The sequence below is a fragment of the Chaetodon trifascialis genome, chromosome 11, assembly GCF_039877785.1.
Source record: "Chaetodon trifascialis isolate fChaTrf1 chromosome 11, fChaTrf1.hap1, whole genome shotgun sequence".
NCBI classification, from domain to species: Eukaryota; Metazoa; Chordata; class Actinopteri; order Chaetodontiformes; family Chaetodontidae; genus Chaetodon; species Chaetodon trifascialis.
The window spans coordinates 25938028-26192500 of NC_092066.1; the positions used below are offsets into that span (position 1 = coordinate 25938028).

The following is a 254473-nucleotide window of genomic DNA, read 5'->3' on the forward strand; positions in this document are numbered from 1 at the left end:
ACCTTTCATTTTTGGGGCCAAAAACAATCACTTCTGTCTTATCTGCATTAAGCTGAAGAAAATTCTGGCACATCCACTCATTGATTTGATGAATACACTCACTCAGTGAAAGTAAGGGACTGTAGTCATGTGATGACACAGAAATATAAAGTTGTGTATCATCTGCGTAAGTATGATAAGAAATATTATGATGCTCCATAATCTGAGCTAGGGGCAACATGTAGATATTGAAAAGAAGTGGTCCGAGAATGGACCCTTGTGGCACCCCACACATCATCTTTTTTCGTTCAGACACATGCTCACCAATTGACACAAAGTAGTCTCTATCTTGTAAATAGGATTTGAACCAGTGTAGTACAGTGCCAGTAAGTCCCACCCACTTTTCCAGTCTGTCAAGAAGATCAACTGTGTCAAAGGCAGCACTGAGATCTAATAATACTAAGACTGAGGTTTTGGAAGCATCATTATTCAGATGTATGTCATTTAAAACTTTGATAAGTACAGTCTCAGTGCTGTGGTATGGACGGAATCCAGACTGAAATGCATTAAAAAGATTGTTCTGCATCATGAAAGCGTGCGTTTGTTGAAAAACAACCCTTTCAATAATTTTTCCTAGAAAGGGAAGATTTGATATTGGCCTGTAGTTACTTATTACTGAAGCATCCAGATTAGTCTTTTTTAGCAGAGGTTTTATTACTGCAGTTTTCAAGGCCTGGGGAAACTGACCGGACTGAAAATAATTATTTATTATCTGCAACACATCTGGAGCTATGCAATTAAAAACATTTTTAAAAAAGTTTGTTGGCAGAGTATCAAGGCAGCATGTTGTGGATTTTAACTGTGATACAGTTTCTGTCAGCCTTGTATGATCTAGAAGGTTAAAATGTGCTAGATTAACTGGAGAACAAGAAGGCACAGATGGACTTATCATTTTGCCTGAGTTGGAGCTGCACACTGTTTGTCTTATCCTTGAAATTTTATCTGTAAAAAAGGCTGCAAAATCATTGTATGACTTGTTGGACAGCAGCTCAGGAGGGACTGATGCTGTGGGGTTTGTCAGTCTATCCACAACAGAAAATAAAGTGCGGGCATTATTACAGTTTCTGTTGATAATCTCTGAGAAGATTGCTTGCCTTGCCTTCTTTAGTTCATGGTTATAGGTGTGGAGACTGTTTTTGTAAATTTCATAATTATGCAAATTTTTTAATCTATTTGCATACCTGCAAATATCTCACAACATGGTCCACAGCTTGGCATGCACGGATTTTAGCACTCTTCTTGTGGCCTTTGGAGGTAGGGGGAAGCAAGTGAACCAACAGTAGAATGCTTGACAGGTCACTGTCCCAGCCTAGGGGAAAAACAGGAGAAACATCAGACACATTCACATAATAAATAATTGAGATATTTTAAAGAGAAGAATAAGTCAAACTAACCAGACCCACCTCAGTCATGCTGCACAGACAAGAGGTCTTCAATGTGCTCATTAGAAGTCAGTTTTTTGCAGTCAGGATCCTAGGTTTGAAAAAAGTAGGCCATTTTGCCAAAAATCTGCCCGACACTTCCTCTCCAAACATCATGGTGAAGTCTTGGTCAATCTATAGAAGAACATGCATTTTTATACTAAAGCAACTTCAAAGTGTATACCTTAAGTGACAATTCACTTACTTCATGAAGTCGAAGGAAGCAAAAAGAAAGTCGCTTGGATTTAACTCCCCGGATTAACATCAACTCTTTTGAGGAACTAACTCTTGCATAATTGAATTAGACTAAACAAGTGTTGAATTAACATGGTGTTTTTAACATACAACACCAACACTGGAAATGTAACACTTTAGATTTTGCTGTGTACTTTAGTAGTAATTAGTACTTTCAATTAGTAAGTATTGTTCAGTTTAAATAATTTGTTTGGTAATATAATGTGATGTGACTTGAAGTGAGCCAGCACTGATTTGGTCACCTCCATGTTATGACCTCCATTACAATCGACAATATCTATGCAGTTATGTTCTTTTATTTGTTTCTTTTTTCTGTGTCTGAGATTCCTGGCTCCACTCCAGTCAAACGCAGGTAAATGCATTTTAGCATGTGCTGCTTGTGGAAGCTAATTTAAAATATCTCTTTCCTGATTTAAAGTCCCTGGATAATCCCAAGAACACTGTTTCATTGTAGTAGAAATTAGTTCCAAAGCAAACTTTTCAAAGTGAGGTCTGTGGATTATTTAGAATAACCACACTTTGCCTCTGGAAAGACAAATATCTCTACGTATGAAATCGAAATGATCTGACTGGAAAGATACCACTAGAGGGGGAAGGAAGGGAGAAAATATTTGTATTGTAATCTGGGTGAACTGACCCTTCAACCGACTTGACTTTTCTCAGTGTACAAAATGGCATGGCTGCCTCTGAAAGCTTTACATCATGTCTGTGTGACAGAGCACTCGCTGCCCTGGCAGACTGCTTTAGTCCTAATGGTCATTACTACTCCATCTATATAACTGCAGGCATATTGAAGTAAATTAGATGTTCCGGGGTTGACCTCTGCTGCCCTGACCTTCACCTGCTTCTCTGACCACAAGCTTTAAATCAGCCACTGCATCCCATTCACAATACTGACCGAAGGTCCTGAAGAAAGGCCAGCGCACCCATTCACAATGCAGGACCATGGGCCATGAGAAAAGACAGCGCAAGCCAGGTCAACCCATGCTCTTTGTAGGAGCTGAAGCTAATGGCACAGCAAGCACTAAAAGCACAAATACTGCCATTCACTGGGTGGAGTCTGAGAATGGCAAAAAAACAAAAACACAATAGATTTAAAGAAACATACAAAGTGACGCCCCCTTAATCAGGATGTAGACTTAACATGTTGTGAACGATGTCTACTCAGTCACATGTAATCTATTAATCTGTAGTCAAACACACAGGGATCATTAGTTTTGCCTTAAAATCAAATTTATGCTGTTTCTTGGTTTTTGAGTGACTGAAGAAAAACATGAAAAACACCCAGTAACACCTTAAAAGACCTAAGGCATGAAAGCACAGCAGTGTTAGCTAACTGCATGTAAGACTAAATCAATAGAACCCCTACACACAAGTTAAGAGCGCTGTTCCCAAACAGGCATCAGGGCTGCAAGACAAAAAAAGGGATGTGAAAGAGAAAAAAAAAACAAAACATATTTCTACCACTCAAAATGAAGTCAATGACATTTCACAAATCACTGTTTTGTGCGACATACACACAAAATGCTTACCAATAAAGCAAAAATATTCATTAATTTTGTCACTTGTGTTCATTCATCTCCATGACACATCTGTCGTCCCACACACATACTGTACACAAGCCACATCATTGTCGATTGGTTTCTTCCACTTGTTTTCACCGCAGAACATTTTGATACAAACAGATCAAGGTTCACCAGGTGCACGTCCTGTTAAGCCCTACTCGTCTCATCCAGCTTTTCACTCAGCCAATGAATATTCATCCTGGTGGGTCCACGCTGATTCACTGAGACTTTAATTTGTCTTCTTGGCCACCGGGAAAACAAATGCTTTCAACACGCACTCTCACACACACACACACACACACACACACACACACACACACACACACACACACACACACACACACACACACGCATCTCCTCTTTGCAGGATTTGCTACAAGTCATTTAAGGAAAAATAAAGCAGGGAAAGGCAAGTTTAACAACACAAATCATGAGGTGTCACTGGCTTCCAGCCCTGCTCATAGTTTTGCTCCCTCTGTGCTGATGTTTTGACATAATTGCCACCATGTTTTCTTTCACTTGAGGTGCATTGCATAACGTGTTACTTTGAGGCTATATATTTGGCAGGAAATAATCACAGCAGACGTGCACCTTGTTACATAGATGCAGGTAATTTGACATGTTTGTTTCGTGTCTGAATGTCCATGTCCAGGTCTCCATGCCAGAATTATGGATGACATTATTATTATTCTGTATAAAAAGGCTTTGATGCAGCATGTGAGCCACTAGGTATTAGAGTCCCAGCTTGGACCTTATACTGTACACTAGACAGCAATATTCTCTAATAAATGAAACATTGGTGGATGTAATGTGTAAGTGGATTCAATGAGGGTGCAAGCATCTCTTGCGCTTATGATGGCCCCTTATTAACATTGCAATGACGTAACAGATTTTAACATCTAGCAGTGATGTGGCCTGTGATAGACCATTAAACACTGTTTTTCCCTCATGTCCATACATTGCAACTCCACTGGTAAAATAACATCACTTTATCTCACACGCCATACCTCCTCATACCTAAACAACTAAATATGTCAATTACCAAAGACTCCCAAAACAATATATCTGACCAGTGGACAGTGCCAGTGACAGCTAGGTGCATGGGATTTAGATTTAGGTCAAACCACACCTTTGTTGTACCGGAACTTCATCATCATGTGCAGTGTTACCATGTGACCTGGAAAATCTTGAAAACTGTTAATCAGTTTTCTTTTGTAGCAGTCACTCACAGTGGGTGTGATTAGCCTTGTTAAAGACTCCACTTAATATTACCAATAAAGGGGCTAAATGTATGTATGGTGTGATAAACTGATGAGAGTCAGTGGCCTTCATTAGGCAGACAAACTCTTTGAATTGCACATAAATCGTATGTAAAGCTCAGTCTTGATTTTTCAGTGGTTGGCTAGTATTTGTGTTACTGGTGTTCAGATTGTTCAGTAGTGTTCAGGCAGCAACAGTTAATATAATTCAAAAGAAAAACGGAAATTAATGACAATAGAATTCATTTTATTTCCATAGCAATTGCCAAGCACAGAGAAAATACAATGGTAGAATACTACACAAAATTAATACAAGCATAATATTCAAACAGAGCATTAAAACAAGGCAAGAAATGATAAAAAAAAAAAAAAAAAAACTAGTAGGAGAGTAAAAACACTGACATTAAAATATCTAAAGGTTATGCCCATATTCTTTATATCTGATTTCCACAGAAAGGGAAAACAAAGAAAATTAGAAGAAATAACAGTCTGATGCAGGCGCGGTATTATCCACCCACTTGTACAATTGGCCAATCCTAAATGACTTGGAGAATTTTCTTAATATATTTTATTTCTATATTGTAGACACAGGCTGCTACAGTTAAATGAATACATTGCTATGGCACAACAGTTATCTATGTTTCAGTATGTTAGAAGAGTAAGAACTGAGTCACCAGAGTCTTTCACTGCCTGCGCGTCACCAAAACGTTGTCTATGGCATACTTTACTGTGAGTCTCAAAAGAGAAAACAAGTAGTAAATGTGTCTGTGAGAATTCTAAATAAAAACTTCACTTGTAGTTAAAGGATATTTCATGCGTTTTTAGTCAGGCTTTCACCCTCTGTTTTATGTTGAATACAGTAACACGTCCTTTTCCAACTATGTGGAAGCTACGTATTTAGGAAATCATATCATTGCTTTTTTCTATACCTGCAAATGCATTTGGATGGGTCCCCCCGAATGTCCTCCTCCCAGTGGTCCAAAGCTCCTGTGCTGGCAGCGTAATCACCAGCACCCGTTTTCTGAGCTCCCAGACCAGGCCTGGTCAGCTAATTATAAAGCTAACTGAAATAACAAGCTAACTGCAGCTGCACGTAGCCTCCGTTAGTGGTGTAACTTTCTGGTGATATGTTGGCCCCTATTTGTTTGGAGTTTTAATCTGACAGGTGGCCAATTTTTATGTATTACAATTACAATACTGACATACCCATATGAACAGTGAACAGTGAGTTCTTGCTGTAATAATTCCTCCTGCTCATACCAGCATCTCTTTTAAAAGTCCTTCATGCTTCAAGTGTAAGTGATTTGAGTGAAAATCCACAGTCCATGTTCTGTGCAACATTCTGTCACATAGTTTACCTGAAGTTAATATGCTTTAGCAGTGTGTGTTAAACAAATTGAGCACAGAATTACGGGGAAAAATTCAATTTCAATTCAATTTTATTTGTATAGCGCCAAATCACAACAGAAGTTGTCTCAGGACACTTTCCATATAGAGCTGGTACAGACCAAGCTCTTTTATCTACAAAGAAACCAACAATTCCCCCATGAGCAAGCACTTGGCGACAGTGGCGAGGAAAAACTTCCTTTTAACAGGCAGAAACCTCGAGCAGAACCAGACTCTGGGTGGGCGGCCATCTGCCTCGACCGGTTGGGTGAGAGAGGAAGAGCAAGAGAGGGAGAGTGAGACAGACAGACAGACAGACAGACAGACAGACAGACAGACAGACAGACAGACAGACAGAAAGAAAAGCAGTCAGAGAGAGAGAGAGAGAGAGACAGAGACAGAGACAGAGAGACAGACATGCAGTCACAGTAACAGTGACAGTGGATGTAATAACAGCAGTAGCAGTTGCAGTGGATGTCAGGCAGGGCCAAGGCAGGAGACGCAGCTGAAATCCACAATCCAGATTCAGCCACTGTCCATGGGAACCTGCAAGACGACAAAGCACAGAGACTCCGGGGAAGGAGCTAAGTTAGTAAGACGCTGTGGTAGGACATGAGAGCGTGCGGATGGAGAGGGACAGAAGGACGGAGGAGCTCGGTGTATCTTTGGATGTCCCCCAACAGTCTAATCCTATAGCAGCATAACTAGGGGCTGGTCCAGGACCAGCCTGAGCCAGCCCTAACTATAAGCTTTATCAAAAAGGAAAGTTTTAAGCCTACTCTTAAATGTAGAGACAGTGTCTGCCTCCCGGACAAAGACTGGAAGATGGTTCCACAGGAGAGGAGCTTGATAGCTAAATGCTCTGACTCCTGTTCTGCTTTTTGAGACTTTAGGAACCATAAGTAGAAATGCATTCTGGGAACGCAGTGTTCGAGTAGGGCAATAAGGTATTATGAGCTCTTTAAGATAAGAAGGTGCCTGGCCACTTATGGCTTTGTAAGTAAGGAGGAGAATTTTAAACTCTATTCTAAACTTTACAGGGAGCCAGTGCAAAGTGGCGAGTATTGGAGAAATATGATCTCGCTTCCTGGTTTTTGTCAGAACACGTGCTGCAGCGTTCTGGAGCAACTGGAGAATATTCAGCAGCGAATTTGGGCAGCCTGATAGTAAAGAATTGCAATAATCCAGCCTGGAAGTTACGAATGCATGGACTAGTTTTTCTGCATCATTTTGAGACAAAATATGCCTGATTTTTGCGATATTACGTAGGTGAAAAAAGGCAGTCCTTGAAATTTGTTTTACATGGGAGTGAAAGGACATGTCTTGGTCAAAGATAACTCCCAGATTCTTTACAGTGGTGCTGGAGGCCAGCGCAATGCCATCCATAACTGCTATGTCATCAGAAAGTGACCTTCTAAGATGTTTAGGGCCTACTACTATAACTTCAGTTTTGTCCGAGTTTAGCATCAGAAAATTGCAGGTCATCCAGGTCTTTATGTCATGAAGACATGCTTGTAGTCTAGTTAACTGACTGGTTTCTTCCGGTTTCATTGATAAATATAGCTGGGTATCATCTGCATAGCAATGAAAATTTATTGAGTGCTTCCTGATAATCTTACCTAAAGGAAGCATATATAAGGTGAATAGAATTGGTCCAAGCACAGAACCCTGCGGAACTCCATAGCTGACTTTAGTGAGCACAGAGGAGTCGTCATTAACGCGTACAAACTGAGAGCGATCTGACAAGTAGGATTTAAACCAGCTTAGCGCAGTCCCCTTAATGCCAATGAAATGTTCCAGTGTCTGCAATAGGATGCCATGGTCAATGGTGTCAAATGCAGCACTAAGATCCAGTAAGACTAGTACAGAGACAAATCCTTTATCAGATGCAATTAGAAGGTCATTTGTAACTTTAACCAGTGCTGTCTCTGTGCTATGATGCACTCTAAATCCTGACTGGAAATCCTCGAATAAACTATTATTGTTTAGAAAGTCGCACAGCTGATTGGCAACTGCTTTCTCAAGAGTTTTTGAGAGAAAGGGAAGGTTGGATATCGGTCTATAGTTGGCTAAAACCCCTGGATCAAGAGTAGGCTTTTTCAGTAGCGGTTTTATCACAGCTACTTTAAAGGACTGTGGTACGTAGCCTGTTGATAAAGAGAGATTGATCATGTCTAAAACTGAAGAGTCAATTAGAGGTAATACTTCTTTAAACAGCTTAGTCGGGATAGGATCTAAAATACAGGTAGATGATTTTGATGATGAAATTATTGAAATTAGTTGGTGAAGGTCAACAGGAGTAAAACAGTCTAAAACTGCGACAGACTGAGTAACAGTTTCTACGATTTCTGCGTTTGAAGACAAAACAGTACCTGTTAACGGCAGGAGTCGATGAATTCTGTCTCTAATAGTTAGAATTTTGTCATTAAAGAAGCTCATGAAGTCATTACTGTTCAGAGCTAAAGGAATACATGGTTCACAAGAATTATGGCTCTCTGTCAGCCTGGCTACAGTGCTGAAGAGAAACCTGGGATTGTTCTTATTTTCCTCTATTAGTGCAGAGTAATAGGCTGCCCTGGCACTGCGGAGGGCTTTCCTGTATATTTTAAGACTGTCTTGCCAGGCGGACCGAAATTCTTCCAATTTGGTAGAACGCCATTTCCTTTCTATTTTCCGTGAAGTTTGCTTTAATTTGCGGGTTTGAGGAGTATACCATGGAGCTAACCTCCTATGTTTAATTTTCTTCTTTTTTAGGGGAGCAACAGAGTCAAGTGTCATAGAAATGTCATAAAAACTAAACTTTTATAACTTTGGTTCAAGCTTTCAATACTTAGTTTGCAGCATATTATAAATCAATGCTGAGATTCACAGACAAAATCCATTTTCAGTATATCTCATATTATATTTGTCTCCACTGACTGTCTCCATTGACACCTTGAAGTATTTTCCTTGGGATCAGAAAAGTACAAAGGTTATGGCTGAGTTTCCTCCTGAAGCTCCTGATGAGGAAGCTGAGACTGACACTGACCTGGACAGCTGAGTTAACTGCAGTAATCTTCCAGCCTGATATTGACTTAGTGATAATTGGTCTGCGGGCTTAATGAGCTTAGCCACATGAATAGCGCAGATAAGTCTGTGGGGTTGTTTAACCCCCCGATCCCCCATGGCAATATGGAAACTCACACTACAGACTGAGCTACCAGATGCACAGAAGCTGGCCTATTCATTTGACCAGATTATACCATTGTTGTTTAACAAGACTGTCAAATACGTCAACAAGAACATCCTATGTGATCATTACGCCGCAGGGGAAAAGCTCTCTTTGCTGCACACTGTTGTCAATCATAGGACAGGCTTCTCAGAGGATTACACAGCAACTGATGACATTTAGAAAACTGCACCAGGCCACCTCATGAAAAGCACTTTTACAAGTACAGATAACATAGTGACAGAGCAGAATTGCAAATATGACAGAAAAAAAGGTTAAATGAAACAAATGGACAGAGGAAAAAATTCAGTGATTTCCTTCATCATGCCATCTTGTTGAAAGAAGAAAATCTTCTTGTTATCAGTCTGTAAATTGTACTGACTGACTGAGCTAGCAGCTGCACAGCATGTAGCTTTTATCTTTGATACTGTTTGTTTTATCTTTGATACCACTGTACATCCCATGTCAAACCTACTTTTGTCTTATATATATATTAATGAGGAGGATATCACAGATTTTTTTTTGTCACAGTTGGAGGTCACATAGATAAAAGATAGATAAAGCAAGCAATATTTTAATGTAGTTGTACAGCAAAAAAGGGTATTTTTGTTCATTAGACTTAAACAAAAGCTATTAAAATATGTCATATATGGGCTCAAGGAATGATTACAATGAGGAACACTGACAATAAATGTGAGGCTATAATGTTTGTGAAGGTTGTGTTTCCAACACTGATAACAAGGGAATTATTATCTTGACATGCAGTGCATGAACATATACATATATATGTATATGTTCATACATATACATATATATGTATATGTTCATACATATACATATATACATATATACATACATACACAACAGTGCTGCAGTCAAGTAGAAGTCAACAGGGCTAACAGGGAGTGTGCTGGAGGGCAGTCACCCTTGAAAAAGCAACCGGCCTTCAGCCACTTACACCCTGAAGAAAGAAACAATGTGACCCAATGTGCCTCCCACAACTGCCCCTTCCTCACACCACCACCACCAGTTTTGGATATCCTCATATTACCCCAGTTCATGCACACACACAATCACACACTCACCCACCATGACCTGCCCATGTGGTCCGCAGCCACCTCCAGCCAGGTCCCAACCTTTCTTCCCAACCCCCGCCTCTCACAGCTCATAGATCACTGCTGACACATCAGTAATCGGGCGGCACAGATAAGGGCCTGTGGACAGGGCCCCTGTGTCATGACACCGCTGAAAAGCCGAGAGCAAACAATATGTGTCACCACATAAGACCGTTTTGGCTCTGATGCCTCTCATCCCCGTGTTTTTTCTTGCTTGGTCCATCTGTTTGAATCCCAACAGGGCTTTGGTCTGAGCTACGGTCGTGATCAACTTGTCCTTCCTTCAGTGGTGGTATTCCAGTCAGACATCATATCTCTAGTGAAGCAGAAAAGAGTGAACAAAATACGTCAAGGCTTATGTTTTACTTCAACAGTTCATTAGAATCCATAAATAAGTTGCAGTGTTATTTTTGGCGCATGATTTTGATTTTGTTTCAGTCTTACTAATTTGACAAAAACCTATCTTTTTAAACATTTTGGTCATTTGATTATTCTTTGTTCAACCTCCTACATACACTGTTGTTTGCAGTTTGCTTCATTTTTAATAGTTTGTAATACATTCAGCATAGCTTTCATCATTAAATAAAGAGTAATTTATTTAGTTTTCAGTGTTTAAAAAAGGTCATCAACAAACATATTTTGTCATTGTTTTCAATGATGAAATTAACACTGATCAACTGAGAGAAAATGCTGATAATGTAGAAATAACTCAAGTTATGTATGATGTAAAAACATCAAATATTTGCTAATTCTAGCTTCTCAAACAGTAGTTTTTTCATTTTGCATAATATAAAATATAAATTGAATATATTTTGGGTTTCGTTGATAGTTGATCCGACAAAATTAGCAATTTTAAGGCTCTTGTAACCTGAGATTGGTGTTAGTCTTTATGTTCAACATTTTGTGAACTGAACAATGAATTGAATCATTAATCAACAGACTTATCAATTATGAAAATAATCATTAGTTGCAGCTAGACTTTTTATCAAAACATATAACTGTACGAACATGCTTTCCCATCAGTGTTTCAGGTTCAAAAGCCAGTCAGGCTAAAAGAGAATCTGTGTTTAAATAAAGAGAGAGAGAACACGTTGTTAGCAGGACATACAAGCGTGATAAATTTCCGTTCGTCTTTTGTCAGTGAATACGTCTGGGCCCATATGCTGGACTACAAAGCTATGTGAAAGCAGCGTTTAAAAAGCCAGGCCTACCACATTAAAGCCTATAACAATCTCTGTTCATGGTAAGTTATCACTATCAATTAATCACCTCCCACAATGGGATTTCTGATGTGTTCAAGCCCCCTGAAAGCTGCAGGTCAGGCTGAGGGCAGACTGACTCTCAGTTCCCCATTCTCTATCCCCTCACTCCCCTTTCACTTTATCACATCTCTCAGTCGCTGCCAACTGAAGCAGCTTTACATTTTTCTTATTCCTCAAGCTCTCTGAAAGAATGAGAGAGTCAAGTATCACACACTCCTAAACAAACACAGAGAGATAGATGTGGATGTGGAGATGTGGGGCTTTATGTGAAGCAAGGGCCTCTGTAGTCTGACTGACTGACTGACTGGCTGGCTGGCTGGTTGGCTGAGAGCCTTTCTGCCTGATTAAAACCCCTCCCTGGTCATTCCACAGGGGCTGTGTTAGCCTATGAATGGTATTGTATTGTTAGGACTCTCCCCATTCCTACACTGCTGAATGGGTTTAACCACTGGTTTAGATTCAGTTACACGGTTTTGGTTGAAAGTGTCCCCCTCCCACCGCTTTGGACTCCATGGTTCCCTTGGCTGACCTGTTTAGAAGCTGCCGTGGAAATGTCATGTTGCCCCTCCCATGGGCCGGACCCAACATTCACTTTGATAGGTAACAAAAAAATGACTTGGGATGGGATTAAACCAATGGCTCTTTCTTTTAACCACAATGAATTTCCAATCTATGATGGAACATCACAATGTGGGGATCTGGGACTTTGAGGTGGGGGATGTGGCGATTCCCTGGCGAAGTTAAATATTCTCTAACCCATCTATAAAGAAATGTTTCATAGCACAAATAGGAAATTTTAGAATTTTTTTTAAAATGAAGAATATACAGATGTAATGCATCAGTTTTCATTGGGGGTACAACCTTAGGATACACTGCAGATAACATCCTTTATTCATATTTACCTGGTTTTACTGTATTTGCTTGTGAATATGACATAAATGACTCTTACAGTGTAGGTAAAATATTTCAGTTATAGTGTGTCAAGGGGTTCTTATAAGCAATGGCAAAAGAGTACTTCATGTATTTAAAAAACAAAAGGGTGGTTTTTTTTTTCTTCAGCAACACCAAGCCAAATTATGCCTTTTGCTTAGCTACTGTGATTGTTTTTGGAGGTCAGGAGGTATCCATGAATTTCACAAACAAGTTGTTTGCTATTTGCCAGGCGGCAGGAGAAAGCAGTTTCACACATCCATTGCACGGATGTTTTCAGCTCAACTGGAGTGGAAAAACAATGTTAATCAACCAGGAAGTCAATGAAAGTCAGTGAAAACTCTGGGAAACGTTAGTTCAGATTCACAGTGAGAGCCTTGGGTGTTCATATCAAGATGCAAAATACACTTGTGACAATAGCTGATTTTTAATTTAGCTTTACTCATTGAATGATATTGATGAGTTGCTGCAGTGCTCTCTCTCTTCCTCCCCATGTAACAAAATAGGTGCTCTTTATCATGAGAAAGTAGGGGTTCAGGAATGGTTATCCTGTCTACTTGCTGGTCCATCTGTCCAACACTGCAGTCCACTGAAGATTGCCATGAAAAATGTAGTCCAGGGGGTGAGGCATTATATTTTGGTAAACACTGACCTTTTGTCTACTGCAACCAACAGGTGATTTTTTTTATGCTTTTTCATTAAATTATCCATAAATTATCCAAATATAATGGACAGTTAGCTATTAAATGTATGGAGTGCATTCATGCCCCACAGCAGATTAACTCTTTTCATTTTGAAAACTCCATTGGCTGTCACTGTAAGCCTTAAAGTATCAGCTCTGTAACAAGCAGCCTAGTTTCTTCAGGAATTCTGGTCGTATATGAGGCAAAAAAGTGTGTCCATGCTCAGTGTTGCAGTTTATGCAGCAAACAAAAATTTAAAGATGTGGAGGCTGGGGTGGACCCACACACCCACCTTTTATCAATTTAAAAGGAAAATGACCAGTATGCTTGTTTCATCCAGCACTGTACTGTATTATTCTGGACTATAATAAACATTGCTGCCCTTAACAGGGCTTCGGACTAGTCTTGTTTCTATCATGACTGGGAACGGATGTAATGCTGTTGAGTCAAGCTTCATTTGGTTAACTTATTCACTGTTGTGAGCTCTTGCATCTTGCATCATTGATGCTAGTCTGTTTGGCAAAGACATTTGCATTATTATGTCAAAAGTAAGTACAGTTCATTCACTGTAATGAGCCAATTCATTGCCTGCAACTGGCAATATGTGAACTGAACAGTGAACTCTCTACCACCCCCCTATGCTACTGCTGCAGTGTTTGATGAGGAATAACCTGTAGCTTTCATGCCTTTGTGGTACACAAAGGTACACACAGAGGAATGCCAACAAGGCTTCTAAAAGGAACTTCCTCTGACAGTAACAGCTCACAGATGCACAATGAGGGGCAGGGAGGAGGGTATGATGCAGACCTTTCTATACAATTAGCCCAGTTTAAAACAGGATAATCTATAATTAAATAATCTTTTACTTCTCTAATTTGATGCCACCACTGTGGAACTGTATGGAAGTCTGAGGCCCCCCTGCTATGTAGACGGGCTTTTCTAATACGTACCTACAAGACACATAAACACAGCTTAGGACTTACAAATGTCACTCAGTTAAAGAAATATACACTGAAGTGTTTCCAAAGAAGAGAATTTCACACACACACACACACACACACACACACACACACACACACACAGAGTCAGACACACAATTTCTTTCCATCAGTCCCCCAGTGTGTTTGAAAAGGACAAGCCTATAATCAATTAGCTGTTCTCTCTTCATGTGGCTGTCAATTAGGCTGGCCAGTGATTGGGATATGACTGCTTTATTAGCTAAGCCAGATGCCCTCCTCTTCTGCTTACTACATTACTTACAACTACTAACCAAATAACACTTTTTCTTGACATTTATTGGACAGATGCCTTCTGTATAACTCTCAGCCCAACATGATGGTGCCTCATCATGGCTTGACTTATGGATTCTAATGTAGATATATTTAGCAGCACTCAAATATGCATTAATAACTTCATTGCATTTTCTTTCATTTTATTTGAGGCAGTAAAATCAACCAGGTCTGTTTTTTATTTTGTCCATTGTGGAGCATCCTGTGGTGGTGAAAATGCAACTGTGTATCAAGTAAACTCGCATGTAAGTGCTGCTCAGTTGCTGCGTGTCAAGATCTGGGGCAGTCCTTCATAGTCTGGTTATCCTTGCCTTTATTTTAGTTTATTCTTGTTCATTCAAGAACCGTCATTTAACAAAGGCTTTATGTGGTTAGCTTGTCCTCTGGGGCATGACTGTTTTTTTCTGTGTTTATATTGATTTGTCTTCTCTGGAGTAGGAGTGACTCACTTACCAGTGTACGGTTGCACAGACGGGGGTATCTACAGGACAGGTTACACCTGTGTATTTAACCCCCAGGTCATCACTGTGATTCACATTAGATCACAGGGCCCATCTCATGCTACCCATTGACTAGCATAGGCTATTTAAGTGGTGAACTGAGTTGGATGCAGGGGCAAGGACCCTTTTGTATTCTTGGCCGTCCACAGAAGATTAGGCTTGCACCTCCATTGCGTGGGCGTTTTCTGTCTACTACATGTTTAGTCAGATTGTTATTATTATTATTATTATCATTGTTGTTAATAATAACAATAATAATGTTATCATTGTTGTTGTTATTAATACTAACAAAAACAACAATAACAATAACAATAATAACAAGTCGTACATATGTAATATACTTCAGTTTTATAAAAGGCTTTATGTGTCCAACAGGCTTCTGTCACAGTAAGTCTCCATGGGTACTGACTTTAGGTATATTTTACAGTCTGTTAAAGCAGCTCAGGAGGGTTTCCTACTTCACGTCTGCCTCTCCTTTCACAGCCATACTCTATTGGTCTGCAAGAACAACACATATAGTGTCGGCTCCGAGGCTCGCTGTAAAAGTAATTGGTTTCATTGGAAAGTGGATAAATAGCAGTGGCTGGTTGTGGAGGGCTTCCTGCCGAGTTTGACCGCTCCTGGGTTAATCACAGTCCTTCTGAGGCTGGAAGTTTTCCCAGTCAACACTGGCCACCAGCCACTGAAAGCTTTGACTTACAGCACAGCCGGCTGGGGTTCAGCTGCAGGGTGAGAGGAGGGAACTGTTAAACGGGAATGTTATAACTAGTGATAATGAAAAAATGTTATTCCTCCTGTTATGCCTAAACCAATGGCACTACTTTAAAACACATGAAGGAAGAACCATGCATGTATACTGTGTTTACATTTACACTTTCCGCTTGACTGTTTCCATTTTGTGAGACTAGCGGTGAAGGACAGACATCTAAAAATCTTATTGGAATCAATCAATCATATTAGTAGTTTAAAGGGAAGTCTGTTGTGCAATGACGCTTCCCTACAAACAGCTAACATGTTAAAATACAATGTAAAGCACAATTATTTCACTGTTTCTCCTCTTCATTTGTGATTACACAAGTTAGCTGTTATTATTAGTTATTAATAATAAATGTGATAAGACTACAAGTCATGCTGGGTCAGGTTCTGCTCAGTGAGTCATAAAGTGTTGTGGCTCAGGTGAGAGAGCCAGTTACCTGTAATCCTGAGGTTTAAGCCCAGTTCTTCCAGTCCACATGTCAAAAAGCATTGAAATATTAATTTATCAGGGTTCTTCAGTGATCTGAGCATTACTTCCTAGTTACTCTGCAGATTAATCTACTTGCAAAACAAATGACAAAATCATGAAAATCATGAGCTTCTGTATTAACACACTAATCATTTAACGCTCTTCATTGTGGGCACTTTTTGAGAAGTATCCCCATTTTACCACCATCACTTTCATATTTCCAGATGTAAACTACATTTTGACAGATTTTGGTCAAATCCTGCGTAAATGTTTAACGTTCAATGTTTCCTTGTTCCATAGTAAACATACACATAACCTAAAACTAGTGCTCCTCAGCTTCAAGTAGACAAGTGTCAGTGGTGAAATGTCGCTTGTTAAGGCTTTCAAGAGGACGAGGCTAAATTTATTCTGAGTAAAAAGGACTAACAAAACGGCGTAGGCCTATCTGCCGGTCCGGACAATTTTCTCAGACTCTCAGAATCTCCTCTGCCCCAAAACTGCGTCTACCGTGCAGTCTATCCAATTTAACAAAAAATAAGCTGCAATTTCACAACCATAAAACTCTGTATTTTCTGCATGCGGCCTTTTGTTTTTGATTGATTTGACGTCCGCATAATGCTGACTTTCTCCATCCCATCGGCTGACTGAAACGGCCTTTTTGTGCCACTTGACTCCCTCACACACACACAGCTGCATTTGTCTTGCAAATCCATCCCTGCTGCGTCGCGTTCAAACGAGGAAAAGAGAGCAGTCGGACATCAGTGAAGTTCAAGCCAGCGAACAAGCGGAGAGGCTGTTCCATAGCAGCCGCTTTTGTCGATATCAAAACGGAGAGCTGGTGAAAAATGATGCATGCTTTTACACCTCTGAATCCTGGCAACTGACAGAGCAAGGGATGGGCGTGGGGGGGTATTAAAAAAAACACTTTCCCGTCCCTGGAGGCTGAAGTCAGTGTTGGAGGCGAACAAAGAGCCCCCGTCTGAACGGGTTGAGTGTCCTCTTGCACACGACGGGGATCAGCAGCGCAGAATGTAGGAGATGGATGGAGACGCACACGTACAAACGGCCGTGACTGAAATTAGCATATTTGCAATTTATCACTTTTTTGTGGGTTAAAAAAGAAAATGGATCGTTTGTCAAGGCGTACAGGTTGCTCGCTGAGGTGGAGCTTTTCCACACAACATTCAATAGTTCATGAATCACTGCTAAAAGCCTGCTATCATTTCTTTTTGCCTGAAGCACGCAATAAGTTGTTACGTACTTATTTATTACGTTTGTTTATTGCTTTTTGTCTTCTGTCTTGAAGTCCGCTCTGGAATCAGCCCAGTCGGCTTCATTTCCATATCTTTTCAAAGGAGCTTCCTCGTGAATAGACTGTAATATTTCATGATGGGGCACGCAAAAGCTGTGCACAATGACTCTCATATCCACCCTGCTTTCAGCCGCAACAAAGATCATAGCAAGACGTCTTTATGGCTAATTCAGTCAAAGGCGCATCTCCCGTCCTCTGGCGCGGAGGTCAGCCCGCCGTGTTCCGTCCACCAGGGGGGTTTTCAGAGGCCAGAGACGGCCAACTGGCTCCGTCACACGACACCACACACACACACACACACACACACACACACACACACACACACACACACACACACACACACACACACACACACATGTCTGACATGTTCATGGTATGTGATGTTTCAGTGAAATGTCCAAAACTCATCAACAAATCAAACTTTTTTTTTCTTGTTTTCTTGACCAAATACAGAATACGCCTATTTGCAACAAATATGAAGAAAAGGTGATGAAGTGAATTAGTTTCGGTAAGCTGTGGTGTAAGTGTTATGTTTACCCAGAAACAGCTGGGACAGTGACATTACTTGCGTAAAAAGATACCACGTTTTCAACACATCGATTGAGACAGTATAGATTTTACTTCCAATACAAATATTCTGATACCAACATGTATCATATTTCAATATGCTGTGTTGGAAATTTATTTTAACCTGTTGTGTGATTAAGCACGAGAGTGCTGGAAAGGATGCATCTACAATTACACGCAAATAAGTTTTGAGGTCACATCCGCTTTTTATCTCTTATGTTGAACTGCTGAAAAATGTATTCTTTGTTTGATTTATACCCTAAATATGTTAGTGGATGCGTGATATCAGGCCGGACTAATGGAATGATGGCTGAAATCCCGTCAACAAAATGTCAAAAGCCGAACTCTCCAACAGGCTGACTAGCGTTGATTCATATTTAAATCCTCCGCTTAAAGACGTGCATGGGAGAAAGAATTGACCCTATTTTTTTGATGCACCACATCACATGTGCTCTCATGGAAGGAGGAGATGCAGCCAAGTCTAGGAGCATCATCCCAGCGCGGAGCGGACGCATCATTACGCAATAAGGCGAAACTGGAAACACGCCTTCAGCCTTTACGCATGAATGCTCTGCACCCGAAATCAGCATTGATACGGAAAATGCAATTTGTATAAGTCGTTCGAAGGCAACATTTTAATATGACATATTCTCAGGCATCCTTTCTCGCTGAAATCCACATTTCATCTGTACACTACAGTACCAACTGACACATTATTGTTAATTTGAGCAAAGTCTACCATGGGGACTACAAGTGAAAGTGAAATTTCTGAGAAACTGATTGTATTTTATTCTAGCATTCTGAGAGAGTTAAGACTGACTCTGTGCGCACTCGCTTCAGTCCCAGTCCGTCCAGGCGTTGCCACGGATATCCATGCGCCAAAAGAACAGTCATTTGGAACAAATCCAAGGTAGCGCATCTTTCCCTGTGGTCTTAAATATCAAATGATTCCCCTAAATTGTACGACAGTGTGTGACATAAATAAATAAAATCCGCTGTTAATTATTTACCCACTGATTCTTCTGTTTCAGCCACCCTGCTTTTCTCAGTTAGGAAGGCTGCTGTGCGCCCCGGAGCCACTTGTTGCCGGCGCATAAAGTTGGAGCTTTTGAGAAGTTAAATATCCCGGAAAGAACACAAGTTAGTATCTCAAGGGCTTCAGGGGGACAAAAGACCAGCGCCTTAGCACCATATGCTTAATGGATACAGCCGTCCAGTCTTTATTAAAGGCAAAAAGTGGTCCTTTAAAAGTTGGAAAGGCTCCTTTATTTGAGTTAGATGGAGCACTCGCGCACAAAACCAGAAGCGCGCATTGCCATTGACTCGCTCCCTTTCTCTTTCTTTCAGGAGTCTGAAGCGGCCACCGTCATCGCCCGTTTCACTCCAACATAAGCTTTTCATCACCCGGCTTTGTTCTCGGTGAAAGTAATGCTGCGAATCAAAGAGATGACAATATTTTCCATCAGCTTGGAGACCCTGGACAAGAGCCCTCGAGCTTTGGCAAAAATCAGGGCCGGTTATTCATCCTGTCACTCCGCACCTGTGGCCCCGCATTCAATGTATACAAACCTGTCCCTATTAACATTAATTATTCACAAACAACACAAAGGCTGAAATAGAGCAGGTTGAAGTCTGTTTATGGCTCCTAAATGTTTTATTCCTCTGAAGATGTGCCCAAAGCTTTTTTCTCTGCCTCGCTTGCAACCGAGTGCTCGTCTCTCTTTCATCCTTGAGTAGCCCTACAGTTTGGATTTTACAATCGCAGCATCTGCTTAATCTTGCAGATGAAAATATGACACAAAACATAGCTAATAGAGGATTTGTTAAATCCCGGTAATGAGTGATCAACGCAGGAAACAATAGTGCGGGATGGTGAGAGCCGTATGGTTCCGGGGGCACCCGGGACAGTTTGCTCTCTTGTGGAGAAAGCGCCAGGTGATGGCAAGAAAATCGCAGTTCCAAAATAAACCAAATCCACCTCCTTTCTCTCCTTGAATAAAAAAAAGAAGAAGACATAAATTTAATTGGCTTATCAAGGCGCGGCGAAAAGACCTCGCTGTTAATTGGCTGAGGCGCACAAAACAAACGCAGACACGTTTCGCCTGGCTGGCCCGCGCTGCGCTTTCAGCCCGGTGTCACATCATTGAAAATGTGTTTTATTATTGCAAAACCTCATGCTTTACAGTTGCCATATTGTGTCCTTCACAAAGCCTGATGGAACATTCAAGACGTGGAAAACCGTGCCAACCCGTCTTGTAGACACTGCAAGGGCCTCTCTCTTTGCTTGCTCTTAGGCAGCTGCTGTCCAGGGACTCAGGCGCAAGGACATGAAAAGAGACAAAGTTTGAACTACCAGGTGCATCCCCGGAGACCACGACAGCGACCGATCTGTTCCAGCGGGACAAGGAAGCGCTCATAAAGATGTAATTTAGATTGGAAGGTCACGCCTGAAAGAAAAGAGCGCACGGGAAGGGAAAATGATCCCAGCTACCTCCCCTGCTTGCCACACATCCTCCTGCTTCCTCTTCAGTGTGAATCCAACAGGCACCTGCTGGTTAACAGTGTCTCGCCGTACAGCTCAGACACCCTTCAAAGCAAATCAGAACGTTTAGGCGCCGACATGGCATGCATGAAACTGAGAATCTGGCAAGGTCAGCCTCACAGCTGGCACAGTAAGGCCAGGTTAGACAGAAAAAAGGGAGCGGCAGTCAGAGGTATTAATAATGACTCCAGGGGCCGTGTTTCCGCAGCGAGATAATCTGCAAATCAAGCCGATTTGTGGCTGTTGTTAGGTGTCTCTCCCAGTGCGCTAACATACGGCTTAAAGCGGATTTGGCAGCATTAGAGGCGACTTTCTTCCTATGAATGTTTAGCATCCAAAACCGTTTAACTTAAGCTTCGCACCTTCATCGAAGCTTTTTTTAATCACCGCAGAAGTTTAGACCTGAAGTCCTTTTTACTTTACTGCTTGTTAATTCGTTCTGATGCAAATCTGCATCTGGTGCGTAAAAGTGCCAGCCACTGGCACCTTCGTGCCATTACGATATCAAATGATCTTCAACAGAATGACTTAATAGTCATTTAAAGCCAAAAGGTAACAAATGTCTGAACTTATTATTAACTTATATATTTCCTGGTATGGGGCCATTAATAAGACGTTTCCTCAACGGTGGGCGGGGAGGAAAATTTGGGATTTGGGCTGTTGCCGGTTCAGAAGTGGCTTGTATATAATATGTCATTTATTATATTAATTACCTATAACACGTGAAACTCCGGAGAAAATATTGATTATAATGCTGGAAACCATCCAATCTCTCATATTACAATTCAGAACGGTACTTACAAGAAAGTATCAGCATTTAAATGTAGCCAACAAAAATATTAAAAGTAAGGAAGTTGATTTTAAGAAATGGGCTCTTACAGAGTTAGTGTGTAATTACAAGGAAATGCTGTAGGCTGCTCGTGGTTTTAACTTTTAACTTTTGTTTTGTTTTGTTTTGTTTTGTTTTGTTTTGTTTTGTTTTGTTTTGTTTTGTTTTGTTTTGTTTTGAAATGCATCAGTAGATTCTAAACACAAACTAACAATCGGATCAATGCAGTGGATATGTATCCGGAATACAGTTAAATAAAGTAAAAGAATAAATGGCTTTCTGCTGAACCGGTGAGTTCAGCAGCGACGAACAGTCGTAACAGTAAATGTGCGTAACAGTCTAATTACGCACATTTAGAGCCTGAAAACGTTTCTTTTAATGAACTTTGTAACATACGCACCTGGAAGTTAAACGTGTGGAAGACGTTATTACTGTCTTTCCTCAGAACTGTGCCTGTGAATGTCCGAATATTAAACAGACTTTCATTTCTGAATTATTATTTTTTTCTCTCTGAAATATGACATTCAGGTCTTAATTTCATTACCAGGATTTTTTCCTCGTTATTCATCCTACTTCCAGAAATCACAACGTGTTCTCAGAATTGTCGTATCCTCAGAATTCTGAGAGTGATCTCATAAAAAAAATTTGAAGAAATTTTTCATGCTGTGTGTGTCACAGCAGTGTGGTCGGAGTATAGCTCAGCTCTCTGTCGCTGCCTGCCCTGGACAGACTGTAGGTATGAAAGCGCGCCGCCTGTCTATATGGTGAATCAGCGGCCTTTGAGCTCAGCGCCGAGCCTTTCTCAACAAAATTACTGCTTGGCGTGGTCCTCTAATGTCCAGGCCTGCTGAGAACTAAAGGAAATAAAACCTGTCAGACAGTAAAATGGTCGTGTCCTTTTAAGTCTTGCCAAGCCCGTAGCCGGAGTGACAAGATAGCCGGGAGTATTTCAGCCTGTCCCTTCCGCTTGGCTGCGACCGCACCAAAGGATGCTGAGAGGCGCTCTGCGCTGCGCACACTAAAAAACATCAACGGCACAAAAGGCGATAAGGTGCGAGAAACGACAATGCTACCACTGTTTTAACCCCCGGCTCTGCCGCCGCACAATCTAAGAGGAAGCTGCCAAAGAGATGAAGCTGCGCAGCATTGACTCGCTAACATTTGACTTTCTAATGGCTGTAATGGGATTACATGCTCCTGTCGCGCTGATAATGAGGAGCGGACGGACTCACAGAGAACCCGGCAAGTCTGCTGAGAAGCGAGAGAGAGAGAGAGAGAGAGAGAGAGAGAGAGAGAGAGAGAGAGAGAGAGAGAGAGAGAGAGAGAGAGAGAGGCTGGAGCTCTCTGACCTTCAAATAAGTGATGTTAAAACGCAGAAATATGCGGCATCCTAAGAAAATGAAACATCTGAAAAGACCTTTGGCTGATAAAAAAAGGGAAAAAAGAAAAAGAAAGTTAGAAAAATAAGAATCATCTGCTTCTGATAAATAGAAACACAGGATAACCCACCTGTTACGCTGGAGGTTTTTAAAATCCAAACTTTAACAGTCCTAAAAACGGCTTCGCAGCTGTGCTTTGCATGTCGCCTCAGCCTTGTGTTTGTAGCTTTGGGGCCGGCATGGTTCATATATGCGGCAGTGTGTTGGTGGTGTGGGGGCGGCCGCAGAGGAGGCCATGGGGACACATGTTGGAGGGATGCCGCTACCACGGGAAAATCTGTCCCGGCAGCACCTGGCAGCACAGAGCAGCATTCAACAGCCTCCCACCACACTGCTGCACGCCTGCGTGCGCTTTAAACACCTTCAGCTGTTGTGGGTATACAGTCTATTCTCATTAGCATATCATTTGCATATTTATGTCACAATATTGGGCTCTGTTAGGTTGGGTTAACTGTCAGCTTCCCCTTGTAATTCTCACTCAATCAGCCTTTTAGTTAAAAGTCGATCTATTGAATGGCTGCCTGTGCTGCGCCTGCGCGCACTCACTATGATAATATTATGTTACTATGAGGCATAAGATGCTTCACTCATTCATATGTGTATTTCATGGATAGCAATTATTGAAGGTCCAACACTTGCACTGATGTCAAACCAAAACAGATTTGGATCTGATCTCCTCATGATGATATTAAAGACCTGGTGATCAAATAAGCCGATGGCGAACGATGTGATAAGCAGCGTTTGTCAAAAGAAGCAACAGAAATGCTTGCGGAAGTCAGTATCATGTTTAGCTTCAGAGTGGGAAACCTTTCTCCACCATCTCCATCAATAACACTAACTGTTCGTTTAACAAAATGGTCCTGAGCTCTTACTGGAAAATTTCCAGTATAAGTGAACCTTGCGCAACTGTTTCCAACTAACGAAACGTCAAGATCAACAGCTGTTCGAAAGACTAATTTCTCAAGCTTTCGTCTTGCCTTCCTATTTTATCAGGTAACATATATATAATAAAAGAGGATAAAAAAGACATTTTCTTTTTGAATCAGTAAGTGCTTTAATTCGCAGAATGAATATAAATATAAATCATCATACAACAAAATATTTTGTCTTTTATTCATTACAATTAAATTAAACATAAATTATCACTTCTGTAAACGAAATAAATACATGATTGCCAGTTGCTGAATTACAAAAATAAAATTATCAACGTGATAAAACTATTTACAACATTGAACATAGTATCGGGAACTGTACAGGAAGCCCACATGGTGTTCACATTTTTACAATGCGCCTTCAATTGCACATTAACAGACATTAACATAATCCACTTTCTTCACATTTACAATGTGCGTTTTACAGGATGAGTCAGAGCGACTCCGATGTTTTTGTTTAGGCCACAAGGCCGAAAGGAGGCTCGTTTTCAATGTCTGTGAGGCCCGCTTTGTTGTGCAGCTTTCGAGGGTCTTCTGGCGTCCAGACCTTGGCGGTGCGGATGATGTTCTGCTCCCGGAGCTGCTTTTCATCCGACCAGGACAGAGAGTGACCAGCCAGGGGAGGCAGGCCGTAGTCCGGGTCGCTGGGGGAGGGAGATCCTAAAAAAAAAGTAACAAGACAGTGAGATAATGTCAGATTGATAATGTAATTTCTTCTTCTTCTTCTTTTTTTTGTTTTTTTTTTGTTTTTGTTTTTTTTGTTTTCGTTTTCGTTATCTTCTTCAACACAATAAAACTACGCAGGCTCCAAGTTATTGTATGCGTCAAATCTCCTGTGTGCTTACAAAGACTTCTGAAACAGAGAAAAAGAGCTATGGTGTGAAGTTGGACCTACTTGTTCCTCTGTGGCAGATAATGACCTTCTTGGGTTGCGCGTGCGTTTCGCTGCTGGAGTTTCTAATGGGCAGATCAGACTGCACGAGCTCGGCGAGGAAATTGATGTAGCCAATGGCGAGCCGCAGAGTGTCCACTTTGGAGAGTCTTTTCTCGTAGGGCAGGGTCGGGATGTGGGAGCGGAGACCCTCGAACGCGTCATTGATGGACTGCATCCTGCGCCGTTCCCTGACGTTGGCCGCCTGCCTCAGCTGCTGCATCTCCATCTCCGACCTCATCCGCCTCCTCCGCTTCAGTAACGGCCCGCCGTGACGGTCCATCTGAGGAGACAGGTCCGAGGTGCTGTCGGCGCAGCCGTACGAGAAGGTGGAGGAGGAGGAGGAGAAGGACAAGTTGCCGATGTCGTAGTCTCCATCGTGAGGCGCTGCTCTGCTGCCGCCGTCTTTGCTGTAATAGTCTTGGAAATGACTTGTGAGGAAGTCGACGTCGTCATCCAAAAAGTCATCAGTGTCCAAATGTCCGTCCCTTGAGGAGTGGTCGGTGAAAAAGTCGTCATCGTCGAAGTAAGGGGGGGAAGAGAAAGAGTCGAGTCCGGAGAAAGGGTCCAGCACACTGTCCATCTTTGTCTGCGTTGCGTCTTTCTTCTCCTGTTGCTGCGGTAGCGATGACACCTTGTTTCTTTTTGTGAACTCAGCGCTCTGCTAGCTGCTCACGGTCAACAGTTAGTTTTAGTTGAAGAGCCGGCACGCGAGAGTTCTTTATAGCGACATCCATAGTCGCGTGCCGTTTGCCAGGAGCGCCAACCAATCACAGCTCTGTCCGCGAGGCGCACCTCGAAATAATCCCCCAGAACGCCACGCCTCCTGTCCTCCACTAACATCTCAACTGTGCGCTGACACCGGCTGCTCTCCTACACCAGACTGCTCACAAACCAGTCCATTAAGATTTCCTAAAATGTTTTCTCTGACAGGTTAAAATGAAGCTTCTCCCTGAAGTGAAGAGACTGATCAAAATCTATTTCTCACACCGTCATGAAAACTGGCTTTTTTGACCAAATACTGACACAATGTACTATTACTATTACTACTATTACTAGTTGTTCCATTGCGATTCTCTGTATTCTAGACTAAAACGAGCCAGCGTGACCTCGCAGTTGGATGTCTACAATCTACAAAATGCCCAAGTTAAGGTGTGTTACAGGTTATATATATATGTTAGACACGCTGTCGACTGGAAGACTGGGACAACATAAAAGCTACCAGTCATTCAAGCCTACAACACCACAGTTTCCCTTCGCAGGTGGCTTGTAGGATAAAATGTTGCGCGATATGTTCATTGAAATGCTCAAGCCACTATATGAAGCAAAGACATTGATTTAGTTTTTCACTAGTAATTCGAACATAAAGTAACATTAAAATAGCTATGACAGACTTAGGCTATTTTATTCGTATACCTTAATTAATAATAGTTTTACAAAGCCCAGTCAACCCTCAGGTCAACCTTTAAAATGCCTGTAACATAGGACGGAGACCACACAGTCTAGTGGGAATAAAGCTGGTATTCCGTCTGATTACAGCAACACGTGTGACTAACAAAACAAACTTTCATTTAAGTGTCACCGCAAATATTAACATAGAAGACAAGTTGGCTCAAAACCTGGACTCCCTCAATCTATGTGTGCTGTGTAGTACGATAACCACAGCTTCACTGGCATGTGAAGTAACAGTAGTAATAATCAGAATAAGAATAAGAACAATAACACACAATAACAATATGTTGTTGTTGCTGTTATATAACCTATGTTATGCTATATATGTTTATGCCAAATCTAAATTAAAATGAAAAAATATTTATGAAAATATTTTGATCCATATGTAGTTGTTTTAGCTTCTATACTCGGGCAGTTTTGTGTGTGTGTGTGTGTGTGTGTGTGTGGGGGGGGGGGGGGGGGGGGGGTGACATTGTATGGCATTTTCTTGAAAGGAAAAAAATATTACGTTTTAAACATAAAGCAGTGCAGAAGGTAGAGAAAAGCGGTCAGCATATTGTGCCGAGTGGCTGCTCTTCCTCTCCAGCCTCAGGGACATAAAACCAGTCCGTCTGATCTGTAGAAGAGCCCTCCGCTCGGTCATTCATTAAGCAGTAAGTGGGCAGCGCTGTTGCCATAAATACATGCACCAGTAGAGTGGTCGATGCGCCACTTGTGCCAGCCAGAGCGGTTTTGATTGGGAGAACTGGTTGACAAATAAAAGCACAGTGGTGGGCCCCGGAGCGCGCGCCTCTCTGACACCTCACGCGACACATTAACGCTCCTTGGTACCGTAAAGAGACTGCCCACCGGTCTGGGGTCTATAAGTATGCATCTATTCAGTCCATTCTGTGAAAGGGCTCACTTTGTTCTGCAGAGTAAACGGACCTTTCGCAGGGGCAGGCTGGGTGCGCGCGCACCGCGTGTGTGGTGGTGCATAGAAAGCTGCAACACGGGCCGTGGCCGTGGGAAGAACGCCATTTGCGACCCTATCGTCAGTCAATGCAAGATCTCGTGTTATAAATGAGGCTTGTGCTGCTGTCTACATAATGAAGCTGTAGCTGGAAGCCCGCATGCCTCAAACAAGACACGCAATCCTGGCACCTACCAGGTGCTGAACACAACACCAAACACTGACAGGACCCTGCAGGAACCCGCACTGCATCCAGCATGAGGATAAAAAGCAGCTTCCATTCGTATAAATCACAGTCTCCCATCAAGGTCAAAGAAATGTGACATAATATGTGACAGTGGTTGAAACTCATATGCCTTCATGGAGCCATCAATCCCAATTGAATGAGTGAAGAGATTCAGAGGTAGTGCCGGTCTGGGATGAGTCCCTGCACATTGGGACGTCTTTAGTTTAGCATTACTGACCGGGTCAGTGTGGAAAATTCAGTAGTCATTTTGACCGACAGTTTTGCCGTAGGCTACAGCAGGCTGCATGGCCACAGCGCTTCAGCAGCATTTCTTGGGTTTGAAATGCTCCCGGATCTTTAACACACGCTCTACCGCCAGTAAATGGGGATGTCGCTGGAAATGGAAATGACAAAGTGAACTTTATCTGATGAGATCGTAATCAAACATGTCAAGGTGGTAAAAATGGGAACAATTTGCAATGATTTCGAAAGCCTCACTTTTTTGACGTTGTTTTGTTGCAGTGCACTCAAATTTGGACCCTTGGGATCCTCTTTTCTTAAAACTTTATCACTATGGCAACAGTGTGTGTGTGCGTGTGCGTTTTGCACTGACATGTTAGAAAAGTGTGTGTGTCCCACCCCTCCCTTTGCTGAAAACCAGATGATAATTCGAACCGTGCAGGTTTTTAACGCGCCGTGACCGCGCGCTCCACGCCGTGTCATTGATGAACGTGCTGTCATTCTGAACGGACCGACTTGCGCGAGCGGAGCAAGTGTTCGGGTTCCCATGCAGCCGCTCGGTCTGCAGCATGCAGCAAGCTGGATGGTGCATTAAAACCGGCCATACCGGTCACGGTGCGCGCCGGGGGTGGTGGTGGTGGTGGGTGGGGTGGGGGCACACACACACACACACACACACACACACACACACACACACACACACACACACACACACACACACACACACACACACACGCCACAACACAAAAGAACCAAAAGAATAACAATAACAACAACACACATTCACACAGTTGCCTGGTATTACATGGTATTACATTTTTGTTCTTGCCCTATACCTCAAAATAAATAAATGAATGAATAAATAAATACGGTAATCTAAATAACTTGCAAATAGTCGACCTCCTCATGATCTCCTTATTATGACACCGTCAGTTTGACTAAATAATTGTCTTGAGATTCTAATATAAATTAGATGCAAAGCCACATAGGTAGGAGCTTTAATTTTGATGGTCTTTATTCTGAGATGCCATAGTGCTAACTGCTTCTGTTGCATTTAAGTCCAGCCCCATTCAAATAAAGGAAAAATTAAAAGGAAATATTTTGCTTGCTAATATTTCCCATTTACTTCTATTACAACCATTAAAACATGAAAGGTAACTAAATGAATGAACAGGCAATACCTAAAATAAAATACAAAGTGAAAAAGTAGCCTTAAAATACATCAGAATATAATATAACCTTTTAATTATTACTTGAATCTCGTGAAGTACTCCACAAATGCTTTGCTACTATTCTAGGCCACACTTTTTAAGTGTCTGTAATTTCCAATCATTTTCTAATAATTCCCTTTAAATTAAATGTCTTAATTTATATATTCATTCATTATTTATTCATTATTTCAAATTGACATTTCAGGTACACTTCATATCCAGTATATGGTGAATTGTTTGCCAATATTCATTTGGCTTTGCAAAAACAATTCATTTGCACATAATAATTTTTGTATAAGTATGAAATTTCATACACGATCAGGAAATGAGAGCCCCCTAAAAGAAAGTCTTTCTGTTCCTGATCCAGAGCACCTTAAGGAGTAGTTTGTCTTCATCACAGTTTCCTTGAGGTTAAGACAGAAAGTTAAAATAGGATACATTTTCCTCCTATCTGTGGTATAAAAGCTATACATAAATGTGGTGTTTCCTCAGTGGTGCTACCGCAGTGCCTGTGAGCATCTTGTCTGTCAGGAAGTGGAAAAGGAAATTCAGAAAGTGAACTATAGGAGACAAATGTGTGGAATTAGAGGAGGCTAATCCTGCCACACAGTGATTCAGTGCTAATCTCTTTAATCTCTGGGTGCAGGGGATTATCCATCTGGATGAGTGAAAAAATTGAAGGGATTCACAGAACAGTAATTGTCAAGTAATTGTTGGTAATTATCAGAATACAGCATCTTCAACCTTCACTGTAACCTTTTCTTATTGGCAATTTGAAGGTCACTGAGTTTTTGGCTTCGATGTTTTACAAATTTCTCTTTAATTCATCTTTATTTGTAAATGTGTGGTGAAGGAGTTTCTGAGGCACCTGGGTTGAGAAGTTAACTGTATTCTCAACCCTTTTGTGTGAATATATCACAAGTAAATTTTAGTTTTCTGACATTTATGGAAATGTTCTCAATCTAAAGAGTTTTCACTCTTCTATTATAGATTCCATGTGTGGGTTTTTTAAATGATGCTTTTATTATTCTTATCACATTACATTTTACCACTGAATACATTATTATTAATGTAGATTAAATGCCAGTATGCCACATGATGCACAGAGATAGCATCCTGTCACAATTCTGGTATTAATATTTACCCTTTTTTTTAGACCCTAACCATGATTTTAATGTATAGTTTCTTTGCCATGACCACAATCATTTCCTAACTCTGACCATGCCAAAGCTGTTATGAGCAGATATTATACAAAGAAGTAATTTTAAGATCATGGTCATTAACCATAATCAACCAATAATGTTTTGTATCGACATCCTTGTGTGGTGATTGTTTTGGAATAAAGTGAGAGACCTTTTGAGGCTATTTATGATCACCGTCATGGCAAAAGGGAAGATATGAACCCCAGTGTGTGTGAAAGACAAGGCCATTATACACCCACTTAAACATACAACAAACCGCAAAACAGTTTTCAATGCAATACAAGAATGTATACTCACATTTTACATTAAGGCACACCATAATCCACATTAGTAACATATTTGATATGTATTACTCATTACCAAGCACTTATTAAATCCTTATTCTTTGGTTTAGGACATTAGGGTTAGGTTATTAAGTAATTCATGCAAAACAACTTCCTTACTGACTATCAGTATGCAGTCATTGCAGTAGTAAGTAATGTAGAAAGTAAGTAAGTAATGCAGTAACAAGAAGATCACCACTTGACCAATGGTGATGACAATGGAACTGGTCCCTGGGCGCCGGTCGACTGGCAGCCCACCGCTCCTGGACCGCTGCAGAGGAAGGATGGACCATGAATGGGTCAAAAGCGGAGAAAGAATTTCACAAAATGCATGGCATGTACAGTTTCCCCCCTCAACTCTGCATGTTGTGTGTAAAATTTGTGACAAATAAAGGAAATCTTAATCTTAATCTTGATCTTAATTGAGGGAAAACTAGCTAGTGGCCTTGTAGTTGTACAATATAGTCATGCAGAATAAGGTATTAATATGTGCTTTATAATGACTAACCAATACACTACTAAAATGCATGCTGATAAGCACGTAGTTACTGGTAAATATGTGTACTTCAATATAAAGTATTATTATTATTGTAATTGTAATGATTATTCAAATGCATTGTACATAAAATCCTTCTTGCTTGGAAACTCAACAGAAACATAGGTGGTTTTAAACTGTTTGACCACGTAACTGTCCTACTTCCAACCAGGACAGTCTCCTCTGTGTTACTCTGTCCTCTGCAGCCTAATGACAGAGATAAAAGGGGGCTACCTTCACGCTTGAGCTGATAACTGCTGGACTTTGATCAGCAAACTGCACTGAACCCGAAACAATGTCTGAAGCAGCCACCAGCATCATTGTTGAACACCTGTTAAGTGAACATAGGTGCAATCTCATAAACCTCCACCCTCTCTCTACATCTCTGTCCCACAGTCAAACAGACACATACATCCAAACATTGTTGAAAACAGGTCACAGGGTGTCAGCATGCAAGCTGCTGTGTTAGCACCAGGGAAGCCTGGGAATCCCGCCACATGCATGCGCGATGCGGACAGTGCACGGACAGACGTCAGTAGGGCACTCACTCTGCAGCCTGACAGACAAATTAAAGAGCTCTCTGTGGAGGATAATGAGTGTGTGATGGTCGTTCATGTCAAGGGCACAGCTTCAGAGATAGAAGTCAACTTAACTATCATCAGGTCTGATGGGTAGACTTTTAGGACACACATCATGGTGTATGCACATACTAATCCTGTATTTCTTAACAACATGAGTTAAAGAAAAATAAATATTCACATATAGACTTAAGCAAAGGTTGAAAATTCAGGAAGTGCAACAAAGGAGGGATCCCTCCTTTAGGATGGACAGACATATGTACTGTAAGATGACAGAAGTAGCAGACACAACACAAACCACAGACACACACACACACACACACACACACACACACACACACACACACATACATAAATACACACACACACACACACACACACACACATACATAAATACACACACACACACACACACACACACACACACACACACACACACGCACACACACATAAATACACACACACACACACACGCACATACACAGAAATGTTCAGTTTTATTCAAACTTTTTTGAGTGGTTTCAATTCTACTTTATCATTTGTCATTTTGGAGCACAATTAAGGAAGATAAAATTCAGTACACGACATAAATAACAATACAAAACAACATGGAACGAGGAGAAAGTAAAGTGCATCAAGTATTTTCGATGTGAAAATTAATTTCAGTGTCAGACTGAGAGGAAGACCTGAAACAGTCAGTGAGTTTTTTTCAGTCCTTAATTCAATTAAAGGTTCAATGTGTAGGATTAGTGGCATCTAGTGGTGAGGTTGCAGACTGCTACCGACTGAAATGCCTTCGCTTTACCCTCTCCTTCCAAAAGTGTAAGAGACCCTACGGTGACAGCTAAACATGCAAAAAATTCTAAGGCAAATAAAAAAACAACAATTCTTATTGTCAGGTGATTATACTGTATTATTTTCAACATATTTATTAAATTCTACACCCTGAACCATTAAACCAATTGTGTCATAAATCTTTGGCTAAATTGTACTGAATAAAAGACATTTAGAGAAAGAGACTCAACTGGTTCAATTGGTCTCAGGGATATTTCTTGTTAGTTTATACAAAAAATATTTCTTATTGCAAAAATGACACATGTTGATTAATAATAAGTCAATTCATGACCAAATGTTACCTAAACTTAATTCAAATAATTTGACTTAGCCTCCTTAATGACACAGAACTGAACTAAGATGTAAAATTGAGTGAGTCTGAGATTTCTACACACTTAATAGCTTTTCTTGCCCAGTTGGAGGCTCATGCCTTTCTCAAGGACACTTTGATAGTTGCTGTTGGAGAAAGGGGGTCATTTCACCTTCCTTCCCCATCCAGACACTTTCAGGCAATCACTGGGATTCAGAGTCACTATTCCAGCTCTTTAACCTCTAAACACTACCCTCATAAAGAGACCAAACACCCCTCTAATTTCCTTTCCCCTACAAGATGTCAACCATAAACACCACTGAAGTCTATATTATAATCCTCAAAAGTCCTTGAGGGTGCTAGCTGGGTGGGGGGACGGGTCGGTGCGGGGCAGTGGGGGGAATTGACTCATCTGCTGCTGACTCTAATTGATTTGGGCGTTAATCTGGTGGCTCCAGACTAAGAACCAGGCTAATATGTGAGGAGAATGGAGAGAGTCCAGCTCTGCCCGGGGGCTGTTGAGGGCTGCAGGGAGGATTGGAGAAGATTAACAGAGATTTCTGAGCGTCCTGCAGGAGCAACTCAGCTGACCTGTTTGTCTGCCTTTCTGTTGAAGCAACAAGATGGGGTCACGCTCTGTGGAAAGTCCTGCATGCAAATATGGATGCAATTACATTGAAGACAATGTGGTGCTGACAGTATTTTGGGAAAACTGTGGGCTTCCAGGAATCTTGTGGGGCCCTTGAAGTGCTCCCAGGTGTTAGTGGGGACATTCTGGGAGTTCTTCAGTGGGATTCATAAGAGCCCTTGGTCTTTAACTGGGATCTAGGGTCCTTGACTTTATTTTGTAGGTACATGACTGGGTTTTAAGAGTCCTGGCATCTATTGCTTCTTGGCTGGGTTCTAATCATTTTTGACTGGGATATGAGATCGTGTCTATGTTCTAGAGGTCCTGTATTGGGTAGTGAACTCTGTGTGAAGTCTGATAAATGTCCGTAAGTGTTACTTGAGTCAGCATTACCTGGTTCTGAAGACTACAATTTGGACATTAATGAAGAATGTGTGGTACAAAAAACTTGGTTCTGCCCCATTGATTTTTAGCTTTTTTTTTTTTTTTAACTTGTCCCCCATGGGTCTGAAAATGTTATTAGCTAGTCATATGAAATTGAGACCATACAGTGGTATTAACTCAATAAAGCTATACAGATGAAGAAATTGTAACATTTTAATCCATAGAAAAAGCCATGTGCAATGAAGTGGCATAACACAGGAAAAGCTATCGAACAAAGTAAGAGAAAGCACTAAACCCACCGATTCAAGTAATTAGTACTCCACATTATAATCAACTGGTTCTGTTAGGCTTTGGCCTACAAATTTTACTGGACTCATAAATGCAGACCGGAAGTCAAGACAACAAACAAAAAGAAATTTATTTCAACAATATTTTTAACAAAAAGTACACTCTCAAGGAGCAGAGAAAAAAAAATAACAAAAGAACACAACTGAAGGGTTTGGCAAAGCAAACACTGGATGTGGCTTGTAGGCACTGAAAGAAAAGAGCACTTGAGTGGCAGTCCAAAAACAAAATCAAACATCAAAAGTTCTTTAATCACACACAAGGAAGCGATTGGCAAACTAGTCTTGGCGATATTCAAACAGGGAAGCAATTCAATGGTCATGGGAGACATCAGGATGAACTAGCAATTAGTAGAGCAGAGAGCTGACTTTAAATACTCCTGGCCTAATCAACGGATGATCAGGCGGAGCCAGCTAAGTGTGGGAGACCACACCCAGCCTCAGAAAGACAGGGAACAGACAGACAGACAAATCATTTGCTAGCAAGCAACCTAAGCACCACTGGGGCCATTATCCACAAATGAAATGAACATCACTCCATCATCCACTGACCAAGGACTGAAGCTCCTCACAGGATTTCCAACCACACAGTCAGAGAGTAGTCAGAAGAGTCATTGAAAAGGAAATAATCATTCAATAGAGAGAATAATAAGCAAGACACTCCATGATCACTTGGAAGACTTAGAACATTTGGAGAAGCCTGTAGATTACTGGGAAAATGTAGAGTGGTAACATGGACAAAGGTCCAAAACAGACTACGAAGTTGACCATCAATTGGTGCCAGAGGTGGAAAACAATGTTGGACTGACCCAGTCAAATACCAGATTTAAACCCAATACATTTCTGAAAGGAACTTAAAATCAAGATTCACCAGCCACCCCTGAAGAATCTTCATGATTTAAATGCTGCCTGTGTGGAGGAATGGGCCAGTATCCCACCTGAACACTGTGAGAAATGAGTTTCTTTGAACAGGAAGCATCTTGAAGCTGTCATTGCAAACAGAGGCCTTTCTACCAAGTATGAAAGTAAATTTATGTTAGCATGGTCAATGCCTTTCTCTTGAGTCATTACACGTCAATGTATAGAACTTTTTTTATAGAATGGAATGTTACGTTTATTTATGAGTGCAATTTTATTGAGTGAATAAGCAGAATGTGGCCTAAATTTGATGTGAATAACTGTGTTGGAAATATGTTTAATGGAAAAATGTTGACCTGTTGAATACTTATTTATCCCACTGTAAATCAGTACTCTTAAAGCAGCTCCAATCAATCACAAGCAAGATAGTCTTTATCATTACAACAGACTTTAAATTAGTTGTTTGAAACAATGGGTAACATCAGGAAAACAGTGTAACAGATTGATTCCTGTATGAAGAAGACTGTTTACCATAAATTACCACAAACTGATGGTCCACTGTGCCTCCCCTCCTCCAATACACACACACACACACACACACACACACACACACACACACACACACACACACAGTCCACTGTCCCACCCCTGTCCTACCACACACACTGATAGTCTACTGCCCTTCCCCGCTTTGCTTCTCTCTCACCTTCACAGAGAAGGATGTCCATAAGCTCCTCACATGGCTGAATCCAAAGAAAGCCCCGGGAGCTGACAGTGTCTTCCCAGCCATTCTGAGGCACTGCACTACCCAGCTCTAACCAGTGTTCTCACTCATTATCAGTCAGTTCATCTCTGAGTCTAAGTCACCTACAGGAACACTGTGGGCTCTATTTTCGTTTCCGCCGCTGGTGTGGTGAAGGCACAGCACAAGGTCAGGTCCACTGCGCCGATGGGGTGTGGTGGCGCAGACTTTGGTATTTTCGTGCACTGCGTTGGGCGCAACTCCTCCCCCTTTTCATCTCAGTCCCACCTCACCAATCACACCAGCTCCTCGCCTCACCTTTAAAAACGGCGCTGGTGAGGCGCATGGCAAGTTTCGAAGATGACTGAGCCCACGCAGAAAAGTGTCCGACGCCCAAACTTCTCCCGGGAGGAGACTGACGTTCTGGTCTGGGAGGTCCAGGCTCGCAGTGGCCATATCTACGGCCTTGCAAAATTTACGTCAGTACTGTCTGTCTGTTTAGTGTGGAAAGTTATTGATCGTCAGATGTTTTTTGAACTGATGTAACCGCAAACACTCACTTAATGACAAAGCTGGTGGCGAGGCGCTCCCTCCTCTCCCGTGCGCTCTGCTGCTCTCCCAGTTGACACGGCACATGCAGTTCAGCCTCTCTCCGTCTTAAGTGTGACGTGAGTTCAAGGAAGGCAGGACCCAAATGCGGAGTGGCAAAAATATAGACAGTTTATTAAACAAGCAGTCACAACAAAAAACTCTCAGCGGCCGAAGAACGATGCTCAACTGTGGAAGCAAGTCTCTGCTGGAGGGAAACTCGACAGCTCTGGATAGAACAAAAAACTCCGTTAATGGGAAAAGGCACTCAGGCAGACAAAAACAAAACACATACTGGAGGAAACAGAAACACTCGACAGCACTGTTAGGAACAAACAATCTGTAAATGAGTACTCTTACAGACAATTAAACAATCACCGTTAAGGGAAAAGGCACTCAGGCAATCGACACAAATCTCTCAAGAGAAGAAAACTCAGCTTTAGACACAACGACGGGAGACGCGTGGCAGGGACCAGAATCTAACCTGTGACACACTGGGAAGAACCATAATCTTCTGGCACCAGAGTGCGAGAGGAGCATGCTTAAGAGTGAGAGATCTGATCAGTGGGAATTAACCACAGGTGTGTCTGGTCACTGCTGAGTCTCAGGTGAGATCAGCCGACCTCCCGATCCGCCCCTGCCACGCGCCAGCCCCGGAGAGACACAGAAGCAGAGCCAGAGCCGATGCCAAAAAACCCAGCCATAACATTAAGTCCCGTAATGTGTCCTCCGTGAGTTCATAGTGACATCCACGTTGTACAGCCATGTTGTGTAAAACGCAACATGCCACAAAGAATGCACCCACACTCTGAGGGCTGTATGTTAATGAACCACCTGTCCGGTCCAGACATCTAAAATGCATTTTGAGAACCCCAAAACACCGTTAAAACCACACTGCCGTCTTGTTGACGGTGTGATATATGACATCATCAACCACGTTTTCAGTGGATAGCCGTTATCACCTAGCAGCCACACATCCAGAGGGGTGTCCCCCTGAAAGACTGTAGGGATGCTAGAATTCATCAGGATGAACGAGTCATGTGCCGACCCGGGGAAAGTGGCATACACGTTTGTCACCAGGCGATTTGAGTCACAGATCACCTGGATATTGATGGAATGGACCCCCCTTCGGTTCACATAAATGTGGGATTGGGTCTCTGAGCACATGAGTGCAGTCGATTGCTCCCAGGACCCCGGGGAATCCAAATTTCAACAAGAACCCTCGCTTAGTTTCCAGCTGGCTCTCAGGTGTTGCAGGGAAAATGATGTTCTCGTTTGCATGTCGGACTAGACTGGAGGAAACTGCATGTATAGCCGAGCAGACAGCGGACTGACTGATCCCCACCACCGAGGCCACGGTATGTTGAAAAGACCCGGTGGCGAAGAAGGTCAGAGCCACTGTCACCCTTACCGCGACCAGGAGAGCGCATTGGAGGCCACAATGCACACTACCACATCGACGACCTCCCATGGCAGATGTAATTTGTTCCTGTGACATGCAAAAGAGTAGATGATTAAAGAAAATTGCATAGCCTACAGTGTCAGGCATTATTCTCGTATCTAAATATGAGGTCCTTAGATGGTAAATCCTCCTCATCCTCCTCATCCTCCTCAAAGCAATGATGTACTCCATCTTTGTAGATAACGTTAAGCATTACAATGATTACATCTGTATTTGGAATGAAATGACGTGGGTAATAGCGGACAACGATCATCACTTACGTTTTTTCATGTGTCTGTCTCTCTCTGTCTCTCAGTGCTCTGAGATAGATGCAGTATATATGCTCTGTAGGATGTCACGGCTGTTTCTGTTGGCACAGCGGCGTTAACCGATTAGTTCGCATCCCTGTTTCACCTGTGTACATTCAGTCAGGTTGAGTGACCATTACGCGTGCCGAACACGCTTGCGATGTGGTCAGATGAGATACTGATCAAAATATATAAATTTAGGTCTGACTGTATGTGCTGACTCAGATAGTTGTATTGAATCGTTGCTGTTGCTAATTATTGATCTCAGGGAAATGCCAGACACTGTGGAAACCTGACTGTACCTACCTAACCTAACTATTGGTGACGTGGGCACACGGCTCTGCTGGTTTACGATCCACAAAGATGACCAGGTCTGGGGTGGTGAGCTTTCAGCGCACTTTTAGGCCGCTGGCTTTGACCGAAATGGACTGAAATTCCAAATCCGCCGGCTGATCCTGCCATCACCTCCCCCTACTGCGCCGCAACGTCCATCCTGGCGTACCTCTGGGCGCCTTCGTTTACCAAAATACCAAGTGTGCTGCGCGCCCGCCTGCGCTGCACGAAAATATCACTGCGCGGCCACCGGCGGGGACAAAAATAGAGCCCTGCGTCACAGTAGGCAGCATGGTTTAGAGATAATAACCTGGAGATAGAGATGGTCATGGACTTCCACCTTTACATGTCCCTCTACTCATCAACAACGCAATTGTACAGATGGAAACGGTTGAGTTTCTAGATATCGCAATCACCAATGACTTGAAATGAGAGACACTCATCAAGCAAGCTCACCAGAGGATGGCCTTCCTCAGAATGCTCCAGAAGATGAAATCTCCCTGACAGTTCTCATCCCTTCAACAGAGTCATCAGTGTACTCACCTCCTCCACCACTGTGTGGTACCCTGTACCCTCTGCCCACACCAAAAGACTGGAATGCATATCATATTGTATACAGCCAGGTGGCTCACAGGCCAGTAATAAGTGCCCATAAGTGTTCTGCATGATGCCAGGGCCAGCCAGCTCACTGTTTCCTCAGAAAGGTTCCATCTGGCCACAGGTTCAGCTCTATCAGTACCAGAACCACCAGACACCTGGATAGTTTCAGCAGCTGTTCACTATGCACCAAAGTAGCACTTTCTAAATAGTAACAAATTCCTAGGTTTTTTAAATGAATAAATAAATAAATAAATAAATAAATAAATAAATAAATAAATAAATAAATAAATAAATAAATAAAAGCCAACAATGATCCTAAAAATGTTCCACATGTAATCATCCCCAAATGTATGCATTGCATGAGAATGAAACACACACATAAGATTTTCACACAAGTACAGATCTGTATGGCCACTTGCCAATCCTCATGCCTTCTGTCCAGAAACAACTGTCCTGTGCCTTTACTAACATTGAAACTGTTGTAATCATTCCTCCTGTTCATACTGGTCGAGAGACTTCCTCCTAAATGTCCTTAGAATGTCAGTGATGTGGGACAAAACCCACACTCATCATTCTGTGCAAAAATGTATTCCAAAGTTTTCCTGAAGTTAAAATGAGGCTTCGGAAGTCTTAGACTAATCAAGTGGGTATCTTTCAAAGATAGGGATCTGGATTTGTCTAACATCACTTAAATTCTCAGCACATTTAGGATTTCTTTATGGCCAATATGAAGAGGATGAATTATTTCAGCAAGAAAATACAGTTTCAGTGTTCTGATGATTATTTCTTTTAGGCAGCTGGGTGACAAATTCAGAGTTCAGAGAGTTTAATCTCACCTAAGCTATCTGATTTTTTCTTTCTATCCTTATCCCAGTGTACAGACCAAAACTGCTTTTCAGTATGCCCATGGGATTTCATCTTCGTGTTTGAAGGTTTACAACATACATCTCTAATTAATTTATTATAATTAGAATTTAGGAAAAAACACCACCAGCACATATACTTTATCAAAGACAGAAGCATAAAGTTGCCTGTGTGTGTGGTGAGACAGCAACTGTTGCTTTGAAGGTAAGGTTTCTCTTAATTCTCTTAATTGTCTCTGCAATAAAGTTCAGTGTTCTGAAATTTCATAAATAATTACATAAGAAAAATGATAGCAATTTATCTATAATCTGCTGGGGGAAAAAAGAGAGAAAATCAAAGATGGCTGAAAAAGATAAGCAACTGACAGAAAAATAACTTAACCTGAGGACCTCAAGATTAAAAGCTTTGCACCATTGTGTGTGTATTTTTGGGGTCTGGAGGGTAATTAATGTTACCCTGCAGAGGGTTATTTAATTCTCAGTGCACTACCGCCATCATGTGGTTACAGGGGAGAATACATTCAGATTCAGGATGCATGTTAAATGACTCAAATAAATGGATGGACACTTCCCTTGTGGTTGCCAAAAGGTGTTTATGATACAACTTGTATGTTGGTGTTTGAACTCTGTAAGGAACAGAGAAGATGCCACAATACTGCTAAGGATATGCCAATAGCAACCACTCTGAAGTGGTTTGAAAATGTCAGTTATCACTTCTAGGACATTTTATTCTAACCTCCCCTTAGAGCTGAAAATGTAAACTTTGTGCTTACATTGGTGGTAAAGGAAATGCATTTCATTTAAAAAAACAAAAAACAAAAACAAATGGATGGATAGTGACATCATTTGTCAAAGCTGTCCTTTTGGCTAGAGGAGGCTGTACAGATTATGGAGGGTCAAAAGTACTAAAATTAAATTATTCAGTGAATATCAATATCAACTGACATTTGTTGCAAATTAAATCATCATTTTTAAAAAAAAAGAAAAAAAAAATCAATTGCCAAAATAAAATCCAAACCAAAACCAAATGGATGCTTCCCAGCATTACCATTAAATACAATTATGCAATTCTTTCACAGTACTGATAAAGTATCATTGTAACTAAACATGGGCTTCGATTTTTCATCATTCTCTTATCAGTGGGTCCTTCTTGCTCCAAGTCCCCTAAAAGGGGGTTGGCAGGATTCAGAGTTTGTATGTGAGTATGTGATTAGTCAATAATGACAGTAAAAGTTTACACCTTGGTGATGTTTGGAGTTCTTTTGATGAGGAAAGAACGGTCAATACTAATAAGAGAAGAGGTCTGATTCCACCAGGCTTGTTGTAAATCTGTCCTTCATGCTAAAAGCTGGTCTTTTCCTGGGATTGGATGACTCCCTCTATTTATTGTGTGATAGTGTTGTTGTGAGGGGATTCAAATGAGATCCTTGAGTCCATAAACAAAATAAATAAATACACCCAAGGAACATGACCTCCTCATCCCAACAATGCTGAGCTGTGTCCACTACAGTTATTATTCGAAGAGACAAAAACAAGCCCATAGATAGCACAGACATGTAAAAACAGGACTAAGTAGCTACCAGGGGACTGTGTTGGTACCTCACTGTGTGGGTGAACAAAGAGAGGTCCACATGTACACACCCTGTCAGGCCTTGTGAATCTCCCCTGAGTGTGAGATTAGGCTCGAATGCAAATCCTAGTTCCACATTGGGCTAGACTCACAGGAACTCAGAGCCATGATGTCACCAAGGATATAGAAATTGATGCACCCCTACCCCACTTCATCTTGCCTTTCACTGCATCTTCAACTTGCAATGGGAGGTCTATCATTCATTATTAAACATTTGTGCTATATCCTCCTGACTACCAGGAAAAAAAATATTGCCCAATCACATTTTTTTTAAATTCCCCAATCTTTGTAAGGTAATTAGAACACTGAAAACTTTTTTTTTTTTTTTTTTTTTTAAATTTCATAAAATCGAACCATTGGACTCACATACTTATTGCATTAGCTTGCAAGATAAAGATATTTACATGCCGATGAAGCTAGTTTAGTGCTATTGTTACTGGGATTAGAAGTGGGCCAGTGCTAATTAGTTGGCACTAAACAGCATAATATGAAACATGTAACTTGTCTCAAATTTAAAATTTCACTCGTAAACCATGCAATAAGCAGGATGATTCATCGTGTCCGGGTTTATTTCTCCATATCAACCTTCTCGCTCTTTCCGTGTTAACTTTACACAAAGTTACTGGTTCACGTTAATTCATCCCAAATCTGGCTTGATTGTTAATGCTCTGGTCGAAAATTATGAATGATAGCACCCAGTAACGATAGCACTAAGCTAGCTTCATCGGGATGTAAATACCCTTTACAGGCTTTCACATACACCTTAAATGCACATAGCGTGGTAACATAACTCAGCTTGGCTCCATGCCATCTTATTGTCGGAGACATGCGGATGACATTCTTCATCTTGCTTTTCATATCTCAATTTAATTCTTACGGTCCCTCCTATCTTAAATGCTCATGACGTAACCACTCACGTGGCCATGCCCACCACCTTGCCTTCTCCCTCTCATACACACACGCAGATGCCGCATGTTTGCTTGCTGTTTTTTTTATGCTTTACATTGTGGCTGCTCATGACTATAGCTGCTTGCTATTGTAGTGTAGTTGTAGTTGGACAGTGGATGTTTATTTACTGAAACATTATTTATTGTTTAGTAGTGCTACTAAAGTTAAATAATCTCCATTGTCTGTTGTCTCCGTTGAACAGTTGTCTGTGGTTATTTGTGCATATGCATTGTGATAATAGCCGGTTCTGACGGTCAGTGGTCAGATTAAACTTTTCTCTAGCCCAAATTCCATATTCCAATTGACACCTGTGGAGACTGTGATAAGAAAACCAAACAGTGGAATGGTGCAAACTCTGACTGAGGTTTTTCTGCCAAACGGATGTTGACTCCCACCTACTGTTTTTGATAGGTATCTGCATCTAAAGCAGGGAGAAGAACTTCTCTACATGTCCAAAGACAATCTGAAGACAAATTGTTGAGATATCTCATTCTGGACTGTTGGGTGGACAGACTTACCAATTGATATGACCATCTTTATAAGAAAAAAAAAGTTTTTATTGTTCTCTGGATCAGGTTGGGAAAAATACTTGCATATCCATTATGACTTATGCAGGTGGAGCTCAATGTCTTGCACACTTTCTGTTGTATTCAAAACATTGTTGATCAGTACATTGTGCTACTATTTTCTGGGTATAGGTTCTTATTTGACATAATATAGATTAGATTAATTAGACATTTTACTTCAACTGATTTTCTGATCCTTGTTCAACATGTGGGCTGCGCGGTGGAGCAGCAGGTAGTACGTGCACGTGCCTCACAGCAAGAAGGTCACAGGTTCGATTCCCTGGTCAGGCCTTTCTGTGTGAAGTTTGCATGTTCTTCCCGTGCATGCGTGGGTTCTCTCTGGGCACTCCGGCTTCCTCCCACAGACCAAAAACATGCTCATTAGGTTGATTGGTGACTCTAAATTGCCCCTAGGTGTGAGTGTGAGTGTGAATGGTTGTGTGTATGTGCCCTGCGATCGGCTGGCGACCGGTCCAGGGTGTACCCCGCCTCTCACCCGCTGACAGCTGAGATAGGCTCCGGCCCCCCCGCGACCCCGAAAGGGATAAGCGGCTTAGAAAATGGATGGATGGATGGATGGATGGATGGATGGATGGATGGATGGATGGATGTACAACATGTCCTTAAATGTTGTCATACATTAATTTTCTTATGTAAAGCAGGCAGACTACAAATTAATCTCTAGAAACAGATATTTGCATATGAATGCAGAACCTGTTGTCAAGGGACAAGATTTGGTATTCGAGGCCTCCTGGTTTCCGTCTGTAGTTTGAGTAGTGCTGACCAATCATGTTTGACAGGGCTTTGATTAGTAGGTTAACAGTCCACATGAAGAGCAAAAGAAGCATAATGCATTAGCCAAAATGCAATTTTGGAAATCATCATCTGATGGCAATTTACATTTTTTGATAGAGATCAGCCAAAATGTTGAGTTGCTGTGAAGTCTGAAAGTCAAGTTATTAATTGGACTGTACACAGTGACCAGTGCATGGAAGAGGAAGTCTTGGCCTTGATATTAGTTATCTAGATATCTGCTGGCTACACCAGAAGCTTCCAAAACATTGCCTGTTGCCCCCAGATGCTAAACCATTATAAACTGTAAGGAGATAGCGATGAGTTCCAAGACTGTGCAAAAATAAACCTGCCTTTCCTTGATGTTTCAATCCAATGTCACCTTGGAAACTAATCTAATACATGCCAACCATAAGATTTATTAGTGTCATATGTTTCAAATAGGTATACACATAAGTCATGGAATAAGAGTTGAGTTGAGTTAATTTTATTAAGGGTTCATCAATAGTTATGGATATATAATAATCATCTCTTTACAATACAACATAAGATCAGAAGAGCATGACAGACCACTTCAACAGAATCTCATAGTTCTTTTTAAAAAAAAAAAACAAAACAAAACAAAACAATAAATAAGAGCAGAAATAAACCAAATACATGTTTTCAACTGAGATATAGATAGAAGTACTAATATTGTGTCTGCATGCGTCATGAAACACCCTCAACCTTCTTCTGTACAAACACAAGAGATATGTACTGTGGCAGGTATGAGTGGACAGTTAATATACAGAATGACTCTATGAGGCTACTAGACCGTACTGAGGAAAGGCCTGACATAGAAAACAAGGGACTCAGGAAGCACTTTATAGAGACATCACACACCCACAGTGCATCTTCCTTTATGGTAATATATACATATGAAATGCATACAAACTTTATAACACTTTGGGCTCTATTTTCGACTTCGCCGCCGGCGTGGCGCAGCAGTATTTTCGAGCGGGCAGGTGCACAGCGCACTTGGTATTTTGGTAAACTGAGGCGTACAGAGGTGCGCCAGGATGGGCATTGCAGCGCAGTTTGGGGGGGGGGGGGGGGGGGGGGGGGGGGGGGGGTGTCGGCATAATGAGCCGGCGGATTGGAATGGAATGGTAAACCAGCGGAGTCGTGCGCTCACGTCACCAACACCTCACAGTCAGGTTTCCACAGTGTCTGGCATTTCACTGCGATCAGTGTAACGTATATGGCTCTTTCCCCGGGTCGGCACATGACTCGTTCATCCTGGCGAATTCTAGCATCCCTACAGTCTTTCAGGGGGACACCCCTCTGGATGGGTGGCTGCTAGGTAATAACGGCTATCCACTGAAAACGTGATGACGCCATATATCACACCGTCAATAAGACGGCAGCGTGGTTTTAACAGTGTTTTCAGCAGTGCTCAGTCAGTCATCGAACGCACACTGCGATCAATAATTATTGATTAGCATCTCATCTGACGACATCGCAAGCGTTCTGCATGCGTAATTGACTGAATGTACACAGGTGAAACAGGGATGCGAACTAATCGGTTAACGTCGCTGTGCCAACAGAAACAGCCGTGACATCCTACAGAGCATATATACTGCATCTATCTCAGAGCACTCGAGAGACAGAGAGAGACAGACACATGAAAAAAACGTAAGTGATGATCAATGTCCGCTGTTACCCACGTCATTTCATTCCAAATACAAATGTTATCATTGTAATGCTTAACGTTATCTACAAAGATGGAGTACATCATTGCTTTGAGGAGGATGAGGAGGAGGAGGATGAGGAGGATTTACCATCTAAGGACCTCATATTTAGACATCAGAATCAGAAATCCTTTATTTATCCCCGAGGGAAAATTGTTTTTGTTGCAGTGCTCCTTTCAAGAATAGAATTAGAATAAAATTAGAAAAGAAAGAAAAGAGAGAGAACTATATATATAAAAAGCAAATATAAAAACAAAATATTTATATTGACAATATATATATAAACAAAATATACCACAAAATATAGAACATAATATAAAACAATATATATACTGAGAAAAAATAAACAGTATATACAAACGGGTGTGCAAAGTAATACAAACGCATATCATGAGACATGAGTGACGTCAGTCTCCTCCTGGGAGAAGTTTGGGTGTTGGACACTTTCCTGTGTGGGCTCAGTCATCCTTGAAACTTGCCATGCGCCTCGCCAGCGGCGTATTTAAAGGTGAGGTGAGGAGCTGCTGTGATTGGTGAAAATTTGACTGCCTGTGTCAAACCCACTCCACGCCTTCTCCCCTCCCTCTTTCCGAGTTGCGCCGTTGGGTGGGACTGAGATGAGGAGGAGGAGGAGGAGATGCGCCGGCGGCGCAGCTCACGAAAATACCAAAGTCTGCACAGCAGACCTGACTTTGCGCCATGCCTGCGCCGCGCCAGCGGAGTCGAAAATAGAGTCCATAGACTCTCTCTCTCTCTCTCTCTCTCACTTCAACACACACACACACACACACACACACACACACACACACACACACACACACACACACACACACACACACACACACACACACACACACACACACACACATTTGACTAACAGACAACCATGTCTGGGGGACCCTGATTTTATAGACTACAGTTCCTCTCTCTTCCTGAGAAAAAAAGCACACACAGCCAGCTCAAACACATCATTAAAATGGGTTTTCAGCTGCATTACTTCCAATGTTGTCCTCTATGAAATTCCAGGACTGTCAATTTAAAATAATAATAATAATAATTACATAAAATTGAAATTACACTTTGCATTTGTGTGTGCATAATATATGACAAAACTTAAATGCTGTTTCATTTTCATGCTTTAAACTGTGTAATTAGTGCCAAAATTAGTGAATAATTCTATTGGCAAATAACTGTCAGACATGACACTGGAATAATAATGAAACTGAATGCAAAATTGGCTTTTTGTTTTAAAAAATGTAATACAAAATGTAATTGCATCCTGAGACTTTTAAAATTTGAAATTTGTCCTTTTACCAAATTACCATAACAAAGCAATTTGCCTTCAATTTCATTTGAAACAAACTTAATGCAATGCAAATTTCAAATCTGACAAAAAAAAGTTTTTTTTTCTGATGATATAATAAACATGGGCTTCAGGGCATTCAATCGATCGCAACTGGACTTTGTCAGTTTGTGACAAATAATAAACTAATAATAATCTAAACATAATAAACATTCAGACTTTTGAAAGACATTTCAATTAGTGTTTCTGTGCATTTTATTTATACTCTTTTTTTGTCCGGGAGGCAGACACTGTCTCTACATTTAAGAGTAGGCTTAAAACTTTCCTTTTTGATAAAGCTTATAGTTAGGGCTGGCTCAGGCTTGTCCTGGACCAGCCCCTAGTTATGCTGCTATAGGATTAGACTGTCGGGGGACATCCAAAGATACACCGATCTCCTCTGTCCTTCTGTCCCTCTCCATCTGCATGCTTTCATGTCCTACCACGGCGTGTTACTAACTTAGCTCCTTCCCCGGAGTCTCTGTGCTTTGTCGTCTTGCAGGTTCCCATGGACAGTGGCTGAATCTGGATTGTGGATTGCAGCTGCGTCTCCTGCCTTGGCCCTGCCTGACATCCACTGCAACTGCTACTGCTGTTATTACATCCACTGTCACTGTTACTGTGACTGCATGTCTGTCTCTCTGTCTCTGTCTCTCTCTGACTGCATTTCTGTCTGTCTGTCTGTCTGTCTGTCTGTCTGTCTGTCTGTCTGTCTGTCTGTCTGTCTGTCTGTCTGTCTCACTCTCCCTCTCTTGCTCTTCCTCTCTCACCCAACCGGTCGAGGCAGATGGCCGCCCACCCAGAGTCTGGTTCTGCTCGAGGTTTCTGCCTGTTAAAAGGAAGTTTTTCCTCGCCACTGTCGCCAAGTGCTTGCTCATGGGGGAATTGTTGGTTTCTTTGTAGATAAAAGAGCTTGGTCTGTACCAGCTCTATATGGAAAGTGTCCTGAGACAACTTCTGTTGTTGTGATTCGGTGCTATACAAATAAAATTGAATTGAATTGAATTGAAATGAATTGAAAATTGATTTTTTTTAGTTTTTTAGTTCTTGTTTGCAATTTCATTTTCAGTTTTGGCCAATTTCAAAATGAAAAATCTATTACACATGTTATTTTGTTTTCCTGATAGTCATTTTAAGCTCTGGAGCATACTGAAAAGTTTCCTTTTTTAATCTTGGCACGTTTCAATGTTTTACTTGCAATTTAAATTTTGTCATAAATCACAAACAAATACAGTCCATGAAACAAAATGAAATTTAAGTTTGATAAAGATTTTGTTTCAATATTGGCAACCCTGATCTTCTCATGTTTTCTACCTGTTTAAAGTTATGTCTTACATTTGTCATTTTTGACACGACAGCTTCCAAGCTTTGGCATTCTCTTTTCATCTCCAACTTGAAGCCAGGGGTTCTATTCTAACATGACTCACCATGTCAGAAGACATCAGACGGTTTTCATTTGAGAAGCTTACAGAGCATAATATAAAACACTAAAGATTCTCTATGTGCATATCTTCCTGTTTCCCACAGTTCACATTCCTGTTATGATGTTCCTGTTCTACTATTCCTCCCAAACACAGAGACAGTAAGCTTGCTACTGGAACACTAGAAAAAAAAAAGATTCCATAAATGGTAAAAGAAAAAACAATCTTTCAGAATCTGTATGGCCATTTCCTCTGGATAAGAAGGGTATTTCACATTAAATATGGCTCACTGTCATTGTCACGGTCATCGTCATTTAAACACAGAGGTAATCTGCTCCTGTACAAAATTACACTCCCTCCTCACACACAGGCACAACTAATCTTTACAAAAGAAGAAAATAAATACAGAATATTTTCATCAACAACACATGTTCATCGTCATCATTGTCACAGAATAATCAGTAGAATCCTATAAATCCTACTTTTGATTTCCAGAGTGTTGCTCTGAAGAAATGAATGGCAGTTATATAAGAGGTCACCACAATAAATGTTGGCATAAGTAGTAGTAGTATAAATGGCATTATCACAGCTAAACATAAAGTGGCTCTAAGAAAATCATCTGGGCCTCAAAGATGTTTTCTTTGGCACTGATGAAACCAGGTCTACTCCAGCTGTGGAGTTGAAATGTGGAACATGAAATTTATATGGATTTGGAATGTCTTCTTATTGCACTTCAGTACTCTGGTCATAAAGTCCCAGAAAGTGTAGCAGGAAGAGACAGCAGCTTCTCATCTGTACTATAAGTGAGTGTTGATCCATCTGTGATCTGTGACCAAATTCACTTTTGCTGTTGGTACGGTCACTGTAGGAGATGTCTCTGGACAGATGTGATGAGTCCAAACTTAATGATAAGTTTGGTATGCTTTTCAATTGCTTGTTTTGTATTTATTTATTTCTATTTATTTTTATTTAATTCATATTTTTTCTTTTCCAAGGATGGCTGAATCAAGGGAAACTGGACATGGTTGTAGAATCTTGACAACATTTTGCCTCTCATCCAAAGGGCTTCTTCAGTTCTAACTGCCTGACAGGCAGTCCCCCGTGGGGTCATCATGACAGTCATTTAAACCTCTTGGGTTGACTGGCTGTTTGAATGACAGTAGTTAAGGTTATCACACGAGGCCATCTGTGAAACATTGTGAAATCTCCAGGGGAGGGATGGCAGGACAGCATTGCAGGTGGGTGATAAGTGGTATCATAGATGTCCTCCTCTGTTGAGGGATGGTTTCTCTATTTTACATAAAAAGCTTGCTTCACTCTTCTTTCAAACCATCTTTCCTCCCTGTCCAAAGTATTTACATTGTTGTCCTCTAACAAGTGTCCCAGTATTTCAGGTGTCGTCTTGACCTGAGAAGTTGGCCCTCCTTTGCTGAGCCATGGTTGTTTAGTTTCCCTGCTGTACAAGTCTGTGCATTCCTCACTGCAATGACTTCCAAACACAAGATTGCTTTTTCTGTGTTTGGGTGTGTGGTCCTTGGGTGGAACAGTTTCTTAGTGTGTTGCTGGGTTTGAAAAACACAATGATGCAGTGTTTTTTGAAAAACCTCCTGAGTTTCTCAAATACTCGACATGATGAATGACAATGCTGCGTTTGTTCTTTTCTTCACCACCTGCACTGTTGGTGTTCTTTCTGGATCTTGTGGCTGTTTTCACAGAGGTCTGTCTGGGGTATCCCAGAGCTTCAAGTGTGTCCCTCAGATGTTTGTATTCCTTCTCCTAGGCCTGGGCACACTATCAGATCAGTGTTGTAAGGGTCTGATAACTCGTAACTCTTGCTCCAGTGGATGGTGAGAGTCAAAGAGTAAGTATTGATCTGTGTATGTGGTTTTCCTATATACTCCAATATGGAGGTTCCTGTCCTCTTCATTGTGTACAGTACAGTCATAAAAGGCCAAACTGTTGTTCCTGATGTGTACTTATTTGAATTTGATGTTACTGTCAACTGAGTTGATGTGTTCTGCACAGGCTTGTACTTCCTGAGCTTTGATTTTGACCCACGTGTCCACATGTCTGAACCAGTGGCACAGCCATTCTTTGCTTGTAAAAACTGCCTGTTATACTGAAAGTAGGTAATGTTCAGACATAGGTACAGAAGTTTTCAAATCAGGTCTAGGCTGACTTTGGATCTGCTGCTGAGGGTGTTGTCTTGTGGCAGTCATTTCCTTACTGTTTCCAGCGCTTCCATGGTGTCACATCATAGGACACTATGGTTTAGAGAAGATTTAACAATTTTTCACAGCTGTTCTCATTTTACAACCTTAACCAACTGTCTGTCTGTCTGTCTGTCTGTCTGTCTGTCTGTCTGTCTGTCACACTCCTAGCCACACCAAAGTTGTTTAAACAACCATTAAAATGACACTACAGAGGTTAAGTACCAGGGACTGCCCACCCGCCAGTAAGAATTGAAGAAGCCCCTTGGATGAGAAGCAAAACGTTTTCAAGTTTCCACATCCAAGTCCAGTTGCCTTGATTCAACCCTCTTTGGACAACCATGACCTGGATGACTGAGAGTTTCCACGGACATCATGTTTTTTGTTTGTATGTTTGTTTGTGGGGGTGGTGGGTGTTGCATTAAAGGTGGACTCCACCAATTTTGCTTTGCACTTACATAAAGGTGGCGAACTCACTTGGATTTAAAAAGAATGGTCGAAATTAAAGCTGCAGAGACGGAGATATCCTGACATTCAGTGCTTAGTGAGAAGCTCTGAAAATGTTGGATCTACATTTCCCATAATGCAACTTGAAAGTGTCTCTTTGTTAGACTCCCCTGCCCGGTAAACACACACATCCTTCAAACTCCACAGCTCCAGGTTGTAGCACAGGCTTTCTGTTATAAACATGTAATGTCCAAGCCCAAACTGAGAAAATCACTGCGATGTCATCAGGGTTATTTTCTGAGGGTTGACAAAGCTCCTCCAGAGACACAGATGACATTGCAAAACTGTTTTCACAGTCTGAGTGGGACTCAGAAAGATGAGAAAACAGCCTTTCATGGGGCACTGTAGTAACAGAAATGACGATAAGGCTGGTTTTAAAAAAAGACACAGAATTCACAATATTATCTATAATTTTGTTTGATTTACAGTAACAAAATAAATGCATTCATGTGTAAAGCTAGCTAAGCTGACCATGACAATATAAAAATAACATGTCTGGCTTGGTTGACTAGGCACCAAAATGTAAAATAAAAGCACGGAGGTTCAAGTTAAATGTTAGGTAAAAATACATTTTAACTAATTTATTTGTGCTGGATTGTCACATACAGTAAGAATATGAATAAAATATATCACAATGTGTATCAACATGATCTTATGAATATGCAGAGACATTACAGGTCTGTATGGTTGAGGAAGTGAACTAATAAATAGCATGTTTTAAAGAAATACCTGGAGCAATGGTACTATATATTTACTTGTGTAGTGTTTAAGAAATTGTATTTCCTTTCTGTGATTTATGCAGAGCAGAGGTAATGTTCCATAATGTTGGTCAAAATGTGCTGCCAATCAATTGCTTGTAACAGTTTGAATCTATTTGTAAAATTCAAAATTCTTTTTATTTTGAAGGTTAGATGCCCTAATTGAAGCAGACTTAATATCAAATTTTCTACGTCTTCAAAACTCAAAAACCAAAGTTATATTTTACTTTTGTGACCCTAATGAAAACAAGAATATCACATTGTATTTTTTGTCATCCAGCCATATTGTCATTTCTGGTGACTAATGCACAAGACTATAAAATAGTACATGAACAGTTTTGGTGGAGTTATCCTATTTATCCAGAGTCAGACTAACACTTTGATACATGAAAATGACACACTCAGCAACAGAAATATAATTATCAACTATAACTTAATTCCAATTATAAACCTCTCATCACTGGAGAAGGTCAATAAATATTCCCTGGATGGAGTTGCTGACTGCAAAACAGTGGTTCAGATTCTTTCAAACAGCATGCTCAATGACTCTGGGTAAGTAGTATAGTATTCCTTGATCACAACTCCATTTGGAGTGTAGTCTAAAGTAGTACACAAAAAACAGTAATGGTAAACCATCAGAACACACTGAGAAGTTTACTTGTATCACCCTTCACAGGATTTCTATGTATTTGAGAGTCTGGTCATACTAACATTTATGATAGCAAATTTATAAGTGATATTTTCTACTAAATGTATTTCAGCTGGAGGGAATTATCATGAGCCATGGATGGATATAGTTGTGGTCACAAAACATACTTGTTCACTGTTTTCACATTTAATTCTTTGGTGAATTCTAAAATGTGAAATAACTCTGTAAACCAGTAGCAAAGATGAACTGATTCTCCTGACCTCTGCTGCAGAGAGCAGAATGAAGGAGGCCATCTTTTAGTTCAGCAGGGGTCTATACAGTTTATGGTTGGCCTTTTAGTTGATGACATAGCCAACTTGTTATCTTAACTGATGGTGAACCTCTGCCTCTTCCTGCAATCACAATGATGTGAAGGAAAGTCACCTTCCAAATGTTTGATGTGACCAAGCCCTCAGTCATCAGAATTCAGTAACCTCTCAATAACATTTGGAGCTGGATATTATCCTCAAAGCCACCTCCTGAAGGTAAAACCATTATAGAAATGTAGAAAAAGTGACACACAGCAGATTGTAACCTCAGGCCATCTCAGACATAATCATATCACCCAATAATGAGTTTCTGTACGATTTCAAAAGTGGTCAAAGATACAGTGTAGATAAAAACTGGCCTCATCTCTGTGCAGCTGATTGGTTGACAAAAAGCTGAAGGTTATATGCAACTGTTATATGCAACTGTCAATACTGTGTTGTCTAATTGAGACAATCTGTACTGAAACAATACTTCTGAAAATCAACTATTTGTCATTTTGTTCAGTGACCTCTGAATTATCTGCAGGACCCTTGAAGCTCTTGTTAGGCAATGACTAATGGCTGGATTTATAGCCCTTTTTGTACCCTTTTAATATCACATCTATGTTACAACCAGTTTCAAATTACTGTATATTTCTCCAACCGGTTTAAATCTCGGCAAGGCTCATCTCAGCAGAAAAAACTGCATTTGAACATCTTAAAAATAGAAAGATCAATTACATGTTTAAATAGCATAACTAGAGTAGCTACTTTTGAGATGATATGAGATTAATACTACACTGCATATTTGATTCAGTTTCATTCCATCTTAATTATAGGGTATTGTGTTACACAGTAAATCTCTGAGCACTTCCATAAACGTCACTATCTCCACTAAGTATTGCTTAAGTGTAACTGTACCCTGTAAAAGACAAATGATCTTGAAATCCAAGAAAGAGGAGGGCCATGAAGATCAAAAAGAAGACAGAGTAAATGTGTGACCTGTGCACACGTGCTGATCACACAAACACCCATATCAATTCAGTTCTCAGCATTATTAGGCATTGTTTCCCAATGACATAGTATGTCTGACAGTATCAGCACTTTATATTCACTTGATGGCTTTCTATGATACACAAGCAGGCTTTAAATAAAATTCTGTTTATTTACAAATTAACTTTTATTTTTTTTAGCTTTGCTCATCAAAAACCGACTTACTAAAATACAGACAGGGCAACCACAAAAGTCATCGGACAGTTTGGAAACAAATCCCCATTTTGATTCTGAATAAGTACAGAAAACCTGTCTGATGGCTCCTGTTTGTGCCCTGTGTAGTCCCTGTGAGCCGATAACACGGCTGTGAAACAACCTCACAAAAAGAATGATGTCCAGGACTATGAAAATACATCTGAGTTTGTAAAAAAACAGAATTTTTCTAAACTGTTGTCCCCATTTTTAAGAGGTTTCACCATAGAGGAAGAAAATACCAGTTGATCATTACATGAAGTTCCTATGTTCATTAAAGAACTGATGATGGAGAGGAAGATGAAAGATAAACAGTGATCATGGCGTTCTCTTCTCCAGGTGGAAGAGAAATACACTATTTTTATAATACAACAGCCTGCAGTGCTCATACAGTCACAAGACCTGAAAGAATTACCTGTGAGTGCTGATGTGTTCAGTATGTGTGTGCAAAGTGTTTTCATATGCCACAAGTTAATGACTGTGTGTTTATTACTGTTTGTGTGTGTGTGTGTGTGTGTGTGTGTGTGTGTGTGTGTGTGTGTGTGTGTGTGTGTGTGTGTGTGTGTGTGTGTGTGTGTTGTCCATCACCTCTGTACATATACATGTTTGTGTAATATTACAAGACCCACAGACAAAACTGTTAACATCTACCAAAGGTCAAACTAAGTCCTGTATGAGCTGACCAAACCTGTGAGGCTGAAAGCACACTGCCACCAACTTCCAGTATACAACATACAACATGTAAACGTGGACTGACTGGTGTCTACAGAATATCAGACATTGATGCCGGAGGGCACAGTTGGCAACTCATTTCCTACTAACAGTCAAAGTTGATTTCTTTTAAGCCTAAACAGATAAGTATGCTTGAAACAAACAAGCCTGTCTGACCATGTGTAAAGTCAAAGTGCTTCCAGCAGTGCCATGCTGGATGGTGGAATGAAACGCCCATCATCATAGCTGCTGTTGCTGCATACAACTGTCTCCCTGATCTTGAATTCAGATGCTGTTAGATTATCCAACAAGAACCTTTAAGCATACTGATGCCTTGACTCTAACCAATGACTCCAATCTTTCTCCAACAACCAACTATAAACAATGTCACCCCAAGGTCCATTTCGTAGCTGTTTTAAAGCTTCTGATCAGACTTTCCCCAGCAGATGGACAAGAACTCTTTAAAGTTCTTGGAAAAATTAAAATTTAAAGTGACTGAAACTAAAAAAAAAAAACGTGTTGCAATTCAGCTCCATTCAGCAGGTGTTCTTTTTTTTTTAAATGATGGAGTAGACATGCTCTGGAGGTCCACTATAACATACTGTGGCTGTAATTGTGGCTTTATAAAATGGGACAATTGGCATCAGTTATTAAAAGTTGGGCACATGTATTCAAAGGCTGTACCCAAACATTACACGTGTGCTGCATATGTGTCTAAATCATGGATCAACACTATAAAATCTTTGATGTAAAAGTGGTTAGGACAGCTCTCACAGGTCATGGTCAATTGATAAGACCAACTGAAGGGTACCTTACCTTCAGTCTTGTGGGTCTTAATTCAAATGCACATAGCTTGGTAGGGGTGTAATGCAAAGCTCTCATCTGTATCTGCTGAGGGCTCAACTTTAGTAAAGCGGATTGTGCTATTCCTTATTATTACAGATTTTTTTTTCTTCAGTGTACAATAGCTGACTTCATAGTTGACAAAAAAATGTGAGTCAACTAAGTAGGATTATTTGAATCACTGATGTTCAGGGGACAGCCCTATATTCACTGATATCTCTTTATGTCACAACAATATTTGTAATTGCATCTGTATTTGGATTATTCCAGAGCACTCCTCATACATACACCTTCATACTGACGCTGGAATACTTTTCTTTACTGACTTCCTCCTGGTTTAACTTCTCACCTTGCAGCAATGACGTACAGGAAGACTCCAGGACATCACTGTTGGGTGTGGTTGCAAGTGCAACTGAACACATTTCTGACCACACCCAACCGCAGCTATCAGTGATGCTGGATGTTGTTTGAGGTGAATCAGACCTGCAACTTTCAACCAGAGAGGAAAGCAAAACACTGCTTTTCAGCCTTATGTTAAGTTACTATAAATTAAGATGTGTCTGCATTAATCAAACACTAAAAGCATGATTTGTATATGAATCCTACCATCTGAAAAGGAGAAACACAAGTCCAAAGTGAGTCTAAATGGAAGCTAAAGGTCTCAGTATGCTGTCTACTGTCAAGTCGCACATAGCATCAAACTTTAATATCTGATTATGAGGTAAAACATAACACCTGTGGAACATCAGTAAGACTTAATTATGCACTGCACAACTAATCTGGTGAAAACTGATGATGAAAAAATAAAGAGAAAAACCATTATTATGAGCCAAGATCTGATAAAATTAAAAGGAGTGTCTTTTTAATATGATTTCTGAATGCATTTATGGACGTCTATCCAAGCGTGGATTAGGCTGATTGAATCAAGTTGTGTATGATGACTGTGCATTTATGAACTATGATTCAGAATATTACATTAAAAAGTTTTTTGTATCTATTCAGAGTACATGACCTGCGTATATCTAAATAATCTATTCATGTTTGGTTACATCCATATACTGTACCTTGGTGTGGACAACCATATGCATTTTTGTGTTTGTGTTGTGTGTGGTGTGCGTGTGTACTGACAACCCTGTTTGTGTCCCTGGTAGTGTCCTCATAGCCTTGTTTGAGCCTCAGGTATGTAGATCTCGATACTGTCAGCGCTCTCCGTAGCAGAGTTTTGCCGTACGGATGCAGCTCTTTTGGCAGCCATCAGGCGCTTCCTGGCCTCCTGCCGCTGTTTCTCTGAGCTCTCCAGTGAGCGATCTCTGGCCAGAGGGGGGTGGTGGTGGGGACCCTTAGGTGGCTTTTTTGGCACTGGAGGTGGGAGCCGCCTCTCCTGGTGGGAGGATGGTAGGGGGCGAGGGGAAAACATTTCAGGAAAAAGACAAAGGCTATACGTATTTCTGTGTGTGTTTGCATGTGTGATGCCCATTGTAACTGTGATCTTTAATACAGTAGGCTTTTGGTTTAATGTATGCGTGTGCATCTGTATGTGACCATGTTTACTGAAAGTGAAGAGGATGTGAGACAAATAAAACATTCTCCAAATTTGTTTTTGATCATGCTCTTTTTCTCTATTTTTTAACATGCTGCATCACATACTGTCTTAGTAACAATACAATTATGTTGCAGTTTTTTGGGGGGAAATTTTAACTTGTCTTATGTTGATTCACACATAGTTATTTATCAGAACTGCTTCCATTTTCTGTACTATATATTTTTGTCTTTGCAAAACAATAATCTATCTGCATTTGGGACAGCTAAAATCATACCTAGTGTACATTAGTGTCAAATGTGTTGTTTGTGCATGGCATGATCTTGTATAGTCTCAGGCTTTCACAAGATTGCAATTGTCTGCAGGTTTAAACTGGTAGATTGTAGCTAAATCATAATGCAGCAAATAGGTTCCTCATGAGAGCCAAGAGACTGAATTAGCCGGTCTGCTTTAGCTTCTCTAACCTACTACTGTGAAGAGCTTTTGTCCACACAAAACTAAGCTCAATTTGAGATGGTCTCTGTGGTAATCGACAGACCAACCTGAGGAGTAATGCTGTGTTTCTCACATCCATAGGTAACCATCCTGACTTTCATAATATGGAATGACAAAGGTACCCCAAACATATAGATGCAGTATAGGGTGAAAAGGTTAGACTGGCCTCTTGTAATAATTTTTATTGATGTCACTGTATCAGTTTTATTTACCTCTTAATCCCCAGTTCATTTTGTGTTTTATGGTTGGCGTTCATGCTCGTCTTTCTAATTTTATCTCTAAATCTTCTGTGTAAACAGCGTGCTCCAAAGCAGAGTAAAATGGAAAATGTATTTGTGGAGAAGGAACATTAACCACACTATCTCCTGTCCATCTATCTTGACATTGACAGCTACAACACACACAACAAAAAGCCACACATGGTGAGGTGGCTGCAGACATCAGAAGGAAGGAAGGAAGGAAGGAAGGAAGGAAGGAAGGAAGGAAGGAAGGAAGGAAGGAAGGAAGGAAGGAAGGAAGCATGGCGAGATGGATGGAGACAGACATGATAGATCTACGGAGGTGCAGGGATGTCAAGGCCCTGAGGTGTTGTTGGCATTGCAGTTATGCTGACTGATGCGTGGCTGTTTGCAAGCGCCTTCACTGTCAACACAAAAAAGCACAAGAAGAAAAAGATAACAATGAGAGCAAATGAGGAAGCTAGCAGATTCACAATGTATTCACAATGATGCAAAGCCACAACAGATACTGCTGAAAGAGATCAAGGGAGCAGACAGAAGACATCTAAAAACAATTTACAGACACTCGACACATGAATACTGTATTATGCACCATAGAGAAAAATAAAACGACCATGCACAACGAGTTAACCACCAGACCCCTGTTTAAAGAGGCCTTATTATGCTTTTTTCCCTTCCCTTTAGCCTGTTCTATAGCTTTTTGAGCATGTAAAAGGTCTGCAAAGTTACAAAGCCCAAAGTCCACACCAAAGGGACTTGTTCTCTCTGACAGAAAACACTGCTCCTGAACTGCCTGAATGCCTTTTCTTCTGTTACTTGTCTACTTTACTATGCAGCACAGCGCCACCTCCAGCTTGTTGACCATCCTTCACTTAGCAGCCAGTACCTCTATTGTTGGCTGCAAGAACCAACAGAAAAGTGTTCATCTACTCCCGTCATCTGAGGATGGATGGAAATGTCCCCACAACAACTGGAAAACTGTTTGTGCATTTTAATGTTACTCTGCCTGACCTGCTTTGTCAATGAGGACCGGTAATAGTACAAGCTCAAGGATGGCTCGATGCCAACTGTGCATGAACCTCCTTCACACTTGGAAGCTCTAAGTTGTTTTATTGTTTATTTTGTTGGTTAGACTGTTTAACTTGTCACAAGCATGTTACACAGCTAATGTGGCTACTCCCACAAACTGGGAGGCATCATTTTTCCAACCCAGTTTAGATGAAATCATGCCCACTGCCATATGACAAAAGAAATGGACAAACTGCAAAAAATCATTTGCTTGGCAACTTTCAATAGCAGCCAGCAGCTAGCTTGCTCAGCACATACAAAGCATGCTACAAAGCTATAGCATTGGTGGCCAACTGGGCAGTGATGCTGAGACTTATAAGGATATCATTCATGTTCCTACATGTGGTGATGACATTTTTTATTTTACAGATGGTTATTGCAGAAAAATGAAAATCACTGACAGAGGTCTGCCTGCTCAGACCTGTGTGAGCTGACCCATCAGAGCAGACAGGGCTCCTCAGGTGATGGGTGGACTGGAGTTAGTGTTTCAGACAGAGAGAATGGTGGTGCTGCAGCAATGTACAGTATGAGATACATAATGTGTGTTATGAACATTAAAGCATGAAAAGCCATTCTGGTAAACACCTAAAATAAAAGTATGAACCTGAAAATGAGCATAATATGGCCTCTTTAAAGGCAGTATAAGGAAATTGTACAAAGATGTTCTCATTCAGAACGACTGCTGTTACTTTTTTAAGACTGGCCATTATCACTTCAATATCAAACAAGTATGGCAGGCTTCCATTCAGGAACCTCCAATGTGAGTATTCTTGAATTATGAGCTAATACAGAGCTTTAGTGTGTAAAAGGTGAGACTCAAAGTTAAAAAATTGGAGCGTGTAATGTGCTCTGTGACAGGAAATATTTAGTTAAATACTTAAGCAACAACATGGTCTGTATGTAAAGCCCCTGCACAATATGCGATAACAGCAGTCTTACAGGTCCATGTCATGTCACACTGTGTGACATGCAATAAAATGTTAGTTTCAGAGTATGATCTCTACATAGAGACATGTCAGACTGATCATCAATCATCAACAATGGAAAAAAATGCATGGAAGGATCAACTTGCATCATCCATCTAAATTATTCTAAGGCTTTGAAAATACAACAAAAAGCAAGCCTTGGCCACAGAGCTGGCAGTGTGGTACCAGTCTAGTATCTACATGAACTGTAGAGTATACTACGTCTTTGGGTAATTACAGTACATGTGGCACCAGTCAGTGTAGTCTGTCATTTCAAGTTGTATTCTGATTGGGTGGTTTATAGACATGGGATGTAGGAGCACTCACAGCATCCTGTGAGAACTGAATGTTATTGTGTGACATTTTGATACAGGCTGTTTTGGATCTCAAAAGCTCTGAAGAGCCATAGGTGAACATCAAAACTTTGATTACCAAAGATCTCACCATAGTTTCCTCATGGTTCCTGACCTTAGTCTAAAGCCCTTTTCAGATATGTAACATGTAAAATTGCTGGCTTCATCTGTCTGTTTAAGTGGTGGCTTTTTGTCATTCAGACAAGGGTGACTTTTATGTTAATGTTCCCTCTGGAACATTATGAGAGGTAGAGGGAACAGAGAGAGACAGAGGGAGAGAGAGCAGTGAGCAACAGATGCTAATTCAAGGAGAAACATGAGTGTCTACTGTTCTGTAAAGATACATCACAAGCCACGTTTCCATTCGAATGTAATGCTAATTTTAACTGAATTGACAGAAAATTGGCAAAAATTAAAAAAAATAATTTCACATTTTCATCCAAAACCACTAGAAGAGGAGACGATGAGATGACGTAATTAAAAATCATCAGTCAAACCTCTTACAGTGAGGATAGAAAGTCTTGCTTAGCATACTTGTTCAAATTCTGTATGTAACGCGACTTGCATAAAAGTGACCTCTGTGCTTGTTCTACAGAGCCCCTAAAGGGACATGAAGAAGAAAAAAAAAGAAAGAAACAAGCAGAAAAAAAGTTTGTGGTCACCATGACGACAGATCACGTGCGCTCCAGAAACTTATCATGTTAGCTCGAGATATGTAACTTGTGCGCTCAAGATACGTATCACGTTAGCACGACATAGCATTTCCGGTATTCAGTTCATACACTGCTCCGTCAGCTGCAGCTCCTGGAGCCCAGGATGGCTGCAGGAGTGGACCTGTATGGTTTCTTAAAATCACAAAATATATCAGACAGTTTAAGGATAATAAGTACGTGATTCTGCCGTTTACTTATTTGCATGATCTTTATGTTATCTGAAGCCAAACATAAGCAACACTTTGTGTTAGCCACATTTCACTGTATGAACTGAATACCGGAAATGCTATGTCATGCTAACGTGATATGTATCTCAGACGGACAAGATACGTATCTCAAAAGCATGAGTTACGTATCTCAAGCTAACATGATAAGTTTCTGGAAAGCACGTGATCCGTGAACTTTTTTTTTCTGCTTGTTCTCCTTTTTTTTCTTCTTCTTCTGTATTGTTCAGACATGGCACTAGGAGTGAAATTGCCATCAGATTAAACTAAAGGGGTACATATCTGAAAGGGGCCTTAAAATGAATTTTGCAAGAAGGTAATAATGGTAACAAATGATGTAGTGGATGAAAATGTCAGCCATTTAATGAGAACATAGTCACAATTTAATGAAAATCAATGAATTTGATGTAACACAACATTGCACAGCCTTCATATGCAGCTTGAACACACTGAGTAAGTGAGCCTGACTGAGGCTACTCTCACGTTCAGGCAGCTCCTCTTTGTTGCACTTTTTTAAACTAGCTCTGGCTAGTGTGCTGCCTCTCTCTCAGAGAACCTCTTTGACATAGCTCTGTGTGTGTGTGTGTGTGTGTGTGTGTGTGTGTGTGTGTGTGTGTGTGTGTGTGTGTGTGTGTTGTGGGTCTCTTTTTTAACCGCATGGATTTCAACCAAAAGTCTGATCAGGAAGAGGAAGACTGTTCAGTTTTGGAGTAAATTAGCTTTGGAAAAATCTCTCCTCTCTCTTGTTCAGATGATGGAGTTCTCCCTGGTCAACCAGTCAGACAAGTCATGTACTGACAGCTTGTGTGTTTACCTTTCTGTCAGGGGGATCCAAGGGTCTCCAGTTGTTTGCTCTGAGCTGGTGAAGCTCATCAAACTTGAGGCTTATGTTCTCGATTGATAGCTGAAGCATATCCCAGAAACCAGCCAGGTCTGAGGCCACGGGTCGAGGGTGGGCATTGGGGTTCTTTGACAACAGAAACGATGGAGATGGTGTAGAATGAACAGTATGAAATATGAAAGCCAGGCAAGAGGAGAATGAACAAATGTACTGTCACATATTAGATCATCTTCAACTTTGTAGAGCAGCTGAAAATGTGTAGCAAAAAATATAGAATACAGAACATAAAAAGAAGATGAATGTATTACTGGTGTAGCAGGTTTCATCAAATTTGCCTTACCCCCAGAAGAGTGTTGTTCATATTGCTACTCAGTATGTTTAAATATGTTTGGATAGCTAAAGAGCTTTGAAACCACATTGAACAAACAAATGGAGTATTTGAGAACAACTGTGTTGGGTGGCACTGTAAGCAGCTTGACAGGAATGAAAGTTTAATTTTCTACAACAGGGTTTGATAAACTCTTCTACTCCAAGACTTTTTAATCTTGAAAGATATGATCTTGCAGCAAAAGAAAAACTGAACTAGAAGTACAATGTTTTCACCTATCAATGAATGGAGATCATATACAGCAGTACCAGACTGAAGTACATTTTCGTCCAGCCATCCAGCAGTTATTGAGATATTTGATTCCACTGACAGAATGTGATCGACTCAGTGTCATCATCTTTTAGGGTGGCAGGTCATTGACAAATAAGAGAAGATGGATAACAAGGTTGAGGAGAAAGGAACAAAATAAAAAAAGGAAGTGACAGAGAATAGAATAATTGGAGGAACGTGCATGAAAAAATTAATGGGTAAAAGGCATTAAGACTAAAAACTTGTTAATCTTAATCTTGTTAAATTTGTTAACAAATTTTAGTTTGTTCAAACGTCTGCACAGAAGTGAAAGGTATAACATTACTGAAAATTACTGGGTGCATGTTCTCAGTAAAGGGGATCTTGATGGTGTTCCAGACTCACCAGATTCTCCTCACACAGCTCCCTGAACTGCTGGAACTTCTGGGATATGAGAAGTTGAGCACTTCCTACAGCACTCCTCATCTTTCCGAGGACTATGAGCACAGACACAGAGTTTAGAAAGGAACTAACCGACAGCACATCTGTTGCAGCCTGTTCTTGAGAAAATGCACATACGGTTAAAACACATTTTATTTTCCTGCTTACCAAGGTCACTGCATCTCCAGATGATGATGTGTAGTACATTAACTATGGTTGCTCTTGGTGCAATTACATGTTTTTAATTCACAACACCACCATTGCTGGGCAACTGAGAAAAGAGCTGATGTAACATTTCATTTGCAACATTTTATTTTAAACCTCATTTTTTGAGATAACAAATCAGATCAAATATGGGTACATGAAAGTCTGTGCATTCTTCTTTATTTCTGTTCTCTGATTTTCATCTGCTTTGTTCTTGTGAATTTACGTCATTCCTATATAGTAATATGCATACTTGGAACCTAGCCATGCCAAACACACACAAAGACTTACTGTCTTCAGGCAGGGCATTCTCTCGCTGGTCAAGCTCCATCTGTCGACACCAGCCCTCCATGCGGTCAGTCTCTGCCTGCAGCAGTTTCAGAAACCAGCGCCCATCTCTCTGACACACCGACCGCTGCACCACCTGCCATTCAGATATTCAGACTTTCACAACATATAGAGACACACTTGCAGAGGCAATTTGTATAGACCTATAGTTCCTGGGCAGATAAATCAAGTATCATGAGTATACTACAAGTTTCTGAGTAAAGCTTATGCATAGAATATAAGTTTATGAATAAAATACTGTATGTGTGGCTTTAATTAAGGTACTTACCTCACCTAATGACATTACTGCTTTACTGTTACAGTTAAGGGAGAAAACTTGTTTTTCTTCTGGTCCAGCTGAATGATTTTCTTTTTTGATTGATTTTTTTTTTTGCGCAAAGCTGAACATACATGTATTGAATATAAACAAATTAGCATCATGATGATGATCATCATGATATAATTGAGAAGGTGAATATCTTAACAAAAAGATGCTTATTTACACATTCAGAAGATGGAGAGCAAAGTTCACATTCATTTGGTGTTGTGTTGGACACACGATGAGTGGAAGTTCAACATTCATTCTCCTTTTAGCTCTAGTTTGGTCTCTGCCAACTCCTGAGAAAAATATCAGCTACTTTCTAATCTTGTCTGACAGCTGTTTGGTGCTGAGCAGCTAGTGTGCAGTGGGTTTATCAGAGGTTTTTCACCGAAAACAGCTGCCTGCTCCTGAGGCTAAAAAGCTCCATAGAGATGAGGGAGCCTGCAGTTATGCAAATTATGATAATTCTCTGTTCTTTAAAAAGCAACTAACTAATTTTACACAAAGTTGTTTCATCCATTTTTAATATAAAAACATTCATGCAGCTTTAACAACAGCTTAGCATTATGAAAGCATGAAAAAGTAGTAACTGACTATAATTAATTTGTGAGTGATAACATTATTTCTGGCATGATGACTGCATTTGTAAGAAATGAATACTGATACCCGGCCTTGGAATTATTCTCACTGGATAAGCTTCCACATACCTCAAGAATAGTAGAGCTGTTGAAGTTGACATCAAGTGGGTCATCTGTTACACTGTCTATCCAAGGGTCTGGAGGAGGGAGGATGGATGGGTCAAAGCCCACATCCTCATAGTCATCAGAGGCACAGGCGTGGTAGTGGTTCCCTGAGCCCTGGATGCTGACAGTGGAGGTGGCGGCGTCACGAGAGTATTGTCGTGAGATGGCACCAGATGACAGGACTTCCATGTCAGTGTCCGGGGAGTCTAGAGGGGTGTCTAGCAGGTCCGCCATGTCCAGATCTGCCTGGATGGAATAATGAATAAATGTCAATAATCAACTGAATGAGCAAATGGTTGAGTGCTGCAGGTTTGTTAAGTTTATGTACGAGAGGTTCACTCACTTGCAAATTATGCTCAGTGTAATTGGGTAGGGTAGAACTCATTTGTATAGTCATGGGTGTCAGGTCTATAACGCATGATAACACCTCACACAATGTCACACACAACATGGTGTTGTACGGAAGTAAACATGGAGGCTACTAAAGTCAGCGTTTACTGTTTCAATCTTAAGTGAATGTGCAGTGGAAACCGGCAAATTTGTGAGCAGATGAAAACGAGGATAAAGAGAAAGAGAGCCAAATTTTTAATTTGTGCTCGAACCGGCAGCCTTCTTGCTGTGAGGCACGCGCACTACTTGCTGCGATCAGAGTCATATATAAGCAAAAAAAAAAAAAAGACTTGGGCCATTTGTGCCTGCAGCCTGGACATAGCCTTAGAATCTCGCTTAGCTGCTGTGACAAACTGAATGTTATATAACTTTCTACTTTTTACAGCTAAAAAAGTGAGACGCTAGTCATTGGCCTTGCTCCACATAGACATGAATTAGAACATTAATTCTTGACAACTATGTGATCTCTCAAAGTGGGGGAGGAGAGAGCGAGAGAGAGAAGGCAAATTGGGGGGCTGCATCACACGAGAATTCAAGATGGCAGGTGGGACCATGAGAGTTGAGCTGAGAAATGAGATGCAAGATGGAGAACGTAATTCAGATGTCTCTGACAACAAGACGGCATGGAGCCAAGCTGAGTTATGCTACGACTCTGTCTGTGCATTTAACATGTGTGTGTATTTAAAGGCACTTGGATGTGTGTGTGTGTTGGTTGGGGTAGTAAAAGAGAAAGGGGAAGACACTCAAAGCAACGCAGTGAAGTCCTAAGAACTAAATGCAGCGGTTAACTCTCCAAAATAAGAAGAGCCACAAAAAATGTAGCATTCACAAAACTACATAAAATGGAAAGATACTTTACACAGACAGCGATCAGAGAGTGCAAACTTCTTCCAAGGCTGCACAATCCTCTAAACCAGTGGTCCCCAACCTTTTCTCCTTGAAGGCCCCCTTGCCTGTGTCCAAGACAAGCCAGGCCTCCCAACCCCAACTCCTACCCACATACACACACTAAAAGAATACCAAAAATATGTTTTCATGTGGGATCTAGGTAAAACTACTAATAGTGACAATTACAGGACACATGCACCTAATTTTTGCACTGAAACAAATACCACAGTTAAAATAAAATAGCATTATATTGCAATGTTCATATATCCTTAAAAACAGTGGTTCTCAATTGGTCTGGCTTCGGGACCCACCATCACCCCTTATTAATGACAAGTTGCGACCCAGATCAAGGAAAATTTTCAACTTCTCAGATTTATCTAATCAAAAGATGGTTCACTTTGAACCTGAGATAGTACAGAGTATCACAGTATGCCAACACAAAAAAACAAGTCTAATGATAAACCAAAACGACCAGCAGGTGGCGATGCTAGAGAGGGAAATACTCCCTTTTACACTCAATTACTGACATCATAGCCCTAAGTTTGGAGGAATTAATGTGAGAACTGGGGATGTTTTTTGCTCCTGACAAGAGTCTCAAAGTCTGGAGTTATAGTAGTAGACAAGGCAATTCTGAGGGTATAGTTCTCTGCATACAAATCCCCTTCAAAATAAAAGCACAGGACTTTTTTTCTTAACAATTTTTTGCCCAGGCAAAAAACAGGGTTAATAAACCGGTTAATCATTTTAATAATTTTTATTTTATTTTGTTAATTAATCAGTTAACAGTGGAAAGACAGAGAAAAAAATCTAAGAGTCTGAGAGGAGTTAATGATTGGAGCTGAGTAACTTCATAACAAAACAGCAGTTGTGGAAGCTTACCTGTACAGCTGCTGTCACACTGTTGGAGCGCTGGAATCGACGATACCTGAGGAGGAGGACAAACAGTAACTAAACACCAAGATTTTTCTGCTTCAAGGCAACAATTTCAAGATTAAAAATGTATCTATGTAATGTTCTATATGATAGCCATTTGACATTTAAACCTGGAGTGACTACACTTCAAATATGGAAGCATTAGACATCTAACAAACTTCATTAAATCTTTCGAAAGAAATTAGAGCAAGTAAGAGTTTAGGACAGCAGGAGTACAGATGGGGAGGAGTTAGGTGTTGCACTGACATCATATTTTAGTCCCCTTTCTATAGGGGGGTACAAACTAAGAGGAAACCCAGGATTGTTCTGTTTGGCTGTGGATTTTGTCTGCTTGCTGCAAGACAGGTAGAAAGGGAGTGAAGAAGAGAAGAGTGACATTAAGACCAACCCACTCCAGCCAGGGTGCCATGGAGGAGCAAAGATGCCCGAGAGCTCCAGTGAGGCCTACAGGAAAATCAATGCTCTTTCTCTTTCCAGCGCAACTTTCCTTGAACACGATGAAGCACCACGTGAACTTCACTTTTCCTGTGATATGGGCATTGATGCTATAGGTTAAGAGTACTAAATGTTGTAGTTAATGTTTGTCTATAAAGTCGGTTGCCTTGCCTTCTCTACCTTACATTCAGTCCCTTCACATCTACTGATTCTATATTCTTTCTACCTAACAACAATGAAATTATACCATGTGATGAATAATTAAAGTGGATGCTTAATATACCAGTTCTGATTAATGCCATGTAAGGTATTAATAAAGCATTATCTTGTTTCCCCAAACTGAGGTAAATTTTCCCTACGCTATGTCAAAGTTTAGTTGGGGTTATGGGGTTATTTCTTCCTCATATTGAGTTTGTAGTCAGTACAACGCATCAACAACTTTATGTTTTCTAATTTGTTTTCATTAAATTCTTCAGAATTATAGAGAAGCTTGAACAGACAGAGGTCTGAAAACTGGATTAAATCTAGAAGTCAGTGACAGTGGTCCTCAGCCACAGTTATTGCAGTTTATAACAGAAAGTAACCTTGGCAGATGAGTGGGTGGTTGTTTGTTTGGGAGCAAAGAGAGAAATAATTATACAACAGATGGAAATGACTCAGCTAGACTTTCAAATCAATTCAATTCTCAAATCAAAGTCTGAAGGAAAACACACCACATGCAACAGGACTAAATGAATACATCACCTAATCAGATCAAATCAGATTTTTGGCTAATGTTTGTTTTCACCTGTTCTACTGTATACTTTTAGATCCAGAGAACTGATGTTACGTTAACTTTAGATCCAGAGAACTGTTTTAAGTAATCAGAAAACTGAATTAGAAAAGTAGCTTTTAATGGGCAGTATTAAAAGGGGGAATGACTACACACCTTGTTCTTTAAAACAAACAAACAAACAAACAAAAAAGACCTCTGGGTCGACTCTATGCACTTTTTGCACTACTTCGTAGCACTGTCTTGTGGCACCTATGTCCAGTTGGACCAGAAAGTTGTGTTAGGGCACTTATTCCTCTTGTTCTCTCCCGTCGAGAACCTTGCTTGTGTTGTATGAAAATGTACGTGGCTTTGGATAAAAGCGTCTGCCAAATGACAAATTGTAATTACAGTGTGCAAAACCTATTTCAGGTTTCATATATGGGCAACTGACTATTGTTTTAAGAAAGACACTCATAGATAAAGGTGATTCCTTGTTTGCCTTGAGAACAGATGTCCAGACTTGTTTATTGCACTCTAAATATTGACTGGTCAAGTATGTACTGCATAAAAGCACAACGAAAGAAACAGAGAAGATGAATTAAAAAGAATTTGTGCCTCACCCTCTGTCATCCTCCACTTGCACCCCTACAGAGGTGAACTTTGATGGGTCTTCCAGATCTGGAATCTCTTCTGGGCCATCCACCTACAGGAGACAGCCAGCATAAATCCCTAATAATGACGACTAATAATAAAATTGATGGGATAGTTCCCCCTAAAATCAAAAATACATTCTTTGTCCCCAGGTGGCTGTGGCTCTGGAGGTATAGCGGTCATCCACCTATAAGAAGGTATGACGTATGAATGTGGGTGAAGACTGGAGTTGTAAAAGTGCTTTGAGTGGTCTTTAGACTAGAAAAGCACAATACAAATAGAGTCCATTCACCATTTAGCCCTGTCCTGTTGCTTGCCCATGTAAATTATTCTAGTGTTGCGTTATGGAGATATGGGCTGTAGGGATGTCTGCCCCCTCTCATGTATAACTAGATGGCACTCGCTTGTGGTGCTCAAAGCACCAAAAAATACATTTGAAAGACTCAGCAGCAGTGTCTCCTTCCAGAAATCATGACCCAGTTACTCAAGAGAGTCCACAGAGCTTCTTGAGCAGTCTCATCTTGGAACTATTTTCTTTCTACTGAACTACACTCCCCAACTGTATCACGGCGTCTGCAGAAGGAAGTATGCATCTACTCATGGATGAGAGGCTTGTGCTTGTGACAGCGCAAGATGAACATTAATGATGTCCTCCTCAGCTGAGCTGTAATGTTAGGGTTAGGGGAGTGCATGCCTGCTTACGTCTACACAGTGATATGGTTGGTGGGTGTAGCTCAGTTGAAAGAAAATAATTCCTACGTGAAACTGCTCAAAACATCTACAAGACTAAAAATGATCTCGAGTAACCAGGTCATGACCTCTGGTTAGAGACATTGATATTTAGTTAAAATGTATTCTATAGCATTTTAAGCAAAACAAGCTCAGTGCCAGAATTAGGCGACTCACACCAAGACAATCTAGATGGATAAACAGGGAAGGGGGGGTAAAAGGTATTTTTGACTTTGGGGTGCAGGAAAAATATATTTCATAAAATTCTTTTTGGCTTGTTTTGGCTTCTTTTTGTGTAAAGTAAGTGGAAATGAATATGCAGAAACAATGATAAACAGGTTCTACATAAGTCTCTACTACTCCACTGCTGTCTCATCAATACCTGGATGCCTATTGAGAGACATTTGCCCTTCCTGAGTGCTTCTTTTCTGTAGTCATCATGGTGGTCTTCAACAACTGGCCTCCTGCACAAGATTGAGGGAGTGGGGTTGCTGACTGTCATGCTGCTGTTACTGACATGTTGACTGGCTGGTCCATGGACCTACATAGGAATAATGAGACCAGAGTATAAAATAAAATATTCAGAAAAGCAATAAAAATATGTTTTTACAAATAGTCGCTTTGCAAAATTGGGAAACATTTTTGGGGTGACTATTACAAAGTTATAACCTCTTTACTGAACAATAGTAAACTAATAACAACAACAACAACAACAACAATAATAACGATGATAATAGTAGTATAACATTTGACAAGTGTCAGGCAAAGTTCAAACAAGACTGTCAGGCCTGTATCAGCAAAGTCATAAAAGAAAATATTTAGAGAGCTGGCTTGTCTGAAATCTATAGGTAGTGTGCTAATGTGCTCTCTCCTCTTGCTTTTGGTTAAAAGGTGAGCTGCAGAGTTTTGAATGAGCTCATCTCTCAATGCATGAATTATTTTGCAGCATCTTTTGAATTCATAAATGGTTGTACATCGTTTCTCAGGTGGTTTTAGTCAGAGCAGTTTCAGTTCTGTGGTAATTTCTAAAGCCTGACTGAAAGACCTCCAGAATGTCTTTCTTTAAGACAAAAGTTGATTTGCACTGAAACCATCTTTTCCAGTATCCTGCTGTGTGCATGACCACCTAGGTTTTTTTTTTTAGATATGTGTTTCTAAGCTTCGGGACATGACTTGAAACATCATCAAATACCCACTTTAAAAATGCTGTTTTTAAAAATGGATCAGATTCATGCTGAAACATGTGTGGTCGTTTTTATTCTAGAAGCCGTTATTGTGGTGATATACACTGGCAGGGCTGAAGATAAAGATGGTGAGTGGTGCCTGCTTAGACCTTTGTGAAATGACCAGATCAGAGCAGAGTGGGCTTCTCAGGAAGTAACGAGGGGCATCTCAGGCAGTGAACAGTATCTTTTTTTTTTTTAATATGTGAATGTAAAACTATTCAAGTAGATATCTAAAAGAAAAGGATTAACCAGAAAATAAGCATAATATGGCCTCAGATGACAAGGTATTGTTGAAGTGTTCAACCATGTTATTTAAAGAGCAGTCATAGCTGTGTGACTGAAATCATCTCATAGTATGACAAAACTTTACTTCTGTCTTTCTTTCTAGGAATCCCAATTTTGAACCATACATTACCTTTTACTCTTAGTTATGATTAGGTTGGTTTGTCCAGAATATTACCATGTTGATGAGTGCCTTCATCTACATGTTGAATAAGATGCCCAGTACATTCAGAAGCTCCATAGCTTTGGACTCTTTTTGCTGATATGTATCGTCAGGTCTCCATTCAGGATTACTCTGTCATCAGTGATGAATATCTTGGTGGCCTATACAGTGTCTTGATGATCACTGATAATTCTGCATTAAACTCTAGAACAAGATATTCGAAGGATGATACATGTTGATTTGTACATCAATGATGCACATAACAAAAACAATACAAAAGCACTTACCTGTGCATTAGCAGCTTCTATGGCAGCTGTCAAGGCCTTCATGCTGTCAATGCTTTCCGTTGAGTTACTGAGCCCTGATTGGATGGTCATGTCACCTCTGGGTCCCTCCTCTTCCATGTATGCATCCTGGTTAGTTTTAGAAAAAACAATGAATATTGTTTTCAAGATGAGATGTTATTAATTAATAGCATCAATATCACATAGCACCATTAATGAAATTTGACATTTTACACGAAAACAAAGGAAAAACCTTGCAGTCCCATGATTGATGCATGGCCCTTTGATCAGTAGGAACTCACAATATATTGTTCAGATGCATCATAGCTGCGGTATGAAACACATTCAGAAGACTTCAACAGACTTCAATAGCAAATAGCTCATTTTGTATAAATGTTATTTATTTATTCATTAATTCATCCATTCATATTTATTTGTTAGAAACAACGTGTATGACCACTTTGTGATTAAAGTATATAAAACACATGAGACCTAAAGCAGGGGCTTTACGGTTGAACATAATGTTGTACTGAAAAAGTTAAAAAAAAAATAAAAAATGTCTGCAGTCTCAATATATCAATAGATGAAAAATGCCGGGGTGAAATCCTTTCAAGAGTGGCTTAACACTAAATCAACTTTCTTGATTTAATAAATTGTATGTACAGTTACTTTATTACTCTCAATTAATTTGATCAGTTGATCCTGGTCTCATTTTATCATGTTCATTTTCAACAGGTTATTTATAGGTTATTAACAAGTTATATTCCTTTTTCAAAACAAACAAACAAACAAACTATATATATATATAGTTAAATCTCCAGACCAAAAGATCTGTGAAAAATAAATGATGGAGTCATTGCTCAGAGTCTTGCTCAGAGTCATAGTGTCTCTTCCTTCAGTGATGGTGGTTCATACTGTAGCTGTTTGAACTGCTAGATTTTCAGCAAATGCAGCAGAGCAGGCAGCACCAGAGACTGCTACTCTTACCTGCCCATCCATCCATCCATCCATCCATCCATCCATCCATCCATCCATCCATCCATCCATCCATCCATCCATTGTCTATGCCCGACTATCCCTTTCGGGGTTGCGGGGGGGCTGGAGCCTATCCCAGCTGTCATCGGGCGAGAGGCGAGGTACACTCTGGACCGGTCGCCAGTCGATTGCAGGGCAACATATACACACAACCATTCAGGCTCACACTCATACCTAAGGACAATTTAGAGTCACCAATTAACCTAATGAGCATGTTTTTGGTCTGTGGGAGGAAGCCGGAGAGAACGCACGCATGCACGGGAAGAACATGCAAACTTCACACAGAAAGGCCCGACCCAAGGATCGAACCGGCGACCTTCTTGCTGTGAGGCACGCGCACTACCTGCTGCTCCACCGTGCCGCCCCTTACCTTTTTTATTTATAGCTTGTAAAGATATATAAATAAAACTGACTTCACTTGACCACCTGAATCCAAGTACCTGGTAGACATGATTTGTTCTAGCAAGGTTTTCCTGAACATATCAGTTAGAAAATGAATGAAGCACAGTAGATTGATGAGAGCTAAAAATAAGTATGATTCTCAAAAGCAAGAAATAGAACGCTGCATTTCTTTGGATTAGTAGGAGGAGCCCTTCAAAGCCTTTTTGTCCTCATGACATATCTTGACTTGACATGTCAGCTGTAGCCACTAAACTACAGTAGGAAGCAGCAGACCCTGTTATAGATAGTGCCATAAAGGATTCGTTGACTGGATTGGATACTTTTCTCCAGAAAACTTTCTATAAAGGAATGATATGTACTGTGCATCCAGAGGAAAATTACATTTCTGTTAATTGACTGATTGATTGATTGATTGATTGATTGATTGAATTTATCAATGGATCGCCAGACAGAGAAAAAAAACCCACAAAATTTCAAAGGATAACATATTAAAGTGAAAACACTTATTTCCAACATGAACACAGAGAAGAGTCAGAAGGTCAGTAAACCAACTCAGTGATGCCAGTAAAAAATCAAAACATATCAAAAGTCTGCTAACATTAGCCACCATAAACTACTGGTCATATCAGAAATAAGGCTGTGGCATCAAAACCCCTGAGCATATCAAACTGATCGAGAATCAATTTTACTGTACATGAATTACACTTTACATTTTTAAGAGAGAGAGTAATGAACTGATGATCTCAGAACATCTGTCAACATCTGTCTTGTCCTATTAAAATGACCTTGTGTTCTGGGTTGTTTCCTGTGCTGGTTCGTGGTGCAGGTGTCTGCACCTCCAGAGCTGAGGGTGACTGTTCCTCTTTCCCATCCAAACATCCTAAACTTCACAGGGAATCTCTCCACATTTGAAAGAGCGTGCTGCCATATGTGCTATGTGTGAATAAGCCCTGAGGGTAGTTTCACCCTTACCCAGACTGCCCCTGTGCAGGTTAAAATAATGCATAGTCTTCATGCAGTACCTGTGCAGACTCTGTGCTGCTCTGGGCTGTGATGGATATGTAGGGCTTGGAGGCTGTGGAGCAGGTCGAGGTTCGGGGCGGCACTGGTGGAGGGGTCTTCTTATAGGTGGTGATGCAAGATGAAACTGCAAAGAATGAGAAGGAGCATGGGAAAAATATCAGATATGTTACAGGAGTATACTGTAGGAGCTGAACTACCTGATGCTGCACCCTGATATACAACATACTGCTCCAACGTTAACTTCTAGAACAACCTCAACATCTTGTTTTGGAATGCAAGCAATGCAAAGTATATATGCACTGCAGAGACATTCCTTGTATGCAACCGTGTATACAGAAAAAGTGCCTCTGACAGTCATGCTGTGATCTTTATTTCTTAATTTGTTCCCATGAACACTGATTTAACCTAGGTTTACAGGCCTACAGGCTTACAGGAATATTTCCTCTGACCTCAGTTTTTATGTCATCCTTTTCCATATTATTATATTGAAGAGATGGACACATCGCAACACAATAGTGATCTTGATAAAAGCTTCATCTGTGTTGAAGACACCTCTTCACCTCTGATATGTTCAACAAAGTAGTCATCGAGGTGTGACTGCTCATGTGATGCTCTGGAACTAGTTCAGTCAGAGCCAGAGATACACAACATTTAACAAACATGAATACATGTTAAAAACATTCAACACTCACATACAACTAAATGTTGATACAGGAGATGGCAAAGGTTTGTTTCTCAAAGCAAAGCTCAGCATTGTTCTATGTAGACTGAATGAGCTCCAGATGTTTAAATGGACCTAAATGGCACGAAATTCTGATTATTATTATTATTATCCATCCATCCATTATCTATACCGGCTATCCCTTTCGGGGTTGTGGGGGGCTGGAGCCTATCCCAGCTACAATGGGCGAGAGGCGGGGTACACCCTGAGCCGGTCGCCAGCCGATTGCAGGGCCACATGCAAGGACAAACAAACATTTACACTCACACTCACACCTACGGACAATTTAGAGTCATCAATTAACCTAATGAGCATGTTTTTGGTCTGTGGGAGGAAGCCGGAGTACCCGGAGAGAACCCACGCATGCACGGGAAGAACATGCAAACTTCACACAGAAAGGCCCCTCCTGACCCGGGGATCGAACCGGCAACCTTCTTGCTGTGAGGCACGCGCACTACCTGCTGCGCCACCTTGCAGCCCTATTATTATTATTATTATTATTATTATTATTATTATTATTATTATTATTATTATTATTATTATTATTATTATTATTTATTTATTTTTTTACGCATAGAGTGCAAAGCTACGCATTTTAGGCTAAAGTACAATAAGGGGAACTCCACTGATTTGACAGATCGAAGTCTAATTCCAGGTGTTTGGGGAGCACTGCTGCATGTGAGAAAAAGGTTATGTGAAGCCTTCTGTGTCTCCAGAGGTAGCTATGAGGGCTGAAGATTACAAGTTTAAAAACAGAAAAAAATCTGGGGGTGTGCAGTTCGAAAGAGGTGAACTCACAAGACCTCTGTAGCCTGCTCCTCATCTCTGCTTGAGATGAGGACACTGAATTTCTCCTTTGCTATAATGCAGAAGCTCTTGCATCGCTTGCATTTTCTTACTCTTTTGTAACTACAACACATGTAAGGATAACTAAATCATTGAGAGGATAATTTATGACAACTCTGGGTTGTGTCTATGTATTTTGAACTGCACTGTGCCTCTGCATGGTGTACAGACATAGATATATGACAGAAATTTATGAGCAGGGTGGCAGTGGTTGGTGAGCAGTAGATGGGCCGGTTGCTCCAGGTGGAAGTCAAACCCACGGTGTGTTCGCTGTGCATGTGGGACAGGAAAAACAACCGTGTGCCTGGACACCTCCGAATATGCCAGAAGTCTACAGCCAGCGGGGTGTGCGGGATGACTTTACCGTTGCCTGACATTGTTGATGGTTTGGCTAGAGGTCCTACACCCAGAGGTGTCACTGCAGCAGCAGGTGATGGGGCGACGTCATGTGGCGTGACGTGTATGCTGCATTCTCGGCATTTCATGCAGGCGAAAATTACTTAAAAAGTCATTAAAAGACTTCTAGTAATCAGCAAAATGCCACCCAAATCAAACAAACAAAATGTGATGGATGAGGAAATGAAAGAAACTAGGAAATCACTGTCCTTTCTGAGTGAGGAGTTAAGTAAAGTCTCCAAGCAACAGACCAAACTCATCCAACTGATGGATGAGGTGAAGCATCTCAAAACAATCATCAAGGAAAAAGATAAGAAAATAAACGACCTGGAGGAAAGGATTGAAAATCTGGACCAATACACGAGAATGAAAGACCTGGGGCCCGTTGCACAAAACTAGGATTAAGACATACAGGATAAGTGACTGAGCTGAGTTCAACCAATCCAAAACATGAGCGTCCAGGCTTAATCGGTTGCACAAAGACCAAGCCAGGCTGAGCAGACACGGATTCAACAAGCCAGGTGAAACCTATCCTGGATAAGTATGTGCACGCGGCTTCCTCAAATAGACCCCGCCATCGATCACAGATTCACCGATTCACTATGGCAACTAGAGCGGCGTACTTTCCCCTGTCGGAGGCAGAAGTCCTCATGGAGGCTTATGAAGAGGTGAAGAACCAAATTAAAAAGAAAGGCAACACCGCCACAGTTATAAAACAACGAGAGAAAGCGTGGCAAAGTATTGCAGACTGCCTGAATGCGTAAGTAGCACACAAATACCCACTCACTGCTCCGCTGAAACATCACAATTACAATCCAAACAGTTGATTAACATCTCTGAAAATGTAGAAATTGTAAGTGAAATTGTGTAAATGTAACTCCATCAGACTGTATAACTCCTTGTTATACCATGGTCTGGATGAATACTCGATTCTGATTGGCTGCAGGGTGTCCGTTAAAAAGTGTTGTAGGACACCTATAAAAAAGTTCCGGTCAAATAGTTTGATTGTTCTAAATCATTGCGCTGGCTCAAACGCTAGTTGGTAACCATGGCAACAGAAACTGTCTTGCTTACCTTACTTACTTACTTACTCACTTGATACAGAGTGAATGGTGGATAATATTTATAAAAACGATTTAGGATAGACTTACTTGCTTGACACACGTTTAATGATCAGAGTCAATGGTGGATAATATTTCTTTGTGATGTGTGATGTTTGTTTGTGAGATTTTAAAATGTGTCTTTTAATAGCAGCCAGTATCAAGTCTGTTACAATAATGTACCCTCACACCTTGAAAGAATTGCCAAATTTATTTTCAATGAGCCGAATGATTATCTGTTTCTGTGTGGGTTAATAACACTGTCTACATAAAGGATCAGTTTCACTTCCACCCATGTACTATTTACTCTAACCTATTCCATCCCAGAACTGACTTTTTACTATAAACTTACAAATGGAACATGTGCGTTTATAAGATTGTATAACATGCTGGAGTACTACTTCAAAGAAGCCAATAAGTGTGAAAAAATAGGCTACTCCATCAAAAGAATAAGCACAACTACAAACCGTGTATACTTAAACTTTCTGTATGAGGCAAGAATACTTCATTATACTTTCCTGAATTTATTTCAGTGTGCAGACATGTGGGGTGTATTATATACAGGCCGTTGAATGTGTATTTATTCTTGTGTTGTATAATATGCTTTGATTCTGTGCTTTCTATCTTGTAGAGTCACTGTGTGAGTTCAGTTTTGAAAGATTGGATGTGTATTTTATATATAGTCTATGTGAAACTGTCTATCTGGTGATTGCAACATCATCTAAAATCATCATTTATCTACAGTGATTGAAATTTAAATTTAAATTTAAGTTTTGTGTTAATGTTTAAATAATGACCGTGGATCTAGTTGAATGTGATAACAATGTGTAGTGGGCAGTGGAATAACTATTGGTTTCCGTTTGTGATGACTGCTGACTGAGATAAGGGATGAGATTAAATAGATCCTGGAACTTAGCCTGGTCTGGAGCAGGCTAGCTCCACAGAATAAATCTCCATGGTAACTTATCTCATAACATATCCCACTTTACACTATCCTGCTTTTGTGCAACTGGATCACGGATAAGTTGAGCCAGGATAACCAACATATCCTGGCTTAATCCCTTATCCTAGTTTTGTGCAATGGGCCCCTGGTCGTCTCTGGACTAGAAACAAACATACCCCAGGGCGGCGGCTGTCACAGACAAAGGTGAGGACGCGCCCGACCGCGAGCTACATACTTTGGAGCAACAAGTCATCCAGTTCTTCGAGAGCAGAAACATATCCATCGCAAGGAATAACATCTCAGCATGTCACACACTACCCCGAAAAGACAGCAGATCAAAGCCTGTTATTATAATTCGCTTTGCCAAAAGCATGATTGAGTTATTGAAACAGGGCAAGAGGCTGGCTGGGACGGGAGTATATCTGAATGAACACCTCACAAAAACTAATGCTGAAATTGCAAGAGAGGCGCATTCTAAGAAAACACAATAAAATCCAAGCAACATGGACGAGGAACTGCAAAGTCCTGATGTGACTGAATGGAGCTCCCGAGAGCACAAAAGTGGTGATGGTGAGAGAATTAAAAGATGTTGAAGTATAAACAATGAAGAGGATCTACGTGGACTTTGTGCAGACTAGTGCAAGTGCGTGTGTGTGCCCTGTGTCTGCCCTCTCTCTTGCTGTGTCATGTTTTTTTGTTTCTGTTGTTGTTATGTTTTGTGTGTGTACGTGCGTGCGTGTGTCTTGTGTTTCGTTTTGTTGTCATGTTTTGTTGTCTTTGTTTTGTCATTAGGCTATGTGTTGTTGTTTCTTGATACAAATCAAGGAACGATGATGGACAACACCATATTGGATATGGATTTTTTCTTTCCATTTAATGAACTACATGACGATGAATTCGAATTAGATGAGGACGTGATTGAATGTGGCTGCGTGCATGTCCCCTCAGTGTCTGTGCTGCGACACCTACCCCCCCAACACCCTCACCCACTCCCACATGTGCCAGTCTTTGAGTTTTGTTGTAATGTCTTATTATGTTGCTTGTGTGCTGAGTTGTTTTTTTCCTAATCCCACACTGTGTCCCCCCCCCACCCCCTTTGTCTTTGTCTGTGGGCACTTTGACATAGATCTGTTGAATACAAATGAACACAGAAAGACCAGATATTTTTGAATACAATGTACTGTCTAAGTCTATTTTCCACCATCCTCAAACCAAGAAGAATAACTACTAACAGTGCTACACTGATAGACAATATTTTTATCAATAAAATTGAGAGTGAAGTTGTAAGTGGGATGCTTTTGAATGACATCACGGACCACCTTCCTGTGTTCACAATTGTGCAAAACGTGACTTGGACAAAAACTCAAACTGATAATATTAAATGGATTCTCAAAAGAACATCTGAAGCTTTGGATGCGCTAGAAAGGGACTTATCTAAACAAAACTGGAATCGTGTGTATTCACATCATGATCCAAACAAGGCATATGATGAGTTTATCTCCATTTTCATTCCATTATATGACAGACATTGTCCTCTGACTATTTCATGAATGTTGGCTGTAACTTGGCAAAACAAATTGCTGACCCAATAACTAAAGATGACAGTGAAAAAATTATTGATATTAACCAAAATACTATATTTTCAACAAAAGTGGGAGAGAGAATTGATTGATATAGTAAATAAATTTAAGAATAAAAAGTCAACTGACTATCACGACATTGATATGAGTCTAATTAAACACCTCATATTATCTATAGCCAAACCACTAACTCATATCTGCAATCAATCATTTCAAACGGGCATATTTCCCATCTTCAAAAATGGTAATAAGCACAACTTCTGTAATTACTGAACAATTTCTCTGCTTCCTCAGTTCTCAAAAATACTTGAAACACTCTTTGCACACAGACTGGAGGATTCCATAGGAAAGAACACCTTTTAAGTGACTGACAATATGGCTTTATATCGAATTGTTCAACTATAATGGCAGTTATGGAACTTATTGATAACATATCCACAAATACTGAAAATAAATAATATATAGTTGGGCTATTCATTGATTTAAAGAAGGCTTTTGATACTATTGATCACACTTTAATATTAAAGAAGCTTGACAGATATGGTATCAGAGGGGTTGCAAACTCATGGATCAAAAACTATTTGGATGATAGATACTAATACCTACAAATAAATAATGAACCGTCTGAATTGAGGAGGGTTACATGTGGGGTTCCACAAGGCTCAGTACTGGGCCCGAAACTCTTCATAATGTACATAAATGACATTTGCAATGTTTCCTGTAAATTTAATTGTGGAGATAAATGCTGCAATCACAGAAAGGGAGCAGAAGCAAAAACTTACAAACACACAAAACAAATGCAAAAGAAAAATGCTGCAAATATCAAAACACACACAACCCCAAAACAACTGCAAGAGAGAAACGCTGCAAATTCACTCCACAAAACGGAAGTGTGCCAGGCCACTAGGGGGACTCGACCTGAGGGATGGACCAGTCCTGTAGGACCAGACCATAGACATATAAAGAGTAGATGCCGCATCGACCGCTACTGCCTATCGGCGCTGACGAGACCTGAGGCCGCCATCTTGGACCGGTCACCGCTCCACTCAGTGCTGTTTGGCAATATGCCAAACCATTTGTCCTGTATCATAGCTACATGTATGACATTTGCAGCAAAAAAAAAAAAAAAAAAAATGCGTGAAAATCAGTTTAGTATTCAGAGAGTTATGATGGATTAAATGTGCTGACACTTCTTTGCGCCTGCCAATGACATTAATGACATTGCACCAAGGAGTACTGTATGAACATTACCAAATTACAACACCTGTAGTTATTGGTGGTAGCAGCAAATGTTGTTTAATGCTGCAGGTCATAGAATTCAGTAGAATTCTTAGCAAAACAAAAACTTTTTTCATATTAATGAATATAATAAGCACAAAGCTCACTGACAAATATATTGCATTTCCTCTGACAACTTCATAATAAAAGTCAGCTCGTATTTCACCAGTCAAATGCTTGTGGTGTGAAGCTGCAGCAGCAGAAAAAATTTGGCTTGCATTAACAGTAACTTAATGGAGCCATTTTTTCAGGAATTTTGCCACCTACTTTGTAATACTGCAACCATTGTGTAGTGTTTTGTTGTTCATGTATAAAACATGCCAGTCCCTCATACAAAATGATATCGATTTGTAAAGATATCATGACAGTGGGCTGCACAGTGGAGCAGCAGGTAGTGCGCGTGCCTCACAGCAAGAAGGTCGCTGGTTCGATTCCTGGGTCGGGCCTTTCTGTGTGAAGTTTGCATGTTCTTCCCGTGCATGCGTGGGTTCTCTCTGGGCACCCCAGCTTCCTCCCACAGACCAAAAAAAAAAAGCCATGCTTATTACGTTAATTGGTGACTTTAAATTGTCCTTTTAGTTGTGAGTGTGAGTGTGAGCGTGAATGGTTGTCTGTCTTGTGTGTTGCCCTGCAATCGGCTGACGACCGGTCCGGCGTGTACCCTGCCTCTCAGCCACTGACAGCTGGGATAGGCTCCAGCCCCCCCCCCCCCCCCCCCCCCCCCCCCCCTTAGACTTTCTACAGCCTACAGCATGAGAGATCATTCCAAAATATTGAACAGTTCTCTCAGCTATGTGACTCTACTGACTCAAGCTTTTGTGACAGGTAATTCCAAGCTTTTGAATGCTGTTCATTGACTGTATTTCAGCATTTAATTTTGCCAAATATCTGAGACTCTGAGATCTCAGATACCTGGGACTCAACACCATGCAGATCCCGAGCAGTGCAGATAGCTCTGATTCTCAAAACTCAACACTCAAAGCACAGCCCTCTCCCGTACTCCCTGTTCACGTGCAACTATGGAGCTATCCACTGCTCCAACACCAGCGTCAATTTTGCTGACACCATGACAGCCATTGGTCTCATCACCGGATCACCACGATGAGGCCAGCAGAGAAGAGGTCAGAGACATGACATCTTGGTGCAAGGACAACAACCTCCATCTCACAGTCAGCAAAACAAAGGAGCTGATTGTGGACTACAGGAAGGGGGAAGGTACACCCCCATCTCCATCAATGGGACTATGGTGGAAAAAGTCAGCAGCTTCAGGGTCCTTAGGGTTCACATCAGCGAGGATGTGACCTAACACCTGAGAGTGTGGACTCTGACCTCATCATGAAGAAAAGGGAGACGATAGCTTCCTCCACAGACTGAGGATGCTCAACACAAGCTACAAAGGTATTAAACTTTTACAGGTGCCACATAGAGAATATCTTGACCTGCTGCATCACCATCTGGTATGGCAACTCCACCATCCTCAATCGTAAGTCACAACAGAGGGTGGTGACAACTGCACAACCAACACATCCTCATACCAGTGACAGGTGTGCTGTAACTTCATAGTACCAGACCTGTCACAGAGAGTGGATCACATAAGTCCAGGTTTTGGATCTTTACACTGGTTTCCTGTTTGTCAAATGATTGATTTTAAAATACCACTGTTCATTTCTAAAGCACTGAATGGTTTATGGCCAAAATACATTTCTGATACGCTGTTCTGTTACAAAATATCCACACCTCTAAGATCATCTGAAAATGGACACCTTTCAGTTTTATGCACCACATATCTGGAACAAATTCCCAGAAAACCTTTGGTTTGTGATAACTCTTAGTTCAGCTTTTCTATTTGCCACTAGCTTTTACTTCAGTTTAGGACAATTTGTGTATATCTAATCCTGTTTAGTCTGTTGTGGTCCTGTTTTTTGTTGTGTTTTTTGTGTTTACGTTCACTGACTTCTCTCTCCCTTTTCCTGCAGTGCGAGTGCCGAGGGGCGGGGGGCGGGGCTGCAGGTGTGCCAGGTGAACTGGAGCGCTGGTTCTCCCGGCACACCTGCAGCTCGTTCTGCCTAATCAGCCGGCTTCATAAGCCACCCTCTCTTTGTCTCCAGTGCCGGATTATTCTCATTGCTTCCTGCATGTTGTTGCGCTGTCTGAGATCTTCTGCCCCTTGCCATGAGTTTAGCCCACCTGTGATTGTTTTCTCGAGTTAGTAAGTTTTTGGTGCTTTGCTGTCTTTTGTGTTGTACTTTGTTCCTGACTTTTCTCCTTATCTGAAGGTGATTTTCTGTTTGGAGTTTTTAGTTGATACTTTCCTCCAGTGAGAATTTCTGTTGATACTTTGTTCATAATGTTGTTCCTGAAGAACTGAATTTCTGTTGCCACTTTGTCAATAAATCTTTTTTTTTTTTTTTTTTTTTTTTTACCACTCTCTGCATCTGGATCCTGGCATCCTTTGTCTGGCCATAACATAGTCTATTGTATTTGATTTTAGCCTAAACCCTATTTGTATATGTTTTTCATTGTCTTGTGTTTGTCTTTCTAATGGTCTTTTATGTCTTGTGTAAAGCACCTTGCTGTTGAAAGGTGCTATACAAACAAACTTGTCTTGCCTTGAGGATAAGAGACTAATGGCTCTATTAGCCACTACAAGTATAATGCACCTGAATCTCCAATCCACCATTTTAACAAAGAAGAATGTATGGAATAAAGTACACAATATCCCTGGTTCTTCTGCATCAATTAACTGTCCATCCTGATTCTGACATTGTTACACTGTAGAAGTGCAACACTAAATCAGTGGAGTACTCTTTTAAAGGTGTTTCTCTTTTTCTCTACTTTTGGCAGGAAGGTGTTTTAGATAAAGGTGTTCTGCTGAGCATGAATGAAAGAACATCTAACACTGAATCTAAAAGTTCTTTAGTTGAGGTCTACTTAGTTACCTAGTGTACATACATTCAGTAATGACGTTTTTGTGACTCGTCAAGTACATTCATGAACAACTTAACAATTTCCTCATTAATAGAAAACATAATTTGGTGCCATTTCTATTCTCACAACATGATTGTTGATCATGTAAACATGATTTCTAAGATACATGGCTGCCTTAGTATCTACTGAGTGCCAAAGACCATCTTTGAACAAACACGGGGGTTGGGATCCTCCAAACTTAGCTCCAAACGTACCCTAGGTCATGTGACGACAACTGAGCAAACTTCCCAGGAAGACACTGAGATATGGTTGGAAGCTCTGGAAATAGCTAGTAAGTGGACCTTGAGTTAAGATGCATGACTCAGTTGGCTAGTTCTGAGGTCTTTTGGACAAATTTGGCCAATCTGACTGCCCAGCCGTTGAATGTTGAATTTGTAGAGGCAGAAGCAAAGAAGCAGAAAACAAGAAAAGCAGAAAATCTGATACAGTAACTTTAAATTACACAAAGCAGAAGACTGCCATTCAAGTCCACATTTTTAATCGAACAGGACAGTAAGTAAAAAAAATAAAGCCTTTTTATCTTATTCTTTCCTCTTTCTTGGCTCTTATTTATCTACTAATTGTCTCCTCTCTCTCTGCACTCTTTCTCTTAAAGAATGTTCTTGTTTGCTGTGAAGATGAACAGGGCAACATGTTGAAATCCTTATGTCCTACTTTCTTTTCTTCTGCCAACTTCAGGTCTAAATTTGATTTCAATAAACGGCTTAAAATTCAATTTACTTTAATTAAATTGCAATTTCCGTATCACAGTAGAAGAGATTAGGGAGGAGGGAAATGTTAAATTCATGATAATTACCCTCACTCAATTGAACTGTAATCCATTTTGTAGTGTGGATGAGTGAAAGCCTTGTTAGATTACAGTTGCTTTGAAACTGAGTCTGTCCTTTAAAGGACCACTGGTGGAGCTGTCACTAAGCATGCACACCACGTCCTGAACATCCATTTCTCTCTTATTCCATGCTGCAGTGAAACAAAGCAATTCATTTCATCCATATCTGCATTGTTTGACAATGTGTAGTCATCCTGCTTACTTAGCCAATGGCTCCAGAAAATCCCAAAATAGACATGAAATGACATTTATTCATGCTTGTGTGTTCATAAACAATATACAGCCTGAGGGAGGAATATGTCATCCTGTTATCTATGCAGCTAGCTGCTGATATATCTAAATCAATCATTGCCCAGTTAGGAGGAAAACACCCATTATCACCCACTGCAGAGCCCTCCTATCCTGGGCTGTGCACATCCCATGCCAGTTTGTGCTTTTCTAGTCAAGATGCTTTCTATTGCTCACCTGAAAAAGTTCACATACTTTCTGTCCCTTACAGAGTGCAGATCATCCATTGGTGGATGAGCCAGTAAATTGCACTTAAGGGCACAGCGGTGTGCAGTCCTTTGATGATGTTTTCATTGCTGTCTTGTATTGGTCCAGCACTACCTTTTAAGGGATTTGGATGTGCACTGATATGCATCATCTGTAAGTAGGTTTCCTTAAGAAATACAGTTGTTTCAGAGTTTTCTTAACCAGGCTGGAAATGTGGGAATCCCATAAAGGTTCTCTGTAATGCTAGTTTCCAGAAATCTAAAACTGTTCACCTGTTCCACCTCAGCCCCATTAATGTAGACAGGGGTGTGTCTTTGCTTCCTGAAGAACAATCAGTTGTTCTCTGTGCAGCACTGCAAGATTGTTTCCTCCCAATATAAATTCTCGTTGTTGTTTAAGATGATGATTGTGTCATCCGCAAACTTCACAACAGAGTTCTCTCCATATCTGGGAAACATGGCTGTACATTGCGACCAGGAGGGGGCTGTGGAGGAGTTCAGACTGCCAATCTGAACTGTCTGGGTCCTGTTCAGTTGCAATATTCACTTGCAATATTCAGCTGCAGAGTGTGATACATAAGTCCAGAGTTCTAAATTTGCAGCAGTCTGCATCAGCAGCATGTTTCATGTGGGGCTGTATTAAATGCTGAGCTGAAATCAATAAACAGCATTCTGATGTAGGTGTTGTTATTTTCAAGATGTGTGAGGAAAGGAGGGCAGTGGAGATGACATCCTCTGTGGATCTGTTGATTCTGAATGCAAAATGGTGAGGGTCCAAGCTGGCTGGGATGTTGTCTTCGATGTGCTGGAGGACCATTTTTTTTAAAGGACACGGGATGTGCCACAGTGCGGTAGTTATTTAGACTAGAGGTTACAGACTTTTTGGGTACAGGGACAATGGTGGCTGTCCTGAAGCAGGTGGGAACACTCAAATTTGAGTGATATGTTGAAAATATCAGTAATGAAATCAACTGGCTGACTGACACATATTCTTAATACACAGGGAGGGTTGTTATCAGTCCCAGCAGCTTTCTTCATATTCATTCTCAGTAGAATTCTTCCACTGTGACATCCACTGTGAATACAGACTTAAAAATGACCAAGGTGGCACCCCCGTGTCAATGGGATGCAAGTCGAACCAGCTTTCTGTTTTTGGGTGTGCAAATCTTGGACCCTCATCACTGGTCAAGCAGGCAAAGCAGTGTTTGTTTTCTTGAGGAGACTGAAGAAGATCTGTCTCCTCAGATTCTTGTGAACTTCTATTGCTGCATTAAGAGTATCCTTACCAACTGTGTCAGAGTATGGTATAACACCTGATCTGTTTCGGACCTTAAAAGAACTGCAGAGTGTGGTTGAAACTGCCCAGTCGCAATTTCCCCACTCCTGGTCACTGAGGCTGTGAGTTGAGTGATGTCTGTGCACGGCATGCAGCATCAGCAGGGATACCATTTTTTTCCTAGGATGACAAAGGAATGACCTGCCCTGCTCTGCAGAGGTAGAATAGCGCAGGTCATTCCTTTGCCATCCTCAGAAAAACATTGCAGCAGGGACACATTTCACCCTGGTCACAGACAGTTTGCCCTCCTCTCCTCTAGGAGGCGCTACATGAATCTCCATTCCAGGACCAGCAATCTCAAAAATGACCTCTTCCCCTCAGCTGTCACCTTGCTGAACACTGCACCACTGTGGCGCAGACATTAATGGTGTCCCTGGATGTGAACATTATACCTGCTAAATATTAGCATGTCAAGATTGTCATTGCAAGCATGTTAGCATTTAGTTTGTGCATGTTAGCAAGCTGTTCTTCTTATATGTACAGTACAACTGAGTGCAACACCAGGAATGTCTTCCATGGTAGCCTTTAATTAGATGTAAGCACTCTAGCCAGCCCTCTACTGTACTAACCCATTTTACTCCTCCTTGAACCAACACCTTATCGTGGTGGAGGAGTTTGAGCACCCGAATGATCCTAGAGGCTATGTTGTCTGGGGCTTAATGCCCCTGGTAGGGTCTCCCAAAGCAAACAGGTTCTAGGTGACAGGTCAGACTAAGAGTGGTTCAAAGGCCCCTTATGAAAGAGAAAAAATCAAGGAAGCGTACGTCGCCCGGATTGGCGTCACCGGGGCCCCACCCTGGAGCCAGGCCTGGGGTTGGGGCTTGCAGGCGCTGTGCTCGTGAGTCCACGGGACCCGGCCGGGCACAGCCTGAAGGAGCGACGTGGGCCCACCGTCCCGTAGGCCACCACCCGCAGGAAGGATCAGAAGGGGCCGGTGCTATGTGATATGGGTGGACCCTGGACAACGACTCTGGCTATGGGGACATGTAATGTCACCTCACTGTGGGGGAAGAGCCTGAGCTAGTGCGGGAGGTTGAGCGTTACTGGCTAGAGATGGTCGGGCTCACCTCCACGCACAGTCTTGGCTCTGGAACCCAACTCCTTGAGAGAGGCTGGACTCTCTTCTACTCTGGAGTTGCCCACAGTGAGAGGCGGCGAGCTGGTGTGGGCTTGCTTATAGCCCCCCAGCTCAGCCGCCATGTGTTGGAGTTCTCTCCGCTGAGCAAGAGGGTCACTTCCCCTGCGACCTTCGGGTCGGGGATAGGTCTCTCACTGTTGTTTCGGCCTATGGGCCGAACAGCAGTGCAGAGTAGCCGGCCTTCTTGGAGTCCCTGGGAGGGGTGCTGGCAAGTGCTCCAACCGGGGACTCCATTGTTCTGCTGGGGGACTTCAATGCTCACGTGGGTAGCGACAGTGATACCTGGAGGGGTGTGATTGGGGGGAACGGCCTCCCCAATCTGAACCCGAGTGGTGTTCTGTTATTGGATTTCTGTGCTAGTCACAGTTTGTCTATAACGAACACCATGTTCAAGCATAAGGGTGTCCATCAGTGCACTTGGCACCAGGACACCCTAGGCCGGAGATCAATAATTGACTTTGTAGTCGTATCAGCTGACCTTCGGCGGTATGTCTTGGACACTCGGGTAAAGAGAAGGGCTGAGCTGTCAACTGATCACCACCTGGTGGTGAGTTGGATTCGCTGGCAGGGGAGGAAGCGGGACAGACTTGGCAGACACAAACGTACCGTGAGGGTCTGTTGGGAACGTCTGGTGGAACCCGCTGTCAGGGAGGTTTTCAACTTCCACCTCCGGGAGAGCTTCGACCAGATTCCGAGGGAGGTTGGAGACACTGAGTCCGAATGGACCATGTTCTCCACTTCCATTGTTGATGCAGCCGTCCGCAGCTGTGGCCGTAAAGTCAGCGGTGCCTGTCGTGGTGGCAACCCCCGAACCCGGTGGTGGACACCGGAAATAAGGGATGCCGTTAAGCTGAAGAAGGAATCCTATCGGGCCTGGTTGGCTCATGGAGGGGGCATCCGACAGAGATGCCCCCTGGACGCCTCCCTAGGGAGGTGTTCCAGGCATGTCCCACCGGGAGGAGGCCCCGGGGAAGACCCAGGACATGCTGGGGTGACTATGTCACTCGGCTGGCCTGGGAACGCCTCGGGATCCCCCCGGAAGAGCTGGGGGAAGTGTCCAGGGAGAGGGAAGTCTGGGCGTCCCTGCTCAGACTGCTCCCCCTGCAACCCAGCCCCTGATAAGCGGGAGAAAATGGATGGATGGATGGCCTAATTTTATTGCACATCAATATAAATGCCATATTACAAGCATTTGTTAATGACTGTGATATGAAAAAATATTGTCAGTCAAGGTCATTAAACAACATTTTTTTAGACTCCAAACACACTAGAAAACCTCATGACCTCATTCAAAGATGCTAGAAAGAGAGACAGCCAGTAAACAAAATTAAACAGAAATTGAAACTGAAACAATATTTATATGGTTACATACAAATAAAAAAATACCAAGGAAACTTTCAGCAACACATTTGCTGAACAATTGCTGAAATGTCTTTGTCCACACTGACAGGATCTGCCATGCATTGCAATATACACACTACCATGATTCCACCCACCCTCCAGGATTTGTGGGTAACATCCATTTGTGGTTTTAGTGGCAGTTATGTGCTGGAAATTCTTCCTCCTTTTTGTCATCCTTTATTTTAGCCAAGTAAGTCCAATTGAGGAGGAAAAACTCTTTTACAGGGGGTACTTGTAAAGAACCACAGTGTATAAACAACCAACTGTCTGCAGCTTTCTGAAATCTTATCATCACAGTGAGGTTTCCACGTTTGGTGCCATTGTGCCCTTAGAGGGCCCAACCTGTAAATGCCCAATGGCAATCTGGCAACCACAGCCAAAGACAGTGCATACAAGCATTATACAAGTGTTGCACGGCAGATGGAAGCCATGTTTGTGGATGTTGGTTTAACATTTCTGTTTGTGTATAAATAAAACAAACAAGGACCATGTCTTGACTCCAGCTCTGTGCTTAACGTATAGACGTGACTGATATCCATCTAATCATCCCACTCTTGGAAGTAATAAGCAAGTAAAGCTTCCCCGAATGTTGAACTATTCCTTAAAAGCAAAAACAACAAAAGCCACATATGCCATCTATGGGTGGAAAACAACAATGGAAAGTCACGATGAATCACTTAGTGGGAGCTTGATCACTTACATAATCTTGTCCCATTCTCATAGATAGATTTGTATAAATATATGTGATAGCTATTTTTAGTGATTTTTTTCTTAAAACCAGCATAACAATTTCATGGAAACATTTTCAGATGTTTTTTTCTTCTACAGTAGTAGTAGATATGAACACAACAGAACATCTATGAATCAATTTTATGCTCAAGTAACCGTGAATATTTAAAGCATAACTGTGTGTCTACAACAAAAAACAAGGACAGGACTTCCCCTTCACTGAACGATTAAAAAAGTTGGTCCAGGACTCAACTTCAGAGTTGTGGCTTCAATCATTAAAATTTAAAAAAATTAAAAAAACGAGTTGTGGGCACAGGCTATAACCTCAAAATAACAACTTCAATAATAACAGTCCAGTGGTTGATTGTAATTTGTTTTGCAGACGTTATTATATTCATATAGTAAGTCTGCTAAATTGTTTCTCAGTTATGCTGTGGTGACAACCAGACCATGATCTCTCTCAAACCTTAACCTTAAGCTGCCAGTAACATGATGACAAAAAAGTTTAATAACGCTGTACAAATTAAATACATTGTCAGTGAACATTTTACTGATACATTCAGTATCAACATCTTTGTGACTTGCCAAGTACTATATGTAAATTAACAACATTTCCTCATTACGACTCATAATCCAGTCAGCACTATGTTTCCTTCAAAACACATGGATGGATATAAATGTCATTTCTAGGAGACAGGATTAGTGTCCCGCTTCTATGTGGTTACAGATAAATTAAAGTTGTCATTGCACATCTGTTTTCAGCCTCCTCCATCTCTGTCTCTGCAATACTGAGACTTTCTGTTTACACAGAAACAATCTGAACAGAAAAGTGGCATTGGGTTCTCACTTTTTATTCTGCGTTTAGACGAGCATTTTTGGGGGGGGGGGATCTGCAACACGTCTGCGATGCAAAAGTGTGTGGAATCAGAGAATGTAAGGGACAGGCTCTGGCATATCGAAGCACACTTTTGCGTTTTACCCTTTAGACGGGAACGTGACGGTGGAATGTTTTTAAGATTTCCACTCTGAAGGGCGTTTTCACTTTTTTGCATTTTTAAGCCCCAAAAATGCCGTCTAAACGAAAGGCACATCTGATAAAATATTTTATCATTTTCACCTGCGAGCGTTGTCGTGTAAACGGGGCCTTAGAAACAAACTGTGTTGGTTGTAAGGGTACCTAAAGGCCAAACAGGAAATATAAGGGATAATGCTCATAGAAAAAGGTTTTAACCCTCTAAATTTGCAGGGAGGAAAGCCTTCTTCCTCCTTGCTGTCTGTTAAATCAGTCTCTCACAGTGGTGAGTCCATCCTTTCTCCCTCTGCTTGTCTCCAGACAGAGCTGGCTTGTCGTAATTCAAGTGTTTCAGCAGAATATTCAGGTTGCTTTTGGACAGGGTCAGGGCAGCTCTTCACTCAGTTTTGATTCATCAGCAAAATGCTAAAGGTTTACTAGGGCCCCATTTGAAAGAGGGATCTTTCGCCTCTTTCTCTTGGAAGTCAGCTCCTTTGACTGACATGTTATGTGTTGAGAAACTGCTTAACTGCCTTATTGTACAAAGGACTGGCCCAGATTTGTACAGTGTGTCTTAAAGGCTAATTCCACCAATTTTCCACATTAGTGTATGTGTGTTTCCAGCTGTTGGCCAGTACTACTGCATATGTGAAAAAAGTGATGTCAATGGAGTCAGCATGGGTTGGGTCTGAAGACCACAAGTTTGAAAATGTAAAAAAATGGGGGTATTAGTGAGATTCCTGAGGTGAGAGAGATGCTTTGCTTCATCTCTGCTTGAGGTCAGAGGCTCCTGATTCCTTTAGCCACCATTTGCACAATGCATCCCAATCTCTGACCAAACTGTTAGCAGTTGAATTGCATTGGGAGTAATGTAGGCTCCAGGTTTTGACGAGGAAAAATAAAAGTTACAAAAAACACAATATCTCTGGTTCTGTTGCATCAATTTTGACTGTCCATTGTGAGTCCAACAATGCGTATCATACAAGAAAATCTTCCCTAACCTCTCTTACTTTTTTCTGAGGTGTGCTTGTACGAATGTTCCATATCAGAATCACTAAGCTCTCTTAACTGCATGTATTTGTTGTAAATTGCTTGTTTAATCCTGATGAATGTCACCTGTTCACGGGGAGGTGTGCATTACTAAGAATTCATTATTCCCATAATCTACATCTACAAAATTGCCACATAAGGGTACCTGACATCCCCTTGCATTTGCGGGAAGATTTAATGTCCACAATGTTAGCAAACACCAAAAACAGGAAACAAATTTAGCAGTGTCAGCAGTATTAGAAGACCTGAAACTATTAGAAAATCTGAGTCGTATAACTGTCAATGGTTTCATCAGAGCAGCCCTTTTTTTACTGACAGAAGTAAAGGAATGAATGATTTAACCATCATAATGCAGGGAGTCACCACAGTTGGATGTCAAAAAACATCCTTTGAAAGTAAAGCTCTCAGTAAATTGGTAAGCAATGATGGTGGTGATATGGTGAATAGAATATTAATTTTGCATTAGATTTATGTTAAATAGTATATATTTTATAGTATATATTCTATATTTTATTCTATTCTATTTCTATTTAAACTTATTCAAATTCTTGAAGAAGTTTATAATACAAAGTAATCAGACATTATGATAAGGTAAACAACAACAACAACAATAATAATAATAAGTAAAAAAATACTAATTCTAATAATTACATAAGGTTTCAATCAGAGGATACTTTTTTTCATAAATATATGCACTAGGTACAACAACAACAACAACAACAAATACATGAGTTACAATTACATTACCCACATTCAAAATCAAAGGCAATATGTAGTTTACAGTATACAGGGCAAGCATCATTTGTTATATACCTCACAAATTTCTCCCATCTTTCTACAAAAACACAAACTTGATTTTTAATTCTCTTTGTTATTTTCTCCATTACGTATATCTCATTTGGAATTACTTAAATTATCATCTTTTAACCAGTTTCTTTTATTTTGATTAATTAATGCTACTTTTATTATTAAAAACAAATATATATCATTCTTCTTAATGTTTTCTGGAAGTTTTCCAACTAATAAAACTAATGGATTTTTATTCACAGAGATGCCAAAAATATTGATATAATACAGAATCTAACCAAAAACCATCTAATACTTTACCGTGACCGTGGTGTACTATTTGCTCCCCACATTTCCTCCAACAGCTTGAGGTTACATTACTTTTATATTTACTTTGGATTTGGGGTGTCCTAAAATATCGATTTCTAATCTTCCATGCAAATTCTTTCTAGTAGTTTGAGTTAGTTGTTTCATGTATGTTTTTGCACATTTGTTTCCAATCTACTGGTGAGATATTACAAGGAATTTCATTTTCCCATTTGTTTTTTACATTGAGATCCATTTGTTTAAAACTTCTTCTAATTCTGAGCAAATGAGGAAAAGCAGTCTCAATGGCTGTCTCTAGCTACTTCCTCTAGTTTCTCTTTGGGGCCCTGATGTGTCCCCAATCCAGCTGCAACATGGAATTCCCTGAGTGAGTTCTGGCCCTGCCCCGGGCTCTCCTTCAACTTAGATGTGTCTGGAACACCTTCACAGCAAATCATCTATGGTGAATATTGAGGTGCTGCCTGAACCACCTCAACTGATTTCTATCAGCAGTTCTACTGCTGGCACCTTTTAGATGTGCTCCACACCCTGTCTGTGAGGGTGACTCTAGACACCCTGCCACTGAAGCACATTTTAGCTGCTTGTATATCTGCAATCCCATTACCCAGAGCTCATAGTGACCATAGATGAGGGTGGGAATGACTGTTAAATTGAGAACTTTGGCTCTCAAACTCAGCTCCTTTGAATAAGACCCCAAGATCTTGCTCTCAGCCCAAAGAGGGCAGTTAACTGAGTCAAAATATTGGTCCTCAAACAGTATACATGCACTGGTGACACAGCTCAGATGATTCATCTTAAATGTTAAACTTGTCAAAGTGCAGGTCAAATTATTCTATCTGAAATGAGAATAATCTTCAATTTGGGTTTATAAAACAATACTGTGTTGCCAGTTTGGGACCTGGTTTCTGAATTAGATGAAGTATTCTAAACTCTCAGTTGCAGTAGAGCTTCTCCCCACCTCTTAATTTCCTTAAGACTGTGTACTTAAAGTATCACTTCTCTTCTTTAAGCCTCCAGCAGTAAAAACTTTTCCTGACTCCCACACATGATGGAGTGAACTGGGTGACTTCACAGGACACATTCAATGCATTGGAACTTCAGAAAACACATGCACAGCATTTTGAAGACACACTGTAAAAATGCAACTGTGCTGCAAAAACAACATAGCCAAATACACAAATGAGCTGCAAATACACATATCACAATCAAAAACAGAAACGTACTGCAAATATGCAAACCAACTACAGAATGTTTCCAAAGTACACTAAAAAGTGCTAAACATAGTTTGGGGACCTGAAATCTGCAGTGCACTAGGTCAGAGCAGCCAATAAGAGGGACTAAAATGGTGCTATTATTGTCTGTATTTTGTGTACAGTATATGATTTTTTTGTCACTGTATGTACACTTGGAGGACATTACTTGACATTTATGGAAAATGCCCAGGTGGACAAGTGAGTTTAACTCGTTGTTCATTTCAACCACTGTAAGACAGTATGGGATGATTAGCAAGCTACAGACAGCTCACCCTGATGGTATCTTCATTATTGCAGGGGATTTCAATGACACCAATCTAAAGACATCATTCTCTAAAAGTTACCAACATGTGGACTTTGCAACATTGCAAAGTGCTCTGTCAGGCTGGCACTGAGACACATGAAGTCCCAACTCCTGGAACAACTTACTGCAATTCACCAGCTGCCCCAACTAGACAACTGACAATGGAATCTCAACTGCCCTCCACCTGAGTATCTCCCAACAAGACAATGGGACAGTTATGACAGAATACTGTTCATACATTTTAGGTCAGCATTCAACACAATCATCTAACAGAGGCTGGTCTGGAATCTGAACCTGCTAGATAAACATTTCACTCTGCAAATAAATCCTGGACTTCCTGACAAGCAGGTCTCAGTCTGTTAGCATAGGAAACAACACCTCCAGGGTCACAAAAAAAAAAAAACTGAGCACTGGTGCCTCCCTTGGCTTCGTGCATAGTCCCATGCTCTTCACTCTGATGACCTATGACTGTGCTGCACAGAAAAGCTCAAACTGTGTCATCACAACAGTGGTGGAGCTCATCGGCAAACAACGATGAGTTTGCATACAGAGCTCAGATTGAGTTGCTGGTAGACTGGTGCAACAACAAAAATCTGTCTCTTAATGTTGACCAAACATGAGATGATTGTGGACTTCAGGAGGAACTCTACTACTCACATTCCACTGAACATTGATGACTAGGGACAGACACAAGAATCAAGTGAGAGTACAGGAAGATTTCATCTGGACAAAAAACACCACCACCCTCACCAAGAAAGCCCAGCAGCTCTGGCTATTCCTTCTGAGACTAAAAAAGACCACCTTTTACAGAGGGACCATAGAGAGCATCCTCTGGAGCTGTATCCCTGTTTGGTTTGGGAACTGCAGCAACGCTGACCAGAGATCTCTACAGTGGGCAGTATAAACAGCTGAAGGGATCATTGGAACCTCCTGTTGTTGTTCTGTGAATATGCAGAACATTTGTGTATTTGTTTGTGTTGTATGTTTTGTAGCAGATTCCCATATTTGTTTTGGGGTTTTCTTAAGCTGCAATGCACTGACCTCTCTGCTACCGTAGACTCTACTTTTATTAATAATTACCAAAGTGTGCAAAACCTTTCTCTCTTTCTGATGTGCGTGAGTCTCCCAGTATTGGGCATGCCCTTGAACAGAAGGCACCTGAAAGAGATACACTTCCTGGCCTCTCCACTGCTCAGATACATTTATCTCAAACTTGGCCAAAAGCCATCAGCTCAACTGGTCTGCATGACCACCAGCATCAAGGTTAGGTCAATGATAGCTTTTCTGCCACCTCCATCTATATTTAAATAGTTATCACTAACCAGCAATAAAAATGAATGCACACTATTAAGAGTTGAAAAGCAGATCTGTGTAGGAACTGGCAGTAATGGTTTGGGGGCTATATTCCCTGTGGCTGAGTGGAGATGAAGGTTTTAAAAGCTTTTAAATATACAGCTGAATGGATGATCTACATTGTTGACTTAATGAACTGGAAAATACAGTATTGGTTCAAATACTGTATAGACTAATTATCAGCTAGCAAGCAGCTTTCACCCTTCAACAAAATCACACTGGACAACATAATTCATGGACCCAAACAAAGCCAAATATGATTAATAATATGCAGCATGGTGTTTCAGTGACAAGCACTGTTGCCTCACAATAAGAAGATCTTGTTTTGGATTCCTGGCTGCAGTACGGTCTTTCTGTGTAGAGTGTGCATGGGTTCCTCCCAGGTCACTTTTCCTGGCTTAGAAACCCAAGTGCTGCTCAGTGGCTCCTGACTGCTGTTAACACTTAGAATGGGCTAAATGCAGATGATGAATGTAATTATAACTTAACTTAAGGAGACAGAGCTGTGGTAATGAACATAAAGAATACATAATTTGATTTAGGAGGAAGGCTCTGGATATTATATCCCCCTCCCCAGTATTTGCCATTGTACTGCATATGTTTTCTGCATGTTGAATGTTACAGTATGCTATTTATGGTTTTCATTTAATGTTCAGAAAAATCGGAACAAAATAATGAACTTTACTGCTTTGTTCAATTAGGTTTAGCTATTTTTGTTATATTTGTGTTGTTTTTCTTTTTCTTTTCTTCTTGCACTGATACACTTTCAAGTTTAATATAAAAGAAATACTGTTGTATTTGTTGATTGTGTTAATATGCATTTTTGACATTTTTCAACTTTCTCACTCATCGTCTATTTCATGGGTTTGTGTTAAAACTGAATACTTGCTGATATATTATTGTATATTTTTTCAAATCTTAAAATCCAAAATCTGCATCAGCTTTAGCAGTTCATTATCAGTGATGGGTTGCATGTATAAAGACTTTCCCAAACAACTATGCACATTTAAAACAATGAAAGAAGCCACTGAGAGATAACATAAAGGAGACACAAAGGGGAGGTGTCCCCTCTGAAGGCTCCAAACACACAAAGTTCACTGTATTATATTAATTAACATAACTTGAAATGGCAAGGAGATATTCAAAATAAATCAACACTGGGGGCTACCTGGGGCTTCTTTTGCACTACTGTTATCAGTGGTAATACATTCTCACATTATCCCTTACATCCTCTGCAATTTGTTAAGTTTTTGTATATTTTTTCTCAATTGTGCAATAACACTGTTTATTATCCATATTGGCAACAGTATTTTTATAGACTCTATATATTGTACATATACATAGACATTCTATGTCCTTTCAAGATTTCTATGCAACAATATTCCTCAAGTACATGACACATGACATTAGTAGTTTTTCTCACAGGAATATTGGCAATAGTACTTTTATGAGCAGTAGGATTTTTATGGCATTTAGTATTTTTACAATCTGTACATAATGTACATATAGTTGTTTTTCTATTCTGTATACTGTATACTTTTTTTATCTTGACCCTTTTGTGGCACTGATTTTGCTTTTTGTAATACTTGCTGGCTGTAATGACTTAATTTCCCTGGTGTGGGATCAATAAAGTGTGATCTTATCTTATCTTAAATACCACTCACGTTAGGCCCTGGTGTGTGCTTGTGGGTTTATCTGGCCAGCCAACCACAGAAATAAAATACAAAAATATACACTTAGCAGGGGCGGGGCTTGCGCACAGGCAAGCCAGGCAGTTGCTTGGAGCCCCCGGCCACTAAGGGTGCCTCGGCCACTTATTTACAACGACGATTATTGATAGGCCTGGGCTTTTAGGGACCAATGTTGGTCCCTGGACCTCACTTTGAGAACCACGAATCTATTTTTTCAGTATTCATCTCAAACATCCCGGAAATTGTGCATTTATGTGTGCAAAAACCAAATTTTTGTGGCGTGCATGGGAGGGGTGGGGATTTCTTGCTTGGAGCCCCAAGAGACCCTAGCAACACCACTGACACTCAGTTTCCTCTTTCATAGTTTCACTGAGGAACAACTAATGCATGTTTAGTTAGCTCTTTCATCAGCTACGTTAAACAGACAACTGAAAACAACAGTAAGTAGAATGTAGTTGGAAGCTGTAGTTATGCTTTTGTTCAAAGTGAATCTTTATGTGAATATGGAGAAAGTTAGATGGCTGATGTCAAGCATGGCCTCAGCAGCTCATTGGAGAACACAGAGAGGCTGGTGGGAAAGTTGGATCTGTGAGGGAGCACAAAGACAAGAGGTGATTAAGTGGGCTTACTCAGCTCATCAGCCTGCTCTGCCTCTTAACTCAGACTGACCTCATTTAAGATGCATTTTAGCAATGAAACCTCTGACTCTGCCTTTCTCACTCCTTCAGTCACATTGGTATTAAGCCTTTCTTTCCCTTTGGTGGACTCTAATCTTTGTGTGTCTATGTATTTTCTATCCAGTATTCATTTTCTATCCAGGTGTTAGAGCCTTCTCCTGGTTACCTTCTCTCTATCTTAATTCTAAGATTGATCTTTATTCATGCTCTCTTATTAACCACATACATCATTTCATCATTATCCTTCCTACTGCTCTCTCCTGTCAAGGACATCAGCAGGGAACTACAGCTGGAAACCTTTCTTTAAAATGCAGGCTCCAGTGATTCAGCTCTAATGGACTGCTCTGTCAACACCCAAGTCATATCATCCAGCTTAAAATAACAATGTACTTCAATTTTGCCACAGAAAAGAATCCTGTGGGACCTGGCACCTCAGCTGTATGTATTCTGATTGTTCAATTTCATCAGAGCTTTCTCCACCACCCAATTTCTTATGGCCATTTTGTCTAGTTAGTAATTTTTCATTTGACCTGGCTTTCATTGCAATAAATGCACTCAATATTGTCGTTTTATGCAGGCTTATTACTATTGCGGACTATTTTTTGGCTGGCAGCAGTTGGTGGGCCAGCAGAGACTCAATCAGTTAAGGCACACAACAAAGAAACAGTTCTGCACAAAATCCCTTGAAAAATGGCAAATTGTTATTTTGAGGTATTTCAGATTAAACAAACAAAATCTAATTAAATTCAGAATTTAATTAGTGAGTTTTAGAGCTGTATATCTTTTCAGTCTTTGCACTAAGTTAATTTAAACCAACAAGGAGTGAGAGTGGAGAGTCAGTCATGGTGGATGACGGGGGTATAAAGCACAGGCCCCGACATCAAAGACCAGGGTTTGCTAGCCCATCTCTTGTCATTGATAATACACCTCCAGATATGCTCTAGCTGATCTGATGTCATTCTGATAATCCTTCATTTAAATACTAGGTGCAAATGGGACGCCTGTGTTATTCCAAGCTCTGAGTTTCAAAGCCACTGTGTCAATTCTTGCGAAAGACACTCTATAAAAAAAATATACATAAGAAAATCAAATATGTGACTTATCACTTTACCGAAATGCATGAGTGCTACTGACCAACGGTCAGCAGAAATATTTTGCACATAATAGGTCAGTGATGTTATTGCGCAGTATATGATTTTGTAGCAGCCTAAATGCTGCTGACATGGGGCTCTATTTTTGACTCTGCTGCCGGTATGGCGCAGGCTGCACCACCGGCGCAGTGGTATTTTTGTGCAGCCTAGGCAGGCGCACGGCGCACTTGATATTGTGGTAAACCGAGGCGATGGGAGTTGTAGTACAGTAGGGGGGAGGTGTCGGCATAATGAGCCGGCGCATTGGGATATTCATCCATTTCGGTCTAAGCCGGTGGCGCAAAAGTGCGCTGAAAGCTCGCCATCCCAGACCTGGTCAACTCTGTGAGCCAGCAGCGCACCGCCGGGCAAGTGGATTTTCGTAAACTGGCGGAGTCGTGCGCTCACGTCACCAACACCTCACAGTCAGGTTTCCACAGTGTCTGGCATTTCACTGCGATCAATAATTAGCAACAGCCATGATTCAATGCAACTATCTGAGTCAGCACCTACAGTCAGACCTAAATTTATATATTTTGATCAATATCTCATCTGACCACATCGCAAGCGCGTTCGGCATGCGTAATGGTCCCTCAACCTGACTGAATGTACACAGGTGAAACAGGGATGCGAACTAATCGGTTAACGTCGCTGTGCCAACCAGAAACAGCCGTGGCATCCTACAGAGCATATATACTGCATCTATCTCAGAGCACTCAAGAGACAGAGAGAGACAGACACATGGAAAAACGTAAGTGATGATCGTTGTCCGCTCATTTCATTCCAAATACAAATGTTATCATAGTAATGCTTAACATTATCTGCAACGATGGAGTACATCATTGCTTTGAGGAGGAGGAGGATTTACCATCTAAGGACCTCATATTTAGACATGAGTGACGTCAGTCTCCTCCTGGGAGAAGTTTGGGTGTCGGACGCTTTTCTGTGTGGGCTCGGTCATCCTCAAAACTTGCCATGCGCCTCGCCAGCGGCGTTTTTAAAGGTGAGGTGAGGAGCTGCTGTGATTGGTGAAGATTTGACTCGGCTGTGTCAAACCCACTCCACGCCTTCTCCCCTCCCTCTTTCCGAGTTGCGCTGCTGGGTGGGACTGAGATGAGAAGGGGGAGTAGATGTGCCGGCGGCGCAGTGCACGAAAATACCAAAGTCTGTGCCACCACACCCCATTGGCGAAGCGGGCCTGATTTTGCGCCGCACTGGCGGCGGACTCAAAAATAGAGGCTATTTTCTCTTGTTAGCAACAGCAAGAGCTGAGACAGCTATCCAAATGCCACATTGGATGTTCTGTCATCTGGTGGGTTATCATTTCAGAGAGACAGCATGTTTCCTCTTGTGTTTCCATGCCTTGTGGGTTAGAACTCATGTTTGATAAAGTATACTACACTGTGAATAAGTCAAAACATAAAAATGGCAAATGAAGCTGTAAAAGTCCTGTGGTGATAATTCAGTTGCACAATAAGCCTGAGTGAATAATTCAGTTCAGTGGGCATTGGACTAATATTTATCAGCACAATGTCCAGTCATGTGGAAGTGGAGCTGACCCTCTACTGTACTCTGGGACAGCAGAAGAATGTGTGAGAGTGTGCATGACTGAATAATATATACATACACATTTGTGCTTATCTGCATGGTGTCTGTATCCTCTTGGTTTAAGGTATGCTATGCTGGCATTGTCAGTTTCTCATAAACACAACATTCAAACATGGCCCCTTCTCCCCAGCTCAACTCCATACACTAATAGGCTTAACATTTGACAGTAATTACAAATCATAGTAATAATGTAATTATAAAGCACCGACTTCACCTGTATGCTGACTACACATTCATGGCCCAAAGGTTGCAGCCCAGAAGTGCCCTGACCAAAGCAAAATTAGAAGAAACTAGATTGTATGCATTTTCTGAAGAAAACACACGTGAGAAATTGAAGCTTTTAGCTGTAGCTGCTGCATCTCCCAGTATAAGTGTGTATTTCTGTGTGTGTGTTGACATGTATAACTCAAGTTGTGGGGACTGAAAGAGATGCAAAACAGATGTTCTGTGAATGATAAACACAGGATGGGGGTGGGTCTACATGTCCCATCTGTGTATGTTGATGTGTTAAAGAAAATGAGACAGTGTGATCACTGCATGTTCACAACATGACTTTGTGGCAATTGGCCAGATTTTGTGGTGGAGTTGTTAATAAGCCAATGAAGTTATGGTCAGTGCAGACATAATTATGGTTCCTTGCCATTTGGTCAAATGTTGGGTAAATTCAGAAGAAAGTTCTTTGTCTGGAAGATGACTGCACAAATGTGTTTTGTGAAAACCATTCTGAGACTGCTGCTTGTGACTGAATTTTCCTGAATGAGTTTTTTGTTTGTTTGTTTGTTTTTTATTTTGTTACTAAGGTGCATCTCAGTATTGCAGCAACAATAATAATCCTTTAACTTACAACTATCTGTTATGTGCATTATTTGATTGATTTGTCTAGAGGAGTGATGTTTTGTTGTATAAATGCACTCTGAAAACTTGTGACAATGAAAAACCTGATAGATAACATGATATTAGAAAGTTGAAAAACAGACATGAAGAAAAAGTAGCTAAATAAAATGAAATAAATTTTAATGTTTGTGCGGAACATTTTTTTGTACCAATACAACTTTTTCTAGATAGAGAGATAGATGTAGGATTTGATTGTGAATTAAAACTAAAATCAAGTTTTGACAATTGTCCATGATACAGGAACACACACACAGTCTCTCTCTCATATTTTCCTGGAAATTTCCCATATTTTTAACCTTTCCAAACAAACAGGAAACATTACCAGCTATTTGCTATATTACCCTCCACAACGTAGGTGGCAGTATGTAGAACATTAGATGTATGGTATAGTATAAATACATTTATATGCCCACATGTGTTTTCATTTGTATAATGCAGGGGTGTTCACAGCATTTCACTTTCAACCAGGGATTCAATTCTGACCACCTAACTGAAGTCACTTAGTTAATGTAGTTAACCCAATCCTTGTTGGTCTTGTGTGGAGTATGTGAACAGTAGTAAGGATGGCCCAGGGTGGTCAAATCTCAATGTTGACCAGTAAAAAGTGTATACAAATGTTTCCCTAAAACATCTGTAAAATGTAAGATTCAGTAAGATGGCACCACGCAAGTGGCAGCTTGTTACAGCAGCACTGTCCGTTTTCCTTTGTATTAGTGTATTTTTGTGTCTTTGTCGTGTTTTTTCGTGTTTCGTGTTTCTACTTTGCGGATTACTTTCATCAACTTGGAGATCCACTGAACTTAGGGTCCATTGTTTACACACGAGAACAGCCGCTCGCACTGAGCAACACGAGCGTACTCCAAGTGGAAAGACCGGAGGTCCCCAAGAAAATAAGGAGAAGGTGAAGGGGATGCAGAGCTGGGGCAAAGTGCCACAACAAGAAAAGACAGTACAAACCATCCATACCATCTGTTATTATGGGGAACATGAGATCTCTCCCAAATAAGACGGAAGAGCTAACGGCACTAACCAGACCGGACTGGACTTACTGTATGTAAATGTTTCCCCAACAACAAACCTTGTCCCCAGAACTGAAAAGCCCTACCAAATGATAAGAAGAGGGTTTTTAGATCAGGGGACAAAGATGAGCTGCAGAGGGTGCAGAGGAAGCTGAGACGGGAGAAAAGGCAGAGGCAAGGACAGCTACAGGAGGAAGCTGGAGGAGTGCCTTCAGGGGAACAATGAAAGGTATGGAGGGGACTGAAAACCATCTTAGGTCACTGCAGCAAAAGTGGGGGGTGAACTGCTACTTGTCCATACCCCCGTCTCCCCCTCGCAGCACCCAGAACACCAGCAGCACCCTCTTCAAACCCCCAACATCGCTCTACAGGAGCCACAGTTCCCCCCGAGCCTCTCCATAATAGCTAATCAGGTGAGGAGTCAGCCTGGTGAGAGTTCCACTTCCACTGTGGTTCCAGTCCCAAAGACTGGCCACTTCAGGTCGGTAGCCTTAACTTTCCACCTGATGAAGACCTCGAAGAGGATTATACTAAACCACCTTCGTCATCTAGTGAGCAGTGAGTTGGACCCCCTACAGTTTGCACTGGTGTGGATCCATCCTGATCCATCAATCTCTTTGTCACCTGGAGCATACAGGAAGCATGGTGAGGGTCATGTTTTTTGACTTCTGCAGTGTTGTCAACACAATCCAACCATCACTGCTCAGGGGGAAGCTGGAAGGAGCCGCTGTAGACCACCACCTGGCTGTGTGGACCACTGACTACTTCACCAACAGACCACAGTGTGTGAGGCTTTGCGACTGTGTGTCTGATGTGGTAGTTTGCAGCACGGGGGCTCCACAGGGGACAGTGCTATCCCCTTTCCTCTTCACCCTCTACACATCAGACCTCAGACACAACACTGACAGCTGCCACATCCAGTCCGTTCTATTCAGCGAGTTTAAACTAAAGATTCACTTGCAAAAGAATGTGGTCTGCAACATACTAAAACTTGCCAGTTTACAAGAACACAAGTCGATGAGACAGTATCATTTCCATAGCAACGACTCTTTACTTGCTATTCATGCTTGTTCATAGTGTAAGTCTTGTGTGATTGGCCAAAAGAATGTGTTTCTGGAAATTAAATTGACTTTTCTCTTTTTCAGGAGAAGGTATGCAGCCAATATTGACCCATAAGACACTAATGATTAGTTTGGGCTCTCTTACCTGCCAAGAATAGCAACAGATGTTTGTTGTCACACTGTCTGTTTAGAGTGACAGGTGCACAGATGAGTGCATTTGATTTGTTTGTGTGTGCACAGCATCATTTCTTAATGTTTATCATAATTTCCCACTGGCTTTCGTTTTTCATGCATTCAGATTGACTAACACATTTCTCTGCCAATTCTAGGACTGCTGTGCAACATGCATAAATGCGCAAATCACTTTCACAATTTATAGACAGGCTTATTGTTTCAGCTGCTGTGTGGTATTGCAGGTGTTTAACAAACTAAGGAAATAATCTGACACAGCCAGCTGTGGACAGCAAAAAGAACAACAGCACTGACGTCTCTGTGAAATCCCAAATGCATCCAGTGACACCTGAACAACACTACTGTGAGATTTAGACACTAGTTTAGTTCTGACTGTAAGCAACACTAATAGCTTCATTTTGATGGACATTTCAGTAGATCGTGTTATACATACAATTATGTACAAAAGTAAAAGAAGCAAATGAAAGTTGGTTTGTGATGTTATTTCTTGTGGTATATCATTAATTTCCCACTTGTATTGCTCTCATTTTTCATACACTTCTGTTGAATAACTCATATTTTGGCACTATCATGGCACAGAATAGACATATAGTTCAATTTGTCATCAGGGGGATCTCATTACAGCCAAGGACCCAGCAGGAACCCAGTGGGGATCTGCTACGGATCTGTATAAGCCCTGTCACAGACCAGTCACCATTCTAGGTGGCTGTGTCTGTATCAGTGTCAAACTGTACTAATTAACTCATCTCAATCAGCTCTGTGTTCCCAATTGCAGTCAAAGGTTGCCATGGTGGTGGTAACTGCTGTTGGACTCCTGGGTTACAGAGTTCAATTCCTAGGGCTCTATTTTTGACTCTAAGTCAGACTTCGGTATTTTGGTATTGTGTATTTTCCTCCTTCTCATCTCAGTCCCACCCAGCGGCGCAACTCGGAAAGAGGGAGGGGAGAAGGCGTGGAGTAGGTTTGACACAGCCGAGTCAAATCTTCACTAATCACAGCAGCTCCTCGCTTCACCCTTAAATACGCCGCTGGTGAGGCGCATGGCAAGTTACGAGGATGACTGAGCCCACGCAGGAAAATGTCAGACCCAAACTTCTCCCAGGAGGAGACTGACGTCACTCATGTCTTTGTATTACTTTGCACACCCGTTTGTATATACTGTTTATTTTAATATATATATATATATATATATATATATATATATATATATATATATATATATATATATATATATATGCCATATTTTGTTTAGTTTGCCATAGTTTGTTTATTCTCAATATAAATATTTTGTTTTTATATTTGCTTTTTATATATATAGTTCTCTCTATTTTCTTTCTTTTCTAATTTTATTCTAATTCTGTTCTTGTAAGGAGCACTGCAACAAAAACAATTTCCCCTCAGGGATAAATGAAGGATTTCTGATTCTGATTCTGATGTCTAAGTATGAGGTCCTTAGATGGTAAATCCTCCTCCTCCTCCTCCTCCTCCTCCTCCTCCTCCTCCTCAAAGCAATGATGTACTCCATCTTTGTAGATAACGTTAAGCATTACAATGATAACATTTGTATTTGGAATGAAATGACGTGGGTAACAGTGGACAACGATCATCACTTACGTTTTTTTCATGTGTCTGTCTCTCTCTGTCTCTCGAGTGCTCTGAGATAGATGCAGTATATATGCTCTGTAGGATGTCACGGCTGTTTCTGGTTGGTAATTGATTAGTTTGCATCCCTGTTTCACCTGTGTACACTCGGTCAGTTGAGTGACCATTACGTGTGCCGAACGTGCTTTCGATGTGGTCAGATGAGATACGGATCAAAATATATAAATTTAGGTCTGACTGTATGTGCTGACTCAGATAGTTGCATTGAATTGCGGCTGTTGCTAATTATTATTAATGCTAATTATTGATCGCAGTGAAATGCCAGACACTGTGGAAACCTGACTGTGAGGTGTTGGTGACGTGAGCGCACGACTCTGCCGGTTTACAAAAATTCACTTGCCCGGCGGTGCGCTGCTGGCGCACAGAGATGACCAGGTCTGGGGTGGCGAGCTTTCAGCGCACTTTGCGCCACCGGTGCAGACCGAAAAGGACGAAAATCCAAATCCAAATTATGGCAACACCTCCCCCCTACTGCGCCACAACGCCCATCCTGGCTCATCTCTGTACACCTCGGTCTACCAAAATACCAAGTGCGCCGTGCGCCTGCCTGCGCTGCTCGAAAATAGTACTGCGCCGGTGGCGCAGCCTGTGCCGCGCCGGCGGCGGAGTCAAAAATAGAGCCCGTCAGTTTACCTGAGGTGCATCTCTCATGCTCCGGCTTTTGCCTCAAAGACAGTAACTCCTAATCTCACCTAAATGGTGAAATAGATATCTGAGACCATGATGAGCACAATATGTGAAATGTGTGCATGTGAAAATGTGTGAATTGGAGCAGTAAAGAAAAGTGCCTGTTTCTGTTTCCCTATATGGGAGCAATCACTGCAGTTGGTGGGCCCACTTTGAAGCTTGGGAAGGCAAAAGTGGAAATCTGCTTGGTAGTCTTGAGCAGTTTTACGTTTGTGACTAGCACAATTATGCTTGTGGAGTGAAAATTGTGGGACTGTAAGCAAGCCAAAGATAATTTTTTTTAAAGATTTCTGAAAACATTTAGGTGAATGCTGGATCCTGAAAAGCTGACAGTAAACTGCACTGCTGGTTTTAAAAGTTGAATAGTACAAAGGATGTAGGAAAGATGTAGAATATTTTAAGGTTTCTTGAGAAGCTGGAGCAAAGCTGAACTCAATCTATATGGAAAAGTAGCTGAAGCAGTATGAAGAGTTGAAAATATAGGAAAAAGAATGAATGAATGTATTGGTATGAATGGGATTTAGAAGTTGAGTAAAATGTGTGAGAGATGTGTTCCAGCTCTCACACGAAATAAAAAAATAGAGGCAGAGGGCAGGGACTCTGCAGATCAATCTACCACCAGACACTTGTTGTGGATCATAATTGCTGATTGAGAGGGATTTTTTTTTTTTGTATAAGTGTTTCAGGAAAATCCTGCATAGTATACCTTTAACTACAGTATATAGTTCCTGCTCCCAGGGGAGCAGCAAATGTAGGTCATCTCCAGTTGAGCACTTATATATATTATTTATATATATAATAAAGACTATCCTAATACCAAACTGACAACGTTACAAGTCCCCTGTGGCATCCACTCTGGCATGTTCTCATCTGAATACCACGCATGAAGGCAGCCTTTTTTGGCTTTTAAAAGATGATCTTTGTGAGATTTCTTATTCATTGTTGCAGCATATAACAGGGTGCAGTTATGCACGTAACTGCAAAGAGAAGTGTTTAATAACTCTTTCTCTTGTTATGTGTCGACCTGAAGGATGCTGTATTGGACTTTCAGTTCACTTCAGTTCAATTCTAGTCACTGAACTATCCAAAGACATTGATAAATTAACATTTTACGACAAGTCTAACATTTAAATAGTTGAGGACAAAGGGATCTCTGCAGTGAGCAGAGTCATGCAATTCAGGAACTCTAGTCCTGATTAAAACAAAGACATTAACAAAATGAGGTTTGAGATGATCCATGTTATAAACCATTGACGCACATTGTTTCACAAAGAGCCCTGGTTGTCTTTTTCAACCACAGTTCCTCTGTTTTTGGTTTTTTTGTAAGCAAGTCTTAAATATTTGTGTCTTCTGGCCACATATATGTTTCATATGAAGTAATTTTTGGTGTCAAACTGTTTTTCCTGACATTATGACTCCCAAAACCCCCAATATCCAAAAAATAATGACCCAGTATCGCAAAAACTAATGAGTCAATATCTTAAAATAATGAGACATTTTATGAAGACAATGACTTTGTATTTCAAAATAAGAAACTTTCTCAAAATCACGAATTACTTATCTCAAAATAATGAGTTAGCATCTCAAAATAGTGGAAAAACTTTCTCAAATGAGTGAGTGAGTATCTCGAAAAAATGACTTTAATGACTGTTTTGACAAAGTTTCTCATTCTAATCACTTAAAAGATCATATGGTGGAAACTGGCTTCAGTACCGCTGAAACCTACACAGGATTTTGAAAGTTGTCAATGTCATTGTTTCTGTATTGATACGTTTTTGCACGTGGGAAGCTGTGAAACAACATTCAGAATACAGTGCACAATGCAAACGTTCTCCTCTGAAAGACAGACATTAAATCATTTTAAGTATTTTTGCAGCTCCTTCATGCAGAATGATATCTATTAGCACTTGGATCTAACAGTCTGGTATTTTATTGGTATTTAGCCTACATCTAAAAAATATAAGGGAAAAATGGAATTAGGCAGGTGATCCTAATCATTTATGATCAATCAATTACATAGGCGGCGCCAAGGAGGGGCTCCCCCTAGTAGTAACATAGCCCCCCCATAGCACCCCCATGAAATCCAATAAAAAATCATTAAACAAAGTATATTTCTATGACATTTTATCTCATGTGCTTTTTTATCATGTGCTGTCAGGGGTCTCAGCCCAAAGCACAGATCTTTTTTAGATCAGAGGTGCTTATTGACTGTGGCACAGAATTATGACATCACTGAGGATAACTTAAATGCAGAGTTGCATCAAGCCCGATGTCTTCTCGAAAGAAAATCACAACAGCGACACTCCGTTAACACAACTTTGGAACTTTGAACACTCATGGCACCATACAAGGACGCGTTTATGGACTTGTACAAACTCCTCTGTATATCCCTGACATTACATCTTCTTCCTGTGAACGATCTTTCTCCTGTCTCCGCCGTTTGAAAACCTATCTGAGGAGCAGTAGCAGAGATGCTCGTAGCAGTAACCTTGGACTTTTGACTATCAGCATTCAATTCAATTCAATTCAATTCAATTCAATATACCATTAAAAGGACACGAGCCCTGAACGTCGACAAGATCATCGATGCATTCGCCCTCAGCCATAACAACCATCGCATAGTCCCCCTGTGATACTGTATCACCAAAAACATGCTCGTTAGGTTAACTGGTGACTGTAATGGATGGATGGATGGATGGATGGATGGATGGATGGATGGATGGATGGATGGATGGATGGATGGATGGATGTGGCTAACATTCTATCTCATGAGACTCCATAGAAAGAAGTCATTTGAAAATGGGGGCCAGATAATTGTCAGCTCTCTTGAGAGAAGTGGGGAGCTGATTAATTTGGCTCATTATATCATCACAGATCTGAATACTGTTCCGAGAGTCAAGCTTAAAAGGTTAAAAAGTAAATTAAAGTGAATGAATTGGTTTATTTTATCATCTGATTGGATTTTGTGGTACTTAAAGCACAGTAAGTTCAGCGCTCGGTGGACCTCCCTCTACAGTATGTAAGAGGCCTTCTCAGCAAACGCCCTGTCAGTTTTTAATGTTGATGTCAGTCATATGCAAGTGTAAGAAAACATAACATTCAGTGATGGAATGCATATTTTCACAGAGATGAATCATTTCTTCTTCTCTGACTCACTGGAGTGCTGCTCTGGAGTGCTGCACTCACTGCTGGCACTGGAAGTGATCTTTCACTGAAAAAATGCAAAAATTGTTCACAATCTCCATCCTATTAACAATAGTTAAGATTGTACTAGAGTGTGAAATAACGCAGGCAGAAATGTTTGAGGACAAGCAGCACTGACTGCAATGCTACTTGAAGTAATGCAGACACAAGTGGATGACAAATGAAAATAAAATAAAAATAAATAAAATAAAATTCCATGTGTTAATGAGGTGCTATTTCACCTGGAGCCTTCAGAACAGCTTCATTGCCCCTTATCATGGATTCTCCAAGTGTGTAGAACTCTAATGGAGGTATGATCAGCATTCTTTTCCAAGATATTCCCTCATTGGCATTTTGATGATAGTGGTGGAGAGCACTGTCTAACATATTGCTCCAAAATCTCCAAAAATTGAACTGGGTTGAGATGTAGCGATGATAGAATATGATTCACAAAATGTTCATCCTCCTTTTAGTAAGCCCCATGACCTGTGGATGGAAGCACTGTCATCCTGGAAGAGAGTGTCTATCAGGATAAAAATACCCCCATAATGTAACAGAGGTAACAGAGCCCTCCACTGAATGGGTCAAATATTCAACCCTGTACTGCTGCTATGCATCACACATGCACTCACCCACTTGTTGAGAAGATGGTGAAGGATGACTCATCTGACAATATCACTTTTTCCCACATTTCTGTCGAGCAGTGTCTATGTTTTTTCCACCATTGAACTCCCAGTGTGCATTTGTCTTCATGAGTCACATACCAAGATCTTTTCCTCTTACCATCTTAATGTAAAATCTGGGGCGGCTGGGCTTGCCCACCATTTTTAGACATGTTGCTGGGATTGATGTTACTTGCTGAATTGTGTAATACGCTATGCTATGGAAGCATCAGCTTTCAATGCGTGTCTTGGCTCATTTAATCAAGGTCGTAATTAACTTAAGTCTTTAATTTGTCTTCCTATACAGTAATTAACACGAAATAACAAAAATAGGTGATTCATTTTGCGTAATCTCACAGGAAATACAGTAGTGGGCATGTCCCCAAATCTGAATTCATTATTTGAATGGCCAAAAGATAAAAATGTCCATTCTTGTCCCTCCCTGCAGTCAGACCTGACATACTGGAAAAGCCGTGTGTTCTGTCTGTGGGTGTCCCTCAGCATAGTTAAAAAAGGATGCATCTAGCTTAATTAATCACTGATTTAATGCACCACTCAGCAAGCACACCAAGGCACTGGTTATAGTGGGACAGAGAGGCTGGGTGCACTGGTTATAATATGAAACTGAACTGAAAATGGCCATGCAAAAAAGTTGAACCAAGAACGGATTTTTGAGGACTTTGCAGTGCACAAGGCTCACTGAATAATATTCAGATGGGTGACCACATACACTGTGTTGCCTAGCAATGTAGCATTGTTTGTGTGAAGTGCACAGTGTGTAAAAACTGTGTTGAGCAGTGTTGTCTGCTTTGGTGATGTTTTATTTTACTGTTAAATTGGCAGTTATTGCATTTCAGTAGCCTAATATTTCCCAGCCACAGTGTCCATAGCTCTTTTTATTTATTGTTGGTTATTTGTGTTTAATTGAGTTTTGTTACTTTTTCCTGGTTAAATGTTGTGCGGCCATAGAGAGGAAGGTTGTTGTATATTTAGAACTGATAATTAGTGGTATGCACACAGGCTAAAAAAATCTACACAAATGGAATGTGCTGCTGTTTGCTTAACAGGGCTCAGTGGCATGATGTTGTTCCAATAGCACAAATAGTTTCTATTTTCAATGCAAAAGATGAGCTGAAAAGTACAGTATGAGGATCTAGAAATATACTATATATACTATATGCCAGTATTCAATCATTTTGATGCTTTGAAGGCACAGCAATTGCATTGCCAATGAAATTTAGGTTAAAAAATACATTTGCCTGATTTAACATGACTTACAGTACAAACCATGCCCACTTTCGACCTTCTATTGAAATGCAGAGGCAGATAATTTTGCTGGTTCAACAGATACAGACACACATAATAATGTCAAGGTCTACCTCTAGGGTGTCCAAACCATGGTCTGCTGGACATGTACACTCTGACAACTTAATTTATATGGCCCATGAGTTATTTTTAAATTCTTATGAGTGCAGCCAGAACAACATGGAGCTGAACACACTTTAAACTGTGGAGATGACAGTAGACTTCAGGAGAAGCCCTTCAACACTGCCCCCATCACCATCCTCAAAAATATTGTTTCCACTGTGGAAACCTTCCATTTTTTTCCTGTTCTGGGATCCAGTATCTCCCAGGACCTAAGATGGACCTCAAACATAGTCTATCAAGAAGGTGCAACAGATGCTGCACTTCCTGCATCAGCTGAGGACAAGAACAGACAGCAACGCACTGCTGAGGAAATCACTGGTGCTGATATGCCCTCCATTCAGGACTGACACACCTTCAGACTGAGGAAACAGGCAGGAAACATCACTGCAGACCATCCTGGACACAACCTGTTCTAACTTCTCACCTCTAGTCAGCGCTAAAGATTACTGATCACCAAAACAGCCAGATACAAAAACAGTTTCTTCCCACAAGCCACCACGCTGATGAGCTAGCTAGTTAGCTAGTCATACAACGTCACTAAACCTTTGACACCAAAACATCTGCTGACTGGCCATTTATAATCCATTAATGCACAACATGTACATTCACCACTCACTCTCACTGTCAACACACATTGTAAATTTCATTGTATGTATTGTTTACTGCCTCATCATTCTTTGTATATATTGTTTATTTTATATTATTTAACTTATTGTCCAGTTTGTTTTCTTTACATTGAGTGCAATTTTTATACCTGAGCCACATTCCTTGTATGTGCACATATGCTTGACAGTAAAACCCATTCTGATTGTGGTTCTGATTATATTTGGTCCGTTGGCTATATTAAAATTCAGTTCCTATCATGGGCACTAGGTGTCCCACCATATGTGTGATTGCGTGTAGATTGTTCTTTCAATACCGGTCACAAACAAAGTCAATCTTCTTTGGGAGAAATTGTGTGGGGTTAGAAATGGTGGTGCTCGGGCCATGACAGGTGAATACAGTAGAATGAAATGGCATCCCTGATGTGCAGTAAATTTAGGCAGTCTGGGGGAGAGGCCATGAGATTGTATTCTATCATACATCAGAAAGCATTCTGTGCCAGAGAGCCACCCAGCTGGGTGACGTGATGGGGAAAAATATGAATCTCGTCTGGTCAAGAACACAACAAATTTGGTACTTCACTGTCAGAAACTGATACACAATACAGGGATGTAGTCTACCACTCAGATGTGCATTGAGTTAGTCATTACAGTGGCAGTGATAGGGGCAGTGTCAACATTATTGTGTAAATAGGGAAACTTGTGTTCAAACTGAGGTCCAAGATGACTGACAGTCACCTCCCTGATTCAGGGACTGTGGACTCCTACGACAAGACTTACACCCAACCTGACAGCAAGTCCTCAGTCCAAGGCCCAACATCACTGTTCCCATTAGGGGTGATATTTTCTGGAGAGTTAATAGTGCTGAAAGAATCTTTCTAGTGCTGAAACTAAAACAATACTAAACAATCTTAAAGTGCTTAAACTCTCTCATAGTTCCTTAAATCGAAAAGCTCATAGCACAGGGCTATTTACTCTATATGGCCCCTGAAATGTGTTAAACAGGGAAAAAAGACACATGACAAACACATTCAGACGAATCATCCATTCTGGCCTTAAAATGCCCTACCTGTGCTGCTCTGGATGGTTCTTACGGTGGTGGCAGATGTGCGTGGTGGGGAGGATGGAAGCAGGAGCAGCGGTCTCCCTCCTTCTCCTTCTTCCTCCCCAGCACAGCCCTGGTCAATCGCCCTCACATAGCTGTGGCTCCGCATCCGGAAACATCCTGGCATTGGCAGGGTGTCCATGGTATCCATGCTGTCCATAGCAGCCTCCATGGCCTGGGCCTGCATCTCGCTGTAGACCTGCTCACACACCTGCTCAATCTGTCCATTCACCTCCACCTCACTTAACTGGAGGTGGAGAGGAGAAGACATCAGAGGAGGAGCAGGAGAGAAGAGGGGAACAGTGAAGAGGGTGGACATTGGGGAAACTTCCAGACTCATTCAAAACATTATACATTCTCAAAAATCACACACTATTGTTGTTGCTATTATTCTTGCAAGAGATACTTTAGGTGTGCTGGTCAAATGGGCATAATAAGGGCTTGCTTGCTGTCAACTGCATATAAATGGAGTCCATTTACCATTTAGATGCCTGGCCCCCTGTTGTAGAGGGCCAGGGATGTTACCTCTGAAGGTTGTCATACTCCAGAACTACCTCGTTTACTCATCTCTTTCTAGCACCTCAGTTTACTGAAAAAGTGCACAAGGAGGGAGGCAAGGTCAGTCTGCCAGTGGAAGTCAACCCCTGCACGATAGAACTGCTAGTGCACCTTACACAGTGACCATCAAGATGTATGTCTATGGGAATGACAATTATTGTCTTAATGAGAGCTGTCACTTTCCATTTCTCTTCATGAAACTGGTGGCTTTTGCCTCAATGCTGAGAACAGCTGCCTCTTTACCAAAAGGTCAGAGTGAAACCCAGCATACATAGCTTTTGCCTTACATTTGGAGCTGGCTGCTTTCAAGTGAACACGCTCTTTTTTCCTGAACACAAGTCAAAACATTCAGCACATGCACATGTAGGGGTGACCAACACATTTTAGAAATTCTGGTGACCACAGGCAAATAAGATGCAGCCCTGAATAAAGCTGCAGTCAGACTGATATTTGACTCCCATTCATGTCTATGTGGAACAGGATGAGAAATATTTGCTATAGTTGCAAAGTGATTGACCTCCTACACTTCACGATGAGTAGAGGTCGACTGATGTAGTTTGTTCAGAGCTGAAAAAAAGAGGAGGGGAGCTCCCCAACAGCATTTCAAAGTTATACTAAGTAAATCAAATAACAATACATAGTAAAAAAAAATGTGTTGATTTTTTTAGTCCTCTCGAAGGCTTCACTGAAAAAGTGTTCACTTGGAATGGATGAGGGTAGTGAGCAAGGAAACTATTTTCAGAGACTCTGAAGAGTGACTGATTTAAAAGCCATTACTTTTGCCTCCATTGAATGAAATCCTCTAGGCTATGATTTCGGGAATTTACAGTGGTCTAACTGGGAAAGTGGGCAAGATTGTCAAAAAAAAAGACCATAACACTGTGGTGTTTTTAAACATTCAGCAATATGTGCTGCCCCAACCTCGAAACACAGCTCTGCTTATCACAGGAGCAGCTCCAGACTGCAAATGTGTTCCTCTTTGCCTGTCTGTGCCATGGTACCCTTCAATATTTATGGAAGGTTATATTGAACTTTAATGGTTGTGACCCACAGAAGACAATCCACAAATGTATACCATGATCCCTAAATATTTCACATTTCAAATATAAATAGTTTCACTACAAAAATACCTGTAAAGTTATATTTCCGTATTTGTGAACCCATTTGTACACGTGAAACAGGGTTTACACGTATGTGGATCACATTCTGTCAGTTTGTGGGCCACTTAAGAAATACATGTACAAGATATCTCACTGCTATACTGTAGATACTGACAACTGTAAACTTGCAAGGTCAGTGTTAGCGTGGTGTCAGTGTTAACTTAAAACACAACCAGCATCTGTGGGCGCAGTTGCAGTGCTGTGTAAGGCTTGGACATTCAGCATAAGAATATGAATATGATCAGGGGTAGAAGTATTCAGGTCATTTACTTGAAAGTACTTTTACAGAAAGGTTTGAAATAACACAGCGTCTCCTTTGTGGATTACCAAGTGCCTGGATGGATTCTAAGAACAATTGCAGGTCGCTACATACATCTATTACAGAGATATCATTGAAAGTATGAAGTGAGAGCTTGTGAGATCGTAAATGACTGATGTGACCCAAGAGGAATCAACATGGGTGTGAGAAATTCATGTAGCCTATAGTGGAAAATGACTGCGGTGAATCTAGCTAGTGGCATACCTCCTTCAAGTCTGCCTCACATTCTGAAAATATCTCATATTGTTTACAATGTTGTTGCAGTTAAACGTTAGCAACTCATCCCGAATCAGTTGTATTTACTGGCGTGACCACGTTCCATTCCTCCTGCGAATGGATGGTTTGAATCACTCAGTGAGTCCCTGCACGTTCACTCGCAGCTGACTGAGAGCTCAGCTGAACTGGGAAATGAACGGGTTGTTTCAGGAAATGACTGGGTTCAGTTCATTCACCCAAAACATTTGTTCTTTTGAATGAAATGCTCACAAAAGACCCGAACTTGATGCAAACAGAGAGGCCAAACTAAACACGTGTGATGGGTGTTTTGTGATTCTGGAGAGGCCTGTGAGAGTGCGCTTTGTTAAGAGGTTGAGGTCTGAGCAGGTCTGAGCAGCTTTTGATGCAAACGTAATTTCATGCCAAAATGACCACCAAAATTGCATGATGCCACCTAATCAGGAGCCTCAGCTTCCCCTCTCCTCCTGCCTCTGTGCAAGCATGTTCATCATTTAGTGTCAGGAAATTAACAAACAAGCATAAATGAAAAAAATGAGTGCCCATGGAAAATTACAAATAAAAACTGCATTTCCCCTCACACTGGCATGAAGTTATTGTTCCTTTGTCACTATCCAGCCAGGCTTTTCAACTCAAGATAAGATTTCTACTCCAAGGTCTTTCGACTACAATGGCAAATCTAATCCCTTTCACTTTTACATAGATACATTGTTGCTGCCTTGCTCTCCCTTTAACACATACACAAACAGTATGCCTACTGCAATATCCCTTTATTGGGATTCCGTATGTCATTTTTATCACCCTGTTCTTTTTATCTTTTTTAATTTTCACATTCACGTGAATTGCAAAAAAATGTAATTGAATGGATCTCAACTGCAAGACATAAGCATACTGAGGCAAGTACTTTAAAGGGGGGGGGGGGTTATGCTTAAATCCATGCAGAAGAGGACATTTAAAAAGTTAATAGAGGCATTTCAGTATGGTAATGGAAATTAGCATCACATTCAGGATCAGTAATGTAAGTAGAGGTTCGAGGTGAGGTTAAGGTGGGGCAAATGAAGGCTTACTGGGCACAGCTTCATTTCACGTGCTGTAGCTCTGAAGAAAAGCTTAAACAGTAGCCTACCGGGAGAAAGTGCAGAGTAAAATTCATTCTAGGTGTGGTAGGAAGCAGCCATTTACAACTGCTGCAGTGGGATTATTGAGTAAAGTCAAATTTATTCAAAGGTTAGCAAAAATGGTGCCAGCACAAAAATTCAATTTTAAGAGCATATGAACTCGTAATATGTTGAACAGGACTTACAGTTTGATCATGGGCCAGTGGCCATGATCATGCAGATGAGCATAATCATGAATTATCCCCTACATAAATAACATTTAGTTAGATAATTATTCAACTAAATAATTAATAATAAAAAGGAATGCTGAACTGTCTCCTTTTCCAGTTTAAATCTGTATTTTTCTTATTGTCAATAAAACAATGAAAGGACCAAAACCAACAATGTTTTAGTGCCTGCATCAATACTTTCTGACTTTTTTGCTCTGTCTGTGGCTCTCAGCTCTAAGCCCATTGGTTCCCACTGAGGATGTAAATTTTTATGGCTTCATGGCTCACACTCATTTCTAAAATAAGATCACTAATTTCCAAAACAGCTGGATACTGTAGTGTTAAACAAATGGCAATCTAACACACGGAAATAATGCATTTGTTTCATTTGGACTATGGATTAATCCACAGCAGCAGGACAGTGTATGTGGGACTGAGTCAAATTAAACTACAATGTGTGTGTGTTTATGGTATGAAGGAACATGTCACCAGTGTAACACTGTGGCTCACTGATGTGTTTTAATAGTTTTTTGGATAACAACAGGGTCCTATGGCGCAGAGGAATAAAATCAGCCATTGGATACACACACAATACTTGTTAGAAGGATACATTCATTGTTGGTTTGGCTCCGCACATTTGTTGACAAGAAAAATCTAGGATATTACCTCACATATCCTTTAAGAAAAACAACTGCTGGATTTGTAGAGTTGGAAACATGCCTCTCAGTCTCCTCAGCCTACACCTGACAGTGCAGAAATGCTGGTGGTGCACTGTGCACATATATGGACTGAGATAGTGTTTGAAATCATTTTCAAGCAAGGAGAGGTGCACTGTTTTTCTAACAGGACTGTACTCAGTCCTGTCATCTATGACAGATATAACCAGTGGTGTAGTGGTATGTTGGCAGATGGGTATCGGTTGTATCATCTCCACTTGCTACCATTTTAAATCCTGAATACTTTTCCAACAGTATGGGAGAGGACTTTTTGTTCCTCAAACTGATCTTTTCAGGCTTGGTGTCATTTCAGGGAAGGTACAGACAGACAGCACTGCATGAAAAACAAAGCAGTACACTCAGTCAGTTGAATAAGGCCAAGGAGCTAATGCAATGTCATTTGGCACTCATTAGGCACTATGCTGGTCAATCCAATACATGCTGGTGGATGACTTTGAAATGTGAATGGCGAATTTCTGCTGTTAACTTCATGACTGTCATGATGAATGGATGAAAAAACTTTCCACAAATCCTGTAATGGATCTTTTACTTAAACTACACCTCCAAGATCCTACTGTATTTCATCCCATCACTGGTAATTAAAATGACATTCCTACATAAACACAGCATTGTTTTGTATATGTTGGGCTTTATTCTGTCTGAATGCCTGCTTAGAACAAGACCCCAGTTGCCTAAAAGAACATTTTCACTTTTGGCTAAAGTCAGGGAACAACAAAGCCTACCAAATAACATAAAAGACTGTAGCATAGCTAGCTGTAGCCTTATTTTGCAAGATGGACACTGATACTCATCTCAGGCTATTTTAAGATGGGTATTCGGTAAATAATGGCACTAAGTAAAAGTCAAGGGTTTTCAATCTAGTATAGTCAACTCTCCACACATTTTAAAGCAGAGTGCATGAAAATGAGTTCAAACACTATTACATCCATCCAAGCCTTTGTGAACCTATGGTGAAATGACTGGGTGGAGCATACTATCAATATAAAGGCAGCAGTGTTGGCAACCAACCTGGCTGATGGTGCTCATGGCCCTCATGTAGCTTTCATTTCGTGAGCGGTATTGGGGTGAGGACAGCAGCGATTTGGGGTCGAGGAGGGTTTTGGGGTCCAGGGTATCCAGGCTTCTATTGATTGAAACCTCACTCACCGCACGCAGGTAACTGTGGCTCCTGATCTGAAGTTTGGGGGAGTGCTCCGTCGAAATCCTGACATACGGATGACAGGGATGCAGTGTTATATACAAATTTATCTCTAAACATTGTAATACTCTCTTTCAGTCAGTTTTAAGCTGCAAGGCCTCTTTCTACAAAATAAAAAGGTGTCAATCAAAGATATGGTTTACATGTGGCAATGACATTTAGTAAACCTGATATAAGAAAGTTAGATGTGCGTAACTTCCGAAAGTTCCAAAATGATACATATAGTTTTTCTTTCTTTTCTTTTTCTTTCTTCAACTGTAACAGTTGATTGTCATAATGTTCTTCTTGAACATCTATGACAATCAGCTTGTTCATGTAAAGGGAAGTTGTTTACCATATAATCTAAAACATGGCATTTTGTAAATGACCATGGGTATGCAAAAGCAAAGTAATATACTTGAAAAATGTATGGGATTTAATCATTGTTTGTATGTGAATGCAATGTATGATAAATTCCTATTTTCCTTTTCAGAGGTTTGGAACTTCTCACACAGACTTCTACTGTATAATGAGGAACTGTTATTTTATGTTTTATGTTATTTTATGGTCATTTTTGACCACAATATTATTCATGTAGTTTCTATCACTGTGGTCTCATGGTCAACATGATGATCAACTTAGAATAATATTGCTAACATGTCTTAAAGTAATGATGGACAATCATTTCTCTTAACTTAGTTCAACAATTCTTGCCATAATATAGATAATGTGGATCACTACAGTCGTTATTCGAGATATTCATACTTTGAATGCTTATTTCCTGAAGAAACATCTGCAGTATATTTTAATGAGACATGTGACTCATCTCATCGATTTATCAATTAGGACCAGCAAATTCGCAAACAATTGGAAAAAGTCTGTCATTGCATCAGTCTTCAAAGCAGGGGCTCATGATCTGACATGCAATTATCACTCTATCCTTCTCTGTTCTTCCTGTCCTGTCAAACGTACTTGTGAGGGTTGTGGCAGCACAGATAGTTGAAAACCTAGAGAACAATCAGCTCCTTTATCTGCAACAATTTGGTCTTTGAACAAAACTTTTCACAGAATGTGCAAATTGTTATTTTAAATGAATTGAAAATGGAAAGCATTCCATGATGTTACGGGTTTGACCTGAAAAAGGTGTGAACTTTGGCATTCTACTGTCTAAGTTGTCTACATTTAAATTTTCTAAACAAGCAGGTGATTTGTTTGAGATATATCTTTAAACTAGAGAACAATGTGTGAAAGTTGATTAAAAAGTCATTTCTTTTAACAAGAGAAAGGGTATTTCCCAAGGTTTTATTCTTGGTCTGCTGCTTTCCAGCCTGTTTATAAATGACCTGCTTACAAGTTGCCAGAGGCTGGTTGCCAGCTTTAAGCAGATGGTGTAGTCATATATGCACCAGCTAAGTCACCCAGCAAGGCAGTGGAGTTCCTCACTGCATACTTGGATGATGTCCAACAGTGAGTGCAACATAATCTTGTAATTGTAATCTTGAATTTGAAGTAAAAAGTTTCAATGTATTTCTCCATTAGAAATCAAGATATGGAATGAAGAAATAGAGGATGTGAATGATTGAAGTTTTTTGCAATAAACTTATATCCACAACTCAAATTTAGTAAACATGTATAGAGGATTTCAAAAACACTAAAAACTAACCTCAACTGTTTAACCAGGCACACTTTACAATAGAAACTTGAACAGTTAATCCACCAACCTCACAAACCCAATACTTTACATTTTTATCTGCACTATTGCAATATTGCACAACATTTATTTATATTTACAGTATATTTACATTTACATTTAATTGTATCTTGTATTCACTGCTGCTTTTTCTGTACATATTTTTTGTCACTTTTTTGCTTACTTTTTTGAATTCTTGTGTATATTCTATGGTCGTCTGTATGTTTTTTGTTCATTGCTACTGCAACAAAACAATTTCCCAGATTGGGATCAATAAGAGGCAGTCTAAAGTCTATATACCCACTCGAGCAGCCAAGTTACTTATGCACTCTGTGATTTTCTCTCTTTTTTCATACTGTGTGACATGGGCTCAAGCATCAACATCTACACTCAGACACCCCACGTCCTTATACAATCAGGCAGTGAAAATAATTGACAGAAAGCCTGTCAGGGGGCAGTCCAGGGGCAGGCATTTTGTTTTTGAACTTTTGGTATCATCAACTTTTCCATTACCAGTGGGAATTGTCCCAGAAAATGGAAGCCAACAAGAGTGGTATCAATTTTGAAATCTGGAGCAGTTGATTAGACATGCATCTACAGTAGTTGCCAACCTTGATTGGAGGTCATCCTACAGCACATTAATGCTTTCTTTCTCACTACCTGTACCGTTTCTCCACTGCCTTTTAAGTTGCCTTTTCTCTTGGACAAGCCTATCAATCTCCTGTTGCCTCCGTGACTAACATTGTCATGCCATATACATAAATTAAATCTCTCATCTTTTCTAACTTTTCTAATTTCACATCCGTTCCTTTCAGCACTCCCAGAGGACCTGATAAGTCTGAATTAGCAGTTGCCCATATGCCCTTCTTACTAGACCAAGGCCAATTCACTTTGGGTTTCTGCCCATCACTCATCTCTTTCGGTGGCTGGGATGCTGATGTCATGCAAACTTGGGTTACTAGCTGGACTAGCTAGCTGTTGATATTGTGGCTTCCGCTGAGGTGCTCTGCCTGCTCGTTTTCAGTTCCATTGTGAATAGCCTGGGGTCCTGTCTGTGAGTCATCTTCTTGCTGTCACTGACTCTGTGGGTATACTCTTTTTTCTTACTTGTAGCATTAATTGGTGCTGCCTAAAATACTAGGCTGCTTCTATCACAAGTAAATACTGCATGGATATGAAGGAAAAATGTTTATGGTAGTATTTACAGTAAGAAATGTGGATGTAACTACTGATCAAATTTTAAAATTTAATGGAATATTGATTTGTGGAGGTTTCAAGATGGTGTAAAGCAGTTTCGGTAAATAGCTGAAATGTAGAAAACTTTAAAGCTTTAATGTGAGTAATTTCTGAGAAAAAAAAATAAAAACAACAGCACAGTAATGTCTACATAATGAGTACAGCTTTGTGGAAATTATGAAGTGTAGAGTGGTTTAGATACAACAATAAAAAATATAATATTAAATATAATTTAATAAAAGAAGAATTGATGAAAGAAAAAAACATGATAAAAAAGAAAGATTCATATTTATAATGAGCAGCTACTCTCATGTTTACCTCTGGTTCTTACTGATATGAGTTCAGGTTCATCCCAACGAGCCCCATCTGCTCCTTAATTAGCTAATCAGACTGATGTTAAGGCGAACACCACATCCAACTGCAGGCTTTATATGACTGTAACATGGTATCAGTGACAAAGACACCAAATGCACTGTCCTTCATAACACTTGAATAAGGAGAACAGTGTGAAATAATCTTAGTGATTTTATTTAATTCATGAAATCGGGAAACAATAATAAGTTGACTTTTAAAAATATTTGATTGTTATATCACTGCAAAACCCTGTGAGCAGCACGGACACATTTAACCACAACAACAGTCTCTTCATGAAATGAAATGTAACTGTTTGCTCCAACTTGTCTTCCTACAGTTTTTAGCACAAAGCTTGTTTATTACAGTGGAGAGTTTCTTTGATAATGCTCATGTGAACCTCAGCAGTCAGTATTAATGCATTTAATAAAATAAAAATTTGAGTAAAAACACAAAATAATAGTAATGCCCAAGCGTGTAATTAAGCCTTGCACAGTTAAAAAAAAAAAAATCTTGTGAGTGGACAAGATTCAGGTCTGAGATTAAGATACAGTATATTATTCGAAAAGGAAAGACAGAGATGATAAAATCTTACTGTAGTGTGGTCATCTCAGTCAGTGATGGCTGTGTGGCTTTCAGGTAGCTGGCCCGGCGTGCCTGGATCTTGGGAGATGGTTTAGGACTCCCATCAGAGTCTCCACTATCGTCCTCAGCCATGGCTTTGACATAGCTGCCGCTCCTCATCCTCCGACAGGGGATGTCGTCCTCCTTCCCCAAAGGAGAGAAGCCGCTCCATTCATCCTGAGGTACCTGATGACCGGGTGGAGAGGACAGAGAAACAGTGTCAGGAGGATCCACTTCACTGCTGTCTGAGTCCCAGCCACCAAACTGGCTCACTAAACTGTCCTGATGGTACATGGAACTTCTACAAACAGAGCTAACATGCAGCACCACAATAATCACAATGAAGAGATTATTGCATCCAAAAACACAGACTGAACTAAGACTACAACAACACACTGGTGTTTTTTTCAATCCATCCCTCTCTTTCACATATGCACGTACACACACTTCACACACTACTGTGCTAAGTCTGTTGGCTAATTAGTGTAAGTAATGTGTACAGGTCTACGTGGGTCAGTCTGAAGATTCTCTACGGCTAATTCCTACATCTGCTTTCCAGGAGCAGCTCACAAACTGTGTGCATACAAAAGCACAGGAGAGTGTGTAATTAGTGTGTGTGTGTGTGTGTGTGTGTGTGTGTGTGTGTGTGTGTGTGTGTTAGATGAGGGTGTGTTTGTTACTACAGAAAACTTGGAAAACTGGGGTGTTAGATTAGTTTTATTAAAAATAACTATACAAAGACTAATGAACTGATCAAAATCTTTCAAGTCATAGAAAGATGCAGCACCAAAATTTTAACAGTGGTTTAGAGAAGAAAAAATGGAGGTAAAGAGATAAAGCAGGATGTTATGTTTTTCAGAAGACGCTTGAGTTGTTGAGTTGGGTCAACCCAATCACTAAATAAATAAATAAATAAATAGGTCACTTCCCTCTGTGGCATCTCTCCAGTCAGATTATTCTGATTAGTCTGCTGTCTGTCTCTGAGCTTTCTGCCTCTACCCAAATATAATGGAGGTGAATGGAATTCAGTTTGTGCTACTTACCTACTGCATTGAACATTGAAACAACAGTTACAGAACTCGTTCCCTTTGAAATTGTGAAATCTGTTAACAGCGAAGTCTGTTTCTTCACATTAATAATTATGTCCAGCAATCTGGGGTAATAATGTGCAAATGTTTAAGGTTATATGTAGAAATTCTATTTTAAAAGCTTAAAATAAAATGGTACTAGTGCTACAACTGCTCAACAACAAAACTGTATAGTACATTACTGTACTGTACATTATAGCATAAACATACCGTGTAGACTGTTTTAGCCCATATAGGTGGTATTTCTTCCAGAGAAATAATACAAAGACAATACAGAGAATACAGCAAGTAAAAGGAATCAATAAAGGGAAACAGCAGAGGCCTGTAGTTTGAGGGCAGTTAATTGATGCAATTGGCTAATAACTACTTTCTTATAATAACTGTTTGCTCTGAGTTCGACATTGGCGCCAATGAAATGTCCTACATGTCTCCTGACACACAAACTGAACCAGCAAACATTAAGAATAATTAATTAAGAGCTTCTTTGTTTCCAACATTATAGCTAATAATGACATCCAAATTACAAAGCTGGCTAATAAAACTGCCGGTTGCATAGCCATCTCTGACAGTGGACATGCTGACTTAATGAAGGAGAAGCACAGGTGGAAGTAGTAACAATAATGAGGCTTCACTCCTTTAAGCTGTGCCACTAAGTCATGACAGAGAACCAGCAGGCACAACACCAGGACCCTGGAACTGGTACACCTGCATGGGAATGTAGTTTAGTCAGTGGTCAGATGAATCTGTCAGATCTTTAAGGGGGGTGGGGAGTATCATTGGCTGTGGGTTGTCGTTTTGGAATATATTAAGGGGGCAAGTCCATACTAAACTTATTACTTTTGTTGATCATTCTTCCAGAATTTTCCTTTGTGTCTGCAGCAAGTTGCTCAAAGAAATGGTTACATAGGCAACACTAGAAAACCAAACCCTAAAGGTGTGTTGTCCTCAGATCTTCCAGAGGCCTATACATGGGCTACAGTATATGTGAGCAGATGTCTTTCATATGGTGACTGTTGGGTCTCAGCAAGCTTCCTTAACTGAATCTATACTGATAACAATCATATGTTTAGCATGATGTCAATATACTGTATGCAGTATATAGTCTATGGCTGCTATATAGACAGCCCATCACAGCTCACTGTTTTTAATCAGCCACACCTTTTTAGTGGGTTTGTGCCAACTGGACCAATTCTAGCACTGTGTGTCAAACTTATGAGCATTTACTGTCTTCAAACTAGAGGCCAGGGTGTGAGAATTTGTCAGATAATAACCAAGACAGACAGCAGAAGAATTGCACTGCAACTCTGACTAATTATATATGAATCACTGAGGGAAAGAGGCTGAACAGAGCTGCTGGGCTCCATGTCTATGTGTGTGTGTGTGTGTGTGTGTGACGTCAAAGAGACACAAATGAGCAGTTTGGCTATAAAAAGAGAATGCGGGGAAAGGACCAGCTGCAGTAGCATCGGCAGTGCTTCTCACCCACGCACTTCCACTGCAGCTCAACGCTCATTCTACTGTAATGGCTGAGGAACAGTGGAACGCTGCTTTCTATGGTTTACACTGTCGTTAGTGCAGATGCTGTTGGTTGGAGATTTTTGCAGTTTAACATTACAACCAATAGCCTGTCCATGTTTTAAGAAATAAGTCAGTGTGTGTGTGTGTGTGTGTGTGTGTGTGTGTGTGTGTGTGATATGCACAGTGACTCAGTGTGTATACAGTATGTCCAGAGGATTCACTGTGCATTTTATATTACAGCCTGTAGATTGTTTCCTTGGCAACATTTAGCTGTTTTGATAGCTTAAGGCAGCAGCATTAGAAATAACAGGTACTATAACAGTGCAGCCAGAAGCTGTGCTGTTGAGATAGAGAAGACAATAATTTGCAGGTTGAACATTCATAGCCAAAGGGACAGCTTTAATGTGTTCTCTTGACATGACTGATACAGCATCACTGATGTGTTGCTTGCCACAATCAAAGATGAATATACTGTTTGAAAGGCAAATGTAGTTTTTCCTCAGCAGTCCTTTTCATGCTTAACTTTAGACTGTATTCTTTTTTAGCCTGTGTTTTAGACTGTTTGTGCTTGAGGTTTTAAAAAGAATCCTGAGACACTCTCTCTCTCTCTCTCTGAGAGTACTTCAGTGCTGTTTAGTAAAGCAGTTAAGTAAATTAAGTTTCAGTAGATGTCTAATCTGCAGTTCAATCAAGAAACAAAATTATTTGAACAAGCTTTTTTTTAGACTTCCAAGCCAAATAGCAAATGGCTGCACATGTGTGAACAGGTCCACGTAGCCAAACGCCCTGGCCTATTGTCCTATCCGTGTCCACTTTGAAGGACATCAGGACCTTCAGGGAGGAGATTTGGCCCACAAAGAGTGTAACTTTGACTTTTTCCCCTGCCATCTCCTACTAGCAGTGAATTTTTTTTTTTGTTGTTGTTTTTTTTTTTTTGGATCATTTTGACTGCTAAAACAGTGGAAGAGTAGCACAAAGCAATCTCTGTTTAAAGTTGAATAAACTAAAGATTATTCAGGCATTAAACTGATTAGAGAGATTTTTTTTTAACAAATGCAATCTGTCTTGAAACATCATGTGTATGTAAATCATGTACTTTCATCAATTGAATCTAGGGTGTGGGTGATTGCAGGATACAGTGCTATATGAGGATATTCATTTTGCTGTCAGAATGTAACAGAACGTTTCGACTGAGGTATCTCTCACTTTCATATCTGTTCTATGTTAGACAGCTGTCACCATCAATGAGACGACTGATTTATGACAATATTGGATTTTTTTATCATTTCTGCATTAATTTGATGAAGTGTCTTGATCTTTCAGATATTTAATTATACTAAAAATAGATATTCCTGACTCTTTTAGTTTTACTGGTTATTTTATTTATGAACAGTTTCTTAAATGTACTAAAATTTAGAGTAGTGTACGTTTCATGAATACTTTTTAACAATATTTGAAATAAGCAACCAATTCATGAAATTCCTGCTCTTCATTTTATCAGCTGAGGCAACGAACACAAAACTGCCCAAAACACTGTATATGCCCACTTTATCTCCAGTGCATTGCTTGCAAAATTCAAGAAGACGTTGACAACTAAACAAAAAGTGTGCTTTCACTGTCTGTCAGTATTTTGGAATAAATGTCTGTATCAGCTTTAATAAATGAGTCACACTGCTGCTTGTTGAGACTGACAGACGGCAAAGAGACATAGAGAGACAGAGAGAGGATGTGAAACATGTCCGAGCCATTAAATGAGCTCTTTGACTCCTGCCCACTCAGGTCTACATGATCCTGAAATACACAGCACTTCTGATGATGCATTCCACCAGAATAGCCCCTGTTTATGCCTTGCATGTATTAGCATACAATGGGGCAACAAAAGTAATCATCAGATTCTCTTAATGATAATTAACTACTGATGTTTGAAAAACCCAAAAAGGGTTAAAAACATTTTTATCATGCAGTGGACAGAATATTTTTACAAGCTCAAGCTGTTAGAGGACTCTTTAGGAGTTTTTTGGAGATACAGTCAGAACATTGGGACATGTCTGGTATTTATAAACAAAAACAGTAATTACAGTTGAGTGAAAAGAGCTAAAGATGTTTCTGTTTGGGTTGCGATTAAATGGTTTCACAAATTCTCAAATAAAACACAAATGTTGAAATGATATTTAAAAGAGTGACTATCACAAATAAAAGAGTGTATGTCTCTAGAAAAGCCATGTAAAAAAACATCCAGGGCACTGGGATAACCTATGCTATAATACTTTGGAGCTCACATGGCGAAGTGAAATTGCCATCAGTACAACAGAGTCATGTCATAGTTACCACTGCTGATTTCACTCATCTTTGCTGTTTTTTATGTCCTTTGAGGTGGTCGTAGGAAGTGCAGATAGTTATTAACAGGACCTGAATGCTGATTAAGCATCATTAGATGGAGAATGTCAGAACTGCAGTGGTGAGCATGACAGGAATTTTACAATACACAGAATTTTTCAAAATAACCACTTATCCACGTTAGTTCCTAACCATACACACACATTCAAACACATGATTATCCCACACACCTTAGTATGGGTCACAAATAGACATCACTAGCAGGTGCTGGGGAGGCTATTTAACTTTTAGAAGTACATGTTACTACACACTGGAACTTGGAGTTGAACTACATCCATCATTTGACTTTGATTTCCCAGATATAGAATTTATTTAGGGGTGCCACCAAAACAGCAGCTCAATTGTTGCTTGCGAACTGTCTGCCAGAAATCGACATTTAAATGCAGTCTGAGATTTTTTCCCTCTGTCCTTTCTTCCAATAGTTGGGGTTTAGCAGAAATATTTATCAGATTCATATCAGGTATTGAATCTGATTATTGAATCCAAATCCTTTCAAATCCCAAAGTCAATCCCAAATATCATTCAAAAGTTAAAAATAACTCAAAGTTCAGTTGAGACATATAACATTTTGTTCACTGAGAAGTTTTGAGGAGCAGTCAAGTTATATTTCGCTACCTGAAAATTAGATGAGGAAACATAATAGATACAGTGTTGATTAAATATGTATTGGACACATTGGAAAAGCTGTACCCTACTTACTTCTATGCACCTAATGTTTCATGAGTTACTTGGTCCAAATAGTGGCAGTAAGAACTTTTACAATGATAAGATTTTCAGAATCAGCGTTCCTTTATTGATCCCTGAGGGGAAATTGTATAAATTTATTATTTATTTATGTTTTATTATACAATATGGATTAAAGTTTGACTGGGAGGTTTGGGTTATTGAAATAGATGTGATAAGATCAGTTGAGTGTTTCACTAAAGAGGACTCACCCCTCCGTCTTGTTGAAGTACAAAAATTACAAGCCACTTGTGCTGATGGACACATGGTGGGGTGTCTCTTTCTCTAACAAATAATCTCTGGCCATTTACAGACAGCAGATTTCACATAGCACATTATCACTAAACATCAACATCTTTTGACCATTAGGCAAGATTCTCATGGAATTGCATATGTGACAATTAATGTTATGGGAAATGTTCGTAGTTTAGCGTAAAATAAAGACATTACTATTGGTATGTGGTATGTAACGTAACTAAAAAACACTAAAAGTATGTTAAGTCAACGCTGACTTGTGGTTTCATAGGGGACCCAAACGTCTCCTGGGTGGCAGTTCTGTGTTTATTGGACCCACCATCCTCCATATACAGACTTTCTTGCTTTACACTTCAGTATATCACCTGACTTCCTTGTTTGATCTTGTCATTATTTTATAATACTAATATAATTACTACCCAAGAGGGAATAACAGTAAATATGGGTTGTAATGATATACTTGCACAGATGACCAATACGTTTTTTTTTTGATGAGGATGGACTGGACAGGAAGAGGACAAGTAAGCCACGTTTCCACCAAGCTGTCTGGTTCAGTTCAGTGGAAAGGTTATTTTTGCATTTCCATTGTCAAAAGTTGTGGATGGCACCAATAGAACCCATCCATCCATCTTCTATACCGCGTATCCCTTTCGGGGTTGTGGGGGGGGCTGGAGCCTATCCCAGCCATCAACGGGCGAGAGGCGGGGTACACCCTGAACCGGTTGCCAGTCGATCGCAGGGCACAAACACACACCCATTCACACTCACACTCACACCCAGGGGCAATTTTACAGTCACCAATTAACCTAATGAGCATGTTTTTGGTCTGTGGGAGGAAGTTGGAGTACCTGGAGAGAACCCACACATGCACGGGAAGAACATGCAAACTTCACACAGAAAGGCCCGACCCAGGAATTGAACCGGCAACCTTGTTGCTGTGAGGCACGTGCACTACCTGCTGCCCCACCGTGCAGCCCACCAATAGAACCATAACAACGTTTCCCATTTTTCTGTGACCCCTCTGTTGAGATACAGAGCACAGTGATCTGGTGCTGAAAGGTGGAGGTGGATTTCCCACTCTCTCCTGTTTTCTTAGCAGTCTTTTGTGCTGCTGCCTGCAGTCTTTTCTCAAACAAAGCTTGCCTCCTTGTAAGACAAAACCATACACCAGGAAGAAAGAACACTTGGTAAAAGAGTAACATAACTCAGTGCTTAATGTGTGTGTGTAGTGAGTGTGTGGTTAAGTGAGTGATTATGAAAATTAATATTCAATTGCAGAAAAAAAAACAGCACGGCCACAGTGGATGCACTGAATGCACTGCATCATGAACAGGAGTCACAAAACCAGTTTCTGTTTAACAAACGTGAGTGGTGAACCTTGGCCCAACCTTCCTTGTGAAGAGATGAGCCTTTCAATGATGCCCCTTTCAGATCCAATCGTGATATTATCACTTACAAATGCTCTGAACGGGTGTTTTTTGAGCATTCCACAACTTTCTTAGTTTTTGTTTTGTCCCAACTTGTTTGAAACATGTTGCTGGCAAATTCAACAATTTTGCAATTTCAGCAAAATTGTACTGTGTTATTTCTTAAAAGGGATTAGCATGTTATCACATTTATACATTTATTTGTGTTTTACATGGCATCCTTTTTTTATATATATATTATGGTTGAAGTTTAGAGCCACTGACCAAGCTGCAGCATGTGATGTGCTGGGAGTGTGAACAGGCTGAATATTGTTGTATGCTATGTTCACATTTAGTGTCTCTCACAGAAATACCCTGAGTGTATCATTGAGATCTAACAAATGTGTTGAGTACACTTCCTTCCTTCTGCAAGTATTTTAAATCCAACATTTTTTCTATTACTAGCTGCAGTCTTCTTCTTCCTGACCTTTGCTGGTGCATTGCTGCATATCTTGCTGTGTTACTGCTACCTGTTGATTAGTGATGTAGGAATGTGTATTGTATCACCCGCTTGCACATGCATGTGCATCCTCGTGCACAAGCACAAGATAAACAACACAGGGACCCACTCATAGAAATACAGCTCTATAGTGCTACTAGAGGCCAATAACTCCACAGAGGATCATAAAACATGTAAAACAATTGCTATGGTGCTTCATAATTTAGTTAGAAGTCCTGACATCGCAACATAATTTTGACATCTCAAAAAACTTTGATAAACTCTAATCCTATTCACGTTTAAATTTAGTTGAACTGCTCCTGGGTAAATGCCAAACATACATTAACTCTATTACTTCATATGTAGTTAAATATCTCCCGAACACTGCTCAACACAACACTTCAAAAAACAGCACAGCATAGCACAACAACTCAACAAGACAAAATCTGTGAGGAAAGGCAAGATAACTGGTAGAGAGGCAGGAAGGGAATCACTACTACAGTAAATTAAAATGAAGTTTACAAACAGGAAAGGATTTTGTTGTTCATGAGTTCATGTCATTACCTAGCATTCAGAGAGTAAGGCTGCTACTGGCTCTGCACTTACTTCTCTCTTCAACTCAAAAGGAGGGAAGAGGAGGAAGAGAAGAAGGAAGAAGGCCCTCCAAATCAACAGGAAGTAAAGGAGGTGGAGGTGGGTTGGTGGGTGGCAGGGGGTTGAGTGGATAAGAAATGTGGGAGTATGTTGGGTGAGTGGAGGAAAGGCAGGAGGGGAGGAGTAGTGCAGAAGAGGGAGGAGGAGGCAGTGGGGTTCTTGGGAGATCAGAGTAATAAGACTGGTGGTAGGAGCAATGTTCCCTCTAAGGCTGTGGACACACTACAACATTTTTATATTATCTGACACTGAATACACACTAAATAGTTGATGTATTAACAGTGGACAAGGTTGGAGTGTAAATTAAGTCTATTTAGGAGCAATTCTGGGATGTTTAACACCACAGTCGATTATGCTCTTGTCTGTTATTATGTGCAAAAGTAACCAAACCCCAAAATTGAATCTGTGTGAAACCTCATGACTGCTGGTGAAATCAAACACTAAGCTGGTTATCTGCTCTTGACCAATTTTTTGTTACAGATGGGGGTGTCCATTGTGTCGATTTCGCCATCTCGATGTCTCTGTCCCTTTGATATATCTGACTGTGTTAGAATATTGCAGGCAATGTTCCAAATCACTAAGCATGACTACTTCATTCATTCTACTTCACAGTATTAGATAAGCAAGATATTTGCTTTGAGTTTGAGTTTGAGTTTGAGTTGGTATCAAGTATCAAGTAAGTAGTGATAGGATCATAGCATTTATGACAACTTTAAGAAAAAAAAGGCAAAAATGTCTTTGTTCTGCCAACTTTCCTTCTGCCAGATTATTTCTTTAATATGGAGACCCATTGAGAGATGCTAGCTAGCTAACAAGCCAGCAGGCTAATATATATATCACACTAATATACATCACTAATCAGCTATTACTACTGCCTCATTGTGTTTTCATTTTCAAAAAGGACTGACAGAGCTGGAAGAAAATGACAGAATTTGTTCTACTGACAAACACTGACCACTGCTTATATAACAGTGATTATTGATTTATTTTCCTGCACAGCTCTGGGGTCATCTGCTTATGTTATAGTTGAAGTTGTCATGATGACTGTTTAAAATGTCTAACTAAATAAATTGTCTCCTTATGGCCATTTAAAATGTGTGTTTCTTCATCCAAGACACTCATCTGGTTAGTTACACTATCAACCATAGTCCAGTTTTCCATGACATGGGTTTACTATTGTGTTACAAGTTAATTATTCAAAATTATAGTGTAAAATAATTTTTATATACATATTTGATTGAAAAGAGGTGTTTTAATTCATTTGTAAATGAGACCAGGTCAGCCAGATCATCAGAGTAATAAAATAAAATAATGTAGCCAGCAATTATAGATTCCACATAGCTTTTTCTTTACTCATGTCATCCAACAATATACTAATGAGACAAAGTTGAAACAATTAGTTTTCACTGAAAATTCACTGATTAGTCGATCAACAAAATCATCTGCTATAACTATTTTGATAAATGATTAATCATTAAAGCAATTTTTTTTTTAATTAGCAAAAAAGGCAAACACTCAGTTTCTAGCTTCTCAAATGTGAATATTTGCTCCTTTTCCTGTCTTATCTTTGAGTTTTGGACTGTTGGTTGGGAAAAGAAGTAATTTGAATTCATCTTTGGGCTTCATGAAATTGTGATGGGTAATTTTTCATTTTATGAACCAAATTATTAAGTAATAATGAATTGTAACCCTAATGCTAATTAGTATGACATACTATCAGCACAGGAACATTTTGAAATAAAAATGCTTATATCAATCAAAATTATTTAGACTGAATGATTTCAATTCATTTACTGAAACATTTCTAAGATCAAAGTGTCCATTACATAGACAGAGTGGGGAATAACTGGATGGTATGAATTTACTGTTTTTGCCATATTTGCTCAAATAGTGACTGAACCCTTAAATTACCTCAAATGCAGAAGGTAACAGGCCTTTATTTGAAGAAGGCTTACATTAGGGACAGGCCTTTATTTCTAATGCCCTCTGTTTGCTAAGTACTTCTTGCATTACGCTGTTTATACAAACTCACACTTGCTGTGCTCATTTCAAATGAAAAGACCTCATCTTTCCAGTATTTCTGTGGAAAAACAAAAACAAAAAAAAGTTTCTTTACTATGAAAGATGTGCAGGAACGTGCGTTGAAAACTTGGGCAAGGCTCCCACGTCTTGTGTGAATACAGTTTGGCTGAGACATTAACAAGTGTACATGAGAAGAACAACCAGGTGATTGATTGTATTGTTGACTTTGCAAAATTAAAGTGATGCCCCTGTGTTTTTTACCCTGGCCATCATTTGGGATGCGGCTTTTATTTTTATTTTTTATTTGTCTGTGTTGACCATAGCGTCGCCCATTATTCAAGAAGTGGCTCTTTCACTACCAGTATTTTTTATGAGGGAATATGGTATATATTTCTAATATCATCCTGAACAGCTCAAAGCTCTCTATCTGAAAACTCAGTCATGCCTAAAGTCCTCATATTAACAGCTCTAGTGCCTCCCCAGCCTTAGCCAGTGATATCCAGTCATCGTTTCTCGCCATGTAAATCTGAGTTGTCATTCCAACCAAACACTAAAGCAAACTGGGATGCTTCCACTGATCCCTGGCAGGGTAATCATATAAAGTTGCATTTACCAAAACTGCTCATCCAGAAAAGCATGAAATGCATGCCCTAAGCAACCTTGACCATAGCCCTTACCCCTACAAATCTATTTTTACTTACCTTTACAGCTATCATGCAAAAGACAATGCTGTTAATTTTTAAGTGAACATGGAGCCATGAGGAGATGCACTCTGATAAAAGCTCCCAGGAACTTAGGTCTCCAACTGTGCCATGTCATCCATCTCAAAGAAATATACATACATTTTGAAAGATATTTCACTTGTAATCTAATCATATTGTTTGCTGATTTTCTCACTACTGACTCTTTCATATCCCTATAATTCTCCTGACCTTGAAACCAAATGTCAAGTGTTCTCTGCTTTTAGCTCTATATAACCTTGAATTACGAGGTATTGAGATTTTCTACAGTGTCTCAATGACAAAATGGTTACAGTCCACTAGACGTTGAGCTCCCTTGAAAATCCCAAGAATACATTATAAGAATTAACGCACCTATTTGTTCACTCTGTTTTCTGACTTTTGGGGACTGTAGAATTTCAGATTGCATAAAATACAAGGAAGTGTCCTTCTGGCTGGACTGCACAAAATTGCAAAACATGAATTTGAGAGGGCACCCTGCAAAATAAGCTTGAATTGTGATTGAAAGGGCCCTTGATAGGGAAAACGTTCTCACCCCTGTGTATGCACCCCTGCTCTGAACAGAACCTTTCTAACAGATGGTTAACATTGTGAAAAAGCTGCAGTTTGGTAAAATTTAGGCACCAGAACTACTTGGTAAGAAATGATCATTGGTTTGTTGACACAAGGTAAGTACATTAGGTAGGTGATCTATGTCCATGATGAAAGTACGTAACATAAGTGGTTATGTACGTGAAAAAAATTATGTTACATAAATTAATTTAGTCTGTGTTTCACTCTAATTAAAATGTGCACAGGTTCTGTCGTTGATCATTTCTTAATTTATTATTAGACATGATTATATTTGTCAGTATCATATATTCTAATACAAGTCACATTTTATCTTCTCGGTAAATATGGAAATATTGAAGCCTGATTTCTGAAGAACTACAAGAGCAAATTAATGTCTTGCTTGGTGTGAGTACAATGGTCACTACATTATTAATTTAGTGGGCAGATCATTTGTTTTATTAGTAACACTAACAAGTTGTTCAAGTAACCATGGGAACTCCTTCCCAATGCTTGTGGCAACGGAGGGCAATGATTGTTTATTACAGATCACTGTGGGAACTTTCAAAGAAGCTAACATTCAGTGCCCTGAAATTATTCTGACAATATGGTAATCAAAACCTTTGACAGGATATTTTTTAACACTCTTTTCTCTTAGTTTTATTTATTATCTTTATATTTATTGTTTAACCTACTACTGCACAAAAGAATTTCCTAAATTGGGATCAATAAAGTTGAGTCTAAGTCATCCCTGCAAAACTGGTACTTCATGACATACATAATAATGGAATGGGCCAGGTCAGCAGCTATGCATGTCCTGGCACTCGTGGTGGAATTCTCCAAAACTTTAGAATGGCTGCCTGTCCACTCAAGAAATGAATTTTAAACTAACTGAAGCTGTCCTTCAGGGAAGTCAGAGTGTAATATTTGGTAGGAATGAAAACTTGTCTGACAGGAGTGGACACCACTGACTTAGAGGAAACATTGGTGAAGAAAGTAAATTGTGGAGAAAAGGAATGCAACAGAGGGGAGAAGGGTGAATCAACTGGTTTTGGATGGGAGTTGGGGAAGAATTATTTACCTGTAAGAAATGGCAAGAGCGCTCCTGCTGCTGACTGCCCTTAGATTTGACTAGAGCTCTATCTAGGTTTAGGTTACCGGCTCCTGCGCTGGACCGTAGCTGGTTGTGGCTGCTGTTGTTGGTGTAGACCTCTCGGGCCCTGCTCACCGTTAGGCTCGACGACCATGCCCCTTTCTTCACAAGGGGCCCGTCCACAAGGCCCAGTGGCAGCAAGGGGCCACTTCCTCCACCGATACCGCCACCGCTGTTATTGCTGCTACCACTAACTGGCACACATGCCGACGACGCTGCATACTTCACATCGTTGTTGCTCCGGGAGGCTTTGAGTGCAGAATGGTGGTGTGTGTGGACATGGTGAGCGTGGCTGTGTGTGTGCTCGTTGAGTGTGGCGTAAGGGTCCATCATGAAGTACTGCTGGGACTGTGAGGAGGAGAGACTGGGGAGGGGTGTCTGGGGGAACTTGTCAGGATTATTGCCGGGGTACCGGCCCATTGTCATGGCGATGGGTGAGGGGGAAATGGAGGGTGAGGGTGGAGGTTGGTGGTGGTGAGGGTGGTAGAGACACAGCTCCCGTTCCAGGTTGTCATCTGAGCTCCAATATCCAGAGCCCGGAGCAGATGCTGAGCCGTGGAGCTGGTGGTGGTGGTGGTGGTGGCTTCGATGCTTGGGCTCCGCTGATCGACAGCGCTCACGGCTCTTGCTGCGCTTCCGGTGGCGCACTCCCACTGGTGGAGTTTCACCTTCTGGGCTGGCCCTTGAACCACCACCACCACCTCCTACACCACCACCGCCACCACCACCACCACCACCATTAACGCTCCCATTATTGGCCCCCTTGGAGGACTGTGTGTGGTGTGGCCCCTCCAATGAATGTGACTTGGTGAAGAGTTTTTGGACTGAGTGGACCAGGTGGCGAATTCTCCCTGGGCTGTCACTGTTGTTGTTGTTGGCCCCCATCCCCCCACTGTTGGCCAGCACTCCTCGTTTATACTGCAGTGTATGGTAACCATCTCTGGAAAATGATGGCTGATGCTCAAACGGGTCTGCAAAGTTTGCTGGTACCCGGGTGGGCGTTTTACCTCCATAGCCCCCTCCACCTCCTCCTCCCCCTCCTCCTCCTACATATGGTACCATGGCCACACACTCATCCTTTACCTCAGGATGGTGAGATGAGGAGGTGGAGTGGCACCTCCTTGGGAAGGTTCCGTATGGGACGATGCTGTTGCTGTCAGAGGGGTACGAGGTACGCTGAGCATTGTAGTAGGGCAGCTCAGCTGGATGCGGCATGGGAATGGGTACAGGCATGTCATTCTGACTGATCAAATATGGCTTGCAGTCAACATGGTGACCCAGTGGATCATATGATGGTTCGTAGGAGACCACATGATGGTGACTCCGACTACTGGACAGGCCTTTCATGACAGGGGAAAGGATGGGTGGGTGGAAAGAGGAATGATATGGATGAGAGATGCCAGGCAGGCCTGTGACCAGAGAAGGACTGCAGAAGACTGTCCCTGAGAGGAGAGATGCAGACTCTGGAAAACAGGAAAAAGAGAAGAGCAATAAGACAAACAGTTAATACAAGGCAATAGTCCAAAAAAAAGTGATAACATGGAAATGATATATGGCCCAATTACATGTAACAAGACACAACCTTCTGAGTTTAATTAAATGAGAATGTTTTAGATAGTTTTTTGACCTTTAATTATAGCATCCACATGTGCCCCACAGTCAGTTTTAATGGGACCAAGATCTTGTGCCATGCCCTCCTTCAGAGTTTGATGATCATCAAAACATCACAATCAACTAAAGATATGCAAGCCATCGGGAAACTGGGATAAACTGAGAGATATGAAGTGCATATGCAAAGAAATCCAGCAAGGAAGAACAAAAATGTTTGTGTTATAAGTAAGCAGTTTTGATATATTTTTTTAAACACATCACTTTAATTCGAGTTCAGTGTCATTGTTCCCTTATCGCTGGTTACTGTGTGTAGTTTCGGGGCAACTGGAACTTGCCTCAGAATACATTAGGCTGTCACACAAGGTGGTCCTTAAACTGTGTGCCAGGCTATCACACACAGACATAATAACATATTCACACTTGGATATGTTTTGTATTCTAGTTGTAATTTAAAGTCTCTAGTTTAGCTATCCTACATGTCTTTGGGCTGTAAGAGAAATCCAAGCAACCAGAGTGAACCTACAAAGACACACAGAGAACATGCAACCTCCACACAGAACAGCTTGGGGATTCAAACCAAGAATTTGCCAACTTCCACACAACATGTGGAGTGTAGCTGAATGTTAATAAAATAGCTAGAATGACAGGGTATTTCTACAAGCCTGCTAATGCTGAGTAATAAATTCACTTCATACAGAATAATGTAGTGAGCATACTGAATTTTTTTTAATTTACATTTGACTTTTTTACATCATCAGGACTGAGTAAGTGCAATGATGAAACTGTTGATTGCTAATTAAGATGTCCTGATCTGTGTGACTGTGAAACCATTCGATAATGTCATTACCTTTCCTTCCCACCATGGCCCTGAGTGGCTTGTTGGTAACTATGAAAAAGTTAGCCCAACAGCATTAAATTTTAGTCCTACCCGTAAAGGCCTCTGATTATCCTAACTATTAACAAAGAACAAGTTGCTGCTTGGGGGCGGCTTGAACGTACAGTGAAATCAGCCTTCCGCTGAACAAAACATCTATATTCATCTTGAAAAATGATTGTGATGCCATGATTCCTGTGAAGGTTATGAATAAATATTCAGCAGAGTGATCATAGACTTTCAGCAGCCTACAAGAACAATGCTGCAGAATGTAGTCTCTGGCGTAAGGTTTTACTGTCAGGGTTATGACACACTAGAATAATGACCTCTCCATTTTTCAAACATACTGTGGGGCATAAGTGTTTCTATTAGCCATTTGTGCACATCCACATGGTCAAAGTTGCATAAAGGTGAACTCTGACCTGCAAACCCGCTCATCATCAACTTTAGTCCCACTCACAAAGGCCCTGAGTGGCTCAGCTGGTAACCAAGAACAAGCCCAACTGATTTGGTTTCAGTCCAATAAATCTAAACATAAACACAGGAAACAGAAGGATAATAAGGATTAAAAGTGGATGTCTTTTTTTGGTTCAAGGCCTGTCTTTTCATTCCAACACAGTGTACTAGACAAACACATCCATTCAGCCTGCACCCATTAGTGCAGGTAACAGCACTGGATGAAGTCACCCCTCTCTGACCTTATATAACAGTGAGTTCACATCCCAGGCGACTGTGGGAAAAGCCTCGAGGGATCAGACTGCTTGCAAGGCAGTTTTATTACAGATGAACAGCCATGCAGGGCCACAGTGTTGGTGTGTATGCTACATTCATGACTGTGTGTGTACTTGCATTTCTGGTGGAGCTGTGGAATAGGTATGTGTGTATATACTGTATGTGTGAGTGTGACTTTCCTCGGTCCTACTTGGCCTGTAAAACAACTGCTTAACATAACCTGACAGCTCCACTGGTAGAGACGCTGCATACAAGCTAGAGTACCTCCCAGTAACACTCTCACTCTCTCTCTCTCTCTCTCTCTCTCTCTCTCTCTCTCTCTCTCTCTCTCTCTCTCTCTCTCTCACTGTCGCTCTCTCTCTCTCTCTCTCACTGTCGCTCTCTCTCACACACCAACTCTCCCAGTCTCCAACTCTCTACTCTGGTGCGGTTCATTTGATGTGTGAAAGCAAATGGGTCAATAAAAGGACTATTTCATCATAGACACAAATTAACAGCATGATTTCCAAAGCTAAACTACTATTAAATCCATCTATTCATCATAAACCTTTCAGGAAGTAATCTTACAATCAATCTGTTTAAGTGCAGGGATTTTCCCTGATCAAGCTAGCAGCCAAAAACAGTTAAAACTGCAGTTTGCTGTACTGGTATCCTCTGTGCACTTGGCAGTTCATTAAGTCAATTAAAAGGTATATCAATATCAATCCCACAGTAATTTGTCTGTGGAGAGTTCCAGTCATCCAGTTGGTGGTGGAGAGTCCCAAGTATTTAATGTCTGTGGGGTCATTTTCAAGGTCATTGACACTACTTGGGTCATTACTGCTCCAGGCTTGCAGTGACAGTCGTTGGAGTTGTCACACAGGGACAACTGTGATACACAAATGCATTCCTCACTGCATTGGAGATCATATGCTAGATTGCTTTCCTTGTGTTGGGTGTGCAATCCTTTAGGTGAAACAGTTTCTTTGTTGCTTGAAAAACACAATCATGTGGTGTTTGTTGAAAAACATTCTATGATACTTTAGACACGATGATTGAAGATGTTGTTGCATTGGTTCTTCTTTTCTTGATCTGCACAGTGTTTGTGTTGTTGTTTGGACAAGCTTTACAGTAAGTGTATCCCTCAGATTTTGGGTTCCTTCTCTTTGGTCGAGGGACTTGTTTGTACACTATCATCTCAGAGTTGCAAGGTTCTGATAACTCCTAACTTACACTCCAGTGGGTGGTGAAAGTCAAAGAGTAAGTGTGTGTGTCTGTGTATGTGTGTGGGTTTCCTGTATGCTTTAATGTGGAGGCTCCCCTTCAATGACTATTGCACAGTTGAAAAAAGGCCAAGCTGTTGTTCCTAAAGTCCTCTCATTTGAACTTAATGTTATTGTCCACAAAGTTGATCTGTTTTGTGAAAACTTGCACTACCTTTTGACCATATATATAAGCCACTGGCTTGGTGCTGCTCCTCTGAATCAGTTCAGGTCTCTGCATTGTACTTCTTTCATGTGAACGCTGGCTACAATGGGTATATTGGTTAACCCATGGCACAGCCATGCTTTGTATTCGAAGTATGCGGAGTGCACCTCGACAACAGACTGAACTGGAAAACTAAAATCAACGAAGGGGATGAGCCGACTCTATTTCATGAGAAGGCTCAGATCATTCAATGTGTGCAGCAAGATGTGGGAGATCTTTTACCAGTCAGTCAATCAATCAATCAATCAATCAATCAATCAATCAATCAATCAATCAATCAACTTTATTTATATAGCACATTTTTAAAAACCACAGGGGTAGCCAAAGTGTTGTACATTGGGACATAACAATAATTAGTTAAAAAGTTACAAGCATAAAAGCAAGCAAACAGACAAGCTCACGGCAAGTGCTTCTTTTTTTAGAGGATGCCAAACAAAGTGGAAATGAGTTAAAATGTATTAAAAACCAAGGAATAAAAGGGTGTTTTTAAAAGAGATTTAAAAACAGGAAGCGACGAGGCCTGTCGAATGTTAAAAGGCAACTCGTTCCAGAGCTTGGGAGCAACAGCGACAAATGCTCTGTTTCCTTTGAGCTTCAGCCTTGTTTTGGGGACTGCCGACAGCAGCTGATCGGCTGATCTTAGGGATCGGAGTGGACAGTAAGGCTGAAGTAGGTCAGAGAGATATGGTGGAGCAAGGTTGTTTAGACATTTAAAAGCAAAGGGAGCCAGTGTAGGGACTCCAGGATAGGTGTGATGTGTGCATGCCTACGGGTCTGCGTTAGAAGCAGAGTTCTGCATAAGCTGCAGACGAGCAAGAGAAGCCTGACTAATCCCTACATACAGGGAGTTGCAGTAGTCAAGACGAGTTGTGATAAAAGCATGGATAAATTTCTACAAGTCAGGTCTTGATAAAATAGGTTTCACCTTAGCTAGATAAAAACTTTTTTGTATTACAGTACTGATCTGTTTCTCAAATTTAAAATCAGAATCAAACTTAACCCCCAAATTAGTGACACAGTCCTTAAGATACAGTGACAAAGAGCCGAGGTCAATGTTGGGGGAAGAACAACAACTTGGTCCAAACACCATAACTTTAGTCTTGTTCTCATTCAGACTGAGAAATTAAATGAAAGCCAGGCTTTAATGTTGTTAAGACAGTCTATGATTGGCTGGACTGAGTGGGCATTGTTTTGTGCCAGTGGAAAATGGATCTGGCAATCATCAGCATAAAAGTGAAATGAAATGCTGTGTTTCCTAAAAACAGAACCAAGGGGGAGCAAATAAAGAGCAAATAAAAGAGGGCAGAGGATGGAGCCCTGAGGGACCCCATGGGGAAGATCAGTTTTTGAAGACACAAAGTTGTCAATTTTTATGCAGAAACTTCTGTCAGTTAAGCAAGATGGAAACCAGTCGAGGGCGATACCCTTAATGCCCACACAGTGCTCGAGGCAAGAAATTAACATCCTGTGGTCAACAGTGTCAAATGCAGCAGACAAATCTAAAAGCACCAGGATGACAAATTTCCCAGAATCCGTTGATAAAAGTACATCATTTGACACCTTCAAGAGTGCTTATTCTGTGCTATGGAGAGATTTGAACCTGGACTGGAACAGCTCAGTGATACCATTATCTTGTAAGTATAGTAGCAACTGGTTGTGGACAACCTTCTCTAAGAATTTGGAAATAAATGGAAGATTTGAGATAGGCCTGAAGTTTGAACAGACGGTGGGATCAAGGCCATTTTTTTAAGTAGAGGTCATACTACTGCATGTTTAAAATGCCCCGGTACTGTACCAGAGGAGAGACTACTATTTACGATCTCAAGAACACTTGGTCCAATAGTGTTGAGTACCTCTTTAAACAGGCGAGGGGGAATGGCATTTGCAGGGGAACCAGAGGGCTTCATATAACTAACTGTGTCCTCTAAAATGGAGAGGGATACTTGCTCAAACTGAGCAAATACAGATGTGCATAGCAAAGGAATCAAGGGGTCATAAGAAGGCTGAGAAATACTGGCTCTAGTTGACACAATTTTATCAGTGAAAAAGTGGAGGAATCACAAATTTCAGTGGAGGCATCAAAACCAATAGACTTGGGAATCTCAAGGACAGTATTTATGGTTTTGAACAGAGCACTAGGGTTGTTACAATTTGAAGCAATTATTTCTGAGAAGTATTTATTCTTCTCAGCTTTTACGGTCTTCTGGTAGCACAGCAGGCTCTCCTTGAGAATACCGTAAGAAACATGTAACCAGTCCCTTTTCCACCTGCGCTCCACTCTCCTGCACTCTCGCCTGGCAGCACAAGTGACGTCATTCAACCAGGGCTCAGGTGCAGGTTTGGTGCGCCGGCTCTTCAATGGAGCGATCATGTCCAGTATTTGTAAACAAATAGAGTGAAAGCTCGATGCCAACTCCTCAGTATTCAAACATATAGAGGCTTTAGAATTACCCTCTGAAAAACTAATAAAAGAAGAGGAGAACATAGCTGGTGAGGAGGTGTTAAGCATGCGACAGCGTTGAGGAGGAGCGCACAATTTAACCGGACACTGAGTGGGGATGTCAAATAAGACTGGCTGTCTGTTGTTGTCAGTGCACTCTTCTTTGCTGCAGTGTGCTGGGGGAGCATTGGAGCTGGCGACATCAACAGACTGAACAAACTGATCAGGAAGGCCGGCTCCATTATTGGTGGCAAACTAGACACCGTTGAGGAGGTGGTAGAGAGGAGGACACTGGACAGACTGTTATTCATCGTGGATTACCCTGAACATCCTCTTCACCACCTCGTGGACAGACATTGGAGCTCCTTCTCCAATAGACTGCTCCAGCTCCGCTGTCACGAGGACCACTTCAGGAAATCATTCCTGCCATGAGCCATCACACTGTACAACAGCAACTTAAACAGTTAATCCACCAACCTCACAAACCCAATATTTCAATGTTTACATATTATTTGCATTACTGCAATATTGGATAATATTGTTTACATTTATTTATCACTTGCAACGTGCACATATTTTTTTCTGGTATATAGTTTACAGCTTTGGCTCTCTCTGTCGGAACTGCTCGTAATCTTTGCTTACAGTATATACTTAGCTATATTTTATATACTTAGTTATATTTTAAGAGTTGCTGCTATTCTATGTTTAGAGACTTAGTTATATTTTTAACAATTGCTGTTATTCTATGTTAAGAGATTTAGTTATATTTTTTAAAAACACTCTTTTCTCTACGTTTTATTCTCATTTTTTTTTATTGTATATATTTTATGATTATGTGTGTGTTTAACCTGCTGCTGCAACAAAAGAATTTCCTAAATTGGGACCAATAATGTCTAAGTCTCTTGTCTGCAACGGTTTCCATCTTTATGGTTTCCATAACACCTCGCCTTTCCATAGTTAGGATGTATGTAAACAATGAGGTCACATCAAACGACCTTGCCCTCTCTTTCTCTTTGCCCCACAGTCACAAATACCACACATTTACTTGCTGTTTTATACTGGTTATTGCAGTTGATTGTGCTTAGACAGAAGTTGCTTGTTATTGTAGTGGAGTTGTAGTTGGACAGTAGATTTTATTGAAGTATTATTGAGAGGTACAACTTCATCAAATTTCTACAACCACGTCTAGTTGCTTGCAAGATGACACTCTTGTCTAAGACACCGTAGAAATTCCCACAATGGAATTATAATCTCAATTTACTACCTATTATGTCCTGGGCATAATGATGATATACATGTTACCATCTGTACACATTTGTTACCATCTGAGGCTGCGTCTTAATGTCAGTCACAAAAGATGTGATGGGGTCCCACTGACAACCTGTTTTGCTCAGGTGCGGGCAGACCTGTCAATGCTCCCATTTTTCCAGGGACTCTCCCATATTTCAACCATCTCATTTAAATATTTTGCTGTAAATGTTCCTTTTTTTTTCTTTTTTTTTTTTTAAGGGTTTGCTGTAACATTGTCAGGAGTCATAACCACCTATTTGATGTGTTTGCTGCATTACTGCAGTACAGCAGGTGGCAATATGTAGATTAGCTTTAACATTCAGGGATGAGGACTCATTTACTCAAACAACACCTGCCAGAAGAAGAATGAACATGCCGGTGGCAATGAACCTGGCAAAAAGGCTAAAGTTTGTCCACGTATCTCACCAAATGGGAAGAGCCTTAACCTTATTTTGGTCAAAGTCATGCTTTTTCTAAAATATGCCACAAGAACTTTAGTGGATCACACGGAGGGGAAAAGCGACAAATTTGACAAGCATAAAAGAGGCAGAAACACATGGTCTACCAATCCATCCATTCACACTACCTTTGACATCTACTTTCATAATCACCCTCTCCTACCAATTGCCTCACTTGCCAGTGGCCTCTGCATAATGTGTAAGTGATGTGCACATATCCTCCAAGTAACACATAAATAAACTCAGTGCTGAATTTATATATCCTTTTGTGTTTTCATTTTTACAATGCAGGGATGTTCACTGCATTTGTCTTTCAATCAGGTATCTAATTCTGACCATCTAATTGTAGATGATATTTTAAGGAAGTGGCTGCCAAGTGGTGATTTCAGGATTTGCTGTGTGTAGCCTTGTTTAACTGTTGCTGAATATTGTTAAGAGTGGTGGTACAGCCCAGGGTGGCGTGCCAGAAAATTTCCTGCATTCTCAAATCCCAATGTTGACAGGTATGGGTGCAGGAGATTTGCTTTTGGATGAAGTTCATCCTGATCCAGATGTCTACCAAATTATCAATCCCATTTGGGTTCACTTGCATGGGTTTAATTTTATTCCTGAATAAATAAAAAACTACTACCTGTACAGTTATTTAATGCACGCACACTCACTGTTTAGCTGCCCTCCCTCCCCCCATTTGTTGTCAGACAACCAGATGTGTAGAATAAAAAAAATGATTGCCACTGTTACTTTCTAATTCTGCAAACCCTATCTAGTTAAAATCTATTTGAGATCATCTGGTAAAAACAATATTAATACATTTTATCAACAACACCTGTATTGTGTGATCTCGAAGAGGGTGAAGAAAGACCAGGGTGTCAACTGGTGTTCTCAAAACCTGATTGCTGTGTCAGTTCCGCAGAGAGCTCCTAACATGCTTTCCTATAATCAAAATACATTAGGAAGAGCAAGAGCATATCATTCCCTGCACTGGAGAACAGCTATTTAAACAACTTGAATGCAAATTTCTAGGAGGAGAGGCAAGTAAAGAGAAGCTATGTGAGGGGAAGAGGAATGGAGGAAAAGGAGTAGACGGAAACAAACTCTACAAGATTATATAGAAGAGATAAAAAAACGGATGAGAGATTGACAGTAGAACCCCCCACCCCCACCCATCTTTTACCATCACCTCCTGTATTTTTCAAAGAGCTATATGTACCCGGCAGGCTGGGTTGACGCTGTGTGTGTAGGTGGAAGGAGAAATGAAAATAGGGCTGAGATCAAGTTATTTTGGGCTAAATGGAAGCAGGCGAACAAAAAGCCTTTGAGTCACCCTCTGAGGGTGGATACCAGCACCAGAGGTAGACAGGATACGCATTTAATGTAGCCTGATGGGCATATTTTCCCCATACAGCAGCACACACACACACACACAAGTGATCTGCCTCATAACAAAATCAGTCAAGCACTAATTTTGTTGGGGGTTTTTTGTTTGTTTGTTTGTTTTTTTACAATGTTTATTCTGAATGCAATCAAAATTACATGTAGTGAGAGGCCTAAGACACTTTTTCTACAGCACAACTAACCAGCTCAGCATGTTCTATGTCAAAAAATAAATCAAATGACTATGTATAAAGGAAAAGGGGTTGTCTCTGTGTTTGGGTGAAATAAAGTAACATACCAAAAGATATAAATTCAGTCAACTGTCAGAAATGTTGCTATTCCATTTTTACAGAGATAGCTAAATGTTAAGGTTCAGGGTTATAATATAATAATAATAATAAATTTTATTTAAAGGCGCCTTTCTTGACACTCAAGGTCACCGTACAAGACATTTAGAAACTTTAAAAACATCGATGACAAAACAATGAAGCAATAAAACAATAAAAGGCAGCAAACAGGGTGTTAAGTGCAATAGGCAGTCTTGAACAGATGGGTTTTGAGCTGTGATTTGAAGTGGGTAAAAGAGTCAATGTTCCTGAGTTGGGGTGGTAGTGAGTTCCAGAGACGGGGAGCAGAGCGGCTGAATGCTCTGCTCCCCATGGTGGTGAGACGAGCGGAGGGGACAGACAGTTGGATGGAGGAGGAGGATCTTAGGGTTCAAGATGGAGTGGGGATGTGGAGGAGATCAGACAGATAAGGGGGGGCGAGGTTGTGGATGGCCTTAAATGTAAACAGGAGGACTTTGAATTGTATGCAGTACTGAACCGGGAGCCAGTGGAGCTGTTGGAGGACAGGAGTGATGTGATGGATGGAGGGAGTTCGGGTAATGATGCGGGCAGCTGAATTTTGGACCAGTTGAAGTTTATGGAGAGATTTGTGAGGGAGGCCGAAGAGGAGAGAATTGCAGTAGTCCAGGCGGGAAGTGACGAGGCTGTGGACAAGGATGGCAGCAGTATGAGGGGTAAGGGAGGGGCGGAGGCAATTAATGTTTCGTAGATGGAAATAGGCAGACCAGGTAATGTTATTGATGTGGGATTGGAAGGATAGTGTGCTGTCCAGGATAACGCCCAGGCTCTTAACTTGGGGGGAGGGTGAAACAGTGGAGTTGTCAATGGTGATAGAAAAGCTGTTGGTTTTGGATAAGGTGGATTTGCTGCCAATGAGGAGAACCTCGGCTTTATTGCTGTTTAGTTTAAGGAAGTTTTGGGTGAACCAGGATTTTATTTCAGAGATGCAGTCAGTAAGGGAGGTGGGCGGAAGAGAGGACGAGGGTGTGGTTGTGAGGTAGAGCTGGGTGTCATCAGCATAGCAATGAAAATGAATGTTGAATTTATGGAAGATATTGCCGAGCGGAAGGAGGTAGATGATGAAGAGTAAGGGCCCCAGGACAGAGCCCTGGGGCACGCCAGACGTAATGGGGGAGGGGATGGATTTCAGAGACTTGAGTTGAATGAACTGAGTGCGGCCAGAGAGGTATGATGTAAACCAGTCCAGTGCAGTGTGAGTGATGCCGATGGAAGATAGCCTGTAGAGGAGAGTGGTGTGACAGATGGTATCGAAGGCTGCACTTAGGTCCAGGAGAATGAGGATGGTGAGGAGTCCAGAATCAGCTGCAATGAGGAGGTCATTGGTGATTTTGATGAGTGCTATTTCGGTGCTATGTAGTGGGCGGAATCCGGACTGGAACTGTTCATACAGGTTGTTATGGGATAGGTGAGAATGGAGTTGAGTTTTTTCAGTTTTTTCAAGGATTTTGGAAATGAAGGGAAGACTGGATATAGGATGAAGGTTATTGAAGTTGGAGGAGTCGGCACCGGGTTTTTTCAAAATTGGAGTGATGGCAGCAGTTTTGAAGGACGGTTCCAGAGGTGAGAGAGGAGTGAATGATGGCGGAGATGAGGGGGACCAGGGAGGGGGAGCAGGCTTTGACAAGTTGGGTGGGGATGGGGTCCAGTTGACAGGTGGATGGCTTGGATTTCTGGATGATTTCTGAGATTTCTGAAAAAGTGGGGAGATGGAAGGAGGCGAAAGGGTGTGTGGGTGGGTAAAAATTGGCTGAGGGGCTGGGGTGGGGGATTGATCCAAGGTGCTGGTGAATATTCTTGATTTTTTCAGAGAAAAATGACATAATGGAGTTGCAGAAGGAGGTTGTGAAAAAGTGGGAGGGGAGTGAGTCCTGGGGTTGGGTGATGTTGTTGAGTAAGGAGAAGAGTGACTTGGGGTTTCCTTAGTTAGCTGTGATAATCCCTGAGTAGTACTGGGTTTTGGTGCTGGCAATGGAGTCCTTGTAATGTAATATGTGATTCTTGTACATTTCTTTGTGAACAGTGAGTCCAGTTTTCCTATGGAGGCGTTCCAGCTGCCGACCTTTCGCTTTCATGAGACGGAGGTCGGGGGTGAACCATGGGGCGGAGATGGAGAAAGAAATGGATCTGGTTTTTAACGGCACAAGGGAATTAAGAATACTATGGAGTACAGTGTTGTAGTGGGAAACCAAGTCGTCAGGGGTGGATAGGTTATGGATGTCAGGGAGGCAGGAGGAGTGGATACATGAAATAAGAGTGGCAGGGTTGATATTCTTTATATTCCGGAATGAAATGAGGCGTGGTTTTTTCAGGATGGAGAGAGTGAGTTTCACTGTAAATGAGAGGAGGAAGTGGTCGGTCATGGGGAGTTCATCAGCTGTGAGATCAGATGGAGTGACACCGGAGCAGCAGATTAAATCCAGAATGTGGCCTTTGGTGTGTGTGGGAAAAGTGGTGTGTTGCTGGCATCCAAAGCTCTCTAAACAGGAGGTGAAGTCTTTGGTGAGAGGCAAATTTATATTGTCCATATGAATACTGAAATCACCCAGTATTATTATATTTGGTGAGAGAGATGTTAAGTGGGTGAGGAAGGAGGCAAAGTCATTTAAAAATTCATTGTTCGGTTTAGGAGGGCGGTAGACAGTGGCAATGATGGTTGGAGTGGGACCAGACAGCTTGCATGCAGTGGACTCAAATGAGCTAGACGCAGGAACAGACACCGGCGAGACTTTCCAGTTCTCGCGGTGAATTACCGCGAGTCCTCCTCCCCGGCTGGAGGCACGGGGTTGACAGATGTAAACAAACCCACTAGGAGTGGATTCATTCAAGTGAGAAAAGTCATTGGGCTGTTGCCATGTCTCTGTTAAGCAAAGGAAATCTAGCTTACAGTCGGTGATGAGGTCCTGGACAAGATGTCCCTTGCTTGTCAGTGAGCGGATGTTGAGAAGAGCGAAGTTGAGTGGAGTGTTGTTGTCACAGCTGATGGTAGTGTTAACCGACCGGGCTAGGCGGGCTAACACACTGTGGTCAACAGCGCGGCTGGTGGAGCGTGGAGGGCGACGGGAGCTGGACCAGATGGACTTTATTGCCGTTGAGTTGTTACGGTGGAAATGCCGACGGGACCCTCGGTGGATGTATCGCCGGCGGGGCTGGAAGATGATGTCTGGGTGAAGGTGGAGAGCCTCCGGCGCAGGTCCAGGCAGGTGGAATCACAGCCGGAGTAGGTCAGTGGCCGAATATTGTAACAGGCCCGTCACTGGCAGGTGAACAGGCAGCAGAAAGAGCCAGGCACAGACCAGTAGGATATATATCTTGCAGGCCCACATTGTGGATAACCAGGCACAACCAGGGAACGTCAGCGGCCAGAGAAAACGCCAGGTGAGCTACAGGCGAAGTCTTACGCAACACCAGTGTCGGCAGATCGTGGAATTACTTTCACTGAGAGCAATTATACTGCCCGATTTGGGCAGGAGGGCCACAGGATGGATCAGGACAGTCTGTTGAGACGTTAGAGAGTTTAAAAAAGTTAAAAAGTTACCGGCGAGCAGCGGCAGCAAGTTGCGCCAGCATTCACTCCGCCATTTTTCTCTGACATAAAACAAATGTCAATGTTATGGTTAATTCATCAGTGAAATTTCTCAATTTATCAGGTACTTAATTTATAGATTTTACAAATCAGACATTGTATTCTGTTCAATTCATACAGCAATAGAGGATTTTATTCCATATCTTCCACTCTTAGTTCCTCCTAGTGACAAACCACTTCCAGTGTGGTAATTTTATGGTCATGTATTTAAAAGTGAAAGTTTACTACTGAGTTGGCTGCAGAGTGGTGTTGACCTCTGCCGTGAAAATGGTAAAAATATCAATACTTTAATACTTTTTCGATTCCACATGCTGAAAATAATAGGACCTTAATTACACAGTTGCATGAAGAAGTTTTGCTGCTCCTGTTCAAAATGTATGTCATTGTGCATAGTTAAATATGTAAAGTTTTTCTTTGTTTTGTTTTGTTTTGTTTTGTTTTGTTTTGTTTTTGTGCAATTTTTGACTCAAAAACAGTAGAGGGGGGCCCTACAAAAGTTTGGGCACCCAAACAGATTTGAGTTTTTGTAACTTTTACTGAGGTCTCAGACCTTAATCAGCTTGTTTGGGCTATGGCTTGATCAGACATTATTAGGAAAGGCCAAATGATGCAAATGTCAAAGCTTTATTGCTGTAACTCCTCAAACCTTGTCCCAACAATCAGCAGCCATGGCTGCTCTAAGCTCTAAGCCAAGTACTCTGAAAATTAAAATAACTGATGCCCACAAAGCAGATGAAAGTCAGAAAGCCTTTATTAGTCCCCCGGAGAGGAAATTTCAAAGGTGGTAAGAAGATAGCAAAGTATTTTCAGCCAGTGGCATGGGAAACATTTCACTGAACTGAAATTGAATTGAACTGGTGGAGGGGACTAATGACTGAACTAAATACTGACAAGTACTGGAATTAACTATAAAAAAAGCTGAAGATGAAAAGGCGATGGTTTCTGCAGGACAGTGATAGGAAACACACCCCAAAATCCACAATGGACTCCCTCAAGAGGTGCAAGCTGAAGGTTTGTCATGGTCCTCACAGTCCCCCGACCTGAACATCATTAAAAAATCTGTGGCTCTGTAGATCTTAAAAGAGTTCAAGACTGCCTCAAGAACCTCACAGAACTAGAACGGTTTTGCAAGAAAGAATGGGCAAAAATCCCCTAAACAAGAATGTTCTGGCTACAAAAAGCAGCTACAAGCTGAGGGGTGTTAGTACTGACCATGCAGGGCACCCAAACTTTGGCTTTGGGCCCTTTTCCGTCTTTTGTTATTTTAAAACTGTAAAGGACTGAAATAAAAAAAGGAATCTTTTTGGAAATGTTCAACAAATGTTTCATCTTCAAGCTGTTTGGAAATCAGGTCTACAATGAACGCAAGGCTGCACAGATTAAACAACAGGGAAGAAAATCAAATGGCCATTGTTACAGCGTTCTCTCCAGCATCAAACCCACCCCATGGCTGGAGGGTCCAGAGGCACAGGCAGGCAGCACGAAGCAAGTGCATATCAGAAAAGCCAGCGAGTGACCAGTCACTGTTTCCACTGTCCTGAATTAACAAGTGAAGCAACATTAGAGAAAAAATAAATGACAGTAAAAGCAATAATAATAACATAGAGAATGTGTAGGTGTCCAAGGTAACATTTAAGCATAGCAATAATAAGGTTAATAATGCACGTTAATAATGTAATGTAATTTTAATAGTAATATTAAATATTATTAATATATGTTGAATCTGAATTAAACAACAGCAGCAGCTGTAAGTGATACATACTACATACTGTGCATGCTGTTACATATTATAGGATATGGTATTGATATTATAGGACTACTATATAGTGCTTGAAATGATGAACTAAATCAATTGAAGCTTTTGTTTTAAGTGTTTCAGTGCTTGCTGATATTTTCTAATTGCATTCTGCTTTTATTTTCCATGCAGTTTGGCTGAATAACACATCTCCTACTGCCCTCATGACAGAGAAATATAATAATCAATGAACGAATCAACAAATTTTAGACGTAGCACATGGAAATGGAATTGGTTGAGCCCCCCTACGAAAGTAAAAACTAACATCACGTTAATAACGTTTTGGGTGGCATGGTGGTACAAGTGGTAAGACTGTCGCCTCACAGCTAGAAGGTCCCGGTTCGAATCCCGCTGTGGGCTCCGATGGCGTGTCCTCCGCCATGACTTTGGTGCCTGCTGCTCAGGGAAAAAGGGGCCTTTCTGTGTGGAGTTTGCATGTTCTCCCCGTGTTCACCTGGGGTATCCTCCTTAAAAAAACCTTACTAAAAACATGCAAGAAGATCACCACCTGACCAAAGGTGACAAGAGGGAACTGGTCCTAAGACGCCGCCGTCGTCTTGTTACCACTGGCTTTGCACATAATGCTGCTGCTGCAGAGTCTGCCATTGCATATTGCAGCCAGTCATAATATCTGATGTAATATCTGTTTGTAGTGTTTATAGTATTTGTTTTGTTGTTTGGTTAAATGCTGTGTTTTGTTATCAATGTGAAACAGTGGATTAGTACACAAGGCAAAATTCAGTAAAATATTTTTAGAATACAGAGAAATAGAGTCAGATCCTGGGTGGCCTGGGGTGTCACGGCCATGACCATACCTCTAGTTATTTCCTTTTGTCTCCTGTTTTTGTCTCTTTCTGTGTGTGTGTGTGTGAGTGTGTGTTTGTGTGTGTGTGTGTGTGTGTGTGTGTGTGTGTGTGTGTGTGTGTGTGTGTGTGTGTGTGTCTGTGCATGTGTGTATGTGGTGTGGGTGTGGTTTCCCGCCTGTCTCCCTCCTGATCACAGCTCATTCATCTCACCTGTTCAGCTCGCACATCTGTCTTCCATCAACAGTGTATTATCTCTGGTTTTCCACTCATCATCAGATCATTATTTCAGTCACTACAGTAGTCAACTCTTGAGGCATCTCTATTAATCTCAGTGTATTGTGTTCTTGTGTTGTGTTGTTGCAAGCTAACTGTAATTTCTTTCCTGTGTGCTCTAAGATCATCATTCATTTGCCCATCTGTCTGCCTGTTTGTTTACCTGAGACCACAGTCATCCACCCTGCCCAGTTGGTCCTGCCATCCCTCGTTACCGTCCTGTACTGTGTTTCAGCCAGCTATCTCCTCTTTCATTACACCACCCTGCTAGTCCATAAAATAAATCCCTTTCATTCATCATAGTCTGTGTTTTGGTCGTCATTGCAAAACTATGACTGACTGTTGCAGTCAATAATGGACCCAGCTTCCCACTGGATGATCCTGAGGAGGTGAAATCCACCATAGATAATTTCTCTTTTTGTCTAACCAGTGTCAGGGACATAGCTTCTTTTGAAAACACAATCAACTCTAAGCCCTGTTTTTTGGAAGTTCCAGGCACGGCCATATTGTTGTCCGGCTCAAACCTGCCTGTCTGTCCCAATTTCAGCTAGCCTCCAGTCTGCTAGTTTTCAGCCAGCTAGCACCTGCTGCACTTTGGACCACTCGAACCCAGCCCACTCTGATCAGCTAACCTCCAATCAGCTCCAGCTTCTGTGTTGGCTATCCACTTCCCTGTTGACCTCCTGCCAGGTCCAGCTCCTGAGTCAAGTAGAAAGTAGCCTTCTAGCCTCCAGCCAGTACACCTCCGATGATTCCCAGGAGTCTCTTTTCTGGGGGAACTTTATAGCTAACACCATGGCCCCCCACAAGAAAGCAAGGCTCAGTACGTCCAGGCTCCCTGTCATCTGGCTCCCTGTTGTCTAGCTGCCTTGTCTTGTTTCTGCTGGATCTTGCTCTGGACGGCTCTGGGAAGCCCACTAGAAGCTCCTCGTCCTCACCACTGCCCAGCTCTGTGGAGGTCCCACTGCCCACTACACCAACTAACATTTCTTCAGTCCCTGGGATGGCCCTCACAAGTCCTGAATCGGCTGCAGTCCTTCCTGTTCTTGAGTCCACTTCTGGGTTGGCCGATACCTTGTGTGTTCCTGAGCCTATTCCTATCTCTGGCGTCTCTCATGTTCCTGACTCAGAGTCAGCCAATGTCTCTAGAGTTCCTAGGTTCCTTCAGTTCCTGAGTTGGATATCTGTTTCTGGGTCCCTGTTGGTGGTCATGCAGACACCTGCTCCTGGTTCCCCATCAGCAGCCTGGCTTGCACCTGCTCCTGGTTCCTTGGCGGCAGCAGTGCAGCCGACACCTGCTTCTGGTACTCAATCGGTGGTTGGGCTGACATCGGTTCCCGTTTTGGTGATGGAGAAATTTTTGTACCCTGGTGTTTGATGGGTGGACAAGTGGAAAGACTAACTGACCAACTTTGCTTTTGTTTTTTTTCTGCTGTTTGCAGTATAAAAAGGACAACAGTACACTGAAAATTATACTACAATCTTTCTGAAATGTTGAGCGACTCTATCCCATTTGCCCTTATTTTTGCCTAATTATTTTATAGTGAATAGAAATTCATCAAAATAATTTAAATATCTTCTCACACTTTGTCATCTTCAGGGGTTCCCACTCAAGCTGAATCATAAGGTGACCACCATGTGACCATCAACTAGGAAGGAAAACATTAAAACAGCATGCTACAGAAGCAACTATGTGTGTGTGTGTGTGCGCGCGCGTGTGCGCGCGCATGAGCACACGTGTCTTTTCCAGAATTTTCTCTCCCTTTCACTTGTCTCTCTTTCTGTCTCTCCTTGCCTTACACATTACCAAAAAGAAAAAGGATGTGTCACCATGGTAACCACAGCAGTATGTGAAACAGACATGAGTGAACAGAAATTTAAAATGGCACACTCTTGACACCTCCTGCATTCCACATAATTTTGTGCTGTCCGTTGTATTACACCTACATGGACACACAAACAAACATGCACATTGAATGTTTTGTCCTTTGGATTCTAAAAATATATATTCAGTTAGTACCATAGAAACCACTGTCTATAAACAGCACAGGCAGGTGGCTTTTCCTAACACAGACTGGATGTGTTTGAACATGAGCCATGATAAGGATGCATTTTTTTTATTCTTCTGTCATATAGCTGTCAGATACTGAAAACTGAGACACATCTTACAACTGTCTCAAATTTCCTGGAGCTGTGTCACCACCACAAGCAATTTATATTGTATTTTTTGTAGTGTGAAGATTGGTTCCTTTGAGCAAAGAGTGAGCAGTTCACTCTGGGATCTAACTACTGCAGGTACAGGAAAAGTCAATATTGGACAATCAATTAAAACTTTCGAATCTGCCAAAGAAATCTGGTGATCCAACATTCAATCCTGCTTAATCTTACTCTACCAGAGTGGGTCAAAACATTTAAGCAACTTTTTACTGAGCTATGTTTTGTACTCTGGAGCCTCCAGAATGCTGAATTTGTCTATGTTGTTAAATACATGCAAGATAAATCAACTATTTTCTTAAAAGAGCTTCATAAATATATACTATAAGTCTCTTCTAACTGACAGAGAAGGTCAACCTAGATTCCTATACAAGCCACAGTGAAGGCCATCTCCATATTGAATCACAGAGCGTTTTGAGAAAGAACATCTAAGAGTAACATGTAGATGATGTATAGAAATAATATCCAACATAGTGCAGCACTGACAAGACTGTAGACTGAATCATTGTTGCCTGAGTGAAGCTACAGCACAAATCATTGTGTCATCTACATAGAAATGATATTTTGTGTTAACCCTTCACATATCATACATTGACAGCACACTCAGAAACCAAGCAGATTTTGAAAGCATTCTGACATTTTTGAGTATTGTGTGTGTGTGTGTGTGTGTGTGTGTGTGTGTGTGTGTGTGTGTGTGTGTGTGTGTGTGTGTGTTGGTATAGCCAGTATTATTGTTTTATTACAGATATATTTGTATTTGCCATATATTCCATTTGATAAGGGAAAACAATCACTAATGTTGCTTTGATGTCATTGTCCTACAAATCACACCTCACCTCTTTGCATGGCTACCTTACATGATCCACTGCATACAATAGTGTTATATACTGTTAAATTAGATTTTCCAGTTGCTTCCATTCATTTCATTTAATGTTATGTAATTCCTGTTGAAAAAGGAGGGATCAGTCCAAAACATAAACAATACCCTAAACCGTATAGAAAAAAGAAAACGACAATCTATTCAGCAGAGCTGGTATTCTGATTTGTTTGAACATGAAAATAAAAATATTTATTCTTAACTTGAAAATACACATCAGACCAATCATGTGCATCTCATTGTGTGTAAATTTGTAATTGTGAACAAGCTGAAAGTTGGAAAAAAAAAACAAAGGGTTTACCAGAATGAACAGCAAGGGCAAGTCCTCCTGCTTCCTTTCTCTTAACTGACAACTCAGCTATGATGGAGAGAGGATTTATTTCAAAGGAAGACCTTCAACCAAGCTGTGAAAGTAAGTATTTACTTATTAAAGATTTACATATTAAATAATAGCGAGTGACTTGATGATAAACGTTTACTGCTTTGCCAAATATACTTAAGTGAATTCGCTACTTGGGTACTTGGCCAGTAGCTAAATTTACAATGCTAGTTAAACTAGCTAAGTTACCGGCCTGCGTCCTCAAGATTTGCGTCTCAGTAGCATTTTTCCTCGCACATGTAACTGAGCAAAAACGTTTTATTTTAATCTATGCGGCGGTCTGCACCGACTTCGTCGTGCTTGAAGTTGAGTTAAAGAAAAAAAAAGATTATTGAAAATTTCTAAGTATGTTAAAATTAAATAAGTAGTAAAAATGTGTGTTAAAAAAGAGTTAAAAAATTAATGGTTGATTTCATGTAGTTTATCTAAATCGTTACTGTTTATGTTATGCCGTGATTAAAGGATTGGTAATCTTCCATTGTGCCTCAGTCAGTTAGTCTGAGATTGATTGCTTGTGTCTCTCTTTTCCTCATTTCAGCAACCTACACTAAATCCCAGTTGTGATTATTTCTCCCCGTTTCCAGGTTTATTGGGTTTTGACAAGAGTAATATAGTGTGATACAGTGCTAACATGTTTAGAGTATAAGAGATGGGTTTGTGTTGTATTTTGAGCGGGCTAAATGCTAGTTTTGTTGAACGAAAATGAGTGCGCATGCGAGTGAACTCTCTGTTTTGTGAATTTTGTATGCATTTATACATTTGTGATTTATGCTTTTGCACCGTCTTCATGCTGTTGGAATTGGTATTATTTTTAATGTTGAAGTGTTAATAGCTGAATTTATGTGTAAGAATCTTTGAGATTTGGCTATTAATAATTTCCAGCAAAGTGCTGGCTTAGGAACTTACATTAAATCACGGCTGTGATTATTTCTCCCCATTTTCAGGGGCGTAACAAGGGTAACATTGCCTATTGTTATTACACAATGTGGGACTGTAGTTAATATTTGACACTGTGGAACAAGACTAACATATATGTAAATCAAGAAATTCTTCTGAACAATAGGGTGTAATTTCTTTATAAAGTGTTGTTGACCGTATGTTTTATTTTTTTTTAGGTTGGAAAATTAAGACCACATGCAATGCAAGTTCTGCAGTTTTACCGCAAACCAGGAAAGTCTAATCAGACACTACAAGCTGTACCACAGAAGACCTCATCATTGGCCTTGTGTCCATCCCACCTGTGTTTGTGGCTTCAAAACCAGAGGAGCTCTGAAATCACATCTGTCTAGATTTCACAGCAAAGGTGAACTTGTTCATCAGTCTAACAATATAACTTTTAAATGTGGTGTAGCCAGCATAAACCAGCAGGGGCGCTAAAGGGTGTGGTCTGCTTGATTTTCTGCGCAGCTTCTCTGCGCAGACCTGTTGCTGGGCAGATTCTGCTGAGAGAGAGAGGGGAGTGTGGACGCTAAGTTGCGGAGGGAAAAACCGCAGTAGTTAAGCGCAAAAAACAACCAAAGACATTGAAAAAGTGATTTTGGAAAGTGGTAACAAGCCACCGGTTCTGTTAATGTTTGGCGGTGTGTTTTGCCATGGTAAAAGATTTGGACAGTGTTTTTACTCCATCGATGCTCCGGTGAGTTGAATAGCTATTGAGCTAATAGCCTAGCGAACCGGTGTGTACTAAGTTAAACGAAAGAGTGGCCGTTTCTCAATATGCGTTCTTCTCTGTACTTGTGTTCTTGTGTACTTGAGAAACGTCATCACTCTGAGTCCAAGTATTGTTCCATTTTTTTTTTTTTTTTAATTGTTTAAATTCAGAATCAAAGACAAGCAATTACATCCATGAAAAGGTACATTTCCAACATTTCAGACTGAACATTTCATGAACTGAACAGAGAACAAATGGAAGAAGAGGAAAAATATATATATATATAATAATAATCACTAATTTCAAAATAAAATACATAAACATAACGAAATAAATAAAAGTAGAGGTCAGTCTAATGTTGAGTTAAGGCATTTATAGAATCTATTACATTCAACACTTGTTTGGTTTTAACATACTTCAGTGATTTTTTGAAGTTTTTTAGTTCATTCATGTAAACACAAAATAACGGTCTCATTTTCATTGTGTATATGTTGTTTGGCCAGAATAATTATGGTATTATACATGTTTTCCTTTTTTCTATCCTCCAATAAAGCACCATATTTAATGACGTCATAATTTAAATTGGGTGAATCTGAATCATTTTCAGATATCCAATTTTGAAAAGATCTCCAGAAGGATTTCACATATTCACATTCAAAAAAAAAAGGCGTTCTAATGATTAAATTTGAGATTCATAAAATGCACAGTCATCTGATTTTTGTAATTTGATCCTCTGAAAACTGTTGCAAAATATTTCTTCTTTTCAGAAGGAGGGGAAAAAGTTTGTTTGTGACAGCACCTCTTATAATTTTGTTTGTACATTTCTTTTCTGTGAAGTTTAAATCATTAATAAGAGGTAAGGGTAAAAGTGGATGTACTTTGTCATATGATAGCATACCTTTTATTATATTCAACATTGCATCAGGAATTGCTCTTGTAATTTCCAGGTATTGTTGTTTAGTGCAATTGATGTTATATTTATTAATACAGTCAATGTAAACCAGGATATTTCCTTCTGAGTCCATTAAATGTACAATAGACCAGATATCGCAAAAGCATAAAGATTTTCTCTTAGACAAAATATACCTGTTATTCCAGATTTAAGAGTTATATGGGGTAAAGTTATGTTTGAAGGCCAATTTCCAGCAAAGGAGGACTTGATGAAATTTGGACAATTCAATGGGTAATTTAGAAACACAAAAGTCACATTTTAAAAGAAAGTCAATGCCACCACATTTACTGAATATTTTAGAAGGAATATTGTGCCATATAGCGTCGCTATTACAGATAAATTGTTGAAGCCATATTAGTTTGATCATAGCATTCATAGCTTCAAAATCAATTACATTTAAACCGCCATCTTTAATTGTTTTAACTACATCATTTCTCCTAATATAATGATGTTTGTTTTTCCACACAAAGTTGTGAATAATCTGATTAATTGATTTAATTATCTTATCCGATATAGCTAATGAAAAGGCAGGATATGTTAATCTGGACAGTATTTCCACTTTAGAGATCAGAACTCTTCCAAAAATGGATAGATCCCTTTGTAACCAAGATAAAAGAATAGATTTGCTTTTCTTTAGAACGGATTCTTCATTTGTTACAGGAATGTTATATAGCTCAATCAATGGGTGGTCATGAATTGGCATTAGCTCACATTTTTTTTAGATTCAAGTACAACCCAGATGCTTTTGAAAACTTTTCCATTTTTGTGATAATTAGTGGGATCTGCTCTGATTGTTTGATGAAGACAGCTGTATCATCTGCAAGTTGAGTGATTGACAAATGATGACCTAAACATTTAACGGCTCTATTTCTGTACTATTCTTTATGTAGATAGCAAGAAGTTCTGCAACTAAAATAAATAATAAGGGAGAGCAAGGGCAGCCTTGGCGTATACCTCATTTAACCTCAAACCTTTTAGTTGTACCTTGAGGGAAGGAGACAGAGCTGTTTATACCATTATAGATCATGTTGATTATCTTAATAAACATTGGACCAAATCCAAAATATTTGTTTTCATAATGAATTGGTGTTCCACTGAGTCAAAGGCCCTATAAAAATCTAGAAAAAGTACAAAACCTTTGTCTTCAATTAGATAGTTATAGTCCAATAAGTCTAGCACCATTCTGATATTATGTGTAGACCTCTCTTTAAAAAAAACCTGATAGACTTTCACTAATTATATGATCTATTCCCATTTTCAATCTGTTAGCTAGAACAATAGTAAATAATTTATAATCTACATTTAGTTACGTTATAGGTCTTAAGTTATCTATATGCCTTTTATCTTTCCCAGGTTTAGGTAAAAGAGTAATTATCCCTTGTTTCATGGTTGGAATTAAATCAATGTTTTCAATACATTCTTTCAAAGCATTAAATAAAAGATCTTTTATTGACTCCCAGAAAAATTTGTAAAAATTTGAAGTCAAACCATCTTGGCCAGGTGCTTTATGTGGTGTCAGTTGTTTTATGGCTGTGTCTAACTCTTTTATATTGAACTCTGAATCACATATTTCTTTGAATTCTAAATCTATCTGAGGAATATAATGTTGAATATTGTCTAGAAATAAACTAGCATCAACTTCTGAATAGGATGAGGAGTACAATTTAGAGTAGAAGCGATGAACCTCTTCTGAAATGATTTTTGTATCAGAGCATTCACTATTATTTATGATCAGGGTTTTAATACTATTTCTTTCTTGTCTCTTCTTTTCAAGCCCAAAAAAATAGGAAGTATTTTTCTCACCCTGCTCAATCCATTTCGCTCTAGATCTTACATAAGCTCCTTGTGCTCTTTTAGTAAATAAGGTATCCAAATTAGTTTGTAGTTCTACCAACTTTGCAGTGTCTTCATCTGATAAAAGAACATTTTGGCTGTATTTGTTAAGCTCTTGCACCAATTTAAGCTCAATTTCCCTTTGATGTTTGGATAAGATTTTACTGAATTTGATAGATAAATTTCTAACCTTGAATTTAAAATACTCCCATTTTCTGCAGTATGTTTCAATTTCACTCTCATTCATAATTTCATCAAATAAAGATTTTACTTCCTCCAAATATTCATCATTATTCAGAAGTTCAGCATTAAACTTCCAATAACCTTTCCTGTTTGTAAGGTTATGCGGTTTCAGTATAATATTAATTACACAGTGATCTGTTAAGTGAGCGGCGGATATTGAAGATTCAGCTACTAAATTTGTGATTTCTGGAGAGATAAGCCAAAAATCAATTCTGGACCTAGCACGGCCATTTGGTTTTATCCAAGTAAATTGTCTACTGTCTATATTATTTTCTCTCCAAACATCCACCTGAGAATTAGCATCAATGAAATTCTTCATCAGATTGTTGTGGTGAAAGGTATCATATGTAGAGGGACATCTGTCCAACCATTCATCTATTACCACATTAAAATCTCCCCCAACTAAAGGAGTTTTTGTAATCAGAAATGGTATCTGTGAGAGTTTCTAATAATAATTTGTTTTGGGCAGTATCATTGTAACCATAAATCTTAATCAAAATTGCCAAATTCCCTTCTAAGTTTACCACTGCAGTAATCCAGTGACCAATTGTTTTCACATTTAGATTATTGTCCCAGGAAACCCATAAAAACATATAGCCACACCTCCAGATCTGTTACTGCCATGAGAAAAAATATTCTCCCCCCATTGATTCTTCCAAAATGTAATGTCCTCTTCACATGAATGAGTCTCTTGTAGAAAAAAGCAATGTGCTTTAAGTCCTTTACAAAATAGAAAAATAGCCTTGCGTTTTGTATTGTCTCTCAGACCTCTCGTATTTAACGAAGAAAAAGAAATTCCTGACATCAGAAGAAACATAAATAACAAAGGTTTGTTTATAGAACAGTCAGTTTCAGTTAAGAAAGATAACCAACCTCTTTAGCGTATACTGAACTTAGAGGTTCCTCTGAAATAGAACATTCATCCCTCAGTTAATGTTTATCAACTTTAACTTCAGGAATACATAACGAAGATTACTTTTCATTCAGATCCTTTGCCCATTTATAAATCCCACCGGACCTCGGAAGTATGCCTTCTTCCCAGCTCTTCTTGCTTCTTGTATCTGAGGCCAAAGAGCTTCTCTTGCCTGTTTATCAGCCGTTGTCAAATCTTCTACAAAGCTGATACCAGCCTCCCTGCATGCCTCTGACTCCTTCGTCATCCTCCATATCCCGTCTCGATGTTGCCGCATGACGAACTGGATGTTCACCTGGCTCATTCTTCTCTCCTCTCTTTTCCCCACTCTGTGAACAGTGTCCACTATCTCGTCCATCTTCTGAGCCCATGCCGGAGCGATTTTTTTGAGCAGGGTAATCACCTCTTCTCTTGTGTTTTCATTCATCTTTTCTTTCATGCCTTTGATCCTGAGGTTCCAGTGCCTGCTGTACCTTTCCTGGTTCCCCGCTTTCTCTCTCAGGGCGGCGTTTTCCTTTTCCAGTTTTGTCACCTTTTCTTCAAGCTTAGACACTTTACTCTTGTTTTCTTTAACTTCTGCTGCATTGAATTCTAGCGCTCCAGACAGGCTGCAGATCATTGTGCTGTTTTCTTTAATCTGGGTGTTGATATCTTCAAGCTTTTTTTCTTGTTTGTCGAATCTCGCACCTAAAGTTTATATAGCAGACATAATGGATTCAAAAGAGGAGTCTTCATTTGGTCTTACTATGCTTTGTTTTTGTTTTGTTTTTTTTTCTCGTGTGGTTTTTGACTTCGTATTCCGAGGGAAAAAACAGCTTCAATTAAAACTTTTGAGGAACTTTAGCGTGCACTCTGAAAAGTACGTCCACTCAGTCTGCCATCTTGCCAGAACCCCCTCTGTTCCAATTCAAGAGTCCGTATCTCGACAAGTACACTCAAATACCCGGATGTGTTCTTGCCCCTCCCACTTTATCGAGGATGCATCGGATGGTGATTTCTGCGGACTTGGGGCAACCACGTATCCCAGAATGCATTTCGTAGCAACGATGGCGGAGGAGAGGACTCACAACTATAAGTTACAAGTTTGGAAATACTGCTGTTTTAGTAGTGCGGAATGTGGTTTTAAGATTATTTTATGTGAGAAAGTGGATGTTAAAACTTAAAATCTGTGGTCAATTCATCACGATAGCGTATAGTTTAAAATTTGCTCCAAAGTTTTCGGAGATGTGTCGTCCTGCTAACGTCATCAAGTACGCTGGTGTCCCAATTGCAGAATGACGGTCCTGCGTCTCCCTGTCCTGGAAAGACTGTACTCCCAAGTCGAACTTGCTAAGTCTGAACTGCCAAGTTCATAAGTCCGAACTTGGCGTAATGAGCGTTTTGAAGTAGTGTGTTTGATATGTTTATGTGTGTTTTATTGTGTTAAGTTCATGATATCAAGTGTTGTTAAAATAATTACTGTTGGTTAAATTGTCTAGTCATTACTCAATTCCTGAAAGGGGAGTATATTTTATCTGAGTATGACATGTTAAGAATTCTTCTCTGAATTCTTGTGAGTTTGTGAATAATTCATTTTGAGAAAATTACTCTTGAAAGTGCGCTGAGGAGCCTTAAGATAAAATAAGGTTAATATCAGTACTGAAGCAGCTAAGAACATGTATCATTGAAATTAATTAGATCTGAGATCTTTGTGATGATTTACATTAATATGTTCTGTACTGTATGTGCAGACTGGTTTTTGTACTGGATTCGATGCTTAGGAAAAGCTTCTACTGATCGATATGGCGAACTTCTTGAGGTCGACGTCTGAAGCAGTGTGGCCAGCTGCCTCAGCCTTCACTAAGCGGACCCAACTTCGTTGATTCACGAGGATTTCCATCCATCCATCCATTTTCTATACTGCTTATCCCTTTCAGGGTCGCGGGGGGGCCGGAGCCTATCCCGGCTGTCAATGGGCGAGAGGCGGGGTACACCCTGGAACGGTCGCCAGCCGATCGCAGGGCACATACACACAACCATTCACACTCACACCTAGGGGCAATTTAGAGTCACCAATCAACCTAATGAGCATGTTTTTTCACACAGAAAGGCCCGACCCGGGAATCGAACCTGCAACCTTCTCGCTGTGCACGCGCACTACCTGCTGCGCCACTGTGCAGCCCTCACTAGGATTTCCAGATAAGGAAATTATCATTGCAAAGACACTAATGAGTGACACAGAGACAACTGAAGCACAACTGAAGGAGAACTTTAATGAACACGAACACTCTCTATCCTTTATTTTGCTTCTTTCTTTTGTTACAAGAACTCAGTTCTTTATATTTGGGGTTATTTATCTATTTTGTATTATACTGTTCTAAATTGTTGTTGTTAAATTGTAATAAACCTGCCGGCTGTTGGTGACTTGCAAATATATCTCCTTCTTACTCCTCAGAACCTAGTTAATAACAGCATTGCCTTGGTCCAAAATCTAAGCAAGTGCTACAATGAGCTTTGTGATTTCCAAGAATTGTGCTCAGAAAGAGATATTACAAAACATCTTGGAAATCATCTTAAGGTTCAGGAAACAGTTCAGTATCCTGTTTTGAATTGTGAATGTAAAACAAATAGTTACTCAGGCTTCAGCTCACATATAAGCAGAAAGCACAAAAGATGCACAATCAGTGACTTAAGAAGTGTGGTTAAGTGTAGTGCAGGTAATTCAACTGGCATCACTGAAGTGACCAGTGAAGCCAACATCTATACAGGATAATTCTAGTAGTGGTACTGGGGAAGATGTAACTAATTATTTGGATTTATTTTTTATTTCTGTACCTTATGAATCAATAGAACGTAAGATTGCAAACCTTTTTCTGTCTATGCAAACTGTCTTACATGTCTCTCGAAGTGCATTTCAAGAAATAGTTGAGGCAACTTGTGATATACTAAAGTCATAAAAATTGCATTATTTTCAGCCTGTAGCAGAGGTCCTTCAAAAGCACATTTCAGCTGAAAATGGTCTTGTTCAAGAGATAGTGGATTCTGTATATTCATCTAATCCATTACTAATAGCTACATCAGCAAAGGGCTCTCTATCTACAGACTACAGAAGGAACTTGTATTTCAAGAATAATTTTACTTTTATTGAGCCAGTTGAATATCTTTACAAGCAAAATTGCAAAAATACATTTGTCTACATACCTCTGACATCAGTGCTTCAGAACCTATTGAAGCGTCTTGATTTTGACAGTGCTTTGGTTTTCAGTCAAGAACATTTAGAAGGTGTTTACAGGTCATTTCAGGATAGCTCTTACTTTAAACAGAGTAATACTTCCACTGACAAAAAAAAAAGACATCAGTTTAGCCATTTACATCGATGAGTTCGAAGTTTGCAATCCATTGGGTACGTCTAGGAAGATCCACAAAATAGTTGGAGTTTATTGGATTGTTTTAAATTTACCAGCACGGTTTAGGGCAGGTCTTACTTCTATCCAGTTAGCAGCATTAGGAAGAAGTATAGATGTTTTTTAGAGCCATTGTTAAAGGATCTGAAATACATTGAAGAGGAGGAGGTAAAAGTCTCAGAGAAATTTGGAGTAAAACTGTTCTGTGTCTGTGCAGATAATCTCAGAGCACATAGCATAGCAGGATTCCAAGAAAGTTTCACTGTGGATAATTGTTGTTGTTTCTGTTTGGTCAGTCATAGTCAAATAGCAACTGTCAAAGTAAGAGACTTCCATTTGAGAACTGCTGAGCAGCACAACAGATTTGTGGAAGAGCTTAAACAAAACCAAGCTCTTAGGAGTGTGAATGGAGTAAAAGGGGAGTGTGTATGAAAAAAGCACTTGGCTTTCTTCCATCCTGTGACTGGATTCCCCCCAGATATTTTGCACGATTTATTTGAAGGAATTATTCCAATTGAATTAGCCTTGTGTTTTCAAGACTTAATTTCTAAGGGCTTTTTCACACTCAATAGGCTTAATCATAGCATCAGGTCATTTCCTTACCAATATTCTGACTGAATATTCTTGAAGTCAACAAACCTAAGATTATTCCTAAAGCAGCTTTCGCAAAAGGTTCTATTGGGGGGAATGCACATGAAAATTGGGCATTGTTGCGGCTGCTTCCTCTCATGATTGGTGGCATTGTTCCAGTGGGTGAACCGTAGGGACGGACTGACCATCTGGCATACCGGGCCGACGTGCTACTTGGGCTGACAGTCGGCCACTTCTTTTTTTTTTTTTTTCCTTTTAAATATTGGTCCGACCGGCCCATACAGACAGTTGATCAGCGGCCTGATTGACACTGGGCTGGCCCAATCACATCGTTAAACACCCTTTTGCTTTGGCCCTGCGGCGTAATACAATCGGCAAAAAAAAAAAAAAGTCAGCACAAGAGTTTGTTTGTAAACACCAACCACCCCTCAACACGCAGTTTTGCGGCCGATAGGTAATTTTCTTCACTGACACGTGACAGGGCTCATCTCGCCCAATCATATCATGAAACACTTCCCCTCCTTTTCGTCGGTAACGTAATGTGTTAGGATCTGCGAGAATGGAGAGAAAACGAAAAGGAGGTGCAGAGAAATTGCGAGAGAAAAAGAGGCTGGCTCTTCAAGCCAACGCAGCCAAATGCGCAAAAAATTCTGCTATGTTTGCCACGGCAGGGCCTTCATCAGCTCCCATGGCTGATGACAGTGGTGGTGGCAACATTGCACTGGGGTTGGGCGGTAATCTGGTAATAAGGTATCCCGCGGTATCTAAAAATAGCAACAGTATTGCTGTTGGTTGAATTTTTACTTGAGGAAAAGGTGACTATGCAAAAGTACGTGTTAAGAATGAACCTGAGCAGTCGTTCAGATGTTTTAACACAGGTATGTCCAGGCACTCATTTAGGCGCATCTGTACCGTTATCTCGTCCAAGCATACGGAGAAACTCCTCTGTTGAAAACAGTTTTTCAGTCTTTTTCTGCTTACTATTGTTCTTAGCTCTCATAAAAGGACAAAATGCAAATAAAACAGTAAAATAACACTTCGGGCTGCTTAGCAGAGTCCTCTGTGAGCGCTCTGCTCCTTCATGAGACGGAGCGGTGAAACTAACTGCGTGGTTACACTGATCAATAGCTCAGCGATCCACCCACATTCACTACAAAAACACCAATGACGATCCAGAAGGAAGTAAGCCCAGAGATAGGTTATTGCATGAAGAGCGCTCCCTCCACTTTAGATACCACCTCCTCTTTATGTAAACAAGCAGGACCTTCATGATTGATCTCAAACTAACACAGAGTCATAGGGGGAGACATGAGTAGCGTTTTTTCGGGCTGGAATATAACTTTTGACCAAAAAACAACAAAGGTAAAAAATACTTTATGATTTAGCGAAGTTTTTTGTTACTCTTTGGCTGTTAGCTCGCCGAATTTTCGTCGCACAGTGAGGAGGCAGACATCTTCGTGATCATCAGACTCTCTGCTTTCATATGATACCACGCTTTTGAGGTTTGCGTGAAGTGGTGAAATCAGCAGATGCCATACCTTTGACGTGCGCTATTTTCGTGTTTTCGTTACATGCGCACATAATTTTGTGGGGTATGAATTATGTTTCATTCTGGTAAGCTACAAGTTAGGACTGGTGCTTCTTAGTGTGAGCATTGACCATCTGAACTGTGCGCATGTCACGCTGCCCTGCAAAGTGATTTTTAATTAGTCACGGTAATACCGTATACCCCGGGAAAATGTGGGGAAAGTTTGACGGTATCAAAATTTGGATACCGCCCAACTCTACATTGCAGGGCGACATGCAGTAAAACCTGCAGTAAACTGGGCTGCTTTCAGAACACTTGTAATGAGGAAAGCAACCCAACCCCTTGGTAAAACTGACCATGATAAAACATCAATAACACATTTTTGGCTAACGTTCTATGGCCAGGTTAGTTTGTATTCTAGTTAGTTTATAATACCTGTATATGCACGTTTTTTTTTAAGACATTGTGTATGTAGCCCTCTCCCTCATTCATGTGTCATCATCCCTCTTAAGTTTTCAGTTTCTAAGCTGCTAATTTTATCTTGAAGATTGACCAATAATTAAATCTCTCTCTCTCTTGTTATCTCTCAAACATACATACACAGAGTTCAAAGTTCATTCAGGAGTTCAGCTACATTCATCCTTTTGGACTGGGTCAGTTCACAATTTATGCCACATTTCCATTAGCGCGGCTCGACTCGACTCTACCCGGTTGTTTTGTTTTTCCATTAGGGATAGTACCTGGTACCCGATGCCATTTTTAGTACCTGCTCTGGCGAGGTTCCAAGCGAGTAGAAGCGATACTATATGTGTGACGTCAACAGCCTGTCGGCCACTGATTGGCCGGAGAGTGTCGTCACTGGTCTGCGACGTCCAACACCGGAAAAACAATCCCGCCCCCTCCATTGTAACGCCGGGCAACAGCAACCGCTGACTTTATTCTTTATTCTCATTTGAGGGAAATGGCTGCTCGTAAAATATCACCGTGGTCCGTCGACGAGGTCTAGACTTTTCTGGGTTTCTTCTCTTGCTTTGTGTGTGACAAAAAGCCACAAACCGAGCAGCAAATACAACATTGCCGCGATGTCCTCCATTGTTTGTCGGCTCTGTTTGCATCGCGTACAAATTGAAGTCATGGCAGTTTCGCGCAGCCGTGGTATGACGACCCTGCCTACGTTGAGGAGGTACTATGAAGTACTCAATTGTAATGGAAACTCAACCAAATGTGTTCAAATGTGGTGGGCTAGTCAGGTCCAAAATGCCAGGGCCAATTTCTTGTCACAGCCCGCCCCTGGTGAACCATCATAGGAAATTCTGATGGATCTGAAGGAGATAGTTGAAGTTGTTGTATCTGATAAATTCACAGAGGAGGCATTATGTTACCTAGCATGTAAACTGTCAGATCATCGCTCATTGCTTAAAGAAACATTTCCTAACTTTGTTTTGTAACCAAAACATCATATTATTGAGCATTACCCACACCTCATACACTGTTTTGGGCCATTGGTGGACCTCTGGACAATGAGGTTTGAATCTAAACATTCAATATGTTTCAACCTTCTCTTCAAAAAAGTTGCCATCAGCAGTCGATGGCCTACCATTTGGAAGGGCAGAGTCTCTTTAAATCTGATCTTAATATTGAAAAGGTTAAAGCTGCTCAGGTGTCATCTTTGGATTCTCTCCACAGAAATGCTATTTTGACAAAATTTCCACACAATCGCCATCTCCTGTAAAGCACAGCTGTTTGGAACAGAATATGCTCAAAACATGATTATCATGGCAGGGCATAGCTTTGGACACCCAGAATTTTTCAAGATATTGAGCATTGTGGTCTATTCTGTCCTTCCTGTCAAAAAGACTTACTGCCTGGTACTTTGAGCATTATAGGTCATTTCAACTTGAAGACAGTGACTATGTTGAAGTTTTTGTTATTGATGAGGAATTGAGTCATTATTATCCTTTGACAGCTTACTCTGTTGGAGGAAAGCTTTGGGTGACACTGAGGGCATGTTTGTACTAAAGACAGAAAATGGTATTTTTATGGAAATATATCATAACTGATAATCAGAATGATAGAAAGTGTAAATAGTTTAATAAAATTATCTTCTGTGTTTCACAGGCACTATTTCATGTTGTGATCTCAAAAGAGGAAGCTTGGCGTGTTCAGCTGTCTCAAGTTCCAGAGACGGTGGATGCCCTCATTGAAGTTATTAAAGAAAAATTACAACTTCAGGGAGACTTTTTGTTTCAGTTTTAGGACCCTGAATTCCAAAATGCACTCTGCAATTTGTCAGAGATTTCAGAGCTACCCCATGACCGTGCAGTCCTACACATCAAGTGGAAAAGAGTATCTCAACCAGAAGAATATGGCAGTCAGTCTCTTGGCTCCATATCTTCACTGGACACTGTGAGCATCAACTCTTCAGGAAGCCAAACAAATAGCCTATCTCCATTCACCAGCTTGGCTGTTTAAACTTTGCACGACACGGCTTCTGTCAACATGGCGGACATCACTGTCAACATGGTGGACACAAACAATTTGAAAGTGGTGGCGCTTGCTACATCCATGGCTGCCACTACAGCAACTCCACTTACCTCCCCACACAGGTGCGACGGCTGTCTCCAAAAATCCCAGTCCATTGCACAACTCGAGCGCCGTATCTCCGATCTTTACTACATCCGGAATGAAGAAAAGCTCCTATACTCATTGATCACACTGGGCGCCGGTCTGCCGGTCAACTCCGAGTTGCACTCTACAATTCCGGTTGCGGATGCTAACCATCTGGCCACCTCTGTCTCTCAGCCTTCCCTTGGCCTCGGGGACAATCCAACTTCAACCGGGCTGGCTGCCTCGGTCCCACCATGTCTCCAGTCTGATGACTGCTGGCTATTGCTGGGTGCAAAGCCCAAGCGTATGTCTGCTGCTGCTTTGGATTTTACCCCAAATCCGAGGCACAGAGCGCGTAGTTCCACCCCCCAGCGAGAGCCTTGGACCACGGTACCAGGTGGAAGCCAGACGGGACCAGCCTGCAACCCCTCGATGAACTCCAGCTGTCCAACCGGTACAATGTCCTGAGCCTAGAGGATTTCCCCCTGCTTACCAGGGAGCCGGAGTCGGAGCCAGAGGTTGTTTCTGACACGCCGCTGTTTCTATCGCGGCAGCTTTGGCCGGCGCTCCCTTCACCGAGGCTCAAGCTGGTGCCTCCTCTTCTGCTCCAGTGGAACCCATCCCTGCAGCCTCAAATTGCTCGGAGCAGGGCCGGAATGCACCCCGCTCTGCTGGCTCGTTGGCTGCTCAGGGAAGCGGTGCACCGGCACTCACAGGAGATCTCTCGCTGTGCTGCTCTCGAGCAGCAGCAACCAGAGGGAACCCGATCCCAGTCCAATGGGGACAAGGTAACACCGGCACCCCCTCGTCCTCTTTTCCCTCCAACCACCTTAATTGTGGGTGACTCCATAATGAGACATGTCCACTTTTTCAATGCTGTCACTCACTGCTTCCCAGGTGCTACTGTGCCCGTCATTTTAAATGAACTCCCGGAGCTTCTGCACTCCCTGCCCGGTACGGTTAACAAGATTATTAACAATGATACTGCCCGTAAGCAGTCTGAGCAGAAGCTGATTTTAAAGACCTTTTTAGACTCCTGCACAGCACAGGTAAAGCCGTCTTCATCTCCGGCCCAATCCCAAAACTGGCCCGCGGAGCTGAGTGGTTCAACCATCTGCTCAGCCTCAATACCTGGCTGCTTTCCACCTGCTGTGAGGTGGCTTTTATTGACAACTTTAATCTATTTTGGAATCGCTATTCCTCATACAGGCCAGACGGTGTACACCCAAACAAACTGGGCAGCACTATGCTAGCTGTTAATTTGCAACATGCGGTACAATCTGCCACACGTGCTGCACGTGACTGACGCTTGTTTACATCACACATCCCCTTCCAGACCTCTTCCTCTCCACCTTCTGTGGCAGCTCCTAGTCCTGCCTCACTCAACACCGCCCCCCATGGACCCACTATCCCACACCGCGACCATATCCCCACTGTTCACTACCCCATCCCACCACTGCCTATAAAACGGCAGTGGTGAAGCCCCTTCTAAAGAGGAGCAATCGAGACCACAACATTTTTAACAACTACAGACCTGTACCCAACTTACTATTTTTAAGTAAAATTTTTCTGTTTCTAACCAAATAAATTATTTTTTAATGAGAAACAATATTTTTGAGAAATTGGTTTTAGGATGAACCACAGTACTGAGACAGCACTTTTGAAGATTTTAAATGACACCAGGTGCAATTTAGATAACCAAAAACTGACAGTATTGGTCTTACTGGATCTTAGCGCTGCCTTTGATACAGTAGACCATCACATTTTATTAAACAGACTGAAGCACCTGGTTGGCCTCTCTGGTACTGTTTTTAACTGGTTCCACTCCTATCTCACAGATCGATCTTTCTTTGTAAGTATGGATACATGTTCCTCCAGAACACATGAAATTAAATGTGGGGTCTCCCAAGGGTCAATTTTAGGCCCACTTCTTTTTAATTTTTACATGCTTCCCTTGGGGGATGTCATCAGGAGACATGGCATCAGTTTCCATAGTTACGCTGATGATATGCAGCTGTACATCGCTGTGTCTCCTGATGACACAAGGCCACTTGATGCCCCTCTTTACTGCATTTTAGATATAAAGTCATGGATGGCTCAACCAGGATAAAACAGAGGTCTTCGTCATCGGTCCTGAAGGCCAGAGAGAGAAACTTTTACCAAAACTACAAGATTTCAAACCCTCACAGTGTGTAAAGAACCTGGGCGTTATTTTTGACTCTGAGCTCACTTTTATTTCCTACATAAAGAATATTACGAAGATAGATTTTTACCATCTTAAGAATATAGCCAGAGTCCGCCCGTTTCTCTCTCAGGCGAGCACAGAGATGCTAATACATGCTTTTATCTCGAGTCGTTTAGATTATTGTAATGCCCTGCTCTCTGGTCTTCCTAAAAAGAGCATCAATAGCCTACAATTATTACAGAACTCAGCCGCTCGCATTCTGACAAGGACCAGAGGGCGGGAGCACATTCCACCAGTTTTAGAATTGCTGCATTGGCTCCCTGTCCGCTTCAGGATCAATTTTAAGATTCTTTTATTGGTTTTTAAATGTCTTAACTGTCTTGGGCCATCTTATTTTTCTGACCTGCTATTATCATATTATCCCTCACGGACCCTGAGGTCCTCTGGTACCGGCCCTTTATGGCCATGAGGCCATATTACCTGCCGCGGGAATTCTCGCATGTTATCGCGATAGCTGCGTATATTCCCCCGTCTGCTAACGCTGAGGCAGCCTGTGATGTTCTCCACTCTGTCACAAGCAGGCTGCAGACAGAGCACCCCCGGGCCCTCCTTCTTATCTCTGGGGACTTTAATCATGCCTCTCCATCCTCCACTCTGCCCACCTTCACCCAGTATGTTACATGTTGCACTAGAGACAATAAGATATTGGACTTGTGTTATGCCAACACCAGGGAGGCATACACTTCATCACCCCTCCCTCCCCTGGGAAGATCTGACCACAACCTGGTTCATCTCCTGTCTGTGTACAAACCTCTCGTGCACAGGCAACCAGCTGTGTCCCGCACAGTGAAGAGATGGTCCGACGAGGCTGACGAGGCTCTGAGGGACTATTTGAGACAACTGTGTGGGAGGAATTCTGTGATTCTCACGGAGGGGACATTGAGGGTCTCACACTGGATTACGGACTATATTAACTTCTGTGTGGAAAATACCATACCCACCAGGACTGTACAGTGTTTTTCCAACAACAAACCATGGATTAACCCTGACATAAAGGTTCTCCTTAAGGAGAAGAATAGGGCCTTTAAGTCAGGAAATAAGGATGAGCTGAAGGCTGTGCAGAAGAAGCTGAGATGGATGATCCGTGAGGGGAAAAACACCTACAGGAGGAAGATGGAGGTTCAGTTGCAGGAGAAAAATGTCAGTGGAGTCTGGAGAAGCCTAAAAACCATCTCTGGCCACAAGGAACCTGACTCTCAAGCTGCAGGGGACCAAAAGTGGGCAAATGACCTGAACTTATTCTCCAACAGATTCGATCAGTCATCTGCCCCTCCCCCAGCCCAGTCCTCCATGCTGCAGCCCCCCCTTTCCCCCTCTGCAACATTCAGCTCACAGCCACCCCCCACTGCTCATCCCATCAACTCAACACACAGCCCCCACCAACCTGTCCATTACAACAACACAGGTGAGAAACCAGCTCCGGAGGATCAAGGCAAGGAAGGCTGCAGGCCCAGACGGCATCAGCTCCAGGCTCCTCAAGTCCTGCGCAGATCAGCTGTGTGGGATTGTTGAACGCATGTTCAATCTGAGCCTGAAGCTGGGGAGAGTGCCACACCTATGGAAAACATCCTGCGTGGTACTGGTGCCTAAGACTCTGCACCCCAAGGACCTCAGCAGCTGCAGGCCGGTGGCACTAACATCCCATCTAAAGAAGACCCTCGAGCGGCTGGTCCTTATTCATCTCCGCCCCTTGGTGAGCCCATCGCTGGATCCACTTCAGTTTGCCTACCAGCCTGGCATTGGGGTGGACGACGCCGTCATCTTCCTCCAACACCGAGCTCTCTCTCACCTGGAGAAACCTGAGAGTACTGTGAGAATCATGTTTTTTGATTTCTCCAGTGCTTTCAATACCATTCAGCCTGCACTTCTGAGGGACAAGCTGAAGCACACTGGGGTGAACCATCACCTAACACACTGGATTCTGGACTATCTCACCAACCGTCCACAGTACGTGAGGACCCGCGACTGTGTGTCTGACACGGTCGTCTGCTGGCAGGAATGGTCCTGGCTCCATTCCTTTTCACCCTTTACACTGTAGACTTCTCATACAACACACCCACCTGTCACCTGCAGAAGTTCTCTGACGACTCTGCAATCGTCGGCCTCATCACAGATGGGGATGACAGAGAGTACAGAGAACTGATGCAGGACTTCGTGGACTGGTGCCAGTGGAACTGCCTCCAGATCAACGCAGGGAAAACCAAAGAACTGATGGTGGATTTCCATAAACGAACACTCTGCCCCCTGACACCGGTGAACATCCAGGGAACGGACATTGAGATGGTGACATCTTATAAGTACCTGGGTGTTCACCTGAACAATAAACTGGACTGGACTCACAAGAAAACCGCATTTTACAAGAAAGGCCAGAGCAGACTTTATCTGCTCAGGAGGCTGAGGTCATTTGGAGTACAGGGGGCACTCCTGATGACCTTCTATGACACTGTGGTGGCATCAGCCATCTTTTATGGAGTGGTCTGCTGGGGGAGCAGCATCTCGACAGCTGACAGGAAGAGACTTGACAAACTGATCAAGAAGGCCAGCTCTGTCCTGGGATGCCCCCTCGACTCAGTGGAGGTGGTAGGTGAGAGGAGGATGATGGCTAAGCTGTCATCCAGGATTGAGAATGACTCCCACCCTCTGCAGAACACTTTAACAGCACTGGAGAGCTCCTTCAGCGACAGACTGCTTCACCCAAAGTGTGTGAAGGAATGCTATCGCAGGTCCTTCCTTCCTGCAGCAGTCAGACTTTACAACCAGCAGTGCTCCCAGTAGACCACACACTCACAAGACTTTCAATATGACTGCACTATAATACACATTAACTGTGTTTATTCATAATGTGAAGATATTTGTATCTCAGCTTAAGGTGCAATATGTCAATTCCTATGTGCAATATAGGAAACTATTCATTATCAGTACTCCAGTCAGGAGTACTATCATTCAATGTGAAATGTCAGTACTAATGGTTCATATTCATATCAATGTGCAATATCAGTATTGTTTGCTCATATTTCATTACTCCTTGTTTATATTGTTTGGTTGATATTTAATATTTAATGTCCTTTTACTGATGCCCTCTATGTTTGCTATCCACTTTTGCTGCTGTAATACCTGAAATTTTCCCACTGTGGGACTAATAAAGGTATATCTTATCTTATCTTATCTTATCTTATCTTATCTTATCTTATCTTATCTTATCTTATCTTATCTCTAACCATTCCACGAATTAAGACAAAAACCCACGGTGAGGCTGCATTCAGCCATTACCGCCCTTATCAGTGGAACAGCCTGCCAGAGAGCCTCAGGGCCGCAGAGACCGTTGATATCTTTAAGGCTCAAGACATACCTTTTTAGTCTGGCGTTTAATTGATTTTATTTGTTCGTTTATCTATTTATTCATTTTCAATTGATTTCCATCCATTTAATTCACTTATTTTAAGTATTTGCGCATTTTATTTATTTGAATTATCTCAGCTCTTATTACTTTTAGACACTACTGTTAGACTGCATTTTATTCTCTTAGTAGCTCCAGTGTCTCCTCATTGGGGCACTCCACACCATGGCGGTGCTCCCTATTTATGCGGACTGTGGTGCCTCTTGGTGTGGATGGCCCCTTTATGCGATTTTCCTCACCAGGATCCTCAGTACCAGACCATGTCAAAAACCAAGTGTGTGTGTGTGTGTGTGTGTGTGTGTGTGTGTGTGTGCGTGCGTGTGTGTGTGCACGTGGATGTGTAGGTCTCTGTCAGTGGGTGGGGATGGGAGGGACATATGGGGGCAGGAGGGTGGGGTTCTTGTTTTTGTTGTTTGTTTTGTGAAGCACTTTGTGCTACAATTTTATGTATGAAAAGTGCTATAAAGTTGATTTGATTTGAAGTTGATTTGTCAAGGTGTTTGCGCAGCATCTCAGAGTGGTCTGATCCATTTCCTATCCCCACTTTGTCTCTTGATGTAGAACTGAAATTAAGAAAGGGCAACGAGTCATATGAAAAAAAACAAAATAGGCATTGATGTATCAAGAGACATGAAGATTGAAATTCTGGACAAAGTTGCCCAAGTAGCTTTTGACATCAAGGCCTATCTGGATCATGACAAACTCGAATCCATTGCTTCAGCTCTGATAATCAAGTACCCTTGAATCAGAGAACCTATGGTAAAGGCAAAGGCTATGAAGGATGGCTGGTTAGCATCCGGAACAAGCTCAATAATTACAGAGCAAAGCTGCGAGAGGCAGGTTGCAATGAAGTGTCAGTCAAAAAAAAAAAAGCAAATGGGGATGAAACTAAATACACCCTTAAAAGAGCTAAACGTGCATAAGTGAACCATGTTCCTGAACATCCAGAACGACATGATGATGCCTCACATGAGGAGCAAAGAGTTCTCTTGGTGGAAGCCGCCAAGAAGGCGTGACCTGATCATTCATTTATTAGGGAGAAGATGGACTTAACTTTCTCTCTAAGGAGAAGAGCGGTAGTGGAGGAACAACCCATGGTGATGGAAATCCAGAAGAGATGGTCTGCTTTGTTTTTTAAAGAACAGGTAAGTGTTTACTATTTTGTGTCTCTTTGAATTTTTTGTATGTGTAAATGTTAATTTGGCGTTTTGAATTGTTAGTAATTGGTCTGATGTGTACATATCCTGAATATGTTTTGACAGATCTGTGAGGAGTTTTTCTGCATCACAAACACGGAATTGCTGGGAACATTCAGAGCTGCAGTGGACAAGTACACACCGAAGCTTCTCCGACTGTACCGTGCCCAGAAAGGAGCTTTTGGGAAGGACATGGAAAATCCCTTGGAGAAACTTGATGATGAGGTACAATGTTATACGTTTATTTAACTTTGGTTGGAAACTGGGGACGACTAGTTTCAGATACACCTTACTACTGGAATTAAATGCAACACAATTAAAAGTAAAAAAGACACTGTTCCTGTCACATGTAGAGAGATTATCAGAGAACCTAGCAGTAGACATGTTAAGGGTAGTTTGCAGAATGACATGGTGTTATCACTGAATGTCAACTGACTGCTTTGACTCAGTGTTCATGTGTTGTCTGTATGTATGTGCATAAATTTTCAGCTATCTCTGAATTGTGTGTTGGTGCTCCTTGATTAGTTTGTCCCTTTTGCTGCTTGGATTCTTTGAGAGCTTCCTCCCACAGAAGAGCCTTTACTGGCTAATCGACCTATAGAGCAATTTGCTATATACAGTGAATTGATGTAAGTATTTCTGACTGAAGTCTGCTTCTGCACTAAAGAAAGCTGTAAGGATTACATCCAACTGATTTTATGAAGCAACAAAACAGCCATTAAAATCCCACAGAGAGAGGGAGAGACACTGCTTAAGGTTATCAACAACTCCCTATTCAGCCATTCCTCTCTTCCTTTTTCTTCCATCATCCCATCCATACGACACCCAATCGACAAGAAATGTACGTCAGAATCTGTGTGGAAAGGATTTTTTTCTCTTCCTTTTCGCCCACTGACTGTTATGATTCAACTCAGCCTTTAGAACAGGGTTGAGAAGAGACGAGAAGAGCGTGGGCTTAACCTGCTTCTCCCTGTCTCTCTCTCTCAGTACCTGCGTCCCTTCTGCACAGAGATGCAGAGCTGCTCTGCTCTCACTCAGAAATTAAATCCTTGGTTTGTGCATGCCTGTGAAGCCTACAATATACAGACAGATAGAAAGGAACAGCTCAGTGGTGGGATGTGTGAAGGAGGTGGGGACCAAAACGACCAGATGACTGTGAAAGAAGCGTGAATCATATCTTTAACGCCTATCTTCTCCTGTCATATTCCTCACAAACTATGATAGACTGATTACTTTAGACTGCATGTCTTAGGGTTATTTTTACAGTATTTCTGCATCAATAGATCATTTTTATTAGAACTAGTTGTGTGTCTCAGATGAATTAGGGAGTTGACTTGTGCCTTGAATCCACATCCAAATTGTAGGCCAGCACTGGCCCTGGTACTGGTGACAAATTGAAAAAAAAACAAAAAACAAAACTGAATAGCTGAGTGTATAAGCATTAAGAATGCAGAATTAACTGTTCTGGAGGATCTGAAAAACTTGCATGTCGGCCTTTAATTCTGTGTAGTTATTTGGCTGGATGTGGGGAGGTCCAGCTAGAAGCGTCAGCTTAAGCCCAGTGCTGGCACACTAAATTAAATCAGTACATACTTAAATCAAAATGAGCCCTCCAACCAGCTTTGACTTTATCAGACTCCTGATGATTCCCAGTTCCCTCACAACTAACAAGTCAAAATGGATTGGTCCAATAGCCCACAGTCAGTTCCTGCACTGAAGATGCACTTTGGATTTGTTTTCACTCATCATGAATGTATTTCATCTTCTCTTTAGCAGCAGAACAAGTTATATGAGCCTTCAAAAACTCCTGTTAATCTTGGCTAACAAAACACTTTGGGGACTGAGTAAAGCTAAAGGGCCCACTATAAAGACCATGAAGACACTCACTAGCCTAGCAAAACTAAAACTAAAAACAGCACACCATGTTCTCTGTAGGAGCCAGTGTTACCATACCAGTATGCTGTCAGTTCAAAAGAATATCTGATTTTTTCTGCAAATATTAAGTGGAATAAGTGGAATCTCCACAATAAATAAATAAATAAATAAACAATAAAACTCCAACATTGAAGCAAATACAGTACATAAAAATATCCCTTGATACAAAGTGATGTGTTTCAAAGCTATATGTGATTTGAGTGGACTTTACAGAGCACAGGTACATCAAGATTCAGGTACATCAGTTACAATTATTAGTTCATGGCCAACCTGATGATGAAAAAGTGTAATCAACACAAAATCAACCTTTAATATTAAATATACACAAGCCAAAATGATGCTACAGCATTCTGAGTTCCAAGTGATCTCTGAGTTAGAATTGCCTCCCAGTACATATTTCAGCCAAATTGGGACAGTTGAGAGTGTTGCTGGACTCAGGACTCAGCAGAGTCACTAGAGTAAACTAACCCTTCAGTATTCCAGGTTACATTTTTGCCTGTTAAAAATGAAGAGTGAAACTCATGTCCAGACTAATGAGAACAAACTAAAAGTAAAGCTAACTATGCAAGTCCAAGCAGCAAATTACTGCAGTCCAGCAGGCAGAAGTGGCAGTGGCACTCTGTAACAGAGCAGACAAGGCAGTGAGGTCTACCTGACTGAGCTCCATGACCTGGTCAACAAATTCTCTGCAACAGGCTGTTGGAGAGTTCCAGAGAATTTATGGGTCACTGGAAGAACTTAGTGTTTTGATTCCACTTGGTATTCACACAAATTTAGCATGTACAGGAAAGCCAAGACACTTGTCCTAATGAATCAAGAAGTCCTCCTGATCTACTATAATAATGAAGATGGCAGATTTACCTCTGTATCACTAACAGGCAGTTGTGGCATAATATTGATTTTGTTGGCTTTCGGTTGATGTGCTCTTATTAAACATGATGGACAAGTGGACAATAAGATTTTGTATGGATTAAGTAGATCATGAAGGTAGCGACAATTCAATAAAAAGTAGTATAATATGAGAGTTTGATAGTGAGTTTAGGTCCATGCTCACTCACCTCCTTTAAATCCCCATCATTGTAGAGTTGTCGCTAACTGGAAGGGACTGACATCTCTGTATATCTGGTCTCACATTAACTCCAGTTGTCTAGGAAAAGACACAATACGCACGCACACATACACACACAAACAACACAAGCACAGACAGACACACAGTTACCACAGTTATATATGGGAAATATTGGTTGTCATTTGATCCTCTGAGCTGCATCTAGTCCCATTACTCTGACATGGCCAGATCTCTGTTTGATTAAAATTCACACAAGTGTAAAGAATACATCAGGATAAATGAAATATCAGGACATCAAGTCCTTCATATTCCTCTGGCAGCCATTTGACTTATTATGATGTCTCTGTAGTGCCTTTCAAACACATCTTGGTAATCGACAAATTCAGTTGTCTAACAAATAATGTTACTGTTCAAAAACTCCATTGTTTCCATTTCAAACGGAACACATCACAAACGCTATATAGTCTGGGGTGGAGCTGTCCACCCAACTGCGTTGCTGATTACTGTTCATGTACAGCATCTTGCTTTCCTCCTACATCAAATGTGCTCAACTGCATGTATTTGCATTGCCACGTTTGTGAATGGATTATGTGACGTTTAACTGTTACTAGGAGGAAGAGAGATGACAACTGTACGTACAGGTTGTATGGATGTTAAACATGTAAACTTGATGTTTAGAGTGGTTGCAGCATCCTGTTTTACAGTGAAAGAAAACATTGCAAAAAACAGCTAATGGAAATATTTTATGTGCACAAATTATTCCCAAGTATTTCAGCTATATTCCAAAAAGTGTTTCTGATACTGGTAAATTGGACTGTGTAGAGTTCCCACGACATTATCAAGCTTTTTTTTTTTCATTATCTGATCAAAGGAAGCACAATTTGTCTTTGTGAAGGTGAGACTGCAGAAGAATGACTAGTTCTTTAATTCTACCACCATCCTCTTTTAAATGTGATGGCTACTGTACAATGGCTACTGCACCTCTCACTGTTCTGTACAATGCTGCAATATCCTAGTTGACTTCTGATTTCCTGTGATGGATTCTAATGTCAGTGAGTGGCACAGCTAAACTTCTGTCTATGACCTTTTCATTTGATGCTACACACAGCAATGCATAAACTAAATATGAACATTATAAACAATTGAGTACTTTTCTAATGTTAGAAGATGATAAAGATGTGTTTAATTCATAACACAAGTGCTAGAAATAACCACAGCTACATGTAATATCAAGTGTATTGACAGCTGTTTTGAGACCTCTGTAGAAACTTATCAACGTTGTTGCTTGTTTGTTGCATTTAAACAACTGACAATATAATGCAAACACCATGACACAAATTTTATCATTGACATTGCTGACGTGCCACAAGTGTGACCAAGAATCTAAGCCATGCTAGCACAACTTGCCTGTCTTAGCAGGTTACAGTTGTAAAGAAAATGATCTAAATTGCATCAATTTTCATATTGCTTGTTTTATAACTGAGATACATTGCTGAGAGCAGGCCAACAGTCAAGGTAAAAGGATTCCGTTCAAAAAAGGATGTTCATGGACATCCAGTGCCTGTTCTGCCTCTGCAGTTTGTGTACAACAATGAAAACAAAGTGAGTAACTACAGTGTCTCCCAGTTTGAACTGAGATTCTTGTTAGTTAGTGTCTATGCAGTGGGAACAGGTTAAGCAAGCTGTTGGTCCCCAGATTCTGGCAAATGATGATACTATATAACAATGTTTGAGTATTGGTATTATACTTCATGAAGCTAAACAACATCACCTACGTAGCTTTCAGGCAGACTGAAGTGGATTTATTCTGCCATGCTTTGCTGTATTCTATTTGAATGATGATTACAATCATTATCACTATCAGACCTTATCCTGCCTACCAGACCCTCACCAATACTGTGGTGAATACTACCTCCTGAACCCAACTATACAGTGCCTGAGGAGCTATCAAACAAACTGGAATACACCCAGCAAGTTTAATATGGGAATGGCCACAGGTTTGCCACATGCTTTTACTCATGCTGATTCTGAAACTGTTAGCTGATTAATCAACTGGCCAATCAATGGAAATGAATAACTTAATACTCAGTTAATTGTTTCGTCATTTGTCAACACAAAATGTAGTTTGATGTAGGACTTTATTTCTCTCTATGTTTTTACACTTTTTAGACTAAACCATTAATGAAAAATAAGTGATTAATGAAAGATTAATCATGAATGACATTAATCAGCAGTTGCAGCCCCAGGTAAAGCTCACTGCTTGGACACTGTGTCCAGGCCAGTATTTAACACCACAATGTTACCACTCTACTGATATGATCACCCCACAATATGATTTTTATGTAGGTACCCAAAATTCCCAAGAACCTACACAGGATTTAGAAGCTACAGTTGGAAATCCTGCAGGCAAGAGTGGATGCAAGACAGGCCATCGCAGATTTCCAAAATTTATTCCACCGCGCACTGAACTCTGAAGCTTTTACATTCATGTTTCAAAATGATCTTTCCATCTGGATTCAGTCATGCCAAGTCATGAAATATATCCTCTATTGTTTTCCATTTTCCTTACTGTTTACTTGCCATTCAAGTTAAATTCAAGTCAACCCAAGCAGCACGTGCAATATTTTGCATGCTGAATTTTAATGCAGTAGAAACAATGCATATGAATTTCAGAGAGAGCAGTCAAGACTTTTTGACTGCATTAATTTTCTACAATCAGAAATTTTAGAAAGCTGTGCTTCTTGAGGCTTTTGTCCACTGGCCATCAGCAATGATGGTAGCTGTATTGTGTTTACACACAGCCACAGACAAACGCAGAGACACACACAGAAACAGCAGGTGCCTAATTGTCTACAAATAAGCAATTTCTAGCTCCTGTGTTTCACAGATTAATTTGTTAACTTGTTAACTGTCTCAGATTTGTCCCGCAGCTGATGATGGTAAATGACACCCAGGGGCCCCTATTAAGTTTTTATTTTTCTTTCTTTATTTATTTATTTTTCTTTACTGTGGTGGAAACCTGATGAAGTTGTTGCCTGGAAACAAGCTCATTAAAAATATGCAGCTTCTGCAGTTTGGGTGGTAGACGTGTGTTTAGCCTATCTGGGCCTATACTGTGTGTGATAAAAGGATCAGAGAGCTGGTGCACTTCAAACAGCTGACTGTAAACACGCTCCACCATACACTGATTTACATATTAAAATCGTGCTTTGCTATTTCAAAATACATTGTGGTTTTCTGAAGCTTTTATTTACTGCAGTGTAGGATAGAATATGACCTGCAGTCTGACGATAAGACACTGCAACCTGAAACATGAAGCCCTTGCAATAACAGTACTTGAAGTTTCAACCAGCATTCAAGGCGTTTACACCTGGGAGGTTGAGAACAGGATGCAGTGTGTTTCATTCACAGTTGGGACTGCATTACTCTTGCTGACATCAACTGCTCTGGTGACTGTGGTTGACAAAAATGATGATGATGATGAACTCACTGTAATGTTTATTTAGAATAAAACAATCTAATATCACACACCACAATATCTCTGTTCTGTTTCTTTGTCAGTTATAACTAATGAAGGTTTTGGACTCTTAGCTGGACAAAAGAAGCAATTTTAAGATGCCACTTGGGAAACTGTCTTGAGCATTTTTCACATTTTTTTGACATCTTGTAGGCTAAACGGCCCTGGTCCTGTCCTGATTTTATATACCTATATATCTATATATAGACATATAGATATCTATAGGTGAGTGATTCAAGTCGTTTGATTACAGGAAGGATGGCAGCAATGACACAGGCGATTCGGGTGAGTCAATATCATTGGTCTTGGATAACAATCCAGATAAATGCCATTATCTACATTGATATTACACACGCACACACACGATTGTTTTGAAAAAACGACAGCTATAAGGATTCTGAAAAATCTCACCACCACCATTGTGGTGAAACCTGCGGTATGAAAGAACAGGTGGCCAAGCTTAAGACCGTCTCAGATCCTTTCACCGCAATGCAAACATACATGTTCAGTGGTTCATTCATTGAATATACTACGCAGTGAATGTGAGCCCTGAGACAGTTGCTGAGCTGGTCAAGCCCACCACTTTCCCTCTCCTGTCTTGAAGCCTTGACGCACGAGGTAGTACCCAATATTGCATTAACAATTAGATGTTGTGAAAATATAAATGGGGTGTGTAATAGGGTAGGACTAAACGGTGTCTTTATCAACTAAATTCTCAGCTCACTGGCTTGTCCTTCATGAGCGACTGTTCTCAGTTCACTAGTTAGCGAGCTGAACTGAACGCTGGGCCGTGTTTCAGCTCAGTGAGTGGGACTGTGCCGTCCGAGCTGCGGTCAAGCACTGAATGATTCAGTGAATGAATCTTCTGAACAATTTATTTTAATGAACTCATTCTAATGATTCGGTACACCGAAAAGAACTCTGCTGCCCATCACTAGATACCAAATCGGACACACATTATTTTTCAGATCCAGGTTTAAAAATGTTAAGTTGATATTAAGTTTAAATAACTGATATGAATGAAAGATGAACAGGGAGAATGGGACTCCTGAAACTAACATGACATGATTATGACATGACATGAAATAGAGAATATGCATCTTTGGAATAGCTGGAACTATAGAAACTCTCCACTTGCTGTTGTACAATAGAGCTACAGAGTACAGACACTGGCTGCAGAGGCAGTTATTTAATCATAATTTAGCAACAGCTATGACCTGCCACCGGTGGTGTTTGTCATTTTAACTGGCAAAATCACAAACTGAAAATGACAAACTGCTACCTGAATGATTTGCTCTTTCTAATAAAAAGATGGAGGGGAGATAATGGATTCTTTAGCATTGGAGCTCATGGCAAATCCAAGCATTTTGTCAACCTCAGTGTCTGAGCTCACAGTCACTCACCAGTGTGGTCAAATCAGTTTTCACATTCACACATACTCTAAAAAGAAGAAGATTACATGAAAGCCAAAAACAGTGGCAACATTACTGCAGGCTATGGAATATACAAAACAGAAAATGACCACTAGAAACTAGCTAGCTAGTGTTCATTAATATTTGGCATGTGTGTTTGTTCTTGTGTGCATCCCTCAGCCAAGATTTCATCAAAGCCTCAAATTAGAGGCATGGCTGAAAAATGTAGGATATTGCATAACCTGCAGGATACAAGTTCTTCAATGCTGCTTTTGTGTAGCTTTTTATGTCTACACAGTGATGACCTCTTTAGTTGACAGTGTTTTGGCTGTTTTGTGTTTCAGGCTGTTGAGAGGGATCTTATGTGCGTTGAAATGTTTTGGCTGAGGGCAGGGATTAAAATGGTTTAATGGATTATCATTTTAAACCACTGAGATGATTAGCTCCCAAAAGCGCAGCAGTCCCCTACCTACTCATATATAACACACTGTGTGAAGCAGATTCCCCTCTGCTACACCATAAACATGCCTCACACATAAAACACAACAACTGAAGCCAACATCACTATTTCACTGACATATTGAGATTTTATTAACAATATGTGGACTGTATTTTAGACTAAAATCTTCGAGGACAGTGCATTGCTATTTGAGGACCACAATACGCCTAGAAACAGTTTTCTTTTTCTTTTTGTCACAGCCAGGTTAGATGATGACATAGTGAGTCGATATGGGTTTTTCAGCCATCAGAGACTTTGTTTTGCTGTTTATACCATGGTAACTCTCTGTTTAATATTTCCAAATATTGCTGGTGCAATTAGGCCCTTGTGGGCTGTGTTAGAAATCACTGAGAAGGACAGTTTAATGGCAATATTGGATTTTTATATGATTTTTGGCCATTGAAGCAAAGGTCTAGACACATTCTTTGTGTTTGTGATTATGATTCTGAATTAATGGGCTATGTCATGATGACATAAAATCCCAAACCCAGAAATCACAAAGACAGTTAAATGCCTAGGCATCTTTGCAGTCTTGTTTCTTCACTTAGTCGGCCTCTCAGGTACTGCTTTTAACTGGTTCGCCTCATACCTCACTGACCGACACTTCTTTGTAAGTTGGGATGCATGTTCTTCAGGAACCCATGAGATCAAGTGTGGGGTTCCCCAGGGGTCAATTTTAGGTCCAACTTTTTTTAATCTTTACATGCCACCCCCCGGGGATATCATCAGGAGGCACGGCACCAGCTTCCGTAGTTATGCTGATGATGCGCAACTGTACATTGCCGTGTCTCCTGATGACACAGGGTTAATTGATGCCCTTTTTAACTGCATTTCAGACATTAAGTCATGTATGGCAGAAAATTTCCTTCAGCTCAATCAGGATAAAACAGAGGTCTTAGTTATTGGTCCTGAAGGCCAGAGAGAGAAACTTTTACCAAAACTACACTATCTTAAACCATCACATTCTGTAAAAAATCTGGGTGTGATTTTTGACTCTGAACTGACTTTTATTCCACATATCAAAACATAACAAAGATTGGTTTTTACCATCTTAAGAATATAGCCAGAGTCCGCCCGTTTCTCTCTCAGGCCAGCACAGAGGTGCTGATGCATGCTTTTGTTGCTTAGATTACTGTAATGCCCTGCTCTCTGGTCTTCCCAAAAAGAGTATCTATTTTACAAATTACTACAGAATTTAGCCGCACGAGTGCTGACGAGGACCAGAGGCCGGGAGCACATTACACCAGTTTTAAAATCGCTGCATTGGCTCCCCGTGCGTTTCAGGATAGATTTTAAGATTCTTTTATTAGTTTTTAAATGTCTTAATGGTCTCGGGCCTTCTTATTTATCTGACCTACTTTTACCCTATCAACCCTCGCTGACCCTGAGGTCCTCCGGCACTGGCCTCTTAACCATACCAAAAGTAAGAACTAAAACACACTGGGAGGCGGCTTTTAACTATTATGGCCCCCGATTGTGGAACAGCCTACCGGAGAACCTCAGGGCCGCAGAGGCTCAAGACCCACCTTTTAAACCAGGCTTTTACTTGATTTGTTTGATTTATCTCATTCCTTTAATCAGGCTTCTTAAAGGCTTCTTATCATATTTAATCTTTATTTGTATCTTATTTTAGTTGCATGTTTTAACGACATACTATTTACTATTTATTTCATTTACTCATTTTATTTCATTCAGTGTTTATGTCTTAGTCCCTTGGTTTTTAGCTCCAGTGTTCCCTCATGGTTTTTAGCTGCGACGTTTCCTCATGGGGGCCCCCCACACTGGGAGTTGCTCTTGGTTCACTGATGGGGGCACTGCCGAGGGTTCAGCTCTGGCCTGGATGGCTGGAGGCTTCTGTACCTCATTGTGGGGCCCCCTGTCTGCCTGGGTCGGGGTGGTCTTGGGTGGCGCTCCCTAGTCATGGGGCCCTCTCAGTGTGGATGGCCCCTTAAGGTGGCTTATCCCCTGCCTTGTCTATATGGGTGCACCGGTGTGTGTGCGTACGTGCATGTCTGTGACTCCCTGTATGTCTATATATGTCTCTATGTATTTATGGGGGCGGGAGGGCTGGGTTTTCTTTTCTTTTCTTTTTTCCTTTTCTTTTTTACTGTTTTTAGCCTCTGTGAGGCACTTCGTGTTGCTTTTAAGTATGAAAAGTGCCATATAAATAAAGTTTGATTTGATTTTATTTGACTTAGTAATCATTAAATTTATCACAATGCTTCATATGCTGATACTGATGTTAGTAGCCTATGGCCTTTTGTTGACTACTGGCCAAAGTACGAGTAAAGCAGGATAATTAAGTTCATAATAATAAATAATAAGAGTAAATAAACAAATCAATCACACTGGATGTTTTTGTTTGCATACAATCATGACTTGCACATAGAGACACATATACATAAATATGCCTATGGATCCTCATGTTGCAAGAACACACATAAATATAGTATTTTGTTCATGAAACAAGATGTCAAAAGTACATTTGAATCTTATTTGAGCATACTGTGTCCCAGAGGCATTACCCCAAAACTGAAGGTCCCCAGCCAACAAGTGATGGCAACAAGTTGAGTTGTTGTTGTAATTTATTGTTTATAGTCTGAGTGCTCTGTGAGGTCCATGAACGCACACATCAATACTGTTTAATCATCCAGGACCAAAGAAACTTTTATTTCTCAGAAGCAGAAATCATTGAAACTGAGGGCCATAACAATAACCTATCATGTTGAATGATCAAAAACACTTTGGTGTTTTTGTGTTGACAAATGTTGAATATATCATTAAAAGACAACCCTAAAGTTGGAACTGTCAGCAAGGAAAACACTTCGGGGCGATATGGACTGCTCATAGTATCTTATAGCTCTGTGGTCAGATTGACACGGGAGTGAACAGACAGCTGGAGCAGCTGCTTACTGGAGGGTGGTGACAGCAATGCCCTTTGTCTGTCGGAAATCCAAAGAAGAAGAAAGATGCTATCAGGAAGGAACTCAGGAACTCCTGAATGAGAGCCAGGCTTTGAATGAACCAATTTCACGCTCTAAAATCTGTTTTGTTTTTGGGGGGTTTTTTGAAAGAACATTAAACATTTGCATAAAATAACATGAATAATACAACAGCTCAGATAACTACATCATACAAAGACAATCATTCAGACATGGTCCATTTTGCCCACCACAGACAATGTTGCATTTCAGCAATTTTTGTTACATTTCATATATTTCAATTTTCTGAACTGAAAGAATTTTAATAACTGTCAAACTACAGCTGATATATATTCAGTGAATGAAGAATATGGAAATCAAACACTAAATGTTTCTCCCTAGAAATGTTATCAAAATGCATTTTAATGCAGAAACTATTTTCAAATACTGCATTATCCACTGAGAATAAAAGAAATTTGATAGTCACAACATCAGTCACAGATGCAGGCAATACAAAAGAATAGGGCAAAAAATGATAAAGGAAACAATTTATGGATGAAGGAATAGATGAAGGACAGGACTTTCACCTGGGAGACTGTGGTTTGTGTCCTGTGTGGAACTACTGTGAACTTTGATTAGGTTTACGCAGAAAAACTAATTTCAAACCCTTGGCTAACTTTGATTCCATGATTAATTACGCCTGCAGCAGTTTGTAATTGGTGTCTTTTCAACAGTAACAATTATTTCAACCATGTTTTGCTGCTCTTTGGCAAAGTGGCTAAAGCACATGGCACATAACTTAGACTTTTAGTTTATTGATCCCAATTTTCGGAATTTGTGATCCTCACCGCTTCACTTTAAGAAGAAGAAGAAAAAAAAAAAGATTTCCAAACTTGCTCTGGAGCTAGGCTAGCGGGGTAAGTATCTCTTTCTGTTTACTTTAAACAAAAAACTTGAATGCAGGTTTGCACAGGTTCCTGTTTTTAGGTGTCTTTGAATTTATTGTTGATGTTTAAGTGTTTCATTGATCACCGAGCTTGTTTTCACTGTGATCAGCTCTGGCTGTTTTCTTTTCCCGTTAAGTGGTAGACAACTTAGTTATAGTTAGCATGACTTTATTGGTTCATGATGAGCGCTTTCGTTTGTTAGAGCACATAGCACAGTCCTGTGGGTTGTACTTTTTTTGTTTGGTGAATGTTTTACACTCCCAGTTTTGTTTCTTAGCAATGTGTTAGTTGAATAGGAAGTTGTTTTTTGCTGAGCAGAAGAAGCTTTTTCAGGTTACCGGCGAGTGTGCCACCATGTTAGGGTCACATGTTTGTCAGCATATCTTTCGTTGTTAGCTACCAATGGATAAGTGCCTGTAGCAGAACTAGCCTCTAACTGACCTTCTCTTACCCTCTCTGACTTCTCATGAGAAACGGAGTTGGAAACCAGTCTAACTGATTGAACTATAGACCATCTAGAATGCTCATAATGAAGTGTGATTTTGAAGAGAAACAGGATGTCCCATGTCAATGCTAATGGTCCCCCAATAGCCCTAAGGAAGTAGAGCTGGCTGGGAAGAACAAAGGCCAGGCTTCAACTGAATCCACAAACAGAGTCTGCTGATGGGCTGCAAAGTAGCCAACCTTAAAATGAACTGTTTGTAAGCCGGAGGACTTTGTTTCTTGGTATACCTGACAATTGCATCTCTGTATGAATCAACACTGGACAGATTCACATGGCTAAACTCATGATCTATATGATGCCCATGTTCTCTCATGTCCCATGACAAGCTGTGAATCTAACTTTGTTTTAAGATTTGACTGAGGCTCTGCAATGGAGCCTTCCTATTATCTAAGGGTTCGTAGGGTTTGAAGTTGACTGTGCTTTATAAGACCTTTATTAAGGAACAATCATAAGGATGATCATGTTTTTTTTGCAATTATAGTCTGCCTTTCTTTATTTCGTTATTTCTTTATCTTTATTTCCTTCTTTATCTCTTTCTATTTCTTTTATTGTTGTATTAGTTATACATTGAGTCATTATTCATGTTGGGATGAAACTGTACCAGGATTATCATTTAATATTGTCACCCAACCATAGGAAGTGCCTGATACATGCTGTGAACAATGTTGAAATGTCATTGAAAATTTGTTATTGAAATTATATGTGATTGACCATAGTGAGAAGCAGATGAGCCCCTCGTATGAATCATTGATTAATTCAGCTCCTACTCAAAAGCCATACCGAGTAGCGTGATTTATTTTTCAGAAGACGTGTTTCTATAATTTGCCGCAAGTTTTCAAGTTAACCTTTTTGTTTAGCCAAACGTTTTGTTTTAACATCAGTAAATTTAGTCGAATAATAATAATTTTGTAGCCCTTTTGACCAGCCATCGAAGAGACTCGTAATTTGTACTGTCAGTCTAAAATAATCCGTCACGGACTCAACCGAACCAAACCCTGCAGCCAGCTGTTGATCCTTGGTCCGACTAACGACTATCCGAAGCCGCCCCTCATCTGTAACCGACACCGAAGAACCAGTTCCAGAGACGTCACCGTCCAACATCAGCTCGTAACCTTGGTGCGCTTGGCTTCTACCAGACCACTGAGTTGATCGAGCCAAGGACGACCATCTGGGCATCTTCGAGTTAGTTCGGAGCAGAGCACAACGGGACGCTATCAGTCAAGTAGGCATGCTGAGCGGGTTTGAATAAGAGTTGGTCAGTGAGGTTAAGATACTGCTAATTCGTCCAAATTCTCTCCATTAATCGTTTATTCCCTTAACTCTACGTTCGCGTCCCCATTATTCCCTTTCAACTACCTCTCACTATCGCCAATTTATTTACCATTATGTTGCCATAAGTTTCTTGTGTGTTCTGTCATATCATCTCCCATCTTCTGTCTTATTATCCCTGATACATCACTCATTATCCATAATTCTGCTTAATAAATGATATTTTGATATAAGTCCTGGTTAGACGGTGTCCTTTTGAACTGAATATATACGATCCCTGTATCCAGAGTTTACACTTCAGATTATCAGACTGGTTTACTGTTAGTTCATTCGTTAGTATTTATCAGCGTTATAGCAGATAATTTCTGCAGTCCTTAGCTGAGGAAGGTGGTGCCCGGTTATTTTATCAACGAATGCAACATCAAATTAAGGTAGTCCCCTAGTAACACTACATGCCCCACATGCCTTGTCTGCCCACCTGAGGGATGGACTGTTTGACAGTCTGTGCATGAATTGCAGTCTTATGCCACAGGAGCTGAAGATGGCCAGACTAGCTGAGATTGAAGGCAGGCAGGTTGAAGATCCACTACCGCCATCTGTCTTAGTCCCTGCAGTCCTCAAGCATGGATGGTTCCATGTAGAGCACAGGTGTCAAACTCATTCCACAAAGGGCCGAGTGGCTGAAGGTTTTCTTTCCAACCAAGCAGCAGCACACCAGACTTGACTCATTTCATTAGCTGATCTCAGTCTTCAGACAGCTGATTGGTCAGACTGCATGCTCTTGATTGGTTGGAGGAAAAACCTGCAGCCACACGGCCCTTTGTGGAATGAGTTTGACACACCTGATGTAGAGCCTCAGTGATGCTTCTCTACAGACATTCGCCCTTATGACCAAGGAGGTGGGCAGGCTCATGATGACTGACCGCCTGGTGTGGCTGGCCAAATACTCATTTTTTGAGTCACCGGGCAAGAGGGCTCTCTGCAGTCTCCTTGTAGTTCCAGGGAAGCTGTTTGGACCAGCCCCAGGGACTCAGAGGGCCAGGTGGGCAAGCCCTAAAGCCCCAAAGCTGGCAGTCGGATGCTTCTCCCAACAGCATCTCATCTGCTAGGAGAGCTGCACTATGGACCCGAGGGTGGTGGTCACGCTTGCCAGTGGGTCTAATCTTCAGTGGGATAAAGCTGACAATAGTCAGCAATCAAAGTCCATGGCACTCAGACAGGTAATAGCCACCCTTCTAGAGAAGGACGCCATCGAAGGAGTAGATCCCATTACCTTCTAAGTTTGGATCAATGGCCTCCTGTTAGGACCTGGAAGTCTGTCTTGTGTTTCCTTTTCCATTTTCCCAGTGTGGTTTTGTCTGTCTGTCTCCCCCTGTCTGTGTAGCTGGGTGTGTCCCCACACCTGGCCAGCTCCGCCTACCTGAGCACACCGGCAGCTCATCAGGCACAGTTTAAAAGGACAGGGCTCTCTCCTAGCTGTTACCGGATTGTTCCAGTCTCTTTCCTCCCAAGATCCTTTCCAGGCCTGGTCGTGAATCAGTATTTTGAGTGCTTTCTCTCTCATTCCATTGTGAGTGTGCTACTGTGTTTTCATCACTAAAGGTGTGTTTCTTTGTCTCAGTTGCCTGTCTGCCACTTCCACATGTGCTTGCCTCAGACCCGTCGTTACAGAGCTCCCTTAGTTATCTCCACTCTGTTAGAGTGCGCTTTTTGTTATTTGTTGTTGTCTCCACTCTGTTGGAGTGCACTTTTTGTTATTCGTTGTTGTCTCCACTCCTTTTGAGTGTGCTTTTTGTTATTATTACACTTTTGTTCTTTTACCTGCCTTCTCTCTGGTCTGCATCATTGGGTTGCTTGGGGAAAACTGTAACACCTCCATTTAGATCCAAGTTTGCTTTGTTCCAAGAGACGGGGCATTGTTGAGGGGCATGTTCTTGTACACTCTGACAAAAAGTCTGTGGTATACCATGTCAATCTTCAAGGGGGCACCAGATTGCCTTAGTCACTGCTGATGGCACAGCAGCTCCTCATTTGGGCCTTCCCCTGCTTTGCCAGCCGATGGTGGACCTTCTCTCCCACCAGACGCCTCCCTCAGCCTCCCCCAGAGGTGATGGAGGAAATATGGCGCATGTATGGCACAGTAGAGGTGGACCTGTTTGCCCTGGAGACCTCAAAGCATTGTCGTGTCTGGTTCTTGCTGAGGGAGACCTCCTGCCAATTAGGACAAGACACCCTGGCATGGCCATGGCCAGATCACCTCCTCAGTGCCCTTCACTAATAGTGGTAACACTGCACAGAGTGCAGCATGGCAGCAACAGACGTTGGTCACCCAAAATTGACTGGGGAGGCTCTGGTTCCCAGGGATATGCAGGCTTCTGGTAGTGGTTCCTTGGTGCCTGCCCACAAGGCAGGACCTGCTCTGGCACTCAAGCCTGCCGTTCAACCCCCATTTGTGCTTTGAGATTTGTCAGGCAATTCAGTCAATCAGTCAACATTCGCACTACATTTTCAGCAGGAAATATATTTTGATGCATGTATTTAATTATTTAATGGCATCATGGCCTTTAATGGCCTTGATGCCAATGACTGTCAATAATGTCTTCTGTACACTAATACAAATGATATTTAACATTAAAAAAAATGTGTCACGTGTTTAAGTGCAAGTTCAATTTCAAAAAGGTCACTGGTCCATGCAAAAAAAAAAAAAAAAAACGACAAGGAAAGACGGTGCTTACAGTTCAGAATGTTTAATGTTTTTCACTCCATAGAAACAATTTGGCTTAGTTCTCCTTTAAATTTAGCCAACTACAGACCAGCCTGTGTACATCATCAGGGGATAAAGCATCTCTTCTCTTATGGATGATGTCAGAGAGAGAGTGAGAGCAACCTTATAGACAGCACTGTGGTTGCAGGGGTTGACAGGTACTTGCATACATTGGGTGCCAGCTTGGCTCCTTCTCTCTTTGACCACCACAGTAGTTGATACTCCTCTATGTCCATTTTGAACTCAGTCTTGTTCCATGGACTTTTCTTCTTCATCTGTATCTGAAGAACCCAGCAAGAAGACATCCTCCTTTTCTTTGGCAGCTTTTTCTGCAGGCTCTCTCCCATTACAAGTTGCTCAGTGACATCCACATCTCACTGCTTTGCCAAGTGCAAAGTAGCGATCCTCAGCCATGTGAGGTTGGTGCTGTTCTGCCGTTTAGTTAGGTCTCTGTTAAATAATAGGAGACATATTGCTCTCACCCCAGCAGGTCAGCCACATATCAGCAATGGAAAGCATGAGATGTTTTAAACACATCAGTAAATTGTTATAATTACACAGAGAAACATTCACTACCTTCCTGTCTGTTGGCTACACATATATGCACACACACAGAGAAGATACAGGGGGAGAGAGCTATAACACACACACATCAAAGACACAGATGGAGAAAGACAGACAGAAAAAGGGAAGAAAGAAATATTAACTTACCCGCAAGGTTCAAGTAGTTGGCAAGCTTGTGCCAAGTAAACATGGCAATGCTGCTTTTTTGCTGAGGCAGGGTAGTGGTCAGTGGAAATGTGTTTCACTGGATTTGCCTCACCATCTCCATCTTGCTGCAATGTCCTGAACAAGGGATTCTTGCTTCTGTCCAAGTGCAACTTCCTGTTTTCTTAATTCCTGAGGGTTTGATGGACTATGGACTATCCCTAAAATGCCCAACAACCTTGCAACACTTGGCCAGAACACTTTTCAATCCACTGTCATGAAGGGAAACTGTAACCATTCTTTGCTGACTGTGGGCAGCATAGTGCCACTGTTCTGTGTTACTCATAGTTAGTGCAAATGATTGCAGATTTCATTCTTTTTCAGTGAAGTGCACTGTCATGCCCAAGTGGTTGTCAGTGCTCACAGAAGTCCAATGGTCCCTTGTGAGAGCGATGTCCTTTGCTCAAGTATGTTCATCCTGCAAGCCCTCTGGCCTTCATACAAAGTATGTATTGACAGAGTGGTTCCTCTCAAGGTTACAGTTTTAAGAGATCTATCCAGATACAATTCCAGTCAATTGTCTTCGACTTGAGTTTTTTTTCAGTCCAATTATCCAAAGAATTAGCCGCTTTGTTACTTACAGGTTTAATTTTTCTTCCGCGAGTACCACACTCCTTGTCAATTGGTAAGGCTCCATAGAGATAGTTTTGGCCGGGTGTTTTGTTCTGAGATGATATGTTAACAGACAAATTACTTCTGTGATAATTAAATTTGGCTTTGCAAACTACGCAGGTTACTTTTGCTATTGTATTTCATTCCTAGACACACACACACACACACACACACACACACACACACACACACGTTTCCATCATTTTCATTCCATAGACTGGAGACTTACCCAAACCATAACCATGACCACTACTAATTCAGCTTAAAACTCTGCCTTTTTTCTTATCCATATTTGATTTGATTTTGTGGCACACATTGTCACAGGTCATAGGTCAGCCAGCACAGGAAGTAAAAACAAAAAGCGAAACCACGAAACACATCTGTTAATTTTTTTTAGCACATTAAATATTTAAAATTAATTACAAAAATGCTTGAAATATTCACAAATGAGAAGCTTTTTTGACATTTTGCTTGCAAATCATCAAAACAGTTGCTGATTAATTTTCTGTTGATTGACTCATCTATCAATTGACTTAGTGTTCCAGTGCTAATCTATAGCTGTCTAACAAGCTAAAAGGGCAGGTTTTGGCTAAAATGAGTCTTTTAGAGGGCAGAGACCAGGGAAGTGAGACCAGAGGAAGAAGACAGGAGAGTGGCGTGCTGCTGAGAGTGCAACTCTTTTAGTTGAGACTGTGATGGACACGTATTTTGGTTTTGTTTGTCTGTATCTGTTTATTCACCTAAATTAAATGAAGACAAATCCACCTCAGCGTGCAGTTTACAGTACAATGGGAGGGAGGATGGGTGAGGCTGATCCAAGCATGTCCGGTCTCACTGCGGAGTTGAGTGAAAGCCTTTTCTTGTTGATTGACACCCCAGGCATTTAGGTATATTGCGGCCTATTAGTAGCTGGTACAGCCATAAGGCTTAGTGGGAATTAAATCTCCTAGATCTAATTATTCAACCAGTATTACCTGTGCTGTGAGAACATACGTGTGAATATAAGGACATCATCTATGCAGCCACTACCTGCTGCATATCTGTTTATCCTCTGCAATGTCACATGAAGCTGGAGCCTGTTGAGGTACACAGTTGCCAGTCTGGACAGTCGCCAGTCTATCAAAGGTCTTAGACCATTCACACTCACATTCACACATACAAGCAGTTTAGAGGTGCCTGTTCACCTAACCTGCATGTCTGGACTGTGAGAGGAAACTGGCCTGACCAGAGGAAACCAAACCCTTACTATAACTCAAACCAGTCCAATACACCACAAGAATACGTGACACTGAGTCAACAAAAACTGAATATTACATGTGGGATTTAATGTAGGATTGTTGTGATGGATTCCATGTGAATGTTAGCTGGTAACTCTGTTTGGACTATTTCAATATGCCAGAAATATTACAGTTTGAGCTGTGTGCAATAATGAAAAATACAACAACAACCAGCGCCATAAAGAACTTATGTGACCAAGTGGAAAAAACCACAGCAAGAAAGGATTGATGACTATCTTTTGCCTGCTCCTGTGCTTCCACTGTTTTATCTCACAAGGGCATATAAACGCCTGCACATGCACAGATGTACACACATACACATACACATACACATACACATACACATAGACATGTACACGTACACAGATGTTAGTTAGATAAGTTAGTTACACTCATTTCCTGGAGACTTACCCTAACCATAACCATAACCACTACCTGGCTTACTATAGTATAATAATAATAATACATTCTGGTGTTCCTCCAGCCGAGGGCATTGATTGACTTGTGCTTGGAGTAATGCTCCAGAGTATTCATGCTATCAGTGTGCATTAGTCATATTATATCACTTTATCTGATTTTTAACTGCATTTTAAAGGATCGGTGTGCAAGATCTGGGGGGATCCATTGGTATAATATGGCAGAAATGCAATATCATATTAATGAGTATGTTTTCATTCTTGTATAAGATTAGTTGTGTTTTCGTTGCATTAAGTTGAGGTCTTTATATTTACAAAGGGGTCCTCCTCCACGGATTCCGCAATGTTGCACTGCCATGTTTCCACAGTAGCCCAGAATAAACAAGTCAAACTCTGCTCTAGAGAGTGACTTTCATGTTTTCATGAGTTTCCTACATCCTACAGTCTTTTGGTCCTTTAGGGTGGTTGAATGAACCACTTAGATGGGCTATCCAGTTATTTATATTGGGGGGACAACTCCTGATTTCTTAAAAGCTTCACCAGGCAGTACTGAAAACATTTTTTTTTACTGTATCGATACTTGGTGTTCATTAACTTATGCTGTACATTGAGTGATCCTCCAGCATCTCTGTGGTAGTTAGGAACTGTATTAAAATGCTAAAAGGCCATACTTTGCTCAAATTTCAGGTCATACTTTTGTTTGGATGTCTTCTAGAAGAGGTTTGCATGCTTTAATGTAAAACATTACTTTTCTCACACTGTACATTGCTGCAGCAGCCCATTCCCCTCTGTCTGAACCACTCCATTTTAGCATTTAGAACTGGCTTTGCGTAAAAACAAAGCTAACGCTAGCCCAGCTAGTGCAGCAGTATAAACACAGAAAAAGCAACATGTAAATTCATTTACCAACATCTGACCTACTACTATTGTTATTTAATTGCCATCAAACAAGGTTTAATGTTCACACAGTTTCTCTTAACTGCACCTCAATATTACACAACGTCCCCCTAGACTCTAAGAGTAGCCACATTAGCCAAGCAACATGCAAATACCAAGTTCAATAGGCTATAACCTACAAAATAAACAGTCAGGTTTTTAGGCTAATGTCTAAGCTGAAAAAGACCAGGTGCACAATGACGTCTAAAAAATGTTCATCTGATATTTGATTCTAGAAATTATTATAAAACTGATATAACAAAAATATCGGAGCCACTTAAATTCATGGCATGAACATGAAAACATTGCACATACTATCCATAAAGAAGTTTAACAAATAAGAATTCAGTATATTGAACAAGATTGAATGATTTACCGTAAACATGATTTTAGTATGTGTGAGAGTGGTGCATATTTTTCATGTTAATCAAAGGGACCTTTTTTTAGTGTAGAAAGCTAAGACATTCTTATCAGTCAAGCATCAGACCCTCTCAATAACCTTCAGTGAGCCTCCAGCACAAGCACGCAACCAGATGCATAGGGTGCTAAACCAAGGATTTACATAACACATTCACAGGAGTGGGCATTAAGGATTACATCCTCTGTCAGACTAGTAACTGTCAGGGCTGAAACTGATAAAAACTGTCACTATCACTTAATCGACAGATGAAAGTCTATAAAATAACAGAAAATTGTCAGTCACAAATTGCAAAATGCAAGTTGACATTCAAATTCCTTGTTGAATGTGGGCCAGCAAACACTGGGTAGGAGGTGGGTTACAGACAATTTCCATGCTAACATTTAGTGTTGATTGATGAATTCCCCTGACCTGCATCCATCTAGGACTGGGTACTGAAAACCAGTAGTAAACGTGCTCATCTTGCATTGCCCCACCCACTTCAGGTATGTTATGTGTGCCAGCTGCCTTGAGCCCACAGGGAGTTAATTAAATTATGCAAACATGTTTTTATGATTACAAGTGACCATTAGCCAGTTGACTGATAAGCTACAAAATACGCTTTCAAACTCAAACTAAATTTCACAGTTCTGGGTTCAAAGCACTCAGAACATCCTGTGGACACCAATGGAGCAGTCAGTCTGGTTGTTAGCTAACATTACAAGCTATCAATAACAAAATCAGCAGTGTAGTTGCTAAGTTACTACACTAAAAAAAGGGGAAAAGGGGGATTATTCAATTTACAAATATGTAGTTCATGTATATGACACAATTCATTCTGAATATATGTCAGTCTTGAAGAATTCTTGTAACCTAGAGGGATGTAAAATCAACAAGTCTCAGTCATGTAAAGAAAGAAAAAAGTAGGTATGTTTTGTCTGGAGTTTCCAGTCCTCTCAACATGCTCCCTGGGAGGGAAAACTTTAGCAGTGAACAAGTTTACCACGCTTTCGCTCTTCTTTTCCGTGTCGGACGAATAATTGTGAATTTGGACAGCTCTCTACAAGGTAAAGTTAAATGAAACCTTAAAAATCTTAAACCTTAAAAACAGCACTCCTTAAAGTCACTAATGACCTCCTCCTTGCTGCTGACTCCGGTTCACTATCCATTCTCCTTCTGCTTGAGCTGACTGCGGCCTTTGACACAATTTCACATACCATCCTTCTGGACAGACTTTTCTCTCTTGGCATTACAAATACACCTCTAAACTGGTTTCATTCATATCTTTCAGGCTGCACTCAGTTCATTCAGTTAAAATCATTCACCTCCCATCCAGTCCCCGTCTCCTCAGGTGTCCCCGGGGCTCTGTCCTGGGGCCCCTGCTGTTCATTATTTACCTTCTCCCCCTCGGTCACATTTTCCGCAAACAACATATTCACTTTCATTGCTACGCGGATGACACCCAGCTCTACCTTTCAACCAAACCCAACTCCACACTCCCACCTCTGTCCCTCACCAACTGTCTCCTTGAAATAAAATCCTGGTTCACCTCAAACTTTCTTAAATTAATTTGCAGTAAAACAGAGCTTCTTTTAATAGGCACAAAATCTACATTAAACAAACTCCATAATTTCTTTATTCCCATCAATAATTCCTCCATCTTTCCCTCCCCTCAGGTCAAGAGTCTGGGTGTCATCCTCGACAGCACCCTCTCCTTCGCCTCCCATGTCAATAACATTACTCGGTCTGCCTACTTCCATCTTCGCAACATCAACCGGCTCCGTCCTTCTCTCACTTGTCACTCCACTGCTGTTCTTGTTCACAGTCTGTATGCACAGCATGTGTTTTTGTAGTGTGAAAATGTACAGCACATAACGCTAAGACTGATAGTCTCTGCTCTCCAAAGAGTTATTCAGAACAATGAAGTTAACAGTTAGCAGTTAGCTTAATTCAGTGGGGGGAAAGGGGGTCTTAAAACCGGTGCAATGGCTTGCCGAGGCGTGTCCACTGCCCCACAAGGTGGAAATTTAATGTCGTCTAACGTGACATTAGACGTGACATCTAACTGCGTCATTCTTGAAATCTACATTAAATGTCTAAGTATGGGCTTAAATCAAGCACATACTAATGCTTAATTAGGTCATGTTAAGTTACTATCCTAGTCAAGACAAAGTTTAATACAGCTTTTTACAGCGGAGACGCCCGGCTCAGGCCGAAGTCTATTCATGTTAACATCAGAAAATAAAAGATGCCACCATGAAATATACTGTTAGCCTAGGAGAAAATAAAAGTGGTGCCATATTGCACAGCAAAAGCCATACATTTCATGAGTGAGACAACTGAACTTTTTATGTCATATATTGTTGGGGTTTTTAGATAGATAGCGACATAGTAGTGGTGAGTATTATTGATGTGCCTTAACCTTATTAATTTTATCTAATTCTTGACAAAATTTTCTGTGTTCAAAGTACAACTTGTATGTGCTGTGTGAGATGTACATGAGCAGGCACTAAAATGTTTGATCATCATCAAAGCAGGTGGTAAAATAAAATGCATCCAAAATTAAGTTGGGTCCACATTTCTAGCTAAAACTAATACAGTCCAATACAACAGTCCTGCAATGAATCTTACCATCATGAAGCTCATAGTGTTCAGTGTTAGTAATGTGTAATAATTTCTTCTGGATGGGTATTTGGTGTTCCTCTAGTTGAGAGACCGGTGATTTCCACTTTGCTTTGAGCACTGTTCCAAAGGCTCTGTAGTAAAAGGTATTATTCAAATGATTTTGTTGATTTACTTGATGTGTTTAAACTTGATTTTTAGAGACTTTCAAAATTCCTGGGTGTGACAATGTTGCTATCAATTTCTGAAATATTCATCTAAATATTTTGCACACAGTGTGCTAAAATTACAAGAATATACATATTTTCAAATGTACTGGGTCCACATTCCTAGCTAAAACTAATACAGTCTAATAAACCAGTCCTGCAATGAATCCTACCATCGTGGAGCTTATAGTGTTCAGTGTTTTTAGAAACAGTTTTAAAGAGGTGTGTCTAATATTTAGTGTAGCCTGGCTGTTATAAATGGGGTGTACTTAATATTAGAAATTCTTCTCAAAAAACAATTCAACTGCCACACAAACAACAGCCTTCAAAATGACTTGTTCAATCAACACCACTATAAAAACCGTTTCAACAAACACTGAACATTCTAACCTTCATGAAGGTAGGATTTATTGCAGGACTGTTGTATTTTACTGCATTACTTTTAACTAGGTGCACATAATAAACTGGCAAGTGGGTTTATGCATTTGAGTGACAGTACAGAGTAACTGAAGCAGTGTTATATATTCTGTGAGAAAAGCTCTGTTGGATGTGTGTTGGGTTGGCTCGCCTGTAATTTGTCTCCCTCTCCCCAGTGAATGTGGCAGTGTAAGGGGTGTTTAGTAGTCGTTGCAAGTAGGTCAGAACTACTTAACCATTACAAACTCAAACATCCACATTTTGGACACACCATCCACTATCCATGTACATATTCGAAATGTCCATGCACATTTAAGACATGGAATGCTTTAATCGTGCATCAAAGTAGAGTTCATCCCACACAAGTTACTCAGATTCAAAAGCAGTTGTCTACTTTTAGCTGTCACTTATGTGCATGCAAGAATTTAGCTAATGAAAGGAAGTACTTTGTTCATATCAACACACATCTGAGGAGAAATGAAAATGTCGTTTTCAAATCAATATTTATGGAACCTTTAAGTCTCATAAGAGTAGCAGACACACACCTCACACCCTAATTGATTTTATACCAGGTATTGTGAAAATGACTACATTAGCATCACCATCATTCCATGATTCATTTTCTGATTATTTGATTTCTGATTTTCAGATTTTCTGGAAGAGGAAGTTTCTGCATCCCTAGATTGAAAAGGTCAACACAAGGCACTCCCAGCTGTAATTGAGCAGCAGCTTGCAGCAGCCTTATTAAAGTTGGAGTACTTAGTGCATGTGCAAGGTACAGCTATTGATCAATTCTTACAAGAACTTTAACTCTGTTCCATTATCCATTATTATCCATTATCTAAACGTGTTGTAAGTGATATCCTTAAGCCGCACAACCTGCAAGTTGATGACTCTGTAGTTACAGAAATCACCACAGCAGTTTGCTCAGCTAACCCAGTTCAAAGAGCAATTGAAAAAGGTGGCCCTCTTAGTACTTCATATCAACATAAACAGTATTACAAAGAAAAATTCAGTGTTGTGGAACCAATTACCTACATACTTGATCATAAAAAGAAACACCTTTCAGTATGTCCCACTGTTAAAATCCTTGCAGCAAATATTAAATTTCAAAGTCATTCTTGATAAGATTATTGAAAATCATAGAGGACAGCAGGACATTGAACTTGACCCTTCTCATGAATTCAGGTCCCCTGAAGATGGTTTGCATTTTAAAGAAAACTACTTTTTGAATGCAGAGGAATTACAAATATCACTGCATCTGTACATTGACGATTTTGAGACCTGCAATCCCTTAGGCACCTCTTGTAAGAAACACAAGCTTTGTGGTGTTTACTGGGTACTAGGTAACCTGCCACCCGGCTCACACTCATCTTTATCATCTATTTATCTTGCAGTACTTTGCAAAAGTGTTGATGTAAAAATATATGGTTATGACAAACTGTTGCAACCTCTTCTGCAAGATCTTAAAACTCTGGAGGACCATGGTGTGTATGTCCCTTTATTAGGTACGTCTCTTAAAGGTGCAGTGCATAGTGTTGTGGCTGATAACACGGTATTGCAGGCTTCACTGAAAGTTTTTCAGGTGATTTCTTTTGCCGGTTTTGCACAGCAAAAAGTTGTGATATTAAATCTGATTGTGTTGCATCTGGTGTTTTCAGCTGGAGAACTAAAGAAGTGCATGCAGGTCATGTAAAAGCAGCACTTGAGAATAACGCCCATTGCTTTGGAGTTAAATGGGAGTGTGTTTTGACCAGAAATCTGTCTCATTTTCACGTTGTCTCTGGTTTTCCTCCTGACGTTGCTCATGATGCATTTGAGGGTATTGTGCCAGTCAAGCTGGCTTACTGCTTTGCATCATTGATATCAAAGAAGTTATTTACATTAGATGACCTGAATAAAGCCATATTGGCTTTCCCCTATAAATGGTCAGACAAAACAAATAAGCCACATGTTGTACCACAGAGTTTTTCGGTCGCACAACTATTGGAGGCAATGCCCATGAAAACTGGAGTTTACTGAGGTTTCTCCCATTTTTGATTGGATCTCTGGTGCCAGAAAATGAGCCAGCATGGCTAGTGTTAATGGATTTAAAAGATATTTTTGAGTTGATTGTTGCTCCTGTGCATATTGATGAATCCATCTCATACCTTGAAAGCAAAATAGTTGAGCACAGACAGAGGTACCCAGAGCTGTTCCCTGGTGTCAGATTTCTACCCAAGCACCACTATCTTGAGCACTACCCTCAAATGATAGGGTATTTTGGTCAACTTGTTGCACTCGGGACGATGCAATATGAAGCCAAACATAGCTTCTTTAAGCAGATCGTGAAGCACACAAGTTGCTATAAGAATGTACCTCTGACTTTGGCTTCAAAACATCAGCTGATGATCGCATTCCACATAAACTCACCATCCTATGGTAAATCTAACCTCCATCTACCGAATGTGTCCACAGTTCCAGTTGATGTAATAAGTCAAAATACCCCAACACATCTGAAGTGCATCTTGCCAAGAGTGCATCAAGTAGTGGCATAGCCTACAGCAGAGGAATGATAGCTGCCCATGGATCAGTAAGTGGATTACCAGAGTTTGCTGAGATCATGCAGATGTGTGTTACTGTATAAATGAGGAGTTGTTCCTCATTGGGGAAGTGCTGTGTGGGTGGTACAGTGAACACTACAGAGCCTTTGAACTAAGCTTGTCACCGTCAAGAGAAACCAAGCTTGTGGCACTCAGTGAACTCAATGACAACTGTCCATTGGCCGGTTAGCCATCTGAGTGGTAATTAACACACTATGCAGGATTTGCCAGCTGCTGTTTGTAAACACACCATTCAAAAGTGCATTAAGCAATTCTGGAGAAAGGTGGTTGTTGAACAATCAAGTGTCAACTGTCTTTCCCACCTGGGAGTGAGACTCAACAATCGAACACAGCAGAATAAGAAGAGAAATACAGGCAGAGGGCAGGGTCTCTCCAGTTTTGTTTTTTTTTTAATAGGAAAATCCTGTATAGTATACCTTTTTAAAGATAGAATGGGTAGGATTTTCTTAAAAAAACAAAAATAAAAACAACGCATAAATCCCTTTCAGTCATCACTTAAGACCCACTAGAAGTGTGTGGCGGCATCTCTGCAGAGACCCCGCCTTCTGCCCATATTTCTTTCTTATTTTGCTGTGCTCAGGATGATTCTGGGCGTCAGCCTTTGGGCAGTGATGTGTGGCCAATAGCAACATACAGGGTGTGAGCATGGGAATGTAGAAAACATAACAACTAAGGGTGCTCCAATCAGGATTTTTGGGGCAGATACCAATCACCGATCACAGGGTCAATTTTAAGCCATTCATTGTGTAACATAAATTTAACTATTCTTAACAACATTGTATATTAAGTATAACAGTTTAAATTATCACAGAGGCACTTGTATAATGTACAAGAACATGGTTGAGTTTGCTGATAACAATTTGACAAGATTTTTTTTTTAATGTGTCTTAACCTAAAACAATATGCAACAACCTTTTAAAGTTCAATCTTTTTCATCCTCTTCACAGACAGAAGACAGAATGGTGGATCCCCCTGCCATTGTCAAGGTCATTCTGGGCAACAACAGCAGCCAGACTGACTTTCAAAAATTGACTTCCTGGATCAGTCAGTGAGCTTGTTGGCGAGGTACAAAGACATTGTGGCCTTGACTGTAACTTTGGACTTCAGTTTATGGATGCATTATTTGGAAATGAATTTATGAATCTCACTTCAGTGGATGAAATACAGAATAGAAGCACAACATAGTCAGAGAGGCCCTCATCTCTAAGCATCCGTGCCTGACTGAGAAAGGCTCTCTGACTGGATATGCAGGGAGGAAAGCTAGCTTAAAGAATAAACTGGGAATTTATCGCACTCACTTGAGAAAGCTGGGATGTACAAATCTAATGAGAGAGCACATGGCGAGTATGATTTTTTGGGCTCAGTACTTTGGAGTCTGTGTATGAACCAGCACTTTATGCTTCTTTATACTTCTTCTCATTTATATTTTACAGAGAATTACTTTTTACTCAGCTACATTATCTGACAGATAGTAGTCACACAACTAGGAAAATTTCACACGAAATTTTGATTGTGCCTGATGCTGTGCAAGTACATACCAAACCATATTGCCACTACTAAGTATTTGTGTGTGTGAGTCTGTATGAGAGTGTATATATGGACACGCACTGTTGGACGTGTGTATCTGTGTATATGTATCCTTATAAGTGTGTGTTCTTTTGGTGGAATAATCCTTTAAAACTCTAAGTAGGTTGAGACAGAAAGTAGTATTTAGGTGGAATTAGCCTTTAAAAGTACAAGTAGTGGTGGATTATAGTTAGTGTTGCCTTTGTCCTTTGTACATCAGGCACCCTCAATGAAATTTGAAAATTTCAGATTTAGATTTTACATAAAAGAAAAAAAAACAAAAAAAAAACGATAAGCTTATGAAATATATCACTCTCTTAAAGATTAAACCAGTGGTTCCCAACCTTTTAGCCTTGTGACCTTGTGCCTTGTCACATTTCAGATGTCCATAAGTTCTTGTCATTGATCTAATTTGGTTCCTTTTCTGACTGCACTCTGCAGGCAGGAGATGAAGCCCTCCAAGGATCCATTGAGGACACCACGGTAGGAATATATGTCATCAAAGCAAGAGATGCCACCAGCAAACCAGAGGACACTGGGGTTGTCCTGGAAGGCCAGATGGTACCGCATGATCTGGACAACGTTGCATTCAGTGCTGCAATGTTGTTTGGCCTAATGTATGCCTTGAACCTCACCTACCCTCCTGAACTGAAGTACACTTTCGAAGTGCTCCAGAAAGTTGTGATGGAGCTAGACAGAGCTAGACAGCAACACTCTCTCTAAGAAAGCCCAAGTTCTCAAAAACAGACTCCATCAGTGAGCCGTTGCCATGTTATGGCAAGGCAGACACAACACAGTTTACCATGTTTGCCTTATGGAATACGGACCATTGTTGCTCTTTCACTGCACTGATACTGGATTTTAAGCACTTGCACTGCCTTAATGTATTCTACTTCATATTCAGTTAAAATATGGGGAGCCTTGAATGGAGCAATGCTTTGCTTCAAGATCTCTGAACCGCAGTCTCCCACGTTTGCCCCTTGGAATACAGACCATTTGTAGTCCAGTGTTAAAGTTGTTATTTTTCGACAAAATACAGCTGCTGCTGCTGCTGCTGCTGCTGCTGCTGCTGTTGTTGTTAAGAGAAATGTTTTTCTTCATGCCTCATTTTTTTTGAAAATGTTATGGTAGTAATTGCTGTAGTTGAGAGATTAGGCTGGATTAATTTATTAAAATAACAGAACTCAACATACAGAAAAAAAATTTCAGGTTTTATCCAGCTTTACAAACTATAAGTCCTAACCTAAACTGTATGCTACACATGCATGAAGAGAGAGGAAGAGAGAGAGAAGAAGTACAGGCAATCCCGTGCTATCAAAAAGCCAAACCAATGTAGATGTAAGATGTAATATTGCAAACATAGAGGTCTGCGTTTCAATGAAAACACAGAATTGCCAAAATACTACAGCCCGTGTGTGCTTATAGGGTAAGCCACGGGTGGGTGGTGGTAACTCATATCTCCTCTTAGCAGAATGAATAAAAATGATGTCATATCAAAGCGCTGATTGACAGAATGTATTTGCATAACTAAGGGATACAATTTCTGAGTGTATTTTCAATATACTGTAATTTTCTTTGTGAAACTCAAACCAGACTAAATTCTGTTGACTGCCCAAGCCCATATTGCCCCACACAGTGCAACCAACCCAAAACCGACCTGTGAAAACACATTCAGGATGTCCAGAAGTGTAGCATGTGTGCAAATGTATTAATTAGCACAAGAATAATCAATCATGATCCATTTACAATTGAAATAATGCACATATAAACAGGTGAAAACATAAACATAAGGTCTGTTTCCAGGGAGATCTCACATCACATGGTGGTGAAAAACCCTTACCAGTACTAATCGAATCAAGATGTCCTCCTTTCAACTTCACTGGTATTCAAAGGCATAACTTATCAAGCTGCAGACATGAACCACTGATTAGTTCAAGAAATGAGAACTTGAGAGAAGATGAGTATGCTGCACACACACATAAATGGATGTTTACCATCCATTTATTCTCATACTTTGCAAGAACACCACAGAAAAACAAAGAATACCAAACTGAGAGGCTGAGTTGATTTGACACCTTGTATTGAGAGGGCTCCCAGTCATTTCAACAAATCAATTACCTACATATTTCAAGGTTGAATGCAGACTTTCATTTCAATTTGAAAATTACTTGCTGTTTTGATTCAGCTGTTAGAGTGATTCATGGGAAACACAGGTCTTCCAACACAGCAGGAATTTCATGTAGGTACATGAAGGAGTGGGCGGTATGACTATATATGCTAAAACAGTAGAAATGTGTTCATTTAGCTGCAGTTGAATGTATTCTTCCTTGACAGCTATCATTTTAATATCTATATATGTCTTCCACTATTGCAGGTAATGGTGCAATATTGGATTACATGAGTTGCAGCATGTTTGAGAAGAATAGATGAGCAGTGTGAGACAGACTAAGAATTTCCCCAACAAACTCAGGATGAGGAAGAATCTTTTGATAACTCTAAATCAACTTATTTCTGATACTATATATGTTTGGCTTTTTGTGCAGTAATCATTACATGCATTTAAATCCAGTTAGAGTCTCTATAGTTTTTGCTGGTAGTGTTGGAGTCTGCTTTTCCCATATTGGATCCCAATTGCCTTGGCATGCACAAGGGATTCACAGGAAAGAATCCAGTATGTAATCCAGGTTAATTTTACCTCACTAATAACAGCCTTATTGTTTACTGTTGAGTATCTATCTATCTATCTATCTATCTATCTATCTATCTATCTATCTATCTATCTATCTATCTATCTATCTAAGATGGTCTTTTACTTATTAAAAGATAAGAATGGTAAGAATGTCCTGTATGGATGGAACATCTTCTCCATCAGGGATGATATCTTAGCCATCACCTTACTGTACTTTCTCCCACCATTACGACTGAATAGAGGGGGAATCTCAGGACAGAGTTGACCTTATTTACTAGTCTGTTCAGGCTCTTCCTGTCAGCAGTCGAGATGCTGCTGCTCCAGCACTCCATAGAAGATGGATGGTATCACCACAGAGTCAAAAATGGTCCTGCATTTCAAAAGACTTCAATCTCCTCAGCAGATACAGTCTGCTCTGACCTTACTTATATCGTGCGTTCATATGCTCAGTCCAGTCTAACATCCCACCATCTCAGTGTGGGGGAGCGTTTGCACCTGCAGAACCACCAGCTCTTTAGTTTTCGATGCATTCATCTGGAGTCAATTCTGCTAGCACCAATAAATAAAAATGCCTGAGTCAGCTCCCTATCGTCCCATATGTGATGAGGCTGACACTCATCAGAGAAGCTTAACAGGTGGCACTTAGCAGATCTGGACATGAGGTCTGCAGTGTAGAGCAGTGTTTCCCAACCTTTTTTGAGCCATGGCACATATTTTACATTAGAAAAATCACATGGCATACCACCAAACAAAAATGTCACAAAAAGTACATATAATAAAAATCTAGTCTCAATTTACTTACTCAGTGTGAAACATGAGCCTGTTCAGTTGAACACAAAGCTGATATTATTGCAGCAATTGAAGAAAGACGCACATAAAGATCTTCCCCAACAGCTCTGAGTCTCTTTTTTTGTCTTTATAGCAGTCATGCTTGAAAAAAAATTTGCAGGCAGGCACTATTATTGTCTCTGCCATGGTGTGTGGCGGTTTTGATTTAGCAGTGAGTTCAGCAGCTTGGTAGCTAGCTTTAAGAGCACTCTCACTCATCTTGGTGGTATTCCTCAATAACACTGCCTGTTTCTCAATCTGTTCATGCAGCTCAATAAACTAGTATGTTTTCTTGTTTTGAAGTGACGGGTGTTTTGTCTGGAGATGGCGTTTAAGTTTGCTTGGAGCCTTGGCACTGTTGGACAATTCCCTGCTCACCAGGCATAGTGGTGTTGGCTCGGTTGATTCCCCAGTAAATGTAGATTCAAAGGATGCATTGTATTGTCTTGAGCTCACCTTTTTTGCTCTCTTCTGACCACTACTCATGCTAGGGCCTTCATCTGGGTTAGAATTTTCTCTAGGACCCAGGTCAGATTGAGTACTTTTCTTTTCAAATATTTATCCATTGCTACCTGTGCTGTCACACTTGGCACACTTATGTGCCGCGGCACAGCAGTTGGGAATCACTGGTGTAGAGGGTGAAGAGGAAGGGAGCCAGGACTGTTCCCAGCTTGGCCCTTGTGCTGCAGATAACTCACTGTTTTGTATCCTTAGATACTGTGATCAGTTGATGAGGTAGTCCATGATCCATGCTGTGAGTTGTTGGTCCACCTTGTACGCTCCAACTAGTCCCTTAGCAGCGTGGACTGTGTGGTATCAAAGGCACTGAAGAATTCAAAAAACATGATTCTCACAGCGTTCCCAGCCTTCTCCAGGTGAGAGAGAGAGAGATCTATGTGGGAGGTAGATTACAGTGGAGGAGATTGTAAGTGGAGGGATAGGGCACTGGACAGGAAAAAAAATGGATGTACAGAATAGGATGGGTTGGAGTGGGATTGGCTCCTTGTATAGCCTTCAAAGTTTCATCAGCCTTGTTGGACCATCTTTTCACTGTATGAGTGACAGCTGGCTGCCTCTATAGAAGAGGTATGTACACAGGCAGGAGGTGCACCAGGTTGTAATCAGATCTCCCCAGGGGAGGGAGAGATGATGAGTTACATGCCTCCTTGGTGTTGTTAGAAAATAAATCTAGTATTTTATTGTCTGGTGTAATATGTAACATACTGAGTGGAGGACAGACACATAATTAAAGTCAGCAGATATAAGAAAGAGGGCATGGAGGTACAGTCTGCTAGTAAGGAATGGATTGCATCATAGACCATGTCAGCATTTGCAGAGTGGGAAATATACACCTATATTGTCATAACATTTAAAGTAGTATGCAAGAACAAAATCATACACTATGTTGTTGCCAACCTGCCTCAAATTGTAGTTGTGCTTATGTTTGTATAAGAAATCACTAATCTTTAACGGAGTCCAACTCCGAGTCCAAATGTAATTTTTAATTACATTCTGTGAGTGACTTGTTGGTAAGTGTTGATGTTGTGGCCAAAGACCCTGCCTGATATATGCTATAAGCTGGGATAGACATTATTGTTGTGAAATCTCAACATTGTTGTGAAATCTCAACATTGTTTGTCATACTGACAATGTTGAAATCTCAACATTGTCAGTATTGAGAGATACACTATGAAGCCAGCGGAAATAAATCTTTTCACTCTGAAAATTAATCGACAGCAAATTGCATTTGGCAAAACAACCACCATACTTATTGCATTGCATTTCTATTACAGAGACTGTGGTAAATTATAGTGCTAACTAAGCAGTAAAACACTGATAATGAGAACATTTAGCTGTGAGAGCACAAGTACAAAAGAGTACCAGGACAAACGCCAGACTGATATGATTGACTCGGCACTTCACAAAGACATTTTCAGCCACTGCATTAAAACAATGCCAACCAGTAGCCTTAGCATTGGGAACAAGCTAACGTTAGGCCGTTAGTCATGGGCTACAGAGTGCTACCGTAATACATCTGAATGATGTGATTACATTTTTTGAAACAGAAATCAAGCAGTGGTAATTACCTGTAAAACAGAGATGTGGCTAACTGGGCATCGCTTTTGAATCCTTTCAGATCCTGTAGCTCTTTCCACTTTGGAAAAGCCATTCTGATGTTCACTCTTGTTCTGTCTTAGTTTTGGCTTAATTCCTTCTTTTCAACTTGCTTCTGTCTTCGTCAAGTCTTCTGTTTACTTGTCTTTGTTGTGTACACTGTTGTTGGCAAAGGAGGGATGAGCAGTGTTTTCATTATTGGTGGTTGTTCCTCAGTCATTGTGGTTGCAAAGCCACACACTTAAGATACTGACCTTGACTGAGTGAGAGCATTTGTGGTGAATGTGGGCTACACAGTGTGTTGATGAGCAACAACTAACTGCCTTAGAGACTCCTCTTGGCTCTGATTGGTTGTTATCATTCAGGACCTGTGGATTCTTGGAAATGCCATTTGGAGCACTAGGAGGAGCCAGATGAGCCTTATTTTTTTTACAGATTATGCATCTCATCTACTACTGTCAAGATATGACAAAAAGTTATTCTTAGAAAAGTTAACTACTGGGGGCTGCACGGTGGCACAGCAGGCAGTGCGGGTGCCTCACAGCAAGAAGGTTGCCGGTTCGATCCCCGGGTCAGGCGGGGCCTTTCTGTGTGAAGTTTGCATGTTCTTCCTGTGCATGCGTGGGTTCTCTCCGGGTACTCCGGCTTCCTCCCACAGACCAAAAACATGCTCATTAGGTTAATTGATGACTCTAAATTGTCCGTAGGTGTGAGTGTGAATGTTTGTCTGTCTTTGCATGTGGCCCTGCAATCGGCTGGCGACCGGCTCAGGGTGTACCCCGCCTCTCGCCCATTGTAGCTGGGATAGGCTCCAGCCCCCCGCAACCCCGAAAGGGATAGGCGGTATAGATAATGGATGGATGGAAGTTAACTACTGAAACTTTAAAGAGTGGACACTGCACAACACGTGTCTATTCATCCATCTGTTGGCTATACCCACCTCTTGAGGGTCATTGGGGGTCTGTAGCCAATCCAAGCTGTCATTAAGCAAGAGGCAGGTGACACCTAGACAGATCACCAGAGAGAACCACTTTTACACCAAAGGGAAGTAGCCAATCAACCTAACCTTTAGACAATGGAGGAAATTGGAGTGCTCAGAGGAAACCCACGCAGGCATGGAAAGAACATGCAAAGTGTTTGCTGACAATAGAGGAGACATGACAGCCAAAGCATAAGAGAAGAGTCTTGATTGCATACCACCACAAATGTCAAAGCACTGGAACTTATTTACTGGACAAGCAACACATTAGAGCTGTTACTCATGAGTAAAATGTATAACTACTCTTTCAACTGTGAGAAGTTTCAGAATTAAAGGTTTTTAAGTACAACACAAGTATAACAGGCCATGTCTTGTGCTCTAGTAGAGGCTGGCCTGCTGCTCCTATTGTACTCACAAAACTAAGACTAGCTGTCTTTGCTAATACTAGGATCAGACTACTCAATATTTTTGTTTGGCCACCATGTCAGATTTAACAATTACAGAACAATAAACTCTTGCTGTGTCATGGTCAGGTAACTGGCAAGACTACATGTCTGACCCCAACTAATCACGGCACGTCTCATTTCACTATCATACGCAAGCTCAGAGGTCATCAAAGAGGCGGGTGAAGCAACTGTCAATCATGGTGACACAAGCATTGTGTGTGATGCCGGTGATCTTTTGTAGTAAAGAAGAGAAGAAAAAGCTATAAATGTGCTCCTGGGTAGCACAGAGAGGACAGTATGGCAACAATTTTTTCTTATTTTTTGTTGTCCCACCAGACAACAGCAACCTCAGCATCCCTCCTCCTCCTTTTCACCATGTTCACCTGACTGCACTCAGGTCAATGCTAAGGAACACATTGCGGGACATGTCACTCTAGGAATGTCAAGACAAAAAATTCTGACATGCTAGACTTTTTGTTGGGGTGTCATGGGGCGTTGCAGATGCCGTACAACAGGTTGTTTAGCATGTCAAACTACATGGATATAGACACTTGATTGTCATTGATGATCGCTTGTCATTTAGTGGCTATGACAAAAATGTCTAGAGCTATGTTCGTGTAGGATGATCCCAGCACAACAGAAATGGAGGAACTAACAAGCTGTGCTGAATGGTATGGAATCATGACACCAAACCAAGTGAGAAGTAATGTGTGGAAACAATTCGGATTTAACACTATGGATGGGAAAATTGTTAATGTTTGCTGTGAAAAATGCTGCTACCTTATGGCAACATTACCATGGGAACAAATCTACAGTCACCACTAACATCTGGCTTTTGTCTTCAATGGGAAAGGATACAATTGGCATTCATTCCCAGGTCAAAAGACTGGAGTAATAACAGATATTTATTGTAGTAATAATGGATATTTATTGTCCCCATCTCTGATTGGCAGCGATGATCCCCCAATTTTCTGCCCCTATCGTCACTGGCCTTCTTCCTGCTGTTTATTGTTCCCTATTTCCTTCCATGTTTGTGATATGGAACATGACACACCAGAAAAAAACAGAAAGGCAAACTTGTCTACCGGCAGTGAGAATGGAGTCAATCACTTATTTTTAGCAGCTTTTTTTGAGAAAACATGGATGATTAGCACTTTGCCAGCTTCCATGGATTATTATTGTGTTTTGGACAAAAAATTTTACTGGACTGAATCATCTGGCCTTTGCCAATGTAACAAAACCATTTTTGTTACAATCATAACATATGATAACACTGAAAACATTTTGTTACGCTAAACATCTTTATCATAGCCTCAAAAATGTTATGGTGTTATCAACTCATCCACAGGCTATAGAGTGTTAGGGGGATTTATATAAAAAACTAAAACTTAAAAATCTCTCTTTATTTTTGTTGACAAAAAGATTAAATGAAATAAGACTCTTTTTTTTTCCCAATGCAGCAGCTCTGTTTAGTGTGCCATGTGCGTATCATGATCTCAGAGTGTGTAGAAACAGGTTTTGGTTGTACACTGGAGTATGTGTGTTCGTGTATGTGTGTGTCAGTCAGCGTTGAAAGTGTTGGTTATATGCAGTGGGATGGCGAGGTGACTGCAGCAGGGCAAGTATGTACTGTTGATTAACACTGATCTTTCAGCTACATTGCAAGTTTGTTTAAAGCAGCAGTCTGAACTTCAGTCTAAAACTATCGAGCTAAGTAACTAAAATCCAAAGACCTTGGGCATGTATTTAGCAACTTCAGTTCTATGAGTATGTGAAGGGCCCATTATTACAACCACAGTAAAACAAATAATTTTTAATATGGAACAACTTTTATCACGGTTATGAAAGTATTGCAAAATCCATGTTGTGGCAGAACGTGACACTGGTGATGGTGATGAAACTGGTATACCACCCACCCCTAGTTCATGCTAGTAGGATCACTGCTGCCACCTCAGCAACTGTCTGAGAGCACCTGTTATAGGTCAGCTGTGTGAATTAAGCTCGCAAGAATCACTGAAAGACATTTTTATGTTCAAAACATGATGTGATAAAATGCACAGCTTACGTTACCCTCCATCTGCAGCTCAGGCTCCTTGCTGGCACCATCCCTCCTGAAGCTCCCTGCTCCCATTATCCACAGCCACATGGCAGTCATGCACAGCTCTAACTGTATTTGAAGTTACACAATGTGTCAACACTGAAGGCAAGCAGACACTCTACAGGACTTACTGTATAAAGCAGCTCACCATGCCAGCTCATATGGCAAAGCTGCAATCTGCTTCCTGACAAGTAAGCAAGTCTTCTTCACTTCCCCTTCACAAACAGATGCTAAAAGGCTTTGAATACAACAGTCAGTGTTGATATAGTTTTAGTATAGTTAATTATTGTGGGGAAACTGTTAAGTTCTTATTTGTTTCTGAGTGTTCCTGCAATCTTCCACAGAGCTTATTGTTAATCCAACATGTCCTCTGAGAAGTGTAAGCATGCTGTGTGGTAAGGAGGCAAAGTCTCTCAACTGACTGGAAGACACTTCTGTGTCCTGTTACACTGACTGTGTATACAGTTAGACCAACAATCTCAACATACAGAGATGCTCCTATGCAACAGATTCTCTTTTTCCACTCATACAATATATTCTTAATATTCAATCACCTGTTTTTCATACAGGAGCAAAATTAAGCTGATGCCAGAGCTGAATTATAAATCATATATCATTTTGTTTTGTACATGATGGTGCTTTTTATACTTTGGTAGACAGATCTCTCATAACAAACTAAGTAACGCTGGACAACAATGAACAAGCAAATCTCTTCTGACACATTTTTGAATTATGTACAGTGGATATAAAAAGTCTACACACCTCTGTTCAAATGCCAGGTTTTTGTGATGTAAAAAAGTGACAGCAAGACAAATAATTTCACAACGTTTTCCACCTTTAATCTGACCTATAACCTGTACAATGCAAGTGAAAAACCAACAGAAATCTTTCAAGGGGGTGAAGTAAAAATAAACAACTGAGATAATGTGGTTGCATAAGTGTACACACCCTTTTATAACTGGGGATGTGGCTGTGTTCAGATTTTACCAATTACATTCTAACTCATGTTAAAGCATCAGCACACACCTGTCACCAATTAAAGTGCCTCTGATCAACCCCAAATAAAGTTCATCTGTTCTAGTAGGCTTTTCCTCACATTTTTGTAGCCACATCTTCCAGCACAAGCCATGGTCCGCAGAGAGCTTCCAAAGCATCAGAGGGATCTCATTATTCAAAGATATCAGTCAGGTGAAGGCTACAAAAGAATTTCCAAGGAATTAAACATACCATGGAACACAGTGAAGACTGTCATCATCAAGTGGAGAAAATATGGCACAACAGTGACATTACCAAGAACAGGACGTCCGTCCAAAATTGATGCACTGCATGAAAAGTCACATTTCCATCAATTTCCGTCTCTGTAAATTGCCGTGGAAGTTCTCCCTCAGCCCCTGTGACCATGAGGTGTTAAAATGCAAATGTAAATGCTGCAAAGCTATACAAATGCAAATTGAGATTTTGTGTGTGTGTGTGTGCGTGTGTGTGTGTGTGTGTGTGTGTGTGTGTGTGTGTGTGTGTGTGTCTGTGTGTGTGTGTGTGTGTGTGTGTGTGTTCTGTGCCAACAGAATACAAAGATTTTTTTTTCATGAGGATTTAAAAGTGTGTTTAAATAATTTTATAGGTTACATACAGGATAAGTGTCCTGACTCTCAAAGGTCTTTAATTTTCCACTTAAATTGCTAAATCAAAATTGTGAAAATTAAAGCATCTACAGTTCTTGGACACTGGTCACAATTCTTTGCATTTTGCCACCACAACACCAGATGAACAATGCTTGTGTGATTAGCTTGCAAAATTCCAGCAGAGTCAGTCCACTGATGATTCTTTAAATAGGAATAAAAAGGGAATACACCAAAGTAACTTTTCTTTTTTTTAATTTTGATGATGTCACTTCAATTTAGAAAATCAAAGTACCTAACAAAATCACAGCATGTTTTTCATTTACGCAACAAAAATGGTCTCGCGAGAAATTCCGAGGGCGCGACCTCGCATATGATTGGACGCCTCCTCTGACGCAATGACGTTGGCAGAAAACGACCTCGGCGCGTCTGTGAACGCGAATCGAGCTTGGATTACAACAGTTTCGTTTCGCGTCCTGCTAAACTTTAACTCTGTTCATACAATGGCCGGACGTCGTCTTCAGTTCATCCCAGAAGGCAGTCCTCTGCGACGAGTGGACTGGCTGCGGAGCGACCATATCCAGAAAGTCCAAACAATTTAGAGAAGAAACTGCTGAGCGCCTTCAGTGGATTGTCTCGGCTGCTAACGCAGCTGATGGCGCAGTTTGCGAGGAGAATGGCCGTGACAAAAACCAGACTGCTCGCTCTGGAGGAGCAGCCCTGACCGAACTGCAGTTGCGGAGACGAAGAGACGGGTGCGTAAGTTACGTAAGTAACGTTAGCATTTAGTACCACATTGTGCAGTTTTCAGGGCGCCAAACCTTTATTATTCTTATTGCACTACGTTCCCAACGTTTGGTAATTGTTCACGTTACATTTTACATTACAATGTATTTTGTATTTTAAAGGAAAAGGTGCGACGTCTGCGCAATAGTGACAGACACGACAGGCGATATGAACCTGAGCAGGGGTAAGTTAATAAAATACACAGGAAATATTCTGCAGAATATAAGTAAACGTAAACGTTGCATGACCTGTACTTTTTGTGTTTTACAGACTAAACTCGCCCCACAACGAAACGGTGACGTCATATTTGATGGCGACTTTAACTGGGAGTCCAGACATGGATGGTGTGGACAGCAGTCTTTTAAACCCTTTCTGTTGTTTCTTGTTGTTCTTTTTACTGAAACCTGTCTTATTTCAAACCAATATATTCTCTTCCAGCGGCCTGTAAGACATATTATGAGATGGTGTGGAGGAGCTTCAGGTATGCCCAGCCAGCTCTTTCAGTTCAGGCAGCAGCTGTGAAGATTTCAGCTCGCAGCAGACAAAGAAGGAAGCAGGTAAGAGTCCCATGAATGCCGCTTTATTTTCACAACAATGTAAAAATGGGCTGAATTTTATTTATTATCTGCATTGTTTTTGACAAACATGCTCACATATGTTATCATGTGTTATTGTTTCTTAGCAGTACTAATATTATATTAATACCTGTATTTACAGCTGCTGGAAGCAAGAAGGAGTGTCCTAGCTCTCCAAACTCTGCCAGACACTGCAAGATCGGCTGGAGAGCGACCCAAAGTATGTGGCGACACACTGCAAGAGGCAGGAGGCATGGAGTCCCCTTCAAAGCGACAGGCGCCAACTCAGTATGACCCAGAGGCAGCAAAGAAGCATTTCCAGAGGCCTTAGACTCTTTTTCATGCACCATGGACCAGCGGCATGGCCCAACCCAGAGACTCTTATCAGTGAACCCCTCTGCACATTTCCTTGCTTTTTTTTCCCAGTAGTCACTGATTTTACTTGGTTGATCCTTGTTAATGTGTGTGTCACGATTTCATATAAGACTTTTTTTCAAAATGTTTCTGTCAACTGTGTTCTACTGTGTGGTAGCGTAGAAGGTGGATCGCCAAATAAATCAATGAATCATCAATCAAATAAATATGTAATTTATATTTTATATATACATAAATATAACAATATAATAACTATTTTTAATATACTAATTTATTATACAATATATGAATTTAATATGTATTTATTATTATTATTATTATTATTATTATTTGTGGCGCACAGATGACCAATAGCAGCAGAGTTGTCATCCAATCACATGATCACTCTCTCATGTGATTGGAGTTGCTATCCAATCACATGATGGTTTCCTTTTAAAATGCCTGTGGAATCATCCAATGGTTGTTTGTGAAGTCAGCAGGCCAGCCTGACTAGATCAACGTCGGTAGCATTCATGTGCTAATTAGAGCTATTTGCACCTTCGCGAAGGCGCGATTAACCACGCCCCCCGCCGACAGATGGTTCGTTTCCGACGATTTCGTTTTTCTTCAGCTGGAACTGGGGCCTTAGTCAGGGTGGAGGGAATTATGAACAGTTCCAAATACCAGTCAGTGTTGGCACAAAACCTTCGGCCTTCTGTTAGAAAGCTGAAGATGAAGAGGAACTTCATCTTTCAGCACGACAATGACCCAAAGCACACATCTAAATCAACAAAAGAATGGCTTCACCGGAACAAGATTGAGGCTTTGGAATGGCTCAGCCAGAGTCCAGACCTGAATCCCATCGAACATCTGTGGGGTGATCTGAAGAGGGCTGTGCACAGGAGATGCCCTCGCAATCTGTCAGATTTGGAGCAGTTTTGCAAAGAAGAGTGGGCAAATATTGCCACATCAAGATGTGCCACGCTGGTAGGCTCCTACCCAAAAAGACTGAGTGCTGTAATAAAAGCCAAAGGTGCTGCAACAAAGTATTAGTTTAAGGGTGTGTATATTTATGCAACCAGGTTATTTTAAGTTTTTTTATTTTATATTTTTCCCCTTTAAAGGTTTCAGTTTGTTTTTCACTTGCAATTTACAGGTTATAGGTCAGATTAAAGGTGGAAAAAGTTGTGAAATTATATGTCTTTCTGTCATTTTTTTTACGTCACGAAAACCTGGCATTTGAACAGGGGTGTGTAGACTTTTTATATCCACTGTATATATCAGGTCTGCAGTGGTACAAAGTGCTTCCGGTAAATAGCTGTGGCCGAAAACACTGAACCAAACAGTGAAAAAGGTCTCACCTTGTCCTGCTTACTCAGCCTTTATATGTTACCAGAGTAACTTAGAGTGGTCAAAATGGAAGTAATATAGCCCTAAACTTCAGTTTGGCTCACTTTGCTGGAGTCTATCACCACCCAGTGCAGGGTTCATTCTGATCTATAGATGTGATCAACTGCAGTTCCTTCTTCAAAATGTTTACAAAGACATGCACACACACACACACACACACACACACACACACACACACACACCTCAGTGACTGTATTCCAGGAGAGTTTATTCAACTCTCTCTCTCTCTCTCTCTCTCTCTCACATACACACACACACACACACACATACACACACTCTCAGACAGATACAGTATCATCTATCAAACTGATTCCATCTGGCTGGGTTATCCCCACGATTCAGTTGCTCCACTTTTTATCGTAAGTGTCTGACCACAGTAGGATTATCTCATTGTTTACTCATTGTAAACACACACACACACACACACACACACACACACACACACACACACACACACACATACACACACACACTACAGAACTGCATAATACAAGAAAACAGAAATAGAGTATAGATATGGTCATGTCCTGTATGTGCCACATTTCATGTGCTAGATACATGTACATTTTTGTATCATAACAAACCAGGCTGCAGATTGTGTTTTCCATGCTTGATACAAATCTAGCTGAGATAAAACATACTTCAGGTAAAACAACAGCCCTGTGTTTCTGGATTAGACACACAGGATTTCTAATCCAGAAATCCTGGAACTCTGGAACTCTGGATTTCTTTTGCCTGAAACAGTTATTTGGTGTATCACATGCTTGATATCATTGTCGTTGACTCACTGACCCTGCTATCTCACTCACACACATCATTCAATGCACATGCCACATACAACCAAATCTCCAACTCCATTTGCAGAAATGCAGCCCCAAATTTGCAAGGAACCTCCACCATGCTTCACTATTGCCCACAGACACTCGTTATTGTACTGGTCTCCAGCCCTTCAGCGAGCAAACTGTCTTCTGCTACAGCCATCCATCCATCCATCCATCCATCCATCCATCCATCCATCCATCCATCCATCCATCCATCCATCCATTTTCTATACCGCCTATCCCTTTCGGGGTTGCGGGGGAGCTGGAGCCTATCCCAGTTGTCAACGGGCGAGAGGCGGGGTACACCCTGAACCGGTCACCAGTCAATCGTATACACAGACAACCATTCACACTCACACTCACACCTAGGGGCAATTTTAGAGTCACCAATTAATCTAATGAACATGTTTTTGGTCTGTGGGAGGAAGCCGGAGTGCCCGGAGAGAACCCACGCATGCACGGGAAGAACATGCAAACTTCACACAGAAAGGCCCTGCCCGGGGATCAAACCGGCAACCTTCTTGCTGTGAGGCGCGCGCACTACCTGCTACGCCACCATGCAGCCCCTGCTACAGCCAAATATCTCAAATTTTGACTCATCAATCCAGAGCACCTGCTGCCATTTTTCTGTACCCCAGTTCATATATTTTTGTGCATAGTTGAATCACTTGGCCTTGTTTCCATGTTGGAGGTATGGCTTTTTGGCTGCAACTCTTCCATGAAGACCACTTCTGGCCAGATTTCTCTGGACAGTGGATGGGTGTACCTGGGTCCTACTGGTTTCTGCCAGTTCTGAGCTGATAGCACTTGAGAAATTGATGATCATTAGCATCTGTTTGGTATAATTGGTTGATCATACACCTGACTATAATCCTACAAAACCCTTGACTTTGTGTACCTAGTATAAGATGATGCTATTCATGCTGGTTTGAAAGCAAAGGGTAGTAACACCAAATATTGATTTGATTTAGATTTTTCTTTGTTCACTCACTTTGCATTTTGTCAATTGATAAAACTAAACAATTATTATTTGAAAGCATTCTTAGTTTACAGCATTTTTTCACTAATTTCTTGGCTCTGGTTAGGCTGCATGAACAACAAAACAGAGGTCTTTTCATCATTGCATGATCTTTTTGTGTGCAAATCAACTCAGTGTGACCATGTCATACAGGACATGACAATGCACCTCACTTAACCTGAAACTGACAAGTTAGACACTTTGATTCATTATCCCTTTTCTGCCATGGGTACTGCCTTACTGGCAACATGAGAGCCTCATTGATGCCCAAGGGTAAACTTAACAGGTACTCAGGAACACCTTTGCATATCAGACAGGAGGATATCACAAAAACCAAGCAGGAGACTGCGGACTGTGCACAACAACGGTCCACTGTCAACCTGCTATGGAGGAGAATGGAATCTCTTTTTTGAAAATAGGGAAAGTGTGACAATATCAGATGGTCTACATAGAGGCAGGAAACTATTGCCAGCTATTCAAATGCAACTGGGTAAGAGTGAGAACAGTGACCTGTGGCATATCCACAGAGTGCTTTCAATGTTTTCTGGTCAACATGCTTGACATCAGCAGCATTTATGAAGCTGGAGGACATTCAGTCTGAAGGGGTGTGTGACTGCTTAGAGTTTGGGATACGCATGTCTAATTTTGTCTTCACTTCAGCAATAAATGCTTTGGCTGCACCCACACAGTCCTGAGAAGAGCTCTAATCCGACAGAATACGTAGTGGTGGAGGAGTAGTGGAACAAGTCACCCTAGAACCTATGCTAAACATAGAATATGCATCCCTGGGTCCCTGAATCCCTTCAAACATCTTAGTAAACCTATTTATGTTTAATGTTCAACTTTCTAAAAACAAAAATTCGAAATATCCAGAAGTAACTGGTTTGAGTGGCAACCTAATTAATGTTCACAACCTGTAGCTACAACCTCAAAATGAGATCAGATTGAACTAAATTCATCCTGAAAGACATGTTGTGCCGAAGACACTCAGTATTACAGCACATAGTAAAATCAATACATATAGCAAGACAATATTTATATCAAATGTCAATTAAATGTCAGAAATGCTGCCACAGAATGAAGGATAGTTTGCCAAAGTTAATATAACCTGCAATTTTTCATTTATCTGTCAAAAGCAATGATCAGCACCAGCTCCAAATGACCTACATGTTTTAAGCATCAAGTCATTCACATGAGGTGTGCCTTCAAATAATTTTTTACCTTTAAAAAATTAACACTGTAATTTTCACTGCCATGTGCAAGAAAAATACTGAAGAGCCCAGTACGCATGTCTCTAACATGCGGAGTGCCCTCAAAACACCTGGTGCTAAAGCTTCTTTGCAAATGATGCATGCACCTTTCGAATGACTGTGTGCTTTTGAAAGTGTTCATAGGGATTCAAACTAACCCTAACCCTTCTATTCAAATATTTATGTAAAATAAATTAATCACACATTAGCAGTAAAATTAGGTGTGCAACATGAGACGATTGTTTTCATCACAATTTTCGCTAATATGGGCAAGTCAGCATGAAGATATTGAAAGTAACATTAGTTTTGTGTCATTCAAACAGTAATTTACTAATGATCCCTGAATGAAATCACTGAGGTTAAGCGCAAGGGCTCAGAGGTGAGCTAACTGTCCTCTCACAGCAAACACTGGGTGAAACTGAGTAAAAGATGGTGCTGGATCTGAAATTAATGTCAAATATCAAACCTAAAAATAACTTCACCATGGTGAATGTCCGCTTTCTGTAATGATTAGTCAAGAACCGGCACCCAAAAGGAGGCTACTGAGGTTCAATATCTAGTCCTATTTACTTCCATAACTAATGCTTGGTTAGCTTTAGTTACGGAATAACTAACGAACGAGTAATTGCAAGTCACCCATTACCTTGACCTTGCAGAAATCATGAATACAATACGATACATAGTTTTGGCATTTTCAAAGTCAAAAATGGAAGGCCCACCTTTGAGTTCGATAGGCAGGGAAAACCATGTACACATAACACAACCAATTACACAAATACACTGAAACACTGAAAATACACAAAACAATCCTAGAAGTGTTTCCAGAGGACACTGAAAAGTGATGAACAGATTTTGGCCATGCTTGTTGTTGCCACAGTTTGTGATTAATCTTTTTTTTTTTAAGTCAGGTCAGTGCATAATCTGTTCTTTTTCAAAGGACTCCCTGATTACAATACACATACATTTAAACATTAACATCAAAAGACAACATCAATTGAAAGAAAACATGCATTCACACTGCTTTGTGTGAGACAAAAGGGATTCAAATTGATTAAAAGGGATTTCTGCAGACTGTTCCACTTGTGTGGAGCATAGTATTTAAAAGCAATTTTCCCAATCTCAGTATTAACATGGTATGAAATTGCTCTACAGTTAAAAGACATGTAGATACCCTGGAAGTTTGCCAGGAAGTGCTTTGTAAATAAATAGAACACAGTGCTGTTCTCAAGCCATCCCCAGTTTTAAACAAAGAAATGCACAGAAATTATGTCACCAAAAGCTGGACTTTTGATTTGCTTCCTGTTGTTCTGGGTGACACATTCTATTACAAAAAATGCCAGGTTTGCTTTGAACACTTTCTCCACCAAAAATTTTTTGGTTTCCATTCTTTTTGCAAAAGTTGCATGAATGCCGAAGACACAGCAACATCTGAACTGCACCGGCCTAAGACTGAAAAATGCTGGGGGCCACGAACACATATATGGCTGTGCAAGTGTTCTTCCTGGTGGGTTGAATCAGAATCACCATACTGGTGACAGTGACACACGCGGACACGACAATCACAGAGGTGAGGGAGACAATGGTGTCACTGGAATTTTTCACCCATGTCGCGGATGTGCCAGGGTAGACAAGAAAAGCCGTGGACTTCAGTAAAGAAGATGTGGAGAAAGACAGCGAGAAAAAAAATGTAAATATGAAGTCAGTATTTGGATTGAAAAATGGCAGAAATGCAGTTTTCTCAGGCTTTTCTTTTTTTATATAAAAATGCTTGCTTGTTATTTTATATATATATATATATGTGTAAAACTCCTGAAAATATGTGAAAATTATGAAAATATGTGACTGTCAGAAAATTATATACAGATTATTATTATTATTATTATTACAACTATTATTATCATTGTAGAGTTGAGGTTACCACATGGAAGTGAGAAAAAAACAAAATGTAAAGATGTTTTCTGCTTGAAAATTTTGTCAGTTTTTTGTCTAAGATGTCTTTCAGATGAAAATGATCAATGTTCAAGAGTTAATGAAAAAAGAATGAATGAAGCTGGAGTAAAATGTTTTTGTGTGTCTGTATGAAATGAAAATGTCCAGTCCTTCTTTTGATTTATTCACGGTTTACACATTAATAAAAAGACATCATATTTGTGAATATGATCAAAAACACTGGTGACTGGCCGCTTACACAGGGCTGTGTATTTACTGTGTATGTGGGCAGACAAAGTCAAAAAACAAGCAAATAGATCATAAAAAATTTATATTACGACAATTGTCAACAAATAAGACCTCTATGTACATTCACAAGTGAATTTTCTGCTCCACACTTTTGGGGACACTACACAGACTTACATTCATTTCCTGGAGACTAACTTGCCTAAACATAACCCTTTATTTAATTGATTTACATTATTGGGACCTGCATTTTGTAACTACAACTAAGGTAAGTCTCCACAATGTGACTGTGCAAACAGATTTATGTCCCCGCAACCTGAGTAATACATAGCCCCCCCCCCCCCCCCCCCCCACACACACACACACACACACACACCAGTTAGATTGGCAGCAGATCGCCTACTGCTGCTGAGACAGAGAGGAAAGCTGGAAAGATGTGAAAGTTTGAAAATACCCAACATCACAGCAATTACATGAATTGTGTGGATGAAGCTTTGTAGCTTTAACTCTCCTTATGCAAGACAGCAGGGGAAAATGGGATGAATGGCCCAGTGCAGCAGAGATCAAGGCAGCAGAAAAGCTCAGGGAGGCTCTGGGCAGAGAGGGCAGAAGAGTCCATCTTCAGTATGGCAGGTATATAAAATGCAAGACCACACAGCTAGAGCTTATGTTTAATTTATCACAGTACACCGAAATATTCCCACTTAAACTAAGACATGGGTGGCACAGGGGAGGTGAGGGAGGTGGCTACAGAGGAACAGAGAGGCAACACCTCACTGTTTGATGGTATGGGCTTTAAGAGCAATTCAAGAACAGTGGTAAATAGATTTTTACCATGTGGCTAGCTGGAAGGAGATACTGAACCCCAAATTGGCCCAGATACTGTGCCATCAGTGTGTGAGTGTGTGTTGGATAGATAACACTCATAATGAGCAGGTACAAATGAGCCATACAAATGTGTGTGTGTGTGTGTGTGTGAATGTGGGTGAATGCATGTAAAACCACTTTGAGTGGTCACTAGCTTTATGATGATGTTTTAATATTGTTTTTTTATTATTTTTTTTATTTTTTATTTTTAATAGAATTCTGTCATTGTATTTCATTTTCTTTCTTTTGGAATTCATTGTGCTCTCTGCTTGCTATGTAAACAACATTTATCATTATCAGCGAAAATATGGATCATTGTGCTGTTCCTTCCTAATAAAAGTTAAAATAAAAAATAAATTAATATTATATTATTGCTAGTTCATAACCTGAATCCCTTTTTTCTTATGAATTACAACTGCTGCCTGAACATCAAATCATGAAAAGTCTCAATACCTATTACAGTAGACTACAAGTTTGCCTCCAGATCTAGACTGAAGTTTACATACCTAAATGTACAAGTTTTTTGTAAGATTACTGACTGCCACTGACTATTATCATTTCATCACACCACACTTTAGCCCCTTTACTAGCAATAGTAAGTGGAGTTTTTAACGAGGCTAATCACACCCACTGTGAGCAACCACTACAAAAGTTAAACATTTCATGCCACCTTATGGGTCATTTTACCTCCCATTCATTCATCCTGGCTTCCCATTCATTATTATCCACCTCTTTCAACAATGTCCAACACACATTTGAGACCATAGCCAGAGTTAAATCTAGGGCTGGGTGATACAGCGATAATGATATGTCTCACGATAGACACGTAATCAATATCAATAAAAAATGCGTTCGATAAAACATTCAATAATTTTTTTTGAGAAGCAAGGTTGGTTGCATGAACAAAGGCACTCGCTCTCAGGTAATCGAGCAATGTAGGGAGTAATCGCTGATCATCTTTTTGGTTGCGCCATCTCGTCTTGTGTTTGATTATTTGAGAGGAGTGTGATGAGAAATAGAAGGTGAAAAATCTGTTACACATGCTTTTTTTGCAACACACTTGCAATAAAAATAAACAGTTAGGCCCAAAAATATTTGGACAGTGACACAAGTTTTGTTATTTTAGCTGTTAACGAAAACATATTCAGGATACAATTAATCAATCAATCAATAATCAATATGGTCTAAGGGAGAGAGTCTGCACTCAATAAGTGCAGACTCTCAGCTGTAATTTGAGAGTATTCACATCCAAATTGGAGCAAGGGTTTAGGAATTACAGCTCTTTAATATGTAGCCGCCTCTTTTTCAAGGGACCAAAAGTAATTGGACAATTGACTCAGAAGGCTGCAAAAAAAAAATAACAAGGCTGCATGGGCTCTTCCCTCATTAACCTGTCATCAATTAATTTTTGTATGTTACAGATGTCAAGTCTACCTCAGTTTCTGCTATGTTTACAAAACACTGAACATATTTGAAAACATTTTATTCAGCAGAAAGTAAATCAGTTTGTGAACTTCCTGCACTAAACCTGCAGAAAAAAGTTCTCAGGTTTCTCTGTTTACATTTTTACACTTTTTTTACATTTATTATTTGAGTGTTTTCCATGGTTGTGTTGACATTTCCTTTCTTTTCTGCCTTGATAGCTGAGGGGATTATAATCAGAGGAAGGTTAAATTTAAAATAAAAATGTTTAAATTTAATGCATTTTTCTCTTGGTCCTTATTTTAAATAGGTCATAAAAATATCAATAATTATCGATATCGACTGATATAAAACACTTATATCGTGATACAGTTTTTAGCCATATCGCCCAGCCCTAGTTGAATCACAAACTTTAATGTTAAACCCTTGAAAAACAAGCTAGCAAGCAGACCAACTTTAGCAAATGAACCAAACATGCTAACCAATTTAACATTATTCAACTGTGTGAATCAAGTTATGAAGAAAGCAACGGTTATCTATAAACCTATAACCTACCAGTTAGCAGCCAGCAGTGACTAAAATTTACACTTGAAGGTTAGCATGACTTATTCAGAATTCCGGCCCCTTAAATTGTGATGTCATCCAACCCACATGTGATACCATGTCACATGACCCAGAGGGTTTGCCACATTTTCACGACATAACCAAGAGCAACTTAGCCCTTTCAGATAGCAGTGTTATCCATTTGGGGGAGCTGTAGTATATCACATAGTAGCTAAAGGAAAATAGGAAAATGCTTAAATTATTTTCCAGGGCAACACAAGATTTTCCAGGATATTGTACTTCTCCCATTTTCGATATGTTTTCCATGACTGGAAGATTGGTCAACTGTTCTCCAGGTTTTCCAGGACACATGGGAACCCTGTTTCCACTGTGAGCTCTGGTTGTGGAGCTCTTGTAGATAAGTCTCACCCTGTGGCCATATATACCCTCAGTCTGGTATTCCTTCGCCACGGCGTCCAAGCCGTTCCTCTCCGGTTCAGACCTCCAAGCACCCCAAGTACCCCTAATTGAAAATTTGGTGGTTATAACCATTAGAACCTACTTTTTTTGTATGTTGCTTCCCACTCTAACTAAACCTCCAGAACACAGTAAAGCGTTGCTTTGCTAAATGTGACTTCATTACTGGGGACCAAGATTTCTTTTTGTCAATAGAAATATGGTTAAGACCACATGACCACAGCCAGTTAAATGAACTTTGAGGTTAAAAATTAACTCATTCCAGGCCAGTGTTACATCAACACTGCGTCTGTCATCCTTCTGACACCAGTAAATTAGCTTCATATAGTTGCATTATAAAGAAACAAAGTGCAATGCACTCTGGTACAATGCCACCACCCAGCTGAGTGAGGTAGAGGGAAGGTTTCAAAGAGCTAGTTCAGTACCTCAAGCCTGAGTACATTATGCCAATATGCCATTAAAAGCAACTGTTGCTAAATGTATTGAAATACACTTTGAGGAGAAGAAGGATGAGCTACAAGTCAAGGTAGCCAAGGCAGACAAAATAGCTCTGACCACTAACTGGATACCTGTCACAAACGAAAGCTACATCACAACTACATGTCACTTTTTAATAGTAATTGCCATTTTTCTATTGGGAAAATCTGTTGAAGTTAGATGTGAAAATATTCTGGCTCCACAAGTTGTTTTACCCCATTTCTTCTCAGATGTCTGCTCTCTCTTGCTTCTCTCCCGATTCTATGAAAGGTTTACTGACCACAGTTGGTAGTTATTGTTGAAAGAGTAGAAAGATGAACCAAGAAATTGTGTTTTGGAGTTTTATTGTGTTTCTGTTGAGTTTGAATGAAATGTATTTTGCAACAACAAAATTCCTGCTTTTGCTTGGAAAAGGAATTGTGATCTGTCCCCAACACCTCTGACCCAGGAATATTATCACTACAACTTGCCAAATCTATGATTATGGGATTTGGCAGATAACAATAAAATGGACCAAATTTTGTCCTACCCAAAAGCACACAATCTCACAAGTCAACATTAACACACAGAGCAACTCAAGTTTGAAATGTCTGAATTATCCTATACTAACTGTAACCCACTGTCTTAGTCGAGGGCACTGACAGATTTAACTTAATATAAATATTTCTGATGGTGGTAGAAACCAGAGCCCCTTGATTAGAACCTCCCAAGCACAGGGAGAACTTGCAAATTCCATACAGAAAGGCCCTACCAAAGCCAGGAAATGAACCCAGGACCTTTTAGCTGTGAGACAACAGTGTTAACCACTGAGCCACCACATTACCCACCAATCATCCAGTTAACTATGTCCCGCTCTGCTGGATGAACAACCTGTCTCACACAGTGTAGGCCACCTGGGATGCTCCAATGTAAACCACAACACTGTGGTCCATTCAGAGTGTTTTACCACATAACTAAATGTCACCTATTCCAATCAGTCTGACTCAATAACCACAATTTTATCTTCACCTTGTGCAGTCCTTTCAGTTTGTGGTTGTTGCAGAATTTTTGAATGTTTATTCACAGAAAGGAAATGTTTAAAGTGTATTTCATGAGCATTTCCCTTGTTTCTTGTTGTTATTGTTCAGCTGTTTTTCACTGGTTCGCATAATGCATAATTTTGTAACTTTCCCTTGATGCATAGTAACCCTGCATAAGGTATTGTCCATTAATTGAATTTATATCTATCCACCCCCAGACTTTTAATCGGTGAAAAAACAGATGAAATAGGATGAAGGAAACTCCAAGCCTGAAAGAAAAAAATCCAATCTCTATATAATTCTACGAGTGCAATGAACATCACACATGGAGTGGAACTAACAGTGGAGGAGTAACAGGCCGTTCAGAAAGAACTTGTCACATCATATTCTAAGTGTCAAGCCACTCATTGTGTTCACACAAGATGTGTTGTCTAGGCAGCACATCAAAACCAAAAGCTGTGAAAGTACCAACAGGAATTCACTCTGACACCATAGATGACTCATCAACTATCTACTGTATCAAAATAGTTTGAAGAAGGTCAGAAACGAACTGTTCTCTCAAACTGCACTTGAGAAAACAATGAAATCAATGAAAGAGTTTATACATAGCACAGTTTTTTCCACAAAACTTTCTCCTTCAATTGCTTTTAAAAGCATAGTGTGAGTAGTGGTAGTGGAATGTCTCCCTATCTGACACATCTATCTTCTTTCATGATAAGACAGGCAGCCCCTAGAGCTGGGCAATATGACCTAAAATTTTTATCATAGTATGTTTTTTTTTGTTTGTTTGTTCATTTGTGATGGTATCATTTCACGGCATTACTAAAATGAAAGGAATACTCCACTTAAAACATCATTCTACCTCTTTTTACTCTATTGACAATGCAAGGGAACAGACTTTAAGATGAAATGATGAAAAAAAAACGTATATGTTTATTGGCTCCCAACAGAGATGAAAATAAGTTATAGACCTACATGTGTTTTGGAAGGAGTTGCCTCCTCTATAATGTAGGTTAATTAGTAAATGTAATGTGATTCATTCTCAAAGTTGGACGAGGGGTAGGTATCTCACCAGCATTTATTTGGTAAAAAATCCAAAGTATATCATATAAGAACAATAGTCAGTGTACCACGTGGCATTTCTAGCAAGTACATTTGCATGTATTTACATTATATACATGCAGGAACAGACACACATACTGATGGGGCACACAGTGGAGGGGGCTTTTCTGTAACAACAAAACTAGCTGAGCTTGCGTTCCAGTATGAAATGTGTCTTGATAAGACGACAGAGAAAGCAACTCATAAATAACAGTTACCCACATCTATAACTAGCTAAATTACCCATGGAATGTGCTAACAGCAAATTCAACAGGCCAAAAATAAGTCAGTCAACATAAAAATGGCAGGTTCTAGGTTTGAAATGTGTCTGGATCCATCCTTAATCTTCAGTTTTGCAGCAAGTCCTGCTTTGTGTTGGCCCTCAAAGCAGTCCAAAGTAAAGTAATCAGTGCACATATATAACCTCAGAGTTCTCCAGCTGTTGTTGTTGTGGGGCTATTTCGATCAAACTAATCCAAGGTAAGTTATAGTTACTGGATGTAACTGGATGTAGATCTGGATCTATGAGTACATGTGTAGCCCTCTACCTGCATGTTATCACTGCCACAGTAAAGGATTTCAATATGCTAAAACATTTATCATGGTAATGAAGGTATTGCAGAATATTAATCATATGAATAATACATCAATGACAAAAGGCTTTGTGAAATTATTTATGAAATTATTAAAGATGGGCTGCACGGTGGCGCAGGTAGTGTGCGTGCCTCACAGCAACAAGGTTGCCGGTTCGATTCCCGGGTTGGGCCTTTCTGTGTGAAGTTTGCATGTTCTTCCCGTGCATGCGTGGGTTCTCTCTGGGTACTCCGGCTTCCTCCCACAGACCAAAAACATGCTCATTAGGTTAATTGGTGACTGTAAAATTGCACCTAGGTGTAAGTGTGTGTGTGAATGGTTGTTTGTTTTTGCCCTGTGATCGACAAGCGACAGTGGGATAGGCTCCAGCACCCCAAAAGGGATACGCGGCATAGATGGATGGATGGAAATTATTAAAGATCAGCTCATTATTATGAACTGTTGTTTTTGGAATTTATTTTCTTAGAATTGAATTTTACTGGATATAATTTTGTTTCAGTATGGACATTTTATTTCAAAAAGTATTTTTTAATTATGATACATCTTATTTCTTAATGCCACTTTAAATTACTTAAATAGAACATTTTTTTTATATTATACACTAGAATCTAACTTGCATTAAATTCACCAAGTCTCATCAAATATATTTAACTGTCAATTTGGAAATCTGATCAATAATTAAATTAACATTAACAACCAAAATCACCACATAAATAGCGAGTGAAGGTTGAAGGGTTTGGGACTCTGAGTAGTAGAAGTTGGTTGCATTCACTGTTGTGCAACATTAAATAAACACTTACTTTTAATTTATACAGCATTTATATTAAAACACATTTATTTAAAGGTAAAGAGATGACAAGATTTACTGGAATTACAGCCTCACGGTTGTATGGCTCTGCAAAGCAGTCAGTCCAGACTCATATATGTACTCAAGACTTTAAAGGTGTAGGGGAAACTACCTTAATTTGATGTTGCATACGTTGATAAGAGGACGGGGCACCACCTTCCTCAGCTCAGAAGGACTGCAGAAATTAACTGCTATAACGCTGATAAAATACGAATGAACTAACGGTAAACCAGTCTGATAATCTGAAGTGTAAACTCTGGATACAGGGATCGTATATATTCAGCTCAAAAGGACACCGTTTAACCAGGACTTAAATCAAAATCTCATTTATTAAGCAGAATTATGGATAATGAATGATATATCATGAATAGTACAACAGAAGATATGAGGTGATATGACAGAACACAAAAGAGACTTATGGCAACGCAATGGCAAACAAGTTTGGTGATAGTGAGAAGTAGTTGTAAGGGGATAATAGGGACGCGAACGTAAAGTTAAGGGATTAAACGGGCAGTTGAGAGAATTTGGATAAATTAGCAGTATCTTAACCTCACGGACCAACTCTTATTCAAACCCGCTGAGCATGCCTACTGGATTGATGGCGTCCCGGTGAGTTCTGCTCCGAACTAACTCGAAGATGCCCAGGTGCTCGTCCGTGGCTCGATCTGCTCGGTGGTCCGGTGGAAGGCCCAGGCACACCAAGGTGAAGAGCTGATGTTGGATGGTGATGTCTCTCGAACTGGGTTCTACGGTGTCGGTTACAGATAAGGGACGGCTCCGGATGGTTGTTAACCCAGACCAAGGATCAACAGCTGGCTGCAGGGTTTTGGTTCAGTTGAGTCCGTGAAGGATTATTTTAGACTGATAGTAACAAAATTGATAGTCTCTTCGATGGATGGTCGAAAAGGGTCTACAAAATTATTATTATTTGACTAAAATTTACAGATACTAAAACAAAAACGGGTGACTTAGAAAAATGAAAGTTTACGGCAAAACTATAGAAACACATCTTCTGAAAAGTAAATCACGCTACTCGGTATGGCTTTTGAGTAGCTCGAAGACGGGAAAAACTTAAAGAGCAAAACGACTGTACAAGACTAAGACAACTAAGAAGTAACAAACAAAACTAAAACAAAACTAAACATAACTTAAGACAAGACTGAGTAACGCGCACTGAATTCATGCTGCGGCTGCAGACATTTAAATCTCGCTGCAGGGCGTGTCTAATAGGCAGGCCGTCACACACGTGAGACGGTTTGTGACGCGCAATGTAATCTCGCCTCATGGAGCTGGAATTAATTAATGATTCATACGAGGGGCTCATCTGCTTCTCACTATGGTCAATCACATATATGTTCAATGGCCGATTTTCAATGACATTTCAACATTGTTCACAACATGCATTAGGCAATTCCTATGATTGGGTGACAACATTAAAGATAATCATGGTAACAGTTTCATCCTAATATGTATGATGACTCAAGGTATAACTAACACAAAATAAAGAAATAAAGAGAGGCAGACTATATTTGCCCAAGATGATTATCACTATTACGGTTACTTGTTAAGAAATGCATCATGTCAAACATATTGTTATGAACCCCAAATGGCAGTATGGTTCTATGGTAAAAATTCAGACAAACTTTATAAAACAGTTAAAATCACAACTTTGTCATACTTCAGGTTAGAGATACTGGGAAAACACCAATATTATGCGTACAATGAGTCCTGTAAGGTGAAAACATTAAAAGTTAAGTTCAACATAGAAGTTTGGTTATCCTGGAGTATTGAGAAAAAAGCACACAAGCATACACCACCAGTTGCTTCAGGAATGTCCAATTTACAACCCATCAGCATTATCTGGTTTTTGGAGGTTCCTCTGGAGCCTGGCACTATTCATTCAGACAGTTTTATTGTCCTGATCTCTCATGGGGCTATCAGGAGAGAATTAGCGTTGCCATGAGAAACATGGTGAGGAGAAGGCAACCTTTGATGTTGAGGTGTCTCTGGCTTCCCCAAAAAGAAAACATGGAGGAGGTTCCTCTTGGCCAGACATCTTGTCTCAGAAATTAACACTTTCCTTGTAAGCAAACCAGGTGGTCTATAACTCAACCAGTTAGACTGGTTTACAACTCCATTTCTCTGGAGTATTGCAGAGAGGGTAAGAGAAGGTCAGTTAGAGGCCAGTTCTGCTACAAAGGAATTCAATTAACTGTATTAAGTGTATTTTTTAGCAAAATGGAAGACTGTTTTTACAGAGTACAGAGGACTGATAGAGAGTTTCTTCACACTGTGCAACAACAATCACCTGAAGCTCAATATCAGCAAAACCAATGAGCTTGTGGTGAACTACAATGCTTCAAGTATGGATGTTGCTGAAAGGAAGCTACAAATTCCAAAAAGTGGATTTTTCACACACATCTTCAACACAGCAGCACAGAAGATCTACACAATGAGCACAGTTTGAAGGTGGACATCCAAGATTAGTGTCACTAATTCAGTGTCTGACCAAATGTCAAATATGGTCCCAATCTCCCCTTGAGTTTCTGAGTTATGGCGTTGAATAATGGACAGAAAAGTGTTTTTGCAGAACACTATGCTGTCACAGTGAAGGTGACCTTTGACCTTTTGGATATAAAATGCCATCCCTTCATGATTTTATCCTTAATTCTTGTCATAATTAGTGTATTCTTGAGTTATGGCCAAATGTATGTTTTGTGTGGTCACAAAACACCAAAATCTAATCAGTTCATCCTTTAGTCCACATGACCATTTTTGCCAAACATGATGATATTCCCCCAAGACGTTCCTGCACGAGAATGGGACGGACATGAATCCAATCAGTTCATCCTCGAGTCTGATGCTGTGTTTGAAATTGCATACTAAGGCACTGCCCGCTACATACACAATCAGTATGGACCACATACTGCCTTCTAAATGAATTATTAAGTATGCCATTACCAGCAGAGTGTTCACACTGAAGTACACTGTGTTCTCTGCATCACATTTCCAGTCTGAGCTACCACTGAATGATTTTTTTTTTTTTTTTAGCACAAATGTAAATCAATTTTACCTCTTTCACTCAATGTAATGTTTTTCAGTATTATTTTAAAGCATATTAAGAAAAGGGGTAAAAAAAAATGGTGGTTGATTGAAGAATAATTCTGAATGTAGGTAAAACAACTATTAAATTCAAAGATGGCCTTGGTAATGTTAGCTACTGTGGTGGAGGAGGCAGCTGAGCTGAGCAGGCAACTGCAAGTGAGAGGAGCCAGGAGGAGGTGCTGTCTTAGCATTTGCCTCTGCTTATGTACATTATTTTGTAGTAGTGCTGTGCGATATTACGATATATGTCGTAGTGCGACAGAAAAATGTCTACCGTACCATATAATCCTCTATTGTTTATATCGTAATTTTAACGTGCGGGCTGTGATTAGCTCGGCTAATGTAACTGTAGCAACGCTACTGCTTTGCGGTAGCAGTTTACGTCACCTGCAAGAACTCCGTTACGGCACTGCTAACGTTTTCAGCCATGCGTGCGAGAGCCAGTGGGAGCATGGACGTAAACAACGTAGCAGAGATGGAGAGCACAGTGGACATTGAACCAACAGAACCCAAAGAGGAATTGATGCCGAAAAGAGGGAATAGAAACTCCATTGTTTGGCACTGATTTGGATTTAAAAAGGCAGACACTGACCAAAAAACGGTAATCTGCAAAACATGCCGCCAACAAGTCGTCACTAGCAACTCGAACACGTCTAGTCTTTTCTATCACTTAAAGGCATGAAGAACAGTACAGAGACAGCGTTAGAATCCGACAAAATACTAAAGTTAAACCACGAAGTAATGAAACTGATTGCACTACCAGATATCTTTGAATGGTATTTGTCCACTTGATATTTGTGTTTTATTTATTTTATTTTTAATTGTTTTTAATTGTCTAGTAACAAAACAGAGAGTGGTAACAAAAAGAAGGACTCTGGCACTAAAAAGACTTTATTGTTTTTTAATTGTCTTGTCCCTTTTTATATAAAATATGTGTTTTATAAATAAAAGGAGAAAAGATCAGAGGAATTGGCATTCATTTCATGTGTGTGTATATATCATTTTAAGTAAAATACTATATCGGGATATATATCGTTATTGGGATATAAAATTACCTATATCAGGATATAAATTTTTGTCCATAACGCAGAGCACTATTTTCTAGTTTATAAAGTATGTTGCTACTGATGAGCTCCTTGCAAACTCAGAGTGAGTGTTCAGTGGTCCACCCATCTATTTACACAAATGCTACTTTTAAGTTTGTATTCATGCCATACATTGTTGGAAAGCTAAGATTCATGAGATTCATCCATTTCAAAATACAATCACAACAGCAGGTATCATCAACATCAACATATAACAAATAACTGATTAGAAAATTGAGGCAACTTGCACATCAAGTCTCATCATAATCCACCAATCAACAGCACTCTTACAAAAACAAAATGCTCACTGCACTCAGACTTTTCAATCGACACCTCACTTCGACCAGTTAGGATTTTCCATGTCATAGCCAATAGCCAACGAGAGAGCCTTGATTGTACAGCAGTGCCTTGTTCTCTTCTTTCGTGTTAAGATTGAGTCAATTGAAGCAGATTGTGCAGATGACTGGCACTTTGTACAGCCAATAAAATTTCCAAAACAAGGGTAAGCTGTTTCAGTGGGTATTCAGGTATTCAAGGTATTCAGTGCAAATATGGATATTACACATGGTTTGAAATGATAAATATAGTAAAGGGGTTGAATATATATAAATGTAAGTGTAGATGCCAAAAACAGGATTATGATGGCCTAAATATAGATTGCTTGAGTATAAATCTACATATTTATCAAGATAAATATAGTAAATGGGCTTTTTTTCACCCCCTTTTTTTAGAGAACGCCTTGGAAAAACATATGTAAAATATTAATTTTTCTAATTCTTGTTCTCAGTTTTTATTGAAATTGAAGTAGTGTTAGGCTTCCTGTTGTGGTACCATTGTGTTTTTTGGGTAATAAGGAACACATGTAGTCATCTGCAGGCATCTATTTGCAAATAAACATACATGTGGACCTTCTTCAGTGTCTTCAAACTTTTGTTACTCAAAGCCAGTGGCACTTTACAATGATTCTGACCCCTGGAGAAAAACATCCCCAGTGTTACATTTCAAAAGAGACCAAAACCATGCATGTACTCCAAATGCATGCATGTACTCCAAATTGTAGTTTACTCTGGGTATGCACTGGATGGGCATTTTAGGCTTATTTGACAGGAATTTTGGCAGGTTGTCACTTTGGGACACATCTTAAAAGGGCTTTTTGAGGGTAAAGATTTAGTTTAAGGGTTAGATTAGCATTAGATTTAGCTAAGCATTTAGTTGTTTAATTATATCAGAGTGTCCTCACAAGGATAATATGTGTGTGTGAGAGAGAGTGAGAGAGCAAAAGAGAGGGATGAGTGTATGGGGAAAAGAAAGCTCATGGTGGTGCTCTAACAAAAATATAACAGTACTTACATTGTACTTAGACCCGGATCATATCCCCCATTAACCTGCAATTCCTTTTGCTCTGTTTCTCTCACACGTACAAGCTTCCATGTGGAACTAAAACCTAATATAGTTGGAGGCATGTTATGGAGGCATATGATCAAGGAGGTCAACTTGCAGTAACAGAATAATGAAGAAGATGAAGATGAGAACTAGGGCTGGGTATTGCTTAAAAATGTTTGATCCTGGTACTAGTATCTTGAATTCAATGCTGGTTTTTAAATGATACTTTTTCAATACCAATTGCATAAAATAAAATTACATTATTCATTATGGTACTCTTTACAAAGAAGAATGCTGTTCCAATACTCGACACAAATAAATAAGGAAACTGATGGAATATCAGTACAGCATTGGACTTTATGCAACTATAAATAACTGTCATCTGTAAGCAACACCATGTTTGCCAGCAGAAATGCTCTCCCCTCTGTCTCCACTTCAGGTTACCCATCCCTGGAGTGGCAAGGAGAGGATGTGCTGCAGCTTCCATCCTGTTGGACAATGTGGTGAAGCTGCACTGGCTCGCTAAATAATAGCACAAAGTTATCCATGGAGATAAGCAGCTCGCAGTAAAAAAAAAAAAAAAAGAAGAAGAAAGAAAGAAAAACAGTGATGCACATCTCCTTTTCCTACATGCCTCTACAACATATAATTTTAGACAGCCAATCACCAGCATTATTAGATCCTGGTACAAGCATGCTGCATGTTTAGTGTCTCATAAAATCTGATGAGATTTACTCCTTTTGGTATTGACATTTGGTACCAAATGACAGAGCTCCTCGTTAGTATTGAAGCAATTCAGTTTTCATGCAGGGCTGAGGCGCTGGCGAGGCGCATGGCAAGTTTCAAGGAAGACTGAGATCATGCAGGAAAGTGTCCAACGCCCAAACTTCTCCCAGGAGGGACCAGGACTGACGTTCTGGTCCGGGAGGTCCAGGCTCGCAGTGGCCATATCTACGGCCTCACGAAATTTATTTCAATACTGTCTATCTGTTTAGTGTGGAAAATTATTGATCATCAGATGTTTTTTGAACTGATCCATCCATCCATTCATTTTCTATACTGACTATCTCTTTTCGGGGTTGCGGGGGGGCTGCAGCCTATCCCAGCTGTCAACGGGCGAGAGGTGGGGTACACCCTGGACCAGTCGCCAGTCGATCGCAGGGCAACACACAAGACAAACAACCATTCACACTCACACTCACACCTAGGGGCAATTTTAAAGTCACCAATTAACCTAATGAGCATGTTTTTGGTCTGTGGGAGGAAGCCGGAGTGCCCAGAGAGAACCCACGCATGCACTGGAAAAACATGCAAGCTTCACACAGAAAGGCCCCGCCCGACCCGGGGATCGAACAGGCGACCACCTTGCTGTGAAGCACGCGCACTACCTGCTGCACCACCATGCCGCCCCCTTTTTTGAACTGATGTAACCACAAATACTCGCTTAATGACAATGCTGCGCTCTGCTGCTCTCCCAGTTGACATGGCACATGCAGTTCAGCCTCTCTCCGTCTTAAGTCCCTTAATGTGTCCTCCGTGAGTTCATAGTGACATCCACGTCGTACAGCCATGTTGTGTAAAACGCAACATGCCACAAAGAATGCACAGACACTCTAAGGGCTGTATGTTAATGAACCACCTGTCCGGTCCAGACATCTAAAACGCATTTTGAGAACACCAAATGTGCCTTCGATGACTGACCGAGCACTGCTGAAAACACCATTAAAACCACGCTGCCGTCTTATTGACGGTGTGATATATGGCGTCATCAACCACGTTTTCATTGGATAGCCGTTTTCACCACCCATGTAGAGGGGTGTCCCCCTGAAAGACTGTAGGGATGCTAGAATTCGCCAGGATGAACGAGTCATGTGCCGACCCGGGGAAAGTGACATACACGTTTGTCACCAGGCGATTTGAGTCACAGATCACCAGACATCCCTGGTTCACCTGTGTACATTCGGTCAGGTTGAGTGACCATTATGCGTGCCGAACGCGCTTTCGATGTGGTCAGATGAGATACTGATCAAAATATATAAATTTAGGTCTGACTGTATGTGCTGAGTCAGATAGTTGTATTGAATTGTGGCTATTGCTAATTATTGATCACAGTGAAATGCCAGACACTGTGGAAACCTGACTGTGAGGTGTTGGTGACATGAGCACATGACTGCGCCAGTTTACGAAAATCCACTTGCCCAGCAATGCACCGCTGGCACACAGAGCTGACCAGGTCTGGAGTGGCAAGCTTTCAGCGCACTTTTACACTGCCGGCGTGGACCGAAAATCCAAATCCACCGGCTGATTATGCCGACACCTCCCCCAACTGCGCCGCAACATCCATCCTGGCGTACCTCTGTGCGCCTCGGTTTACCAAAATACCAAGTGCATTGCGCGCCTGCCCGCGCTGCACGAAAATGCCTCTGTGCGGGGTGTGCACCCTACGCCCCACCAACGGCGGGGACGAAAATAGAGCCCCATGGAGTTAAGATCACTTGAATGAATGAATGTGAATGAATGTATGAATTGTGGAAGTCAATGTATAAGTAAAGACACTGTTTAACTTTGGATGAAGCTACACAGAATATTTTGCACAGGGCTTCCAGTTTTCTGCCCCAAATATGCCGCCACCGGACAAATACCCAACCTAGCAGTGCTAGTCTGAAATGCACTTTGAGGAACGTGATCCCTCACAGGCTTCCCATCCACAAACACTGCTGAGTTAGCACAAGCATCTGGCCCAGCTTGCTGCAAGGAATTGAAATCATCAGTGCTGTGGGGGGAAGATCTTTTCCATGAATTCCATAGGGCTGCAACTGATGATTATTTCCATTACTGATTCATCTGTTATATATTTTTTTATTTGACCAATGAATTATTTTTTCTATAAGAAAAAATCAAAAGTAGCATATTTCCAAAATCTCAAGGTGACATCTTCCACTGTTGAGGTTTTGAAATGAACAATTCAACATGAAGCTTTAACGTCTGACGCAGGAGATCTGGGTTTGCATTCCATCTCTGACTGGCACTTGCTGTTGGTGTCCTTTCACTATGACAACAATCTTTGCCTTACCATAAATGTTATCCTAGTAAGTTAACTTTAACCATATCTTAAAATGGCCAGTTCACCCAAGACACATCTTTTTCAATTACTCCTTGGATGACTTTGGTTTTATGTAATGAGGTTTTGAGATTACTGCTTGCACCACAATACAATCAATCTAAACAGTATTTTGGCTGTGTGACTGCAGAAATGAGGGCTTCAACCAACTAATTAATCTGTTGATCATTTTTTGGATTGTTTGTAAATCTCAGCATCTATAAAAATGATCTCAGTGTCTATGGCGAAAAGTAGTGAAGAATGGCCATTAATTTCCCAGAGCCTGCACATTTTACACTGATATAAAAGAGGAAAGCAGCAATCCTCATATTTGAGAGGCCAGAACCATAGACTGGTTTATCTGCTTGATTACAGAGTGATTGCAAAATTCTAAAATTTGATGTGATTAAATTTCTGTCAAATGAGTCATTGTCATTGTCAAAAGACACTTAAAAACTCAAGAGCAACTTGCTTTCAGGAGGAAATGTCTTACTAATCCACAGACCTCACTGTGGCAGTTTTCTTTGGAACTACTTATACAGGTGTGTTCTTTTTTTTTTGCGTCTTTATAGGTGGTATGTCCTTGTTTCCTGTCTGGAGTGGCCCTGTGCAGTCATTTTACTACAAATGAATTTCACTTTATTAAGCACCACACAGTAATTCACAATGGCAAGCAATAAAGCACTCGTATCATGCTGAATGCATAGACAGAGAAGACATAGGGCATTACACGGGACACTCTGTTCCACTCTGTGAGAAAAAAACTAAATGGATTATATATTAGTTGTTCAGCTTGCCATGAGCGTGAAAATATTACTAAAAAGTTCTTATTCCCGAGCTGACACTCTACCCACACTGTTATCATTACCAGTTGGTGTTCTTGAATTAGAAACACGCTGGGATCTGCTTGTCCTCTCATCCTCAACCCCAGGCGACAACTGACGCGAGTCCTCTGAGCTCACAACTTCTCAGTGAGGCGGAAGATCCAGAGTGCTCAACCCCTCTGCCAATGACTGCATCACACAGCACTTCTGCCATCACAGGAGCCTTTTCTGCTTCATCTGGGGCTAGGCTAAGCATCAGGTACTATAGCAACCGTATAAGCTTCAGTCTTTCCTCCATAGCAACCCTCCATCCAGCTGTGCTGGAGTCTGCATAATGCACATCCCAGCAGACAGCACCTTCATGTGCTGGGGGACCGTTGTGGTGTCTGTATGACATGGAGCGAATGTCACATCATATTTCTGCTCATTTACGATGTGAATCTAATGCTACTGACCAAAAACCCTGTATCTGAAGTGATTATTCAAGACCTCCGTCAAGAAACCCTCACAATTACATACACCAGACCACAGCTGAGACCACACTGTTTTCTCCACTAAAACGTTTGCTAGCGGGGCGACAGCGAGCTGTCAGTCAATTCAGAAACTTTCACTTGTATAGATTTGTCGCCATATTTTACGGGACATGACGTGACATTTACAGATGGATTGTTAAATCAGCCAGGCGACAGTCTCCCCACGCGCGAGAATGGCACGTACCAGGGCTGCTGCTGAAGCTTCCATTAATGCAGCTGAAAGCGGAATGAATGAGCCGCACGCGGCCGTTAATGACGGCTGTAACCAGATGAACCGCACCGATTCAAAGGAACGCTTGGTCACCGGCGGTCCTTGTTACCGGTGTCAGTCATTATTGGTCCAGAAGCAGCGGTGGCACCGATAAGCTGTTGAATCCTCAGTCCGTCACGCTCCCCCACCTGAATCTATCAGAATACGGCTGAAAGCAGCTTACCTGTAGCAGCTCCTCACACCATCACTGCACGGAGGCACCGGCTGCTACATCCACAAGCACGTCCGTTTCTGGAGGCAAGCCGATCACGATTGAATCACTGCTGGAATGTGTGTGCATGAGTGATTGTGAACGTGGGGGCATCAAGTGGCGCAAGCCTGCGGTCCGTCATCTGCGGCAAGTTAACCACAGTGAGTCAGAACGACACCGGAAAGAAAATCTAAAAAATAAAAGCACACAAACGTTTCTCGTGACATAAAGGCAAAAATAATGTATGGAATTGAATTACTGACAAATAGAAGTTCTTATTGTACTTCTTTTTCTGTGTGCTGAAAAAGGGAATTTACTTAGGCCGAATATAAAAGATTAAACTTCTTTCATGCCGTCAGGTCACCTTCCAGGCAGGTAGGTATCAGATCTGTTTCATGTGGGATAACATGTTGATACCAAGTGCAGATTTTGAAGTAAAAATGCACCCAACAGCATGTGTAGCCTTCAACAAGAGAAGTGTGGTTACACAAGGTTATTGTAAATGATCTACAGTATGACCACTGGGCGGCACCGTGATGCAGCAGGTAGCGCACATGCCTCACAGGAAGGTGTGAGAAGAAGGTTGCCGGTTCAATCCCCAGGTCGGGCAGGGCCTTTCCGTGTGAAGTTTGCATGTTCTTCCGGTGCATGTGTGGGTTCCAGTATGAAATGTGTCTGGATAAGACGACAGAGAAAGCAACTCATAAATAACAGTTGCACATCTATAACTAGCTAAATTACCCATGGAATGTGCTAACAGCAAATTCAACAGGCCAAAAATAAGTCAGTCAACATAAAAATGGCAGGTTCTAGGTTTGAAATGTGTCTGGATCCATCCTTAATCTTCAGTTTTGCAGCAAGTCCTGCTTTGTGTTGGCCCTCAAAGCAGTCCAAAGTAAAGTAATCAGTGCACATATATAACCTCAGAGTTCTCCAGCTGTTGTTGTTGTGGGGATATTTCGATCAAACTAATCCAAGGTAAGTTATAGTTACTGGATGTAACTGGATGTAGATCTGGATCTATGAGTACATGTGTAGCCCTCTACCTGCATGTTATCACTGCCACAGTAAAGTAATTTCAATATGCTAAAACATTTATCATGGTAATGAAGGTATTGCAAAATATTAATCATATGAATAATACATCAATGACAAAAGGCTTTGTGAAATTATTTATGAAATTATTAAAGATGGGCTGCACGGTGGCGCAGGTAGTGTGCGTGCCTCACAGCAACAAGGTTGCCGGTTCGATTCCCGGGTCGGGCCGTTCTGTGTGAAGTTTGCATGTTCTTCCCGTGCATGCGTGGGTTCTCTCTGGGCACTCCGGCTTCCTCCCACAGACCAAAAACATGCTCATTAGGTTAATTGGTGACTCTAAATTTTCCTTAGGTATGAGTGTGAGTGTGAATGGTTGTCTGTGTGTATATGTTGCCCTGCAATTGACCGGCGACCAGCTCAGGGTGTACCCTGCCTCTCGCCTGTTGACAGCTGGGATAGGCTCCAGCCCCCGAAAAGGGATAGTCGGTATAGAAAATAGATGGATGGATCTACAGTATGACCAAGTCTGTGCCGCCCAGATTATTGACCATGGTTTAATTTAAATGGGACAGATTAACTCAGGAAGGCCCCATCACTGCCGCAGCTGCATTCAGTTTTTACCTTGAAACCAACCATATCTAATCCAGTAATGTCTGCTGTAGGTTCATTATGTCAGTTAGTTTGTGGTAATCTGATAAAGCAGAAATACCATGTATAATAAGATTCAGTATCTTAGATAAGTATTCAGTTATGTTTGTACATTAACTTCATTTGACTTAGGGCCCATCAACATGACTGTGCCTCAAGATTAGGTAAAAAAGCAGGAACTACCTCAAGGCTCTAATCATTTATGTTAATATTTTATTAAGTGATACATATATGAATGCATTTGCATGACCCTGAGAATCGAGGGCCCCTGAGAGTCTTGGGCCCTAGGATACCAATAGGTAGTTCAGCCAATCCAAAAATATGTAATTCAAATTCATTTCTGACACTCGTTATACATTATGCTTAATTTTCAAAAAGAACTTTATTTTGAAGTAAAGATGGAAGTAGAATATTGTTATTGCAATGGACTTTACTCTGGTCAATTCATAAGAGAGAGAGAGCAAGAGAGAGAGAGAGAGAGAGAGAGAGAGAGAGAGAGAGAGAGAGAGAGAGAGAGAGAGAGAGAGAGAGAGAGAGAGAGAGAGAGAGGACATTTCTTTGACATGTTGCTTGTAAGACCAGAAATGGAATAAGTTTTATTTCTTTCTCTTTATGAGCATGTGCACTGCAGAAGTGGAAAATCCCAATAATAAGTAAGGCATACTGGTTGGGACATCATAAACGTCTTCACTTTGCATCAGGGGGTAGATTTACCTGCCTGTCATCATTTTTGCTCCTGGAGGAGAAAAGTAGATTGTCAAAACATTTGTAAATTTGTAAAGCAATATATAAATACAATTCATTCTGATTTTCTTAAATATGTTGTATTGAAATATTTTATTTATTGTAAATTCTAAATAGCTAACCTTACTTTAAAAAATCTGGTCAACTTATTCCCTTAAAAAAGTAATTGAAAAGAAACTGGATGGCGCACTAACAAATGTTTATTTACTATAGTACACAGTACACAGTTGAAGTAAGCTCCAGAGTAAAAATGCTGTGTGTGTATTTGAAACAACCCATTTATTTAAGCTGTGTTAACTGATGTGACATTTTCTGCAACTTTGAATATCTCAGTTGTGTCTACTTAAACAGCATTCTGATTTGCTTGTTCAAACCATACAAAGTGCCTTCAAAGACCAATAAGTGTTACTTGTGTTAATTAAGTGCTTCAAACACCCATTATAGATGAATTAAAAGCAGATTCCTTTCTCCTCAAATAATCACATTTACAGTCATACATAATCTATCTTTTTCTTCCTTCTTTCTTCAGTTTTAGTCACTGAACTTCTTGTATCAGAACTATTTCAGAACAAAGCTGAGTTTGGGGTGCCTCCTTTAAACAGTGGCGGTTGCAGTAAGAGGAGGAGCTTATGTGTGGCAGTTTTTGGTAACAAAAAAAAAAGGAGAGAGGCAGAAAGGGCTGAAGACAAGCTGGCACTCTTTCATATAAAGCTCGAAGAGTAACAAAGCACACTTTAGTTTCAAGGCTGTTAACACATTGTGGCAGTTTAAGACTGTGTGCAGCTACTGTCATGGAAAGCTTCTGTACACCACTGTTTATTTGATTACAACGTTTCGGTCTGTCAAACTGCTGACTGTAAATGTAGTCAAATACATATTTCAGCAGTAAGCATGTGCTGGAGTGTGCAGGAGTTTTTCTGATTTTCAAGCTGCACCTTCCTCTGATGCACCTGTCACACAATCAGGTATGCAGAGATTTTTATTTATTTATTTTTTTTTTTTTTTAATCAACTGGGCTTTATAAACCTGAAACAACAGCTAGCTTACATCAATGACTACAAACCAGCAGCTTCTAGACATAACTTGCTGATGAAGACATGGGCTGACAATTTGAAACAAGTGACTCATTTCAGTTAACATTACAGCAAAAAGCAACCAAATCCCCTATTATAAACAAGTGAAATGTAAACATCATCACTATCAAACATTTTTTACATTCTAGCTCAACAGGAGATTTTCGCAGCTCTGCTGGGAGTTTGTTCTGTCTGAAGCCAAAGATCACTTCACTGCGAGTGAAGCTGAATGTGTTTTTCATGGCTTGGTGTCATGGTGGGCAGTGGTAACACTGTCGCCTCACAGCTAGAAGGTCCCGGGTTTGATTCCCGCCTGGGGCGCTGTGGGGGCTGGAGGGCGTGTCCTCCACCATGCCTTCGGTGCCTACTGCCCTTTATTTTGAGGCCTTTCTGTGTGGAGTTTGCATGTTCTCCCCGTGTTCACCTTGGGTATCCTCCACAAAAAAACCCACTAAAAACATGCAAGAAGATCACCACCTGACCAATGGTGACAAAAAGGAACTGGGTCCCCAGGTGCTGGTCAGCTGGCAGCCCACCGCTCCTGGTCTGCTGCAGAGGAAGGACTGACCAGGATGGGTCAAACGCGGAGGAATAATTTCACCAAACAGCATGACATGTGCATGCTGTGTGTGTTGTGTTCACCGATGCATGGCATGTTCTGTGGTGATTAATTAAGTATGGATCTTAAATCTTTAATCTTTAGGTTGATCTAGAGAGGTTCTAGAGATCAACCATCGAAATACCTGTACCTCAGCAACAATGGCAGTAGACAATGGTGGAGGTGATCTGGAGAGAGAAGCACATCCTCATCAGTTACAGTCTGCATCACAACAGATACTAGTGTCCAGGCGTTGTAATCTTTTATAAAACCAAACAAGTACATTACAACAGGGAAATGCCAACATTATTTTCATGTCACATGCACCAGCATGTAGCAGATTTATCAGCATTAATACAAAAACATTTTTGACTAGTTTAGAGATGTCCGTAAAAAACATAAAAGAAATTAAGTTTTGAAGTCTTCCTCACAATCGTTTCTTGTGTTTCCATGGCTTGTGGATGGGGAGGAAAGGGATGTTCCTCCTCTAACGTAGAATACACAATCACAGCATGGTAAATGGGATTATCACTGTTGATATGAGCAGTGCAACCAGTGACATGGACTGCAAATGGAATTAGATCAATGAATCGCTGCTTCAAAGTATGTATGATGCTACTATCTTAGCTCATGTGAAGTGAGGAAAATACACCTTTCATAATCTCTATATGTATCTAAAAATATTTTTGTTGCATATTTACTTTATTTGATAGCGACCTTAGAAAGACCACACAGGGGAGAGAGAAGTGATGACATGCATCAAAGGGTGGTTAGGACTCAGTGGACACAGTAACAGGCCTCCACCAAGTGAGAAAGCAGGTGCCCCAAATGCCTCTACGTTTAAAACTTGTTTATGTTTTTATCTTGACTCATCATAAATAAAGTCTAGTTCTTCTCTCAAAAATTACTCTACTGCTCTCTATAACTCCTGATTGTGCTATACCAAACAGGTTTGAAGCTTCATTCGTAATGTTGACATTTTACTCTAAATCAATCTTGATTCAAAAGAAGAGAAGCTTCAAATGTAATACAGGCTACTGGCACCTCACCTCCAGTGCATTAGGGCCTGCATCGATGAAGCTGTTCAGTGAAGAGCGCTCAGCCAGTTGCCAAGCACTTCTTCTGAAAGGGACAAAGAATTTATTTTAGTCATAAAAGAAGCTCCACTTATGATGGTGTGGTTGGTGGATTAATGACACTTTCCTTGGCAAGTGTAAGGTTTACAAGTATTACAGGAAAATACTCGTTTTTCATATCAAATACTTCAATATCAAATATCTGTTTCAGGCCTCTGCAGAATTCCCTCTGTATTACAGTGTTTCTCAATTGTTTTGGCTCATTTCTTGAAACAGTCATTCTCTAAACTGTAAGTGCAATTGTCACAACTGTTACATGGGACATCAAAACTCTATTGCATGTTTGCAAAAGGTAATAACTCATCCAAAACATTTCATTCATGTTGCAAAACCTAGTTTTTGTGTTAGTCAAGTGACCAAAGCCACCAAAATGAAAAGTTGTTTTGTCATCGTTTGAGCCGTACTGCTCAAAATGTTTATCTGTTTTTTCACCATAATAGTCAACCCTGGAAATGTTTCTCATACACAAATTTTTGTTTTGTTCTACTTTTTGTTGACCCTGACTGTTTACTGCATTATACAAAAATGTCAGTTTTGTGTACCTGAATACTATTCAGATTTCAACAGTAGAAAAAAGTTTACTGGGAAAAGTCAATACTGCACAACACTGTAGTATACAGAAAAGGGACATGGACATTTGTATGTGCACAGTAAATTTATTTGTGTAGCATTTGTTACATGTACTGTAAATAAAAAATGCATCTTTGATCTTTCATGTAAAGTCATATACAGTGGGGAAAATAAGTATTTGATACACTGCTGATTTTACAAGTTTTCCCTACTTACAAAGAATGGAGAGGTTTGTAATTTTTATCGTAGGTAAACTTCAACTGTAAGAGACGGAATCTAAAAAAAATCCAGAAAATCACATTGTATGATTTTTAAATAATTAATTTGCATTTTATTGCATGAAATAATATTTTGATACAATAGAAAAATACAACTTAATATTTGGTTCAGAAACCTCTGTTTGCAATTACAGAGGTCAAACGTTTCCTGTAGTTTTGGGCCAGGTTTGCACACACTGCAGCAGGGATTTTGGCCCTCTCCTCCATACAGATCCTCTCTAGATCTTTTAGGTTTCGGGGCTGTTGTTGGGCAACACAGAGTTTCAGCTCTCTCCAAAGATTTTCTATTGAGTTCAGGTCTGGAGACTGGCTTGGCCACTCCAGGATGTTGAAATGCTTCTTATGGAGTCACTCCTTAGTTGCCCTGGCTGTGTGTTTCGGGTCATTATCATGCTGGAAGACCCAGCCATGACCCATCTTCAGTGCTCTTACTGAGGGAAGGGGGTTGTTGCCCAAAATCTTGCGATACATGGCCCCATCTATCCTCTCCTCAATACGGTACAGTCATCCTGTCCCCTTCACAGTCGGGATGGTGTTCTTGGGATTGTACTCATCCTTCTTCTTCCTCCAAACATGGCAAGTGGAGTTTATACCAGAAAGTTCTATTTCGGTCTCATTTGACCACATGACCTTCTCCCAAGCCTCCTCTGGATCATCCAGATGGTCATTAGCAAACTTCAGACGGGCCTGGACATGTGCTGGCTTGAGCAGGGGGAATTGTGAACCTTTGAAACCGTGGTTCCAGCTCTCTTGACCATCATTGACCAGGTCCTCCTGTGTAGTTCTGGGCTGATCCCTCACCTTTTTCATGATCATTGATACTCCACAAGGTGAGATCTTGCCCCATTCCGAGGGAGATTGACAGTCATCTTGAATTTCTTCCATTTTCTAATAATTGCAGCAACAGTTGTTGCCTTCTCACCAAGCTGCTTGCCTATTGTCCTGTAGCCCAACCCAGCCTTGTGTAAGTCTACATTTTTGTCCCTGGTGTCCTTAGACAGCTCTTTGGTCTTGCCCATGGCAGAGAGGTTGGAGTCTGATTGACTGAGTGTGTGGACAGGTGTCTTTTATACAGCTAACGAGTTCAAACAGGTGCAATTAATACAGGTAATGAGTGGAGGATAGAAGGGCTTCTAAAGACGAACGAACAGGTCTGTGAGAGCCAGAATTCTTGCTGGTTGGTAGGTGATCAAATACTTACTTCATGCAATAAAATACAAATTAATTATTTAAAAATCATACAATGTGATTTTCTGGATTTTTTTTTTTTTTAGATTCTGTCTCTCGCAGTTGAAGTGCACCTATGACACACACGCATATATATATATATATATATATATATATATATATATATATTATAGCTGTCAATCGATTAAAAAATTTAATCGCAATTAATCTCATGAATGTCATAGTTAACTCGCGATTAATCACAAATTAATCGCACATTTTTATCTATTCTAAATGTCCCATTAATTATCATTTTAATACTCTTATCAACATGGAAAAGTGGATAGGCTTGCTTCGTGCAAATGTTTTTTTATTGAAAACAATGTGTAGTGTTATATTTCACACTAACATTCTCCCTTTGAGTAGTCATTCACATTTGAATGAATCAAATCTCACACAACTTAACACTGTCAATAAACAGAACAACAACAACAAAAAAAATACTTGTTACAGAAAAGCCACTTCAACAGCCCTTTCTAAGGGATCAAAACAGGGTGATACAAAATTAAGTTACAAAGTGCACATGATTGTAAACTAGGACTCAGGCTGGAGTGCAGTTAAACCATGGCTGAAACTTTCCTTTCTTAAGTTTACTTTGAACATACAAGCAGTCAGACTATAATGCTCTTCTATTTATTCACCAGAGGCTTATCAACGCAGCCTCTTATTTCTCTCCAGAAAGAATGAACATTACTTTGTTGCGGTATCCATATGTCTGTCGAAAGCCATCCATTGTCGCCTGGTTTTGACAAGGAGGCGTTCGCCATGTGTTTGGCCATCAAGTGATATTTCAGACTGGATGTGCTGCGGTGATAATTCAGTTCACACCAACAATACATGCAGATAACTTTGGTCTTGTCAGTCGACCCATCTGGTAACTTTTTGAAACTAAACTTTCCATTCAGAATCTTGTTTGCATCCATTTTGGCATTTCGCGCTTGACATCCACACAAACCGGTAACCTACTTACAGCTAGCGAGTAGGCAAGACCAAACACGTGCATGGGGCGTTCTTATTGTTTTGCACACACTTAGGGGCAATTTAGAGTCACCAATCAACCTAATGAGCATGTTTTTGGTCTGTGGGAGGAAGCCGGAGTACCCGGAGAGAACCCACGCATGCACAGGAAGAACATGCAAACTTCACACAGAGAGGCCCGACCCGGGAATCGAACATCTGGCTGTGAGGCACGCGCACTACCTGCTGCGCCACCGTGCAGCCCCAATTCAATTCAATTCAATTCAATTCAATTCAATTCAATTCAATTCAATTCAATTCAATTCAATTCAATATACCATTAAAAGGACACGAGCCCTGAACGTCGACAAGATCATCGATGCATTCGCCCTCAGCCATAACAACCATCGCATAGTCCTCCTGTGATACTGTATGTCAGATGGGAAGTGTTTTTTCAATTTCCCATGGCGATGGGTTGCTGTTTTGATATCCTCTTAGCAAGTATGTTATCTATTGTGCATTTTGATGTTTTGTCTCTCATGGCACGATGGTTTTAAACATTATTTGATAAGTACATATGGATGTTTCCACTTTCATGCAGTTCTGATTTGAGATAGTTACCTAATTAGTGTGTCAATGGTAATCGTGTCACAGACCTGTTTAGGTGTGACACCGGAACGAGACACCGGGGGAGACACACGAGAGATTGCACTTCAATAAAAAAAATAATGTAATTGAAATCCCATTGTTTCTCGATCTGTGCATAACCTTTGGCTTTTAAATTAAGTGAATGTCAGACAGTGACATAATAATGCACTTCTGGAATACTTGCAAAACTATATTAACGTTGTGTAGTTACTACTGTTTATGTGTGTGCTTATGCACATACTGTATTTCTAGGAGCACCCCCAGTCAATGTTGGAGCACACCCATAGCACCTGCAATCAAATTTCTCTGGCGCTGCCCCTGGTTAAAAATTGTACTCAATCTTTTGCACACATGTGCCAAAACATGTGCAATTTCCTTGAATGAATGAGAAATGACAATCTGTTGTGAACACCAAACTAGATGTTAAGAGAATTTAACTTAATGTTTTGAAAAAAGTAATTCTCATTTGAGAATTGAGCCAAAACACTTGAGAAAAACTGTAATTTAGCAGTAGTGTGTCAACATGAAAAAACAGAGCAAAACAATTACCACATGAGAAAATGTCAAGTAAACATTTTAACTAGGTTTAAGTAAACCTGAAGAGGTGTTCTGCATGTAAAAACGATATTATGATTAAAAAATACATTTTACCAGGAGTTGCAGCACCACAGTGCTAAAAGAATCATCCACAAGATTATATTAGCAGTTCACTCTTAACACTGTAGGTATTAGCCCCTCTAAAACACCACCCATTTTGAGCTGTGTAAAGTGGCAGGCCCAGTCTATTAAGTTTGAATCGGGTAATCTACCAATCAAGGGAAGCTACAACAAAAATAAGGAAAACTAGAGGAGAATTAAAGATTTGGATAAGAAGCAGTTGCCGGCTAGTTGTCTTTTGCCACACTTCCTGAGCAGTTTACACAGGTCAGAGAAGCTTCCTAGGACTAGGACAGCTGGTCATAGTGCAAAAGGGGCAGAGAAAGGACTAATTCATCAGTCATTTCTTGCATTGTAATGCAAGGTGTGAACTTCTGCACTAAGAGCTGTCCATTAGTGGTTGGATCAAAAAGAAGCACGTTCATGCCATGTGTAAAAAGACAGATCTGTTACAGCAGTGCTAGTCATTAAAGGGGTAATTTTCCTTTGCTGGCACTGTGTGCTAAAACTATGTGCTGTAAAAATAGCCATGTAACTTTACCTATATGCCATCACATAGCGTTAAATAAGACAACCTCACTGCTAGCTTTACTGACAATTTAACTTAGTGCTGCTGCAGCCTGTTCGCAATCTTAAACATACTTCTCTGGAGAAACAGTAGTTAGCTGTTGCGTGTGAACAGGAAGAGCCTGGGCCCAGATGCAGAGTCGTAAGAAAAAAACCTGGGGATATCAGACCCGTCTCTCGCTCTCGCGCGCTCCGAGTGCTGACAGGGAGGGAGGAAAGAAAAACACACTTAGACCTGGGAGAGAAAAAACACCGGAGCAAATCATGACAGTTAGCCTTACAAATAGTGTTTGGTTATAGAAAACAAACAGCGCTCTCTTTGTCTTTGAGGGCACACGTGCTACGATGTATGTTCAGAGCTCTTCCTCGTCCTTGAACAATTGTCCTTTCCACATCTTCTGACTCCTCTAAAAACTGTGAACTGCAATTCCCCTTCAAAAGTCAAACACATTGGACTACTTGTCCTCCCTCTCCCCTTCTCGAAATCTTGTCGGTCTTCTAACTTCATATACAGTATCTCAAAATAACTCAGTCTTCACTCACAGTGGCACACCACTCACAACTCCCCTCTTTCTTCCCTGTGTTCCCCACACAGATGCAACCTCCAAACTTACAAATCTCCTGGGCTTTGTCTCTTTGTCTAACACATCATGACCAACTCACTTGACCAATCTAACATCTCCAGGTTTCCCTCCTTCAGACTTTCTGATCTCATGTGGATCCATAATAATCCTGTCCTTTGTGATGCTAACATGCCCAAAAGACACATCCCTTTGCTCACTGACAGACTGGAATCCAAACTTCTCTCCTTCCGCCTCCTCTTTGGAATAGTGTTGTTATTATTATTATATTACAATTATTACAAACTCTAATATAACCATAATATACGTCATAAGTTTGTGGTTATTTTGGTCAAAGTAACGCAAAAGTAGTACAATCAGTAAGGGAATACTCAACAGAGACAGTAATAGAATAAAGTTACATATTACTCTCACATTACAGCAACTAGTAATATGTAATTTTTTACACTTTGAATGTAACTTGCCCAACACTGCGGGGTAGATAAGACGATATTTAAGACAGGTTATGCAACAAGGACTCTGGCTGTGTCCATGTAGCTTGTAACACTAAATTTTTATATCAGAAAATGGTGTTAAGGTTGTGAGGAAGGCGAGGACCCAGAATGCAGAGAGAGAGATTAACAAGTTTATTGATCCAAAAAAAACAAAAACAAAAAAAAACAACAACCAAAAATCATCGTCAGGGAAAAATGCAACACAGCCAGGCAAAAAAAAACAAAAATCACTGCTGGGGGAAAAGACTCTGCAACCAGAATGGAAGAGAGCACAAAAATCACCGTTAGGGAAAAAGTGCAGTTCAGGCAGAGAAAAACCCAAAATCACCCATGGGAGAAAAACTCAGCAGGCAAGAGCGAATGACAAATCATCGTATGGCAAGAATAAAAATCTCACGTGAGCGAACCAAAAGCACGGCAGAGACTACAGCGTCGGCTGGAGGAGCGTAGGTATCAGGAGATCAATCTGCGGCAAGACACAGAGGGCAAGAGCGAGAATCATCTGGCCCCGGAGTGTGGGAGAAGCCAGGTTACGCCTACGTTTACACGTAGCAGGGTGTTTTGGAAAACGGATATTTTGGCCCCTCCGTTTTCAAAAATAACACCGTGCACACAACATCGTTTTCAAAAATGTTGTCGTTTACATGAACCCGGATAAATACGCGCATCATAACTATGCCAAGCCTATGGGCGCGAGGGTAAACATAGGTCGTTCACATGACGTTAAGTATTCAGTCGCATGTTGTGACGTTTCGGAACCTAAACGCCGTTTAACCGAGTTTACACGCCGACAAATAACCGGCGTTTTCAGAAATCTCCACTTTGGCCGGAGTTTTTAAAAATGATCGTTTTCCGTGGAAAAAAAAACAAAAAAAAAACACTGTTTGCGTGTAAACGAGAGGCCAAACCGCATGAAAACATATGCATTTTCCCTAAGTGTAAACGGGGTCCAAAAAGGAGAGTCTTAATGAGCGAGGATTAAAGACAGAGGGCTCTATTTTCGACTCTGCCGCCGGCTCGGCGCAGTGGTATTTTCGAGCGGCGCAGGCAGGCGCACGGCGCATTTGGTA

The 254473-nt window shown here is 40.7% G+C and overlaps 3 protein-coding genes across 6 annotated transcripts; all 3 read right to left on the reverse strand.

Annotated features, from left to right (window-relative positions):
• Positions 1 to 6663: 6663 nt before the first annotated feature.
• On the reverse strand, positions 6664 to 7560 carry LOC139338468 (uncharacterized; the record flags this gene model as incomplete). Its single annotated transcript, XM_070973488.1, has 1 exon — positions 6664 to 7560. A coding segment is annotated over one exon (897 nt), but the record flags the coding sequence as incomplete, so codon positions are not given.
• A 16446-nt stretch (positions 7561 to 24006) lies between these two features.
• On the reverse strand, positions 24007 to 25272 carry ptf1a (pancreas associated transcription factor 1a). Its single transcript, XM_070975009.1, has 2 exons — positions 24654 to 25272; positions 24007 to 24418 (listed from the first exon to the last, which is right to left on the reverse strand). Exons 1-2 carry the CDS (start codon positions 25270 to 25272, stop codon positions 24216 to 24218), a joined length of 822 nt encoding a protein of 273 aa, XP_070831110.1. The 3' UTR covers positions 24007 to 24215.
• A 29724-nt stretch (positions 25273 to 54996) lies between these two features.
• On the reverse strand, positions 54997 to 242327 carry dlgap1a (discs, large (Drosophila) homolog-associated protein 1a). Of its 4 annotated transcripts, none has more exons than XM_070974235.1 (17): positions 242161 to 242327; positions 179522 to 179610; positions 138356 to 138461; positions 135524 to 136911; positions 122416 to 122630; positions 118375 to 118570; positions 112996 to 113278; positions 73566 to 73690; positions 71110 to 71235; positions 69534 to 69692; positions 68392 to 68474; positions 66529 to 66574; positions 64336 to 64617; positions 63271 to 63403; positions 62740 to 62831; positions 61692 to 61844; positions 54997 to 56661 (listed from the first exon to the last, which is right to left on the reverse strand). In XM_070974235.1, the coding sequence occupies exons 3-17, from the start codon at positions 138372 to 138374 to the stop codon at positions 56437 to 56439; spliced, it is 3525 nt and encodes a 1174-aa protein (XP_070830336.1). In that variant the 5' UTR covers positions 138375 to 138461; positions 179522 to 179610; positions 242161 to 242327; the 3' UTR covers positions 54997 to 56436. The 4 variants fall into 4 exon arrangements, with proteins under 4 accessions (XP_070830336.1, XP_070830334.1, XP_070830337.1 ...); XM_070974233.1 differs by having other exon boundaries at positions 135377 to 136911; XM_070974236.1 differs by lacking the exon at positions 138356 to 138461 and having other exon boundaries at positions 136532 to 136911.
• Positions 242328 to 254473: the final 12146 nt, after the last annotated feature.

Coding starts and splice junctions, on each gene's coding strand:
- ptf1a (XM_070975009.1), bottom strand. CDS start 25,272: ATGGACAGTGTGCTGGACCCTTTCTCCGGACTCGACTCTTTCTCTTCC. Junction 24,419..24,653: donor TATCTGCCACAGAGGAACAA/GTAGGTCCAACT, acceptor CTTTTTTTTTAG/GATCTCCCTCCCCCAGCGAC.
- dlgap1a (XM_070974233.1), bottom strand. Junction 66,575..68,391: donor CAAGTGGAGGATGACAGAGG/GTGAGGCACAAA, acceptor CCTCCTCCTCAG/GTATCGTCGATTCCAGCGCT. Junction 61,845..62,739: donor AGCTGTGTGAGGAGAATCTG/GTGAGTCTGGAA, acceptor CTGTTGTCAAAG/AACCCCAATGCCCACCCTCG.